The sequence below is a fragment of the Thunnus thynnus genome, chromosome 10 (assembly GCF_963924715.1).
Source record: "Thunnus thynnus chromosome 10, fThuThy2.1, whole genome shotgun sequence".
In the NCBI taxonomy this organism is placed as follows: Eukaryota; Metazoa; Chordata; class Actinopteri; order Scombriformes; family Scombridae; genus Thunnus; species Thunnus thynnus.
The window spans coordinates 27690272-27932561 of NC_089526.1; the positions used below are offsets into that span (position 1 = coordinate 27690272).

A 242290-nucleotide genomic window follows, 5' to 3' on the forward strand; every position below is an offset into this window, starting at 1 on the left:
ACATTTTATTTAATAACTTGGACCTAGCAGTTAAATTAAAAGGCAATAAAAAAAGCAATTATCAAAGAAATATTTTCACCCCCAAAAAAATATTCAAACTGTGAACAGCACATATTTTTGTGCAGAGGAAACACTTAAATGTACACAAATCATTCTTTGCCATGTTAATTTATTCAAAAAGTTCACAGTGGGACACATGTCATGTGTACAGACTGAAGTCTGTGAACAATACAGGGGCCTGCAACAAAGGGCGAGTGCTAATTACAAAATGTTCTCTGCTTTATATGAGCTGGATTGGATTTAGATTTTATTCAGTGATGTGAGTTGTGCTACAACTTTTCTTTTTGTCTTGATGCTGTTTAGTGGCCAAACAAAGGCTGATGTTGCTAACAAAGATGAATAAAACTGAAAATAAAATGTAATACTTAAGATAACTGTAGGGTCATCACATTTTATATAAAATGCTTTTATTTTATTAATGCAACACAAATGTACCAAAGTGTTAAACACAAGATTGGAAATTGCTATCACTTGTAATTAACAGTCAAGTCTTTTATTGTGAGGACAAACAGTAGACAACAGTAATTATACGTCTGTAATGTTTTCTGATGTTGTTGGTCTGTTTACATCAGTAATATTAGCAAACAGTGATATAAATCAGGCCTATGATGATCAGTAGAGAAACACACACAATGCTCATTTTCCCTGTATAACTCAAGCTCTTCAATTAAGTATTACTGATTGGGCCTTTAATGTATCTCATTTCATAGGCTAATAATTCTTTATGGATGTGAATCCAGCTGCACTGACAGCACATGAAGCCGCCAGGATTTAAGTCATACGAGGAAAAGTTTCCAGGCACGGTTCAGTAATTCATTCTGGTAATATTGAACATTATTGTGGCGTAACATTGAAATCGGCCAAATCAAAAGAACATTGTGGTAATTAGGCTGTAATTCAAGGAATTACCACATCGCCACACAGGCTTAAATAGTCGTGTTGGGAGAAACGCAAAGCACATTATTTTAATGGTGTAATATGCAAACTATGGCTCGTTTCAATTACATGGCTTAACAATGCATAAATGATGCGAGCCTTGTTATTTGGACTGCAGGGTCCTTAGTTATTCAATCACTCAGAGGGGCCAATGTTAGGGGCCATGCTGCCTCCTCTTATACAGTAGAAAAAAACATTGCTGAGCACTGAGGGCCGCTGCCAAACTACATTTAAGGGAATAAAAATGAACAGCAGAGAATGTAAGCGTTAAATTAACAGTAGGATAATTATATGACCCGTGTGCTGTAAAGATTCAATTTCTAACGCTCTAATTAGGCGACTGTCTCCCCATACATCAGCTCACCAGAAAGCCTCCTGTGAGCGGAAATAATTAGATTTTATTAAGACACGGCTCGTGTAATAAAGAAAATCAAAGGAGGGGCCGGTTAAATATGATATGTTTTTAAAATCATTGATTGTTCCACACACACAGTCCACTAAAGGCGAGGACAGTGGAGTCCATACTGGAGCAGAGAGGCTGGGATCTGTCTGTATGTCTGACTGTATGTCTGACTGTATAATGAACTGATGATGATATAATGAACTGTCCACTGTCTACTGTAGGAGAGAGATATATGTTGTCTGTAATAACTCACAGAGGTGATGCTATACGAATAGAGCCGCAACTAATAATTATTTTCATTATTTATTCATTCATCAATTATTTTCTCAATTAATTTATTAATTGTTGGGTCTGTAAAATGTCAGGAAAATGCTTGTCACAGTGTCCCAGAGCCCAAGAGCACATATTTAACCAAGAATCCAAAACCAAAAGATATTCAGTTCACTATTAGAGAAGTTGAAGAAAAACTGCAAAATTTTCACATTTGAGAAGCTGGAAACAGAAAATGTTTGACATTTTTAATTGATTATCACATGTTGCAAATAAATGTTCTATCGACTAATCAATTAACTGTCTCATCTTTTCAGCTCTAACTGTATATATATGCCCCTATTAGATACTATTATGATATCTGGACTATTTCAAATTAACAATAAGATCTTTGGCAACTTTAACAACATAAAAATGTAAACATTTTTGGTTGACTACAGTCTCATATTTAAGGAACAATCATGACTAAATGTGGTGTGAATCTTCCCTCTGTCACAACTTTGACTTGTTTGACTCGCTAATGAAGATAAACAATTAGAAATCAAAATAACTGAACCAACGGCCTTTAATATATTGTGATCAATCTTCCAAACAAAAGATATCCTGAGTTAAAGCAATACAACTTTGCTTAGTTACACTGTGGACTGTGCAAAGTGATAACAGAGATGTCATGTTGTTGAGGTTTTATTTCAGATTAGCTGTTCAGATATCAATAATTCTTGCTAAGGCAAGTCTTACATAACGGGAGCCGACCCACGCCTTTCATCCGTACTGTAATTGCTGTGTGCATCAAAGAGAGGGAGATTGACAGGCTGTATGGGCGGATTAATACAGTGGGTGATGACGACATACTGGGGCGGGAGGGAGGGAGTGGAGGGCGGGGGTGGGGGTGGGGGGGACGAGGGAGGAGAGAGGGACTAAGATATGGGGTGAGAAGGAGGAGAATGAGAGAAAAGAAGAAGAGGACAAAAAGTGGGGAGAGAGTTAACGAGAGGGAGAGCATTAATTGTATGCATTGTGCCGGAGCTCTTTTGCTGAGTGTGGCTGTCGAGGTGCGGGCGCTAACCCCTCCAGCAGCCCGCCGTGATCTGAGCCAGCTCTCAGACTGCTGTATTCCAATGCAATTAGGCCACTCAAAGGCCTGCTTAAAGCTGCACCCCCACCACACACACACACACACACACACACACACACACACACACACACACACACACACATACACATACACACACACACACAGATAGCAACGGCCCCTGTGGGTCCCCTCCATTGTAGCGGGGAGGTGTATTCTGTCCCTCTTTGAGGCCCTGGATGAAGAGACCACCCCGGGGAGCAGAAAAAAAAGGGAGGATTACCTCTCTTTCTGTCCCTTTCCCTCTTGCCTTTCTCCCTTTCTGTCTCTTTATCGCTCTCTCTTTCTCTCTCTGTCTGGTTTAGGAGTTCACCTCTAAAGTCTATCAGCTCAGGCAGGCACAGAGCTGAGCTGAGCTGTGGTTTGCTCCTCCAAAGAGACGCAACTCGCAGTTTTTTTTTTTTGCAGGGAAGGAAACAGAAGAAGAAGAAGAAGAGCAATGAGGCATTTCTGTGATGGATGTCATTGTGGGACTGCTTTAGCAATATCACTTTCCTTTCCCTCTTTCATTATTCATACAGTCATGCATTTCAACAAGTGGCGTGGGGCGTGTAGCTCACTAGCTCATCCCCGTTGGCATCAGCGCCGCAGCCTCAGTCAGTCCCCTCTGTGTGCTGTATTAAGAGAAAGCTCTTCACGATAGCACAGTTCTCTTGGCTGCGTTTCAGCGTGTCTCATTCCCCAGAAAGCATTTAAAGCAGATTACCAACCTAACGCTACACCTCCCCAATAAGAGAAGAGAGAGAGAGAAGAAAAAAAAAAAAAAACTGGCACATTAACACCTGCAATACTACTCAATGGCATCAACAGATTAACGAGGTAATCCACACAATGAGGTCTTTGATTCGTGTGGTTTGGCAGGCAATAATGCCAGGCATAATGCACGCTGTTATTTCAGACCGTCCCAGCACGGGAAAACCTGGCAGAAGCAGCTCTCTTTTTTGTCTTTGCGTCAGATGAGCTTTTGAAGAATTTTAACTCGTGCATCTGGTATGTTTTGCCTGTTCCTTGTCAGAGAAATAACCCCGCTGGCTGCTCCTGTGGCACATGTGAGGGGAGAAGGGGAGGAATCACAGGCTTTCTGAAGGCTGTTTAAACAGCAGGGCTGAGGAGCTCTCTCTCGTCCTTCCCCCCATTTTTCTGCATAAGGACGTGCGTATAGGGTGTGTGTGTGTGTGTGTGTGTGTGTGTGGGTGTGTGTGTGTGTGTCATAGATCTCGCGGTCCCATCGCTCATGTGCGGCTCGATTAGCCCCACGTGCCTCGTTCGTCAGACGTGGAGGCAGAGCAGATGGCAGGAGACGCACCGTGTTACCATGCTGCGGCACTACGTAACGCTGCTCTAATTGAAACATCAATACTGCCCTGTCAATACACTACTGCTACTTTACAAAACACCACTACCTACAGACCTGCACTTGACTGGGAAAAAGCTGCTATTACTCTTACATCTTAGTTTCCACACTGAAGTGAGGCTTTGAGACGCACTGAAAGTGAAAGTTTCCAGTCAATTCTGTAATGACAACAAAGTAACTTTTTTCCAACAGTTTATGTAACGGTTTCTGGTGTTTCCAATATCCTAATTTGAATGAGACACATGAATTGGTTTCTGTTTGTATACAGTGTTGTGCTGGTAAAGGAAGCATGCAGCAAGAAAAAACAAGGAAGAGCATTTCCTCCGTAGCATCTCCTTTGTGGCACATTTTTAATGAATTGCTAAAAAGTTGAGGGAGTTCACATGGCTGTGATCGGTAATTTGATGTTATCGGAAATTCAGTGGAGAACAGAGAGAAATTAGGCGGCTAGAAATTAATTTGCTATTTGTCCAACTCAATGAGGAGTGACACAGCCCCTTTAATGAATGGGTAATCCATTTCTTATTGCGCTGAGCTGAATTCACCCTTCAATGAAGTGGAAAAAGACAAACATATCTTTCAGTAACCTTTGCAACTTCTGGAGGAAAGCGAGCAGGGGAGGAGAGTGCTGAGACCCGTTCCTGAAACTATTTGTTTCTGGGAATGATTTCTGTTTGTATGTGTTTCTGTAGGTGGGAGAATGATTGAGTTTTAAAGCCAAGTTAGGAATCCACAATAAATAATCTCTGCTGACACTGAGGCCACACAGTCAAAGTACTGTACATGGAATTGAATCATGATCAGTTGGTTTGCTGCACTGTGGAAAATAACAGTCTTTATTTAACCATCTGTCTTTTTTCTTCTTCGGTTCTGTACCTGCTGCCCTGCCTCTCTGTTCAGTGGTTCTCCTGGATCTGAAGAGTCTAACTGTTGCACGTTCCTCACATCCCTGACGAAATACTGGAGACTCTTCCATGGTAAGGACCACATCTGCTCGTCCACATTGTCACTGACGATATTTGATTTGTGAAGCTCCTTCACAGCAGCAGGTCTTGATCCTGCGGAGGACCTCTGTCCATCTGCCTGATGTAACTGTTGGATATAGTAGTAATATGACATGAGAACACTCTATAAGAGCTAAATGTAGAAGCGTACAGTAAGAGCAACAAGGGCTGTAAGTTCCAGTTATTTTCTCTATTAATCAAGGAATAATTTTGTCTATTAATGTCAGAATAGTGTGAAAATGCATTTCCTAAAACCCAAAGTGACGACTTTAAGTTGCTTTTGTTCAACCAAAACCCATCAACGCTTAGTTCTGTAGAAAAAGGACCTAAACAATTAATTGATTATCAAAATAGTTGCTGATTAGTTTTCTGTCCATCGACTAATCAGTGAATTGTCTCAGCTCTACAAGCAACCACTTGTCCAATAAGAAAAACAGGCATTTTGGTGGTCAAATGGGTTTAAAAGGCATGTTCCTAGCATGAAAACACACATTTATCTGATTCACAAAATCATTTCAGCTTCATCTTTTCCAAATATTTAATCATGCATAAAATCCTTAGACAGTCATTAACATCCTTAAAATACAGACGAACAGTACAGAAACAATCAGTGTGGTGCTGCAGCTTACCTTAAAAGCCAACTTCAAGGGCTTGTTGATGGTGTGACTATCCAACGCTCTGACTTTCGGAGTCTTCAACTTCTGGTTAATGGAAGAGATGGTTTGTGTTAAAGACAAAGTATCAAAACTCCAAAACACAGGATACTACATTTCCCATAATGCAGCCACTAGCAGTTTTTGTTAGACCTGCCTACTCACCTGGTATATTTCCTCATCTTTCAAACTCCATGCCCTCAGTTTGTACAGCCGGCTTTCAAAAACACAATTTTAAGTCTCCACCCCCAAACCTGATGACATCATCAGGATTGTTTTTTTCAGGCTTTTGAAAGCTCCTCCGGAGCCACAGAAAACATTATACAACTGTTTTCACAGAATGAGCAGTGCTCCCCATGGCCATTAAACTGACCTTTCTGGGTAAAATCAGCAGAGTGCCCCTTTGATTTAATTCTAATAAGCCATGATTTTATTTAAAGTTGGTTGTCTTGCATTATTTGTTCTTGTTAAGACTCCTTGAGGCCCTCCGTCTGTCGCACTTCACACCAGCACCACTTGCAGCAGGGGTTGTGACTCCTTTCACATCATTTCCCCCCTCCTTATGGATGTTATGATTGAAAAAAAAAACACTGACTTCTCTGTTCAGAGAAATCTGGTTCGACTATGTTTTCTCAAGGAAAAACACAAGGACAAACAGCTGAATTTGAAATCAATCAAAAACTGTCTCTGTCCATGAAAGCGACGTTCAGGCTCTGGTGAAGATTTGATCTTGGCTCAAGTTTTCAATGAGTGTTGACGTCTCAGAGTTGTGAGGAATCCCGAGCCGGCAGCTTACAGCGGGGGTTTCAGTGATACAGTATTTACAAGGCATGAGGAACAGGGAGCGCTGCAACAGACGGCACCGTACACGGCGCTTTCAATTATTTCTCACAGCATTCATGAAAATAGAAGCACGGTGGGGAGTACAGTATGAACGATAAAACTATAAAAAGACATGGAGCGAAAAGAGAACTCCCAAGCTAAAATAAATGGCGTTGGATGCTGGTGCTGGTGAAGAGCTGAAAATAGTGTATGTCTCTGCAACAGGAGGAGTAGAAATAGTGTGGTGGAGTGTAGACAGGGTGAGCAGTGATGGAGCAAAAAACCTGAGTTTAAATAACTGGAGCAGGGCTGAAATTCAGATTTGACAGCATCTTCAAAATCTGTTTTGAGGCTAAAGTTGGTCTGGTAAACTCAATGGTGGGCCTCATGAAAGAACCACTTATACTAACAGATAAGATCTTAATGGCAAGTAGGAAGGATTTACAAAAACTTTTCTCAAGCGTTTCTCTCCAGGCCTGTCTCCTCAGGGGTACAAACCCTTAAAACCCATGATGTCCTAATTTGAATGAGTTTACAGTTTAGAGACCAATAGTCTACAGACATGCTAGCGGCTCTGTGAGGTTGTACTTAGACACAGAGGCGCTTTGAGCCATATGCACGCTAGCATGTTCACAATGAGGACGCTAAAATGCTGATGTTTACCATGTCCACCATTTTAGTTAGCATGTTAGCATGCTAACATTTTCTAATTGGCACTAAATACAAAGTACAGCAAAGGCTGATGAGAACATCATTAGTTTTGCAGGCATTTTATCATAAACCAAAGTATTTAACAAATAAAAAAATGAGCTGCTGGTGGTGGAAGATGAAAAGTCACTGAAATTAATTCTAAGGGGAACATGAATGTCTGAACCAAATTTTATGGCAATCTACCCAGTAGCTGTTGAGATATTTAGGTCTGGACCAAATTGGTGGACTGACATCGCCATCCCTGCAGCCAGCCCACTAGTGAGGCTGAGATTATAGTAAAAGACAATGTAACATTCTGTTCCTTGTATCAGTGTGATGTGTGTTATGCACGGACAGTTTAGTGGAAGGTTCAGCAACAAATTATTGTTTTTTTTTTTTTAGAGGGAATTGACATGGATCTTCTGGCATGATCAGAAACTACAGAATTCAATAGAAAACAATGTCCAAGAGTTCCTTCTGTTGCCCCCGACATGGAACACCTGTATGAGCAAACACCACTAAAAAAGTAAGAGAGATTGAGGATAAAAATAAGAAAATGTTCTTGCATGAGACCCAGTGACGCAAAGGACTGTCTTTGCTCATGTTTTTAGTGATGTCATCGTATTCCCAGATCGCAGCAATTAACTTGGAAAGCACAGCGTTATTATTACCCTCAGGAATGACGACCACAACTGCAAAAATAAGACCCAAGTTGTGATAAACTGGAATGATCCTTTAATGTCTTCCAGATTAGAAGCTTCAGATTGACAGATTTTGCGTACACTCAAGCAATAAAATCACACACACCTATATCCTTTCTGTTCTCTAGCTCATCAACAAAAACAGATGACAACCAGCTTTTCCTGGAGCTGATCTCTCTCTTCTCCCTCAGATGAGAAGCTGTGTGTGTGAGAGAGAGAGACAGAAAGAGAGAGAGAGAGGCTCACAGAGAGAGATGTTTGTTTCCCAGCCCTTCCACCGTCTCCGTGGGACGACCCTCCCCATCCACCCACCAACCCCCCCCCCCCTTCCAACCTAATGGATCAGACAAAGGACATCATTTGTAGGCCAAGTCTTTTTCTGAGCGTCTCTCTCCTCAGCTCTGCATACCAATCCAATACAGCCCAAGGAAAAAAAGCCACACCGTGGTACATGTGTGTGTGTATTTGTGCGTGTGTGTGTCTGGGCCGGGGGTTGGAAGGTCTGTTTGCTTCTCCGCCAAGCATCGATTTATCCTTTTCTCCAATTTATTTCTCCTCTTTGCCTCTACGATCCATTCAGATCTGCCTCTAGGGGAGGAACTCAGGGTAAAGACGTTGTCAGGCCTCGTCGTTGCCTCCTAACACCCGCTCAAAACTCATCTACAGGCCCGAGGACCGTGTACCCCTGCAAGGACATGTTGAGCAGCAACAAACAGAGCAACCTGTCGTCCAGCGGCATACTTCTGTCAGGGCTGTAATGGGCCTGATAATGCAGCGTAAAGGACACAGATGAGAGGATAATGCTGAGTCTGAAAGAGAATTATTTTTGTTTCACTGTGCTGAAAGATGATTAAGTAGACCACAAAATGTCCTCTAATTTCAAAGGAGAGTTTTATCCAGGTCTTTTTTTTTCCTGCAGTAACAACTGTTGGAGAAGCTAGAATGATATTTAATTGTTCCTCATAATCAGGCCTAGACTCAGTGTATGAGCAGATATGATCAGAATAACAATATCTCAAGTCCTGATTCAACTGTCTGATCCCTATCTCTGTCTGTATGATTCTGACATTTTCAGATGTTATTACTCAGACTCAAGGATTTGTATCCTAAAGCCTCGATGGTGATGACTGTGTTGAACAGAAATGCTGCCTGTGCACAAATCCCACTGTTGTACCCCCACCCCCCCCATCCCCCAACACACACACACACACACACACACACACACCAACACACACACACCACACACGTATGGCAAAGATCTGTGAGCCATTCCTCAGTGTCACAGTGAGCGACGCCTGGCACATCCTTACACGTGAAGTTGATCAATGCAGATATGTCCAGGGGGAAATTGAAATCCATAGGAAATTAGGCGGCACCAGTGATTTATTGGAATAGTAAATCACTGCGTGTGTGATGTGTGAAATGTGTGTGTTCATGCTCTGTGTACAGTACCTTGTGTCTGGCTGAGGTGGTGATATCAGCAGCCCGCACCTTCCTGTCTCTCTCCATTCGGTAGACCCATTCAATCAGGTCCAGAGGGGGGTAACGGTCCCTTGGCTCAATGTGAGGGATAGGGTGACGCGACCCCATGGACACAATGCTCTGCAGGGGACCCTCTGAAGTAAAAAAAAAAACACAAAAACCATAGATGTACTGTCAAAGCATTGCTGGCACTGTCTGCCTCGGTAGCTACGTTTCTATCCAAATGTCAAGTCAATTTTTGCACAAATGTTTTAAATGCTGCCAATGCTACATGACATGGAACTTAAGTGTCTTTATACATCAACTTGGCTGGAGTAAGTAAAAGACAAGATAAAAATTAAAGAATATAAAACATGTCATGTTAGAGTTGTCTCAAAACCCTTGAATGTGTTAGTGTTTACTAAGGTTTTACTATTTTATACAGTACTCAAAGATCTCCTCCAGACATGTGTTAAGACATAAAAATACTCTGCTTTGAATAATGTGTGTCTGATATGGTTTTTCCACAAAAAAATATATGTTAAAATCCTTAAAATGGCATCTTCTCCGTTTTCCTCATTGAAAAATCCAGAATCTATGAATATGCAAATATTTTTTATTTCAAAATTTTACTGCTGGATGCAAGATGTCTCCTTCTTCACTCTAAAGTCCATTCTCAGTGTATGTGCACTGGAGGCTTCAGTTTCCCTACTGAAGAACTCCTAGGAAAGTTGCCTGTTGGACCAGGATTAGCCTCCAAACTAGTTGTGATGTCACAAATCATGCTCGTAGGTACATGCCTTAAACTCAGATTAAAAGTGAGCACAGAGAAACTTTCCACTTTCAGCAGGTGAATGTGAAAACTAGTGTGAGACTCTGCACATACATCATTTTGTACAGTGAAGCTCAAACATCCAACTGAAGGAACAAGAAGAAAAACACATTTTTGAGTGGAGGGGGAATCAGAATGAATTCTAAAAATCATTCTAAAAATACTGTATTGACTCGAATATGAGACAATATGTTTTCCTGGAAATTGTGTTTGAAAAAGTTTGGGTTGTATTATATTCAAAGACTAGAGAATTACATATTATTAACAACATAAGATATTCTTTTTGAATGGGAAAGAGTGTCGCATTATGGGTTGTTTGCAGCCTTGTTGCTAGGCTAGTGAGTTTCTTCAAGTTCGTTTATAGTGTGTCTTTTAGAGTTAGTGAGCCCTGAAAGTGTTCAGGAAGCCCAGTTCAACCTACGGGAGTTGGCTCACGTAACATGTTTTACTGCCAAGGAGAAAATTAATTCCTGACGAGCGAAAATGAGTCGAAAACCTCTTCTGACATCGACTGCAGAAACACAATGGGGAGCTCAAACAGTCTGAAAAACTGTAAGAGAAAATCATTTTGACTGCTTCCAAGAGCACTTATGTTTTACAGGAAATATTTCATATTTTACTTGTACATCTTATAATCAGGGTTATCTAACACTCGAGCCAATATGATTTCTTTTTGCAAAAACAAACTATTCAATCTGTGAAAAATATGAAATGAAATCAATCAAAATCCCTAGATTACAGTGCAATTTATTACATTATTTATTTAGGAAAATTAAATATATTGATGAAGAAAGTTGTGTGACGAAACATTTTGATCATATTAAATGTGTTTAATAATGCCATTTGCATTCAGCCTTTCTAGTTTTATATATCTTTATACAAAAGTTACTTGAAGAGATGCAGACAATCCCTCTTTGTGTTCACACAACCTGTGATACTGTGGGTGTGAAAAAGAAAAAAAAAACAGAAATAACTTTTTTTTCTTACCGTAACTATAAGTTAAAGTTCTAACAAACTAGCCACTTCAAGAACAGCAGCCCCAGGGTTTCTTTAACTTTCTAAGCTTGTGAAAAAATTTAAAGGAGACATATTATGTACATTTCCAGCTCAATATTTTTATTCTCGGACTCCACTAGAGTAGCTTTGCATGATTCATAGTTAGAAAAACTCCATATTTATCTTATACTGGCCCTTCATCCAGCCCCTCAGTTCAGCCTCTGTCCCTAACAGGCAGTCTTAACTCCTGTCTCTTTAAGGCCCCCCTCCTGATGAGCCCACTGTGTTCTGATTGGCCAGCTTTCTGGAAGCCTGCCGAGGGGCAGCCATATCAGAGTCATGTTAAGTTACTGCTCATGAAAACTGTACATTTCCTGCTTTACTGCTTCATATTAAAAGCTTTTAAATGACTAAATAAAAGGAGACTTTTATTGTGAAGAAATTTCAGGAAATAAAACGTGTTCCTCATCGAATTAGCAGAGATTAGTTAGCAGCGCTAAAAAACAGTTGACGAAACAAGATATAGCGATATTTGGAGCTCTTTGTTCAGCAGATCAGTTAGAAATAATGTAGGAAGGAATAGTACAAGCAGAAACAGCCACAGTGATGATGGTGTTTGATGAACAGCTGCAGACAACCAGCACACCTCCAACAGGTAAACTACTTATTTTACTTTGCCCTGCTGTGTAATGGAAAAACACTCACAGCGTGCCAGCTACACTTGAGTCATGGCTCAGCCTGACTAACCCCAAAACAATGGAAAAACGCCATCATGTTAACGGAGCAGAGCAGTGAACTTGCGCACTGTGCGTGGAGCAGATGACCATATAAAGAAATTTGTCACAAGCCGACGTCGGCTCGGGCTGAAAGTAGAAAAAAACATTGAAAACCGAGTGTTAAGAGCAGTCTAAAGCCAGTGCTTTTTGCTCACAGGGATTACTTCTACATGCGCTTGAACATCTGACATTGTAACATTATGTATATGACTGCAAATAAGGAAAAGCATAATAGGTCCCCTTCAAGGGTGGAACTGCGTCGGACAGCCAATATCCGACATTGAGTAGTTGTGTGAATCTCCAAGAGGAGATTGCATTTGTGCATCAATGTTCAAATAGTTCCAAGGGACTTTTCTAGAGAGTAAAACACAGATAATGTGAACCCAGACTGAAGAATCTTCGCCCCACTCACACTCCCACAACTGCTCCCCTTGCTGTTTTTTTTTCTATTTCCAGGTACACCGTTTGTGTTCTAGCTTGTTTTTGTCCTGCTTTAATTGCTTTTTCTTCTTTTTTTTTTTGCAGAGAAGGAAGAAAAGACAACAACAAGGCAGTGAGGGCTGCAGCTAATGGAGAGGCTGTAATTGTGAATGGAGGCATTCATCTGGAGACGTCGTCCGTGAATTACGCCTCACAATACCCAGCGCCGGGCTGCTCAGATCACCAACCAGTCACCAAACACACACACAAGTACACATACATATAGCCACACACACACACAGAGCCCTCAGATCACTGGTGCTCAGAGGAGGAACATAATCACACCTCCACAGAAAGCAAGACACCGAAGAGGGAAGGAGAGATGGAGGAGAGGAGCTGGAGGGGAGGAGAGCAAGAATAGAAAAGAAATTAGACGAGGAGAGAGGAGGTGAGGGGGGAGGAGATGGGATGGTGAAATTGATGTTTCCTACCATTTGATTTGGGCCATAGAGCCCAGGAGGCAGATCAGATAGAGCCACATGCACACACACTCACTCATGACACACATATGCAACAAACACACATATACATATATTCTGCATACAAATTCACACACATGTAGCAAACACATAAGAATACATGTGCAATCTCTTTCTTTTCTTACACAAGGACACACATATATGCATGTAAGTAGGCTAAGCCCACACACACACACACACGTAGTATGAGAGACAGTTAGAAACACACAAAGACACATTAATTCAAAATTATAAATCTCCTTAAACATTATGTATATAACTTGTCAGAGCTCAGAGAGCCATCTCACAAACCTCACTGTCAACCACCTCTCACTCTTTCCTCTACCTGCTGCAGCAGTAAAACCCACACATATCCTTCAGCCAAACAAACACCATTAAGCCAAAACACACAGAAACACGGCTAAAAAAGACACAACAAAGCCTATGTGGCGGTATAAAAAAAAAAACAACTCTCATCTCTGTGAGGCGAGACGAGGCACCTGTCAGTGCGGCGGCTCCTGCTACTACAGAGAAACGTCAGGAAACAACAACTCAATTAAACACACCGTCCCTGTTCAATTACTGCCACATAATCACAGCAATTTACCTTCACTTGCTGCACAGCCACCAAACAAACACACGCGGGGGTAAGCACGCATACAGAGGCGGGAACACACGCATGCAAACACACACACACACACACACACACATGGACAAGGCTGGATCACAAAAGACAACAGAGCTGGAGCTTCATCCTACACATCATGAGTGTAAAGCTCACCATGTGGTAACTCACTGCAGGGTAACTGGCATAAAACAGACACGGAGGATGTTGGCAGAGTAGAATATAAGTGGATTTCTGATTTGCAAACATGTTCCCTACAGCATAACCAACATCATAAGTATCACAGTTTCTGTCCAGTTAAAGCAATACTCTATATTTTAGTGTAAGCATAAGTATATTTTTAGTTATAAATGTCTAAAATTGTATGTGACCGGTTTTGTCTTTGAAAATTATATCTACAAAGAAGTCAGCTGTGATGTAGATGCTTCAGGGTTTTGAGATGAGACGCTAAAATCAATTACTTGCCATTTTACACTGTCCCGAGTGCTTTATCGTGTATTATTTCAAGTGTTACAGTACGACAAAAGAGTAACATCATTATGTTTTCATGATAGTCCCCAAATTAGTCGCCTTGTTCCTGATATTCTTTTTTTTTTCTGGATGTCATAAATATTTGTAATTCTATCCAGAATTTCCCTGCAGCCCAGCAATAAATCCTACCCTCATGAAGGTTTTAATGTTCAGTTTGTGTTGAAACCTTATGGTCACTTTGGAGGCCGAGTTTTGTGTTGCTGCTGGATAATATTGCATCATACTGAGAGTTGTTTCTTATATTTTATCCACCCTCATTGATAAAAAACATAGGTTGGGCAAATATCTCTCTAAACCAGTTTTAAGATTATAACCTTCATGAGGTAGGATTCATTGCAGGGCTGACTGCATTAATTATAGCTGTGTACCTAATAAACTGAGTTTACACAGAGGTGCATAGGCTTTAACAGAGGACACAGGCGGTCACAAAAAAATCAGTGTACATCATTTGCTTGGTCATTTCTACTCCCACCGATCCCACATGTGTGCATGGTCTATAATAATCACATAGGTAACTGGAAACAAGACAGAAATCATTAAATCACTCCAGTAAAAACATCTTACTGCTAAAGCATTCAGTAATTTTTTAGGCAGTAGTGTGCTTCCAATTTTCCCCAACAGTTTGGGGAAGGCTCTTTCTTGTTTCAATATGACAGTACCCCCGCGCACAAAGCCAGGTCCATAATGAAATGGTTTTCTCAGTTTGGTCTGGAACTTGACTGGCCCGTTCATAATCCTGACCTCAACCCCATCCAACATCTTTGGGCTGAATTTTAACACCAACTGTGAAGCCTTATCACCCAACATCAGTGTCTAATTCTCCTGTGGCTTAACAAGAGCAAATTCCTGCAGCCAGGTTCCAAAATCTTGTGGAGAGCCCTCCCGGAGTAATGGAGGCTGTTATAGCAGAAGATTAATGCTCATGGATTTGGAATATCCTGTTCAACAATCACATACAGGTGCAATGTTGGGGTGACTACATATCATATCGAGGTGCCCACATACAGTACTGGTCCATATTACACTGTACGTGGCTACATCTGGCAGCTTTGTGTAGGAGACTGATCAAATATGATTTAAAGATAACAGGGTGTATTGAACAAGGACTACTACTACTACTGAAGAGACGAGGGATGTGCAGAGAGCTCAGTATTTGTATTTGTATTTATTGAGGCAGCAAAATTATTTGTATTTGTATTTGAATAAAAGTGGAAATAGGTGTAACAATCCTGTTTTTGTTTTTATTACACTTCTAATTTTAGGATATTAAAGTGTTAAAATAAGTGTTCTTCAATAAACTATTTTGTAAAGGAGGGCTCCCACACCAGGACTCAAACCCCAGCCTCCCAGACCACAGGCAACTGCACTGACCACTTAACCAAAGCTGAGCTCTGTTACACCCACAGACCTGCAGCTGTATATACATCCTTGAAGCAGAGACAGACAGTGGAGCAGAGGAGAGAGACAGAGACAGCAATGTAACCAAGTCCCGGCCTGCGAACTGTTAAAAATATTTTTACGAAATAAATATTCGTAAAAACCCACTATTTGTGCTTAATACCGTATTCAGGTTCAGCTCCACTCCTAAAAGAGACGCTGTGCCGCTGTCCGAAAAACCACTTACTGAGATTACTCTGAGCAGCATGCGTGGGAATAAATTACAATACAATATATTTGTATATATTCCTTGCTTTCCCCCACTGCTGTTTCACTGTGCTGCTCTGTCTTATCTGTCCATGCGCTGTCCTCTTTGTGTCCTCTTTTCGCACCACAACATTATCATTCATGAATTTGTTTTGAAAATGGACATGTGGCATGAGAGTGTGTGACAAGTGTCAATTGCAAGAGTCTCACAGTCAATGTGTGAAAGTTGACAGCTCTGTCTGTATGCTAAATATGAAGCTAAAGCCAGGAGACGGCAAGCTTAGCATAAATACTGAAAACCAGGAAACATCTAGCCTGGCCTGGCTTTGTCCAAAGGTAACAAATTAAGCTAACAAGATGCACCTCTAAAGCTCACTAATTAACACATTATATCTTGTTTATTTAATGTGTACAAAACTGTTTCCCCCTGCTTCCAGCTTTTATGCTAAGTTAAGCTAAGCTAAACACCTGCTGGTGGTAGCTTCATATTCAGCATACACACATGAGAGTGGTTACACTCTTCCCATATAACTCTCGCTAAGAAAGCAAATAAGTGTATTTCCTGAGATATCTAAGTATTCCCTACAAACATAACATGAAAATCTCCAAACAGCATTCATATATTTTCTGCACACAACAGGAGCTTGTCCAGAAATTACAATCAAGAAGTCATGACTGCAGGTGAAGTTCAGAGCACAGTGAGGCAAACTACTACAGAATGATGTCATTGGGGATAAGATTGAAGAGTATCAACACTGTGAATGAGTTGTGTGTGCGTGTGTGTGTGTGTGTGTGTGTGTGTGTGTGTGTGGACAGCAGATTGACTAACAGCTTGAACTTGGGTTAGATCCAGGAGCACGGAGAGGGATACATGGATGGATGGAAGAGAAGGAGAGGAGGAGGGGGAGAGCCATTGATTTCTCAACAGAGAGATCAGCATCTTGACAGAAAGAGACGAGAGAGCAACAGAGCAAGACACACACACACACACACACAGAAAGAGAGAGAGAGAGGGGGTTCCCACTGTGGCCCTTAGGTGAAATTCCACAACTTTTCCATCACTTTCCAGGTTTCCAGAAAGCTGGAGTACTTTCATGTTTACCTACCTTCTTTGTACTCTAGTTTCCACGAAAGTAAAATCCAGGTTTAATGTAAAAATGTTGTAAAATAAATCCATCTGTAAAATTTCCTAACTTTAACAGCAAATTTGTTAAGGTCCCTGACTTTTCCTGACTATCTTTCAAAACTCCATGATATTCCAGGACCTCCATGACCGATGGGAACCCCCGTTGACAGAGATCAACAGCAAAGTCTGGTTCAATGTCTTTCTCCCAGCATGCCTCAGTGATTCTAACAACCATAAAACCCCCGACAGGGACACGGAGGACGGTGCTGTGGCTTCGTGCCGGTGTGGCTAACGAGGTGTGTGTGTATGTGTAGGTCGTGGCCGTCGGGGGAGCTGACACACACTGTGGAGGAGAGGGTGGAATTGGGGAGGGGCAACTGTAATTACACATCACAGTCCCTGTGGTCAGTGGCCCGACTGACTTCTTCTGACTGCACTGCCTCGGCCAGAGGAGAAGAGATGGCAGGTGGGAGGAAGGTGGTGGGAGCGGAGGGTAAAGAAGTTTTTTTGCTCTAAACTTGTTGAAACTAGTTGTAATAAGAAAAAACGCATCTTAAATTTTGCTTTTAAAAAGTTGTATAGTTGAAATTGTTTATTTCTTGAATTTATGCTGCTTAATTTACTTGTGCATGGATCAATTTGTCTTTCAGTGGATTTTGTTTATCAAACGCACCCTCTGTGCATCATTTGTCAGACCTCTAAAGTAACCCTGGGTTCCAGGCTCACCTCAGTTTGCATGTGTTCAAAGTAATGCAAGTGGCAGACACTTTTACATACTGTGCTTGGTCCTGTGTGGGTGTTTGGTGCCGTAGAGGATGAGTGTAACACTGAGCACGGCTCCGGCTGCCTCCTCTTCATTTGGTCTTGAGCAGCTCCTAACTGAGCCTTTGTTGTCAGTCACCTGGAAAAAACACATCAGCAAAGGTGTTAAAAAAACATTCATTTAGAAAACTTACTGCAGCTAATATTATTGCTGTCTCAATTTGGACTGATTGTGAGTGACATTTTAGTCTAAATTATTATCACTTGGTTTATGTGGTATATTATTATACTGTATACTGTTCACTTCAATATCAGTGACACAAATACTGCTACTTAAGGTCAAAGCTTGTTTTCAACCTGAAAAACAAAATAAATAATGATGTCTCTAAAGATCAGTGAATCTAGAATAATTTAAGTGTCATTTTTGGTCTTGGGAACACATAGTTGTAATAAAAATATTCTGAATTCAAAGCTCAATTACTAGTGTTTTTTTTTATCGAGCTTCAACTGTATCCCCATTCAATTCACCTTCAGTGAACTAACTTGCTCAGGTGTGATCACATGACCTAAGTATGGAATTGCAGTCACATGATAGCAACTGGTTGTACATGGGGGGAAGACAGAGAAACCACTAAAAAGATTGTGACTTTGGAAGGTATCCTCTTGATTTGTCTAATGCGGTCTGATGAAGCCTCATATTAGCTTCATCTGAACTTTAGAATGCATTTTAGCAGAAAATGAGAACTGTGAGACTTTGTCCCCGATCACTTTCACTGGAGTCATTTTAAGAAGAGATCTCCTCACGGCCAGTGAGCACAGGAGGAACTATTAAAGTGACCCATGACTCTTTAAAGGTATATGTGGGCATGTGGGTGTTATTGGGAGGCAGAACTTATCCTTTATTGTCCTTGCAATGCAATTGTTCCATTAGCTATGCTGCTTATCCTCTAGAGGATCATGGGGGGGGGGGGGGCTGGATCCTATCCCAGATGACATTGGGTGAAAGGCGTGTTATACTCTGGACAAATCGCCACTCCATCACAGGGCTGACACATAGAGAGAGACAACCACTCACACTCACATTCACACCTACGGGCAATTTAGAGTCACCGATTAACCTATCCTGCATGCCTTTAGTCTGTGGGAGGAAGCCAGAGGGAACTCACACAGGCACGGGCACAACATGCAGACGCCACCTAAAAACAGAATGTGTGCTTCTTCCCTGGAAGCCAAACATCTTGCAAATTCAGAGATAGTAGTCAAACCCATTGACTAACTTGATGACGGTGTGATTGGAGTGATTCTAAAATGCTTGATAAATGCAGGCATTGATTTCTGAATAACCTTGATCTTTTCTTTTCATTATAATAATAAAAACAATAATATCAACCTCAGTTTGGCTTATGTATGCAGACAACTACGCCCTAACATACCCAGATCCAGATACCAGATCTGCTCCACCAATATAAACTCCCTATATCTGCCAGAGCAGCTGCCCAGCCAGCCTGTGTGTGTGTGTGTGTGCTATATGAGTGTATGTGTGAGTGTTCTAAGCAGACCAGAGGCCAGGCATGGCGGCCCCCAGCCGAGCACTGCATTGATTTGTTGTTGGTAAACAAACAGCTGGATGCTACAGGTGGATCGATACGCCTCGCATGCCTCCCAGTCTCCCAGCATGCCTTTCTACTGGGTCGACACGTCTCTCCGAGGAGCTGCGACCCCGCTGTCGCCAGGAAACCTCGTGAGTCAAATATTTTGAGTTGCCTGATTGTTTTAATTGAGTTGAAGTTAATTTTATACAGAAAGTTACTCTTCTGACACAAGGGTCCATGAAATCCATACATACTGTTTTTGGATGCTATGTCTTTGTAATCAGTATAAAATGTTACGCAGTGGTACAGTATCATGTTGTCAGTGTTTGGTGATGATGTCAGCCGTAAGTGCACATTATCTTATTATCTAAATGAAGAATAAATCAACCAGTAGTTATACTACTGGTGTGATAAAAAAGAAAAGTACAAGTGGAATAATAAGTATAAGAACTACAAGCAGAGACCAAACCAGGGCATAAAGGAAGGAGAAATTAAACTGACTTTTAGACAAAAGAGAGACAAAGAAAATGAGAGGATTAGCAGAAGCAGAGGAATAGAGGCGAGAGGGGAAGGATTTCAAAGCTAGAGAGAGAAACTGCAGAGAGAGAGAAAAAAAAAAAAGGAGGTGGAGGGATTAGTGATGGGCGAGAGATGGAGGGATATGGAAACGGGTGAGTGTCAGAGAAAGGAAAGTGAGACCCAGTGATAGAGGATGAGCCTGAGAAGAGAAAGGAGTTGAAAAAGAGATAGTGATAGAGAAGGAGCAAGGGGACAGAGACAGACAGGAAGATGAGGGGGACTGATAGACAAAGTGATATGACAGAAAAAGAAAACACCTATAGAGTAGAAAAAGAGGGACAGAAAAGAGATGATTCACTTAGCCGAGAGGAGGACGTCAGAGAAGATTACTGAGAAAGTTAGATGGAGACAGGGAGCTAGATAATGACTAAAAAATGTATTTTACGGAAGCACGCATTTATTTTTTTTCTAATATTTTTGTTTCCTTTTTATTCTAATTAAAGTTAATGGCTCTTATCCTGGACACCCTGCCCCACACAGACCTAGGTCCCGCTCCAAAAAAGTGATTAGTGAGTACTGCTTATATGCAGATTGCAAACGGTGGCAGCGCCAAGTTTTACAAATGATTGTCACTCCCAAGTTGCGAGTAAATCTGAGAGGTTTTTGCATGCTAATGTAAATTTGGAGAAAAGGGTCTCTGGGATCTTCTGTTGTTGGAAAATGAAGATCAGGCGCGGCACCTGGAGGTTCAGTAGCTTAAGGTCAGTTTGACAACTTTCTATTTAAAAGGAAAATTCACTCAAATCTAAGCAACACTGAGAACATTGAGATATTGCTCTGTGGTTTTCCATTATTTTCTACATGTCTGTTTATTCTGCCAAAACTGTAAAATTCATCACATCCCAGACACTAGAGCACGTTTCCTGGGTTAGTTTTACCGGGGGTTGCCTTGTTAAAATGGCTTATCAAATCTGAATTCTTTCCAATCCTTTACCAAATCTATTTACATGTAGGCTTAGCTTTGTGCAATTTTATGAAAGAGATATTAAAATTTTTGATTTTTGAGTTGTTAGACAAAATTGTGTCTACATGTCGTGGAAGAAATACAACCTAACTTAATCATTATTCATTTTCCATCATAAACTGTATTATAAATGGAGTAGATTGACTTATAGCCTCTTGAAATATTATTGTATTTTCTACATTTTTAGGAATCAGCTGATAAGTGTTAATTCAACAACTTAATAATGATACTGTTATCTCAGGACTGCAGCATCAGCCCAGAGCTCATATTTTGTGTCGATGTTCAATATCTTTATACGTGACATTTAACAAACATTCTGCATTTTCACTAAAATCTCTTTTTTGTGAAGGTGTAAAAACATGTAAACCATGTAAAAGTCAGGAAAAATCATAAAACAAGTGTACCTGTGTGGAATCAGGTGTCTCATTAGATTAAATTCAAGTTAATGTCTTCCACTGGAAAACCGGTGTAGTATGTATTATTCCTCCAATAAGCTTAATGAATCAGATGCAGAATCAGACACAAATCAGATACAAGACAGAGGCTAAACTTACTATGTCAAACCGCAGGTTGTTGTTGGACCGGGCAGCTCTGAGGTGTTAAATATGAAACAGGAAGTTACTAAAAGAGCACAGAGCTTGGTCTGCTTTCATGGTAAACAGAAGCTTCAAAATAAAACCAGAAAGAGGAACCTGTGAGTGTTGTCTGTGTTGAAGAGGGAGGCAGTGTCAGATGGGAGGGGAGGAGGAGTCTTGCTGCGACTACATATGTAAAGCAGCAGGGAAGCAGCAGTGTGTCAGACTGAGGCTCTGGCCCAACCTGAGCTCCTCGCTGCTTCCTCCAACACATCAATCATCCAAAACAGGGCCATCATAGCCACACTGCATGCTGGGAGACACGCACACGCAAGTACGCACACATACCGCAGCGTGCTTAAACACCAACAACTGAACAAACACACACAGAGCTGCACTAACACAGGTGTTTAAATTGCATATACACACACACGGCACAATTATGTAGTGAAATGCAAACACATGCATATGCACACGGAGGTAAAACATACAGATACATACAGTATCACAGTGCACGTACACACACACACACACACACACACACACACACAGTCACACTTTTCTCTGCCTCTCAGTCTCACACAAAGCACGCAGACAAACAGAAATAGGTATCCTGTGCCCACAGGGTGCCCTCGCCCCCGACCATCTGTGACGGGTGCCAACACACAGTGGGTGATATTTACACGGAGAACCACCCCCTCCAACACACACACGCACTGGAAAAAAAAAAAAAAGAAAGAAAGAAATACCCACAAAGGGCCGCTCGGATCGCTTGATCTCCCAAAACTCATTAAACATGCAGATATATGCAAATATATGCACCTCTAGAAATCCACCTTGGGCCAGAGTGAGTGTGTATGTGAGTGTGTGTGTGTGTTTGTGGGTGAAAGTACACATTTGTGCATGAGAGTGTGTTTCCACTATAGCAACTACGGAGGCTTTGACGGTGTTTTCTGCCAAACTTGATGCTGAGTGTGAGCTTGTGTAGTTATATGCTGTTACATTAAATTGTGGAGATGTTTCTAGGCTTGTTTACCAGTGGTGAGTGGAACTTTTCCCTGTTACATGTAGTGCATCAAATATTTTATTACTTTCTATAGTAATAAAACTGCATTTGAGAATCAGAACCAGGTTTATTGCTAAGTAGGTTTGCACAGACAAGGAAATTGCCTTGTTACGGTGCGTTACAGTCAAAATATACACGAAATTAAGTAATCATCAACAATGTAAAAAGAAAGACAGAAATTTGCAATAAAAATATGTAAAATATACATAGTGATTTACAAATCCAAACTGACATCACTGCTTCAAATAGCAGACTGAGGCTAAAAGATCAAAACGGCATCTACTTGAATGAGAAAAGCTTTTTTTTAGAAACAGTGGACAAGGCTGTGTCACAAAGTTCATCTCCGACATGTTAAACGTAAAAATAATGACACTAGTTTAGCAATTAGTTAGTCAACATGGTTAGTATATTCTCACCACCTGCACTAACACCTACTGTACCTAAAACAAATTAAACGAACAAATTCACTTTTCATTTTCCTGACACTGTCATACATTATCACATTATAAAGAATGTGATGGTCTGTTGGGGTTTTTATTACATTTTCAATTCCGTCCTTTTTTAGGAATAGGCTGGTAAATGTTCACTTGATACATTAATAATGATACCAATACAGTTGTCAATAGCTGATATTTTGTGCTGATATTTAACATCTTTAAATATAACAATTAAATGATAAAATCAACTATTACAAACATTCAGTGTTTTCACCAGAGGGTTATTTTTATGAGGGTGGGAAAGACTCTCAGATAGTATTTTCACCATTACAATCACTTCTGAAAATCATCAGTTCAAGTTATCATCTTCCTACAGAAAAGCACACAGCAGTATCAATAGTTTTTTTTACAGCAAAGAAGTAGGAAAAGTAAAGGTGTTACTAATAACATTAAGGATAGCTGTGTTGTATTTAAGAGTCCCAGTAAGCCATGACAGTGTGACAGTGAGCCAGCATCACCAATACCAGGACCCTGAAACCAGCCATCTTTAATGTTTTATCTGTGCTTTTCTTACTGTGACATGTCAAAATATCCTCTGTGAGAAAGGCCTCTTATTAGTCCAGTAATATGTAACAACACAAACCGCATCATATCCATCAAGGTGGATAACACTGATTAGCTAATATCATTTTTTTCCTTTTGGCTGCTTGCACTAATCGAACATCGTTCCTACATTATTTGCAAGATTTTCCATTGTCGTTTTTTTTGTGTATGCTTGGTTTCTGTAATCTACAAGAGGGAAAGAGTAGGAGTGACTCCAGATGAAGCACTGGGGATGATGATGGTAAATGTATGATCTGTCAGTCACGGCCAGCAAGGATTGCATGTTTGTGTGTGTTTAGCCACATTGCTTCAGGCTAAATAGTGCTATTATATTCCTACAGCAGCACTAGTCACAGTCAGCTTGAGTCTCTGAGTCCGTTGGGAATCAGAGATGTCTCTGCTCAAAGACCGCTGTCACCCTGCTACACACACTCACACATAAACAAACACAACTCCCTGTGGGCATGGCAGCATGGAGCCAGGTGGGGTAGAGGAGAGAGCGATGTACATGTGTTTATATTTTTGTGTGTTTTTCTGTGTGTACATGTATGGGATGAGGGTTTTCTAAAAGTAGAGCGACATTATGCCCACTTTCCCCAAACCCAAGCCTTATTCTTTGCACAAGAAAATCACCCAAATTAAAAAAGCAACAACATATTTGTTACTTACCTCCAAGTGGTATCTAGCTATTCATATAGATCTGATGTTGTTTGTCCAGGTTTTTAGTTATCTATCTCTCCAATTTCTGTCTCCACCACAATACATTGTAGATGAATGGAATTAGGTGTGTGGTGCTCACAGGGCTTAAAAATTACATTTTAAAAATTCTGCAAAAACATTACTCTCTATAGAAACATTGTCTCCATTACGCTGGCTAATCCACCAAATCACAATTACAACTGTTTACTTTTTGGCAGGAAGTAATTCTAGCAATAATAGCATAGTTTTAGAAAGTAATACTTTGTACTGAGAAGCTACTTTGCTGGAATTTGAAGAAACGTGAACAATTCCGTTGATCTTCATTGAATTGTGGTGGAGGCAGATATTTCACAACCTATACAAATAAACCCTTAACTACCTGCATACTATCTGCTACTGGAGAAAGTGAGAAAATATGTCTGTTTGTGATTTGGGTGAACTGGCCCTTTAGACTCACCCAGTAATAGCCATAAACATGTTAAACAAATGGCTTAAATTGTCATTTGTGTCTGTTTCCAATAGAATGTCACAGGAATGCTTGGGAAAAAAAGTGGATGAGAGGGAGACATACAGTGTGTGTGTGTGTGTGTGTGAGTGTGTGTGTGTGTGTGAGTGAGAGAGAGAGAGAGAGAGAGAGAGAGAGAGAGAGAGAGAGTAAAAAGTAGAGTACGAGACAAATGAAAGATGGAGAGAGCTAGAGATCAAGTGGGACAAGAGAGAGAGAGAGGGAGGATGCAGAAAGCACAAGGACATGGGGTTAAAATAACATCTGACACTTTTCTCTCCCTCTGAATGTTTTTTTATAAAAAATCTTAATCTTTATTATAGATGTTCATCATTATATTGACTTCAAATCAAATAATCAATCACGTCAGTCTGATTTAAATGCATACGCTGCTGTTTGTTGGGTTTCTGGAAAACACATATTCTATACTGTCCAATACTGTCTGCAATATTTTCTCTGATCAACAGTAAAACTGCTGAGCTGAGGCACCACAGACAGCGGTAGAGCGAGCACAGGGTAGAGTAGATGGGAGAAGAGAGAGAGAGAGAGAGAGTCAGGGAATGTGTATTTCCAGCCCTGCGGTCTCCTTCACAGCGCTGGAAGGTCAGTCGAGCCTCAAGCCATAACACTTGCTCCCTTTCACTTCAGTCTCGCTTTCATTCCAGCAGCACCACAGCACTCTTTTACAATTGTCATCATGACGAATCAATATAGACTCTCCACAGACCCCCCTAACCCCCCCCCCACCCCTCCCTGCTGCCCTTGAGTTTTTAAACACGGATCCAGCAGATAGTCCTGCAGATAGTCCTGTTAAAGTCTCTTCCCAGGGCCTCTATTTTATAGTTTGCCCATCTCTCTCTCTCCTGTCCCTCCTTCTGTCTTTTCTCTTAGTCCTGTCTAACCTCAGTATCTCTAGTCTCATCATTTGATTCTCTCTTCGCATCATTCCAAGATTTCATTGGCATGGCTGCTTGTCAGAGGCAGCACAGAAAATGTTAAAACCACCAAATAACAATATGTGTACAGATTTTGTCCCAGGAACTATGATATGTCAAATCTTTGTACTTAGTGTTAAACTGCATAATTATTGCACAGTGATACAGACAACAATATAGACTTAAACTTTTGCTTTTGCTCATAAATATCATTAATAACACTTTTGAAACTAGGAATTTATACAAATCATTCAAAAGCCAGTTAGGACATATCAGACATTGTTGCAAGTTTCTGTGTTAGGTGTGTGTGTCCTTTTTCTCTCTCTATGTTTATTTACATTGACTTCAAGCCTTGTAACACTCCGTCTTATTTTCAGCATCCTGTACTGGCAGTTGTGTGTATACTCTCTAAATGTAAGGCTGACAACCAGTGTAAAACCACTGTGTGTGTGTGTACGCGCTGATTAGCGGTGTGCTAAGGCATGCAGCACGTCAGATGCGAGCGTTAATTCGTGTTGCGAGCATCACAGTGACTCGTCTCGGCCGTCCTGTAATGAGCAGCGGCGCTGTTATGTGGCTCGACTTCACGGTGTTTCCTCCCCATCTCTGCGACACACTGGGCCTTGGTAATTGGTCACAGAGGGGACAGTAAATCTGCACGAGGACGTGGGAGAGACACAGAGATGGAGAGATAGACATAGAGTGTGTGTGTTTGTGTGTGTGTGTGTTTGCAGGAAGAGGTAGGTGATAGAGGACAGGGGGTGGGTGTCTTTCATCTTCACAGCTTTTTCTCTATAAACCTCCAACTGTTTACAAGGACTGATGCCTATTTGCACACACACACACACACACAGACACACACATATACACTGTGTGTCCGCCCCCACCTCCACTGCTACCACCCACACATATATACAGTAAATGACCTCAGCGCGCTACTGTCTGTGAGTATGGATTCTAATCAGACGTCGGCAGTATTGTGTCTGTCAAACCCGGCCAAGGTTACTTAACCTTCCAGTCTTAATTTCCCTTCCATTTTAGCTCCTTCCTCCATATCAAACATCAGCACATCTATGAGGGAAAAAAGGAAAAGAAGAGCGCGGGGAGGAAAATGAAGATTGCCATGCTTGGCTGAAGCTCGGAGATGAAAGTAGAGGATGATTCACATTGCTATGGCAAAATGAACTGAACCAAGCTGAGCTGAGCTGTGCTGTGCTGTGCTGTGCTATTTTTAAACTTCTATACACCGTAGCTATTGGAAGAGGACAATGTGAACCAGAGCAAATCATCTCTATATCATGAGAGAAGGTATGTGAAATAGTGTTTCCAAGAGAGTATGTGAGAATTAGTATATAAGCTCCTCCAAGAGGCTACTTCTTTGGGACATTTGTACTCTACTTTAGTTAGTTAGAACTTGAAAAATGCAGGGGCCCAAAAAAAAAAAGACAAAATTATTGGAAAAATGAATTTTTCACTGCAGTCAAAGCAATGAAAAAGAGCAATAGCGATGCTGATAAAGTTGACAATCTTGGAGGCCATCTTGAATGATATACAGGCAAAACAACAGAGTGGAATGATTTAAGTGCAACTTTTGGTGGAGAGAAACCAAAAGGTGTAAAACAGTGAACTAAAAGTAAGAATAAGGGTCTACAGCCATGCTAGCTGCTCCGTCAGGCACTGAATCTGCTAAATGAGCTATATGCTAAGGTTAGCATACTAACATGTTCATAATGATGATGCTAACATGGTGATGTAGCAGGTGTAATGTTTACCATGTTCGCCATCTTTTACATTTGCTAATTACTGTAGCACTAAACACAAAGTACACCTGAAGTGTAGCTAGCGTGGCTACAAGTTAAGCTAAAAAAGGTGTCAAAACTTATGGCAGCTGTTAAGTAGTTTTCCTCTCTCACCTGGAGGGTCCAGAGGCCTCGTGGGTGCTCCCCCCAGCTGTGCACTGTCATCAGGGTCCAGTTTTTCAGGCCAGCAGTGGAGGCGTCGTGGGGCCGTGTATCCAACAGCATTGATACGGTGCCGCCCGGAGACTCTAAGCTTATGGAGAGGTCACCTCGACACACAGCTCTGATGCTCACCCTCACCTGGTGAGAGACAGGTGGCAAGAAATGGAAAAAGAGGCAGGTGTGAATAAGGAGAAGGAGGGAGGGATAGAGAACGAAGGAACATGGAGTACTGTGGTGTACCACATAATGTATAACACCATGTGGTTATTTATTGAGCGTTACAGAACAAACTGAAATGAAGGCTGGTCTATATTTTTTTAAATGAACGAATTGAATTTTTTACCTTAAAGGAATAGCTCCGACAATTTTGAAATAGTTTTATTTGCTTTCTTGCTGAGAGTGAGATGAGAAGATTGACACTACTCTCTGTCTGAATGGTAAATATTAAGCTACAGCCAACAGCCGATTAGCGTAGCTTAGCATTAAGACATGAAACAGAGGGAAACAGCTAGCTTGGCTCTGGTAAAAAAAATCATCTTTCTGCCAGCACCTCTAAAGTTCACTAATTAACTCCTGGCTGTAAAATAGCTTCATATTTAACAGCAAGACTAAAAACTAGTGAGTGTGTTTCAAAAACTATTCTTTTAAATGTGAAGAAACGCCTCTTCAGACCAGTCAGCACACATTTTAAAAATATGGGAACACCATTGATATCTAAGATAATAATACATATGACACATGAACAAACAATGTAGTGATTATACCAATCAGAGTCATTTTTAAATGCTGCAATACAATGCTTACATGCAGTTCAAATCAAATCCAATCAGTATTGTTTGAGATACTATGTGTGACAGACTCATGGACGAGCCAATGATCTGTCCACAGCCACCACCAAAGAGGAAGACATGAAAAGTAGCAGGGAGCAGAAAGATAAGACACAGTGACAAAAATGGCTGTGGGGAATATTAGCTAAATGATTTAAATAAGCGCATGTGCCCCCCCCCCCAACCCTCCAGTTCCCACCCAGTAAACACTCTCGCTGTCCCTGTTCATCACAAGCAGCACATCTGGTGTGACAATGGCACATCGCAGAGAGAGCCGCCAAGCTGCAAAAAGACTGACAGCCCGCTCCTGTTTACGGCGTGTTACCACAGCAACACGTCCATCAATCACACCTCGCAGCGATGGCCTGACCCACGCTTTCTGCCAGGGAGCAGAGCCGCAAAGATGAAGCCTTTTCAATTTACATGCTGACACACTCCCGCTCTCTCTTTCTCTCTCTCTCTCTCCTCGCTATTTCACAAGTACACACACTTTCACAAACACAGATAACTCGCGCAAACTCAGCTGTGCACGTACACAGACACGTACAGTACGTATGCCTGCTGACACAGTCAAACATAAACACATTTGCATGTATGTGCCCGCATTCAAGATAACACAGTTTTGCCATTTTCTGCAAATGACACAGTCAACACATAACACATAACGGTATGATCTTTTTTATCTCTTCTATTCTCAGTTAAAACACATGACACAGAACCCTGAAAACAATTTGTATGAACTGTTCAAGCTTCTCTGGTTGTTGGCAGAAGTTAAGTTTTGAATGCATTTCTGCTTGAATTGTAACTTGTCAAGGGCAAGAGGAAACATGGGAAGACTGTAAGATCAGATTTGCAGCAGAACCACAACCTAAGTATATAAGTGGATATCTATCTATGATGTCGGTGAAAGCTGACTTTTCCACCTTGCTTGCGGTTTCAACATATACCAAATAAAAACGGATGTCCCCAAACTTTTCATGTTTCCATTTTTTGCTAATTATTTCCAGAAAGAAGAACATATATTTAAACAATGTACTGTATGTTCATGATATTTGATTTAGTTTAAAAATGGCTGCCTAACCTGAACCTCCTCCAGGCTGTTGATCTCGTTAGGTTTCCCACGGCAGGCCTTTGATTGGATGTTCACGCTGACCACGCCTCTTGGAGAAAGGATCCTGACCAATAAAACATCATGATATCTGTCAATCAATAGCCAAACCTCCTTCTTACATGGACATTAAACACTCATACTGTACTCTGCGAATACACACACACATACAAAGCAGTGACATTATAGATGAAGATAAGAGGAAAGATTATTGATCCTTGTCGGGAAGCCAATTTGTTGAGGCAGGTAGAGTAATGAGATACAACAAGGAAAAACTGAAAGACAGAACTTGAGACAAATTAGTATATATAAGCAACAAAAATCTGTGAAAACAATTTTAAAAAAGGGACATAAGAAGCTATAGGTGTTACATAAACATACTGTACATAGTCGATAAAGTTGGAATAAAAGGTATTTGTTACCTGGTAGGATAGATTGTGACTTCTTGTGTGCACTTCCTCGATGGACCGACACTCTTGAAATGTGTGGCCTGCTGCACCATCAGCCCTGCATCCAACACTCCAAAGCCAAACCTGAAACAAGTCAGGAACATGTGTTTGTGTAGATGAGCTGCTCAAGCATGCTGTTGCGCTTATATCCTATCCTCACACACGTGGACGAGAGGCTTTTACGTGGGTGGCTGATTGTGCTGCGGGAGCAGAGTAAGTGCTAATGGCTCCGACACGAGGAGGCAACAAGTCATTGACGAAGATGATGTTGTCCTCTGACACAGTCGCTTCCTGCTCTGTCCGGGCTGAGGCTGAGGGCTGCTGTTTGTGCTGCCTGTAATTTGCCTGGAGGATTGATTCTGAACAATGTGCCATCTCACGGACTGTAATCAAGCCTCATTATTCATTCTTTACCACCCCAATCTGGGTGCTGGAGACACAATGGCCGACCCTTAAGCGGCGCCGCTGCCTGGTGACTGTATGACTGCTGCTGATCTCACTCTCTCTCCTCCACTTTACGGCTCCTGCTTCACTGTCTCTTTACGTCTCTTTTGAATCATCCGCTCTCATCTTTCCTCTTTGCCCTCTCTTTTTCACAATACAGCCTGTTATTCAGTGTTCTTTTCCTCTCCAAATTCTCCTTCACTCTCCTCCATCAAACCTGAATTTCTTGCATCAGAACTCTTCTCCGCCGCTTCAGTGAGGCTGAAATCACAGTCCTCATAAGTCTCGCCTTAATTCTCCCTCAAATCTTTCCCTTTCAGTTCCCTTTTGTTAAAATCACAGTCTTCAGACTGAGTAACAGGGTTGTAACAACCTTCATTCTCCCCCCCCCCCCTCTCTTGGAAATCCAGGGGGGGTGACAAAGAGCTAATTTCTGCCATTATTACCATACAGACCTTATGCCGTTAATCTGCAATAAGTGAAATTCATTATCCTGATGACGGGGTCTCTCGGAGCAGCAGAGAGAGAGACAGCGAGAGGAGAAAGGAGAGAGCTGATCAATAACTCAATCTGCTGCCCTGCATGGGGCTCCATCTCCTCTGTCTCAGACTGTCAGTGTGTCTGAGGAGGAGAGGCAGGATCTGCAGCCCACACCGTCCTCATCCTAACAGCACGCCGCGCGATCAATGGACACAATCTAATCAGCCACTATCACCACCAATGACTTTTAGCATGTAGGACCCAACATAATAGCATTAGGCAGGCGGGTGTATGGGGTTGAGGTGCGCTGCTGAAGTTCAAGGTCATTCGGGGGGTTTGTGAAAGCTGTGAAGAGTTGGAGCAAAACACAGCTGACAACAGCTGAATGCAGAAGCAGAGACTAGTGACTGCAAAGGCATCAGCTGACATGGATCCAAATAAAGAAAAAAGAACTCTGAAGAATCATTATTTGGCTCCGTAGTTTCCAAGTATGTTTGCATACTACACAAGTGGTTTTTTAGTTAGCGACCCCTTCAGACAAAGCAATATCTACCTGTGTCCCCTACCCACTCTTTATGGTCTTAGTGGAGACATGATTTGTGAGCTAGTCATTTTTTCTTCACACATTGTTTAATTTGAAGGATTTTAATATGCCTGAACATTAAGCAGTAATTCATTAGAGATAAGCAACAATTAGAGAAAAATTGTGATCCTGAATGGTATAAAAAAAAAGATTTTGGGGGGGAAATTTGTCCTTTAATTTGACAGTTGACAGTGAAGAGAGATGATGTGAGGAGAGAGGAAAAGTGATATATAAAACAGAGGACGTGATATAGTACACATCTTAAACCACCAGATCATGAAGATGCTGTGGACTTACTTACTTAAGCAATGATGTCAACATTTTTTCTTTTTGTCATTATTTTCCCATGAAAAAGACCAGCAGCAACAATGTGTTAGTCTCTGTCTCTCAATACCTCCTGACTTCCCTTCCCTGTCTGTTTCTCTAAGCACCAGGCCTATTGGTTCCTGCTGAAGAAGTCAATCTTTAAAAACAGGTCACAAATGTATGACTTCATTTTTAAAAAGGGCTCAGAAATGTCATAAAACAGCTGGGTGCTGAAGCTTTTAGCAAATGTTAATCAACCAGGAGTAAATTGTGCATTTATTGAGGACTCTATTCAGCTGTGGATAAATGCACATTTGGTACAGTGGTGAGTATTTGCACAAGTAAATAATATTCAAGATTCAGTGTAAAGATTCTTTCATGTATGGAGGTATTTAGATAAACATATTAAAACACAAACAGACACTCTGACAACATATGTGGATACACATTAGTGGTACTAAGAACATGGGCCTACTGGAGGTTAGTTTTTAATTCGGCGACCTCAAATGGAGATGTATAACGAAACCCCAGCAGCAACAATAGATCACATAAGATTTCTCACAGTGTGGGGAAAACTGATACCCTGACTTCTCATAAAAGAGAAACTGTCGGTGACCGGGGCTTGCCACCCTGCTCCCTTTTAGTGATTAAATATACCCTCCCCACCCCGTGCCCCTTAGCGAGAGCTGTGCACCTATTAAATCCTATAGCTCCCGCAGATCGATCGGGCCTGCCCCAGCTCCACGGCCATAAACCTACACAGACATATATCTGATAGAGAAAGCTGCAGGAAACAGGTTTACCCACGATAGAACATGATGAAAATGACAGATTTTATGTCCCCTGCCATGTCAATGAAACACCACCGCTGAGCTGGGCCACTTTCCAAGAAGACTCCCTGGCCTTTTCAGCGATCTCATCATCAGTAGCAAGGAACAGAGAGAGTAACACACTGCTACATTCAGCAAGAGCTTTGTGATTTCTCCAAATAGAAATGTGTGCAGAGCACATTTCGTAGCTATTGTGGATTGTGACATTGTTTAAGATTAAAATGTCTTTAAGATGAAACCCACATAATGTAATTCACATCAAGCAATTAGTCAGACAGCACAGTCATCCAATTTTCAACTTGTTCTTTCTCCACCTCCTGCGTGGTCGGAGGGAGGTTGAGCCAAGCCGACTACAGAGTGACAGTCGATCTTCTGTCCACGCAGCACGAAGCATGTTAAACCCCCGACCCCCCGCCTTCACACATATCGAATCTGCGGCCCTCGCATTTTCTCCATCCACTTTCACTCCTCAGTGGCAAATACCCTCGCAAACTCTACTCCCTCCTTCTTTTTATCCATTAGGACGAAGGCCACTCCCCCCCCACCTCTCCATGGGGCCTCTTTGTAACTGTCGAGGAACCCTTTTCACTTTTTGTTCTGCGGGCCTTCCCAGGTCCTTTTCTCTGTTGATATTCACACCATCTGCCAGCAGCAGAGGAAGGTGCACAGAAACCCAACTAGCACTGAGGCATCAAGATCTCCAGGGTCGAGGTCTTTCCGTTGTCTTTGCACAAGGCATTAAAAACACAGCTATAACAACTGTTATGCTGGAACCAAAACATATTTGTTCCACAGTCAGAACTATCCAGGGACCTAGATACGGCGGTTTCACCCCTTGTTTGCAGTGGTACGTCCTGCTAAGTCCCCCCCAGTAGAAGTGGCTGTAAAGAATCACTCAAGCCGCACTAAGCAGCTGCCTGTGAGTTAGGTCATTTTCCCAGGAGCCACAGAGTGGGCATTGGCAGGACCTCAAAAAGAGGGGACACCATCTGTTCAGCGCCTGAAAAGGTTGGTGACACCTTCTGTGGTACCAACAACTTCTAATTAAGTGGCCAGGAATGCAGCAGCAGCAGCAGCTCCAGCGCATGATTGGTGGGCTTGCCTTACTTATCCTGACGACAACATAGCAGACCCCCGGTCAGTTTCACACACCTCTCCATCACATCTGGCCATGAACTAATGAGAAATGCACCAAGAGTGGATACATTAAACACTTGATCAAGGTGACATATGACTATAGCAGCCAACTGTCGCATAAAAACTATATTTACATTTGTTTTGTATGATTTTTTTTTCTTTATCCCCCTTTTGTAGCACTTAATTAAATGTTTATCAGAAGCATAAAAAGCTGCATTAGCCCTATGGTCAATCCCAGCGTGGTTTGTTTCTGTTATATCATGATGCACTAATTTCATTAACATTAGGATTTAAATGAAATAACAAATAGACTTAACATTCTTCTGATTTCCATCTCTCTTACAGCCAAATCTGCTGCTCAGAAATGTTACTAATTAGGCTTATTAAGTAATTAAGAAGAGGTCTTAATTATATCTGCGCCACTGGGACCTGCATGGCTGTAACCATGAAATGCTGTGCCGTGCTGCTCAGGCTTTGTGTTATACAGTTTCATCCATTTAACAGTCCTGAATGTGTGCTTTTACAGTGGAAATGATTTTGGAATATATTTTTAGGCTGTATTAGGTAAATATCTGTCTGACTTGAAATTACAGAGAGGGAAACACTCAGAAGCCTTCAACACAGTCTCAAAATGTCAAGTGAATTACCTTGCAAAGAGTTACAAGTTTAATGAAATATATTGCGGGGAGGAAAATGAGGGGTTTGGCACAGGCGTGGACTTAGTCTCAGGAGAATGGGCACCAAACGGCCCTCTCTGTCTCTACAGCCATCAGTCAGAGTAGCAGCCACCCGTCCCCTTCTCTTACACAAGGAGACTTCTCTGGAAGCCACAATGATCTATACCCCATGACCTCACTCTCAGTGTCCAACATATTTTGATTTGTAGCTTGAGTGTTATTCAAACACAAATTCAAAAGAGGATGAAATTCAGCAGAGAGCTTTTGTTGGACGCACACCAAGGTACAGTCCTTTTAGATGTCTCTGCCCTTGTGGGGAAGGAGGGAGAGAGAGAAAGAGAGAGAGAAAAGAAGGGGGAAAGGATTGACTGAGCGCTGTGCTACAAGCTTGGCAAAAGATTCCCTCGCTGGTCCCGAGTGCTTTCTTTTCACTCCGGACAAAGCAAACACTGAACCAGAAGCCTTTGTTTGCCTCTTCAAAAGGGACTAGTTTTTGATGCCATATCACTAAACGTGATATAGCAAACAGAAATGTAACTATCAAAAACAAAGCCTGTTTTTATATGTTTATTGAACCAAAGGTTCCTTATTCAACGTACCATACAAAATGATATAATATGATTGTACTTTTTAGGTAGGCAACAAATCCCCTGAAAAGACCACAACCAAATAATATGTCAGCCACAAGCTCACTGGCTCCTAATGAAGATAGGAATCTTTACTAAAAGGCCACAAATATATAGTTTCATTTTTTATGAAAGGCTCAGTCATTTCCTAAAACAGATGTGCACATTACTCACACAGGAGCACAGGAGTGCGTTTGTTGGGGACTATTTCCAGCCATGGATTAATGCACATTTGATGTAGGACAGTATTTGGGGGATTGACTCACAATAAATTGATTGCAATGTCATTGCTCGCAACATGGGTGTGTATAAATGCATTTATTATTTATTTTTTGGAAACATGTTGATGTTGCTGTAGACCAGAGCAGATTTACCCACAACTCTCCGTCAGTGGCGACATAATTTAACCCTGAACAAGGAAAAAAAATGGGAGTTGAGGAGGATGACTGTGCAGTGTGTTGTGGAACTTTATTTTGAAATTTCTTCTGTTTTTCTACTCCCTGCCCCCCCCCAGCAAAATATCAAAATTGCTTCTTGTATATGAATTATGCATTAGTGGAGGTTTAGAAGAGCTCAGGGTCCCTACAACCCCCCACCCTTCTTGTGGCACAGTAGGGTGGAGTGTTGTGGTGCGTGTGTGTGTGTGTGGAGGGCTTTGGGTGGAGGGGTGTACAGGCACCCCTCTGTTTGCCTGCTGCACCCCCCTGCCGGGAGACACGGCACCCCCTGCAGGAGGTGCAGTGCTCCGTTTCCCCTGTCCCTCAGGGCGAGTCGGTGTATGTCACACACAAACACACACAAACACTCGGCACATTCAGCCCGCTTTATCTGCTGACCCATCAATCAAATGCACATCCACACAAACGCACAATTACCATCAACATTCCGCCTTTCTACGTACAACTGGAGCATTATTACAATACTTCAGGCTTGAAAGGGACAGGAACTGTTTCAGTCGATCCGTATTCCATGCAAAAAAAGTTCAAAAAGGCGAAGATAAGGAGAAGAGAAGTTGAGACGTGGTGCCATCAATTTGCTTTAACAAACCTATCATGTCTGCTTAACCAATCAAGATTTAAGGTCAAGGGTCAACAGCACATCACTGACCTACCCAGACTTTACACTTTCATCTTTCTGCTAATTAAGAATCCTAATCATCATGAGGACTTTATTTCTCTTTTTGTCTCCAACTCTCTCTCTCTCTCTCTCTCTCTCTCTCTCACACACACACACACACACACACACACACACACACGTATAAAGAGCCTCCACTTCCTCTCAATTAGCCAACAATTACCCACACATAGATCCGCTCCCCTTTCACAGGAAACAATATCATTGCACAGGTACTCTGATATTAAGTGATAGTGGGATTGTTAGTCTGTGGATGAGCTATATCTTTAATTACCTGGTGCACAAACACATGCACACACACACACACACATTCTCTCCCTCTCTCTCTCTACTAAAACACATGTACAATGTACAGTATAGACCACAGGCTCAGTCACATTGGTTCAGCAATGAAAAAAGAGGAGGTCTGGATAATTAATTAATCTATCTGTCTGGGGCAGAGACGCAAGGCCAGTTTTACATCCCCACCAGGGAGACTGAGGGAGAGAGGAAAAGAAAGAAAGAGAGAGAGGTAACCACAGCCCTCGAACGATCTATGCCCTAGCATGAAATGGAAATAACTTGCCAGAATGCATTAGGTGTGTACACACTCTCGTTTCACACAAACATATAGATATTCCATATCTCTCACATCTGTGCTCCCTCGTAAAAAAACAAAACGCACATGCTCTCTCTTCATACACACACACACAGAAACAACAACTCGCTCAAGTGCACATACACCTACACACACTCACACACACACACACACACACACACACACACACACACACACACTTCTGAGCTACATATTCATCTAGATTTACAGAGCTGACAGAGTTGCGAGGTTATTGATCTTCAGTCAATTCACAGATGGACCAAATGCGAACAAACCAGGCTGATCTCGCCATATTTTTCAAACAATATTATACTGCTTTCATTTACAGTGATAAATGTGTGGAAAGTCTGACACGACTGATTTCTCCTTCCCGCTCGAAACTTCAGTTTGTTTTTGCTTGATGCTTATAAAGGTTGCAGGTATCTTACAATGGCACAGTTTCTTCCCCTTTTTTTGATGACATAAGGGCTGGGTATCAAACTTTAATACTTGTTTGGTATTGACTGAAATGTGTGTGTTCACATTTATCCTGTTTCCACTGAGGGAACTTTACCAAGGACCCAGAAACCATTTTAGGAACTCTGGAACTTTACTTGCATTTTGACAGGAGGAACCGTGGTTCAAATTTAGGTCTTTACATATAGTTTCTGCTCCCAAAAATGTGCCTGCTGTAGGGGGCAGCACTGTCTGATGGTCCAGGAACTAACAAGGTAGAATCTGCAGCTCTCAGTCTCCTTTATCATTCATTACATCTGTTCAAACATTGGAGTTGCACAACAGTAAATGCAGAGAAAAACAAAAATTGTTGCTGTTGTTTTTTAATCCATCGTTCCTGTGGCTCCCTAGTTCCTACATCTATTTTGTCAACAAGGAGCTTTTTTTTTTTTTTTTTTTGATATTTCCTGATTAAAGGCAAGCTAATTTTTGACTATTTCATTTAGGCAAAGATCTTTTACAGTATAGCTGCTTGTGGTCACACAACATCAAAGTTTTTAGAACTTAAACCTTTTTTGTTAAATGAAAAACCAGGGTTTTGTAGATATCAATCTTAACATTTAAGTATTAAAAAATGTGTCATGAAATGATCACCTAATTGCCTAATGGAGCATCCAAATATAAATGAGCCAGAACAAAACAACTGTAGGAACTTTCTGTAAATGAAGTATGATACTGTATTGAGACTTTAGAGAATGGTTTCAAAATACACTTCTTGGCTGCACAGTAAGAGATGAGTGCAGCTTCCCTACAGTCCCAGACAGTTTGTCTGTCAGACTCTGGGTGGGATCTGGAACTTGAGAGTATTTTTTCCCCCTTTTTCACCACGAGCCCGTGTTAGTGGCTGTCAGATCTAACAACAGGATGGGAGAATACAACACACACACCTCAGCTGAGGAGAGAAGTGGCAGGTACATCACGTCTATGGTAATAGAACAGCAGATGGAAGTGGCAGGCACACACAGCACCTTGTGCTTTGACACAAACACGCACACACATACATTTTCTTGCATGTGCACACACCCACTTGTTCATACATTACAAAAAACACACCGACACAAACACGTAAGAAAAATCTGCTTTTACCTTAAGGTGATGAAATATCACGTCTGAAAATAAACACACAGTTATAATCCACACATGAGCTTAACAAGATGTGAGTTTGACTTTCTCCTGTCAAAGTGTTGAAAGCTGCAGGCCAGCTATAAATGGCTGTGTCGTGGAGATATTCCTTCTAAGAAAGACAGAGTTGTCAGAGTATCAGTCCTAGAAGGTATTGCCTGTTTCTGACCTGTCTCTCCAGGGCATCATATGAGCGACGGCGCAGCTACTGGCCCTGATAATCTAAGAGATAAATCATCTTTAGTCACTCTATAACAGCCTGACAGACAGACAGACCTAAGTACCTGGGAGGGTGGCAAAAGGACACTTTAAAATCTCCAGTGATGAGGAGTATTGCCGTGAAGAAAACAGTTAGCCGCCCCAAGCTCCCTCATATCCCCCCCGAGTCTCTGGCTGCCATTTTGGCTGCGTCTCAAGGCGCTATTCCGGCTCTATCTCATGTCACCGTTCTGGCTGTCGTTCAATTCTCACATTGGCTCCCGTTCAGCCTCCATTCTGGCTCTGGTTCAAGCTCCACAGTGACTGTGTTTCGGGGGCTTCATTGTGGCTCTGTTTCAGCAAAGCAACCCCCCCCCCCCCCCCCAACCCTCTCCCTCTTTCAGTTTCAGCACCCCAGGTAGCTGGCCTCCTGCCCGGCCTGCAGATCAGTGCGGGATCCAGGCTCAGGCCTTTTGTTTGGGGTGGCATTTTGCCTTTGTTTTCCCATCTCGCCTGTAATCTAAACACCCAAAACATCTCATGCTTGACAAATCGGCCCTGAGACGAGGGAGCAGCGGAAGACAAACGGCTGGAAGCAGTTCAACCCCAGGCAGGACTGATGGTGTCCGACTGGGCCTGACCTCCCAAAGGTTAAAGACATGTTCACTTACAAAGCAATCAATTACCCAGACTGTGTGGGCGCTTTTAACCAACCTCCCCTCCCGCCTTCCACACTGCCGGCGTTATTGATGAGGGTCCCAGTGTACAGCACACTCCAACCTGGAGTGTGTATTACATTTCACAATTGAAATAAATCTCAGATTCCTGGTATTACTGCCTACCTGAACCTCTCTCCTGCTTTATATCGTCTTCCTCCTCTCCCTCCTCCTTCCTGCCTCCCTCCCTCCCTCTCTCTCTTCTCTGCAGGTTGTTGTAGCAGGTTTATTCTGGTAGTTGGGCTCCGTGGGCCCCGGCAGGCCCCTCAGCTGTTCCGCTGGGTTTGTAATTACCATTTCATTAAGAATGACAGTTTCGGGGGTTGAAGCACCATTTCATCCGAGTCTCGTGGGGAAGGCGCTTGCCAAATTTCCAGCGTGAGTGGCAATTATCTCTCTTCATGTCTGCAATTCACCATTTTGTACTTAGTGGCTTGACAACGGCTAGGAACATTTTGTTGGTAATAATAGGTCTGGGATATTTACACTGTGGCCCACTCAAGCTTAAGTCTGTGAACTGACTGATATGAAACAAACTAGAGGAAATACAACAGAGACAAACACTTTAATACTTCTTTGTGTACATATTGTAGAGTGAGTAGTATCTCAATATCTTTTCAGTAAAGCTGCGCAAAGGTCTGATTTTGAGGTTCACTTTATGTTTTGTAGTTCATTCCAGGTCTGAGTAGTATATTTTTATTTTGGATTTTTATCACCATATGTTTTTTTTTTTAATGCATTTCTGCCTCTTATAATGTGTCTCTTTTGTCCAATTGGCAAAAATGACTCAATCTCAGTTAAGTAACTTGGTAACGCTGTAAAATCTAAACTGAAGCATTAAAATGTGTTATAATGGAATGCTTGTATAACACTGTATTAAAATACAAGTCATAAGACTTGCCAAGAGACTCTCAGAAATCAGTTCAAACTTTACTGTGTACTCAGTGGAAATGTACAGTAATTACAGCACTAGAAATCAAACCACTTTACTTGTAAACATCTGTCATTTTCATGTGATCTGCATGACCTTCATTCTCTTTGAATGCCAATATTTTTATAATTGCTTTCTCTCGCCTCTAATGTACAGCTTGTACTTATGCCCATAATTTATCTGTATGCCACGGTTTAATATGAATGCGTGTACATAAAGATAGGTTAACATTTTTTCAAGTTTGTCCTTAAACAATATTCACATGCTCATACTGTATGTACTGTACATTAATTCCTTCTTTCCATACTGGCCCTGAAGTGTGACTCTAGGGTAAGAGATGTGGGACAAAATCCACAGTCCTCACTCTGTAAAAATGCATTTTAAAGTTCAGCTGGAGCTAATATGAAGCTTCGGCAGACTGAGATAGATAAATCAAGTTTGTATTTTCCAAAGTTGCAATCTTTTTAGAGCAAAGTTCCCTCTTTGTTGGCTTGTCATCCTGCCAAAGTGTCATAGTTTATGATATGTTGACACACATTTGCATAGTATGTTGTGCTCGTAGGCGTTATTTATCTTCTCGTCCACAAAAGAACTTGAAATGATTGAATATAAATATCAGACCAGACTATAACTGGACTTCATCTATCACAAATGCCAAAGACGGCTCACTAGAACTCACAGGAGTATATGCATTCTGTACTATAATAGGGGGTTATGGATGTTATTAAGTGAATATGAATCAGGTATCATTTTATTTACTGTGGTTACTTCATGTTTCATTCTAGCCACAAACTAACCACAGCTCGGTCCACTTGCAGGAGGACTGTGATGCTGAGTAAACACAAAGTAAGCAAGTGGGGAATGGAGACAACCTGAAAATAATACAGTAATAGTGTAATACTACAGTACTACAGTAATACTGTAATAATACAACACGGCTCCCATTGGCCCTGCAACTCCTGCAATAACATGGCTTTATTTGAGTTGTAGTCCAGAGAGGGAATTCGATGAATATCTGGGACATTTACAAACAAGGCACTTTAGTGTGAATATAACAAAGTATTTACCAGCTTGTTTCCCACCCTCATGGCATCTGTGATGTCTTTCAGCCAAACTCTTTAACAAGCTAATTACTTCCATCTTACAGTACATATATATTCATATTACTTGTTAAAAAATGACTAATTGAAATTAGTCACCATGCATACAATATTTTAAACATTTTTTAAAAAACTTTTTAGTGCAAAATTCCCTCTTTATTTTTCCATGGACTGTTTCCTTAGTGAGCCTCAGTGGAGGGGTTTAGTTACACAAAGAGGGAATTTTGCACTAAAACAACTGCAGAACAACTGCCAAATCTGATAGTCCAACTGAGAACAAGGACTGTGGATTTTGTCCCCCATATCTTCTAGTGCATACTCACTAAGAAAGGACCAGTAAGGACAGGAGTCATGATTACAGCGACCAGTAACTCTTTCAACCTACATATGGGCAGGTGAATGTTGTATTAAGACAAACTTAAAATTTGAATGTTTATGTTTGTAAATGTTTTTGTAAATGAGTGTGGAAGTGAGTGAGCTTCTTAAGTGTATGTGTCTGTCTATACTTACTCCTCCCTCTTAAGAACAAAAAAAAAATGGCAGGCATCGGCTGTGTTGAGTTATAGTGACATGACATGGCAATGTCTACTGCTAGTGACGGCTACAGCTCTTTTAATTGCATGTCTGCGCTGAATGATGGGATACTTAATTCTTACACATTCCACACAATTGCTTTTCACACTGGCATGGGCCCGGAGAAGCAGCGGAGGCTTTCTGTGGCCATACGAAGAGGGAGGCAGAGCCAGGCTGAATGATCTGGAGCTTCCCGCCTCGTCCCTGCATCAGACTGGCTGCTATACTGTACCGAAGCTGCAGACGGGCACATGAAGCAGCACGACTAATGAAACACATTCCCTGACACCACATACATACACGCACACCATACACGCACGCATACAAGTGGGATGTGGTAAGATTTAATTTTGGTTTAGTCTTTTTAACACACTCTCACACATACACATACAAGCAAACGCATTTACTCACATATTCACACGTGGTCTGTAACACACAAGCACACCCTCATGCGTGGTCTCACAGGTGCTGTACACACAGAGATGACATGTATGCACACATTGAGATACCCACATACATTCTCTCAAATACACACATGTGCACACACACATAGTCAGCTGAATAAAGTGTGTTGACAGCTCATGGTAGCACCATCAGGCTCCCTGCTGTCCTGTGAATGGGTCACTTCTCCTTCTCCTTCATCTCTCTTATCGCTCTGTCACATCGCCTGTATTCTGTTGAGTCTGGTGTAAGAATGGTGCTGTAGTGCTACAGTAGTTGTACAGTGCAGTAATGCTCTGACCCCTGCTGTCGTGATACTGGATATTCGAAGGCTATGAGACTGAAAGGTGATTGGTGAAGTGGTAAAACCTCACATACTGCACCACCATGTCTTTTAAACTAGGGTGTCAGTGTCGTGCCATTATGTTCAGTGGCTTTTACATATTGACAAAGAAAAAAAATGCTGTAAACACTGAGCCTCATGCATGAACATTTTCATGTTCTTATCATAAACCTGGCTTACTTTATACTATGAGGTTTGCTTGTAAAGGTGTTCTACATCAGATTCACTCGATTCTCAATCTGTGCAAACTGGCCGCAAATTTCCACCTGATCATGAGGAGGTGTGTGGTTTGTGAGATTTGATCATTAGAATAATCGCGCTTCAAGCGCTCCCAAACTCGCTTTATAAGGCTACCTTTGCTGCTCCATTTGTGGGAAAGTTTCATTCACAAAAATAAAGTCACCCAAGACTAAAAAGAAGAAAAGAAAAAAAAAAATACTTACAGCTGTCAAAATGTGTCATCACAGAGCCATATCATGACAGAAATAAAGAAGCATGCTTTGATATGAAGTTAGATGTGGTCGATAAAAGAGGTCCATGATTTAGATCGGAGGCAGTCAGGGGAAGGTGACATTAATGGATGAATACAGTAGGATAATACGCTGTCAGGTGGGGATAGATGTGACCATAGCCTCACCAAGAATTATCATAGCCCAACTGTAGCCCCACTAGAAAATTACCTGACGTTTGATTTGATTTTTCTGATTTACTTTATTCATTAGCTTTTTCACCCATTTGATCCAATCCAGTCCAATCCTTCTATGCAGTGGAATCACCGGGGCGAGTTTACACTGATCATGTCATAGGAGCTGGTATGTGCAGTCATCCTGGCCGCACTATTCTTTTTTTATATATTGTTTTGGGAATTTTTATGTCTTCACTGGAGATTCTGATAATGGAGAGATGACAGGAAATGAAGGGAATAATGCAACATGAACTGGGGACCATGCAGCTCATGGTCAATGTTTTAATCACTAAGCCAAAAGGCTTTCATTCATTCCGATTGAGGCATTACAATTCTTAAGTCAAACAATGTTTTTCCCCCTTTGGAGATCTATCTGTAGAGGACCCATACGACATGCCTGGATCCCTAACTAAGAGGTAACTAAGAGAAAAATCTAAATATGAAATATATTTGTACAAGTTGTTCTTGCATGAATCCCATTGAGAGGTTTTAATTTTTTGCATTAAAAATGGTACTTATCAGGTTCCTCACTTTTTGATTCAAGCACTTGCAGCTTTGGAGGTGTTTCTGCACTTGTCAGTCAAACTGTTCATTCGTACTGAGATATCACACTGACACTGATTTTAACAACTGTTAATTTAAAAGCTAACATGAAAAGGAAAACTATTGACTATATGAATCAAAATTCATCTTTATCTGTAATAACGTTGCTGATCGTTACTTGAAACATACTGAATGGCATCACAAGAATTAGCTAATGGTAGAATGAATGCAAATGTGGTATTGGCCTTAGTTGTAGCGGTTGAATGTCAGCTCCAAGATCTGCTAGGAGTACTGTTCATTGATGTGACCCTGGAAATACCCTGGCCCCCGCAGACCCCAACAGGCCAGTGTGCATGCAAAATGAGGAAGGAGGGAGGGAGTGAGTGAGGGAGATAGAGAGAGAGAGAGAGAGACCTATAGTATTATATGGATAAAGATAGAGAGAGAGATCGCTAATGTATTTAGCAGTCAGCCCTCGTTTAAGGAAAGCCCTTAATGGCTTTAATTGATCTTTATTAGCTTCAATTAGAGAGGGACACTGGGGGGAAAACAAGGTTGTGATCCCTGCAGACAGATCAGAGGAGGTGAGCTGGACCAGAGCAAGTCTGTTACAACTGAAGTAAAAGCAGTTAACATGAGTCACATGACTGGTGACCTTTTGTACTGCAACACTGTCATATCTTATGGTATATTGACCATTATTAGTGTAATATGCTGTGCTTGTAGGCGTTATTAATCTTCTCTATACCAAGGAACCTGTAAAGAAACATCTGAAAATAAACCTCAGACCAGATTACAACAGGACTTCCATCAGAGCTGCCAAAGAAGGCATCAGGAGAATATGCATCTTATACCATAATAGGGAGGAAATGGATATTAAGAAGTGAAGATGAATCAGGTATTGTTTTATATAATGTGGTTAGTTCATGTTGTTAGTTCAAACCACATCAAAAAGTGTGTGGCAGACGCACACATCCAAAAAACTTTAAAACAGGTGCTGGATCAAAGAAACAATGTATAAAGGAAAAAAGAAAGTCTGCACACTGTAGGTCCCTTTTACTTGGGTGCAGTGTAATGGGACATCCACAAGTGAGGTTTCGAGCTACATACTCTAGAGCAAGTCACTTATGGATGTCCCATTAAACTGTGCCTAAGAAAAAGGGAGCTACGGTGTGCAGACTTTTTTTTTTGCCTTTATACGTTATTTCAAACCAACCAATATAATCCCTTTAGGAAAAACAGTAACAAACCGACTTACTCTATGTCTGGTTAGTAAACGCAGCAGCAGCTTTGATGCATTCAGCAACAGTACTGCTGTGTAGTTCACCTGTGTTTTGTCAGCAATACACAATAGCTGTACTTACACACGTTAAGGGGGTCCTATTATGCTCATATGAAGCTCTATATTTTTATTCTGGGACTCCACTAGAGTAGCTTTGCATGGTTCGCAGATCAAAAAACTCCTTATTTATCTTATACTGGCCCTTTATGCAGCCCCTCAGTTCAGCCTCTGTCTCTAATAGGCAGTCTTAGCTCTTGTCTCTTTAAGGCCCCCCTCCTGATGAGCCCACTCTGTTCTGATTTGGTCAGCTTTCTGGAAGCCTGTGGAGGGGCAGCCATATCAGAGCCATGTTAAGTTACTGCCGATGCAAACCCAACATTTCCTGCTTTACTGCTTCATATTAAAAGCTTTTAAATGACTAAATAATGGAAGACTTTTATTGTGAAGAATTTACAGTAAATTAAATGTGTTCCTCACCAAATTAGCAGAGCTGAATACAGGTTGATACAACAAGATATGGAGATATTTGGAGCTATTTGTTCAGTGGATCAGTTAGAAATAATGCAGAGAGGGACAGTACAAGCAGAAACAGCCACAGTGATGATGATGTTAGATGAAGAGCTGCAGACAACCAGCACACCTCCAACAGGTAAACTACTTATTTTACTTTGTTCTGCTGTGTAATGGAAAAACACTCACAGCTTGCCACCTCGAGTCATGGCTCGACGTTACTACCCCCAAAACAATGGAAAACTGCTATTGTGTTAGTGGAGCGGAGCAGTGAACTTGCGCGCTGTGCATGGAGCAGATGACCATCAGGAGCAGTCTGAAGCCAGTGCTTTTTGCTCACAGGGATTACTTCTACATACATTTACCTCATTATCTGACACTATGGCAACGTTTAATATGAACATCCGACATTGTAATATTATGTATCTGACTGAAAATAAGGACAAAGCATAACAAGTCTCCTTTAAACAGATAAAAATAGACTTGAAGCTTAAAACACACTTCAGGTTGCAGTTACGCGCATACAGCACCAGTGAAAAGCTAGCGATTACACGGCATGTGTAGACAGCTGTATTGATTAAAATAAAAGTGTATCTGTTACGTCAGACACGCATGATCAAAAATGCAGCTGAAATACCTCCTGTGTAAACAGTCATACAGTAGAAAAGAGGGGCATAATTCAGCATTAAGAGCACATAAAGATACTGTCTATCCACTGAGAAAAAATATTTTTCATGGTTTATTTGAGATGGATTTCAGATTTGGTATTTATCACTTCGGATCTCTGTTTATACATTTTCATTTAATCTATATTGTACATTCAAATTGAGGGTAAAACCATTTTGTCTATTTTTGATTGCTGCCCCTGGATCACTTAAAGCATTCATCCATGACTCAGTTAACTCAGCTTCATGTTACTTAACAAGTGTCATAAATAGGATGTTACAAATAAACTTCAGCCATAAAGATTTCAGTCCAAAAATTGCAAGTAACATTATTCTACAAAAATGGTAGATAAACCAAATACAGGCATTCCAGTGCTGAAGTGAAAATCTCTGTCTCTCCCCCCACCCCAACCCTCCCGTCCCCTCATCCAGCCCACCATCCATCCCTTCCTCTCCCCAGCGCTGTGTTTGTGTTTCTAGGGGGATCCGGCTGACCCCTGACCCCGGGCTAATGAGAGCGATAACGAGGATTAAAAGGGGGTGACTGGAAGGTGTCTGAGAGTGGGGTTTAAACAATTACACTGGGCTGCCAACATGCCTTTCTTCATGACTCAGGAAATTACAGTCTTCCTCTCTCTCTCCCCCCACACTCTTTCAACGGCACACAAAAGAAAGGGCTTATGGAAAATAATAAATTATCTTGGGGCCACGTTAACTTGGATGTAAATCGCCGGGCAATTATGTTTTAATAGCCCTTTAAGAGAATGAGTAATTGGGTTGACACTACTGGGGTTGATCAGGCTCACCCATCTCTCTCCCTTTGTGCCCACTGGAAGCGAGCTGTGGGTCTGTGTGTGTCGGTCAGCCTACAGCATGAGTGTATGGGAGTCAGTTAGTCAGCCTCTGAAACATTGTAACGGTGATATCAGGGAATCTGGATGACTGTTATCCTTATGTTTAAATTAGACCTTTACAGTGGTAAGAAAAGCAATGTCTGTATTTTTTTTCTCTGTCTTTGGTGCTTATCACTTATTACACTGCTTAGAGCTCACCTTGTTTCTTCATTTTCCGTCTCTTGATTGAGTCTTTGTTTTTATAGGCAGCGCTCTTAGCTTCGTCTCATCAGTCATCATGGCTATCTGTGCTCTCATTACCAGCCAATTTATGTCAACCTAAACTTTATATAAATAGTAAGGGTGTAATGCAAAGCTACTACCTGTATCAGTATCTTTTATTTCCCAAAATTTTCTGTAATGCTCTCTGTATTTGGATGTCCACCCGAAATGGACATCCCTATACCAGAAGTTTTAAAGGATATGGCTGATGATTTTTCTATATTTTTCTCACTGTCCAAAGCCTGATATATTTTACCACCGTACCCAAATGCTTTGTGTTGAAGGAACGTGTCACCCAGTGCAGCGGTGCAGCTCATTGAAGTATTTAATAGTTTTGGACAACAATGGAGGTCTACGGTACAGAAGGATGAGATATATCAGGCGTTGGGTGCACACACAATACTTGAAAATAGATCCATTCATTGTTGGTTTGGCTCTGCACATGAGATTTTTTGACAATAAGAAAAATATAGAAAATCGACAGCCATATCCTTTAAATTCTATTTTCTATTTCTTTGGTGCTAATTAGTTATTGCGAAGATGTTTTTGAATTGCACTTAATTTTTTCTCCTGATTACATCTTTGTTTTTATAGGTAGCGCTCTTAGCTTTGTCTCATCAGACATTGTTGCTATCTGTGCTCTCATTACCGGCCAATTCTTTATCTGTTTATCCAAAATTAAACTTGTGATAAATAATAGGGGTGTAACACAAAGCCACTATATGTGTCAGTATATTTTATTTCCTAAAAATGTCTGTATTCCTATCTGTATTTGGACTTACACCTGAAGTGGACATCGCTTGAAAGTCTTAACTGAGTTTCGATAAAAGCTGTGCAACTGTTAATGATTTGGATGGAAATATGGAAACAAATGGGATGTTTTAACAGGTGGAAAATACAAGTCAGAATTGCATTGGGCCATATCGCAGGATTGTTCATTGTGTATATAATGGGAGGAGGCTCAGATAAACGTATCAACGGTCTTGTAAAGTATCTATTATTTCAACAAAAAAGGGCATTACAGCTAACTGGGCAATGTTGTTTAATTAAAAAAGGAGGTTGTGAATGCAATCAGGGGAGGTCAAGATGAAAATCCTCAATATCTCAACACTTGAGCTCCTTTAACCTCTCAGCACCTTGTTGATTGTTGCACTACTTTCTTGTTGTTTATGACATTTCTTATGCACTTGGCTACTTCCAGTCGTTTCTTACTTTAATAATCGAACAACAAACAAACAAAAAACTTCTGTGTAGTGCTCTTTTTCATTGTTCTTGTACTACAGCTCTTTTTGAGTCACTGTCCTCTAACGCTTGATTGTCTTGCCACGCTTGTAAGTTGCTTTGGATAATAGCCAAATGACAAAATGTAAATGTAAATGAAAATAATAAAGTTGGTTCAAGTGTCTATGTATAAAAAACACAATAATGCTATTGACAAAAATCTGAAAGGTTCTCTTGGCATGCACTTTTGAGACGGTCCCTAACTTCAGCTCATCTCTTCTCCTTGTGCTGTCAAGTCTTGCGCAGTGACAGGCTTCAATATGGATCATGAGGTAAAAATAACACCTGTGTAACATCGGTCAGCTTTATCCTGCACTGCACAACAAATCTAGTGAAAACCAATGAAAGGTTATTAAGGATAAACCCAGCTGAATATCTGAATATCCAACTATGTCTGTGCCTATGGCCTATGTGTTTACATTTTGGCAAATATGCATAATAGAAAGTCATGCAGCTGTGACTACTAGCATTTCATGTTCATACTGTACTGACAACAATCTAGATTTATGAACATTTCATATATGGACAAAGATCCTGCCATCAATGCAAAGACTGTAAATAATATTTGTGTGTTTTCACTGAGAGGAAATGCTGTTTTGTTTGTGGTAAATTGTGTCAGTCAGGTGAAAAAAAACCTTGAATATCACTGCAAAAATTTAGATGCTGTTCATATCTGTTTAGAGCATTTCACCCTTTCATATCTGTATAGAGTATTCATATTCAGTTATATGACTAATGAATCGGAGGTAAAATAAAATATGATTTTATAATAAAACTGTTGATGTTTTATATCATTCATTCCTTCCCTTCCACTATAACAAGTGTGAATGATTGTGTATAAGTCATGTTTGAAGGCGTGTGTGTGTCTGCATGAAATAGAAACAGGACGTCTGATGAGAACCACCGTAATTGTCACACACAAACACGCACATACACACACACACACACACACACACAGAAGAGAGCAGGACCCTGGCAAGCTCCCTTTGACCTCTGACCTCTGTCTCAGACGGTGACCTGAGGGTGATGTGTGTCTTGATTTGGTCGCCACGGGGGGAAAAAGAAAGAAGGATCGATGTGAGGAGGAAGAGATCAGGCCAAACCTGGTGAGCCAAAATCCACCAAATGAGACTGGAACAACAAAAACAGTAGGGGGAGGAGGAGAGGAAAAAAAAGAAAGAGAAGGTAGAAAAAAGGAGAAAAATGTGATACAGATCTGAGGCTGGACCGAGTCTGACACGCAACAAGGAAATAATCAAAATCCTTGGCAGGATGTCGGACTTTACTGCAAGGAACAAGCAAATGGTGGGATAAACCCATATTTATCTCTTCTTTCTTTCATCTCAGGAGGAAGACAAACGGGGTAAGAAATTGATCAGATGAGCATCTGTTAGACTTGGCAACAGTCACAAGTCTGCAGAGACGGTTTTTAAACCCCATTTTTCAATCTCATCTCCATTACTGTCAATGCTGTGCAGGCACTTAAAGGACTGTTCCGCAGTAACAGAAGGAGAAAAAAAAAAAGAAGCATGTATATGCAAATGCAGGCTACTGCACCTCACTTCTTCACCCTGTTAGTGTTTCCTGTAAGATAAAGGTTCCCCTATTCCTGTAGCCACAGTAAGTGCTTGACACAGACAATTTGTGCAGTGAGTTTCTACAGAGGTAATGGAGTAAAAGAGCAAGAATTTTTATCCTTTGATGATGCCTCTTGTTATTTAAAAATTTAAGGGCTATCTATATCTTATAGCGACACATCCTCAGTATTTGCCCTTTACTCAAACATAATGGAGGTCAACTAATATCAATTCTTGAAGGCCAATAGTAAAACTTATGATTTCTGAAATGTTTTGGAAATCCATGTTTATGAATTCCTTGTGTGTTTATTGTTGAATGAGTGTTAATCAGTCTGATTGCAAGACCTACTGGGAAGTCCAGTCGATTCTCTAATTGTCCTCAGACCCTCACACTTTTAATGCTGCCTCTTCTACTCATACAGCTTTGTGATTTGTGGGAGTTTTAAAAAACAAACAAATGTGCAAGGTACAGTGTTGTGTTGATGTGGTCACATTGCTATATGTTACAGAAAGAGGATGAAATATGTCCAGTTTGAATGATACACCCATTAGGTTTAAGGCTAGTAAAGAAAACAGAATTACATTGTTCATGTTGTAAAGTAATCTATTAGTAATGAGCACTTGCACATATTTGATTGGCCCCCGCAGTGTATTGTTGCATGACATTGCATTGCCATGGCTCAAAAGTGAATCCAGGTTAAATTGTTTTGCTACACAGCTCTGTGTTTTTTGCTTTACAGCCAGAACTCTCTGGCTGTGCCAACACAGTGGTCACACTGATAAGAATGAGAAGGATGTGTTTTTTTGGTCAAAACACAGCCTACATAACACAATTTTTTTTGTTCAGGTTGAAACTTTTAACTTCATTTTTTCCATGTATTTTGTTACTTTCATACATTGACTTTGTGTCTCTATATTTTGACTTTGTGTTCAGTCTGTTGCCAAATAGGCTGGTTTTCCCCTCAATTGAGCTACTTTTAATTTAATTGGGCGGTTTATGGCAATCTGGGTCACTTTTTGTGCCATTTGGGTGATTTCCACCGATGAAAAATTAAAAGGCTAAATTTCAATAAACTGTCTCCTCCTCTCATCCGAGTAGATTGAGACTGACAGAATACTGAGTTCAGTCAGCTCAGCACACAATGAACGATAACTGATGTCCGTCAAAAAACATTTCAGTTTATTACAACTAACAACTAACTTGAAACATTTTCCATGTTCCAATCATTATTCTGCCACAGTTCTGTGATAAAACACTTAACATCTGTTCATATGAGTGACAACTTTTCACCTTTTATATAACATTATCTAAATGCTTTATTTTATTTTATGATTTCTATTATAACTTTTTCATTATTGTAAACTAATTACACTTAAAGATCCTCCTCACACATTTATCAAGACATGAAAATATTCTGCTTGGGACAATAATGTGTGTCTGATATGTTTGGTTTTTTGGGGTTTTTTTCACCACTTACAGCTTTAAAATCCTTAAAATGGCATCTTCTTTTCATTGAAAAATACAGAATCTATGAATGTGCAAATATGTTGCTAACTGCAGGACACAAGATGTCTCCTACTTCACTGAAAAGTCCATTCTCAGTGTTTTTGCACAGCAAACTTCAAGTTTCCACATTATACTTGTGTAAGTTGCATACTGGACCACGATTAGCCTCCAAACAAGTTGTGATGTCACAAATCCTGCTCATAGGCCCGCCCCTTAAAACTCAGATTTTCATTGAGCAAAGAAACTTTCCACTTTCAGCAGATGAAGGTGAAAACAGCCTTCTAGTATCAAACTCTGCACATCATTCTGCACAGTGAAGCTCAAACATTCAAGAAGAAAAACATATTTTTGAGTGGAGCTAGAACAAAAAAGAAAAAGTGAAAGGATTGAAAACTTGACTACTTTTATAATGAGTGAGCGGGTGCTGGGCTCTGATTGGGGTTCTTTTTGTTGGTCCCACCTGGGAACACTGGCTGCGTTACACTGAAGGAATATTATTCTATGACTCTGCAGTATCTTTTGTTCTTGTTCTGGTGAAATAGCCTCTGAAACAGCATTATGCATCATGGGATGTCAGCTCTTAACATTGAATGTCTAACCCTAGACTAAGTTTGCAACAGACAGGCTGACTCTCCCACTTACTCCATGACAGAAGAATATCAGGGACACATTACTGCTTTCAAATTTAGACATTTTTTAATATATTATTGACTACATGAGTAAAAAGATTTAATGTTAGATATCATATACTGCACACACAGTTTTCTATATCATATGCTATGGAGCACCTGCACCTGATATACACCTGTATCTTTCTAAGTATGTTAGTATGTCTCTGTGTATTCCACTTTCTCTACTTCCCATCCTCTCTGTGTTCCCTACTGAGGCTCTTTTATTCCCTCCTGAGCGGCTCCGTCACCCATGTCGCCGGGGGACAAGGAGAACGTGGCGTTTTCCCCGGATCAAAAATTTACGAGCAATTAAAAGTCGGCTGACGCCCGGCATCCATCAGCCCTGCGTGCTGCTGCCAGGCTGGGTGAGGGGGACTCGCAGTAAACCACAGGCTATATACTTTTATATCTGTTTTCCCTCCAAAGAGGGAAGGTTATGACAAAATTATGTTTTACTGTCCGCGGTTTCTAGCGTGATGTAGACATCTTTCATGGAACAGGCTCGTTGGAGGTCAGAGCCCCTGGAAGGGAGGCAGAGATGGAGAAATATGTGAGTGTTAAAGTGTGTGTTGTGTTTATGATAGGTGACACAAGCCTTTAACACAATAGGAATAACATAGTATCTGCCCCTCTGGTCTATCAGTTACTGAGGGAAGAGTGACCTAATTACCCCGTTGTTTATTACTGCAGAGCTCTGATTTATTTCCCTGTGCTGATGTAATTTCAACACTGAGTCTTCCTCTTCAATAAAGGCAGCAGATCACATTCCTCTAAAGATGCTCTTAATTCACACAGTTGAATTTGAATACACACACACACACACACACATGCACAATGATCCATTGCGGCACACCTAATACACAAAAAAGCATGCAAACCCTCATACATCAACGCAGTCACTCTTTCACTTTTTCTGGCTCCTCGCGACAGGCTCAGACTCATTTGCATCCTTAATTGTGTTGTAATGTACTTTTAATTTGAAAATGGAGGCAATTAATTACTTTGATATGGAACAAAATGCCGCAAATGTAAACATTCTAATAGTTCTCTGTGAACAGAGTATCGTTTTTCAAAAGAGGGATTGAATCTTATCTCATTTTTTAATGCCATACCAGTTTTTTTTTTTTTAAGATATGGTTGCATGCACACCACTCATGCATTCTCCTTGATATTCACTTTGTCTTTGCGGAGAGGGCAGCGTTTCTTTGATCTATTCCTCCGCTGTTATTTTCTATCTAAATCTCCCACTGGATAATTACTGTAGTTTCACCTATGCTATCAGATGAGATTAAATGAAATTAAGCCTGTTTGGACGTTCTGCTTCTTCTCTGTACGTCATCCCTCCGGTGCAAGCCGCTAACACCAGACTCTCCACTTCTTTTCTATTTCTGGGTCAGAGAGGCTTCAAGTGGAGATGTGAATCGCAAATTCATTTTTTTTTTTTCCTTTCCTCCGCCGACCATGTGATCAATAGGTGTCAGTGTTCAAAGGATACAGTGCAACGCCGGAGGAGAGGAGGGGAGAGAGGAGAGAGGAGAGGAGAGGGTGTTCCATTTGTACAGGCCGTGGAAAAACTGACACTTTCACTCCCTCAACCTGATAAACTCACCACAGAGAGGAACAGGATGGATGCGTGTTATTTTTTCCCTCTTTTCACCCATCTCAATCACCTTTTCTCCCTCATTCCCTTTCTCTCTCCTCTCTCTCTTTCTCTCTGACACACACACACACAGAAATTCACAAATATTCTGTCATCTTATATCTCCATCCCCCACCCGACCACCACCACTCCACCACCACCACCACCACCACCACCACCATGCCTCAGACCCCTATCTCTTTCACTCTCTCTCTTCTGATTCTCCTGAGGGTGCTGGGAGCTCGCTGACATCACAGCCGGCCTGGCAACAGCCTATAAATTATGAGTGACAAGTCTTTGGACCAATAAAAGCACCACCATATTTCATGCACAGTAAATCTGATTGCAGATTGCTCTGGCGTGTGGCGGCTGACATGTTTATTGTCGCCATGGCGGTGGGAGCTGAGGTGGTGGGAGTTAGGGAGGAGGGGGGGGGGGGGGGGGGGGGGGGGGGGTCGCTCCCTGACATCAGAGTTTCTAAAGCTCCCGGTCTATATGGAGGTCAAACAGATGGAAACTCTGGGAAGCAGGAAACCCCATCTACTCACCAAACAACCCCCCAAATCCCCAAACACACATTCATACAATACATACAAATACACACCAACGCACCAAACGTCTATAAGACAGCTATTTTTCTTTCAGCTTTTACAAAGCCAGGCAGTTGCTCCTTTCACTACAACCATCTGCCCTCAATGCACACATGCTCCCTGTGAAACTTTTAAAGAGGTAATACTCAACATCTCCATCATCTCCATTTTTTTTTTCATTTAAAGCAAGAGTATGTACACTTTGAGAGGAGAAATAATATTCTTTCACTGCCATTAACATGGGCACTGTAGTCGATTTTGAGTCAGTCCCACATACACCATCCTGCTGCAGTAAATACTCACTAGAGCACCAAATGTGGATTAATCCTCGACTGAAAATAGAGATGGACAAATGTATTGTTGGTTTTCAAGTAAAAACCTGTAGCTTCAGCCTACAACTTCACCTTGTGTAGATCTTCTGTTGCAGTGTTTTTGTGGTTATATTGTTTTCCTATGTGTTGTTTTGATGGATATGTTCAATTTCAATATAGAGCACCACCAGCTGAGTGGTGGAAAGTAACTAAGTACATTTACTCAAGACTATACGCCACTTGTGCCGCACATTTTTTTTTAGCATTTACCCGTAAGTGTAACTTGTGGTCAAAGCTGTTAAGCAAAAGTTACAGTATCACTTTCATTTTGACTCCATCTTTGACTCCAAGTTCTCATTTCAATACTAGTCTTGCTCTGCACTTATAGCTGAAAAAAGAAGTAATCAGCAATTTTTGAAAATCTGTAGGGTGAAATCTTTTGTAACCAATGCTGATTATCACTGATCACGCTAGCGTTATGCTTCCTTTTTTTTTTTTTTATTCCAAACAAACTGCCAGAAACTGTGGCAAAATGTGTCACTTCCTGTGTGCCAGAGAAATTTTCTGGGGAATTACCCACCACTAAGCTTTCATAAACTGGCTGAATCACTGTTGAAGGTGTAGAAAAATATACATTCTTTTACATGAAAATATTAGACTTTTATCCAACAAATCAAACCACAGACTATCAAATAAGAGTACAACCCTCAACACAACATACACCCACAGAACCCACATTCATATCTCGTCTGTCTCTGTTTAGACTCCAAGAAAATCTAACCTCACACACGCATAAAAAAACTCCATCTTCTCTCCTTCATCACTAACCATGCATCCAGCATTATCTTCAATTTTCTTAAACATGGATTCTCTCATTACAGATATCATATCTAATCTTAAATGTATTGTAACAACCTCATTGATGGTAAGTGACCCTGTGCTCATTGCATTGTCTAGTCCATCCGTCCTTGCCCGTGCAATAAACCATTCTTCATAATTAGCGTGGCCGCTGCAGTATGATCAGGGCATTACAAGTCCTCTGCCACAGCCCCTAAATGGACAGATTTCAACAGACGCCCGCTGGTGTGATCGGCATCATTATATTTTAATTAATCCATTCTTCTCACAGCAACACAGTAATTACAATCTATTTTATGACACGGCATGCTGCGAAAGAACGGATGGAAGAAAGAGAAATAGCAAGGGAGCAGGAGGGAATAATAGCAAGAATAGGGAGAGGAAGAATGGGTAAAGGAACTACAAAGAGGGGTGAGGAGAGTGAGTTAGAGCCAGGATGAAGAAATGAAATTTTAAGGTGAGTGAGACAGAGAGCAGAGGAAAAACATCACAAACGCTATGACTGATTACCGACGTGTCATCACACGGCTGACATTGTAAAAGCGTTTATATGATGTCTGGAGGAGCAGGGCTCTCTCTCTCTCTCTCTCTCTTAGATTCATGCTTCATACATTCAGAGGGAGAAGCTCCATTTCCTCCAGCCTTTCTGTGTATAAATCAGAGCAGGTACGGACACTCAGACACGCTGTGGGTGTGATAATAACATTAGAGGATTACAATGACACTCCTCCCTGGACAAGATCACCTGTCATAAAACAGACTGCTGCTTTTTGTGGTTGAAGCACTTTACATGAGGAGAGTGTGCAAGTGTGTGTGCACATAAAAGTGGTGTCTGTGTGAAACGTGGCATCTACAGTATAAGTGGAAGGTGATACTGTAAACTCCACTTTAAAATGATTAATTTAAGCAAGGATTTTAACAGTTTAGTGCTAAAGTGGCTTGAAATGTGTAGTCCAGAAATGTTCAGGGGACCTAAAGGTGATTTAGGTGAGCAAACATGAGTTATACGCTTACACCTACTTGTAAGCAGTCACACCTATTCAATGCACCACACACACACAGCAGTGCTTTGAGCTAATGTCAGAATGCTAACATGCTCACGATGACAATGCTAACATGGGGATGTTTAGCAAGTATAAAGTTTACCATGCTCACCATCTTAGTTTAGTCTTTAATCTTGCAGGTATTTGGTCATGTATATAACACTTTGGTCACCAAAGTATCAGACAAATTCAAGTTTTGAGCTGATGATAGCTCTAGACCATGGAATCACCAAAGTAATCATAATTCATCTTGAGGGAGACGTTTGAACTAAACTTCATTGCAAACCATCCAACAATTGTCAAGACATTTCACTTAAACCACAGATGCGAACCTCATGGTGGTGCTAGATGAAAAGTCAAGGGATCACCAAAGTCAGTAGGACTCATCCTCTGAGCACCATGGACACCTGTACAAAATTTCATGGCAATCCATCCAGTACCTGTTTAGATATTTTGGTCGGTACCAAAGTGGTGGACCAACTGACAGACTGACATTGCCATCTCTGGAGCCACGCTGCTAGCATGGCTAATAATCACCATTAATCAGTTTCTGTAATCCAGTTAACCCTGTCAGTCCCAGTTTAAAGTATTTTTGTTAATCTTCCTCTCAAGCTCTCTCATTACCCCAGCTTCAAATATGGATGTATAGTTCTTTTTTAACAAGGGCTGTTACAAAATTAAGAAACAATTGATGTAAATAGGTGAACTGAAGATTTATGATTGATTATTTGCATGTAGAGTTTAGGTTTACATAATAAAATTCAGTCACAAAATGCATTATCAAACTAATCAGCAACTATGGGCATAACGTCGTAACTAATAAAATTTAAAAAGTGCAACAAACCTTTACTCAAAGTAAGTAAGTTAAGGGGTCAAGGGTCATCACCTAGAATTGTTTACAAAAGCAGCTTTCCTGCCCTCAGATGTTGCTTGGATAGCCATAGCAACAAGCAGTGGTAGGTAAAGGCCAAGCATGGTAGCTCAATTTGCTCCTATGGAAAAAGACTATGGATATGTAAATTAATTAACTCATACAACAATTAATTTTCATGTGAGCCTCACTTGAAAAGTGAGAGGCAGAATGCTGATGGACTGATATAGTTAAATGTAATCCCACTAATACCACATTTGCGTTCAAAACCATTGGATGTTTGTATGGATGTCTTGTACTGCAGTTGTGTGCAATATATACATATAAACATATGCTATTAGAGTGTATATGACCATTTGTAAAACAGTTTCAGCACAATACCTATGGTGAACATGGTATCCTGCTGCGTTGATGTTCCACTCAGGCTCTTTGGGGTTGGGGATCTTCGCTGTCTTGGCAATCAGATGCTTAACATCCCTCCACGTCAGCTCAGGACTGGGGCAAGAGACATGAAACAGAATATCATCAAACACATCCTTCCTTCGGCCCGTGTTCTACACCAACTGAAACCACAGAGGAAACACTTCAACTCTGTGTGATACTCTGAAAAGAAACCTGCAGGGAACTCCGCATGTACTCTAGTCTTGTGCAGAGAGAAGCTGGAGGACTGTTTTATGGGGCTTACAGCACATTCTATCAGGTAAAACATATACCGTATGAATACTACGGTTTATTGATACATAAACTGCTGCGATGAGACACTGCCATACCTTTTACTGCAGGTCCTCTAGACATAAAAGAACCTGTTTAAGTCAAGCTTACAGTTTTAATAATGGTGTCACTAAAAAACTGTGAATCCAACAAAGAATATTGGAGACTTTAACAAAAGAGCCTAGAGAGTCGAATGTAGAAAAAGTCTTCTTTTTAATCCCAGGCAGGGGAATTCTAATAGAGCGGACTCAAGTGTCATGTCAAGCAATATACTAATGGAATCCAATTAAGACCTTTAAACTGCGCGAGAGCTGGAGGATATTAGCTCAGTTTTCTATAACAAAAGACCAAAGGGTCGTCAACGAGGGCTTTTTCAGGATATAAAAAGCATAAAGGAAATTGGGTTTTTCTGCTTTATCCACTCATTATTGTTCCCTAAGAAAATGACTTGAATGGAGTATAAGAAAACTGCTTGGCCACCCATTCTGGACAGCTTTTTCTCTGTCTGAGAAGAAACGCCTCCACATCTGTACACGGACAGTTGTTTCTCCTGCACTGAAGAGCATAGCTGAGGTAATTAAAGGTGTGCAACACAGTTAGACTTAAATTCTCCAATCATTAATGACAAAACTGCAATACATCATGCATGTCTTCTAAGCAACATGTTAAGGTATATCTTCATAGCTTTACTGTATGACGAATGTCTGCACAAAGATGTGAAGAGAAGCCCTTTAAAAAACAAAATCACAAGTACCCTCTTCATTATTGTGCTGTTGAGCGTTAACATCTCAGGAAATATCAGGCACACATATAAACAGATGTATGCCATTCACGTATTGAAAAAAAAAAAAAAAAACAAAAAAAAATGAAGCAGAACAAAAGCAAGGGGAGAAGCTTTCATTAGCGGCATAAAACAAAACCGCGGCATGCAGCGAGAGCAGGCAGCTAAAACAACGATAGGAATAATACCAGTAACACTAATAATAGACGGATAGAGTGAAACAAAACACAATGCACAAACAATTATTTTAAGCTTTGATTTCAAAGGGAATGGTGTGTGTGTGTGTGGGGGGTGGGGGGTGGGGGGGGATAGGCTTTGTACTTTTGAACTGTTGCTGCACACTGCATGCGTCTGTGTGTATGAGTGTGCGTTCTGTATTATATATTAGCAGCAGCAGCAGCATGATTCTGTTGTGTGCACTCCCCCACCTCCATCATCAGCACCACCACCACCACCACCATCACCCCTCTGGTGGAATCAGAGAAAGCCCCGCGGCCCCGGCTGGTTTGCATAAAGCAAACAAAATTAAATTTGCTTTGCTAAATCAAAGCATGTATGGTATTCCAAGCCGCTCTCTCTGGGACAAATTACTTCAAACGGCCTCTTTGTATCATAACAGAATAAAAAAAAAAAATCAGCCCAATCAGCGGCTCTCCAAAACCCTCGACTCGGGAATTAATTATTGAACCGAGGGCTTTTCTCTCTCCTAGCAGTCCACGACACAGATCTATTTATTTTGGAAAAGTCGTTTTGCTCTTAAAAACACACTGTTGGCTGAGAACCCAGTTTACTGCTATCTCTCTCTCACTCCTCTTTGCCGCACAACCCCTGAAGGGACATGTGAATAGGTTTAGGCCACGAAATTAATCTGAAAACCCCACGACCAGCATCTACCAGAGCGCTGGTTAAACAGAAGTATTGCTTTTGCTGTAATGGACTTAAGATGAACTGAGCTGTTAACTTGTGAGGTTTCTTCCACATAGAGGTGGCACTTTTTCTCTCTGCACTAGCTCTTTGTATCAATGCTAGAGCATGTGTTTTCTCTTCCTGTTGGTTTCGGTTTGGCTGAAAAAAACCCTACAAAGACACTATTAACATGCAACACGGACTTCATGGTATGAGCTACAGCAGAAGATGCTTTAAGACGATTTCTAGAAGTAGGTGTTGTTTACTGCAGTCAATATCTATTTAATAATCACCCTAATTATTTTTGACTTGCTACATGTATGGTGTTTAATTAGTCTTAAAACCTGTGCATGTAAAAATGTTTTTTGAGACTAATTAAAAACCATATATGAATGATATTTATAATATAAACCTTTTTCAGTGCTTTTAGAATATCAAATTTTGGTTTAAATCAACCTGTCCTCACACGTAATGTTGCCGTTAACCAAAAGATATAGATGTGAAAAATGTCTAAAATATATAACTTTCTGCTTATTTCAACCACAGCATGATGATGGAGCATGTGGTGATGCATTTGCAAAGTTATTTCAACTTTTTGTTGCATTGGAAATGCAATATACCAACCTGGTAAACACAAGTATTATTTACTGTACTGATGAAATTACAAACAATTGGTATTGTCAACAAGTAAAACCCAACAAACCCAATCGACAGTTCTCACCAGCAATGTCTGGAGTACAATTTATAGGGTTTCACTTGACTTCTTGCAGGGGTAGTCGGTGAACTACTATAGGTGGTGAGAAAGCCGGTAATATGCTAGCTCTATACAATAGCTCTTCAATTTCATGACATAGCTTGGTTGCCAACCAGACAATAAGTTAAAACACTTTATTAAGGAGCTGTACTAACAGCTTCTGTCTGTAAACCAAGCCTCTTTTATGGGGCACGTACTCAAGCGGAGGAGGTTTTAAATAAAAGTGGATGGTGCAACAACGCTAATATGATAGCTTCTTCTATGTTTGATTCTCCGGCTCTCCATTCCCTAAAAAGTCAGCACCAATGAAAACATCTTGAGCCGTGTCAATGGAGCAAATTTGCGTCACAACATGAACTCCGTGTGAAATTTTTGTGTAGATTTAATTTGCGATTCCCCTGAAATGAATGAATTTTATTGTTTTAAATGGTGGTCTGACCAAGCCTTTAGGCAAAACCTCAGGTAATGTGACAGTCAAAGACAACACCAAAATCATGCTTTGAACGCATCATTAAACGTATCTTTATCTCACACTGTGGTTTTTACTATAAAAATATAAACAGCAGAAAATGTCTTCTTCTGAACAACTGGGAGAATAACTGACATCTGACATCACAGTTAAAACAAAAAAAAAAAAATCATGTTGTCCGGCGCACACATGATCATGACTGGGCTGGGCTGCAGCTAATGAGAGACTACAGGGGCAGAGTGCAACAATATATGAGCCTCCTCCAGACCCTTACAGCCTTCATCCCTTCACCAAGGCTCACAAAGCAGCCCAGCAGCCGTCACAGTGAGCACACAACTGTTTACAAATCCCCAGTTAATAGGATCAGGCCTGATTGACTGGGCCGCTTCGATGTGTCTGATGTAATCTATTAGCTGTATGATAGTCAGTGTCTCAGTCCAATCGATAACCCTGGGCCTCCATATTGCTCCACTGTGGACTGTTACTCCTCTTTAGTGCTGCTTAGAATGCAGGCTTAGTGACTATAAAGTGTGTGTGCATGTGTGTGTGCAGAGGTTTGTGTCCATCTGCTTGTCCTTGTGTGTCAGATTGTGCACTTTTTCTGATTTTTAATCAATGTGTGTGTATCCAGTAGGTGTGTTCCCTTATATAACACGTGTGCACAATACTGCATTACTGTATTATGCACTGCTACAGTTTGTATAAGAGCAATGTTAAATCATAAAACATACAGTGCATAGCTGATACTTAGGCAGATGTTAATTCTGTAACACTGTGATGTGTGAATACATATGGGGATTGCCTGTGTGTGTGTGTGTGTGTGTGTGTGTGTTGTGTAATTATGTTGACATTTGTAATGTCAACGCACCTATACATGAGTGTATTGCCGTATAACGGTGCATATGTGTGTATTAATGGGGCTTTACAGTACGTAGCAAGTCTGCAAGTGCATGTTTGTGCATGTGTGCGCTGTGTTTGTGTGTGTCGGAGTGTGTCTGTAGCTGGTGTAACTGGGTTTCCAATTAAGTTGAACCACAGGCCGGATCAATGCTAGTCCTCTGTGTGCAGGAATGAGCAGCCCTGGGCCCTCAGAGCATGCCCACGAATAATTTATCACTCACACTGGGCCCAGGCAGAGAGGAGGAGGAGGAGGAGGAGACAGGGAGCGCAAGGACAAAGTGTCCAGCCCAGGGGAGAGAACGCCAAAGATGGGCAATCGAGGGGACAGAAAGATGGAGGGGTGAGGAAAGAGAGGGAGAGGAATCAGGACCCGGAGGAAAACACTGTCAGCTCCCAATCATTTAGAGGCATCACATTCAACATTTTTTCTAGTAAACAACCATCGAAAATTGAATTCTGTATGAAGCTCAAGCCACATATTACTTTTTACCACAATAGACTGTATGTTTGCAAATGCTGCAAGTAGTACAGACAGAAGGACATATGTAACATATAGAAAGAGCAGTGTATCACTTAACCAAAAATTGCCTTTTACAAAGTAGATATCAGCCAGTCAGTATCATCTTCAAACCGACTTTACCTCTGTGTGAAAAAAATCACACAACCCTTATTCATTTGGATGAGACCAGGCTTGGCAACATAGTGGGGATTCCAACACAGAGGTGTCCACTGTTAAAGAAAGATAAAATGATTGCCACTATGATAACTTCCCAGAGTATTATAACTCCCTGCACCTGAGAAGCCTTCAAACTCATGAAACTTTTACTAAAACTGGACTTTGTGGATTGTATTTTATGTCTAAAACAACACGCATTGAACAATGCAGAGGTCTCCAGAGGATGAAGCCTACTGACTTTGGTGTTCCCCTGACTTTTCATCTAGCGCCAACAGAGGCTCAAAGTTTACAAAGTCCATCCAGTAGATATTGAAATGTCTCAACATCTAATTGGATGGACTAGCATTAAATTCTGTACCGACATTCATGGTTCCCAGAGGATATATCCTAATGACTTTGGTAATCCAGCCTTGGAATCACACTCAATTTCATGGTGGCGCTAGAGGTAGAGTGAAAAACATTCAAGTTCCCCACATATGCCCCCAACATTTTTCCAATACTTTGGTTTATGATCAAATATCTGTAAAAACAATGACATTCCCATCAGCTGTACTTTGGTTTGGTGGTTATTAGCAAATGTTAGCATGCTAACATGCTAAACTAAAACAGTGAACATGGCAATCACTATAAACATGATGTTAAACATCAGCATGTTAGCATTATTATTGTAACCACGTTAACATAACTCTTAGTCTTGTTTTAATTGTATTCTAGTAATTCTTACCCTATCAGACTCTACAGTATCCAATTTCCACTGAAGCATTAAATGTTTTATGGCCTCAATACTGTTGAAAATTATTAGTATACACTATTTGTTATGTTGTGGCTTGAAAAGTTCAAATTTAAAACACGAAGAGTAGCATAAAATAGAAGCTATCATCAGCTTAAACTCTAAATTCAGTAATAGGCTTCACTTCATTGTGCATCATGGATAGTTGCAGCCAAAATAAATCAAGGCATTTGCATTCACCCTGATACTTGCTTGAGTGAAGCTCAGCGTATCCAGTTTTCTTGTTCTTTTTTATTTTTTATTTTAACAGTAACTGAAGGAGATATCACTAACAGTCAGGCTTGTTAGTCAGCAGGGTATAATGTGTTGGTACAAGACAAGCAGCAGTTCAAACCCCACTGTCTCATCCCGGACACTCGCAGCTTTAGTTGAAAGACACACAAACACACATGTGGATATAAATTTAATAAGAAGCACAGATCTACCCACATATAGAGACAAACATGAAGAGCAGAGGCAAAGACACACACACACTATGCGCATATATTCACAGAAGAAAGCTGATCACCCACTACATGACACCTACACAAAAAACACATGTAGACACACACACATACAGTACAGCCAAACCCAGTACTCACATTCATGCAAACACACAGAACACCCATTGGTACACAACTACACATACACACATACAGTGTCCCCACCCTGTGGAGTATCAGAGTCAAATGTTCCCTCGGTCGCTGTCCTCAGTTGGTCTCTATTAATCTCACAGTAGCGAGGCGTGGACTAGTAAGACGCTCCACATCGCTCTGTAATCTTCTCTTAATGTGCTGCACTCTAAGCCTAAGTGAACCCATTTGGAGTGACTGTGAGCAGACTGAGATTCCTCCCATGTTATCTGAACAAGTGTTACTAATGGGTTTATCAATTAGGCCAAGTCCAATAACTGCATGCCTGCAATCTCCTTTAAATACACTCCACCAGCGCAGCCTTGATTTCCGTAGTTAATGAGTACATGTGTACACGAGCATGCGCGCGTGTGTGTTTCTGAGACCGTGGACAGTTTGTATGTGTATGTGTCTAATGCATGCATGTGCATATGTGTGTTTCTATGACGGATATTGAATACACATATGTATATACAATATATATATATATATTATATACATATATACACACACACACATATATATATATATATATATATATATATATATATAATACATATATTGTCATTGTGATTATATCAAAAGTTGATAACATTTTCGATTTACATTAAAATATTGTCCTGGCATACAACATAACTTTACATCTTTGTAGAACAAGAAGATAAATAAATGGTAAATGGACTGTAATTGTGTAGCACCTTTCTTGTCTTCCGACCACTCAAAGCGCCTTTACACTACTAATCACATTCACCCATTCACACACATTCATATGCTGAATGGGTACAGGGGCTACCATACAAGGTCCCAACCTGCCCATCAGAGGGAACTAACCATTCACACACATTCATACACTGATGGCACAGCCATCAGGAGAAATTTGGGGTTCAGTATCTTGCCCAAGGACACTTCGACATGTGGACTGGAGGGAATCGGACCGCCAATCGCCAATTAGTGGACGACCCGCTCTACCTCCTGAGCCACAGCCGCTATGCTGAAGCAGTTAATGATGTAGTAATGAAACAAACATCTGAATGACTTTGAATCCCACATTACACGGGGTAAAGATTAGCCGATGTGGAAAGGCATGCTTTAAAATGCCAAAGAGTGTTTCACAGGTATGTTAATAATATTAGGTAATATAATATCACTTATAAGTCATATAGCCCAGCTCTGGTGTTCATGTATTTGTACATGAGAGTAGGAAAAAAGTGTTGCACACTCTGACTCCATATGCATATCTCTTAGGCCTTCTTCAAGATCAACAATAATAGTATATTGGCACTGGTATGTTATGTGGGCCACACCCTAGTAACACATCTGATGTAATTAGACAATCATGTTCCACCATTAGGGTGAGAAAAAACAATCAAGAGGCCTTTAGCGAATCAAAACTCATCTGCAATCTTGAATAAGTATGCTTTGACCTTATGAATCTGCTTGTTGGCCAACTTAAAAAAAACCCTGGATGAATTGGACAAATAAATTGATGAGAAAAAACTGTCTGTATCCCAAGCAATCAGAAATGAAGAAAAATTCAATGACCTTCTCAAGGCTAATCAAGACATGCAGGGGAAGCTCTCTAGAGAGATCAAAGAAATGAAAATCAAAAAATTCAACCAGGGGTGGAGCAGCGATTTTAGAAGTGTGGGGGTTCTAGGGGTGGAACATGAGCACCGCAATCCCCCCCTCCCTTCAGCCCCCATTCTAGTCTCCACAACTTGGCAAATCAAAATGAATGCCATACATTTCTACAGTTTCTTTACCACCATGTGCAAACAATATTGAAGTCAAAATGTATATTGTAGCACCACACCCTTCACCCCAAAATACTACATACACCAGCATTCAGATATCATAGTATTAACCAATGACTTTAGACTTTTTATTATCTGTTAAAAAACAGGCTTTTCACAAAAATATAAAGAATAAGACTTTAATTCTCTTTTTCTGTATTTCATTCATGATACACAATAAGATGAAGTGTGTTTATGAGTGACAGAAGCACCATTTCTGAATGCATGCAGGTAACTTTACTGTACTTCAACTGTTTACTCCTCCCTGGCCTGATGGGTTGGTCAAATGGCTGTGACTGGCTGGACGGCTGTTCAATCAATCTAACTTGACCAATAGATTTTCATGTGTTTTGTTTCATCCGTGACTAAAAGTGGGGGGTGGAATCATGTTTCTGTGAAAGTGTGGGTGTTGCAACACCCACAAAACCCACGGCTACGACACGCCTGAATTCAACAGAGACAAAAAGGATGCGAGTGAGAGCAACATCTATTTCTGGGGGAACTTAAACGGAGCCACAAAAGATGTCAACAAACCGATCGGCTCTCCTCTGACCAGAGGCCTGTATTACGCAGCAGGATTTGGCATTAGCGAGGTATCTTCAGGTTTAACCCTGGGTTTTCACGGTTACAATGGTGGTTCACTTCTTTCCATGGAGCTCAGTGCACGGATCGTAAGAGGGTCTCTTAGGAGGGCAAGAGTGCTCAGAGATCGGCAAAACCTTTTGGCTTTCCCTGATGATTTTTTTATATGAAAGATATAGATTCTCGTTGGAGGGAATGACTTATCTGTGTCAGCCTCTTGAGCCGTATGTTGCCAGTGTGATGAGTTGGAGTAATGCGCTTACAGTCCCGCAGACTGTATGCATTGCCTTGTGTTACTTTGTACTTTTATGTATGCTGTGGGTGATGCGGAGGACCTGAGCAAAAACAGTCAGCTTCCATTAAGGGGCAACCCTCATTATTACAGAAGGCCAGCTCCTCAGCAGGAGTGTACTCCGGTGTAGGGGGGCCCCCTCCTGTCTTCTTCATTTCATTTTTTTCCTGTTGGCTGCAAGCAATGTCAAAGCCATTTCATTGTGCTTTTGTATACCGATATCCTAAAACAGAGACTGATTGAAGCACTAAAGCTTTGTACTTATTGTATTTATAAGATTGTAAGATAGAAAGTGAGCCTACTTAATGCTTTGAATTATGTATTTATATTTACTTTTTATTTGCTCCAAAGTCCGTTCGACAATGCTGGGGTTGCAGCTGAAAGAATAAGGCTAAAATTGTCATACACACCATAAGAATACATCTAAACAATACACTGATTTAATGGAATACACAAATGTAATTACAATCAGATCTACTTGTTCCCTAATGATGGGGCAGTAATATTATAAGCCTATTAACTTACGCATTCACACAGTCTGCGATTTTTTTCCAGCTGTCCTTCCTGCATTTGGCAGCAGCAACTGTGTTGCCTTTAGCCTGAATTATGTGTTTAACTTCTTCGTATTTGTCTAATATTATAGTTTGCTCTTCGTTTGTAAAATTTGCTGCTCTGCTGCCTGTGGACCTGTCCATCTTTGCAATTGGTCATATGCTGCAAACACTGACCCTTTATGTGAACATGCTTATGGCTAAACTGGGAAAACCTGAGTTGACGAGTTGATAACCACCATCGTATGATCGCTCTGGGTGATTGCGGTTGTTAGGCTTAGTGAAGCCAGATAACGGAATGATATCCTGGGTATGTTGAACTTGCTTTGCAGCGCAGGCCCCAGCTCTCTTCAGCCTCAAGTTCAAGTTTTTTATCTACACAAGCCATAGACAAACCTGGCATGACAGGCCGTACACGACGCAGGAAGAATAAAAGATCTTGGACCCACCCCCAGGTCCATCAGTGGAGGAAATGACTGTCTTTAATCTGTCTAGTAAGTCTTTAAACGAATCTCATCACTCTGTGTTAAACCAAGGACTCTCTTTCGTGCCTACTAACCATGACAGAGACTTTGATGTTAAAGTAGACCTGTTCAAGTTTTTCAGAAACATACGTTTAAAGGAATTTTTCAAACAAAATAGATCCACCTCAGAACAACTAGAAAATGAATGCTCTCAACCACCTCGTTCTACATTACCTAATGGAAACAAGAATGCATGTTTTAGAGGCAAAAGTGTGTTTGTACCTCCCTCTAACTGCAATACCTCTATTGAGACATATTGTAGACTAATAGAACAAGTTGACCAACTTTTAGAAAATAAACAGAAGCATATATCTTACAAAAATCTAACAAGAGAAGAGCTGGCTGCCCTTAAGGACTTGGAGTCAGATTAATCTATTATCATTAAACAAGCAGACAAAGAAGGTGCTACTGTGGTCCTGAATAAAGTTAACTATGTTAATGAATGTCTAAGACAACTTTCTGATAAGAGTTTTATAATGAACTTCCAGGGGATCCAACTCAGTCTTTTAAGAATATTATTCATGAAGCCCTTGAGAATCTTCTATAGAATGGTGAAATCTCAAGAAAAGAATATGACTTTCTAAAGGTTGAGCACCCTATCATTCCTACTTTTTATACATTACTAAAAATATTGAACATCTTCCAGGCTGACCCATTGTTGCCAGTATTGGCTCGCTTACCTCTAGGTTGTCTACCTTTGTAGATTACGTTATCAGACCATTAGCCAAGAGCCTTTGGAGTTGGTTAAGTTGATTTTAAAACAAAACTATTGGATGTTCCAAGATACCTTTTATATTCAGAAACATGGAGGACCTATGAGTTGTTCATTTTCACCCTCATTTTCTAACTTGTATATGGGCTTGTTTGAAGAGGTTTGAGAAGTTTATTAACTTTAACTATTGCTTCAAGGAGAATATATTCTTATGGAAGAGGTACTTGGATGATGTGTTTTCTTTGTTTAAAGGGTCCAAGACCCAGTTTATTTTTCATACCTCAACTCATGTCCTGAATTTCTGTCATTTACTATGGATTATGACTACAAACGTCCCAGTCTTCTAGATTTATGGATCATTAGAGAGAATAATTACTTGTATACAGATCAGAAAACCTGCTGCTAGAAATACTTTACTAAGGGCAGACTCTGATCATCCCTTACCATTAATAAATAGTCTCCCTTTTAGTCACTTTTGCAAATTAAAATTAATTTGCCAAAAAAACTGATGATTTTGACAGGGACATGAATGAAATGAAAAACAACTTTCAACAAAGAGAATACAAGAAATCTTTCCTAATGCTGCCACTAAAATAAAAGACAGATCTATTGTAGGTCTGATCTCTTAAAAAATAAAGCTACCGTGAAATCAAATGACCGTGTAATGTTTACAACAGAGTATTCTAAGGGTTCAGCACCTCACTACAACCCTTGGTGTGCATTACTTTTCCATCATGTATTTGTACATGTCAGTAACCTTCGCTGTCAAACATTAGCACGCCCTCACTGAGGATGTGTGTGTGCCTGTGTGTATGTGGCGTAGTAGTTGAGTTAAGACCAATTACAGCGAGTGGATTCGCTTGCCATCTACTTTCCCCAATGAGGATACCGGCTGATTACTCCTTTAACTCCCCACAGAGAATGTTATATACACTATTTCTCGTATTCATTCAACTGACACGAGGAGAAACAGAGAAAGTGGGAGAGGGGAAGAGGATGAATTATTACAGAAAAGAGTTTAGGAGTGCTGGTCACTACATGACCTTTGTGCAGTTTATAACCTCTAAGCTGATCATATCATTTAATACTCTGCTAAGAACACAAAGTTTTCAGAAGACTGTCACGTGAACTAATGCGTTCAATGATGATGACAGACATCAAAAATTCCATACAGCCATAACAGATCAATTTGTGTCTGTAGCTATAAGGCTAAATGTTTGATTTTATATGGGAGTAAAAAAAATCACTCTCACTTTTATAATTTCCAAATAAACCACTGCTATATAAAAGTAATATGTCATATTTTTCTACTTTAAGAATTAACAGGCAATACAATGTAATACATTATTGCCAATGATCAGTCCTCTTACTATGGATAATGCAAGTGGTCCATTATCACTCTACACAGAGTTGGTGTGGAGCACTAGAGCCAGAGTGGATGATTTTGATGTCTCCCCTCACTAAACGGCTAAATTGACCAACAGGTCAAAAGATGTTAAAAGATGATATATTTCTGCTACTGCTGTATGGTTGAGAGAGGGGACTTGTCCAGAATAGCTCACCTGGTCACAGCACAGGGTGACTGGGGTTTAGGTGGAGACAATCAATCCTGCCACACAGCCCAAATGCACTCAGGAGAACAGGATTGTGGTTGAGGACATGTGCAGGTGTACAAATCCCAGAGAGCGAGGTGGAATGACACTGGAACCAAATGTTCAGCTCTTTCAGCGCAAATGGATAGACAGACTGATGAATGGATGAAGAGAAAGAGAGAAGTGACAGAGAGGTGGACACAGTGATAAAGTGAACAAACAAACAGTCAGAGACAGAAAGACTGACAAACCGGATGAGCGAAGAATTGATTTACCCTGATGGTTTGTTGGACAGGCGTCAAGACGTATGGATGGAGACAGATGGAAACACGGACAGACAGGCCTACATAATGTCAAAGAGACAGATAGACAGTGACACCTTGACACTGTTAGGGCAGTAAAACACTGAAGGCTATTCTGATAACAGACAACAACACACTGTACTGTGCTGTCTAGAAATTGACCATTTTGTATCAGCACTGTATGTGACAATGTCAACTACTCCCAACAGAAAACCATCTCATTATCTGAAGTTACAAAGATTATTGGTTTCCAACCCCGTATAGTTTCAGAAACATCTGCAAGACACAGACTTACCTCAGTTTATTTAGCATTTTCACAAATTTGCTTCATTTTTAGATAGATTAGACAGATAGATAGATAGATAGACTAGAGATATAACCATAACTATAATATACAATTTGCTGAGTATACAATGTTCAATGATGTTAATATTCAATTGAACAGTGTATACTGTTAGGATGAATTAACAGAGATAAAGCAAAAGATTGCAAGGCCACTGAGCTTTTTTCTCATTGTGAGGATGCATGAAAAGAAAATGGAGGTAAAGATAATAGAGTAATTGACAGAAGGATCCAATCTATGATCTAACATCCACATATGACAAGTAGAAATACACAATGTTATGCAGCCATGTAACCGCCGATAAATGGAACAATTCTACAGCTTTGGAAAATGGCGTGTCATTAATGTAGGTGTAAGTTGCACCAATGTTGTATACAAGTCTGCCACTAAAGTGGACAAATATTAGCTTTTTATTAAAAAAAAAAACCACAGACATCAAGTTAAACCCAGAGATTTCATCTGTGCAATAGGAGTTGTCTATGGGAATTCATAACCCAGTGGTTCCAAACAATTTTGGCTTGTGTCTTGTGAGCCTTTAAAATGAAGTGATGTCTTCTTGTGACCCCTTATCACATGTTATGCCCCCAGTGTGAACACAAGTTATGAGCAAAGTGGTGTGGCTCTGGGGATGGCAAAGGTCTGCTGGTCTGTCTGCCCACAACCTTGGTTCAGACTTAAATATTTTCAACAACTATTGGATAAATTGCAATTAAATTTTATACAAGCATTCATTGTCTCCAGAGGATGAATGCTAATGACTTTAGTGATCACCTGACTTTTCCTCTAGAGCCATCATTGGGTCAGAATTGTAATTTGTTCAATACTTTGGTTTTTGATCAACTACCTGCCTGCAAAACTAAAGACATTCCCATCAGCCTCAACTGTACTTTGTGTTTAGTGGTAATTTGTTAGAATTCTGACATGCTAAACTAAAATGGTGAAAGTGGGTAACATTACATCTGCTAAAAATCAGCATATTAGCATAGTCATTGAGAGCATGTTAGCATGCTGATATTAGCATTTGGTTTAAAGCACTGCTGGGCCCAAGTACAGCCTCACAGGCTGAATTTCAGAGGCCTGAAGAGGTGAAATTGTATATAACAAGAAAATCGAGAAAAAGCAAAGAAGAAGAGAGAAGTAAGTCTGGTAACACTTTCTATGACTCCCATGTCTATAATGCATTATAAACATACTTATAATGCATTACAATCTGCTTATAGCACTGTGTAATTATAGTTATAAGCACTTGTAAACATTCATAATGCTTTATAAGAATAATAACACATTATAATGTATTTTATAATGACTTGTAAGGCCAAGTGTCATAATACTCTTTACAATGCATTATAAACACTGTTATAATGCATTATAATGTGATTATAAGTTACTCTAAGTGGTCATTGGGTGCTTTAAGTGAAGTAATAAAATTCCCGAGTTATAGGCAGATATAATACATTACAAGCTGGTTATATGTCACTATAAGTGGTCATTGTTTGCTTTAAGTAAAGTGAAAAAAAATATCATTAAATCTATGCAAGAACAACACAAAAAATTAATTTATTTGTCATGACAGACAATGAATTGAGTACTCCAATTTGACGCATCTTTTTGATGATGAACAATTGATTGATGGACATTTACATTTCACTAATGTAAAGTTTCCCCAAAAAAACAAATTATAGATAATACCTGAAACAATTCTACTTTACCTCTAGCTGTATATTTTACTTTTATGTAAATGTTTGATCAACAAAAGGGCCTCTTTAAAAAAACAGGTGCAGTGCACCATAAACTGGTGTTAACACTTGGTAAGTCTCAATGTTGGTAAGGGCCAGGAGCGCTGGGATGAAGTGCTTATGCAGTGAGAGAATCAAAAAGTTGTGTCAAATTGGAGTGCTCAATTTCTGTTATGACCCGTTAAACATATAAATTAATTTTACAACGTTTTGTGTGTTGTTCTTGCATAGTGTCACGGTGCAGGCCCGTGCCCTCTAGAGAGTAACGATCACGGATGACTAGACACACTGGCCCTTGGCCAAAGGCTTAATTCTTTGGCTGACTGGTTGGTGTAGCCGTCTGTGGTGTGTGGGAGACTGGGGTTCGATACCCGGTGAGATTTAATGATATTTTTCCCACTTTACTTAAAGCACCCTATGACCACTTAGAGTAACTTATAATCACATTATAATGTATTATAACATGATTATAATGTATTACAACTATGGGAATTATAATACACTATGATCCTTGCAAAAAAAATTGTCAGTGAGTGACCAGCAATTATGAAGTATTATGATATTTGACCTTATAAATCATTATAAAATTCTTTATAATGTGTTATGATTATTGTTATAAAGCATTATGAATATTTATGAGTGCTTATAACTATAATTATACAGTGCTATAAGCAGATTATTACACGTTTATGCATGTTTATTATGCATTGTAGACATGGGCGTCATGGAAAGTGTTACCGTGAGTAGTTTTGTTTTATCACTTCAGTCATCTGTTGACTCCTCAGATTAATCTTAGAAGCCCTTGGTTGGGAACCACTGCCTTCAAATTTTTGAGGTGTGATGGTCTAAATGTTTTCTCAGATAACTGTACTGTGACAAACCTATGAACATTCAATTGGCATGAAAATACAAACATACTGTATGTATTAAAAGTATGCCTATACATAGAAATACACAGGCTCTTGTGGATGCAATGTATGAGGCGGGTTGTTTCTTTCTGATGAATGGAGATTTAAAAAAAACTCCAGGTTTGAATGTAAGGGAGCATATGGCAGAATGAATGTGCGTGTGTGTTTGTGTGAAATGTGGGGAGAAAGAGTGAGACACAGAATGAGCAAGTGTGAGAAACAGAGAAAGAGAGAGAGAGACCCAGAAAGATATACAGACAGAGAGAGAGAATCCAGCTCCATAAAGACGTGAGCAGAATGCTGCCGATGTGAGTGAGAGAGGTGATATATAGTTTAGTCAGTAGCAGCGGGTCACGACAAAGCCTTTAACAGTAATGTCCTGGGTGTCGACTCGCCCAGGGGACCTGCGCTCCATTTTACAGCCAAGCGACTGAGACTGAGACGCTGTGGCATGACAGCTGGAGCAGTAAAGCCGGCCTCTAGTACCATCCATAACATGAAGGAGGCGTAGACGCCGCTGATACCACCACAAAACACCAGGCCCGAGGCCACATCGACATCTGGCGAGTTAAGAGAGATGAAGAAAAAGGGGGCTTGGGAGACATAGGAAGTAGCAGATGAGACAAAGGAGGGAGAGGAAGAAAGGAGCAAAGAGATTTATTTGCAGATTTAGACTGAGACAGAAAGAAAGGGGTAGGGGAAAGAGATGATCTACATCAAAGGAGGGACTAAAAAACAAATAGAGAGAGTGGGAAACGTGGAGGAGAGACTTGGTAAGAAAAAGCTCAAAGGTGCAGGGTGCAGAATTTTAATGTAAATAAAAAATCATGTGAAACATTAGTATTAACAAAAGGTCTTTTCATGCTCTTTTATGCTGAAATGATAAGTTGTTTAGTTATAGTTTATTTTCAGTAATTTTGATAACTGACCAATCGTTAAAGTAATTTATCAAGCAAAAATGGAAATCATCGGCTCTCTCTTTGAGTTTTGGACTGTTGCATGGACCAAAACAGTAACCATACGTCAACTTGGGCTTTTGGGAACTGTGATGGATATTATCATTTTCTGACATTTTATATACAAAATTATTAATTGATAATTGCAAAATCAGAGAGATAATCAGAGACTGAGATTAACTGAATATAATCTCAGTTGGATTGATTCACAGCAGTAAAATCCAAAATTTTGCTGCACAAAACAGAAGGAGGGCGCTGTGTTCCAAGAACAAACAAGACATAAGATTTTCAAATTTTCTGGCAACTGATGGGAAACTGATGGGAAGTTCCGGGCTGAAATTTACAATCATTTTCGTTATCCATTAATCTGCCAATTATTTTAATTTATTCAGTTTATAATCATTTACTGTATGACAAAGAAAGGTATAAAATCATTACATTTAAGAAGGTGGAATGAGTGAATATTTGACATTTTTGCCTAAAAATAACTAAAACGATTCTCAAATTAGTTGGAGATTAATTTTCTGTCAATCAATCAGTTAATAGACTAATTGTTGCAGCTCTCAACAAGTTATCATTTTCATAGCGGACAATGACAAGCTGTGCAGGAGAGAAATAGCAACACCCTTTTTATAGATGATCGAAAGCAATGAGGTATATGGGAAATGTAGTCTTAAATATGAAATAAAGTGACAATACCACTGGCAGAAGATTCTAATCACCACAACCATGACAAGAAATCACCACAAGTCTGGAGACTAATGCCCCTTAGACAGTGAACATCCACATTGGTATAATTGGTTTGGAGTTGACTGGGCAGATAGACACTCACTTAACCTCTAAGACAAGAGCCAGAATCCCTGCAGCGATCGGAGCAGCACTGGACGTTCCTGGAAAGTGTTTGACACAGCCCTCGCCTATGTTGGTTACAGTGACCTGCAGAGATGACAAACCGAATATGTTACAACATGTACATATCTAAATATCATGTCAGTATGTAGAGCAATGTTATTCTGTACTGTTTAAAAAATTCTTCTGCAGTAGATTCTTGTGGGATGTTTTTAGGAAAAGGATGTAACTTTGCAAAAAAATCAAGCCAGAAGAGTTCCCACCAAGGAGTAGCTAATGTATCAGCAGTTTTTTTTCTGTCATTAAAAAGCATCAACACTATTTTCCAGTGATAATAATTAAAAAAAACATCTTGTGTCAGGTCCATCTCCTAATGTGAGATGGAAAAGGGCAGGCAACCCAGCAGACAAAGGTGATATCACACTGATTGGTCTTTCTCTGTTTCTGTAGCCCTGGAGTTAGCGGTGCGTTTCTTCCTGGTTTTTCACTGTTACCTCCGCCATCAACACCTTGGCTTCTTCCTCTCTCTTTCTCAGCCACTACAGCCATGCTTTACCTCCAATTAACACTCGTTTGCTTCTGTGTGTCTGAGTGTGTGTGCGTGCCCAGCAGTCACCTAGGTCATTTGGCAGGCCTCTATAAATATCACACCAGTGGCTGCTCTTTAACAGGCTTCTCACAGCTCACAGAAGCCAAAGAGCAGGGCTGCTGGCACACACACACACATATATGCACTCATTAATGATAAACACTGTTGTTAGATGTGTTAGGCGGTATGCACACACTAACCAGAGGTAGTGAGCCTCCCACGCTGGCCCCTGTCAGAGTGACAGCCATCACCCCAGGGCAGGGCTCGCCGAAGAAGGCGGGCTTCCCTGTATGAGTGACAGCGCCGATGGCAATGTTGTAGATGGAGTTAACATAACCGTCTGCGCCGCAGTGATCATGCTGCATTCCACCATTACCTGCCGCCCACACAAAGATGCTGCCCTTCCCACCTCGGCCCTGGAAACACAAATAGAGGGGCGTCAGGGTGAAAGAACGAGTGAAAAGTGGATTTCATATAGAATGTTCCCATCTAGCAGACAGCGGAGGATTTCAAATATCACGTGCTATTGAAATGAATGATATGTATTTAAATCAGAGGGCGAAAGTGATGGAACTGAAAATGGAATTTTTTAATGTTGAGTATTTCATGAAAGCATAAGTATCGGGCATGTTGCTGTTGTTCTTTTAAATCAGCTAATGATGGTCATATTGAATTCTTTTTATGCAGTGAGAAAAAGATTTCTTGCACATGGTATCAGGTGATTGACAGAACATTTAATACATTTCAGTTTGAATAAAAATAATTTGCCAATTTTCATTTTATCATTTTTTTTCATTATTTTTTGTTTTGGTGTGCTGAAGTCTGTAGTTTTCATCCTTATGTAAAGGAATGCAGTGGGAGAGCTACCGTCTTCTCAGTTCTCATAAGGTACCCAAGTAACTTACAGTATGCAATTACATTCAGGCTCGTATAGACAAATAAAAGAGTGAGAAACAGACAGGTTTTACTTGAACTGTGTAATTAATATGAACCATTAGTCATTAGCTTGTTTCCCCTCCAGGAGCCATGGATCCATTTTAGGAACCTAACCTGCATTCCCATGGCAGGAACAAAAGTTCTGAATTCAGATCTGTGACTCTATCCCACTGCCTTCTTCAGTGAATGAAGGCTGTGGGATAGGGTTGCAAGCTCTGAAAAAAAGCAGGTAAATTGAGCATGAGTTTAGAATATTTTGTTATGAATGTATTCCCAGAACGTAATCTCCATGTTTAAATTTAGATCATCCTGCTCCTGCACTAGTATTTTTTCATTGCTGAATGTCCTCTAGAACCTGTCTACAAGCAATTTTAATCTGTTATTGGACTCATTTGCCGGATGTTCTTGGTTATTGAAATGCAGAGGCAAACTGGAATGCGCAACAGGAACATTTAGTTTTAGATTTAGTTCCTGAGTTAAGTTCCTATGGCATTGAAAATGGACTTATATAGGGGCTTAAATCCCCCTCTAATGGACCACTTGTCATGGATATACATTTTGTAAGCTATTGAAAAATAAAGAAATGAGAATTTAATTCTGGCTTTATAATTCCAACTCCCGACATTTTGTCCTTCCAATCTCAGCTTCTCTGACAGTGGGAACGTCTGCTTTACATCTGACAGACAGCAGTGTGAACTTGGAGATGAAAGCCGTGCCTCGTGAGTTCCTAGCCGGAGGGCTTGCTCTGTCAGGCTGTGCGGCCCGTCCATCTCGGCCCCATCGTCCCGTGGGCCCCAACTGCAGACGTAGATGTCGATGAAGCGGATGTTGAAGGTCAGAGCTGTGGCTTCCATGGCATCAGTGACAGAGCCGTACAACAAGCGGATACCTGGATGCATCAAAAACGTCACAGAGATCAGAGTTCAGAGTGAGGATTGTGGAAAAAACGAAAACGTACACTCCAAAATTATGTTGGAAAGGTTCTGAAAAAGATTCAATCAAGTTTCAATCTGAAAAAGTGAATTTGACATTCTAACTACAGAAAGTTATAAATCACAGATACATGGCACACTTATAGCAGGCCTATATTAGAGTCTGTTCCTAGTGTCTTCTTCTTTTCTCTGCCTGTGTCTGTCTTTGTGTGTTATTTCTGCCTATCTTATCTGTGTCTGTCTCTCTCCTCTTGTTTCCTCACTGTTTCTGCTTCTTTCTTCTCACTGTGTGAATTCCTTCACTATCTGACTCTTTGTTCACTCTTGCTATATTTTCAATTCTCTGGATTTGCTCCATTGCTGGCTGCTGAACTTAATCCAGGTTAGTTTAAACTAGTTTTTTTTTTGTGAGAACGTACATGACAGTGATGTCAGTAACATAGACACTATGAGCTATAACATAAACTTGCACAATGATTTCCATAATTTCTTCCCAGTAGTGGTTTTAGTGGTTTTAGCTGAGCAAAATGTTGGCTAAACAGTTGATTTGGCAACCTAACCCTTCACTGCAATAGACGCATTAACTATATATTCCATAACATCTTGTCAGTCCACCATTTAATAATTAGCAGGTTAAGGCTGTAGCTGCTTTGACCAAGCAGCAAACACTATTGCCATAACAATAGAGACCTAATAGCTAGAAGCCAGAAGTGGTAAGATTTGTGCTCCAGTTGACTGTAACACTTGTAATAGAGTGAGAATACTGCAGTGTAGCTGCAGAGACCCTAGACTGATTTTGTCTGATTCTGCACTCCAAAGAGAGTCTAAAAAGCAGCATGTGAAAAGGTGCTTGAGGCTTTCTTGAAAGATTAATCAAAAGAAATCAATCGCAACAGGGACAGAGGCGAGTTGATTACTGTATGCCTCTACATGGCCAGCAATAGCAACATGTAATTAAGGCTACTTAACTTAGTTAGCTTAGCTAAACCTAGTACAACATCCATCCTGCTGCAAAATAAAAATCTAAAAAGACTTTTTACGACCTTTTTAAAACCACATAGATTGCCTTTTTCATGTCATACAGAAAACCAGCAGTGACAAAAACCCCACAATTATTTATTAAGTACATGAAGTTATTGACATCTATATTACATTGTTGTCAGTACTGTACTTCCCACCTGTATATAACAATTATTCCTAGTAAAACAATTAATCATTCATTCATTCATTCATGTGACTAGGACCTAGATGACTTGCAGAAAATTGATGGATAGATTAGCCAGTTACAAAATAGTTAATGAATTCAACTTTTTGCTAAAGCTGACACTTGCTCATTATGATCAATGAGCTTGCTAGCTACTGTTCATAGCTACTGTACTGTGGTGTTTTCTACAGGTCTGCTGGCACTGACTAAAACCTCACAAAAAAGGATTGAACCACTTCCTTCAATCCACTGTCATACCTGTCTCACTTGTAGTTTACAGATGTATAATGTCTCCCAACAGCCCCCAACCACATACAAACAAATGGTTATAACTAATGTTACTGTCTACTGCAGGTTAGAAAAAATATTCAAGAAATGCAGGCAGGCCTGCATTTCTTTAATACCTTCTGAGGCCTTTTTGGAGGGAACTAAAGACTTTTTAAGACCTCCAGATACCCTGATGTAACATTCAGATATTTTTATATAGTTCAAAATATCGTTTGTCTGGTGGTTATTTTGTGAGAAATGTTTACCTCTTTCCTAACTGTCTTGTGTGTAATACACCGTATATTTCAAAATTTGTGGGAAAAAAATGCTGTGCATCAGTTCAAGCTGATTCATCTGGATTAATTTAGCTTCTTTCTGTTGATGTTCATCTAAACATTCAAAAGGCTACATAAATGCACTGAGAAGTTAAAGTAAATTTCCAAAGCAAAAGCAAACCCAGAGGCAAAAGCTATGCTTAGTCATTCCTCATTGTCAGAAAGTGAGCACAGGTCTCAACAGCACCCAGTGGTTCAACATGCATCTTTCATTTGGGTCTTGCCCCTTTATCTGCTGTGTGCCAGATTCTGTTTATGAGTTGAGATAAAATAGACTCAGCAATGTGAAATTAAGACTAACAGTGAAAAGAGATTCCTGGTCTTGCCTCGTGAATTGTTTCTCCTTTTTTTTTTTTCTCATCAGCCTCTGACGAATGAGGAAGGGTCAAGGGTTAAATATCACAGAGCAGGGTTCAAATGTCAGGGTTCAACCAAGGGATTCCTCTTCTCAACATCCATGTTTCATGCTGATGACACCGCTGTGTGAATGCATTGGTTTCGAGACGTGCAAATCTTTGAGTGCTGTGGAAAATTTTCTTCTACAAACACATCATGTACTCCTCATTAACTGGTGGTTTATAGCACTCTTAGTGTATCCTATAAAAATCTTTGATTTCACAACAGAAAATGGGCTATCATGTGTATTCGGTTCATTCATCCCTCGCCAATGTTACAACCAACACTAAAAAAGCCATTACTGAAGCTCCCACTAAAAATGAGCTGTTAAATAGGGTCAGCACGGCTCAGTAGCAGCCAGTCACTGTGTAGTCTGTCATATTCACACAAACACAAAGCAAAACACACAAATTGCACAATAACTGCATGTGCATAGCTATAAATTATATACTCTCACAGTATTTTTTTTTTCTTTTTCAAAAATTATTTCTGACTGCCTTAAATAAAAACTCCATCTTGAGGACTTTCTAACAGACATTCAGCTTTAACACCTTCCATGAACTATAAGTTTCAAGTACAGTTGATGAGGCCATTTTCAGCAACAAATTGTAATGAAAGACTGCTTACAGCTAACAGACCATAAAATTCCCATTTCTTTCCAAACCAAATATGACAACAGCCCTTTGATTTAACATAATTTGCAATATCACACCAAGTTATGAAATGCTATTTTTTCCACTTAAAAATGATTCAACATAAAAAAAATAACTGCACTGAGAGTGAAATGTTTTGGTTTTTTTTTTTAATCACTGCAGAATGTGGGGCAATAAATTTGAGTTTGAATTGATTAAATTAATTTTGCTCAATAGTTCTCTGAGGTAAAATGGGACCCTGTAAAGTTTAAGCAGGTATGATTTATGTCTATTGATTTAAGCCATTTGCTTTGATGCAAAGGGGAGAAGTAACAAACTCTCCCTCACAAATGAAATACACCTTCTTACTGTTCATGTTTGGCATTTATTCTCCGAATTACAGTTGCTTTATCCATAGAATAAACTACATGGAAATACGTGATTTTTCTGCTTTTTCGTTGCATTTTCATACAATGCTGCCTAGTTTATAAGAAAATATTACTGGACAAAAACAAGTGTTTCTGGAGAGGCTTCTTTCTCATGCCATGTCATAATCCTGGCCACCACAGTACACCCACTATGCACTGCCTCCTACCTTCTCTATAAGGCTGTATTGTTTTCCTCACCTCCGATCCTGGCATTGAAGGCGATGCCCACACCGCAGTAGGAGTTGTTGGCCTCCATGGCAACTTCTCCTGCACACCGGGTACCGTGACTGAAACACAGGTGGAATAGGATGTTAGCCACATACTGAGAGTAAATATGAAGGGATGAGTTTTCTTTTTTTGGTTGTGTTTACTTGAGCACATCCCAGAATAAGCCAGGACAGACAATTATGTACTTACTGATCTTAAGATTGGCACAGAATATTAAAGACAAACACCAAGCTGCAGGAAACTGCAACTCAAACCAAGAAAACCATGCTAATTTCCTGTTCATACACAACACTGAAAACACACATAATATTTATTAGCTTGACACCTGACATATATTACTGTATATATGGTACATTTTCAAAATCTCCTAATATTCTATTTTTTTTACCATGACATTGTATTGTGATATTACATTGTGAGGGCAATATCCTTCCGTGGGCGTATTGCCAGTTTGCCGAGCCCTAGCCTCCTTAATTACTGTTGCTACACCTGTCAGACTCTCCGTTCTCACACAACACATATTCAGTTGTCATTAATAAAGGTGGCAGATTCAGCACTTAACTTCATAGTAATTTTTTAAACAATGGACAATGATTTCAGACAGAGGTAGACAAAAGCATGCTTCCCATTGTTGCCTGTTAAAATGACTATCTGGCAGATTTTATCAGCTGTAGCTAGCTAATTACGCTAGCATTTACTTCATGAATTGGTTGAAAACGCTGTCTGCAGCTCACTTCTTCACTTCTTTTTTTCATTCTAATACAACCATGTTTGGTTGCTTAGCTTACATACTTGGACAAGCGACAGGTTCGATTTCAGCTTAATTTTCTTGTACTTCCAAACAGCATTTGACTTTTAACATTACAAGAGGAAAGGCTTTTAAGATAAGGACTAATGAATGTGTTCAGTGAACATGACGCTATTTCCACTAACACTTATATATATAGTGACCCAGCTTCCACACGTGAAGAAATACTACACAGTGGACATGCTATTATGAAAAGGTTTTTTTTTTACTAATGTAACCTCACAAGATGTAGGTAACTAATGCATCTTGGCCTCAGAAGTAACAATTCGTTTACTACTGTGGGTAGAAAGCTTGCTAGCCAGGCATGCTAACGTTAGTAATTTATGTTAGAGCAGATAAACACACTGTTTAATCCATTCCTTATTCATTTTTTTATTTTTACCGTATCTATGTATTTTAAATCATGTTGTGTCCTTGCTGTTAGTTCTCATCATTGCTCTGTGTTGCTTTTAAAAATATGTGATGAAGCCAAAGACAGTTTTCCACAATGTGGACAATAAAACCCCTTTCACACTGGACAAAAAACCCACTAACTATCTATGGGCTACCGTACATAGCACGGCCCAGCTAGGCTTATGATGCTAGCCATGCTAACTAGGAGCTAGAAGCAACTGACGTTCAACATGACACATCTGAAAAAAAAAACAGAAAGGCAAACTCGGCTACTGGAAATGAGAAAGGAGTCAATTACCTATTTTAGCAGGTTTACCCGCATTTAAAAACCTGCATATATACGCTAATTTTGGTGTAAAAAGGGTAACTAACTAACTAACGACACTCCAAACTCTTTGAAAGGCCTAGTATCACTCTCACTACAGTCCCATGCACGTTGCTTTGGCATGTGTAGAAATCCAAAGATTGACAAACCTGCTGTGCCTAGTTATGGTTGCTAAGATACAGTATGAATGGTCACTGTTCAAGGGAGGGCTTTAGCGAAAAGTCAGTTGATTGAGTCTACCAAGAAAACAAACAAATAACAGTCATTACCTGTTGTCCTCATCTCTGACAGGCATGGGATCATGAGACAGACCATGTGAAGCACACAGGTCAAAACTGGCGAGGGCCTCCTGTATGACAGACAGAAAACAAATGAAGCACAGTGTAAGACAATGTAACTCTCAACATTACACATAACAATGACACGACAGGAAATGAATGAATCCCATGAAAAACTCTCGATATTGCCACTTGAATTAGTCTGTCAACATATTTCCTCTGACTGACGGCAATCACTGTCACTGAGGAGACGATTGTGACTGTATCTGTGCGAGTGTGTGGTTTATGTGTGTGCCTCATAAATGAGAACATGTTTGAATGACTTGTTTGCCAGTGTATATAGGCATGACGGGAGGAGGATGTCTTGGCAGCAAAATGTACAAGAGCAATTATGTATCTCTCACTCTCTCTCTCTCTCTCCAGCCAGGCTTATCCATGCCAGACAATCTGCTCTGACAAAGTACAAGTTGGCCTGCCTGCTTCAAACTGCCTATAGGATTATAAATGACAAGGCAGCAGCAAACAACACTGCCACTCCACATATGCTTTATAGCTAGCCAGCGTGACACCAGCCTGACAGGATGAAACAGCTTTATCACCGAATGTAAGTTTAATTGTCTTAGGTTTTAAGTAATAGAGAGGTTTAAGAGAAAGTCAATACACAGATTTCTGTCTAATGAAAATTTGTTCACTCAGACAGCCCTGACGGCAGAATATACTCTTGTATGAAGACAATGGAATTAGAAATTACGTTGAATTACAACAAAGCTTCTTAACTGTAACTGAGATCGAGATAACTGGGGAGATGATATTTCACATCCCAGCTTTAATGAGATTTGCCATTTTAAGTTTACTCACAAAGTTTTTCTTCAGGTCCTTGTTTGTGTGATCTATACCTGAAAAAAAGAAAGAAAAGAAAAACATATATTTTAGTAAAAAAATAAAACTACATAGACATGGAATACACGACATTACTGGCTTTATCAAAGTGTTAAAGTAATGGCTTTTTGACATTCAAATATTCTGTATGGCTTTATTCAGACATGATGGGACATTTACAGGAAGAGCCAGTTCTCGTTGTATTTGGCGTCTGATGCGCAAGAGAGAGCAGACAGCAGAGAGAGCGAGAGATAGAGAAACACAGAGAGAGAGAAAGAGAGAGAGCAGAGGTGAGTTGGAAAGTGATATGAAGGAAGAAGAGTGCTTTCTGTTCTTGCATTGGCTGCATCATTGATGGGTATTAAAACTTTTTTTTCTCTCATGAACCTGAACCACATCCATCAGTGTGGTCACAGGGGAAACAGACTTTCAACCAGAGAGGGCAGCTCAGTTGCTCTTTAAGTTGGGACTCATTTAATTCATGTTTCCTCACAAGCATTTTCTAAGGATATACATTTAATCATAAATACAGTTGGCATGAATGAAAACTGAAAACATACCAGGGAGAAAGCTGGTCTGATTATTACTGTGTTTTTTCTCTATCTTTCTTCACAGTGTTTCATGGTTAATAAAGTGTTTTTAAGTGTTACAGGAATATGAGAATGTCCGACCTAGTGAGATTGCCGTCATAACTTTTACGTAGATGTTCTTGGGCTCTTATTCCGACATGATGCCGACGTATTAAATTGCCATCACATTTAGGGAGGGAGGAACCATGAGACATTCAATACTTGTCATGAAGAGGTTTAAACAATCAATTCCCCACTTTTAATGGTCTGGGTGCAGTAAAAGGGTGTACTTCTTGTTTCAATTTTTTTCTGTGGGGCTGCATAGTCATGAAAGTCATTTGAACTTACAGTGTGGTAGACAGCTTATTAAAACTTTGGATTTTGAGTGCCCTCCTAATTGGGGTAATTAATTTGCCAGAGCAGTAGTGTGTTTTGTCAAGATCCAGGCTCTGGTGTGTGATGTACTGCACATGACTGATGGATAAATGAATGAACAAATGGAACAGAATAATCTGCAGTCCCCAAAATTTAGATTTTTTTCTGTCGCTCTTTTCATTTCTCATTCTTTCCCTCACTCGTCAGTTTTTCCTGCATGTTTTTATCCTCCGCTCTTTCCACATCAGTTGCCTTTTCTTTCACTTGCCCCCTCCCCGCTCCTCTCCTTCTCCTCACCCCAACCACCACCACCTCCTCCCCCTCCTCCTCCTCCTCCTCCATCTCTGCTGCATCAGGGCTCCTGTGGTCTCAGCGAGAGACAAACGAATGAGGGCCCCGGGAGGGCCACGCCTGCTCTGCCACACATCACTCACTCGCTCTCTCTCAATCACACACACACACACACGGGACCTGCCAGCCTTTGTCCCATGCAGGCAGTGCCTCCGGGTTGTCATGGTAACCTGCAGTCAGTTTCACCGTTGAGGCCTGATTGTGTTGAGCTCAGGCAGGATGGAGCCCTGGGTGGGTGAAGCCTCATTGGAGCTTGCCATGCCGTGCCATGCTGTGCCATGCCACACCAGGTCAGTCTGTTTCGTCCTCTGCATAAACACTGATGCTTTATCCTCTCCTCGTCCACCACTTCGTATTTTCATTGCCGCAGACACACTTCCTCCTACGCGACGAGGTTTTAAACTTACTGTAAGTTACTGTATATCTTTTATAGACAATTACATGTATGTTCTTGCTTTGGTTGGTTTTGTTGTTTACTTTACAAACATTATTTTAAAATTCTGTTTTTTATTTCTTTGTTTTTTTTTACCCTGTTTTTTCCCAATTAGGGACTGCTCTGCTGTGGGTCTGAGTGTGTAGACATGCATGTATGACGTGGTGTCAAGAGCTTATGTTTTCACCGGCTAGAAATAAGCTTCAGCGGGAGAGCGGAACAGACAGAGGTTTACAGTATCCCCGAAACAAATCAACAAACCTGCTAACTCCACACCTGCCTACAAGGCCAATTGTGTTTGTTGGTATGCACGACCAAGCTGGAGAAACTGCTGCCGGTCTGGCAGTCAAAGTCTGGCTCTATTCCACAGAGGATGGGAACTTTATTCCTGCACCACCAATATACTCCAGGCATGTGTTTTTTCATTAAAAGTACTTATCAATCAATCAAATTTTGCTAATAGATGTCTGTGACAGAGTGTGACTAATAACTTTATTCTACATTATTTTATAAAGGGTAAGTTCACAAAAGTTAGGTCCAATAAACACACCAATTGGGGAAACTTTTCAAGCGTTTAAAGCCAAAGTTTTAAACCTGAATATAGAACTAAATGTCTTGGACTTTTCTAGTCTTAGTGTCTCCCCTTAATAAATGAATGGAGTTCTAAAATCAGTGGATTTCTGCACGGGGCAAAGCAGCCTGCTTTTTTTAAGAGTTCATCTTTGTTTCAACTCAATTATCAGAAAGACGCCTAAAGCCGGAGATATACTTGCTTTTAACTACACGTTCGTGTGCATGATGGCTGCTGGCATATCCTGCTTCTATTTGGAGCTTTGGTTGCGCACATCCTCAGGAATAAACGCCACATGCACAAGATGCAATACACACATGAACGGTAGGGGCAAATGTGCACCCAAACCCCCTTCAGACCGAGTGTGTGTCATGTCAAGTACGAGTAACAATGATGGGATGTGGTGTCGTGGTAATCACCCTGATAATAGACATGTACAGTAATGTATATCTCTGCCGACTAAAGAAAAATCTCAACAGCTCGTCAGAATGTGTGTGCATGCGTATGGTGTGTGTGTGTGCGTGTGTGAGAGATTTAGATCTGGATTGACATGTGCAAGGCATGAGAGCATGTACTGTATGCTCTAAGCTGGTGTGTCATAAGGGTCAGTTTGAGCATCAAAGCGCTGCACCTTCAAATATTTACAAGGATGATCGGAGTGGAAAAATGCATTCAGTCAGGTGCATTCACTCAGGTAGCACCATACTGCCATAAATACAGCCATAAACACACTCCAACACAGTCCAAGGTCTTCTGAGTGTGAAAGTAGAAAGCCACGTCCCACAGTTAGATGGAACACTGTAGGTGGTGGAGCCAATGCAAAACCTTCCATGAATACAAATGCTTTGAACCTGGCTGACCCAGTCTAGATTGTGATTGTGTGAGTGTGTGTTGCTGCTCTGCATGTGTGTCAGCATTCAGCGGCAGCAGCTGCACTCTATCTCCTTGCTCCCGCAGCATTCATGCCGGTCCTCAGGGTCAAACACACACACAAATCAGACACAGAGATGTGTCGGAGGCCATTTTGAGCCGACGGTGAGTCGTGCCTGAGCTGCCGCTGAGAAAATGAGCCGACATCACTTCAGAGGAGGCCCCAACTACACCTGGCACCCCCCCCCCCACCTATCCTCCACCCTACTGGCTGGCTCTCGCTGCGTAGCTTAGCTCTTACTGTACAAAAAAAACAGCAAAAGTCAAAGGGCTGCCTCTGCTGTTGAAAGATGGAATAAAGGAGAGGCTAAGACGCACAGAGGAGGTGAGCCATAAAACACTGATACCGATATTCCTGTAATGAAGCTGCACATGGCTGATATTTTGCGTTTGCAAGTGTGAAAAAGGAAAGGAAAGGTGTGTATCAGTGTGAGAGAGAGCTGCAGAAAGACAGGAGTGTGTATCACCACCCGCAGAGGGTGAGACTTCCTGGCCCTGCACCTCCGTCTCATCTCATTAATCAGCTCGGTGTTTAAGAAGGGCTGGAGTGGACACTTGCCTGTAATTAGCTGGCTTTGTCAGGGATGTGTGTGTATGTACGTGTGTGTGTGTGTGTGTGTATGCATGCGGGATTAAGAAGTGAATGGCAAAGAGAGAGATCTTGTGGGGAAGACAGAGTTTTGATGAGTGATAGAGGGAACGTGGGTGATGGAGAGTCTGGAACAGGGAGAAAATCAGGGGAGGACAGGAGTGAGAAGGCAGGGGAGACAAGCTGGAGGAAGAGAGGGGAGGGAGGGGAGGGAAGGGAGGTGGGAAAAAAAAAGACTTGACAGAAATGAAAGAAGGCGGTTGAGAGAAGACTGAAGGGAAACGATGGTGAGAAAAAGATGCAGGGAGAGAAAGGGACAGAAGAGAGGGGATGCAGGGATGGAGAAGAGATTGACTTCTAAAGTGAGACATTAGTATTCAAGCGACACCCATTCACCCACCCCCACCCCCACCATACCCCGCTGCCCTATCTGCCCAGCGGCCAGCTCTCCTCCTGCGGTGGACCCAGACGTGGAGCTGGAGGTGGCAGAGGAAGCTTGTGTGTGTGTGTGTGTGTGTGTGTGTGTGTGAGAGAGAGAGAGAGTTGGGACTTATGTGTATTGCAGGTCTGAATCGCTTCCTTCAATGGAGATGTCCACTTTAGAGAAATGTCTTTGTTTTTCCCATGGTGTGGGTTTCAGTGCGCTTTGAGCTGTCACAATCATTTAAACTTACAAGAGTCAACATTTAAATCAAAATTCATCAATAAACTTTTGCCAGAAAACGAAAATTCTTCCTGTCAATCATTAGGTTTGCATAACTTGAGATGTAATTGTATCTATTCCTACACAGTACCACACGCCTACGTACACAGATAGTGATTCATGGTGAGTGGCATCAGGCCAGAAAAGCAAGAAAGTGAAACAAAACGCTCATCTGTAACGTTGGCTGTTCTGGCAACACCGAGACGAATTACTGAATCATGACTTAAGCCAGGAAGCCAGTGTGGCGAAAAAAAAGTGACCTGTCAAATCTAGACGTCATCCATCCTGAATCAGTAGAGACTGGAGCGCAGACATTTAGCTGTGTGCTAAGTGTTAATATTACTCATTTCAAAAGTAGTTCAGCATTAGAAGTGTGCACTGTTGAAACTTGTTGAAATTTAATTGCTATAGTTTAAAGGGTTAGTACACCCAAATTACAACAACAACAATATTTTCTCACATACCTCTAATGGTTTCAGTTTTAGTTGCATGTTTTAAGGACTCAGTCTCCCCTAATAGAATGAAGATTAATATTATTTTGTCTGTGGAGCTGGAAGAATAAAAAAATACACTTAAAAAATCAACGTAATAGCTACACTGGATAATCTACAGAGCTCACTGTGAATAGTTTTCAAGAAGAAAAAGTCCCAGCCAGGTCTGAGTAAGTGGCACACTGTTTCTGCAAAGGGATGTTGCTGTTAAATTTCAATTCAACTCTACTGTATTAGGGTGGCGGTTGATAAGGAAAATAATTGTTTCCATAAGTTAGATGAAGCAACCCTCTGATTATTGCTGGGAAACAGTTACTGTCTAATTACTAAATCATCATAATCTAATCCAGTATTCCCTGACTCATGTCCCACCTCCCCAAATTTCATATATTTTTGTTGTCGACAAATATCCTGTCTGTTGCTCTCAGCTTCAAGCCCATCATTCCATCTAAAGACAATAAATCTTTAACAATACATATATAGTTTAATTTTAGAAGGAAAAAAAGCTCAGTCTAAAGTTCTAAAACTGCTGAATAGTAGTTTTTAAGCAAACATTACTCCAACAAGAGTAAACAGTGAACATGTTGGAAACTATTTTCAGTTGCAGATTAATATGCTGACTGACTCTACTACAGTACTCGTGCTCATAGTGATGAAGGAAACTGTCATCCAGTGCAATGGTGTAGCTCATTGATGTGTTTTTAATACAATGGAGCTCCATGGCACAGAGGCATCAGCTACACAGTACGCAGGCTTTGGCTGCAGACAACACTTATTACAGGATCAATTCACTATTGGTTTTAGTCTTTTCGTGGGGATTTGTTGACAATAAGAAAAAATAAAGAATATCACAAGCCTTAGATTTCCTGCAGATAGAAAATGCAACAAACTAACAGGGATGAAAACAAAGCTTTGTACAGTAATGATCACTTTCCTTTCTACAACACTGTGTATAAGTGCCACAGATAAATATACTGACTCTTTTTGAAAAGTATTATCAACTCTCCAGATGCTGCTTGTACACATTCATTCGCTGTGATGTTAAAAATCTTGAAAAATTAAGGAACTGGAAACAATATAAAGGTGTCAGCTCCAGAACTTAATGGCACGGCTCCGGTGTTGGCATTATTCAGCATGTCTAATAAGTTGTTTATTTTTCATAAAACGGAGGACCCTTGGGGAAAAAGGAGGTGATTTTCTCTCTCTATTTGACATAGTCACTTGTAATCCCATTCATCTCCATCAACATTACTCGACACACATCATAGTTGTGGAACCCAGAGTGTATTTCTCCATCTATTAAATTCCTCATAGCTCCCTGCTGGAAGTGTCTTTATGTATAACTTCCTCTTCCTCCAACTAAACTACTTCCTAAGTCCTCGGGTCTCCTCCACTGCTTTGCTCTCATCTGACTAATTATATTCACGGAGAACGGTGTTGACAAATTCATTTTGAAATCCATTAGTCCCGTGGCGTTGTTTAAACAATGTGCACATTAATGTCCATTGTTTTAATACCCCTGATTCACATTCTAATAGCCGTCTGATAAATCAGGTTATCTGCGACACCTTCTACATGCCGTGAAGAGCGGAAATTAGAGAATTATTAACTATCCGCTGTGTTCTGTCTTGTCCGGGTGTGTTAGGAAGAAGAGGAGAGGTGATGACAGAGCAGAGGGAGGGAGGGGGAGAGAGAGAGAGAGAGCGAGACAGTGATGGAGAGAGAGAAGAGAAATTAAAGGGATGGATGAGGTTAAAAAGAGACCAGAGGGAAAAACAGAGAAAGAAGGAGATAATAAGGAACATGATGAGCAGCAGGACTAAGTGATAGTAAATCTACATGAGACTAAGACAAACATTAAAGCTGAGTCAAGATGAACAGGGACTGAGGGCAGAATGTAGAAGAACATACAGGAGGATAAGCATTTTGAGAACATTTAATATAATTCAAACTTGCTATCTGCATGTTAACACAACCTTTTGAAATGCTCAAGAAACTTTATACAAATGTAGAATTAGTTGAGTTTTCATCAGTTGATTAACATCAGAAAAACATCCACAAGTTATTGAACACATAAAGAGGATTGAACAGCCTCCTTCGCACATAATCCGCTGTCGCAACAATCCCACTTTTAGTCGTGATGGGAAAATATTTACAATTTTGTAAATTAAATGATAGACTCTTTAAGTTAGTAATTAATCAATTTCAATGCTTTTTAAGGCTTTTCAAGACCTGCAAGACACCCTGTATAGATTATCATTGTTATATTATAAGCTGTATCATTTCTCTTTCATTTCTATTATTACATTCTTCATAGCATTGTATTATTACTGTATAGTGTATGTATATTACATACACTGCACATGCATATATAACATACTTAACTATATTATCATGTGTATTATTACTTACAGCAGTGCACTTATACTATATACAGTTCACACATCATGGCTGCCAGAGTCACAGTATTGGACTTCTTTTGCACAAATATTTGCACAATTCACTTATTTAGTCTAAGAAGTTGTATTGTTCATGATTATCACCTCTCTAATTTCTTTAACATCTTATTTTATTTTTCATTTATTTCATTCAAATAGTTGTGTGTGTCTTTCCTACCTCTCAGCCTGTTTCTGTGCTGTTGTAACATGCATTTCCTGCAGGTATGACATGTCAAGGATATAGTGTTGAACTTATATTTTTGAAACAAAAATTTAGAACATCTGTAGAGACTATTTGTTGAACCAGTATTTATTAAACAAATGTATTGTTCTTCCTAAAGTTCAGTTGGTTGTTATAATGGCGTTGTCCTATGTTTTTTCAGTATTTTACAGAGCAATGATGTGTTGGAGATAATGTGCAGGACTTAAAAGTATTTTCATTATTGAAATTTAAAAAAAAACAATTTGGGAATATTGTCAATTGTTTATAGAGAAAACTACTTGATGGGAAGTGAGAGCACAATGAATTTGAATTACTTTATGTCAGTACAGTATGTGTGTTGTTTATGAGATATGCACCTACAGTATGTACTGTCTGTGTGGTTTCAAAACAAGATGATTGGCGCTCACAAACCACTGAGATGATCAAATACAATCCAGGCTGACCAGACACCAAACACTGGACAGTTCTAACACGTAATGAGTTCTAATACAAGGCTGGAAAGTTATCATTTTTTTGTCAGTCTATCTAGAGTTGCCGCGGTTACCACATTACCGCAGTAACGCAATCATGTCACACCCACTGCAGAGTCAAGCTGATCACTGCTTCGCCGCTGAGTGAGAGGCTCAATGATGGGACATTAGTTATTCTCTCAGGCTTGACATAAACATTGACATACCTGCCAAATGCTGACCAATATTCCTGCTGCAAAGTCAGCCTCTAAATGACAACACTGGTATAAAGACTATAAGACACCAAAATATTACAATTAACTTCCATGAACTTTTGCAGCTAGCCTCAAGTGGCCATTCAAGGAACTGCAGTTTTTGGCACTTGCGCGTTGGCTTCATTTTTCAGCCCCAGAGATGCCACTTGGTCTGAACCCTAATTTGCCAAAATACTTGGATGATTTCCAGCTCGTTCTTGTTGGTTGTTGCCTCTCCACTCCTCCTTGTCCTCCTTACTCACGGAACCAACCTCTTGAACTTTCTAAAAATTCCCACTTCCTCCCCCATCTAACTTTGGCAGTTACACCTCCACCTTCTCTCTCCACCTTCACCTCCTGCCTCCTTCCTCTTGCCCCCATCTCCAGCCAGTCTCCTGGCTACTTCCCCTTCCTCTTCCTACTCCTCCTCTCCACACCCGCCGTACAGCGGGAGAGATTCTGCTAGTGTCAGTTGCCCTGCCTGTGGTGTCTGGTTGAGAGCAAGTGTGTGTGTGTGTATGTGTGTGTGTGTGGATTAGACACAGGCCTGATTAGCTCCTTGTTTACCGATCAGCACCACCACTATCACTACCACAGGGCTCCAAGGGCAAAACCAGTGGATCAGCCCCCCCCCCCCCCAACACACACACACACACATACAACCACAAAAAACAGCTAATAGACACACTGTTGAGCAGTGCCGGTGTGTGTATGTGATGTGTGTGCCACCGTGCCCCCATTGAGTCGCCCACCATGGCACAGGGCTCTTAATTAAGAGGAGTGTATGTGTGTGTGTGTGTGTGTGAGCGTGTGTGTGTGTGTGTGTGTGTTCTGGGGGCGGAGCAGCTGGCAGGAGGCACTGGGGCCAGAGAACATCTGCAGGAGGCCACAACGCCACACGCCTGCACATATACACACACACACACACACACACACACACACACACACACACCTTAACACACATTCGCAGACATATGAACACCCATGACTACACATCCCGTCGCCACTTGGCAACTCGCACCCCTGAGAACAGAGACGCAGAGATACACACTTGCAAGCACACACGCAGACCCGTTGAACGCTGCCATCGCCACTGTCGCCATACCAGTGGGACTGTTACCATAGCAACCCAGGACTGGTCATGTCACCCCGGTTTAGTGAGATCGGTGACAGCGCGAGCGAGTGAGCGATAGGCAGGCGATAAAAAGAGCAAAAGACAAAGACTGAGAGCGAGGGGCATTAAATATCCTCCACAATGCTCGGCTTCAGTCTTGTTTTGAAACAAAGGGGTAAAGAGAGAAACAGAGAGAGAGAGAGAGAGAGAGAGAGAGAGAAAGACAAAGATACAGACAGACAGAGAAAGAGAGAGATAGAGAGAGATAGAGAGAGAGAATGAATCCAAAGGCGTCTCATCCACAGAGCAGCTTTGTGAGGAGGTCAGCAGCTAAGAAGACTTCAGACGCACCACAGGGCCCTCAGAAGTCAAGTCTCCTTTTTCAATAAGTCAAGAGGAGCTGTATAGTTGTGTAATACGCACACACACACACACACCCACACACACACACACACACACACACACACACAATGTCATCACGTTGATAGAGAGTAGAAAGGTAGACAGGAGGAGAGGGATTTTGTCCTTGCTATGAAGCAAAGGCTACAGCTGAGGGTAAAGTATTAAAGGATAGTGAGTTTTCTTTATCCCCTGCTGTTATCTGTGTCAGCCATATAAGGAATTTACTTCAGCATTAAGTCTTTTGCTTTACTTTTGACCCCTTGTGATGTGAAACTTTGTCTTGTATTTTAATATCAGTGAATCATTACCACATTATATTGGAGATATTTGTACAGGAGACCTGCTGGATTTCTTTAGAGTGACTGCTTTGAACAGGAAGAGGATGCTGTTTAGCTTTAGCTTAGAATTTGTGACAGTTGCAGAAGCTTAAAGTAGCAAAATAACTCTTGCTAACCCTGGACAATTCAAGACTATGATCTCAAACCACTTCACCTCAGTGTGCAATTGTTTTCACTGAGTATTGTCCTCTTCTGACACATTTAACTCTGTGTATTTTCTTTTTAACTCTGTATCTCAACATCATTGCAAATGAGGGAAAACTCAATGATTTCCGAGGCTTAAATAAAGGTTTGAATGAACATAAAAAAGAAAATTCCAATATCTCTATCCTCAACTTAACAAAAAGCAACAGTATTTATAAAGCAATGTGGTCTTTGTAAGTTCAATCACAGACATGGCAAGTTACTGACCAATTACAACTAGCAAATGGTAATATACTGTAGTTAGATATGGCAGAAAAAAGGCTTTGTTATTTGAAAGAGCTCTCAAAGGTTCCAAGAAGCAATTAGGGCTCTGCAAGGAGAGTTAACCCGCCCTCCTGTTATCAAACACATATACATTAGATCTTAGGAAAATCAACAATACCAAACGCTTAAGATGGAGGTTGAGTGCTGCAGCGGGAAACAGCATTAACATATCAGCAGGCAGTGTATGAAAATGATTGGATGTTACTAGTCATTTCAGCTGATGAATGAACCAGTGATGGTGAAGTCTTACCTTCCACTACATCTCTAGTTTCCATTTTGGGGGGAAAAAAAATACTGACAATAACGCTGGTAACTGAAAATGGCCTAGCTGGTGTCTCAACTTTCTCCCCTGTGGAAAAATAAATGTTAGCATGAGCCACTGTTATGTGTTTCTCTGAAAGATGAAGCCAGATACAGACTACCAATCATCTCGTGCATGGCCTCATTTGTTTACAGTAATTGCACCAGGGTATCACTATTAATGGTATAATGATGTTTAAAGATGGGACAGGGAGCACCTTTAAATCATCTTCTGTTTGTGTTTTGCATTGGCGTTCCATCATTGCATTACATAACAGAGGGATGATCTTATTACCAGCTGTAGCTGATTTGTCAGAGAAATAAGCTAATGTGCTAACTAATAAAACTCATAGTGAAGTGTTCTTGCTTTGGGAGGGATTTGAAGGCCTAAAGTAAGTTTCTTTCAGTTCGAATTACAGAACAAGCCAAAGGTTGGTGCTGAAGAGGGTGAGGGTTGATGTAAAGTGATCTTTGGCTAGTGGAGCAAAAAGGTCAATAACATCAGTTTGATCCCTTGAGTCTCTAACTGTCTGTACATGAATTGGGAAATGGTCCGTAACCACAAAGACGCATACATGTATCGCTGCCAACAGCACCTCTGCTACAGTACGTACTGTAGCTGCTGGGTTTGTTTCATTCTCTGCATGTGAAAATAAAATGTATCCTTGTGTGTCTGCAAGCATCTAGATACATATGTGTGATTATTTTTATATGCTCACACATGTGTGTTAGAGAGAGAGAGATGTAGTGTGACATGAGATTTACGCATATTCATTAATCAATATCTGTGTTCCTTGGGCTGTGCTATACTGTATCGATCTGCAGGCAGAGCCTAGAGTATACGTGCTTGACCCTTGACCCCTATAAAACCATAATATGCCTCTATAAAAAACTATGTGTCCCCTGTTTGCACTGACTGGACGAGCAGCTATTGAACCGGAGTGGAAAGCTACACCAGTCTAGGAAACCACTATGAGAAAGAGTGATTGTTAAGTGCTTCAGAATTCATTTCACTTCCAGTGAAGACCTTTGAGTGTATTCTTGTATAAAGAGACATTGATGATACTAGGAGAGTGATCTCTTTAATTCAGCATAAACGTTTGCTGTTTTAAGATGCTTCTTAACATTTGTGAAACTACATTATAACAAGAGACACTATCACAACAGCATTTTTTTGGAAAACCTGAACTTTTCATCAATGTGGTAGCTAAGTGGGAGGAGGTATTTTGGGCATGCAGGTTCCTGAAGTAAAGTCCCATTTGTTAGGTGACTTGCTGTTGGAGCACTTCCAAGGCTTGAATGGGCGTGAAACTCGATGTTGGGCAAGTCAAGCAAAATAGGTTTATCCAAGGTTTTTCTCAAAAAACAGCTGCCTGCTGCTGCTGCTGGAAACGAGGTTGAGAGGAAGCATGAGCATGAACCAAAACAGTAAAGTTTTGGGTTGAAAAAAACAAAACAATGAGCTTAAAAACGCTAAAATGCTCAGAAGAGTGATTTCAGATGGGATTTTTTTTTCTATTTAAGATTTGTTGGGGTTTTTTTGGCATTTATCCCTTTACTAGATAGTGGGCAGTGAAGAGGCAGACAGGAAACATGGGGAGAGAGATGGGTATGACATGCAACAAGGGTTCCTGGATGGAATAAAACCAGGGACGTTGCGGTTATGTGGTTTATGCAGTAACCATTCGGCTATCAGGGCGCCTCATGATGGGATTTTACAATGGGGGGAAAAAAAAACTTTCAGAACAAACAACTCCCCCCATTTCCAAAGAAAGATCAAGTACGCTGATAGAAAATAGGTTTCACTCAGACATGGACACAGAGACAATAAACTGACTATGTGAAGTATTTCACTTCTGCTTTTTTGTAAACATCTCCCAACTATATCATCGCATTTCAAAGTGTTTGAATATGGGTTTCAAAATATCTTTATGTTTTCCTCATGCTGCTATTTTTGTATTTCTTACAAGGAAATATTTTTAGAATTTTCAAACTAAATCACCAGCAGAGGTAGTGATACTATACCTTTAACTCTCAACAATCTTAGCTGTTCACTCTGCAGAGGAACCAGCATGAGTGACACATCATGAACAACAGAACTGGTTTGAATATGTGAAAAGAAAATATGTTTTGTTGCCATAACTAAACCAGCACAGTTAGACTGAGAAAATAAATATGCTATGATTAATTTAAGGACACTTACATAGAAGATCATAACAAGGACATAATCTGTGTGTGTATGTACAGTGTGTGTACATGCATTTGTGTGTGTGTGTGTGTAATACAGTAATGAAAGTATGCTCTGGTTCCAGCTGAATTCAGCGTTAATGATGGACTGAGATCGGCTCTAGCTGTGGGATCAAATACTCCGTCTGCTAAATAATGTAGCATACAGGGCCAATGACAGTCCCATATGGACTAGAGATGTTGGAAGCCTAATGTATAGCAGGTACTGTAAGTATGTCAGCAACTGCTGTTAAATACTCCGGGGCTGGAGGAAGGATCACTGCCAAATATATACAGTATTTATGCGTGTGTGTGTGTGACTGTGTGTGTGTGTGTGCGTGTGTTTGCGTATGTGTCTGTGCACTTGAGGTTGTGCGCGTGTAATGGTGCGTGTGCCCATAAATGCATGTTTGTGTTTGTGACTATGTTGGCAATGTGTGTCACTCATCAATAATGTACGGCTCTTGGTTCTCCCCTCTTCAAAGCTAGTGACGCTCTAGTGTTCCACATAATTAACTCTCTCTGAAAAGCACACACACACACACACACACACACAGAACTAAATACAGTTGAGGAAACAGCAAGCAAATATACAGATAGAAATGAGCTCTGAGATATCTAAAGAAAAATTCAAACAAAAACTCAAACATCCTTTTTATTATGTAATAAAATCCATAAAGTTGTCTTTCATTCTCTCACAATCAGTGAGAAGAAAAGGAAGTCGACTAAAGCCCAAGGGCAAGCTGACCTGAGAGCATTAGACACTCTGCTTTCCAAGTCCAGTTGTGGGAGAAAAGTCATAGGGAAAAAAAACCAACATAGAAATACTGCAGAATAATTTAGATAGTGAAGAAAAGATCTGTGATAATGACATGACATGTGTTTATTCGGTGCACGTGATAATAAATACAGCAAAGTACACCACCGTCATTTGCATCTATGACCTGTTCACTACTGTCTACATCTTTTTTTAAAAAAAATCATTTTCAGATGCAAGATATTCGTTCATTTACTCACTCAATCACAACTAGACTATCTGCCTCCTTGTGGCCATGAGGAAGCAGGGCAATACCAAGAGATGAAACAGTGAACCTGACTCTGTATGGTGCTGCTGGACTGTGCTGCATGCTTTGCTTCATTACAGTGTGTCCTTTTTGAAACCCATATTTTACTTATTAAAAACCCATTTTGAATTTAAAGAACAAGATTGTTCTAAAGGAACAAAAACAAGGGTTTGGGCTAAGAGTCACAGACAATCTGAGTGAGTCAGAGAGTGCTGAGAGGCGGATGAATGCACTGTTTGTGTTTGCACCTTGAATAAAAAAGGCATGTGTGGCTAAATGTGATAAAAATGAGAAATTGCATGTAAATATTGTGTTTTTGAGTCGAGTTTATATCCTGGAGGAGACATCCATGTTCCCTCCTAAAGGTGTTGTGTTTTTTATGTCACCTCAGGCACTGTTATATGTTACAGAACACACGACAAGGTGTGATGATATCACACACTGGACAGCTTTAAAACTAACCTCAGTTCATTTCTACTAGGGAAATGTATAAAGACAGAGGCTGACGGATAGAAAAGTTAATCATCATGATCATTTTTCAGGAAAAATAAATGGCTAATAAAGAAATAATCAAGCAAGAAAGACAATGATGGCCATAACGATAATGATTTTTTTGTGTGTCTCATTGGATATTCCTCTTTTGTGCTTTTATTCAAATGGATTAAAATAGTCAGAACAGGCAGCAAGGATCTATTTTCTGACAATTGTGTGCTTTGAAATTGTGCTTCAGCAGGGAGATGTGTAAAATACAGACAGACAGACATGCAAAAACACATCTGCACGCACACACACACACACAAATACACATACACACACAAACACACACACAAGAAGTGAGTGGTGTTGATGCCAGCTTGGAGTGATGGTAATATCAGAGACTGGAGGAGCTGCTAATGAACAGTGCGAATGGGAAGAAAGGCTCTAGCTCAATCCACTAATTGCCTTAAAAGCTTTTCATACAATTTACCCTGTCAACAGAGATGGTGCTGTGTGTGTGTGTGTCTGTTTGCCTGTGTGCGTGTGTGAGTGTGTGTGTAGGTGGGTGGGTGGGTGGGTAGTGGGATAAGGAAAAGAGATAATTCTGAGAAAACATATTGTAAGAAAGCGAGAAAGAAATGCACAATGCTTTTACACCTACGCAGGACCAATCAAACACACAGTCTCACACATACACCGAGACATCTTATTTAGTTGAAGCCAGTAGCGTTTAAAAACTACAGCCAGACATTTCAGACACCATAAGAGCCATAAACATTGAGGACACACACACGTGCTGGATCGCTCATTCCAACACACACACACACACGCATCAACATATATAGCCATATCTTTTACACACACAGACACACACTGTTCGCTGTGTGCAACACACGCCAGAGTGCACTGCAGCAGGGTGCTGTAGGACGGCCTGGCTCTCATTAAAGTAAAAAGCCCGCTGAGTGTTTTAAGCAGCATTAAGGCAACAGCAGAGTCATAAATACAGGTTCGCAGGCTTATTGTTCAGAACACACAGCTCAAGGACTGGAGTGACACACGGTACAGTACTGTACAGCCTCTGCTTATAAATAAAAAAGCCTGAAATAAAACCGAACTGTCAAAATCTAAATATTTCTACTGACACGGATGCTAACATGAACAGAGAAGGGTTCAGTCCAGTAAGATTCACTGAATCATGATCACCTCTCTGACTTTTTGCTGTGCTACAAGGGTTAAGTCACATAATTTATAACAGCAGAAGTTTAGATCAAAATCAATACATTTCAATGGAATCACCACCGTCAGTGGACTAGCTCAGGGAGGTGGAGTGAATTCATGTGATGCTTTTGCTTAAAGTTCAACTTTGAGATGTGAATTCAAAGATTGATCTGTTGTAAATCATTGTAACTAGAGCTGAAACAATTAGTCAACTAACTAATTAGTAGAGGGAGAAAAAAAGTTCAGCAACAATTTTAATAGTTAATCATTGAAGTCCCTTTTTAAGCAAAAATGCCCCAAATTCAATGTTTCCAGCTTCTCAAATGTAAATATTTGCTGGTTTTCGCAGTCCGTCATGATAGTAAACTTCTTCTAAATCTTTGGGTTTTGGACTGTTGGTTGGACAAAACAAGCAATTTGAAGACGTTACCTCTTTTTTTTTTTTTTACTATTACCTAGACATTTCACACCAAAAGATTAATCAAAAACTGAACTCAAAGGTTAATTATTGACCTTGAAAAACAGCTGCTTAACAAAAAAATATCTCAACACAAGACACAAGATACAATTAACTTGGTGTTTCAGAAACTCTAAACCACATCTGATAGTCTTCCAAATTGTGGTTGAAACTAGTAACGAGTAAGTTGGACTTTGTGTTGAGATTCTCTTTGTCAAGATTAATCAAGAAAAGAATAAAAATGACCATTGGTTGTAGGCCTACTTGTGACACAAGTTTATCCTGTGAGTATGTGTACGGTATACAGTATATGCCCATACGCATCACACAGTGCTTATGTGTATGTCAAGATAAAGATTTGGATCTACAAAGCTGCTGACGAAGGAGGTGATGGGGGGTTGGAAGCCTCGCCCAATTCTTAGGATCAGACAGGAACCCATACACCCCCCTCAAATTAAAAAAAAGAAAAACTACCAAACCAATTGCTGTCACACATGATTGGCTTGCAGATATGTCGTGTATCAGTAGCTGTGTCAAGCATACATAATGTGGGTTGGGGGGTTGGCGTTTATGGTATAGAGGTATTTGCTGGCAGTGAAGAGTCATACAGTGGCAGATCATGACCGGTGAGAAGAGGGTATGGGAGGCAAGGCTGTCATGGGGCGTCTCCAGAGGTCGGAGGGGTCCTAGGTCAATCTATCACAGTCGATAGATAGATGGAAGGAAAGATGAATAGGTGGGTGGATGCCCCCAAAGGACTGATGATGAAGGGCTGATGGTGACGAATAGAGTGGGTGAGGATGGGAGGGGGGCGGGTTTAAGTGTGTTTGCATAGGCGGACGCTTGCATGTGAGTCAGTTTTCATGCACCTCTCTGAAAAAGATACCTATGTGCATGTTTGTGCGTGCTTGTGTGGAGGTGTGTGTGGAGGTTTAGGCGTCCTGTTCAGTGATGGTGTGTGTCTCCAGTGTACGGAGGCCTCCAGACCTCGGACTGCTCCCTGGAGTCTGACGTCTGTCAATACAGACAGCATGGAGAGGCAGAGCTGGCCCTGGGTCAACACCAAAGCCAATACCTGAAGACAGCCAGTGCACACATGTGCATACACCAGCACCAAAATCACACACATACACACACATACACACAGCCGGCAAGCCAATAACTGCAGCCCATTATTGAGCTGGCCAGGTCCAAGTTCTGACACGAGCCACAATTAACCCTTGAATCCCCACTGGGATGCTGGATGTTCATTCGGAGTGGCTAACGAGGCTAAATGTGAGAGCAGTGGCTTCGGTAATGAGACAGGATAACTGTGCTGTGTTCCAGCCTGAGCAGGTCAGCTCTCACTGGCCCTGAGGATAATGTCCTACTTCCTGATTCACGTTAGACCTGCTCTGCCTTGAATTACCCAGTACGGTTTCTGGAACAGCAACAGTTGACTGTCATTGGAGCAATAAACCAAACTCCTCTTATCTCTGTCTCACACAAACAAACATGGGTGGCAGCCTCGAGGCTGGAGGAGCAGGGTAAAGGCTGCTTTATGCTTCAAACCAAGAGCTGCTCATCATGTCCATCTACAATGAAAAGCTGCTTACCAAAGTGGGGCTAGGGGGGTGGTCCCATTTTTTTCTGTTTACTAACAGCCCCCCAGTTGAACTAAGGTGTGTAAATGGTTGGGGGCTTAGTCATTTATTGGCGGTGCTATGGAATGAGTTTGTTGTAAATGCATAGAATAAACAAGGCTCAGTACAAATGTGTGGCACATCGTGTGTGGCCATTTCAAGTATCATATGCCAACTACAAACACTCCTGATGATTTAAAATTACAACACTCTAATAAAGACAAATGCAGAAGTTGCCAACAGTCAACTTTGGAAAACTCAGAAAACTGACTGACAGGCACAATAACAGAGAAAATAAGCAGCTCAAATCTTGACAAACAAGCAACACTAACAGGGACCACTGACAAGTTACGTCTTTAGTGACAGAATATTCCAGCCAGAAGACCTGCTCATACCAGCTCTGAATAAAACTCCTGTGCTAGTTGAGCAATTTTTGCAGAGGGTCCTTTTTTTCAAGCTGGACACCAGGGGAACCTTTCCCTGGCTGCCAGTCAGCTAACAGACATCAATAACAGTAGTGCCAAGAGTGAGGAGCACCAGAGGAGCTACTGTAGCCTGTGAAAGATGGTACTCCAGGTGATTTCAGTGAATAAAAGCTTGGTATGGCAAATGGGGCAATACTGGACTGGATCAACCAAAGAATGGTGGAATAAAGGAGATCAGACAGGATTTTGTAGATCTGGTAATTTCCTAGCGGGGCTTCAGTGGCTGCTTATGAGGAAAATGTACAGGAAAAAACTTGGTTCACCTTCATCTGCATTTATGATTTTTTGTCATTTTGAAAAAAACTGAGGAATAGACTTAAAGATCCATACATGGGAAAGGGAGCAGATCTGACAACAGCAAAATGTATTATCTATTATGTCTACATCTATTTATTATCTAATATTAAGGATTAGTAACAACAGTTAGGCTTGAAAAGCAGGTCTAAATCTCATAAGCTCAGTAACAGTTTGGAAAACATCAACTGAGAAAAGTGTTTAAGACGATGATGTGACTGGCTGCCACTCAACTCCTGAAAACTGAGTTTTTCTACACTTGGTGATGTAGGTAAATGAATCATGAGCCTTTAACTGTATGGACAGTCAACTTATAAACTCTTAAGTTATCCATCTTTTCAAATCAAGTCCTCTCTTTGACTGACAGCTTGTCAAACCACTTCAGAAAAGGTGCAAAATGTCTCAGGAGTCCAACGCAATAATGACACACCACACTATTCCCTTTGCTCTGGGTAAGTTAGCTACTTGCTTTACTATTTGTGATGGCAGAATGCAGCACACACAGAAGTAAAAAGAAGAAGTGCAGTGGAAAAAGTGATTTCTAAACACAACAGAAAGGAACTGCATTCCCTTTCCTCTCCATTTTATTCCTCTATTCTCCCCACCGTTTATTTTCCACCAGGGCCGTTATCAGACACAAGTGTGCGGTGAGCGGAAAGGAGAACGCAGAGAAAATAATTACCCTCTGCCTCAACCAGCTGGTTTGTTCATAAACACGCAATTATGATTTCATGGCAGTCCATTATATACAAGCCACTCCAGGGCAGAAAGCTCTGCCAAGGCGCGATCACGGAAAACATCTTAAACACTCTGCAACGGCTAATACCTCAGCTACTGAATGCAATTTTCTGATTTGCTTGGCAGCTCCTCAATAAGAAATCAATTAGCCTTTGAGAAATATGAGCAAAAGTCCTGTAAAGCCAATGTGTTTGGCCTGGAAGTGCTCCGTCTACATGGCTACCACACATTCAGGGCACTGGAAGCAAAAGGCCAGAGTCAGAAAACAAATGGTGGTCTTGATGGTATTGTGGTGGGTGGCAGGGGGTTGATCACACTCTCTCAATTCATTCAGCTTCATTCAGCTGTCATCAGATATTTTATTTCAGCACCAATGTTTGGATCTTGATTGAATGTGGGTGAACCTGTGCTTTCTGGCAATTTGCAAAATTATAGTGATTGTCTCCAGATTGGTGCAACAATTACTAGATAGATATATGAGATTGAAAGGATATAAAAAAAAAATAACCAGAATGGATACAGATAGAAAAAAAGCTGAAAATAATAACATATTTACTAGTAACATAAGACTTGTGACCTTTTTCATATTTACTCAACATTACCCATTACCCAATGTGTCGTATATATGACATGTTTACTGTTGTTGTCTCCTTTAGAGACATTTTAAGAAAATACATTCATATTTATAATGGTTAAAAAGTCAGAAACATGGCACAAAAATTAAGGATACATTTTTGATGTTCTACAACATAAAGGTGAGCTCATAGTGTTCTCTCAAACTCTCTGCATTCTTTCTCTCATTTACATAGATGCCTACTGTTTGTTTGTTTTGTCTCTTTTTTCCTTTCATATTACCACTGCCCTATCCTCTATCCTAATCCAATCTGATTGGATCTGATCTCTGAAGAGGCAGATGGTGTCCACCTTCTACACTACCATTGTCCCTTGCTTTTGTGGTCATTCTTGTCAAGTCTCAACCAACAAAAGTGCCTAATAATCTGGTGAGAGGAGTGAATGAGTGAGAAAGTAGACATGGTCAGTACCATTAAGGCTCTGCCCACTTGTAGGGCTGAGATACCTCATGCTTGAAAATGTTCAAATTCTGACTGCTCTTTAAATAGCAGACAGTCCAATTATTTGTAGTTTCTTCACTAACATGGTCTATATTTTTACTGTGAATGGACAATGACAATGACATGTAGGATTTTTTTTTCAAAATTAACAGGATAGTGGGCAGATAAATCCCTAATATTTATCTTCATCTTCCTGCTACAGTGGGCAAGTTTCTTTTTTTTCAAGGCATAAAATCAATATTTTGTCCAACAACCCTGATCAACCAGTGTCATTCGCTCAATCAAGATTCAAGTAAAAAAAATTAAAAAAGATCTATTCAAACAGGACTAAGAGTCTACAACCATGCTAGTGGCTCTCTTAGCCTGTACTTGCTAAATGCCAGCACATATTAGTTTAGCGAGTTAGCTGGGAATGTTAGTTTTGCAAGAATTTAATAAATCAAAGTACTGGACATTAAACATCTGACCTGATGAGGTTGCTAAAGGAAAGTTTAAAGGGTCACCAAAGTTATTACAATTCATCCTGAGGGGAACATGAATGTCTGTAGCAAATGTCATGGCAATACATCGAATAATTGTTGAAGTCTTTCACTGAAAACCACAAATGTCAACCTCTGAAAAGTCAGGAGATCCCAAAGTCTTTAGGATTCATCCTCTGGGGACCATCAGCGTCTCTACAAAATGTTTGCCAGTCCATCAAGTAGATGTTCAGATATTCACAGGAGAAGTCATTAGGACACATTGTCCGGGCACCATGGATATCTGTGCCAAATTTCATTATAATCTATCCATTAATTATTGAGACATTCCATAATTAATTAACAATCACATACAACATATCAGCATCTTATCTTGGTTTCATATTGCTCTAACTTGTAATCTCAATATATTGTCATTTTATCAAAGTCACTTAGTCTTTCTTTCCAGTCAATATAGTTATTTGTCTTTATGAAATTTGTTCCTTCTACACTTACAAAGTAATTAAGGAAATAGCCAAATTAATGCACACACTCTCTCACACCATCAGATCCATTTTTGCCATAGTTTTATACTTAAATGCCATTGTACACTAACTATAACATTTCACATCTCAAGTTCTTTTAACACATCTCAAGAACAAAAAAAGATCCAGTTGTGTTGCATCATCGCACAATCACAGTCTAACAGCTGAGAAGCCATTGAATTATCAGACAGAAGCAATACTTTTAAGGAATGGGACTAGATAAATTGAAGATTCATATTCTGAAAATCTTACTTCCAATACTTAGATACAGTCTAATTTGAACAGAGTGGGTAACACCTGTTCTTAGTCCATTTCATTGTCCAGGCACCTTTATATTCAATGCTTTTAAAATCTCACCATATTCAGCCCTCAAAGCTCAAATTCATTCCAGCTTATTAAAATCTTTCAGGGAGATAAGTATGCTTGACAAACACAGTTGGTGTGCTGTAGTGGAGTGCAGCGGAGTGCAGCTAAGCAAAATAAGTCAGAGACATCTAAATTTAGGTCAAGATGAGTTTCCACTCACTCGCACTCTCCATAAATGACATCAACTCGTCTGTTTTTAAAGGGGTTTACAGAAAATCTGTGGCAAACTGTCTACAGAGTTTAAGCCCATTCTACATTAACTGCAAACTGGCCTAAGGGATCAGAGATCTCTGTGGAAAGAAATTGAATGGTGTGTCAACCTTGCCTTGGGTTATTCCTTGTCACTGTAAAACATTTTCTGATGTACATGGGGCCACTGAATGTCTTGTTCTCGCTGTCAGCCCTCGACCACAATCTGGTGACCCTAAACTATGGGTTCAAGAATGAAACCACTCTGTTAAAGTAGCAGAGGGAAAGAGTGGAACGACTGAGGCAGGAAAGAAAGAAAAAAGATGCATACTGTTAGCAGCAAGCTGACAGTTGTGTGGCAGGAGCCTCCAACAGGAGCAAACACATTGTGTGTATCTCTATGGGAGCCACCTCGGTGCATTGTGGGAGTTGTGTCCCAGCAGGGGGATGTGTCACTTCCTGGTAGGAGAGACCTCACTGTTAGAGCAAAATCTCCCGGGATGTGGAGCTTTGAAATACTGATGCATTGTGGGAGCCGGGGTGTATTATGGGGAGTGGTGGGCCCAGCGGGTGTTGTGCCTGCATGTTGTCCCGATGATTGTGCGAGAGGCAGTGATGCACACACACACACACACACACACACACACACCTCTGATCTATGGATACACAACAACCCAGCAGGATCCTGCCTTTGTTGGTTCGGAATACACAGAGAGAGTTCACGCTGAACAATGCATGTACGTATGCACTCATAAACACACATCCTGATACACACGCAGTACACAGATTTACACACACTCGCACTCACAGAGGGAGTAAAACTCCCCAATGCTCCTGCTGCAAACACATGGGAGAGAGATGAAAGACTTTTACATTTGCGGCAAGCAGCAGCAAAAGATGGAGCTCTTAAACTTCATCCACTGACTCACATCTTCACTATCAATACATGCTCGGTTAAAACATTTCCCGGAGCTTATCCCCACCATGGCTACAACATCCTTAGCCGCTGCTCGCAGCCTTCTCCTCAGGAAAAGGTGGAAGTGTTGCTGTAGTTGAGCTCTGGCCATCCTCGGCTCATCCAAACCCCAGCACACTCCTCTGCACCCACACCATCCTCTCCCCCCTGCGATCAATGCTCTCCTCCAACCTGGACTTACATCAAAGTCGCAACCCCCCTCCCTCCCCCTCCAACCACCTCCCCCCACCCTTCTGCGCTGAAGGTTGGCAGATCCACAGGTAACCTTTTTCTCTTTCATTCCTCATCTCTGTCTTTCTTCCCCCCTCCCCCCCATCTCTCTCCCTCCCTCCCTCTGTTGCCTCTCTCTCTCTCAGAACCGGCGAGCATCAAAGACTGCTGGGCCTCACGCCAGGGGCACCCTGCTAAGCAACCTGCCCTGGACCCCCCGCCAACATCAACCCCCCTAAAGCCACTACACCTCTGCTGCCACTGCCCCCACCCCGCCTCACGAACCCGCATGTAACACACACACACACACACACACCGCCATATCCGCCTCCCGCCAGGCCCCCGATCAGCGGTGGCTGCCCCACGCTGGCTGCACATACTGTAAACAACAAGCTGTCAACAGGGCTCAAGTGTGCCAGCCATCTGATGTGACCTATGGAACAGCAATCTGGCTGTGCTGTGGGGCTCAGGGCTCAGCAGGGGGGTTGGTCAGGGGGTACTGTGTGAGTGTGTGTGTGTTTGTGTGTATGAGCGCGAGGCTTTGACTCTGCAGGTGCAGCAGAGGTGGACTGCGTGCTCTCTAAAAATCATGCCACTTTTTTTTAACATATCTGTGACCGCAGTTCAGGACAAATAGCACATTCTGTTCACAACAGTTTGTTACAGCACATGTGCTCTGAGCAGCATTTTAAATAATCATTAAATGAATCATAACCACATAATTTGAAGACTGCTACGCTGCAGGCTACACTGAAGCTGATGTGTGCCCTCTATAGAATCTACACATCGGTGCTATGCAAGAACTGTGATAAGTAGGCTGCTTGTGTTTTCACCTACAAGTTTCTGATGCTGGTTGAGAATGTCGATAGTGAACATTAAAGAAAGCCTCAGTAATCATCTCCTTTTCAGTGTCTCTCATTTAGCAAAACCTTCTCCACTCCAAACCCACTGCTCACTGTGATCATTGCTCTTTATCACAGTGAATGAAAGGACATAAACACAGTGATTGCACAACATTAGTCGTTAATGCAGAAAAACAGCTTAGAGATTATACTGTAGAGTTAAAAGGGTCTGAGCAGTTACTGAGGTCTTCAGTTGGTTGGTGTGAGGGAACCCAACAGTTACTTCTGAACTATCTGAGAAAGAACAAGAGAGCTTGTTAAACCACCTCAAACCAGAGGGTTGTCTTTGATCTTGAACCAGTGGCTTCTCTTCTCTCTTCTCCCTCAGCATTGATTAAACTGGTATTTGTCTGTGTTTTTATAGGGAGGGAGGAGTGATTGACATCCAATGACAGCTAATCCAAGCACTCATCACTTCCAACTGGCCAGCTCAACACACAGCTGGTTGGGGCACATTTTGCTGCTGAGAAAAAAACAACAGGCTTTCTTATTTCAAAAGACTCCTGGAATATTTCCAATAATTTAATGGTTAATCAATCTCTGATCCCAGTTTCACAAAATGAGACTGTCACTGTCCATGGTTGCTGACAGTGTTAGATATCAGTTTTACACTGATTAGTTGGCTCTTGCACTCCCCACTCCATCTCCATGTGTTTGTGCTGCATATCACACTATGTGTATCTGTATCTCCGTTTATGTCCAGTGTTGGAGCCAAGATTGTCTGGAAGGGGGTCAAATGGGCCCATTACTGCTTCTTTTTTTAATGGGATCACTGCTCCATCCTAGAGAGACAATACTATACACAATACTATGAAAACACCCGACAGTGCCACAGAATAATACTGTATTAAACTTATATGGGAAATGATATTAGACAAGAAATTTGAATTTTTGGGAAATTATAAAATGATATGAATAAAAAAAAACAGTCGTCAACTGCAAAGAACTCTTAGTTTATCTGTATCTGGAAAACCAGACCAATGCACAGTAACTCATCAGGGATAATAGCTACATTACTGGGATACTCAAAATTACATTTTCATTATTCTAATCTTGTACAGTAGTTTTCTATTTATCATGGACAAACTGCTGGTAATATCAGATACCATGCTATTCATACTGATCTTGTTGACAGCTCTCAGTCTTCACTTTGGCTGCTAAGTGAATGTTAACAAGACAAGCTACTGAATGTTCAGAGATCCTCAATAAGGTGATTTAAAGGGGACATATTAAGCTTTTTCTAGTTTTCTCTTATTTATATACTGTTATGATGTCAGATATATTATTTGATAAGATATATTTCAGACTGGACTTCAGCTCTAACATGTATCAATACATTTGAGAAGTTGACAATTTGAGTAAAGAACAAGTAAAAGTAGTGAAATCCTACTACTATAGCTTGTTTTATGGTTTGTTGATGTAGCCTCCCAAGCGGCCAGAAGTTGGCCATGATACGGCTTCTGGAAGCCAACCAATCACAACAGAATGGTCTCATTAGGAAGGGGGGCCTTAAAGAGTGTAGTTGGGAATAAATACATCAAATGATTAACACTATTTAAGTGAATTAAGTTTGAGTTAAATAAGGAGATGCAAAGATATTCCAGTAGAGCCCCAGATTAGAAATATAGACCTGGAAATGTCCATAACATGTCCCCTTTAAATATTGATGTTATGTGCTTAAAAGTACAGACGAAACAAAGCCATTACAACTATTATTTACTATCATATGGGCATGGACAGGCAGCTAATGCTAGATATTTATTGTCCATTTGACTTTCAAAACTGTGAGTCAAGTATTGCACAAAAAGATGCAATACTCGCTAACTTTTTAAATATCAAAATGATACGAACAGATTGCTCTTCTGTGAGATCTTTGGTCAAACCGAGTTTCATTTTGTAGTTTGGATTACAAACTTATCAAATTAAACAACAATGCCACAGCTGATAAAATCAAAAAAATGAAAAGCCTGCTATTAGAATTGATCCAGCCCTTGAATTCAGGGGGGGAATTGGGCAGGGAGGTTGTAGTGATGATATATTTAGGTTTTAAGTGGGTCATTATTGTAATGGAGTGCTTTGGGTCAAACCACGTACAGTATGTCATGTATTTACCACAAAGTTACACATCAGAGAGGCTGGAAAAGCTTCAATTTGCAAAAATGGTATAAGACGGGGGACCAAATGTAATTCTTGCAGACAATCTCTGTGCACTGGAGTCACTTATGATATCCTGTATCTACACCTTCGCTTATAGTACATTATCCAATAAATTCGAAACTCACTATTTAACTCCTGACAATAATGGGCTAAAGGGATGAGTGCTCCTACTGACTTGATTATGACATAATGGACTATTAAGGTTTAGGAAATAATATAATTGCACATATAGATTTGCAAGTTCCATTGAAAACATTAAACATTAAACAATATGAAGAAACATAATGAGGAATCCATGGGAAAACATGAAGGGTTAAAGTATATATAGTAACAGGCTGTTGGTGTGAAAGATAATTGAGCATGCAGTAAAAACCTCAGATAGGAGAATTCACGCTGCGACTGAGATAAGACGTTGTGACAATACTGTATTCAACTCCTCTCTTCTCAAACCTAGATTAACGTCTGATATCCTTTTTGTCTACACATCCTGTCTTTTGACATGACTTGTACGACTGCACTCAATCGCTGTCTCCCTCCCTGACTATTGTCTATATGCTATTATTACTGTCATCTCCCCACTCTTCCTCCCCATCCCCCACCCCTACCCCCATGTCTACTCTCAACTCACACTCAGATTTGTGGCTCTTAATATTGTATCTGTCTACCAGAAGGACAGGAGCACGGGAAATGACATGTTTCCGCCTGGGGTGAGAAGACACACACACACACACTCGCGCACACACAGATAGCACACATTCAGGCATTGGAGACTGCGTCAAGCTCACAATGTAATTATGGGGAAACAGAGCAGTCAGTTACACACCTGAGTGCAGCTCAGATCAGAGCTGGGGTGTTACTCTGACACTCACGGGGAAAGCCAGGAGTTAGTCTGTTAAAACACAATGACAGACAGCTACATCTACTGACATGGCCGGGCTAACAGACCAACTATTTGGAGTGAAGAGGAAAAGAAATGGACAAGCCCCGATGTAGAACATGAAAGTGGCACTACAGTGCCTTTCATGCATGTGAAAGCACAACTATCAATAGCGCAAATGAATGTGGACCAAGATGAGAACAAGCTCTGATCTAGAACACAGGAGACAGCAGCTGGTTGGTAAGTGTTTTTGAAACTTTATTTTTGAGCTTGATTTGGATTGAAGCTGTTGTCAGGCTTTGTTGGAGCGGAACACTTATGCATTTTACAGTATGCATTGCCTCTGTGCACTGCCTGTTGGCACCTACGTCCTATCGCACTCGAACTTAGCTTCATGGCACTTACTCATGTTGTTCTCTCCTGACTAGATCTTTGCTTGTGTTGTATCAACTCTCACATGTACATTGCTTTGATAAAAGCGCCTGCTAAATTAAATTGTAAATTGTAAATGTCTGTGTGTTAAAGCCAAGAGGTGATTAGCCTAGCTTAGCATAAAATACTGGAATATGGGAAATGTAGTTAAAGCAGCTCCCCAGCACTGCTGATAAACTTCAGAGGTGCTGGTAGGTGTACTTTTGAACAGGCTAGCTGTTTCCCCCTGCTGTCAGTCTTTATGCCAAGCTAGGCTAATCGCCTCTAAGCTCCAGCTCTGTGCTTGAAGGATTGGTTCACATTTTTTTTCAAGTCTGTCTTAAAACAATACTGAAATGCCTATATGTACACTTACACAGTTTTCATGCTGTGTAAAAATGACATCTTAACTTCAACTAAAGCTAAAATAGAGTGTCAGTGAAGTCAAATGGGAATCATTTTTTTGTACCCAATTATCTCTTTGTGTTTCCACAGACAGTTTTTCTTTATTTACTGTAGTTGTGGTGAAGGGACAGTAACAAAAAGAGGGGATTTTGTACAAAACATGACTAAGTAGAAGATATCTGTTTAATTTGTCTAACTCGGACTACTGAAGCCTCATATTACCTTTGGCTGAATTTTGCGAATAATTTTTGGACAGAGACAAAACTATGGATGTTATCCCCTCATAATTTACATGAAATTACGTGAAATTGCTTCAGTAAGGAATCTTGTTATGACCAGTATAGACAAGAGGAACAAATAAAGCAACCAACAATGCTTTTAATGTCCATATAGTCATGTAGGTATTGTTTAAAGGCATTCTTGCAAAAATGTGAATCTGTCCTTTAATGCTCAGACACGAGAGTGGTATCGATCTTATCATCCAGCTCTCAGAAAGAAAACAAATTAGTGTATTTCCGAAAATATTGAACTATTTCTTTAACTTGACAGACAGGCAGAAAGTGGGGAGAACAGCAGCTCATGTCCACCTCCTCCACAGACTGATTCAGGCAGGAAAACCTGCTGTCAGTCATCAGTGACCACTATATATATCACTATAGAGTTTTTCAGTTATATCTGAAATCTAGAAAATGGTCACTGATGACTGATGACAGGTTTTCCTGTGGAATCATCCTGTGGAGGCTGCGGAGATGAGCTGCTGCTCTCCCCACTGTCTGAGACACTAAATGCGGCTTAGCTCAGCCGGACAGTCACTAGACAGCTTTGACTTTCTGTGACGGTGTTTACATATGTGCGCCAGAGAGCACTTCTCTAATGGTGATTGTTAAACCACCTGATATTAAAACATATCTTTGAATCTTAATTTACTTTTCCCTCCACGAGACCTTCTGTTTACATACTGCAAACCTGGTAGTTTTATGTGATGTTCTTGACATGTTAACACTTTTGTTATCTCAAGATTTCTTTGAAGGATATACAGCCCATACAGAGGAACGGGTCCACAATCGTTTTTTCTTTCTTTTCTTTTTCTTTTCGGAACTGAAGACCGCCACCATCACTCATGGCACTTCTGTAGACATGATTGACAATTTCTTGAACCTTCTCCCTGATGACATATGAACTTGCGCATGGTCGTAAACGATGATTGGTTGGGGTCATACTTGTAGTGTTGCCAGTCTCTCGACCAAGACACAGCAAGTATGTATGGCACTATGATTGCCTAATTGTGAAAGACAAAAATATTGTGTAGTCTGACCCCTGCATACGATATACAGGTATCTGGTAAGTTTTAGTAAAACAGACAGCTTAATTATGAAAAACAATAACCAGGGGCTGAGTGTGACACCCACTCCCATTACCTCAGGTATGACATCATATGAGATATAACTTCAATACTAGTGATGAAATAGACTTCCGACTAATGTCTTTTCATTTTCTTATAGCACCACTGTCAGCTGCCTTAGAAGATTACCTTGTGACCTGACAAAATCCCTAACAGAGAATCCCTCTGTAAACGGATGGAGGTTGTAGCTACAGCTGCAAGTTCAATGTATCACAGCTTTTTCCTTTAGATCTCATTTACCACTGCATGATTGACCGCACTACCAGGTCAGGCCCTAGACTACGTCTACATTAAACCGTTGAATTATTAAAACACTGTTTTCATGTGAAAATGTCAACACCAGCATTTCCAGGTTATTTTTCCTCTGCCTGCAGTGAAACATCTGAAAAATAGAAAAACAGCTAAATCTCTTCTTCTTTTTCGTCTCTTCAGTTGGCAGACAACAAAAACTGCCAACACCGGATAAGGAATGTATTTTGTCAGATGACATTGTGATTATAAAGTAAAGATTTTATCACTGCAGTGCAGCAGCATTGGAAAGACTGCTGGTTGACAGGTAGTATTTAGGACACATGATTAAATTGCTACTTTATTCTTGTTCCGTTGTCTGATAACAGAAACAGAAAAATATGTAAATGAGACCAACTATATTGTGAGTTCGGCTGCATTAAAACACAGTACAAGTGATCACAGAGAGCAACTGGCTGTGGTTGTAGCTGCCCAGTCACAGGCAGGGGCTGTGTGGCAGCAAAGTTCAGGAAAACTTTCTGGCGTCTCATCTTTCTCCATGATCACACATTTCAGATATTGATATAGCTGATGATACAGCACAGCTGTTGTCATAAACCTGTGTTTATGTTGATTTTGTTGGATGACATGACCATAAAATAATGATTTGCTCAGGCAGACAGCCTGGCTAACCATGAAGCCAAAAAAGCCGCTTCCCGCTGTAAAGAAATACCCGGATGAAAACATACTGCACACGCTCTATGGACTGCATGCGCCCATGGAGCATGCTCACTAGAGGTGAGTGGTTTAGCCCTCCGAGAACTTGAATGGGGATAAAATGATTCGTGTGGCTCTTCTAGACTTTTGAGATGTGATCGGACCAAATGGATAAAATTCTGATAGTGAAACGCGTGATTTCACCGGGGTTGTGACGCTCAAAAAAAAAATCTGCTGATTTACAGGCGTCTCTCTCAAAATGTAAGTCTATGGGAAAAAGTCTTTTTGGGCCAATGTAGTAATTACACCGTTTGGCTGCTATGTCAAATTTGCTTCGAAGCCCAGCACTGTTCCTGTATCCAGTTCTCTTTATACATCCATGATACTGACGTTAGCCATTAGCCATACACGACTGCATAGCTAACGTTAGTTTACTGTAACAGTAGTCATGGCAACGGGGACACCACTCATATTGTACCAATAAAAAAAACAACCTTATGAGCGGGACCTTGGGAATAGGATAATTTTGTACATTTAATGATAGCTATACATAACTATGCACAACAATATAAGAACTTTGGATAAATTTTGATTTTGGAAATTTATATGAACTAGTGCAGTGCCCTTTCAAAACATGCCTGTTTGGAACAGTCCGATTGCTTGGCCTCAAGCCTCTTAGATCGTTCATATTTTCTGTGCCTTCAATTCAGACTTGAGTGAGTATGTTTGACCCAAAGATCTGTGCTTTGTCTGTAGTGGCACTTAACAGTCGCCATATAAGACAAACTGGTTTTGAACTGCCCGTGGGAAGTACTTCCTTCATTTTATGTGCGTAACTACAGTCATTCTGTATTTGGCTCTGAGCACTTCCAAAACGCGGATGACCTAAACTCAACAATTTAACTGCACACCTCCTGTGTAGACACAACGGTTCACTCACTACTGCTGCTAAACATGCTGCTAACCATACACTTTCTGTCTAGACACGGGGTAAGAGTGTCAATTCTTGATTAAAAGCTCTATTTCTGCTGTCTACTTTTCTCTTTTTAGAGCACTTTTCTCTGACTTGTGTCATGCCTTGTCTCTGGTCTCTCCCTGACATGCATGCACAGAGCAGAGCGCCTCACTCAGTTTATTCAAAGTTTATTAATATTAAACCTATCGCATGTCCAAATTGCACCAAATTCGACACTGTACTCCCTTGGGCCCCTAGCCATACACCCGTGAAGTGTGGAGTTGATCAGATGAACATTTCAAGAGATATGCAAAGGACATACATACATACTGACATACAGAGATTCCTTTGTAGATCGATATGGTTATTATTCATATTTATTACATAGAATTATATGCTGTTTATTGAATATTGCATTTATAGTGTGATGCTTATTCTTAATCAGTCCTTTAGTTGACAGTTGAACCATTGGTACTTAGAGAATTGGTTCTCAAACCTTTTCATGTCAAGGACCCCCAAATTGATGTGTAACAAGCCGAGGACCCTCATTTGATAGGATTTTTGTCCCAGGGACCCCTATCTGTGAAGATAGTTGTTAGATATGATTTAATAGAGAATTCCATAATTGTCTATACTGTAGATGGACAGATAATTGTGAAGAGAGTGAAACCTCTGATCAGAATAGTCATTCTTATACACTGTGCTAACTTCTAGTGAATAGAATATTAGTACTGGAATGCCCTAAAGGACCCCTTGGGATCCCCGGACCCCACTTTGAGAACCTTAGACCAATCTAAATCACCCTTGAGGCCAGTCAGCTCATTTTTGTTTGTTTAATATTCTAGAGGGAAGTCCAACATTTGACTTGTGGGTCCAACAATTTCATACTAGAGGTGTAAGCCATGTCAGTAAAGGAGGAGGCCATGTAAGGTTAATAAGCTTTGTTTATCTATTTAATGAATAAATACAGTAACAGCAACTATGACTCTGAATGATGCTGTCTTGTTTCAGAGAGGGCAGAATGAGACCTACACACTGTTGGGGAGAAATTCAAACCTGATCAGCTGTGTGTAGGTAAGGTGTTACGAAGTATGACCCACGCTATCCAAATATATTGGAGCAGTGATCTAAACTTGATTGTTGGCAAATGAAAGTGCTCAGAGACAAAACAAGAATGCATTGTTAGTCTTACCTCATGAATACTTTTATGCAAAGCACAGTAATGATTGTACACTGTGCAGTGCATTAAAAATACCCAATTTTAGCTCACTCTCTCAATACATTATAATTATGCTTTAAGTAGTGGAATTTCCCTTCCCTTTCCTTTTTAACTTTTAGACCCCTCCCTTTGTTTAAATGTATGATTATATCCTCCAAAAATATAGGTACAACCCTGACAACATACTTGTCATGTCCTCATCTGATCAGGTTGAGGTACTTGGCCAACAATGGAACCTTGAGTTGTTCACACTGTAATTTTCCTATAGATTTTATCAGGAGAAAGAATGATTCATTTAAATGAAATGACTCTACTCTAATCAGCAATAATCTTGTATCTTATATCATAACAAACACAGGGAAGGGTCTAAAAGTAAAAAATGAAAGAGAAGGGGAAAATCCACTACTTAAAGTGAATAGAATAATTATAATGTTTTGAGAGCCTGAGCTAAAATTGGGTCTTTTTAATGCACTGTGTGTTGTACAATCATTACTGTGTTTCGCATAAAAGTATTCATGAGGTAAGACTAACAACACATTCTTATTTTCTCTCTGAGCACTTTCATTTGCCAACAAAATCAAGTTTAGCTCACTGTTCCAATATGTTTGGATAGTGTGGGTCATACTTTATAACACCTTACCTACGCACAGCTGATCAGGTTTGAATTTCTCGGCAACAGTGTGTAGGTCTCATTCTGCCCTTTGTGAAACAAGACAGCATCATTCAGAGTCATAGTTGCCATTACAGAAGTATTTTATTCATTACATAAATAAACAAAGCTTATTAATCTTACATGGCCTCCTCCTTCGAGATTGTTCTAAGTCATTGGTTCTCAAAGTAGGGTCTAAGGACCCCCAGGGGTCTTTATTGGTAAAACATCCCACTCATAAGTGTCCCCGTTACCATGACTAAGGTTACAGTAATCTAACTTTAGCCGTGCAGTCAACCTAACCTAGATTGTAGCTGTTGGTTAACCATGAACAATATGTTTTTCACTCGCTAGCTAGTTGGCCAACAGCTAATGTCAGTACAGCTAATGTTAACGGTAGATTAGTGATGATTAAAATACATTTCTAGCCACAAAAAAACAGGACACAAGACAGTAATGTTACAGAACTTGCTAATACACAATATATGTACTTTGTCTTTAGAGTACATGGAGAAATTAAAACTCACTTGGAAGAAAACATGAATTTTAGTCCTATTTAGAACATGGAGTAGTGGTGCACTTCAGCCTCTTGTGGCCGAAATGAGTATTACAACATCTGTTCTTACGTCAGGAGAGAAAACAATTTAGATCAGACTTAAAAAATGGATCACCAGAATTATTTTTTCTCACTTGCCTCTCAGGGCTTCTGTATTAAACAGATCCAAGAAAAGAGATGAAATGAAACCACAGACATACCATTCTCACTGGTTTACACATATTCAGAATGACAATCTGCATGTGACTTGTATATGATAGCACCACCTACTCACTAACCAAATTACCATGCATAAAGAAGCATAAGGTTTGAAGAGAGCATGATGTACTGTATGTATCAGCAGTTTCTCTCTAGAAGAAATAGGTGTGTAGCTCATTAAGTCTGCAGTCTGCCATGTTCACACTGAACCTTATCAACCTCTACATGACACAACATGACAGCTCCAGACTGAAGGAATGTAGAGTCGGTGCACTACAGTATCCGGATTCATTTCTTTTTCTGTAATGTATACCATTCACTTCTGTCTCTCTTTGTTCTGTTTACTGTAGGCTTAGTATCCTCACTTAACTAAATGAAGGAAGAGGTCTGAATTTTCCTTTCCTTTCTGTAATATCCTTCCCCATACGCAAGGTTGTGTGTGTGTGTGTGTGTGTGTGTGTGTGCGTACACATGCCACCACAAGGGACGAAAGGGCCAGTTTGATAAATGGCTTAAATAATGAGGAGTCCCAGGAGCTCTCAACTTAACTACAGTGTAGGACTGCTGTGATGGATATCCAGATAGATACATGTACACACATGCACACACACACACGGACGCACACAGACACACGCACACAGAGCAGTACAAATCATAAGTCTATAATCTACAGCATTTTGATTTTTTTCAAAAGTTAATATTATTTGTGTGAAATCTTTAATATCTTCAGTAGCCATTCTCTCTAAAATATGTCTCAGTAGGTGTGTGCTCACCTCTGTAAGAAAAAAAGTAAAATTCCATCACTTTTACTCCTACTTACAAACTTAAATTTAGAAGTATTTTTAGGTCAAATTTTTAAAGAATGATTAAAAAAAAGCTTTTATTCTCAAATTTGTGAATAGGAGTAAACATTGATGAAGATCCATTTAAGTCTAAAATGTTAGCGGTTTGTCCTCATCAGTTGAATAAGCTATATTGGTGTAGATACTGACCCAGTGTGTTGGCTCAGTGCATCACTGAGACCTGTAGAGTCAGTCATAAAGAGGATGTTCTTACGTAAACACACTGCTCCTCCCTGGGGTTAACCTTTGTTCATTTGTCTCCTCTTCCTCTTACCTGAAGAGGATAAATACGGTGATGCATCAAATTGATTGGCCCTTTACTCTCAACCGACACTGACAGAAAATCTGAAATCGTGTAGACATTACATGAAGTCTATCCCGTCAGGACACAAGCTGAAATACTGTATGTGTAGAAGCTGCTAATCTTGAATATGGTAATGATTCTTTCCATGTTAAAATGTTACAGTAGGAGCGCCTTTAAATGACTGCACCTTTAAATGACTGCATATGTTCTGTGTCTGTGAGCGCACACATATTGTGCCAACACATCACAGTAAGAGGAGAAACTGTAGCAGACATAATGACCCGGTGAGCCAGTGATGCAAAGCAGCAGCGTGGGTAGGGTTTCAGCACCAGGCACAGGGTACAGAACCCTGCATGAATATCAAAAAGCTCCCTCCCTTTGACCTTGAGATTAATATTTAAAAGCTGGCTACAGTTTACACACACACACACACACACACACACACACACACGTGCATGAGTATATGCACATGCCCACACACACACACACACATACATGCTGATCACTGTGTGCCCCGCGGCCAGTGGTGCACTGAAGTCTTCCTCATTAACCGACTGCTCTGTTCTGACTCTTGTATCTATAAATGCTGCATCAAGGAAAAGCTGATCATATACTATCCATAATAGACAGAATATGTGTGAATGAGGTATAGATATAATGTCTCATGTCTGTGTATGCTCCTATTCATGACCCACATAGCTGCCCTGAAGATATAAAAAAAAAAAAAGGTTTAAAAAATCGAAGGCAAAATGTGTCACCTTAGAAAATGGTTGGCAATAATATAAATAGACATAAAACACTTAAGTGTAAAAGTAAGTGTAAAATTATCGATATTTTCTTCACTCAATTCTGAATCACGTGACAAACTACAGCATATAAAAAGGACAAATAAACAAAATAGACAGAGAAAACAAATATGAACAGTGGCATAAAATTCAACTTTTTTTCTTCAGAGTTCAGTCATTTTTATCTTTCTTTTATTTGATTTTGCCCTCATGTCGCGCTGTTTCTTCCTTTTAATCTCATTGCTGGAGAAATGCATATTTTGTGTCTTCTGCCCGTTTAGGATACTTCACAGTTTGTCTAATCCAAATGGGTTTAAATTGGGTTTGACAAAATACAGAAGCTGCTACACCACAGAAACCTTCAAACTCTGCTTTGGTAAAATGTATTTTTTAAAGATTAAATCTTACTTTAAAAAAAATAATTTCATCAAAAAGTAGTTTAATAGTCATTTGCTTTGGCTCTAATTAGTGTTGCCCTGAAATCACATGTACTGGGAAATATCTGCTGCTCTTTGGCAACAGTGCCCACATGTTGATGCCTGACTGCTTTTATTTGAATTACATGTCATATTCACTACAGTATTACTAATATTTCTTAAACACCGAAACAAATATAGCACATAGCTCATTATGTAATGAAAGCATTGCAAAGTTATCTACAGAAATTTAAATCAGAACAGTGTAGACAATTAGAAAACAGCTCTCACCAAGCTGTCTGTATTTGTTGTGTTTGCACAGACAGTACAGTAAGACTTCAGTTTATAATTTATTCATTTCAATGACATTTTTTTTTGTTTTGTGTTTTGGACTAAAGAAAATATAACTTGTGTTGTTATATTTCTGTGGCACTTGAGCTTTACTTTTCCTAAATGTAACTTGCACTTGATAGAGTATCTCTAACTGAGCGACTGAAGCTAGATTTATTACAGGCAGCATTTCTGACTCATCGCAAATGGAGTGACAGAAAATGTTAGATGGCCAAAACCTTAAGGGGGCTAAATGCTGACTGATGTGCTGTTTCTGCACAGCAACAGTGTGTCCAGTACTGTGACGTAGCTTTCCTTGAATTTCATACTGAAGCAGCTAGAGTTTCTCTAGGTGGTGCTCTTTTCTTTGTCTGTTCAGCAATGGTGCCTGCTAAATACTCACTTATTCATCTGTTCATTCCAAATAAGTCACGGTTGCTTTTACTAATAATGTAAAACGCTTCTTCTAATTGTGCACTTGAAGAAAACAGTGTATTATGTAATCTATTATATAACTGTGGTCACTGATGGATAATATGTGGATGTTGTATACCATTTTTGTAATATCAGTAGTCACAGCTGTAATTGTGTTTTCTCAAACACACATAAAAGTCATAGATAAATACACACACACACACCATCCCTGCGTACAGCTCTTTCTTCCACCCAGTATGCTCAAACCCACTTCTGTCCACCGCTGTGAGGGATGCAAACAAACACACAAACAAACAAAGTGAGGAGCGGACGTGACGTCTGAGGCTTGGCTTTTGTTTCATCTGCTTTTTCTTGTCTGTTCCTCTGTGTTTAGCGCAGTGTGTGAGGCCCCAGTGCAACACATTCCTTTATGGAGAGACGATGGGGAGGCAACCTCACTGCCAGAGCAGGTTTATTTTGCCAAGTGTGTGATCAAAGCCTCTGTGTGTGTGTATGTATGTGCTATGAGAGTTTGTGTGTGTACTGTAGGTGTGTGTGAGAGAGAGTGTGTGTGTAGAAAAAAAAAGATGTGAAACACTGGCCTGTAGTGTGGACTGGTGTTACTGCTGGATAAAGTGGATTTAAGCTTATATATTTCATGTAAAAATTATGATTTTGGCCAGATGGGTCAAAGACTACTGTAGTTTCAAAAAATATACAAAGCAACACTCAAATATAATATGAAAAATACACATATTTTAACGCTGCAGTAACAGCACTAGAGCACTAAGCGTGCACTTAAAAAAAACTTTAACAGCCATTTCTCTAAACAACACCTCTCCAGCATGCTAACACATTTTTTAGCACATGGCCACCAGATTTGACAATCTGCTGTTAAAAAAAAGCTGATAACAGAATTTTGGGCAACTAGTAGATACACAGTAAAGTGGGACCTGATCAACAAGGGAAACAACAACCAATTAAATGATGATTCATGATGTTTGATTTTTGCATCAAATGATAAATGATGTGCTAACCGGTGAAGTATAATAATCTGTTTAAAGTAATAGCTATTAAACAGTACACAGAGTGGGCTCTAGCAACATAGATTATAATAGCATGTTGTATGTTAGCAGTTAATTTAGAGAGGCTTCCTTGATATCTTCAGTAACTGTAATTAAACGCATTTGAAGACAGAAGAGTTTAGACCCAGTCTGATACATCATTTGAGCAAAAATTACCTGCCAATATGATCTTATCACAGATATATCTGTAGCAGCCTAAATGTTGGCTGACACATACAATATGTTCATAATAAACGCTGCCCATACCGCACACTACTTCATTTAATGTTTATGCTCAGTTTATTATAGTTTTTAAGGGTTTTTAAAGTTGCAATCCTTATGATTTCAGTCTTGGTTGAGTTGGCAACACCCGTGGTTACTGTGGTAACAGCAAGTGCCAGAAATATAACAGAACAGCAACTGGCGGATCTGTTTACAGTGCAGCCAAACAAACCCATGTTGTTTTACGTGGTTACAGGAATTGGTTACCTTACGACTGCATTTTTGGGTGTACGATCACAGTCAGCACTAACCGCAGTGACAAATATCCTCCTGTGTTTCTGTGACTGCTTCACAAGAAAAGGTCACGATTGTGTTTCTTCAGCCGAACAGAGAAACGATGTGAACTAGCAGCAGGAAAAGTTCGTGTTGCATTAGCAGTTACTTAATACAGCTCTGACATGACTGTAGGAGAGTGAACAGTCAACAATGAAGTGGATATTAATGATATAAAGTTACAAACTAATGCTGAATTACATGCTGCATGTTTTCCTGTGAATAACTCGCTACTTATTTCAATTCAGCATGTGAATGGTTGACTCCACCACTAACAATAAAAGTTACTACACAAAGAGGTAACTAGAGATACATTAAATGGTTAGTTGCATTTCAATATATTTGTGTCTCATAGGTAATTCTAATACACATTCTTTTTGTTTATAGTGTTATTTCCAAAGTTTACATTTTAAGATTTACTGTTATATATTCTGTTTTTGACAAGTTTATATTTTGACTGTAAATGATACTTATTAAAAATGTTTAACTTATGTTTAGAAATTATTATCAGCCAATACATCATAATCTGATCTTTTAAACTCTAAAACATTGGTATTGAACTAAAGAATCTGTGCTCTAAAAGAACTTTGAGTCATTTTTTATTTAAAAGGTGTATTTTTGTAAATATACGGTATTGAAACTGATAAAATAAAGACGTGCTTATGTGACTTGTATTAAAGTAGTCTGGTGTGAATGAAAGGCACAAAGGAGGAAGGAGGTACACTATTGACATGTCACACACCCAACACGATACCACAAAGCTTCTCTCTATGATTTCATCCTTCCTTCTATCTCTTCGCTCTCTTTTTGCCTTATCTTTCCTTCCGGTGCTCCTCTCATTCTCTCATACGCTCCTTCCCACTATCTGTCCTCCTTTTCCTTATCCGACTCTTTCTCATCTTCTGTGTCTCTCTCTCTCAGACATGTAATATCTCTTTGTATCTCCTGCTTACTTCCTGTACCTTCCTGTTCCTTCCGCTTTCACATCTCCACTCCCTCTTTCCATTCTGATATCCTCCTCTCCCTGCATCTCCTAACAGCATCTATGAACACATCCCTCGTCTCCTCTCCCTATATTTATCTCCTCCTTATCTCTCTCTCCCCCTTCTCTCTCTCTCTCTCTCTCTCTCTCTCTCTCTCTCTGCATGCCTATCTGCCTGTATCTGCTGTCTCCCAGTCTCAATGGGCCCAGTTTTCATAAGGGGAGGGTGCAGAGGGAGGAATGAACCTGAAATGGTAAATTGTTTATTTCTGACAGCTCAGCGGCTGCATTAAACACCTCCTCGTTCTCACTAAAACCAAATGAAGGTAGTGAAGTAAAAGAATGAAAAAAAAACCAACAAACAAACAAACAAACAACAAAAACAAGTCATATTCATCACGGTAATTGTGTGGGTGCTTTGGGTACGCGGGCGGCCGGGTGCCGATGAGGGATGGTGCTGCTCACGGGCCTCCCTGACGTCCATGAATCACAGCCAGAGTCGCTTGCCGGCCCTCAGCCGCCATAAAACAAAAGATGGAGATGAAAAATGCAGCAATTAAGTGATTTGATTTCTGCTCTACCCTCCTGTCCTCCTTTCTACCAGCCCCTCTTTCTGGCCACACACACACACACACAAGAAAACATACACTAGCGTAATAAGAGACACTGTTACAGTGCTTGTTTGCAAACCTTACGACACACAAACATGCAAAAGAACATATACCGGCATGCACATGTGCACGCAAACACATAAAAACATACAAAAGCAAACATATGTACATAAAACCATCTTTAAGCGGACGTGCACACTTAATTTCAGTTACTTCTTGTCACACATGAGGGAGGGATTGAGAGTTTACTTCTAATGCATTCTGTATATATTACGTATTAAGCTCCAGGCTTTAGTATGCGGAGCCTCTTGCAACACTCAAATAATAAAAGGGAATCACCTTGAGAAGATTGATGTGACAATAAATTCTCACGAGGGATCTTTACCAATACAAGACAGATAATCTGAGCTCACCTCTGACTAATAAATTGATACAACCATGCAGGCTGAATACAACAAACCTGCCTTAGCACTAGGTAACTACAAACTCTGTAGCCTAATGTGTTGCTAAATGTAGCTGATGGTGATGCAGTAGACTGCCTTGTCAATAGTCTTACAGTACAAAGCACTATGAGCTACAGCTTCAGAAAAGTGAGCACATTTAACCAAATATAATTATATATTTATATAAATATAATAAAAAACAAAAGCAGCATTTTATCACATTTGCTCCATGTTTCAGCACATCCTGGCTACCTGTCTGTATTACATGTCTGATGTGGGCTACAGGCATCAAATGACGTTTTGTATTACAACCAGTGTGTGTTACACTTAAGTCCCAAGTTAAGGTTTAAGGGTTAGGTCAAAACACTGGATCCTACAATTCCCATGATGCAATTTATTAGTGTCTTTTTTTAGACCTTTCCAGCTCAATAACCCCCCACAATCACAGTTTGAACCATAGTTTTACCATCAAAGTAGTAGTCTGGATGATGTAATTCGGGATGTAGATTTGACAAAGCTCCCTCACAGCTACAGAACAGATTATACAAGTGTAACTGACATGTAAAATTAGTGGATTGTCACTTTAACATGTGGCCACTAGCTGCTACTAATATTAGCTTCAATTAGACACGTTTCCTAAAAGTGTTTCTAGCAAGTCAGTGAATGATGATTTATGGGATCATTGACATTATCTTAATATAATTACTCGCATCACGGATCACTGGTAAAATGATCCATTTCTGATCCAAACAGCACATAGACTAGTTTAGAACCCCTCAATCTACACACCCAAGTTACTTGAGCTGAAATCCCTACATGCAAACTAACATGACAAGAATGAAAACGTGACGATAATTAACATATATTTGGTATCGAGCTAAAACTTTCTATGGTGCATCACTATCTCTTCCTCTGTTTCTCTCAGGAGCAAAGGTATTAGAACAATTTACCTCCTACACGCTGCAGCGTGGAGACTATATTTAAACACTGCACCCTATGAGAAATGTGGATGCTTTAACATTGTTTAGCATGGGGGGGGGGGGGGGTTGCTTAATGGGACTTGGCTAAGCATGTGTAATTAAGAGCAGGGGTAAGTGGTGAGTTGCAGAGTGCAGGGTGTGTGTGTGTGTGTGTGTGTGTGTGTGTGTCTGTGAGTTTGAGGGGTATGGTAGCAGCATCAAGCCATGATGGAGTGCTTTGCAGAGCCAAACACCCATTCAGCAAGCTGTGTGCTCATTAATCCTGCCAAACTCCACTTGTTACATGCACGCACAGGAAATCATGAGGCTAGGTAAACAGGGAACTGCTGCGATCCATCACTGCACGCCAGCGACCACGGGAACACACCGATATGTAAGTGTGCACATGCACACACACACACTGATGCAGTGTACATGCAAAATGATAAGCTTGTACACATACAAACATACAGCTGCATTCTTGTAACAAATATATAGAGATAAACAGATGCAGAATAAATGATGTATTAAAAATTTCATCTGTTATCTTTTAGTAAGCACATAAAACACTATTTTTCTGATCAGAACGTTGGTTTCTCTTTACATTTAGAGGTGAGGAAGACATTTTCAGTATCAATCCAGAAATAGTTCTCTGCTGTACATTACAGAGAAATCACATCCAATGCTGGTGAAGGCCTGCACTTGCTATTAGTAGAAAGAAATACTGCCACAAAGCCTGAAAAGAAATCAATAGACCTTGACCCCAGTTTGACCTCTCGTTGAATGGAGAAGTTATGGGACCACACTGGCCTTGACATTAACTTATTTGATGTGTATTTTCCCAGCAACAGCTCTCTCTCCGCTCTCCGTCTCTCCTTCCTTTCTTTCCCCTTTCTCTTTTCTCTCTCTACTTGCTTGAAATGCTTTGTTTCCATCTCTTAAATGCTTGTGAATACACACACATACATCCGTGCACACACCCACACACACACATACACACATGCATCACATGACAAATGCTGTATAGGGCCAGTTACACAGCCCAGTGGTTAGATGCAGTGTTGGAGCAGATCTGTTATATCTATACGCCTGCCTGGCTGGAGCATTTACTGAAGCCATCAGCGAAACGACATTCCATATATCTTTGACAGAGAGGGGAACAATACTATTTACACCAATTTAGCCCTGGGAGGGGGGATTTCCAGTTAATGGGCAACCTTTTTTTTTTTTTTGCATCCAGTTTTCAAAATGGCAACCCTTCAGGACGACAGATGAGACACGCACCCAGGCTGCTACTCACATGCTAATAAACTCCATTACAAGACCTGCAAAAAATAAAACAACAAAAAAAACAATGCAGCACCCTCACAAACAAATCTGCTCTCTATTTCACTTCACTCCATCACAAACACAATACAAGATGCTAAATAAGATACTTTATCCATATGCAAATAGACATGACCACAACACAGCCAATGCAGTGCAAACAGCAGAAGAACATCATAATTAAAATTTCTTTATGATAGCATGTGTAAGTGCACAAACACACACACACACAGCCTTCTCTACTTCTTTCACCCACTCCTTTGTCATGATGCAGCTGCACGGTTCACCCAATTGAGCAGCTCATAATATTTACCCAGTGTGAACTCGCTCCACTGAGGCAGCCTGGGAACACCAGACCTGATAAGGTTAAAGGTCACGGGTCACCCAGGGGCCAATCAAGGGTTAGTGGTGGAGCAGGTTCAGGTTTGGACAGGATGCAAAAGGTCAGTGGGGTCAGGTCAGGTCAGAGAAAAGGCTAGCTGTCCACTGGGGTTCGTAAAAAGGGACAAGAAAATGATGGTCTATTAAAATCTATAAAATATTATGGACAGATAGTATAACACTGAGGTGGTTAGAAGAAACAGAAGAAAGTTGCAAATATCAAAATGGGTCAGGGTTGGTTGTTTTTACGTGATTTTAAGATTTGTAGTTCCTGTGAATATATCACTATGTTTTCTTGTTATTCCTCAGTTCATGTGGTATTAGAACAATAATTCTTCTTAAAATTACACTATCTGAGGCATGTTGGTAGCCAACTGGTTAGAACACAAAGATGTACCACATAATTTCCATGTCAGCAAGAAAGTGAACTGCAGACCTTTTGTTGTATGTCATAGCCCTCTCTCTAACCGTTTTCCTGTTTTCTGCACTTTCCACTACTGAATAAAAGCAAAAATACCAAAAACAATCTGTAATAAATAAAATGAAACTATCTTTGAAGTGGAGAAAAGTGCATTACACAGAATGGTCTGGTCCCCTGTATTTCACCATAACCTCATATCTGTTTTAATAAGTCCGAGTGGTTACAGTATGACCATCTTCACAGTGTTGACCCTGAAATTATTGCATGCAATTATTCTGATACACACAATGGATTTCCGTTTTTTCTCCTCATTAATATTATTATTATTATTTGAATCACTGAAATTTTTGAGACATGGGCAGTGATTTGGAGTGGTGTGGAGTGGCAGAGAGGGAATATTATTAAAATGATTTTGTTGGTTTAGTGTACATGTGCACACAATGCTCCACATGTCTGCACATTAATTTAGGAATACAGCTTCCATCCTGCATCTCTGATTAAGACAGCGTGCATAGTTTTTAGACAATCCTCTCTGTTCACACTTACTCTAAAAATATTTTGCCACACACCTGAACAGTAGGCTGCCATTTTAGCATGAAAAATAATTAGAACAAAGCGCTGAAGATGAAACGTTTATCCCGTTATATTACTGTAATGATAGCATTTCAAGGTCAGACTATAACTACAATAGTTGTATGGCAGTGTTGATGTGATCTGAAGAATGTGTTTTTGTTCAGAGCATATGAACACAAATACACAGGTGCAGACACAAATTCTGGGTTTCCCTAAAGATTTTCCTGGGAAAAGGGAGCAGATTTTGGCAAGAATTCCTGAGAAATTCCAAGTATTCAACCTTGGTCAAAATGTGATAAAATGCACAATAATTATCAACAATGTATGAATAAACAGAGTATGAGGAGAAGTTGCAACTGCAGCCTACAAAACAAGCTCTTTCCTGTTTTTATACTGCAATCAGTTCTTACACCTTTATAGCACATTGCAAACAACTGTCTATATTTCAGTGTGCATATAAGTGAAACAAAATAGTGGGCAACAGCTCCCTTTGGACCTTTTTCCTCTTTCCATTTGAGTCTCTTATAAAAACAGAAGTGACCCAATGAATGCTTCGAACCACTGTATCAATGCCTGGCTGACAGATATGGAGCTCTACCTCCCTCCTGCCCGGCCTACACAACACAAACAGACTTGCAATGAAGCCAGTATGAATGGAGACCTGTCAATCACAGGAAAGCCATCCATCATCAGGCAATATACAAATGATCATCTCCTAGAATCACATTCGGCAGGCGCGAGCATGTACACACACACACACACGTAGTGTAGATAATGCACACAGACACAATCAAACACAGGCATAATACACAGGCTCATACGCATAAACAAAAATACACACCTCCACATATAAAATGCACATACAACATACACACAGCCCGTGCAGAGTGTTGGCGCCCAGACTGTAGAAGTCATCAGGGACCTGTAAAGCATTACCCTCTGTGTGACTCGAGCCACTCCAGAAATAGCCTCTGTAATGTATTCTTACCGCCACCGTCTCTTTTGCACAATAGTGCCCTTAATAACACACTCCATTTCTGTTGGCATAAATAAGGGCTCCATTTCCATCTTATTTCATGCAAATGAGAGCGCCGGCGCCCAAACAGGTAGTGGGAGTAGTGTGTGAGTGGAGTGTGGAAGTGTGTAGTCGCTGAGTGTAGTGGCGTGATTGGGGGACGAGCAAATTCAAATGAGTGTTGGAGAGACCCCACAATGTGCCAACGACTCCCACGCCAGCCTGCCAACGGCGTGACAGACAACGTCACTTACCGGCCCTGCCGCCTGCACAGGGTGCCATTACAGGGGCCAACGCAAAACCAATATTTATCCAGGCAAATGGTTCTCTGGAGAGAGATTATTACTGCAGACACAAGAGTTTCACTCTGGTAGTAGGTGCTGGTGCAGCCCACCACCGCGACATCTCTTTCTGCTGATTCCATTGGTTCAACAGTGTTTTGGAGAGCAGCGATTGGCTCCTTTTTGGGTAACTATGCTGAGTACAAGAAACTATAACAGGAAGCACATGGATTTACAGTTTCTCCCACTGGGAATCCTGTGACTGACAAGGATGGGCTTTTCTGAAAATATGTCTATGCACAGATCTGCAAAAGTGCTATTTTCAGTTTAAGGTTTCCTAGCCGATGGAAAACACCCGCTGTGACATCACTGATACAGGTGTGGCCACAGGATGCAACTGGGCCTCCTGATCTGGGTGTCCATCCTCCTGATGACTCAGCCAGCATTTTGTATTATATGTTGTCTGCGACTGATTGCTCCATCCTCTCTTAACATCTTCTCTCTCCTCCCTCTGTGTGAAGAGTATTCTTCAGTCTTCACTCTTGTGTCTGTCCTCTTTACAGATCTCCATGGCACTGACAAGGTTTTGTGGATTTGCTCAAAGTCTTCACCTGAAACACTAAATGTTTATTTTCCATATATAGTATGTTTTGTGCTTTATTTCTTCAATATTGTCACTTTGTTCTCATATATGTATATATCTTCAACTTTTGTCTAATCTATGCATACAACACAGTGGTGTAGTGGTTAGCACTGTCACCTCACAGCAAGAGGGATCTGGGAGTAAACTTGCCTGTTGGCAGAGGCCTTTCTGTGCCTGCTTGGGTTTTCTCACTGTAATCTCTGCTTTCTCTTACTGTGAATGAAAGACCACAAACAGCGTTTTGGGGGCAGTAGTCTCCTATTCATTAATGAGGCGAGGCAAATAGAGGCTAACTGAATGTAACTCTAGTTCTTTAAGTTTGTGTGTACATAATTAAAGCACAATACACTCTGATCATGTACAATACATCCACATAGTGTTGCAATGGAGCAAACAACAGGTAAAATCTGACGCTGCACTATAAACTATATCTACCTTATGACATGTATAAATTCAGCTTCATTGTGGTTTCTACCTTGTCCCCAAAAAAGTGTTTTATCATACAGTTTTTCATTATCTTTCATGTAATGATAGACAGTGACATGATGTAGAGATGGGAATGCCCTCTGAGACAAATTTGTTATTTTTTTTACTATAAATACAGTACTGTGCAAATGTTTTAGGCACTAAAAGTGAAGTTAGGATGCTTTCAAAAATAATGCCATGTACAGTTTTTATTTATTAATTAACTTCATACAAAGTGCAGTACAGAGAAGAAACCTAAATGAAAACAGCATTTGCTGTGAGCAGCTTTGCCTTTAAAACAGCAGCAGTTGTTGTAACACCTGCACACAGTTTTTCAGGCACTTGGCAGGTCGGTTGTTCCTGCATCTTGGAGAAGTTGCCACAGTTCTTCTGTGGATTTAGGCGTCTAAGCTGCTTCTGTCTCTTCATGTGATCCCAGACTTACTCCATGATGTTGATCAGGGCTCTGTGGGGGCCAAACCATCTGTTGCAAGACTCCTTGTTCTTCTTGTTGATGAAGATAGTTCTTTATGACTCTGGCTGGATGTTTGGGGTTGTTGTCATGCTGTAATTGGGGACCGATCAGATGCCTCCCTGATGGTACTGCACTACTAAGAATCTAAAGTGTCTAAAACTTTTGCACAGTACTGTATATTGAATTTATTTGACTAGACTAAAAATTCTACACATTGGCCTTATGTAAGTGTGATGTTATTGTTAATGCAAAGGCAAAATTTTGAGGATGGACCTGTTTAGGAAAGACAACATCAGTACATAAACAGAAATGTTGTGTTCATACTGATCGTTGATCACTGGCTACACATCATAGTTAACTCATCACAGCATCACTTGACTGTAGATACTGTGTATGATCAAAGACACTGCAACAGAAATCATGTTTTTTTCAAGAAGTCATTTTTGAAAGCATCTACAACGCCAGCAGCAATGCCAGTAGCAGCTGCTGATTATTGACGACACTGATTATTTGTGATTTTTCACTCAAACGCAGCATATTTAAGAGGCTCCCTTGTGACTCCAGTTATAGTCACAGACCAATAATTGCTGCCCTTCGCAGCTACATAAACTAATGTTCTTGGTTCACAAGGTTATATTTCTATGTGACGCATATGTGGTCTGAAAGAATCAAACCAAAATCAGCCTAAAATGCCGGCGGCCACGCCACTGGCAACAACAGATTCCTGGGGCAGCTTATGTTGCAGATTGACTGTTACCTCATACTGAGGTACAGGATGAGTGTGTGAAATACACATGTTTGCTGATATGAAATAATGTTTTTGTTGCATTTTTAAGAGGTAATCCTTACATATCGCATTTTGTTATTGAGTTTGTCTCCATCTTTGCTGCCTTTACTCTGCACTTCCCAGCAATCACTCGTCAGTCAAACTGTGTGGGTGGGTTTGTGACAGCTCTTTCCTTGGGCTTTATGAAGTTTGAGTTTCTTTAGAGTTTCTTTTTCTACCCTAGTCTTCTGCTGCTCCAAACAGAAACACATCAGAAGTGTAGGCAGATATGCAGACATCATTTTCTGTGCAAAAGATATACCCAGCATCAGGTGTTTAGTGCAAGACATGAAAAAAGCTGAGCTCCAGTCACTAGAATTCAATCTATGATACGAAGTAGCAAAATCATCGTAATATTACTTTGGAATTTAGTTTAGTCTCTTAGTTTAACTCAGTGGAAACAAAGTTAATTTTGATTATGTAACGTGTTCGGGAAACGCGGCCCTGGAGGAGCAGTTGGTAGTCGGGGGAAGGAGAGGTGGAGAGGAGAAAAGGTTTACAGGGGTGGATGGTGGTCAGATAAAACAGCTCTACACTCACTTCAAGGAAAGGTTAATGTCTCTCTCTCGATTTCTCCATCTCTCCCTCCCTCGCTTTCCCAGCTGAGGTCTGTGTGACTTACAGCAGGTCCAGACTGCATTAGATTAAATCATAAATTACCCACCCACCCCCATATCTGCATCACCCCCCCTCCCTCCCTATCTCACCCTTCCCTCTCCCATCCTCTCCCTATCTCAATCTCGCTCTCCCTTTATTCTCCTATATTCCATTCCCCATGTATTTGTCCTGCTCTCCCACTATTATTTCTCCCCAGCTCTAATCATTATTCTCTTTTCTTCACCCCCCTCATTTCTCTCACTCTCCCTGTACTCTACAATAGAGCACTGCTACAGCGGTTTTGGGCAGCAGGGCGAATGGCTGCGGATGTGATGTGTTGTTTGGTCATATCTGTGTAGTATTGTATATGGGAGTATGTGGTAAAAATGAGCGCTCTGTCTTATCAAGACATTTGTTCAGAATTGAGTCTTAAAAACCTTATTTTCTTAAAACAAGTAAAAATATCAGCCAGTGCGGTGAGGATATTTCAACATGTTTCCATAGGTTTTTGTTTCAAGGAATTTCAAGGAGCCAGTGTCTCCATCAAGAAGGAATAAGGTGGCTGCTTTACTTAGGATAAAAAACTAACTTGATTTTATTTGTATTGGAAACAATCTGAAATCATGCACTGGCAGATTTTTAACTTTTGTTTTAAGAAAATTAACGCTGCTATAATCAATATTTTTAGGGGTAATTTAGCATCTTTCAGATTATTGTTTGGTTTTCCGACCTCAACCTTGGTTAACTCTCACAGCATCGTTTTCAGCCACTGTTTTCAGATAAAAAGCTCTAAAAGACAGTACGCTACCTGCCCAGCACCAAATGGCAGACAGAGTTAGCGATAAGCTGATGAACATAGTGGAACATTTAGCAGCTCAGGAGTTGGTCTAACACAAAACCAGAGCTAGAAGAAGAGTCAATATTGACCCAAAATATCTTGCTCCATAACTGTTGGATGTGTGCAACTGATGGCTAACAAGTCTGACACATCAATTCAGAAAATAATAATACGTCAGTGTTGTGTTCACAGTTTGTTTCCACTGCCGTGAAGTAGCCAAACAAATCACTTATTGCAAGTTGAAGGAAAATTACACACAAGTCATTTAGTATAGCGACCGGTTGGAGAGGTACTTGTGTGTCTGTGTATTTACAGTATATCAGGAGTTTGCAGGTTTGGGGGGGGGGGCACCTATACTGTTTAAGTGGACTGGTGAACACACACTTCTAAAAGCACACTTGTAAACACAGGAGTGCATAGAAGGGGTTTCTGGGTAATAGCAGCTTGTAGAGGCTTCCAGGAGACCCTTGTGCACACTTCCAAACTTCACATATTGTGTACATCTGTGGTCCTGTGCATCAAACACTATTTTTAGTTTTACTTTCTTGCAATAAAAATAGGTTTCCATCTCCAGACTCTTCTTCATTTCCAGTGTATTCTGGTAAATGCGGCTGCCTCTATTGCATACATTAACGTTACATCCAAGTATGAAGACGGACATCTATGTGACTGATTGTACACATTGTCTGTTATTGTTTATAGACTTACACACACAAAAGCATGTTCCAGGCTTAACAGAGCATTGGTGGGATAAGTAAGAACCCAAGCAAAAAAAAAAAAAAAAAAAAAAGGAAAAAAACAGTCCCTACACTCAACCCCCACACACACCTTGCTCCACTGCTCTGCTGGAGAAAAAAGGGGAATAAAATAGAGTGACCCTGCCACTAGCGGCTCTCTTTTTTCCCCCACTGCTCTCTTCTTCCTCCCCCTTGCCGTGTGAAATCAAATTTCCATGTGGCTCCCGTATCTGTTGCACAGCAAGGTGATTTATCAGGGATGCAAAGAGCATGCAGAAACAATCTTTATTACATCCATTTCCTGCTTGTCAGCCGGGATCATGTTGGCTGTTCATTAAAGGCGCGGCGCAGGTGAGGAGAATGCATCCCGATGCCTTGATAGATTGTCTGCTCCCCTGTGGTGACAGCAGCTGGATGGATTGAACAGCGGGGGGTGAGGAGGGAGAGAAAAAAAGCGCTGACTCTGTCGCTCCCCCTGTCAGACACACTTTTACATAGCCGGCCAGTGTCATTTCTACCAAGCAGCCCCACACACACACACACACACACAAGCAGACTTCTGACACTCTTTGGACTTCAGCTGGGAGCCTGCCTCAATGCATGGATACATACACACCATGAGCATACAAACAAGTATTTATAGACACTGAGACCTAGATACAGAGACGTACACATTGTAAAGATGAGGTTTATCTTATTACACAGTTGCCTACCTTTTGTGTTGAAAACACTAGTATGAAAATATAAAGGATTCATTCATACTATGATGTAATATATTAATTCAAAGATAAAATATACATACTAAGATAAAATTACACAAAATTAACTGCGAAAGTCAGAAAACAGCCCTTCCAGATAGAGTTACTTACATTGTGTGCATTCATATACTAAGTAATAGAAGTCACAGAGTATGAGGTAACTCATTGGGACTGTATGTGGGAAAGTTAATACAACCAGGCTTACAGATCACTAGCATACAACAACTTGTTTCAATATTATCAATTAAAAGCAAAAGCCAGTTTTTACCAAACATTTGGATCTATTCTTTCAGCAGCAGTGGAACATTTATGCTGTTTTATAAAATCAATATAACACAACACCAGATGTTGTGAGATCAGTGTAAAATATGGTGAGTGGGTTTTCTGGATGACTAATACTTTGGATAATGCAAGAATGGTGATGTTGTGAAAGTCTTCAGATGATAGTTTCCAAGTTAAAAACTACAGCTGCGATGATGAGTCGATCGACAGAAAATTAATCAGCATTTACTCGATTGATGATCGATTAATCATTTTTCAAGCAAGAGTGACAAACGTTTGCCAGTTCCTGCCTCTCAGATGTGAAGATGTGATGCTTTTCTTTGTCATAAACAGTGTGATAGTAAATTGAATATCTTTGGGTTTTGGACAGTTGGTTAATAAAACAAGACATTTGAATTTGATAGACGAAATGAGTGAGAAAATAATTGGCTATTCAACAATTAAACAATTAAAATAATTGTTAGTTACAGCCCTGGTATAGACCATGTATGACGACACCAAAGATAAAATACCATAACTACAAAAGCCAATTGAAAATGCAAAGTAAAGTCAAAATTTCATTATGTAAATTGACTTTTTTTTAAAAAAAAATTCATCCTCAGCACAGCTCTTACACACAACATGAGCAGACAGTAGAGTAAATGATTTTCATACTGTATGGACACACCTCATTAAGTCAATCAGCTGAGGCTGTACAACACCAAAGATACAGCTCTGCCTCTTAGAGCAGCTACGTAAGCCTTCATAATCAGCCATAAAATATTTTATCACACCTCTTACATCAACAGATGAATACGACAACATAAATAGAGCTCTGCATCTATACTGGGCTCACATTCTTTCCTCAGTGGACTGCTTTTTTTTTTTTTTTTTATAAAAGGTGCGACTATAAAATCCCACCATCTTCAACTAACTTACGACGGGAAAAAAAAAAAGAAATGGTTCAACGACTCCGTCTGCTACAGGGTGCAGTAAAGTGAGACAGATCAAATTGAAGTTTAGCTTGCAGTCCTCTTTGTGTAAATTCTGTTTCCTCTCTTCCTCCGTTCATCTATCCCTTCTCCTCCATTTACAAGTTTTTTTTGTCTTGTGTCTCTCTGTGTAACAGCGACATGTAATAACAAAAGGCATAAGAATCGGTCAGGACGTGCGTTTGGTGCTGTCTGGCCAGGAGGGACAGAAGCCAGTGTGTGTTGCAGGGTGACAGGGACACTGTGGGGCTGTCACGGTACAGGAAGGATGAGGGTTAGATGCCATTTCACAGATGAATCTATGGACAGCAGATTCTTTATGTTGATGCCCGCTGCTGCAAGGGTTCTGGTTTCCTTCAGCTGTGCTTCTTAAGGACATGCAGTCCATTAAGTATAGCCATAAAAGCAAGCTAATGCGTATATGGGAGAATAGTCTGAAAGAGTAGAGTCACAAGCAAACCCACACATGGGCATACAAATTGAAGGTGGCACGGTGAATGTGATTCAACGCTAGCGGAGGACCGGCCTCAGATGCCAATTACATTACATCTAAAACAGAGGGATTGAATTGAAGGACGGGGGATAGAGGAGGGTGGGGGGGGAGAGGAGGGGGAGGAGGTGGAGGCGCTTTCACTCAAAAAGAAAAATAATTTATTTCATTGTGATATCAAAATCAATTGGCATCGATTGAAAGGTGGCTAAAGGTGAGCGTGTACATGATCCTTCAGCTGTGAGAGGCAGACTGTCCGAGAGGGAGGGAGAGACGGAGAAAAGGAAAAAAAAAAAAAAAAAAAAAAAAGGAGGGAGAAGGAAGAAAAAGAAAACGAAGGGTAGCCAGGGGAAGAAGTCACCTCCTAGTTAACAAAGAGGGAACAGGAAAAAAAAAAAAAAAAACACGAAGAGGAAAAGACCAAGAAAATGAGAGGAAGAGAAAGCAAGAGACGGAGAGGAGGAGGAGAAAGAGTGAGGGAGCTCTTGCCCGGTGGAATCAATACAGAGAGGTGGAGCAGAGTACAATAGCCTCAGAGGAGAGGAGATTCAGTGGTGCAAGTCTAATACTCTCTGTCTCATTCACACACACACACACACACACACACACACACACACACACACATACACACTCGCCCCCTCTCCGAATCCTTTTTGCTCTTGCTTTCTCCTGACATTTCCCTCTATATCCTTCCTCTATTTAATTTCTTTCTCTTTCTCTCTCGCATGCTTGCTCATTCTGCATCCACCCCTCGCCACACACACACACACACACACACACACACACACACACACACACGCTCTGCTCTGTCTGTATGCAGAGGATGGAGAGGGCCTTCTGTCCACAACACAGCAGCTCACAATAACAGCAGCATCTTTTATCAAAAAACAGGCAGAACACACATGCATGCATGGACCAAACACACACACACAAAATTGCCATTTCTTAGAATAATGACACTTTTATAGTACATTTTCTTGAAGTCCACTTCAACTCACGTACTGCAGATTCAGAGGCGCTCGGATGCAAAAAGAAAAAAAAAAAAAGTGTCACATGAACACTTTAATACACACAAACAAAACAGCACACTCCAACACTACTCCAGCTCTATCAGCATTTGAGACTAGTGAGGCTTCAATTAGTTCTTGATGAATGAGCCCATAAGATGCCGCTCTCTCATTTCCCTTGTTGCCAGATATCCCAGCAATCAGAAAGAAATGAATTCTCATTGTGGCGTGACTGAGACGAAGATGACGGTGGTGCTGGTGGTGGAGGTGGAGGTGGTGTGGGGGGGGGGGGGCACTAATATAAATCATTCACCCCCTCCACTGAGGGCCAGAGTTCAGCTTCATCACACCAAACCAGACAAGCATTCACCAATAGAAACTTGGTTTTTAATAGCACATACACCACAGCCTGTTGCAAATGATTTTTTCTGATCAAAATAAATGTATTTTCCACATATTATAGATGTCTGCTCCTGGTCTTATTGTATTAAACAGAGAAATGTATGGTTCAAATGAAACTTTCAGCTAGTACGCACACACCCAACGGACTGAAATCATCTAAAATCTGCCACAATGTTCTTATTCTGGCTGCCACATTTGTATAATCAATCTCTTTAGTAACCAGAAAGTATCTGTGTAACTATTTAAAAGATCCGATCAATCTGGAAACAAGTGTGTGTGCGTGTGTGTTTGAGGATGTGTATTGCAGTGTAGGACTCACCGTCATCGATGATGGTGACCACCACTCCATTACCGGTGATGTTGTTTCTCCAAACTGGCATCACATTCAGGTCAAACCCATCGGAGTCGAACTGGTCCTGTGCAAACTAAACACACACACACACATACACACAACCTGAAGATGACTACTGCAACCAGTGATTTATTGTTAAACATAAACCCAAATGCATCGCTCAGTAAGTTCAAGACCTCTACTTTTGTGTCGGTGCAAAGAAGAGGTTACACTAACACAGCTGCAAGAACATTTTCACCGGACACAAGTTTGTTTTTTTTTTTGGATTTGCACCTGTTTGTACATCTTGACCCTGTTTACACTTGGTTTGATCGGATCACGAGTGGACAGTGCTGAGAACAAGTGTAAACAACCACCAAGACACACTGGGATCACTCTGCCTAGGTGCATTGGGACATATTTGACCACACATCTTTTCTAGTGTAAACATTCAGCTGTGTGATCTCACAACAGCACTTTCTGACCCAAACAGCTGATCTGTGGTGTACCACAGTGCGCGGCATGTGTAGGAATATTGAAGTTCCTCGGTAGAGAAAACGTAGTGCTGAAGGAAAGGGCTGTCTGACGGCACGTGTGTGAAAGTGGTGAAAATATTCTAAATATAGCCTACACTTAAACTGATATTGATTTTTTTTAGGTGGTTAAAATAGGTTTTGCTGCTGCCCTCGTCCACAGCAGTGCATTGCTTAGCTTCCTGAGCCCAACTCTTGTCAGTTTCTCCGAACTGGGGGCGTACCAACCCCCCCATCTACTGTGGGGAGGTGCTTCATACAAGGCCACTTCAGAAAATAAAAAACTATGAATGGACATAGTTATTGGGTTTGTGTGTGTTTGTGGGAAAACATCTGTATCTGAGTGTACCCAGACACTATTTGTCTTCAGAGTGCCCACGGCAGACTCCGAGAGTTCATGAGCAAGTCACAGAGACAGATCTTTCATCCTCGCACCTCAAACCACAAATCCACCCACACACATGCACAAACACAGTACATACACACACAAAATTACCTGTGTTCACAGCAATGACACCAGCATGGCGAAGCAGAAGAACCATTGCCACTACTCCCATGAGCCTGAGTGGCCCCGCAGACTACATATATTCACTTGATCACAAAAACACCTTCATAAAAATACACTCACACACACCCAAACACTCTGCACATACAACTTAAATGGCTCTAACACACACAAGCACATGCTCACAGGTAGGCAAACTATATATGTGTGTGTGTGCAACAAAACAGTTGCACACACACATAAACACACACCAAAAAGGTAGTGAACAAACTGTCTCACCAAAAATGTCAGCAGCTGCCCCAAACTCCCCTGCCCACACACACACACGCACAACCAATTTGATATTCAAAGTGAGTGTTTCAAGAGGCTTCAACTCTGTTGTTGTTATCATGATGAAGAGAGACAGAAAAAGAGGAAGAAAGAGCACAATGGGAAAAAACTGCTCAGTAGGGGGCTTGTGTGTGTGTGTGTGTGTGTGTGTGTGTGTGTGTGTGTGTGTGAGAGAGAGAGAGTGTGTGTGTGTGTGTGTGTGTTTGGGGGTTTGCATCTGGGGAGCAGCACTGCTTTGTAGTGGGTGAGAATAAAGCAGATGAATGGAGGCTAGCGAGCTAACGTCCACAAGAGCACGAGCACCGACCCTGAGGAGTGCGCACACACACACAAACACACAGACACATATGTTTGCACGCACGTATGCACGCGTACAGTCACAGGGTACACCAACATACGTGCAAAAAAAAAAAAAAAAAAAACACACCTTTGTGAACTTTGATATAAGCCCACAGAGAGGCATCTTGAACGTTGACTCACTTCACACACAGTCATGAAGGAAAAGCCAACAACACAGGCTTAACACACACACACACGGAAACATGCACAGAATCATAAATATTCTCTGAAGCACTGGAACACAACCAATCCGCTCTCTACCACACAAACACACACATAGACATACACATGAGCAAACACACAGACATCCTGTGCATGCGTACAGAGTTGTGAAAAAGTTCATGCAACACTAGCAGTGAATACGCGCACACACACACACACACACACACTGTCTCTTTGCAGAAAACACACATGCAAACAGTAACACACAGCTTCAGAAAACAACAAAACAATCTCTCCTGCTCTTCTGCCTTTATCTCAGCTGCCCCTCAGCTAAGCATACAAACATACACGCACACGCACACACACACACACACACACACACACACACACACACACACACACGTCCAGGATGCTGTATGGATTTTAGCAGCTTGGAACAAGCTCCTCTGGAGGAGCTGGACTGATACAATGGAGTCCACTTGCCTTGTGTATGTGTGTGTGTTATACTGCTCACCCATGATGTACACACCAGATTTTAGCAAACATACACAGTCAGCTAGTACACACACACACATATCGTGTTTCCATCACTTCAGAGGACATTATCTTACTAATTTATCTTAACCTTAGCCACCACATGCCTAACCCTAACTTTAACATAAGCCTAAATTTACCTCAACTTTAATCCGAGTCTTCACCCTAAAATGAATGATTTACATTAAGGGGACTTGCTTTTTGTCCTCATAAGGGAGGCAAGTCCCCACAACATGACTGTGTTAAGAGATTTACGTCCCCACAACATGAGGAATACCTGGACCACACACACACACACGTCTGGTCTTGGCAGGCTACCAACCCTGAGCAGATTACTGACCCTCAATCAATATCCACGTCCACCAGAGGCTGATTAAACACAACAGAATGAGAGCAGGAGAGAAGAGAGAGCCAGACTAGACATGTTCTCAACTCTGGAGATGCTTTACATTTTTCTTAAATATGGAGTTATTGATGGTTTCATTCTATTTATTCAGTTTATTTAATCAAGTTATAGCTTAGTTAGTTATAGTAATACTGCATGACCTATTTGATGTATTTTGAAGATTTTCTTGCATCATACCGTCTCTCATAAACAATCATGTCAATAACGTTTCCCCCAGCATTGACAATTTGCAACAAATGACACTCGTATAAAAAGCTGTGTCAGATTTTCCTTTCATATCTGTTTCATATTCCCCCCGTCTCCCCACCTCTGTTCCTCCATCTCTGTCTCCACCACCCTCCACCCCTGTCCTGACTCTCATCCCCCCCCCCCCCCCCACCCCCCACCCCATCTTGCCCCGAGAGCTGAGTTGTCAATCAATCTGTTGCCTGGTTGCCTTGGTGAATCTCTGACCCCGCCTCCCTTCCTCCTGGCTCTGTCAGATTACACCCTTGCACGTCAGTCAAGAACATCCACCGAGTTGATTGGCTGAGCCCAGCAACCTTTCTGCTTGCTGTGTGTCTGTGTATAGATGTGTGTATGTGTGCGCGCTTTGGCATCAAGTTCAGGATCCTTGGTAATACCATATATTTATTACAAATATGGATTCAAATTACACTGTTGACTATCATCTGGCGAAGAACTATTGAAACTTACAAAAGTTTTGTGTGGATCAGAAACAGTGCTCAAATTACAGAACAAATTAGCTGCTTGTGAACACAAATCACACACAATCATTGTCTAAGTTGTTCAGTTTACATGCTTCAAAAAGCACTCAGATGGCTCGAACGTGCACAAAACACACAATAGAGCGCTCAGCCATCAGCCAACTTTTGTTAAGATGGACAGCCATTGAGTGTTTGGCTCCCTTATTAGTAGGTCTGGATATGCAACAGAGATGTGTTGGCGGCTAGTATTGAAAACTGTCAATTACCAAGAGCTGGAATCAAATGCTTATGATTGTGTGAGCAAACTCTTCTTTATTTATTCATTAATAATTCATTAATAACACCGTTTCTAAATTAAATCACAGCTTTGAAGGTTTTAGACTGATTGTGTTTAAACAACACATACCAAATATTATATGAAATAAGGGTTTTGTAAAAAAGAACAAACATGTTTTTATTTCTCAAAGGAAGGTATTGAAAAAAGTACTGTTAGTGTTGTTAGATATCAGTACTGATATTCAGGTACACAGCCCGACCAATACTGGATTTCTGAGCTTGAAATCTATGTTTGAGCCGGTATTTTAATAAAAAAAATTTTTTTTAACATAGCACATTCTATAAACAACCATTTCTAAATTGGCTCAAACGTATCTTTGGCACTACTGTACTGTAATTTCCAACATATGGGCCAATACAGATATATATCTGCGATAATAATCGGCTGCTATACATCTGCCTGGCCAGTTTACTGGTCTAGCTTTACTTTTTGTATTACATGAAAAGGGGTTTTAAAAAAAAAAAAATCACGTTTATCATTCCCAAAGCAAGCAATCGAAAAAGTATTATTTTGGTATCAATGCCAAGATTCACATAGCATATCAGCACTAGTATTGAAGATCTTCAAACTTTGCACACTTACATGCTTTTGAACTGAATTTGTTTTAGCCATTTTATCATACACATGTAATCCATCAGTTTACCTCCACAAAACAAGTAAATATCTTTTAAATGAAGACAGGTATTGTTAGAAGGATGTACCACTTGGAAAATTGGTAGATATCACTCAGAAATGACAAAAGAGTGGTGCATCTACCAAGGGGAACACCTTTGACTCAAGTTCAGTGCTCATGTGCAGAAAGAGAATTGAAATTGATCTTAAAAACACATGAAAAAAAATCCTTCCCCTGGATTTTACAAAAAGGTTTTCCTTTTAAAATGAAATGTAATTTATTTAAAAATGAGTCAGTTCAATCTGATCATAGTGCCGATGTGAGGCTTTTTCATTCTGGTTGAGTTGTAATTGATTATTTTCAGGAATAAAAGGCTGTAAATGCAGCTACTGAATACTCTGGACTGAAGTTGATATTTTGTGCTATTATTCTACAGTATAAAATTTGACATTTCCACACCCAAACATACTGGTATTGTATTCCAGTTGCTCTTCATGCACACACATATTGGTCAAAGCGTGTCAAGACTCTGCTGAAAGGATGAGCTAGTCTTGTTGTTGTATCACAGTTGTGTGTCAGTGTTGCTCCGAGCCTCATCAATCCCAGACATCTGTCTCAGTTCACCATGGACAACCCCCTTCACTTCCACTCTCTCTCTCTCTCTCCTTTTCTCTCTCTCCATTATCTCCCTTCCTCCTTTCTTCCTCTGTCTCTCTCTCCAGTCACACATGAAAACCTGCTTGACTTATGCCTGTCAGAGGAACATCCCTCACCATGCGGACTAGAGCTGAAAGGAGAGAGAGGAGACCTCCACATAAGCCCGATGAACACACACAGACACACACATACACTATTACACCCACCAGTTCCCACTGCATGGGCCAGAGCGGGTCATTGAAGGTGAGGGACTGGTCACTCTTATTCTCCTCAGGCTGCCTGTCAGTTGCAGACTCTCTCCTCTGGGAACCTGCAAGCACACAGATCCATCATGTGTGTATGTGTGTGTACATGTGTGTTTTCTTTTTCTTCATGTGTTGAACTCTGACATCAGGAAGTCCCTGGTCTCCAACCAATGGTGAAAGGCCTCCCAGATTCCCCCTCTCTCCAGTGAGGTGGAATACTGCTGGCAGATTACCATACAATTAGCATATCATTAGCATGTCATTACTGTGGCACAGCTTGGCTCGCTGTCTGTGGTGCTATCAGCTCATCAAGGCCTGCACCTTTCTCTGGATACACTACATGTTACACTTACTGCCTCTCTTTCTCTCTCTCACTTTCTTCACATTTTTCACCCCTGCAACAGCGCTCCATTTCACTGTCAGTCTTTTTCTACCTCTCACATTTGATCAGATATGAATCAGTTTTGTTCATAATGTACTGTGCTAAATTAATTAGTATCACCCGTTGTTAATGGGAAGCCACTTTTCTGAACTGACTAATAAAACATTCCACACAAACATACATGATTCATTTCAAGCATTAGTATTAATTAGTAGTGTAATGGTACGTGTATTGGTCCCGAACCATTCCATTTGGTACGTAACTTTCTGCGTTTCGCTATTCCCTGTGAACCAAATAATTACTGATGCATTAGCCTAACGCAGGTAATTAGGTAAATGTGTAAAACATAAATTCTAAAATTGGCCCCTTGGATGTATAACTCATATACGGAGTGATGTCAGTATGACACCAGACTGGGAAGAATCTCTTATCTCATTTAAAAAGGATCTCATTTATTGTTTGGGAGCGCTATGGTTTCCAGTAAGTTACCGCAACACTGAACAAACAGTTGCGGAGCAGATAAAAAACTGTGTGCCAACAGTGTTTAACCAAAGTTGGGTATGTCTCTGGAAACACACGATCAAACATGCTATACCATTTGCAACTTGTCAATAATGAGTATATTACATTGCTTGCAGCTATGATGTGGAGGTCTTCACAGGTCCACAATATTGGAAGCGATCCAAAACGGACCCTGGAGTAACCTACCTAAACCCCAAGTACATTAAAAAAATGTTTTAAAAGAGAAACACAAACCGAAGGGGAGCCGAGCACAGCTAGATCTGATCTGAAGGATAGTGGACCCGATCCAAAATACAAGTCAACCTGAACAGACCCTCATCACGATGGAGAACACAAACATTGACAGCAATCAACCAGTTAACAATGACAACAACAGACAGAAGATAATAATCTTATAACCAAGTTAACATTTACATTTTCATTTTGTCGTTTGGCAGATGCTTTTATCCAAAGCGACTTACAATCGAGACAAAACAATCAAGCCTTAATATCTGTGAATCAAATTCCAAAAAAATATTGTCATTTAATAGCATAATTCTTTTACGTTGGCTATGATTCCCTACAATATTTTCTCCTGAGGTGATTGTGACACACCACCTGATTAGAGCTGAGCTCAGATCCATTCGGGTCCACCTGGGTCTCAGAGGAGAGTGGACCTATGAAGACCTTTACTGTAATGTTCCCTCAGATGTCCATTTCAGTCCTTCCATTGTGCCTGCCATGAATAACGAGCACTGGCGCCAATCTCTCTAGAACTATCCACTGTACTAGGAGTAGTTCTCACCACCAGTGGTTCAACATACATTTCTTTGCTTTCTTGCAAAGGGTTAGATGAGAAGATCAGTGAGAAACAGCTAACCTGGCTATGTCTAAAGGTAAAAAAATTAAATTAAAAATTAAATTTTTTATTTAAAAAAAAAAAAAAAAAACATCAGAAAACTTAAAACCTGCACTTAAAAAGTTCAATGATTAACACATTGTATGCATATTTAACAAACAAGATAAAATGTGTTAGTGAATGTGTTAATTAATATGATGGTGCACTACTGACATATTCACATTTGTTTATTTGTTATTGACCATACGCCAGTGTCTGTAAGAATTATGACTAATGAGCCACCGTTCAATGTTTACATTTCAAAATCATCTTCATCTGCTCCCGTTAGGGGTTGCCATAGTGGAGCATCCATTTCCATCTCTTCCTGTCCCCTGCAACCTCCTTCTGTCATGCCAACCACCTGCATGTCATCCCTCACCATATCCATAAACCTCCTCTTTGGCCTTCCTCTTTTACTCTCACCTGGCAGCTCCATCTTCAGCATCCTTCTCCCAATATAACCAGCATCTCTCCTCCGCACATGTCCAAACCATCTCAATCTCGCCTAGCTCGCTTTGTCTCCAAACCATCCAACCGAAGCTGTCCCTCTAATATACACATTCATAATCCCGTCCTCATCACTTCCAACAAAAATCTTAGCATCTTCAACTCTGCCACCTCCAGCTCTGGCTCCTGTCTTTTCATCAGTTTTTCCAAACCATAAAACATAGCTGGTCTCACTACCCTCTTGTAAAACTTCCCTTTCGCTCTTGCTGGTACCTTTCTGTCGCAGATCACTCCTGACACTCTTCACCACCCACTCCGCCCTGCCTGCACTCTCTTCCTCATCTCTCTTCCGCACTCCCCATTACTTTGAACAGTTGACCCCAAGTATTTAAACTCATCCACCTTGGCCACCTCTACTCCTTGCATCCTCACCATTCCGCTGTCCTCCTTCCCATTCACGTACATGTATTCTATTCTCCTACTGACTTTCATTCCTCTTCTCTCCACTCTATACCTCTGCCTCTCCAGACCCTCCTCAACCAGCCCCCTACTCTTACTACAGATCACAATGTTATCCGCGAACATCATAGTCCACAGAGACTTCTGCCTGATCTCGTCCGTCAACCTGTCCATCACCATTGAAAACAAGAAAGGGCCTTGAGTCGATCCTTGATGTAATCCCACCTCCACCTTGAACCCATCCGTCACTCCAACCGCACACCTCACCGCTGTCACACTGCCCTCATACATATCCTGCACCACTCTTACATACTTCTCTGCCACTCTCGACTTCCTCATACAATACCACACCTCCTCTCTCGGTACCCCATCATATGCTTTTTTCTAGACCCAAAAAGACACAATGCAACTCCTTCTGACTTTCTCTATAAACATACAACTCATCATACGCCTCTTCCTTAGCCTTCGCCACCTTTCTCTTCACCTTACATCACATCTTGTACTCCTCTCTACTTTCTTCATCTCTCTGGCTATCCCACTTCTTCTTTGCCAACCTTTTCCTCTGTATACCTTCCTGTACTTTTTTATTCTACCACCAAGTCTCCTTGTCTTCCTTCCTCTGTCCAGATGACACACCAGGTACCTTCCTACCTGTCTCCCTCACCACTTCTGCAGTAGTCACCCAGACATCCAGCAACTCTTCACTACCACCCAGTGCCTGTTATAATTCCTCCCTGAACTCCACACAACAATCTTCCTTCTTCAACTTCCACCATTTAACCCTTGGCTCTGCCTTCAATCTCTTCCTCTTCTTGATCTTCAAAGTCATCCTACAGACCACCATCTGTTGCTGCCTAGCTACGTTCTCCCTGCCACCACCTTGCAGTCTCCAATCTCATTCAGAAGGCACCTCCTGCATAAGACACAGGCCACCCCGTGCTCCTCTTTTGAAATACTTGTTCACCACAGCCATTTCCATCCTTTTCACGAAATCCACCACCATCTGTCCTTCCACATTCCTCTCTTTGACACCATACCTACCCAGCACCTCCTCATCACCTCTTTTCCCCTCACCAACATGTCTACTGAAGTCCCCTCCAATCACCACTCTCTCCTCCTTGGGTATAGTCTCCACTTAATCCAACTCACTCCAGAATTATTCTGTCTCTTCCATCTCACCCCCAACATGCGGGTCATATGCGCTGACAACATTCATCACCACATCTTCAGTTTCTAGCTTCATACTAATCACTCTGTCCCATAAGTGGAGCTACCATGAGGGCAGAGGGTGCGACCACCCTAGGGCCCATGCTGAGTAGGGGCCCCGCTGGGGATGTAGCGTGCAACCCAACTGGGCACCTCCGCAAGTGCAGCAGGAATAGTACAGCTTAACTCTTAACTTTTTCTATTCAATGTCTATGGTAGTTAATCCTCCCTTCCACCACAATGTGGGTTGCAATAACAGAATGGCACTATTCGTATATCTGCTTGTTACTCCGCGGGAAGCAAAGACTGCAGAAGTAGTAATTCAGAGTTTATGACTAATTTCACTGAAAACTTCAGCCAAAACATGAGATATTCATGTCTTGTGGTTAAGAGCTATTTGCATTTGTGCATTTGATGAGGCCAGACTATCCAAACTCACATTGCTGTGAATTGAACGGGACATGAATAATGACAAAGACAAAGTGGTTGGCAGGTTTGTCACCACGAAGGAGAGGAGGATGAAGTTTTAAAAAGGGATTGTGATATGTACAAAATTCGTTAACCTGTTTGAATTTTTTTTGTCTATGGAGGATGGTGGAATACACACATGGACTACACTAAACTACAGCAAGATGAGCACGGACAACAGTTGGTGAGTGAAACATGTAACTTCCATAACTTATGGAAGTTATATTACATACTGAATCTTGTACTGGGATTGACAAGCCTGCTGAAGCTTTGAATAAGTGGATTTTCCCTCGTTTTGCATGTATAAGTGGTTCAGTCACCTGTTGACTGTGTGTGGTTTGAGAATGAGCCAGTGCAGAAACTCTGATTGTTGCTTGTGAGAATTCATTTACGCATATAGAAAACAAGAGTGAGTAAGTTGTGTATTTGATACATGCAGTGATACTTTGACATGAACAAAAACTCTTAAAGAATAAAGAAATGTGTAAACTATTTATCTTCAGTATGGTACGTGCATTGTCTATTTTTGATAAGAACATAAATATGCTGTCTAAATGTGATAAAAGACATGTTATCCTACTTTATTATATATCCTACCTGATTTCTTTATAATGACCTGTCTGACTTGGCTTCTGACCACACCACTGCTATTATAAGTGCTTAGCTTCAGACTTAATTTAGCTAACCTTGATAAAAAATGTGGGGTCACAAGATGATAAAAAGTTTCTAACAGAAGAAAAAGAGCAATTTCTGTTAATTTTTTCCCTAATTGCACTGCTCTTTTCTTGGGGAATACTGGTGGTTTTCACCTTTTCAGGGTTCAATAAAGTTACAAACATCCATAATTACACTTTATCAATTTAAATTTTGACGTATGATGATGAAGAAAACAGTCAGAATGTTAGATTAATCTGTTGTATAACTCCATGCTTACTGCATCTCAGCACCTATCTGTGTCACTGCCTGTGGTGTTGTAGACTGTCTACTTTGTATTTGAATGAATAGGTCTTATATATTGATGTAGACCACTGTGTCTATTTTATGTTTATGTTATTCCTGTGTAAGAATGACATCGTACTAAGACAGTGTACCTGGCCTGTCACTGTCTATCAGCGGTGGTGCTGAACCGTTCATCAATCGATGCATATAGAGTGCTGCGTGCTGTCCTTGGTGCTGAAACATTTGAACGTGACTGGCAACCTCTTTAATTTTTTGTACTTCAGAACAAGCTTGTCTGACAAGGTGGCTTCACTATATATTTTCTTAGACATACAGTGGGCTTGCTTGGCTCAATAAGTAACAATTTGTGTTTATGGATAGTAGGGGTGTGCCCGAATACAAATACATTATTCGGAAAAGTATAAATAGTGGGTTTTTTTTACGATTTGTTTCATACAAATATAAGGAAAAAAAAACATGTCAGTTACATCGTTATCTCAGTCTCTCTCCTCTGCTTCGCTGTTACGTCTGTCAGCAGGTCTCAACGAGGGGAGTCACATCCACCTGCTACATGACACACATTTCCTAATTTGGACATCACTCCCAGAGTTGAGGTTGTTCCCCAGAGATAAAGCTGAGCTACAGACACGTGCAAAGTGCTCTTAAGGGACTCTCCATAACCTGTTGTTCCCCTTCTCCTTTCCACAAAGTTAGGTTGTAAAAAATAGGCAATAAATGAAAAGTGCAAAGCAAGAATCACCTTTGAAGTTCTTCCCTACACGTTACACAGTGTGCTGTCTCTGTGTTGTAGGTGTATAAATAGGTAGAGGTCTGTCTGCAATGAGGCGATTAGTAGAGTTTTAGCTCAGTAGTCAGCGCAGTCGTCAATGATCCGGGTGACTCCTGTTCACTTTAATTTTCCAAAATTAAAAGCGTAATAAATACAAAAACAGGATTTTTAAGCCTCTTTCCACTTCAAATACAAATACAAATAATTTTACCTCAACAAATACAGATACAAATACAAATACTGGGCTCTCTGCACATCACTAATGGATAGACAGGATAGGATATATCAGCTACTTTCCTGTTGTGAATTTTAAAATGGCTTTATCAGAAGGGCTCCTTGAGAATGCTCCGCCACCTCCGTGCCAAAAGTCTAACTCTACCCCTGCTCTGTCCGACACTCTCTTCTCCTCCAACATGCTCTTGAAATACTCTTCCTTCAGGATTACCCCTACCCCATTTCTCCTCCCATTCACACCATGGTAGAACAGTTTGAACCAACCTCCGATGCTCCTGGCCTTACTCCCCTTCCACCTGGTCTCTTGAACACACAGTATATTTACCTTCCTTCTGTCCATCATATCAGCCAGCTCTCTCCCTTTACCAGTCATAGTGCCGACATTCAAAGTTCCGACTCACCTCCACACTCCTACCCTTATTCCTCTCCCGCTGCCTGCGGACATGCCCTTCCCCTCTCCTTCTCCTTCGCCCAATAGTGGCATAGTTTCCACCGGCACCCTGCTGGTCAACAGTACCAGTGGCGGCCATTGGTAACCCAGGCCTCAACCAAACCGGTATGGGAATCTGATTTATGATCTACATATTTGATTTGGCATAGGTTTTACGCCGGATGTACTTCCTGACGCAATCCTCCCCATTTATTCAGGCTTGGCACCAGTACTAAGAATGCACTGGCTTTATTTCAAAATAACTGCTAAAATGTTATACTCTGCATTTGTTTTCCCTGCCAAAAATGTACCAAACTGTACATTTTGTCTACTATGAAACCCATCGTACTAATAGTGGTATAACTAAATGTATCCTGTGCTTTAATAGAGTTTAGTGTCCCAAAATGAGGCTTTTCCACACTGCCAAGAAACCGTGTTTGGCATGAAAATGGTCATATTTGAGATATTTAATACTGGCACACAATATTGAATATTGGCAGCTTCAATCCAAAATGCTTGTAAGAAGCAATCAACCAAGATTCATATCAAATGTTCTCTCTCTCTCCTGTATGTGAACAAACATTCTCTCTCTCTCACACTAGTTTTTATATCACCTGTCAGAGCAGAGGCTGAGCGACACTGTGAGGATGTTAGCACATATTGAGAGGGGGAGAGAGAGAGAGAGAGAGAACTGCAGCATTATGTGAATAAGCATTCAGAGTTATAACATTAATTCATGCCAGCTAATAAAGGAAACATAAGGTTACATTTTAGATTAAACCATCAAACTGCTACAACTATGAGTATGTCATGTTTTCCTTATAGAACTATATTTGTAAAATTTGGTCAAATGCTCTATTGATTTAAATGTACAGTACTGACAGTGATACGACCATTAGACAGTAGCAAAGGACTGTTGTTACCTGAGAACCAGTCACTCGTCATTTATAGTATATAATACGTATGAGTTGTCTACACATCGGTATAAATGTGGATTTTGTAATAAGGAATTTGTAATTAGTTTATTGTCCTTTCAGAAAGCCATTCTGCATCGGTGGCAATAGTCAGACAAATCCAAGAAAACATTTCAAATAGGAGACATTACAATAGCAAAGTACACTATATAAAACTACAACCAAGAGTAAGTACATAAAAATGCAACATCTTACACCCTGACACTACCAATTAATAAAAAAAAGATGGACTGAAATGAAAGTAAAATGAGTGCTGAATTAACTTGACTCCAGCATAAACTATGCCAACCCTGAACAAATTGGTAAAAGGTAACTGTTCTTTGACAATCTCACCAAGTATAAATTGTAACCATGACAGTATTTCAACTCTTACCAGAAATAACCAGGTAGATACATCGTAAGTATAAGAAAACACTAATATTGCAAATTTACAAAGCAGGTAATATCTACGGGTCAGTTGCTGGAAAGCTCCTCTGGTATTACTATATCTACACTGTGTGTTTCTAACACTGCTAACTAATTTGTTATGTTACACTTGAGCTGTAAATATCCCAAAGCTGTGAATACATGGTAATTTATTCACTACAGCTTCATTTTTGTCACGTATTTCTTTCTCACTTTTATTTTTCTCTGCCTATGTAAATAATCACATGCTGAATACATATTAAAATCTTCTATTGCCTGTTAGTGTGTGGGCATAATCATTCATGCCACTACCTTACTGGACCTACACCTGGCTTTAACTCTGTGTCATTTTAGAGCCAGGTTCAGATGACATCAATATAATTTGACTTGATAAGATGACTTTGCCTTCATAGGAGGAGGCGGGTTGAGTGGATAGCTGGATAGTTAAGATAGTTAGATGGAAAAAGGTGGAGATGAGATTGCTGCAGGAGACCACTGTTCATTTCCCGTTCCCAACATCGTGGTGTTTACTGTTGCCATGATGAGGAAGGTTGTGTAACTTAAAGTAAAGTATAAACCACATTTCAAGTCATCATTTTAACCCAAACCATGAAACCTTTCCCTAACCAAGTGTTTTTTGTACCTCAACCTAACCAGACCTTAAACACATCATTGTCACTCCATAAAACATAATTGATTTTTAACAGTGATTTGCAGCAGTTTTGGAAAGCGGAGTATTAAGGTCTTATGGGTCATTCTGAGGTGCATTACTACAGCCGCTAGATGGTGTAAAGATATCTATAGGTCATTTTTTGCTAGCCGAATTTCAGACCTACACTGTCATTTAATTATGAAGATGTGTTGTTTATTCTTATTGTTCTTATTTTTTTGATGCATGTATCTGTTAAGTAAATTAATATCAAGCTGAAAAGCAGTGTTAAAGTAAAAATAATTACAAAAGCCTACCTATGAAGGATTTTTTTTTCATCTACATTGCTCATGTGATATGTATTAATACCAAAAAACAAATGCCTTCAATGTGCGCTCTTTTGTAGCTGCAACCACACCCAGCAATGATGTCACAGTGTACTGACACACCCTGGAGTACACCTCTACATCACTCCAGCAAAGTGGGGTGATGTAGAGGTGTTAAAGGCCCTGAAAACCAACTTTCTGAATCAGATTCCCGATATGAGTGATGGGGTCCTACGTGGATTTCTGCCAAAAAGAAAACAGTTTTGGATATTTCAGTCCAGACATTTTTATATTTGTGTTTTTATCTGAGCTCTTCTTACTAGTTTGAAATGGGCGGGACTCAAAAACGTAATGTCATGTACTTCCATGCGCCAGACAGGAATTAGTAACATCTGAATAAAAAATCTGATGACAGTTGTGGGGTTGTTTGATGATGTTGCCAGGCCACTGTTAATCAAATTGGATGAAACCACATCCAAACAGACCTGATGAAGCAAACTAGTGTTTCACTCTTATTAAATGATACCTAAGGATTTTTCCTTGAACTTTAATGTCAACTGTTGTTTACTCATGAATATTTAATGTTGGAGAGAAATGCTTTAAATTTAAAAAAAAAAAAAAAAAAGTTTTCTGAGGCTTTAAACCATGAAAGGTTAAACTCACTGTGAAAAACGGAGGGTTACTGGAAAAAAAAAAAAGTTAATCAAAACTCACTGTGAGTGGAAGTGTGGTCCAGTCGTGTCACAGGAGCCCGTTTGTCTCTATAGTGACTGTGCTGCCTCTGGACCCAGTGAACCTGAAAACAACAACACACAGTATGTAACTATTAGGACAAAGTAAAATAATCATTTTGGCAAATCCTTAAATTTTTAGACCTCAGCTATCAACTATTAGATAGGTGTAACTTTTTGTTTATTGTCTTCTTTTATTGCAATGACAAAAACTACATTTTTTATTCACTTCACTTTGGTGAGGGAAGTGTCCCCACCTTGCCTCACCCAATAGATGCTCATGTACAAAGGCTTTAATAATCTTCAGCCATCTCTGAAGTCTTATTTTAGCTTTGTATGACTTTTTGCCTAGGATTGTGGATTTATGAGGATAAACGCAAAACAGTGAGAGGGAAGGAGCAAATGAAATATTCTGTCTCAGTCTATAAAAGAGAGGAGAAATCCATAGCACAGAGAGAGTTGGGCATCTTTATGGAGGAGAGTAAAAGGTTACCTCTTCATTAGTTCAAAGAGTACTCGCTCGCTCTCTCCTTTGCAGTCCTATTGTCCTGGGTTAAAAGCAACGAAAACACCCCTGCCTCACCTACACCTCTGTCCTCCACGACACACATGCACACGCACGCACACACACACTTTCTTTCATAGGCCGCTGCTTGTAGCTTTGATCTGATAAGAGGCTGGTCCTTGTGAAGGTGGGCGCAGTAAATCAAACAACAGATCACAGACACACACGCACACACACGCAAACACACACATATCAGTGTCAGGCCACTATTGTCCTCTTACACTTAAATCAGAGTGGAAGAGGTTGAAAATAAATACTATTAAGAGGCGGCTGCAGCCTTTTATGTCCTAAAAGCCTGCTTGCTTTATTCCCCCTTCATGTTCTTCAATTAGACTCAATTAACAAGAGCTGGTCTAAACTACCCAAGACGACGGGTTTGGGTTGGGGAGGCTGTTAGAGATAAGAACACTGTGTTGTATTAAATACAGGAGTCCTCACACAGGAAGTAGATGTGATGTGTGTAGGTCAGTGAATGTAATCAATTGCTGATCATTACATTTTTAGACAAAATGTAAATCTCTAGCATCATTATACTGTCTAGCATTTTTGTATAGACACAATATAGCAAAAAAAAACTCACATTAAAATAGATTTGTTTGTAAAGTTAAATAAATCTGCACATACAATACATATATTCATATAAATATCAAGAAGATGCTCACACAAACAACTGTATATACAGAGACAAGGACAGTCTCCCAATGACAGCAAGATCCAATTGGTGGAGCCCAGATCCTGCCTCTTGAAGGCTTTTGATGTGAAGCAGCTACAAAAAGATGCTGAAGCAGGAGAACTTGACAACTATGTCATTATTCAATAAAAACTGGTCCAAATCCAGATACCAAATATTTTTTTGCTTTTTTTGTTTTTTCAAAATCAGCAAATCAGATTCATAGCATAGACAATGAAGTCACTGCGAGACAGAGAGACACAACTGACTGTCGAAGACTTCATTAAGTTAAACAAGGTAAAAAATATACTTAACTGTGTTGTTTCTGTCCAAAAAAAAAAAAAAAAAGACTGAAAACTATTTTGCCATAAAACAAATTCATTCCCGACTCTTACCCAGTTGAAAATCAATAAAGGAGTCTGTAGTGCTTCATTCATACTATTTTGTCCATAAAAATGCACCCTTGTAGCTATTAATCCTTAGCTATTTTATATACATTCAGTAGTGCTTTTCCAGAAGTGTATGCCAGTACGTCTCATTAATATCAGAAACTGAGGGAAACAGTTTGTAACAAACTGCTTGTACACATTACAACACACATGCTACAGACATATCAATGGTTAGTTTGCTATACTGTATATAATTCACAATGCAACATATCACATACAGTACATACACATACGAACACCAAAAAAAAAAAAAAAAAAAAATCACCTTTTACATTATATTTATATGTGTTTCTAATCTATAAACGATAAAACACAGACATGAACACACACACAGATAACAGTGATGCGACTGCATATGTGTGTGTATGTATGTGTGTGTGTGTGTGTCCCAACTACCTTGTAAAAAAACCTCCAGCCTCTCCTCTGGAGGAGCAGCCAGGACATGGTGATCAATACACATGATAGGGAGCTAATCGCTCTCTGTCAAACCAAGCCCTGCCAGCTACTAATGGCACACACTCACTAGGGAGTGAGTGTGTGTGTGTGTGTGTGTGTGTGTGTGTGTGTGTGTGTGTGTGTGTGTGTGTGTGTGTGTGTGTGTGTGTGTGCGCCTTAATGGCAGATTGAGACTCTTTGGGGAGTGTTGCTCAAAGTTAGACTCAGGGGACGAGGGGCAATTGACCACACTGTCTGTGACACTGACCCCTCCACTGTCAGCACATTCATCATCCAGCTGTGACATATAGGCAGCACACATACACATACATACAGATGCACGCACACACACATATATACACAAGTACAGATAAAAAGCACACAGTGCACACAGTGTAAAAGAAAATCATGTGTAAATGCTCTGAAAAATAACATCACCAAAAAAAGAAAAGTTTCTTCTAATGGCTGCCCAACATATGTTGCAATATAAAGAAAGTTGGTGCAACTTCAGCATCAAATACAAAAAAAAGCTGACATTTCTCCCTTCAAAAGAAAGGCTTGCTAAATGGGAAGAGGGAGAGAAACAGATACAGAAAGAGCAAGGTCTGAAATCAGTGAAAATGGACAAATGCAGGACTATAAAAAAAATAAACTTGTTTGGAAAATCGTTTTCCAACAGTGAGGAAGAAAAGAGAGCAGTGGAGCACTTGCATGATTGAACGGCTGAGGTAGAACTGACAGGGACGCTATGTGAATGTGTGAAGGAGGAGGAGAAGAAAGACAGGAAGATAGAGGGACTTAGGATGTATGTGTGTTTTCAGAATATATGTCTGTGTACGGCTCTGCAGAGGAGTGAATGATTGAGCAAGGTGGTGAAGAAACACAGAAAGAAAAGTGTGAGAGTGTATTTGTGTGTACCCCCCTGTGTGTGTGCACACATAATACTCCCATGTCTCTATATGAATGAGTGGATGCGGTGGATGGCAGGCAGCTGCAGCAGTGTGATACGAGCCGAGCTGCACAGATATCAGCGCTGACATTTTGGGCTTCGCTACCCACCCACGGCCCCCTGGGAAAGTGATGGCGATGGCAGCGGCAGTGGCCACATGCCCCTCTCCCCAGCTCACCGCTCCCTCCGCCTGTCAATCACAACGCTGTGCTTCCTGACGCTCTGTCGGCCTTGGCCTGGGTCTGGAGCTGGCTAGACCCATTATGCCACACAGCAGTGAACGCACCACATGACCCAACCCACCAGCACCCAGACCCTGATGCTCCACTGATCCCTATCTGGTTCTCAACACCCCCACCCCACCCGGCAACTCTGTGCCTCTTCATTCAATCTCTTATGTCTAGCAGACTGATAGCCCCAACCTCAGAGAGCGAGAGAAGAGGGGTTGTGTGTGTTACCGCTGACCAGAAGATGAACAGTGAAACCAACACAGAGACATGTTAGAAAAAGGAAAAAAATAAAAGAAAGTGGGTGCTCTACAGCAGCGTGCAACAAGGGGAGGGAGGGAAAATTGCATATATTGAAAGAGAGGAGAAAGATAACGTGGAGATACACTCTGGCCCCTCCTCTAGCCTTCTTTTAGGGCACCTCTTGGCCTCCTCTCCCTCCTCCGCCTCGCCCTCCCTCCTCCCCCTCTCCACCCACCCCTGGGCCCTCTGGTGTGTTGCTCACTCCATTGTGTCAGCCTTCAGAAGTGCTCAGTTTGAGTGGCAGGCCGTCACAGATCAGTTCCCTGCTAAAGCGGCCCGGCAGGCCGGGGTGACGGGCCAGGAAGGGATCTAAGTGGGGTTTATCAGCGCTTCTTAACGCCTCTCCGGCTCCCTGACACAAAAGAGAGGGGGTATTAAACATCTAAAGCAAACCAAAAAGCGTGAAAGCTCCTTATAGGGCCGCGGGATTGCGGATGTGACTGGAGTCTTTAAAAAAATAGCAAAGAGAGAGAGAGAGAGAGAAAAAAAAGAAAAATGAGAGGAAAAAAAAAAGAAGCACAGAACCGCCTCAGCAGTGAGGGAAAATTCTAATGTTTTTTCTGTCTTGTGTGGACAGAAAAGTGGGTGGTAGAGAGAGACAGGCAGACAGAGAGAGAGAGAGAGAGAGAGAGCATCTGTAGGATCAAGATGGAGCTGAGCAAGTGAAAACTAGCTTAATAATGCTTTCTAGCTCGCCACCTGTTCTACGTATGAAACCCAAGTTTTCTTACATTCAAAATACTGCATAGTATTGCCAATACCTAAACTAGTTATTACCAGAATAACCCAAACAACAAAATCAATAACAATGAAGGCAACTTGCTAAGGCTTAAATGAATTCTCTCTTTAGCAAACAGCTAACAAAGAACAGGTGTTCAAATCCCCAAGTTTTGATAAACATGGATCATTAATGAAACTAAATGCATGAGTTAACTCTGAAGTACCACCACACTTAAAATACCAATGATAGTTTGCTAGCTAACCAGACACTGCAATTAGCTAACTCTGAGCTAACTAAATCCTAAACAAAACTCTTATATAAAACAAAGTGTTATGATAGGTTTTCTAGTTTAGTAGATTAGTCTGTATACATGTAGAAATTAGAAGGTCAGAACTGATGTCACACAAGGCGGGAACGCGTCTGACTCGTAATTAGCCACTGAAGTGACACACCTGGTTGACTCCAAGAGAGTAAAAGTGCATATTCCTGTACGATACCACAAAAAATAAATGTTGAATCAAGAATATCAAGAATGGCTACTGTCACCACCAGCCTAATGAGAGGACATAGCGTGGGTGATTCAGAGTCCAGTCCAGTCCCTCAGATTTCCTGCACTAGCTTTGTGTTTTTCGAATTAACAAAAGTCTAATGATGATGTAACACCAGTAACATGAATCAGGAAAATGACATGCGACAGTTCATGGTTCACAACATGAAATGACCACAGGTCAAAGACTCTGCCCTTTAATACGGGCTGCCATCATGGGGTTGAATGAGCTACTCTTGATTGTTTGCCTTGTAAATTTTCAGTGCACACATAAAAGGTGAGTGACTTGAGGTACGGTCACATTAGCCTCCTGTCAAATGTAATTGCAGCCTGAGAAAGGATAATATGCCACAGTTGCGTTAGACTTTCTCATTGTCCGTCATCTTGACAGACAAGGTCGTATAAATTCAGTCATCGTCTATTATTACCAGTTATTTTGAGTTTCATTTTTTAATGATGAGACACATTAAATAGCTTTTGTTTTCATTCATTCATTTTCAATTCTAATCATTAATTTACAAAACAAGCTTATAGATTATGTATTTATTTATTTATGGACACCAGATCAATGATTTTTTTTTCGTGCAGTGACAGCGGAGGCCAACATAACAATGTGGCCATTGTGCCGGAACAGGAAAATATGAACCATGCAATTTTACAAAATTAGACAATTACAATTAAAATATGAACAAACCACATACAAGAAATCAACGGAATTAAACTCAATTAACCTGCTGTAGCCTAGCCTGAGCTCAAACCTTCCTCCTGGTCCATATGGACTTAAACTGGGTGCTCGCTTGTGCGTAATCAAACGAATCAAGGGAGATTGCTGCAGAGACGATTGTCATTAGGTTTTGCGTCTTTGCCTCAGGCAGACGACTTCTCATGGCCGTTTTAATTTTTTTCTGAAGGCTGAACCCGCGCTCTGCTGCCACACTGGAGACTGGAATTACCAGTGCCACTTCCACATTTCCCCCAAGGAAGTGATCAGAAGTTGGCAAGACTCTGAACGTGGGATTTCCTGCTGAGATCCTGCAAGCACTTGCTTCACCAGGAGGAAAATCCCGCATAGTGCGCTCTTTCTGCACCAGTGGGGCAGCTGCACCCCTCTGTGATTCGTTGCGGTAACAGACACACTCCAAAGCATCCAGTCCATAGCTCTTCAACATGCTGTTAGCACCTGGATAGTGAGATGCGTTGAGTGCAGTGTCGAGGTCACTGATGATGCCCACATGCTCCAAAGGGAATCTTTTTTTGATAGATTTAGTTAACTCTTCAATGTACTCTGTGCGCAAAATTGAAAAGGTCTGCGTGTCTACCTGCGTGAGTGTGATGCCATAGAACTTGCCGTCTTGTAAAGTCTCAGGTCTCTGCTTCACCTGGTCCATTCATTAAGTCCTCTAGGCTAGCTAGGGTCATGTTCATGACACGTTGGATGGAGGAGATGTTAACATCTTTTTGGAACGTAAGGTTCATGCAGTTCACCACGGCCAAGATGTCACTCAGCAGGTGAGTCAAGGCAGGGAACATGTACGTTTGGAGGTGCTTTCCAATACCCTTAGCTACTGGGAAGTCTCTCGCAGCTTCCTCCTCCTCCTCCAACACCAGAGCAACCCAGTTGGCACGCATGCCCTTAACTGCCCTCTCTGGCGACAGCCAGTGTATAGTCGATGGTTGTTTTAGGCTCCGCAGGTCGTGTTCCTCCATTTTGTTTTGGAGTTCATTTAGTCGGTGTGTTTGAATGAGGGAATTCTTGTATTATGGAATTCAGTTATCTTCCATTTTATAATGTACACACTTATCCTCCATGAAAATTCTATTCGCTGGTGCTATTGTGACCGCACCTTAAGTATATAGCAGCACATACTGTATAAGGCAAAGCCTGCATGTGCAAAACAGCACTGTAAAAAATGTTTTAAATTAGCAACCACATTTTAAACCATGTGTCATGTCACAAACACTGCCAAGGCAAGCTTACTCAGTATTATGTGTATTTACAATTGAGTAGACTTCATAAACGACAAAAGCAAAAACTGTTTTGTTTGTTTGATCTATCTACTGTATGTTCAAACCACTTATTGCAATGTGAGACAAGGTTTTGTTACCACTGAGAAAAATGGAATAAATTCTACACTTCTTTGCAAACAATGGTTTTGCTGGCTCAGCTTAGCTGTATCTTAAGTATTTGTTTCATGACAAATGTGAGATTAGCCGCTGATAGGCTAACTAAACCTTACATTGGTTGGATAAGCACCACTTAAAATGTGTTGGAGCCATGTTGGATTGGCTGATTGACCTGATGTTGGCTTCTGATGATTACATCTTCTGATCCTGGTAAAAACAGGTAACTCCTTATATAATTTTGTTTAATTTTCTTTCTTTTTTGTCTATATGACGACAACACCAGTTCTGCATGTCTTTTGACTCTCTGTCTCTGAGCCTTGCTGCTGCTGGCTAGAGAGGCAGTAACAATTAAGCACAGCTTCCACACAGCTGCAGCTTACATTAAATAGACAGACCTAAAGACAAGGAAATAAACTGTTAAAACCAGGACCAATGCCTGACTATGTGTGTGTAATAAGTGTGCAGGGGGTTAGCGTCCAAGATGTTTTGTGAAAGGTCAGAGTAGAGTTTAGTCAAAGACATGTCTGTGTGTTTGAGTGAAACTGTGTGAGGACAGTTAGGATGAGGGTCACTGAGGGGAGGCGACACCTGAAGTAATCAAAGCACAGAGAGACATGAGAGAAGAAAGAAAACACACAGATATTACTATATTCCTGTTTGTATGTCTTAAGGTAATGTGTGTAAGTGTGTCTTTGTATCCGTTTAGGTCACAATGTATGTGCGTAATATGTGTTAGCTATGTGAAAGCGACAGTGAGTGTGTGTGTGTGTGTGTGTGTGTGTGTGTGTGTGTGTGTGTGTGTGTGTGTGTAATGCAGCCTTATCTGTGTGTTGTCTTGGAGCCCTCACATGTTTGTGTAGAGCTGTTTTTCCACAGCCTTGCTAATTATATCATTAGTAGTGCGGTTAATACAAGAGCTGATTGTTGCTTTGCTGACAGAGGGTCGGGATTACATGGTGGCAAAACCTCCTCCTCCTCTGAGAGACCACCACGGACCTTGATTGCGTGTGTGTGTGTGTGTGTGTGTGTTTGTGTATATATGTGTATATGTGTGTGTGCTGTACACAATAGGCTGTTATAGTCCAGCTCTCCACATATGAACCTCAGAGCCTCATTCCTATGGACTGCTGTAACTAAATGCTGCAGATTGCACTGATTTATGGCATGTGTTTATCGATCCTCTGTTAGGGAACGCCATCATATTCATGATTACAGTATTGTTCTTTTCAGGACCTAAACAATAATTTGCTTTAACTCTGATGGAGGTATTTTTGATATTTTATAATCCATTATCATTTGTCATCATGGTTCCTCATCATTATCTAGACATTGTAAAATCTATTGTATGTTTCACTTTCTCTTCTTTTAGATCATATTATTAAAGTATATTTCTCAGCACTGTATAGTTACAACCATAGTACATGATGTGTTGTCATAATACTGTTACATGAGTGTAATGTACATTTTTTGGCACATTAACATAATCCAGTAGACATGTGATGTCACTTGAATTGACAGACTGTTAAAATCACATCAGATGACATTGTATAATCATACTGTAACTGCACCTGCACAGTAGTTATGATTAGTTTACCTATGTGGCAATAAATTTGACTTAAATTAAAGTATATTACTGTATTATGGGAACCTATGTGGTTGACAAGAAATACTGCACAGAGGTCTTTGCCATCTTCACTGAATTGTATTTTAAGTTAGCATTTAAAGTAAAACAAAATAAAGCCTTTAACAATTCAAATATTTGAAGAGGATTTTAACAGCACACCAACACAGTTCACAGCCAGTTTGTTTGACCTCATCTTCAGAGCATTTTAGTTGCACATCCATCCTCATGTGGTGTAATTTATAAAGCGATTTTGATGGTGGGCTAAATCCAAGGATGCTGGATTTGATTGTTCTGTACAAAAACATCAAAATCATGACGAGGAAAGGTTTCTGACCTTTTATTCTGGTTTTAGAGGCTATAACGCTGAAACCTCTCCTGATGTTCAACAGACAAGATTTTACCAGTTCTGAAACTTTCAACACTTTTACTTAAAATTCAAAAACTTCATGGAGAACTAGGAACAAACAACACACAGTTTAGTTCCACCTCTCAAGTGGAGTCGATCTAATGCATGAAAACACCATCTCATAATGCTTTTGCCACACAACGATACACCAGTAAGTGTCTTTCATTTTGAACAAATACAATGCTTTCAAAAGAATAACACACTTAACACCTTATGTGTGATTCCAGGATGGCAATTTTATCATGTTATTGTGACTCGTAATAGTGTTAATTCCCCTAGAAGCCAGTTTGTCAAGAATTAAACTAACACCAACTTAGTCTTAACATTGCTACTTACTAAACCTTGTGTGGTGCAGTAATTAGTGAGCTCTGTAATGTAACCCACCTGCCATGCGATGCAAAGAACAGTGTGTGATGCAAAGTGAGAAGCAGCAGAGGTTTCTGTAGACAGAGGCCTGGTCAGAGGTGGGCGGATGGAGTACAGCTCAGGCGTTGGCAGCTTGCCATCTACTGTAGCTAACACATTGTAATTGTGTTTGGCAACAAATAACCCACCATAAATACATCATCCATAAAATTATGACAATATTGACTGTTTTTAGCCTAAAAATGCAATTAAAGCAGATTCTATTAGTCTGATTGGTTCAAGTACTCGGAAATGATCTACCAAATAAAGAAGTTTCTCTATTGGGTTCAAGTTAGTGGTATTAGAGAGCTTTTTTTTCTAAAAAAACAAGCTAAAAAGAAAGATTAGTTCACATATAACACAGCCAACCAACAGACCTCTATGGCAAGGCATTTAGGAATGCAACAATGGCTGGTGAGGCAATGTCTAAGTATGCAATTGTTCATTATCCTAAAACATTATTTGTGCAATCCGTTAAATTTAAGACTCATTACAGAATGTGGGGAATTTTGGGGGTGCAAATTCATTTTCACATAAAGTTACGATGGTAGAAAAGTAATTAAAGTTACAGTTTAATGAAATCATGAAGCATACATGGAGTCATTGGAGATTGCGCATAAATTACTTCAATTAATCACACGCAGACTGACTCAGATGATAAGTCTGAATCAGAAACTTTGGAACCTTCTCTCTTTTTACTTTCTGTCCATTTCTCTTGCTTGAATGTGTGTGCGTGTGTGTGTGTGTGCTTTGTGCCGTTTGTGTGTGTGTGTGTGTGATATTGAAGGGGCAGTGCGTTGGGGAAGGGCCAGAGGTCTGGTGCACCCTGGAGAAAGGACAGGGCCGAAGCTCCAACCCCTCCCGTCCCTCCTCCTTCACCCTGTGCTGTCATGGGATGTCTCCGTGGGTGACGGTTTCCCTGGCAACGGAAGCCCGGTGAGGAGGCTGCATTGTGCGCTCTGAGTGTGATGCAGAACGGCTTGTTGAAGGTTGCGAGGGGGGGGGGGGCGCAAAGTGATATTGGGTGGAACAGGTACACGAGCTACACATGCAAGGTAAACAACTTTCAGCCATTACTCACCACAATGCTCTGTTTCTGTTTTGTTTTTTTTTCTCCTTCTCGCTAATCAACACTAGACCCTGATTAAAACAGCAACACCAGCCAAATGAACTTCCATTTGCATATACATGCTGTGTAAAATCAGAAGCAAAGCCTGGGTGTGAATTCACCTTGACGTGGCCGTGTTAAATGCATCAAACAGTCACGTCTAAGTAGCTGAACGCTCTGATTTGCTGTAGTTACAAATCCATTTCCCGCTGTGTTACACAGACAGAGCGAGTCAGGCCAAAAAAAAAACAACAAAAAAAAACAACCTCAGAGTGGCAGCTTTAAGACCAGTCCAGACCAAAGATTCACAACGAGACGAGTTGAAACTTGCAACTACTTATAATGCACCAGCGTGCAACATTCTGAAACCTGCCAGTTTACACGATAGACTATATAAATATGGACGACACGTCTCCACTTCCTGCCGCTATGCAAAAGTGAAGCCAAAATATCTCTTTTGCAGGAGCTGCCATCTTGCTTGTGTGATGTCATTTGGCGGCAGAGTCTGCGCAGTAGAGTGAGGCGGTGGGATGACGGCCGGCGGGACACGTCCCCTCAGCCATCCTGCTGCCTGATGGAAGTTTGAAAGCCGCCGTCACAGCTGTCAATCATGATGTCATACCCCCTTTTTATATCATCAAATAACTAATTAAAGGCAAACTTATCAGAAAAATATTAGCGTGATAATAACCACCTAAAATGACATGTATTTTGATTTTTTAGTTTGGCTCATGTCCCATCCGCTAATATGGAGGAGGCAGGGCTTATGACCTATACTGCAGCCAGCCACAAGGGGGTGATCAAGATGTTTAGACTTCACTTTTGGAGAGCTGTCATGTCGTCCATATTTATATACAGTCAATGTTTTACACCATGGCTGTATAAAGAGAACTGGATACAGGAACAGCGCCGGGCTTTGAGGCTAATTTGACATAGTGGCCAAACCGTGTAATTACAACGTCACGTGATGCTATTGGGCCCAAAAAGACTCTTTCCCCATAGTCTTACATTGTGAAAGAGACATCTGTAAATTAGCAGATGACTCGTCTGACTGTCATAATTTGATCCATTCCAGTTCTCTTTATACATCCACCATTTACACCAATGTGACTAGACAAGATGGTGTATTGTTTCTGTAGCAACGACTCTCTGTACTTCTGTTCTAACTGCTGGTTTTTCAGGCTTTTTCGTAGCTGGACACTTTGTAGCGTCTTAAAATATGAATAAGAATAGTGTTAGTGAGTTACTTGCTACAGCTGCAGTTCTAGTATTGATGAAATGGCGAAAACATAGCAGGGGTGTCCCGTTCAATAAACCAAATCAGACTTTGGATTGCACTTATATTGCAAATGTTTATGCTTGTGTCATACAGTCACAGCTGTTCCTCAAACAAATTGATGAGGTAATCCTCTCTTTCCTCCATCAAACATTCTGTCATTTCAACCAGCTGACAGTTTGTAACTGACTTGACCAGCTGACTTCACTATGAGCTCATTGGCTATTGAAACAGGTGACGGTACCTTATGTTCTAAAACCCGCCACTGGCAACATGACCAGCTGAGTCGCAGGTGACACCACCAGTCAGCTTGAGTTGAGCTGAGACGGGCCTTTTTACACTGCTGCAATGTTCTAAAACGGTTTTGTCTTGTCGTGAAACCCTGGTCTAAACCGGCCCTTAGGGAACCTGTAGCTTGATTCCCCCTCTAGATCCTAACGCAGAATTTTATTCAGCAGAGTGTTTATTTATCAAGACAATTAAAAACACTTACCCCTGCTGTGGTCGCCAGTCTGTTCTCAAAGGAGGCTCTGTCAGGGCGCCCCCTGCTGTCTTTCAGGGTGAACAGACACTTCAGACTGCCAACCTGTCAGCATGGAAACAAGCACTGTGGTCAGTATATAGAACCACTCACTTTCATGACCTAAAGGGTTACAGGAAACAAGATTTGATATAAAATGTGTTTAGTCAAGTGCCTTTTATTTAAGATTTAGAAAACATTACACCCTCCAAAGCTCAGGGTATGATGAGAATGTAAAATGATGCTGAAAAAAGATGCAAGTGTTTTCATCATTACAGAGAGACCACGACATGTAAAGTGTGAGGGTCAAACACATTCCGCCTTAATCACCCATACGACCCTTTGCGCAACATGATTTCAGTGCATCCCCTTCGGCCATCTGTCTTGTGTGAGTTTTCTGGGAGAGGTGGGCCCGAAATCAAATAGCACACAGTTTATCTAACCTTATCCTGGGCTTTTCATTTCCAAGCCTTATAAACTCAATCGTATTGACCGCCTGGGAGAGTTAGAACTAACTAAGTGAAATCTACTCGGCGGCAATTGTGTGCAAGGCGCACGTCGCGTGTGTGTGTGCCTTGCTGATTCTATCTTCCTTCACTTTCATTCTCTCTATTCTCTGTCCCTGAGGTGCATCAGGGCTGAGACTGCCGAGTAAATTGTCCCAAATTGAGTTCCTTCTTGCCGGCAGATACAGGCCACATCCCGACCGTTTAGAGCGACACAGAGAGAGAGAGGGGGAGAGAGAGAAAGAAAACAATCACAGCGCACATCACTCGCTTGAAAATTTTCACTCTAATTTCTCTCTTTGCCTTTCTTTTCTACCCACCCTCCCCGTCTCTCCTTCTTTTTCTCTCCTCTGCTGATTTCCCCGCTGCCTCTCTTTCTTCTCCCGGCACATTATTCTTCTGCTTCTTCTTCTTTATGTCACTCCCTGTGTGTCTCCCCTTGTCTTTGTCTGCTGCGATAGGTATACATCAGTCTTTCCTTGCTCAGCTTGGCTTTTTTCCCCCCTTTGATGATTCTCTCCCCTTCCTCTATCTTTTTCCATCCTTTCTCCCTTGATCCCTGTTACTTTTCTCCATCTCCCCTACCAACAGTATTTCACTTCCCCTCTCTGTGTCCTTTTTTTCACCCCGGTTTCTATCCCTTCTGTTCGCCCCTCCTTTGCTCTCTCATCTCACCCTCCATGGCTGGCTGTACCCGGTGACATAGTACCCATCAGTGCAGACCTCCTGGGTGGAGGAGTCTCGCTCCAACAATAATCACACAGTAAGTTCATAACGCTGGCAGCCCAGCTGAGCTGAGCTGAACTGAGCACACACGACTCCCCTGACGCCGGCACACTTCATTTTACTCAGCGGGGGGCTGCGGGCCGGCTGGAGCAGGGATGAAGCATGAGACAGGGATGGGGATGCCAGTGGGTTTCTTGGGATGGGAGGTACTGGGGGATGAGGACGGAGCAAGGAGCTGTGATGGAGCAGTGACTGGAGACAGATATGGAAAAGGGATGAGGAAGGATGGCTGGAGCTGAGACGGGTGCTGCAGGGGATGAAGAGGGGGTAAGGTATTGGACTTTTGGGTTTGGGCAGAAACTTCCTTTTTTTTTTTTTAAACAAAGAAAATGCTCATGTTACAGTCTCTGCGCAGAATGATAAACCTCTACACTTTCCCTGCTTGCTCTCTGCAAGCTTTTAGGGTTTTTATTTTTATACTGGCAGCAAAGTGGTAGAAACTTCTCTGTGACTGAAGAACTTCTCTGCTGACTAACCTTGAGCTATAATCTCATTATAGTGGAACAAAATAATAAAACAAATTCTTTCTGAAAACCTGGTTGTGACATTGTTGTGTTGGCTGAGCATTGTGGTGAAGCTATTGGTAACACATTTGGGGCTGTAAACAGAATGACCACCATGACCTTTCAGGGGCTCCAGATTATGTAGCCATGCAGATAGTTTTGCTTTTATTTGCTTGATTTCATTTTGAGATGTGTGTCTCTGAGATCTCTGCCTCCACTCTCAACAATGGAAGTAAATGAAATTTCATTGTGGTGCACAAAGGATTGAACATTTACATTGTAAAAACCTTTTTATCTCTTTCCAGTAAAACTGTCCCTGTTTCTCTGGATAGTCCTTTCCCCATGGTGTCCATTCTGTAGCTGTGAGCGACTAGAGCGCACTCTCTCTCTCTCTCTCTTTCCATCCATTCCCTTGCCACCAGTGTAAAGATCCAGATTACAGTATCAAATCATTGCGTACCTCTGTTGCTTAAGATATACAGCATATTGGCCCTGATGATGCTTGCTGCTTTCCTCGGTCTTGAGTTTGCCTTCCAAGTCTGCTTCTGCCAGAGAATAGTCACCTTAGGCCTGTTTTCAGCACCATAAATTGAAAAATGCCAAGTTACAGTGGTCAGATAGTCTTGTTGGCTTTAGCACTTGTTTTGCCAAGATAATAAAGCTCTTTAAGTGCGTCTGCTGTCTCCTGCTTCTAACAGCACTTGGATCCTCGCTGCATTTTCACACAGATCTCACTGTCAACAGTTGTCATAGGGACTATCTCTTCAGTAGAAAGTAGTATCAGTGAAAACTGTTGACAGTGAAGTCTATGGATTATCCACAGTAACGAGGAGGACAATGTTTCTGGAAGCACACATTGCTGTTCAAAGCAATTTTCCATTTATCCCCAGTGTACTGAGGTAGCAACAGATATCTCAAAACCTGAAAAATAAAACTAAAATAATATGTGTGGCTAAATACCATTAGAGTAAGTAAGACAATATGTTTTGTTTTTCTTTTTGTAATTTGGTTGAACCAACCCTTTAAAATTGTGACACAGCCAGTGGCCCATAAAAAAAACATACTTACTTCCTGCTAAATGTGTCATTTTGTCAACTTGACTTTGACATTGGGTGTGCATAACGTACACACATGAACACACGGTAAAACTATAACGATACATGAAAATTAGTGAGTAATTTCATACCAACCAAAACAAACACACACACACACACATGCATCTTTGGGCCCTGCCAGAGCAGGTTCACAGCAAAACAATATGAGGCCAATCAGGGGACCATTGGTATGGCTCTCCCTCTGCTAATGAAGGCACTTTGAAAAGGTAATCTAATTCACCAGCAGCAATTAAGGCTGGGAGCGCCTTGTCACTATCAATTATCCACTCCTTCACTCATGTTCTCCAGTGCGGACGCTGAGCCTGCCTGACACGCAGCACTGTCGGACAAATCAACCCCATCAGCCAGCCAGTCACTGAGAACACTAATCATGAGAGTGTTCAAACACACACACACACATATATACACACACACAAACACACAGATAGCTACTGTATGCTTGAGTCATTGCACAATGAACTAAGTAAGCTCGACATGAATTAGGATGTCCTAGCTGGCTGCAGTCAGAGGTAGATCCATAAACCGTATCTACTGGACCCAGGAACACACACTGATAATGAGGTAACATGACTTTATGGTAACATCCATCCAACATTATTCGTTGATCAAAAACTCCAGCTGCTATGTTACATTTTGTAAGCACAGTGATGTTTAACTGTACCTCTTCATCAGGAATATCCAACATATGACCAAGAAAATCTATGAATAGACACATTTAATATGATATTGACATGGTATTTATTACTTTTTTTATTGTAAATACAGTAAGAATAGATCACAATATATGAACATAAACGTAAGTTTATAAAAGTAAGTGTCAGAGTTAGAAGTCTATATAATGTCTGCTGTTGTATTAAATGTTGGGGAAATTTACGTATTACTTCTTTTTTCCTACATTCTTATCACCTCTTTTCCTCTTGCATATCTATTTAGGGTCAGAGTGAGACTATCCCAGCATGCATCAGGAGCAGGTTGGGGATCTATGTCTTGTTTAAAATGCTTCAACAGGACAAATGGCTGGTGTAAGAACCAAGTAAACCAATCATTTTCCTTTAATGAGACATCTCTGTACCCAGTGGCCATTCTTCTTATCTTTATTAGTTATTAATTATCTTTATTAGTTTGATAGGGTATTTTTTCTTATTTTGACAACCTAGGCAACATTTTCCACAAACATTTACAAATGTCATTTTACCGTTACCAACGGCTAAAACACATTCATTGCTTGTATAATCAAGACAGTTTACAGGATATGACTAACTTTCTGTGTCTACCAGACTATTAGTTGTCAAAATATACAATTAAGTTAGACAGCATTCAGAAAGCAAATGCTGCCACCACCAAGGCTGTTCAATCTTCTAGTTATTTTAATATTACAAATTATATATTATGTATAAATCTTGATTTGGACATTTCAATTCATCATGTTGCTGAACTAATACTTACAAGCAAAACACCATCAAATTTTACAGGATCACAGACCCAGAGTTTATATGTAGTATATATGCATCATCTAGACATGGTGACAACTGCACAGTGCCTTCAAGAATGTGGCAACTGGTTACAGGAAACATGACGGTGCTTTCTATAGAAAAGACTAATCTGTTTATCTTTATTCAAATTTAATTGACGTTGTTAAATAGCTTGTGAAACATCCTGCTTACTGACAGATGGAGGCTGAAGAGGTCAAAACTCCAGCAAAACTATGGTTTAAAGAACAACTTCATTGCATTGCATTGTGTCCTTCATCCACCTTACAAAGAATATTTAAAAAAATGAGATGAGTAAGAAGCAAAAAATGATAATTAAGACAAATTAAAGGACAACCATTCATACACATACAACTGATACATAGACAGTAATAAAAACATAACCTCTTTGTTGAAGGTAATGAGTATTTCAGACATTACAACCGTAAAACTATGTACATTGTTGAGTCCGTTACTTAAAAAGCTTCAAAAGCAAAGAAATACAAACTACTTCAAATCCTTTCTAAGGTTTCATCATTTGAAGATTGAATTTATGACACTCATACGGTGCATACAGAAGTGCAGCACCCTGACCTTTCGCCCTCTTCTCCGATTGAGGACAACTCCAACATTCAACTGCAGACCTTCAGACTCCAGACAGAGGTATAAGCTGACAGGAAGGACTATTCAAAATGCTCTTCTCAAGCTCTTGTGATTGCCTAACTGAATCTCTTCAATGAATGACCTTAGTCCAGAGCACTGCTGAATAGTGGATTAGCATGACAGTACTGCTGGTGAGAGTCCGACAAAGCCTCCAGAGAATAATATCTGAGCCTGACTATGTTGCTGCAGGTAGTTCTAAATTATGATAAATACAGTGTACGTCAATATAACAGCCCCGAGGTTGTGAATTTGGTCATGTTAAAAATGGTCATGTTAAAAATGTAATTGCAAAAAGATTGTATTAAAAACTATTAATAAACCTATAAAAAAACTTAACTCTACATGTATATTCAAGTAGTCATTTTACTTTAATCTTCAACAATATAGTTGCATTTGAGTCCTAATTTTGCGAATCTTTAGACTCGCAGCTAAATTAGTATCTTTAAGACAATTGAGAAAATAGATGGATGATTGTTGTACTTACAGTTGTATGCAAAAGTTTGGGCAACTCCTTGACAAATAACATTTTGGTGATTTTTTTTAATTGAAAAGATGTAAACACAGCCTCTCTAGGATATGGGAAAAACACAATATTTTCAGCAAACATTAATGCATAGACACTTTTTATGTCATAAATTAAACAAAAATTAAAAAAATAAAATCATCATCTTCTCCCTCTGGGCATATGTAAGGTTTTCTTCATTAAATTGATATTGAGACATTCATGCAGTAATACATTCTTCTTCTAACTTAATATTTAGTGTACTTATGTTATTAGTTTGTTTGTTAATAAAGTAAAAATATATATTGTATATATATTATTGATAATTATGGGGTCCAACTGGGTGATGTGTCAATCCATGTTTCTGCATTAACTAAGGTTTCACTAAAACGCAGTCTCATTATACGTAGTTTGGGAAACCAAAAACAAAATGTACAGGACTTTCTCCTTGGAGCAGCAGCAGACCTGGTTATTACCACTGAGAGAACAATTGATCAGAAGCTCCCATCAGGAATAAATATTAGAGTTGAGTATTTTGGACACCGACCAAAAGTCATTTGTAATTATGTGAGTTGGAAGTCAGGGATAAAAATAATAATGATGATAATAATAAAAATAATAATAACAACAACAGGTTAATCAATTACATTATAGAATTTTAATTACTCCATTGTGGGTTTTTTTTTTGGTTGAGCATCTAGTGTACCTAATGCACAGCCTCAGGAACGAGTAGCTACAGTCGCTGTGGTACACTGTAACATATGTTTTGCTGGCTACAATGTTGCCTTAGACATAAGTAGCACTAAAGCACTTTAACCTTGTGCACTTACTACTTCAGTTGATGCCTAAACAGCGATTACCATGACATATAGTCTAGACAGGAAATAAAGAATTTTCCTGTGTTAGTATCCTACTGTATGTACTGATAAATACAGTACATGGGAATTCCTTCTTACAGCTTTTCCTGAAATAAAACCTGGACCTTGAACTGCGTTCTACTTACACAGTCAGAACAACTCTGTCAAACAGCTGCTGGTTTCTCTTCAACATTTAGTAAAAGAACATTAACGATATTAAAATAACTGATTTTTATTTTCCATTGAAACACAATGAAACTATTTCAAGTCTTGCTTTGGAAAAAATGACAAAATGTTTTCATGTTATGAAACTTTATGTGCTTGATGTGATGATTTTTATTTGACTGTGAAAGTTCATCATAACAACTTATTGATAAAAACTCAGTTTGCTATATTACTTTGCCTTTCTAGTAAGATTATAATTTCCTACTCTTTAGAATTATGTGAAGTGATATTTTGTTATATGCATCAATTGTTTCTCTGGGTTTAGGATCACAACAGTGTTATTACACATTTGTCCTCATGTCCTCAAGTAGCTCAATCAGTATTTCCTCTGTTTTCGGATAAAAAGTCTGTTGTATTAACATTCAAACATGTCCTCATGTGTTTTGTTTTGATTTTTGACCAGTTTTTCATTGATTCCTATAGAAATACCTGTACTCCCTCTTCAAGTGTCGAATCAGATTACTGTACAGCATATGATTGAAAGGCCCAAGCATCAAAATTCAAAACAACTCACTTGAAAGAAGAAACAGATTGAAGGCACTACAAGCACAACAACAGCTGCAGGTATTATGATCCACTTGTTCTATCCTTTGTTCCTTAATGCCTTGTTTTTTTCAATATGTTGTTTATTTTTTATGTTTTTGTGTCCTTTTGTCTGTTAAACTCTTTTATATTTGCTAAAAAAAAAAGCTTAAAAACATGACTTGATTTGAAGCTTCTTTCATGAGAATTGTTGGATATCTGAGCTGAACGCAGAAATGCTCATCTCTACCTGAACAGTTGCCTGCGTCTAGCACTGCTGTGCTTAGGACTTTTTCTTCAAGAAACAAATCATTTCTTCCATATAATGACAAAGATAAAGGACTAGTGTGTAGGATTTAGTGGCATCTAGTGGTGAGGTTGCAGATTGGAACCAAATGAATACACCTCGGCTCCCCCTCCCAAGCATGTAGGAGAACCTACGGTGGTCGCGAAACTTGCAAAAAAGCAAAAAGCCCTCTAGTGTTTGGTTTGTTCATTCTGGGCTACCGTAGAAACATGGCGGTGCAACATGGTGAGCTCTGTGGAGGAGGAACTGCTCCCTATGTAGATATAAAAGGCTCATTCTAAGGTAACGAGAACACGATGATTCTTATTTTCAGGCGATTATACACTAATGAAGACAGTGTTTCCCCTGTAATAGTACAGGCCTTGTGCCAGCCCCTGCCAGGCCAAAAAAAATATTTTTTTCAATGCCAATAATGACGTAAATATCCATTCATTTGGAAATCAATACCGTTTGGGAGCCTCTGCGCAGTGCTGTTCCGAAACCTGAGTTAACCTCTATGGCATTGCATGGGAAACTCTTGGTAGTGTAGCTCCTTTTTTTTAAGGAATAGGGCAGTGCGTATTATGTGCATGTAGTATGAAAGGTTACGTGAGAGAGCCAGCGGTGGGAAAGTGATGGTGAATACGAGCGGAACAGAGGAAAAGGTTAACTTTAAGTTGTCAATCTGGCAGTAAATGTACAGTACAGTGTGTTAGTTAATAAATGCTGCAGCTTGTCAACACCAAGAAAAGTCATGTCTGTTGTTTCCCCAACTGTTGGAAAATGAAGGGGGTCCAAAGTTAGCAACAATGGGTTAACATAGAGAACGGAGAACCATGTGGCTGCTGAGTCTCCTTAGTTTTATAAGCAAGTGCTGTGTGCCGGTTAACTGCAATCTGATATGTTTCTGAAGAAAACCGGGATTGAGGCCGACAATAATTTTTGATAATTTTTAACATTGTTAAACACATAGCCTCAAAATAGCCTCTCATTGTAAGTTTTAAAGAATTTCATTACAAGTTTCTTCCCCCACTCAACCGTTATCATACGTCATAATTTGCAGCTCTTAGAGAACTCTTGATCTCTGCTTGTAGCATTAAGGAGTCTACACTCCATCTGGAACTACTATGTAAAGTGCCATTATATAATTATATTGATCTCGTGTGTAAATAAATTGAATTAAACACCAATTGAAAAATCATTTGAAACAATATTCCTCTTTGGCAGAGAAAATTATTGAGTGTCAACCAAAGTGTAACAGTGTTGTGTTTTTTTTGTTGTTGTTATTTTGTTGTGGTTGTTTTTGCATGCTTGTGTTTGATTTCTTCCAAAATGTGCTATTTTGACAAAAAAAAAAAAAAGGTGAAAAAAATATCAAAAACATTAGCTGCATTTTTGAGCTACTTTTAAAACTGTGTTGTCACAGACTGTGTTGATTGGGGAGTAATAAGGTAGTTTTATTCATCTTTTAGCGCATTGTTTTGGTTTTTGGGCCTGCAAATTCACTGTTTTGGTTCGCACACTACTCGATGCAAACTAATTTCCATTTGCATCAGACAACTGCTTCCAGTACAAAGTTGGCAAACTAGCTGGTGAGCAGCATAGTGAAGCATTTAGCTGCTAAAGAGCCAAATATTGCCCACAAGAGATGACGGAGACCGAAGCTAAAAGTTAGTCGATACTGGTGGATGGTTAATTGTCTGGTGGCCTGAAACATGACTTCAAATGAATTCTTATGTTGCTCTGTGTCTGCTTGATCTACAAGCAACTGTTTGCTAGTGAGTTCACTAAAACAATTAGATGATAATATGTCAATGTTGTGTTTTTAATTGATCTATTTTTAAAGCACTGACCTTAATTGAAAATCTTGATATTTGAGTTACCTTTGGTAGAATTGGAACAGATTTTAAAACTCTTGGGCTGGTAGCTACCGTCTCTTTGTGCTAGGAAGCAGCAGCATTATGGTGAATGTGTTAAGCTACCACTCATAGTAAATAAGTGGTCTGATCTCCTTAGTGTAATTATTGCAATATCCCATTTTCAAATTCAATTATACCATAGCTACAAATGCTACATATTGCCATAAACACTACAAGCTATCACCAACCTCAGTCAAAAAACATATACACTGTATCTCCATAGTGGTCTTCAAAAACAAATATTACACTCAGCCCTGGTTTGTACTACAGCTTGTGATGGCAGTTAAGCAGAGTTGGACTTTTAAGTCATCTCAGTGCTGAAGCATCCACAGGAGCTGAATGTTCCGCTGCTGCAGACTGCCTCCAACACACAAACAGAAAGAGGAGAGAGAAACAGAAATAGAGGGAGGGATGGAAGGGAAAAGCATGAAGGATAAACAAAAACAAACACAGACATCAAGAGTCATTGAAGCAGTGTGTGAGAGCCACGTGAGGCAGCACACCCCATGGAGAAAACAGCAGCTGGTGTGTACACTAACAGCCCTACAGGGGCTGCGGCCTCCACAGCCCAAACTACGGGGAAGCAGAGAGGAGAGACAGGAGGAGGGCCGGGTGATGGAAGAGGATGCTAAGGGCTAAATGGGGTGAGCAGTTAAGCCTTGTTGGTTATAGTATTGACAGGAAATGCAGGAGATGGGAGGGGGCATGAGGGGTTCAGCAGTCACTTCTACAGTCCATCTTGAAGTGAAAAATTGTTGTCACAAGCTATTATTTAGTGAGAAAATTAAGGTAGGATTAAAGTTCATTATAACTTCATTCTTTTATACACAAAGTTAATTACTATTATCTGTGAAAGTGAAAACATCGGTGAAGAAAAGCCGAACAGGGCAAGAAACATGACCGGTCAGACCATCGTACAGATTTTATACAAACTCTTGTGTTAGCCTTACTTTTTGTGATCAATTGTGTGTTACAGTATGAGTTTCCCATTTAAATTTCATTCTAATCAAGGTGGAAAAGTCTAACAGAATTTAGATTATAGGAGACTTAATATATGCATTAATCTAAGAATAGTATTGGGACATATTTAAACAGTACTAAAAGACAAAAATCAACAATGTGTTGTCTGGCACTCAGTACTTTCCGGCTTCCCTACCCAGTCATTCCTGCTTAAGATCTAAATCTTTAAAAAAGGATCACAAATATATACTTTCACTTCTTTCAAGGCTAAACAGTTTTACAGCTTCCTTTATCTCCAATTTAAGTATATCCAAGTATTTTATATTATTTACAGTAATTATCATTCTTGCACCGTTAATCACCTTGCATTTGCACTACCTCCACTCTGTAGTAGTTCTGGTGGCTAGACTTTCACTCCACTGCTGTGTTTTTATTCTTGTGTGTATTGGTGTTTTGTATGCGTCGTATAAACTCGCTCCTTCCTCCCTCCTGTAGTTTTTAGCAAATGTTACCTAAACAGGATTAAACTGGTGTTTTTGGTGGAGAGTCTCGTCAGCTGCAGATCTGGTGCTCTAGTGAGTATTTATAGCAGCAGGACCGGGTATAGGGGACTGACTCAAAGTCAAGTACAGTGCCTGTGTTCATTATAATGAAGGAACACGTCACCCGGTGCAACGGTGTGGCTCATACATGTGTTGTGGAGCTCTATGACACAAAGGAGTAAGCTATATTTAGATATACAGACAACACTTGTTAGATGGATATGTTCAATGCAAGTTTTGGTCATTGACAATAAGAATAATATCAAATATCACCAGATGTATCCTTTGAGTGAAACCCATCGATATGCCACATTAGAACTGCTTCTTGATAAAGTTCCTACAGTATGGACACTGAGGATAGTCTCATTAAAGGGTGTAACATATTTTTAATTAATATTACAAAAAAAAATACTATGACAAGAAATAGAAATGTAATAACTGTATTTAGTCAATGTAATTACAGTACCATTAATTGAAAATGTATTGAGGTGCGTATAAAGTGCTCTTTCCATCATCAATAGATGTGGACTTGGGAATAATCATATTATATAATAATTATATTATTAGATAGAGTATTACATAAACAGGCTTACTACAGTCAACACCGACCTACAAAGTAATTATATTCTACTGTAAGTTGCTTCAGAGTTGCTACAATTATCTTATTTTTGAACCAGCACCCAAAATAAAACCCACTCTCTGCAGAAAATCTCTTTTAACTATCAATTTAACTGTGAAAATTAAGAACATAATGCTTCTTTTGGTTGAAAATATTCTTCTCATCATCTGCCGTTTGGAAATGAAGACTGACATGCGCTGAAGTCCACTACCAGGTTTGTAGTAGATTCTGTGTTTTCTTCAAAAACGTGCTCAGCTCTTCATTTCACGTAAGAAATGGAAATCACTACAAGTGGTGTAGAGGACAAACATGGCATAAAAGTTCATCCACACATCTTATAATAAACAACCACTTCATAAAATCTGGTTTACTTTCAATTATTTCTCTCTAAGCGTGTTTTATAAACCCATTCCAAACAAAACATTGTAGGAAAATCCAACAGCAAGCTAGACAACATGCAATTTGACATTATTTCTCAGTACCTCCATATCACCCATAAGAGCATTGTGTAGGAGCGTGTTTGTGTGCTTCTTCTTCCACTCTCTGCCTTTGTCCACCATCTTTCTTTATCTCTCTCTCTCTCTCTCTCTCTCTCTCTCTATCTCTCTCTCTCCCCCCCCCTCTCTCTCCATTTCAATATTGAAGAGAGTTTTATTAAGGGCTAGACTCGGGTGTGCTGAGGCGCTCTCAGTAATTTTCCTACAAAGTGCTTTAATCCATCACACGGCCAACATGTGGCCTTTGCAGCCATACATCATCTCAGCCCAGAGAGAGAGACAGAGGAAGAGAAAGAGAGGGAGTGGTAGCACACTTTCTGCTCTCATCCTCCTCCTCCTCCTCCCCAGCCCCTTCTTCCTCCTCCTTCTCCTTCTTCTTTACCTTCATCTCCCGCCAGAGTTCCCCACCTGGGAGGGAAACCACATCTTCTCCACAGTCAAGTCCTCTCTCTCTACATTCCTCCATTTACAAATGAGAGTGAGGTATGAGCGGGGCTGGAGTGAGGGGAGTGGGTGGGGGTGTGTGGGGGTGCCGGAGGACGGTAAGCAAAGAGAGAGAGCGAAAATGAAAGAGATGGAGATAGGCGTGAGTGAATGAGTGAGTGAATGAGCATGTGAGGCTGAGAGAGAGAAAGAAAGAGATAAGGAAAATGGAGAAAAGCTTACTGGAATGAATGAAATTGGGGACAAAAGCGGGTGATAGGAAGTCAGTGCAAGTGTGTGGGTGTGTGTGCATCCCATGCACGTGTGTGTGTGTGTGCTGTGCATACTATATGCACAAGGTGTGTGCATCTATACTTGCATGAGGAAATAGAAATAAGCAGAGAAGGAGATTGGGGGGGCTGCATTTCCCAGCATGCAGCTGGTGCAGTGTTGCCCTCTGCGTTGCCCCCGGCCAACACCTGCCTCCATTTCGTTCCCTCCGCCCTCTTCGTGCTGAGGAGCAGCGGTGAACTCTGGGCCCCCTGACTAATGGAATGGGCCCTCGCTTCCAACCATTAGAGGATTGGTGTCCCTTTCTGCGCCCCTGGGTGCCCTGCTACAGAAGAGGGAGAGGAAGGGGCGAGGGAGAAGATGGTGGCATGTCGGCCTTTTTCCTTTGCCAGACACACACACACACACACACACACACACACATATACACACACGGTCATAACATAACAGCCTGGAGTGATCCAGCCAGAGTAAGGCTTGACATAGCTTAGCATCTGACTGAGGCTATTTCTGAGAGGATATTAGAAATTCTGAATCGGGTGCAGCGGTACGAGGTTTCAAAGAGGGAGCTCTCTGAATGTGTACGACAGCGGCCCTGGCTGATCGTGAAGCGTTTGTGTGATTTCATTTAGCTGGTAAATCCAGTGCTCTACCTCAATTACATCTGCTTTACTCGGATGGAAAACACACCTCGAGTGTACGGAGGGAGGGGAGGGGAAGGGGAAGGGGAAGGGGAGGGTAGCAGGGTTTAGCATGGAGCGGACTGGGGATTGAATCTCTCGATGAGCTGATAGCACGTCCGCAGACAGCGAGCCAAGCTGTGCCGCAGTAATGTTATGCTAATGATATGGTAATAATATGGTAATCTGCCGGCAGTATTCCACCTCACTGGAGAGAAGGGGAATCTGGGAGGCCTTTCACCATTGGTTGGAGACCAGGGACTTCCTGATGTCAGAGTTCAAGACAAAAACCCCTGCGCACACACACACACACACACACACACACACACGCACACACACGTATATATGCAGACACTTAATTCTAGAAGCAGTGATCTAAGCTAAAATAAAGACAATGCAACACATAGACCTAATCTGGCTCTAATCGGATTTGCAAAATCTTAAATAAGCAAGAAATAATACCTGTAAACAATGCAGTATTATGTGATGTGACTTAAAACTAGGTCGGCTGTATTGTAAGTAAGCCTGCAAGCTGAGACTTTTTCTTTTTTTTTTTTTTTTTTATTACCAGCGTGTAATATCAAGTCGCTGTGCTGTTGTTCTGTGCCGGCATAAAGTGAAACGGAAAATCATCTATTTTAGATCGCGTTCAGGTTGTTTTTTCTTCGCCATTGTCTGTGAAACCCTGCACCTGTAATGGCTGCCATTACTTGCCTAGTCAGAGCATCTGTTTCTCCCTGCCTCATAATGATTGCATTAAACCACCACAGCCTTGGTTGGAGATGAAACTCGCCATTGTATGACAGTAATCTTTGAATCCATGTCAGCACTGCCACATAGCCGTAATAATTACAAGCAAGGGCTTACTGGGTGAACTGCACTGCATTTGTTGTGTTTACTTACAGTATTTTCTTTATTCAGATTGGGACATGCTTCATTTCCCTTCGACTCATCTTATTGTGAACGAGCTGATACGCGCTCTCATTTTAAAGGAATGTTGACAAACTATGAGCCATCTTTAAACATATCTAAATGAGCACAGTGTAAGACAAGGGAAGGATAAATGTGGAGGAATCTACTCGATCTCTCTCGCACATTAAAAAATCATAAAGACTGACATGAAAGGCTTCGGTGCGTCTGCAGCCCAAAGACGCACCTGCAAAAAGCAATTGCAATGCATCACTGTAAATCTGTCCATGTGGCATAAAGACATCACTTCGGGTATTTTGCTTTGTTTTTCTTTGTATTTTACAGTTGCAAAATGGATATGTCAAGCCTGCACAATGCAGAGACGCGATGACATTTTCCTGGATGCTGTACACTAAATCAAAGAGACCAACAATATGTTGAGTGCCAGCATGGAGACATTTGATTCCCATTCCACTCATGCAGCATTACCACTGGAATGCCAGCAGACATCACAATCCTCCCGAGCTGGCGTTGGGCTTGTCAGACTTTTCATTCCACTTCAGTGTTTTCAGAAAAAAAAAAAAATAAAGAAAGAAAGAAAATATCACAGCAAATTGTGAAGCGCCGGCTTCTTCTTGATACACGATATTTGCCGCATGCGAGGCGCAAATCACAGGTGACACAATTAAAATAGGTTTGACTTAACAAAAGGCGATTTAGTGTCAGTGACATTTAGCATCAGCCTCTGGCGACAGACAGGTAAAAGGAGCCAGTCAGCAGATTGGACCTGGGGGGGGGTGAGGGGGGGCGCTGGGGAAAGTGGGGGTTGTCTGAGGCTCTTCTCAGGATATGGCGTTGCTGGGCACCATATTAACACACAAACACACGTACTGCACATCCATGACAATGGACGGCTACAAATCCCACCACAGCATTTCTAACATGTTACAGGATGGTTGATCTCTTCTCAAATGCAAATCCACAACGCAAACTAACATTGCAAGCACTATATGTGTTACGTGGTACTGTGTATATGCATGAATATAGCGTGTTTCATAGTGCTGTGTACATGCATAAACATAGTGTGCTTCATATATGTGGGAGAATGTATCTGGCTTTGGTAACGTGAATGGTCATTACAAGTGCTCGCTGCATGAAGGGACTTTCAGTGGTGTATAAAAGAGCACAAGACAATGCGGGAAGAGGCAGAGGTGTTTGTGTGCATACATGAGGGACAATGAGAGAGAGAGAGAGAGAGAGAGAGAGAGGGAGGAAGACAGAGACAGGGGTGGACTGTCCAATACACTCCTAATAAAAGGTCAAAGAGATGTTTTATTCATGATCCAGGCAGCAGCAGCAGAAGCAGCAGCAGCAGGGCCAAGGTTGAAATGAGCGTGTGTCCCCCGTTCCCCAGAGCCAACGCTGCACACAGCCTCACACCAGGCCGGCACACACTAACACCACTAACTCTTATCAATAATGTCAAAACACACACACACACACACACCTCCAGTATCACTTATCAATAACTTCAAATCACGTTTTTTTTGACGGTCTGCTGTGAGCAAAATCAATGAGAGAATCTGCTGCCTAAGAATTAAGTGTAATATACTTTAAATGAATAAAGCCTGATATGGGGACAACAACTTGTCTCTGTTGGAGGCTGGAAGTGTGATATAACAGTTTCAGTAGAGGAAAAAAACAATATTCTAACACTCAACACTAAAACAATAGAAATCTGCTTCACTTGGTTCATTTCTTTTGACTGGATGCTCCTCAGTGGATTGAAGGTCAGACACTTCTAGTTGTCAATCTAATGTATCTAATGTAGTTAACCAATCCAAATTCTGTAGCCATATGCCTGGTACAACAATAATCATCATGGCTTGTGCTATGTTTTTAATTAAATAGTTATCTGAAGAATCTGTGTTGGTGAGTCAAGTCTTTACATTTTAAAAAGACATTGTTAAATAAAAGAATCATTTTTAAATCCTTAATCTAACAGAGCACAACAAGGATGGATGTCAATTCATAAGGGTTCTTACCTTTTAAATCTTTCTGAATGTGAATCTTTCATAAAAGAGAATCAGAAAAAGTTCATTTCAAAATCTCACATACCCCTCGAACCTCCTCTTTGATCTCATTCTTACAAAAAAAAAAAGAAAAAAAAAGAACTCCACCTCACCAAGACCCGCTTGGAGCCTTTATTTTTTAGTGCAGCCAAGAACATTTTTTGAGGGCGCTGACACACTTTCAGACTCAACAACCAAAGTAACCTTTAAAGTATTGATGTGGATAAATCACCTCTGGTCCTCTGACAAATGGAAAGATTTCAGCATGACAGATTAAAACTCAAGCAAACAGGTGAAGACCCAACCATCAACTCTACATATAGGAGTTTCACAGGCAGAAACTGAGGTTGACCAGACAAATGTGTTCACTTCTGTGTATATGTGCGTGTCTGTGGCTTTTTGAATGCATGCATGAGCCTTTTTTTTCTTTTAACGTGTGCGTGTCACTGTTTGTGGACGGTCTATGTGTTGCTCTTTGATCAGATATGAAAAATTCAGAAACACTGCTGTAATTTGATGAAAGTCAGATACCCCCTCAAAGAGGAAATAGAAGTCAGCACTTTGGCAGCTCTCGAAAGAAAAAAAAAAAAAAAAAAGTCCTCAGTAACCGGATTTAGAAAATGTAAATGGCAGGCCCATAGGTAGAGGTAATAACAGGGGTTTTAAACATGCACTCACCCGTTGTATGAACTCCAGTCCGTGCTGCTCGGCCAGAGCTCTGGCAGCTTTGATGCCTCCGTCCATCTCCACTGCGTAGAAGACATGGCGGTTGGTCCCACGATGCCCCTCTGTGGTCGCTAGAGTCCCCTGCAGCAGGCAGCCAACCACCAGCACGACTGCACTGAACATGGAGCCTTTCAGAGGACAAATATTTAGACTGATCACATAGTGGAGAAAAACATGTCAGTAGGGCGGCAACTAAGAATTATTTTCGATATCGATTAGTCTGGTGATTGTATTCCTCATGAGTCAACTGTTTTGTCTATAAAATGTCAGAAAAAAAGAGAAAACTCCAATATAATTTCCAACACAACATGTTCAATTTGCTTGTTTTATCCGACCGAGAGTCCACCAACCAAAGATATTATATTTTATATATATATATATATGACAAGGAAAAGCATCAAATCCTCACAAGTGACAAGCTGGAAGCAGCAACTGTTGGGCGTTTTTTCTTGAAAAATAACTGAAACGATTAATTTTCAGTAGATTAATGATTTCAGCTCTACCTGTCAGACAACCTTTTCTTTTATGCAATAGTATCCCGCTGGATATGCCATCTCTTCATTGGTTCTTTATAATGAACTCAAAAAACTAACATTATAAATATCTTTATTAGAAAAGCACAAACACCTACGATTTTACTATTACCATAACACTCCAAATGCCATCTAACTACACAAATGAGTTTATGCAGTGTGGGATTCAGCATCTCAGCGCAGAGTATTGAACATTGGCAATTGTGAAACAATTTGCCCACAGCCACCTCCTCTGTACTTTTGCATGAAATCCACAGTGGCTGCCACCTACAGCATGTGAACCACCCACCTGTAGCCATAGAGAGTAAAACGTCCAGGAGAAATCTTTCACCCAGCGCGATGAAAGCTAGTACTCTGGCATCAGGGGCCCCGAGCGAGACAACACGCTCTCTCCAGTTCCCAACCCACACGTTTAATCTCCTGGCCTTGATGCAAATGCTTCTGAGAGCAGAAAAACAGCAGCGCTCTCATTGTGTGAACTAACTTCCCTCTTTAAGCAAAACAGGAACTTTATCAGTCTGTCTTTATGCCTGAACTTTCCTGTGAACAGCTCACGATGATTGAACAAAAAAGTTGTCATCTCACTCCTCTGAGTATCTACTCGACAAGAAAACACCCCATGCAATATGAGACGAACGCAGCGCTGAAGCACATTAATTGAAACTCCCACTCCTTTCCCCAGATCATGCAATCAACATTTACTGTTGATCTGTTAAGTTTTTTTAAACATATAGGCATACACATCAATTTGTATTAAATGTATATAAACTATATATAAAGTGTTGTACATGTGTTTTTCCACATGTATGTCTATTACCAGTACACACAGATTCCAAACACTAAAAGGCTTTGTCTAATTAGACCTGCAACTATTATGTAAACCACTTTGATAATCAGTTGATTGTTTAAGTCATATTTGAAGCAAAATGACAAAATCATATGCTTCCAGATTCTCAAATGTGACTATTTTCTGGGGGTTTTTGGTCTTTGGTCGATGATATTAAATGACATATTTTGAGTTTTGGACTTGTGGTAAAAAAAACAAAAAAAAACAAGCAATTTGAAGATGTCAACTTTAAGAATCAAATGTATAATCAAGTAAATAATAAACAGATTAATCGATACTGAAAATAACTGTTAGTTGCAACCTAACATGTAATCATTGTTAAAAAGGAACCGCTTATGTCTTCAATTGTCATACTTTTTGGGTCTATTTGAGCATTTCACACCTTAAAAATACATCCACTGACACAGACTAAAACTCCAAGCCAGAGGATTAAGATCTCTCTCACTCTATATAGTATATATATAAAATTCTGTTTGTTTATCTGACTTCACGTCAAAATCAAAGTGCCTCCTCCTGCAGCATTTTTCCCCCCAAACAACAAACGAGTGCAGCTGACCACTGTTTAAAGTCTAGAGCATCTTTCGGCTCCAATCTCCCAAGCCGCTGATTGAAATCGATAACCTCACTTGGGGCTCGAGCCCCAGTCAATCCCACTGAGGTGCAGTGCCAGCAGCGTACACCCACCCAGCGAGGAGTGGGCCTCGGGCAGAGACAAAGTAGACGGGGAGAGAGGGAGGGAGAAAGAGAGCGCACATTAGACTAGAGTACAGGGGAGCCACATTGAACAGTGTCAGGGCCTAGGGGCCTACTGGGACGCTGATAAAGTACCTGGACATTTTTATAGACAAACTACTTATTTCCGTCCTCATATCGCTTGGGAAGACTGATAACTTTATATTCCTCTCAGGCAGGGGAATGAAAGGGGGGATGGGGGGGGGGGCTTTCAAGAGTTTAATTGATCAAACTGTAGCCACAAGGGTTTTTTTTCTGGAGATAAAAGGGACTAGCACACTCTCCCCTGTACAATACAGAGATCTTTTAGAAAGCAGACCCAATGAAAAAGAAGAATGTAACTCATTATGCAAAGTCATTACAGGCTTCCGACTACACTCCTTAAAGACGGCTGAGTTAATGGTGGAATTGTATCGTAAGGATTTCCAGAGGTCAAACTACCTGTCATAGGATAACATTATTTGAGAACGTCCAGATTATTGCTCCAAAACTTATAGATAGCTGTTTTGAGGTCAAACTTAAATATTGCATGTTAAACGTCTGACAACAGTAAAATATCATGTTATTAGCTTACGGAGGGCATTGTGGCCTATTGTTGTACAGAGCGATGGCGATGAATGAATGGCCTTGAGCAAGGCACCTCCAGCAGGCCCCTATAGCTGACTGTAGCCCAACCAGTACTGATATTAATATTTGAGCGTTTTAACAAATCTGAAATATGCTGATATCCATTTCTTTACATTAACACACAAAGCTTTTTGATAAGAATACTTACTACTGTATAATCAATACTTTAATCTTAACAATGGATCACATGATTAGGGTCTAACACCCCAATCAATCGATTATCACCCAACTTTATAGTTCCCCTCAACTCTACGGAGCAGTTTAGTGTCTTTCAGGACATTGTTTCCAGCCTGCAACTTCAGTCTCACTACTCTCACTGAGTTGTTTTCGGCCACAACAGGAAGCTGTTTTCAGTTTTTTTTTGGTTTTTTTTTTTAAAAAAACAACTCGCAAAACCCACTGCATACTATCAGCTCAGCAACAAACAGAAAACAGACAAAGTTGGCGACTAGTTGGTGAAGATAGCAGCTAAAGAGCCAGATATTTCCCTCAGGAGTTGATGGAGACAAAAAAACAGCCAAATAGCATATTGGATTCATGAAGTGGCCAGAAATGTGACTTCAGATGAATGCTAGTGTTGCTCAGTATCTGCTAGGTGCATAAATAGACAAGTGTTTGCTAAGAGGGTTAGGGTTAGTTTTCCATAATAACTTAACTAAGTGTTTCCACTGCTCCAAAGTGGCCAAAAAAAAAAAAAAAAGTAAATGGAGGTTTAACATGTAACATTGACAGCTGTCAGTGCTTTCTGGTGAACTGGTAACATCTGGTCTTGTAGTGGTTCAGGAATGGAAGCCCCCATACTGTAGACTTGGGTACACCTTCACAGGTGTTTTCACTTATTTGGACTGATTGCATCTCCTCTCATGACTGAGTGGATATGTACAGACATTTTCCTCACTGCTGTTAGCTTTGTTACACCTACTACGGCGGGGAAATAACACCTTTTTGATTTTGGTGACCTCAGCAAAAAGGCCTCTTTCACATTTGGACATGTCATAGCAGGAAAAGCACAGGTGTAACTAATGATATTAATGACAGCTGCATTATCTTTACTTAAACATTTATGTATGCTGGCTCACTGGCATCAATTACTGGGACACCTCAGTTATGTTATTAGTCACACCTGTGCCTTTCCTACTTTCCCCAAGTTAAAACGTCTCATGAGAAACAGTCTATGTACAACTACAACCTGCAGGACGTCTAATCAGGCAGAAAGGGAGAACACCTGTGCAGGTGTGTGGTTTGGACTAGTATCTTATTTTACAGTTGTTGGCTCTTAAGTAGTCTTTCAGTTGTTACCAATAAGAAGCCTACATCACTCTCATTGATTAAGTTTGTTAGGGAGGCTGGAGTACTCACAATATACACAAAGTCCCATTACATCTATTGCAGGCATCAGTTCCTGACATACTTTGATGCAATCAAATAAGGACAGGGTGGATTAAAATGTGCATTTAGAAAATTATCTGAATTCGGTTTTCAGTCGTCAATAGTTTACTCTTGAACTGTGGTGATATTTCACAGACAAAATCCAGCCAGGTCCAGTGCATCAAAGCTTGGTAACGAGGCTACATCTGAGGGCGAGGGGAGGGGGAGATGAAACAGGTTCAAATCTCACTCCCTCCGTGTACTACAGTGCATAGAAAGGATTGAATGGGTTTGTAGCTTAGGAGGAGAAAAAAAAGCATTTACCTTTCCCATCCAGGCGACAGAGCCTTCACACAGACGGACGGGAGCTCGATGTATCGTAAAAGAAAAAAGATCTGCCGACGCGTCCATCTTTATTGTCTCCACTGACTCCTGGTAATAAAACGTGCAAATGAGAGCATGCAAAACGCCACATCTATCGTGCATCTCCTCACTGGACAAGTCAAACGTGCAGAAATCACGAATTGTAAGTCGACAAAACGAGCACATCCACGGTGTGTGGCGGAAGGGGGTGATTTTGTAAAGATGTGAGAATGCATTAGAATGCAAGAAATGGTGTGATGGCGAGAGGGACTGTTGGGAGAGACAGATCTGCATATGGAAATTAGGGTTAGCGTGGATAAAATTCTACATAAAACGCTGCATTAGTTTGTATTAATTTGGGCGGGACACCTGCAGCGAGACTGAAGGGCACAAAAACTTGACACCAGTCTGTGGAAAAGTCATGGAGCTGGTTGTCTACCAATTAAGTGCATGCTAAATGTGTTTATGCTAATACTGAAGACATTTTTAACATGTTGAGCAGTGTTTGTTGAGTGTATTGCTACATACAGGCCATATCTTTGTGGTGTAAATTAAACGTTTAAATTTAAACTTTGCTTAGGCTATGTCAACAATATAGCCTACACAGTTTTTAACTTATTAAAAGACTCTTGAGTCTCATGAGGGTGAAAATAGTGGTTAACACTGTAAGTATGTACAGAGGGCATTTAACTTGCTTGTTTCGTAAACGTCTCCCGAATTAAAGACGCTGAAACGAGCAACAGTAGTGGACAAACACGAACAAGGAGCATACTCTACCTGCGGAGGAATAATGTGACGAAGAAACCGAGGTGAAGGGAGACCTCTTGTTTTGTGCAGCTAGAGACCAGAGAGCCACGCCCACTGAGAAACTTCGGTCCAATCATCGAGCGCGGGGCGTGTTGGCGCATGCGTGGTATTAACGCGCGGGAGAGACTGAAAACCCAAACAACGGCGTGATGACAGCTGTGTAATCTTACTTTGCTTTAAATTTACGGAATATTACACCGCATAAGAAGCATAAACACAAGGTTTGTCAATGTTTTAATTACATTTGTCCTCCTGGCCGCTCTATTGTCTTTGGTTTGCATGTTAGAAATCCTGCAGTCTTATTTTTCTACCGCTAACTGTTCATTCAACACAAGCAGGTACAGCTCAACGCCACCAGAAAGTTAACAGATTGTTAACGCTAACATACTTATGATTTCGCCTTATGTACTGGCACACACACACACACATTGTAGAGAATTAATCATCCTTTTAAAACTGCTGCGGGTAATATTTACACACTCGTGTCCCATTAGCTGTTTGGTTAGCTGCTGGCTTGCTTGTTATGTTACCTATGTGGACATTTAGGCCTACTAACTGTTGTTTAGAAGCAAGGCAACAACAACTGTAAGATTTTTAAGTTTTATTTCATACAAGTGAATTATCACTTACCTCAGACAGCTGTCTGCTGAATGATAGCAGCTTCTGTTTGATTTAACACTTAAGGTTACTCTTCTGTCCTGCAACGATACTTTGTGCATTTGTTATTGTAATGTTTTGCCTTGTGTAGCAATACTTACAGTATAGTATAACGTTGTACTCTATATATATATTTAATATATTGCTTTGATCTTATGGTATGCTCATATTCAATCTGCTTTTACATAGTAACGTCTCTGTACAAAATAGGAATGCTTGTTACTTATGCCCGGGCCTTCTGCAACATGTTATCTCTGTTTTAGTAACAGGCTAATGTCTCATCACTGTGTTTTGTCATTAAAGGTGATAGCGATTATGACTGACAGCATGGCAGACGACTTCAGCCAATCCCTCACCCCACCAGTTTCCCCCTTCGCAGCAGACAGCCTGTGTGAGCTCACCCCAGCCCAACCACCATACTTCTGCTGCTCTGAAACAAAGGAGGACCCAGCTGGAGCATTATCAGCTGAGTCATACACTGCTAGAGGCTCCCTGAAACGGTACAGTCACGATCTGTCAGTTAAGCCTAATCATAAAAACATATATTCTCCCTTAGAGGTCAACAGTTTTCATAGAGCCTTTTTCTGTGCAAAAAGAAATGGTCCCAATGAAAACTGTTGACAGAGACATCCATAGATTATCCCGAGTATCTGGGACATTGTTCCCATTGTCAGTTTCTGATGCTTTGAGAACAATAAATGAGGTTTCAGTCACCTTCATTGTGATGAGATGGCAGCACAAGTGTCAGCAGCGAGAAAAAATCGTAGTTAATAAAGTCTTACTGATGTGAATGTATCCACTCTTTAGGTTGCTGTTGCGTCTTGATCCGGCCCCTGCAGAGTATGAGACAGACACCGTGGAGCTCTTTGGCTTCCCGTGGGTGACAGAGACGGCACTGGTGGAATCTACAAAGCTTCTCTTTGGCCTGTTCAGGTAAGCCAAGATGTAAATCTCAGTTAAGTTTGCTTTTACAGTAAGTGCATTTCTAAAGTTAGTTTAAGTTCCTTTTCCTTGGTTGCAGAAGTTTAGTAATTGTACAGTTCTTGACAGAGCTTTTTTTCTGTGTAGGCCTAATTTGTGTTTAAAAAACTGTCCACCATGACTCATACACATGCACGGTCTTATTTGCTTGTTGTTATATTTCAGACAAAAGGTTTACAGGCTGGAGACCTTGGTGCAGTCCAGTTCACATGACTTTGGTAAGCTTGATTATACAGTCCAGCTAATTATTAGGCTTTTAGTTTTTAATGTCAGTATTTTGCCCACACAGTGAGCCATTATTTGCATACATAAACAGCGCCTTATGTGTTAGTCCGAGACTTTCATTTATATGGAGATTCATGTACAAATATTCACCGTTGTGATAGTGTAGTGTTAACAGGGCATTGTGCTTTTAAATGATCATGTTTAGAGAGTGAATTTTAGCTCACATTTTCATCTACAAAGGGGGGGAAAAAATCAAAAGAAAGGTTCAGTATGCTTATTTAGATGTCTCAAAATCAGCCAGCTCCAAATTATGAACCTTTTAATCACCTTGGCTTAAGTGTGGGTTGAACCCCACACCTTTTAGTTAAGGAGCAGTTGGTCTAACTAAGCTATAATGTCAGGCAGGGAAATTAGTTTTCACAAGGCAACAGTCTCCTGAAGAGATGTCTAACTTGCTAAAGACAATACACATACAGCATGTAAGTTAACGATTAGCAGAAAGGGTAGAGGCAGGATAGAGTAGGAGTTAAGCCCACCGCTTGAGGACTGGTAGGTCAGGGTTGGAGCACCTCTTCGGTTAATCAGATTCTGTCAGAAATTTAAGAAATTCTGAGAAGCGGCTTCAAATAATGCATCTCCATCTGGCTCAGCCGTGCCCTCTGTGGCAACAGCAGACTGCATCACGTGTGGCGGCCCCAGCGGGTCCGGCCTGGAACATTTGTCAGTAGTGTGTGTAGTGTTTTTTTTTTCCAATACACTGAAGTACATGTCTAGCTTAACTGGATAACATTCTACCCATTTGCTTTTTAAAAAACTATAGAGGATTTTAAAATGTTGAGCCTAATCAGCATCACCTAATAACACTGGACATTTTAAAGTTTGAATGGGGTATGTGTGACTGAAAAGGTCCCAGTGAACAAGGACAAATAATAAAATATGAACATAGGTGTAATAGTATGCTTTGCTGAAGTGAGCATACAAATTATTCAGATGTGGCTAACTTCCAACAAATGAGTTGTCCACGAAAATATTTTACTTTAGTGTTGGACTCATGTCTAATGAATGATACTGTGTGCTTGTTTTACATAAGAATTACAAATACTACCCACAACAACTCTGTTGTGTTTTAGGTCAAGCAGGCAACCTCCACTATGAAGCAGAGGAGCTCAGACAACAGTGTGTTTCCTTTCTTCAGTATGTGAAAGTCTTCCTGCACAGGTAATTCTGTATTTTAACGCTCTCCCATTCAGTCACTTAGCAGCCTTCTACCTCTAATTAGTTGAACATTGTTAATAGTGAAGTCTGAACAAAGTAACTGATGCGTTATTTGATGATCTATAAGGAATCTCACAATTTAACACCCACCTTAAACAAAATGTGGCACTTTCCTTTTTTTTTGTTTGTTTGTTGAGACATGCTTGTCCTTATGTATCTGTCCAGATACTTCAACGCTTCCAGCACTCTGGATGCAGGTCTATCACACCCCTATGAGGAGTTGGAGGGTAAGCTCCCCTCTGCTCTTCTGGAGGAGCTGTTTGGTATCACTCTCCTCATAGGACGACTCAAAGACCTGCCTGCCAACATTCAGAGTGCCTTCGCTATACAGAACCAGGGAAAGGTACTGCTACACATTAGTTAGCCTGCGCAGTTCTGACTGGTTGAAGGACAAAATATTGTCAATTGTAGATCATGCAGAATTTGCTGCTACAACACAAAGTAATAGAATGATTCATACGAATAGACTTTTTTCAACTACAAGCATCTTCCCACACAGAACTGATTAGTAGGAGTTTAAAAGACATTTTGATTGATCTTCTACTTTGGCACTGAACTGCTATTTGTATTTCTCCCATAGATTTTTCCTCCCTCTTGGCATTTGTTGCACCTTCATCTTGACATTCACTGGTCTGTCTTGGAGATCCTTCACCTGCTTGGCCACAAGATGCAAGGTATGTGTTTGCTTTTTGCAACAGAATGCCCAGATAGGAAATGAAAGCGAAAGCTATTTAAATGTGAGATGTGGCTTGTATTATGTTAAAGTTTCGAGTTCTTGTTGTACTGCAATTCACTTTTAAGTTTAATAACATGCACTTTGGAGCACTTTAAAACTCATTATGGGACTAAAACTGTGTAATAAAATGAAAATGTGGAATTGTTGCATAAATACAGTAACAGAATTATCTCTTCAAGGCAGTTTAAAATGAGGCAGTTTGAATGATTGTGCATTGACTGGTATGTGACAGCTAGCACAAAGGGCTAAATATTCTGACTTTCAGCTCACGGTGAGTCATTTTCATGGACATAAGCTTTTTGTAATTTTACCTGTTCTTCTGCCCAGGCCAGGTGGTATACGCCCACCAGTTTGTGAACCTAACGGGAGAGAACCTGACTGATATCAGTCTGTTTGAAGAGCACCTGTGCAGTCTGCTGTGTGACCTAACTGGTCTAGCCATAGGCAAATACAGCAAGGTGGGCGGCTGGCTATAACTCACTACATCTTGCTGTTGAGATGCACCAGTACTATTTCTATGTTAATTGGGTTGTGGAAACGTGTCTAAAACAGCTTATATGTTGCATGCTCAGTAATATAGTATTACAAAATCTAATCAAATAATAATCTTGTATAAAGTATAATCTTCATGTTAGCTTACAGTGTTAAATGGACCCTGTTCATTTGTAGGTGAGGCCTACAGAGGCTCTCAGCAGCCATCATTACCTTTGCTCCTGCACCAAAGAGCTGTGGGTCCTAGTCATGCACCTTCTGGAGAACAGGAATAAAATGTTGCAAACAGAGGTAACGCAAATACACACATGTGCACAGTCACACAAAAGATATGACTCTCTCTCCTGACTAAATTAACCAAGGTATGTTTCCCCCTCTCCTTCTAGTCTTTCTGGAGCTACATGAACTTGTTGTTGAGGTCTCTGGTTTCAGGGAAGCCTGCAGCAGAGAAGTTCAGTGGCATCCCCAAACACTGCAAGGACCCTCTGGGATTCACATGGTGGCTGGTCACTCATTTAGCAATGTTAGGCCAGTACGGTCGTAATGGCACAATCCAGAATGAGGTAAGACACTGAGAATCACAATATTGACACATTAAGATGTTACACTGCAAAATAACCTGGTTATACATATTAAAGTGTTTTCACAGGGTTCCCACTGTTTTTTAATGTTTTTACTAATAAGCATTTAAGTATGAATGCAGGCAACACAATGACTTTTTACCCATTTTGTCCCCATTCATTTTTTTATTTAGAGTATATTTATAGGGTTTGTTTGTTGTTGTTTGTAAATGCATCATCCGATTTTATCTGCACCCACAGAAACATTTGGAAGACAACTGGACTTTTGTGGAGGAGTTGCTCAAGTTAACTTGTAACCCCAAGGTCTGTTTCTGGTTACAAATCCATTTTTAACCATTCAAACATATCAAAAGAGTGTTGTTTTCCTTTTTAAAAAAAAAATATTTATATTAAATGAAACTGTACATATGTGTATTTCTGCAATAACAGGGAGGTCTAGCAGAGGAGCAGGTCAGGATGCATGTGCACTGCTGTCTCAGTCTGTGTCTGCTGTGGGAGCCCAGCACCAGCGCTGTCTCCACCCTCTGGGACTACTACAGCAAGAATCTGGTGAGGTTAAATGCAATACAGATGAGAGAAGTTGCTCAAATTTGATATGTTGCCTCATTTTAAGCATATCTGCTACAGTCAGAGCACATTTACCTCACTTTTGTAATATAATTTAAACCACCACTTCTTGAGGTGATGTATTCTTTAATTTCTTTGAATGTTGGATGTTTCACTTTTGTTTTGTTGCTGTCATTCTAATAGCTGTACTTAATGCAGTCTTAGATTCTTATTATCAGTTGCGTTATATTTATTGCATTTTTATTTACACACTTCTAATTCTTTGTCATGTAATTAAATGTGTTATAATTGGTCATGCAGCAACAAAGGCAAATCTTTCAACACATTTTCCTATAAGCTATCACCAAGGCCTCTTCATTGACATTATGTTCTGTCCCTCCACCCCAGAGCGCCTCATTCACTGTGCCCTGGCTCGGGGTGTCTGGTCTGGGCACTCTGTGCAAGACGCCCCTGGCTCTGTTGGAGCAGGCCCGCAGCTGCTGCTCCCCCTCTCCCCTCTACTCTCCCGGACACACCCAGCTCTACCGCTCAGCCAACTCCTTCCACATCTTCCTGCGAGTGCTGGCCCTGTGCCTCGCCCAGGACAGGGCTGGTGGAGTCCCACAGAGACAGATCAAAGGAAGGTAAGGATGGAGAGAAGTCTGGCAGGCTTTGTAGTTCTCGCCTCTTCACATTCGCTTCCATCATGAAAAGTAGATCTCACAACCAGGCAGTTGACACCGTATACATTATGTACTGTAGGCATTAAGAAGCAAAACATGGAGTGGTGGATATGAGAAATAATTACTAATCAGGCTTGTAAGACTCCTTTTTCCCCTTGATCTTCTAATGTGTGATGTGTCTAGTTGGCTGTTTGGATTTGTGTCTGTGTAGGTGCATACTTGCATGAATACACAAACAACATGTGTGTTTGCACACTATCATGCATTTCAGTCTTGTTTGTGTGCGTGCCAGGTGCACCACAGTCTCCCAGTGCATCTTTGATATTTACTCAGACCCCCCAGCGGAGCAGGTGTCTCAGGAGTCAACCACCTGCTCTTCAGCACAGACCAGAGCCAAGGAGCCTCCTACTGATGCACACACTCTGCACCTGCTCCCTAGAGCAGTGACATGGTTTCAGAGTGTGTGAGGCCGCTGGATGGAGGGAGTGTGTGTCTTTGTAAAGGAAAGAAGAGAGAAAAGATCACAGGCTGATGTGCACGTCAGAACCGAGCGCTGGACCATCCTATATCCCAGGCCGGCTGGGCGCCAGCGAGAGACAGCCGTAGATAAATCCGCCTAATGACTTCCCTCTGTCTGGAATGTGCTCAGTAGCACTGCAGACATGGGGGCTAATTAGCTAACGAGCGTGGCGGTTAATTCGCCTTAACGAAGCTGTGTTGGTTTCCAACACGGATAGAGAGGGGAGCTTGGGTGGTGGGGAGCAGGGGGGGGGGATGTGGATGGTAGGCAGTCTGGCAACAGCCAGGCTGGGCTGGGACAGGTCCAGATCCCTCCCCCTCTCTTCCACCTCCCCTCCACCAAAACTATCACCACTACCTCCTCCCCCTCAGGAGGCGCGAGGCGTGCCGACTGTATCGCTACAACGTTTCGGCAGCGTTCCCACTCCTGGCCGGGCTCTGCGGGACACCCGCGACGACCGCATTAATGGGATCGACTGCAAGCATGTTGATCTCCAACGCCAGGAGTTAGGAGCATCTGCTCGCCTCCGGAAAAAAAAGCTGTCCGGAATAAACAAACAGACAGACAGGTTGGGGGAACATAGAAAATCCCAACTGCTGCCTCCCAGTGCGCTGCTTATATCCCTGTTACATATTACCCATTCATCTATTTAAATCTCCCTCCCCTCACACTTCCACTACATGCTTGGCCACCTTCTCCTTTTATAGTCCTCTGTGGGTGTAACTAAGCTGATTTCAGTGTTAACCTGGTCTGTCTCAGTTCCTTACTCGTTTTTCTACACTCCTTTTTATCACTCATACTTCTTACTCTGAGTTTGTCTTGGTATGCTCGCTGTTTGTGTTTTGACCCAAACAGCAGCTCCACTCACCTGTGTGGGCTGCATCTGTGTTTGGGGGTGGGTTGGGAGGAAAAGAGGGGGGCTCTTGCCTTCTGTGTTTTCCTGCCAGGCGAGCAAACAGCAAGCTGGATGTGAGGCTGTGCGTGTGTGTGTGTGTGTATATGTGTGTGTAGTTTTATTGATCTCTCTCTGGTGTTGCAGTAAATTGGTTTGGCTGTAGAGAGAGGGACCAAGCGCCTACTGCTGTGTGTCTGAGTGTCTCTGACATTTAACATGATCTTTAAAGGCATTTCTCCACAGTGCCCGCACGATCTAACAGCGTGCTGGGTGGTTCTCCATTCTTACTCCCTCTCTCGCTTTTTCTGTCTTTCTCTCACCCACATACACTTACACACACACACACAAAAACAGATACACATAGGCCGGGCAGCCAAGCCTCTCCCCTGGAGCTGAGAGGGTGATGGAGGCAGGTGGTGGGGTACATGATGGGGGTGGAAAGTTCAGTTAGTCAGCATTTAAAGTCAGGTATTTCAGAAGAACAAATCACCTCCCAAGAGCTGGTCAGTGGGAATAAAGAAAAATGTAAATTGGCTTTAAAAAATGCAGTTTAAACGTTTCATTGCCTCAAATTAAGTGATAACGGCAAAGAGCAGATGCTGTAATCTTGCTCTGTTTCTCTTTCTGTAAACCTTTTTTTAAATTGTCCATCTCTTGTGCCACATTTTAAAAACATTGTCCTTTCGTCTCTCTTTTGTTCTCTATGTTTTCAGGATTTACTCAAAGTTCTCCTCAAAGAAGATGCAGGAGCTGTCGGAGGCAGGCCTCATGAACTTCCTACTGCTGTTTCTGGTGGTGGCCAGGCAGGTAGAGCTGGAAGATGTGGCCAGCAGAGCCTGTGAGCTGCTTGGTTTCTTGCCCTCTAACTGCCCCCCTGGACACCGCACCCTGGTCTGGAGGGGGCAACTGTCACTGCTGTTGTTATTCCAGGTATGTTAGTTAATTAGAAAAAATCATCACAAAACACATATTCTAGTTGCTGAATTTAATTTGGCTTTTTTGATGTAAAAATTCCACGTTTTGACATCATGTGATCATTATTGCAGGAGAGGGGTCTGGATGTTGGCGCCCAGGCCAGCTGGCTTGCCTCCTCCTTTAATGAGACAGCCAAGGAGTTCTACAATAAGACCACAGAGGTCTCTCGCAGACTTGCCCTGTGGGGGCCCCTTGGTTCATACCTGGAGGGTGTGGCTGAGGTTTTTGAGATGAGCACCAGTCTCAACCTATCAGAGGAAAAGCTGCTCAACGAAGGGTTTGATTGGTTGATGCCTGCTTGCCGCCAATCCGAACTGAATTCCGCCCTGGGCTTTCTGCAGATCGTCCTTGGCCAGCTCAGGTGAGAGAGTTTATATAAATATTCACCAGCTCCCAGGTATCTCTTATTTTTTCTCAGCCTCTCATTCATTTTATTCACTGATAGCTGTTCCCTCTCAGATAGTAGACACTTTTAGACAAATGTTTTCTGGCCAAGGCCAAGTTAAGCTTTTATTAAAATCTGATAAGTGGCTACAGCAGAGGACAGTGATCTCTTCTGCTCTTCCCAACATTGCCAGCCCAGAGTCCACTCAGTCTTCATACTGACAATAGGTGGATTGTCCTGTCAGCAGGCATGAGTGTCTGTAAAGACCCTGTGCTGCATTGAGGCCCCTGTTAGTCTCAGGAGGCCTAGTGGCCCCCAGGTCACCCTCACCAGGTGTTGGTGGAGCCCTGAGTAGAGTTACGGGCCCAAGGGACCCTCCATGGACCCTCCTGTCGTCATGGGGACAGCAGCAGTGCTGTGGGTGTGTTGAGAGACTGTGGTCAGTAGGGCGTCAGGACCGGTTCAACTGTAGGACACGGGTGTTCGTTACATGTACAGCCCCAGCTGAAGGTCAGAGAGCCACAGCTGAAACAGTGTCTGTTTATTTGGAGAGGTAAAGGTGGGAACAGTGGCGACAGAAGATAGAAGTCAGGTGAGACTGGAAGGTTATGGAGTGAGGAATGACGTGTGATCTTTCACTGTGGAAATATCTGAGTTAAGTTTGACAACCCTTTAAACCTTTAACTTCCACTGAACCATAATAATAGTAAGTACAGTAGTAGTGAGTACTTTTTGGATCATTAGTTACACCAATATGTTCAAATTGTTATTTAAAGTCAGTGAACCAAAACCATAAAGTTGAAGGCAATAAACCAAATTCTCTTTGTGTTTGTCAATACAAGTGACCCCTTTCACATTATACATGGTCATTTCATCCATCATTTATATAAAAATATTGATTAGAGCAGCTTTGAATCAGAATGGGTGTGATCAAAAATAAGTGAAGAAGAGTATAAATCTGAGCAGGCAATCAATGCCAGATGTAGTACTTGGCATATTACAATAGACACACATTTCAGTTGATAACAAAAAAGATTTAAAATTCGATACCCAGCCTTACAGACATACAACTACATCATCCCAGTTTCACTGCATTACTCAACATGCATGTATTTCTTAAATTGTTTTTTTTGCCCCTAGAAATAATTTATGTTATGTGGAGTTTTACTAAGCACCTAAAGTATCACCGGTACTGCTTCTGTATACTTGCGCTACTTATAAAAGGTTAATAAATGAGCTGAAACACTAGAATAAGGACATTGTAAAGTGAAGTGTTACCGAGCCCTCTCACTGATCACGTAGGTGTATGATTGCTTTAATTCTCCAGTGTATACATTCCACCCTCTCCACCCTGCACACACACACACAAACCTACACACCTGCCCACACACCAAAAGTGAAACACTAACCTAAGTGTACTCTCTTATTTCAACGCCTGGCTCCCATAACACGGTATCTCGTTAGCTTAGCTAATTCCCAAACTTCCCATCTCAGATCTCGGGGTTGGAGGGCACACATTTGCACATTAATGGCCAAGGAGCGAGAGAAGAAGAGAACTCCCAGAGGCCCTCTGTGTTATGGCCCAGACCACACTGACCCATTTAACCAAATAAAAAAAATACCATGCTCTCTCTTTCCAGTCCGTCCCGCCAAATTAAACATAATTCTTCGGCCTGGCAATTCTCGGTATCTCTTTGTGATTAATGCCTTTTCTGTGACACAATTAATGGGTAATTATGTAGCCTGGCAAATTTAGCCTGTGCATCATTATGTCTATTAAGAGCTGTGTGGAATCTGCACACATTAAGAGAATTATTCTGCCAATGGCTGAGGCAGTGGAGGGTCCGAACATTCACCCTTGATAGCCATCGCCATGGCGCTGAGGCAAGAAGCCAATCCCAGGCATAATTCCTCAGTTTTATTCCTTCCCATGACCCTCTGCTGTGGGAGGGTGGGGGTGTCTCTGGTTGATGAGGTGAGCTGGCATTGGCACACCCTGTTGGATCTGTTTTCGGCACAAACAATTAATCCCCATCTCCTTGGCTTGATAAAATACAAGCTTCCCTGTGAAGCATTTTCCTTTGTGATCATTAAGACCTTTTACCGGATATTGAGCTTTTCTTTTCATAGTCAAGGACAACTACTGTTAGGTTACTTATGAGAAACTTAGATTAGAAGGTAGGAATCAGTTACACCCATACATTTTTTTGCCATCAAATTTTTATTGCTTTTACCACATCCTTGAAACATACCCACTGTATAGGTGCAGCAAGACAAGATAGTATAACCACATACATTTATCAACATGTATGTATGTCCCCCACACCAAAGAGTGAGCCCCCAGGTTTTACAACCTCATTCCTGCCCTGGCAACGTTCCCTAACCACCTTACCCCACCCTCACTGTCACCCCTCACCCTATAACCTCAAATAAAATAAAACATGACTACAAGATTAAGGAGAAAGATATATTATGCCCAATTTACACCTAATGGAGGAAAAAAAATACATTTTTTTTTAATTTCACCTTAATTACAGAAGTCCACACATATACACTATACTGCAGTATATGGTCTCCTGTATTCTTCTGATTGATATTTTTATACAAAGTACTGTATATGAACAAAAAATATATAGCCATTGAATATGGTGAAGAGAATGTGGGGGTTTCTATCCCACAGCACAGAGGTCACCAGCAAATAAGATACATTTTTGTTGGACTGATAATGACAAGGAAGAATCATCATTCAATAGTAATAATATTGGGCAACAAGGTATTTCTATGTTAAATAAATGAGATAGAGCGGAAGATACTTGTCTCCAAAAGAGTGCCACGCCAAGACAATCCCAGTCCATATGTAAGGAAGTACCAATGTGGTTGCACAAAAATCACAAACTGTGAGTGAAAGTAAGTTCCATAAGAAAGCATTTTCTGGGAATTAAATAAATTCTACACATGAGTTTGAAATGTAACAGTTTATGATCAGGATTTTGGATATTTGAAGTATAGTTCAGGTTGATCCAAATGGTTTGCAAGTCAGTATCTCAGTTGGCATAACCAAGATCATTACTCCGTCTACAAGTTGATTTTTAATTTTAAAAAAAGTATAGTTTAGAAACCAGCCCTCCTGTGCTGCCTTTAACATCAAGCATGTCAGGGAGAAGTTCAGAGGGATGTGGTGAACCACATGGTTCTCCGTAAGTTCCAAAAGCTCTTTTCCTGGCAGGTTGTACACCATACACAAATCATTCTTATTCCTTTATCATCCAGTGTATCTTATAACATATAGGTCCTTCCAATGCTCCATTGGATGAAAAAAAAAGATGTGCCACCAGTTACAAGGTTAATGTTTTGGAAAACTGGACTTTTTAAGGGTGCTTGTAGTCATTTTTCTGACAGTATCTCTATATTAATGCAAATGACATCATGGGGCCTAATTTCTTTCTGGCTGATTTGAAAGGTAATGCTGATTGCACAAATCTTATAGACGATGAGGGAGAGGCAGGTGCTCCTCTACACATCTACCAGATAAACCAATGCGCCAGGATTGACCCAAACGGAGACTCAATGTCTCAATGGCAGTCAGGTAGTGTTACACCCAAACATTTTGAAACAGATGGATGGACGATATTAAGGAGAAAGTGATCATAAAGTACTTTCAGTTGATGCCTGGGGGTGTGTTTGATGTATCTCTATCTGTCTGTCATCAAAGGATGCTATATTTTATTTTGTGTCTGTATGTTGCATGCAGCAGGGGGAAGGGTTAAACGGGGTCCCTAATGGTACGTAGGCGTTCAGTGTGTGTGTGTGTGTGTGTGTGTGTGTGTGTGTGTGTGTGTGTGTGTATGTGTGTATGTTTGTGTGTACACATTGTAAGAAGCCGCAGTGAGGAGGATTAAGTGGGGTCTCTGACGATGTCTTGTACAATGAGGGTTGATGGGTGTGAAAGGCCCATTCCGCAGTAGTAACGAGGCTAATGAATTCAGACTCTAATCGATTGTCTCAGCTCTCTCTGGATTAGATGCAACCTTGCTGGAAGGGAAGGCACCGCTGAGGTGTGTGCGTGTATGTGTGTGTATACCATAGTAGCAGACTAGAGTGCGTGGTTGAGGACGGGAAGTAAGGTGGGGGGGGGGGTGTAGCTAGTTCCTCTATCCTTTGCTTTCCCCAGCACACCTCAACCCCCGCATCCCCACACCCCCATCCGGGCGAATGAGGGGGACAGGAGGATCATCTCCAGTCTAAATGAGATTACAGCTCCTTCAGCTGCTTATCTGGGCTAATGCCAGCCACTGTGGGGCTGCTGTAGCGGCTGGGGCCAGGGCCAGGGATGAGCCAGAAGAGCCAAAGTATAGTCTGTGTACAGGGGATCAGCATTAGGCTCCACTCTATGCCTATGATATCCTCCTCTCCTTCCCCACCTCTACCTCCACCCCGCTCTGCTCCACACTGCAGCGCACCGCCGCACCCAGTAATCCCCCAGGAGAGAAGAAGAGAGGGAAAACACATGAAGAAGGAGTGAAAGACAGAAACAGGGGAGCAAAAGGATTTGAAAAAAGTAGAGGGCGGAGTTGGGGGGGGGGTGTTGTACACAAGAGGGAGCACTATGTTTGGAATTTCCATCGGATAGATTTGTTTATCTGCTTTCTGTGTGTATGTGTTCCTGTGTCCTTCCAGACGGGTCCATCAGCGCGGTGTCCAGTCAGCACCCTCCTTGGTCTGGGCGCCTACCACCAGTGTGGTGAAAGAGCGCCACCTAGCGGTAGCAGCAGCACTCTGGGCACACTTCTTCCCCTTCCTCCGCAGCCTACGCCTCTCCCAGACCCCTCCAGCACAGCTGGCAGATGCTGCTGCAGGTCAGCTACGCCCACTGGGAGGAAAAAGAGACACTGAGTGAAGGGAAGAAAGGGCTGCAGGAAGACGGGGTGGGAGAGAGCAGGAAAGAGTTTTGAACAAGAAATCAGTTCAACCGATATGAATTATTGATAAGCAGAAATTTGAAATGATATAGTCATTTTGGATGAAGGGAGAGAATTTGAAAGTGTGATGGCAGGATACAGAAAGACAGAGACTATTGGTTAAACCAGCAAAAAGAACCTCAACATGATCTAAGATATAAAGATTCAGAGAACGTAGGAAAGAACAGCAACACATGCTTTGTACACTGCACATGCATCCACTTCCTACTAATTAAGACACAATAAACTGATTTCACCTCCTCAGGCTTCACCCTGCTGGCCTTTGATCTGCCCAGCTCTGCCCCCCAGGACCTCCAGCCCAACCCAGTCCAGTCCATCCTGCAATGCTTTGGCTGGGACGACATGGTTCAGCCACTTCTGGTGACTCGCTACCTTCCCCATCTGCTCCAAAACAGGTACAGTTAGCCTTAGAGATCTACCCGCTGTGACTTCACCTCAATTACAAAGCATTTTTATCACATCACTCCTGATGGGAAAACATCAGGTCAGTCAGATGAGGATGATGTATTTGATTCTGTACCTGCCAGCTATCAAGCTTCATAAATGGTAAACAGCACTTGACAAAATTATTTTCCTCAGGTCCTGTAGGTATATTGGACAGTCTCTAATCAATAAATTAGGGAGTGAGTATCCTTGGTATTATAAAAATAGGTTTTAATGAAGAAATTGCACCAATGCCTCTAAACAGAATACAAAATGTAGTGCATCTTCAAAATTACACTCAAGGGTACAAAACAACGTGACTGTTTCAACCTCAAAGGTCATCCTCCTGCCAAGTGATATGAAGGTGCTGCACCTGAATATAAAGGCAGAACAAGGACACTCTTCTTATTTATTTATTGTTTGGAAGTACCAGCCTGCCAAGCCTCCATTCACTTCTGTTTGTGCTGCTACCAATATGTAATTTATAAAATGAAGTAATGGTTTTATTAACGTGAAAAATTTAATTAAATTACCACACCTTAGATGGGAATTTTCACCTCCCACCATCCTTTCAGACTCATTAAAAACTGTAAGTCGTCACACGTCAACTCTGAAGGGAAGGAGCACTTTTAAGACAAGCAGTTATCAATGTTTATGCCTTTTTGAAAATAGAAACAAAATTTATAACTTGGTGTAGATATTTTCCTGTCAGAGTAGAAAAATGATGACCACTTCAGCAGGATGAGGCATAAAATGTGAATTTTAACATTGATGTCCTGTGTGCTTACATGGCATATGTCCTCACATCCTTAACCTCTTGCTGTCTACATATTGTGTGACTCTCCACCGTCTGTATTTGTTTATCAGGGACTAACAACTCAAATATTGAATGCTTGATATTTATGCATATTTCCATCAACAGTAAAGTTCAGTAAACCCAATAGTTTTAATAATTACATGTGTTACATTTGTCTTCAATGATAATCTCTGTCTTTTCCAGTGAGCTGGTGTCCTCGCTAAGCAGTGAGTCTGGCGTTGTCGTGTCGGGTTCAGCACAAAGTCTGTCAGTGAGGGCCTGGTTCAGATGTGTTCTACAGCAGCACCTTCACAAGAACCCAGATGGATCTGATAGCAGAACAGGTGATACCACTGAATCCAAATCTTCAAAGTAATATGGTGATGTAATTTCTGGCACATCATGGTATTCAGACAGGTCTATCCCAGACTGTTACAGAAAAGACAGGAAATATCAAGGACTTTTGCAAATGATTCACTTCACAGCTATACTCGTATGTACTGTATATATATTTACAACATTTTACATTACAACAATTTTTCACACATTACATTGTGTATTTATACCTTTTATGGCCATACCTCTCAATCAAACTGGACTCGAGAGTATTTGTGCTTTGATGAAATTTCCAAAAAAAACAAACTTGGAAGGTAATACATTTTTTACATTTTTTTGTTGCACCAGCCACCCCATCTCTGTTCTAAATATTGTTATATTTTCGCAGGCTAAAACCTCAGGCTTGTTACCTTTACCTGTCTGCCTTGTATTAGAGATAAAGGTTACATTATTATTTAAATACCCAGTGTTTGTGCCTGCGTTCCTCCAGGCCGGGCCATGGAGGAACAGTTGTGTGAACTGACTCGGCTGGTGCTGAGGCTGCCTGAGGTGGACAGTCTTCTGCAGAGAGCTGGCCTCCAGCCCACAGCCACCAGGACAGATCCTATGTCAGCCCTGGAGATGTTTGTCAAGGTAACAGATACTTGCAGGTGACACATACACCGTTGCAGTATCAAAAAAGTTTTGTGTGTTTTGACATTTTGAAAGTAATACATTGTCTGCTGTGAGTTCATATAGAATATCTATGATTTACACCTTTATGTCCCTGAGACATACTATTCCCCTTAGTTTGTGCATATAAGACATACCGTACGCTGCATATCTGAGTAAAATTCATCCCTGCACCTTTACATAAGTGTGCACTATGTGATGTATTCTGAGCATATCACTGTCATATCTGATCTCTACTATGGCAGCTTACATTTACATGCAAATGTTCCCATGAATTTCTTTCCTTATCTGCTTTCTCCTGGTGTCAGGCTGTGGGCAGTGTGTACAGTGGACTTCAGGTTTTGTCTGAGCGTTCAGCCATGGTGACCAGAGCTCTGGACTATATCGGTGACATCCTGAAACACATTAAACCCTCTTTGGTCAGCAAGAACCAAGAGGGAATTCAGCTGGCCTATTGGGCTGTTGGTAGGTGCAGATCCCATATACCTCAAACACTTTAAACAGTTCACAAAGCTTCAGGAGTACTTTGTTTCTTTACACTGTTTTTACAGTGTGGTCCAGGTCACAGACTGGAGTCAGGATTCATTACAGTTGTGTATCTCACTGTGCTTGACTCTATTTTACACGGTGTGATCCAGGTTGCATAGTGAAGCACTGGAGCCCCCTGCTGGCCACTTCTAAAGCTCAGCAGCTGCTGTTCCGCATTGTGGACGGGCTGCTGCTTCCCCACAACCTCACACAACAGGACAAAGCTCTCAGGGACAGCCTGCCACTTTATCTACAGGTGAGGTCAAACATATATTGCATGCACACACAAACTCAAATGCATCTTGGACAATCAGGACACACAGCCGGCTTATTATAGTGCACAAGATGTTATTTGTAGAGGAGAAGTGTAACCCTAATCATCAAAACCCTTTAGTTAGTCATCTGTGTCATCATCTGTGAGTCATTTGTTCAAATGTTTCCACTATCAATTCATTCTCCTGCAGGGTTTGTCGGTGGCCTCCAGTGTCTCTCAGTCGCAGGGTGTTTACCTGAAGCAGCAGCTCCGCTCTGTTACCCGCAGATATCTGGACCATTTCCTTCCTGCCTCACCTTCCATGGGCATCATTGCCAACCACCCAGTGCTTCTGGGTGCCTGTGAGGCAAACCCAACCACCCGGGGTGCAACACTGAGAAGAACCATCCTGGAGGTGCTCTGGTAGGTCTCCATGCTTCAAGGCTTCATGTTGAATTCTTGATTCAATTTGAATCTTATCATACAGGACCTAACCACATTGTTATTGATATAATTTCTCACTTTCCAATATGTTTTTATCCATAAATATATTTTAGTTGTTGGGATCAAAGATTCTTAGAAATGCAATCTCTGATTTCACAGCGAGAGCTTCCTGCAGTTCAAAGGTCATGCCCCTCCACCTCGCCTAGCATCAGTCCTCATGTTCCTGTTGGAGCTCCTGAGACGTAACATGGACTCAGACCCCGCCCTCCTCACTGTGCCACTCCCCTCTCTGCTGCGCTGTGTGATGCTGGTCAATGAGCCGCAGGGTAAGATCATGGCTCTGCATACACACACAAAACAATCTGAGGCTTATGCTGTGTAGCTTTTCTACATCGTGGCCATCTTCTGTAATTTAAATCAGTCAGGTCTCATTGAGTGTCCTTCAAGTTTTGGTATAGGGCATCCTTTAGCTGACTTGGTGTTGGGGCTCAGGATTTTTCTGTATACACTCACTCACTGGGCAGTGGTCCTTGAGAAAGAACTTTGAGTTATCTATAAAAGCACAGATCTCTGGGTAGCATGAATGGGTGTCTCAACAGACCACCCTCCCTACTCGTGTGTAGCAGGGAAGAGGTGGACGTTAGAGTGAAGCATGGCTTGGTGTCAGCCTGTTTTATAGACTGAGTGTCTCTACCCTCCCAATCCTGGCTGGATAAGAGCTTCTGATAATGCCATGCAGGAAATGTTCCCGATGTGAGAATCTCACTAATGTTACTCAGAGAACCAAATTTATGTAAATAACCCACAGTTTTGTGGTGATTATTTTGTCTTCGTAAGATCATGCACTCATGTATGTTTATGTGTATAGTTGACAAAAAATAATGACGTATCACTGCAATGCTTGCGGCTTTCATCAGTCCTCACTTTGGGGTAAATTATGCAGGAAAAAAACACATTTTGACAATTCTGATTTTGTTTACAGTAATCACTGACGCCCTGTCTCATGATATTTTGTGCAGTGAGGAAGACGAGCACAGATGCCATACAGCTTGTGGTTGAGCGATGTGCTGCTGCATCGACAGAGGGACCGGTCGACCAGATGATCACTGTCTTACAGTAATTGACAATAATATCTAGCAATAAATATCTGCACCTGTATTAGAGCTGTGTGGAGTTGTAGTCAGGATGCACAGAGCCTGATATAGGCACTATGGCGACAGAGTCGTAACTAATTAAAACCTTTTTTTATCTTTCAAGGTTTTTATTGTTTGTGTAATCTCGATGCTCCTAGGTCATTTGTGGAGGAGAATGAGGGCGTCTACGACAGGCAGGTATTCAGTGTCCTGGAGACAGTGGCTGTTTTAGATCCCTCTGTGGTTCAAGCTCTCATTCCCAACCTGTCTCTCAGTCTGAGAAACACTGAATACAAGAGAGGACTGGGCAAGAACACTGCCTTAAGGTGAGCCAGCACATGAATCACACTGGAAGCCATGAAGACAGTACTCATTGTCTTAAACTATTTTTAAGTTGTCTAGACATTAAGCAGGTGTTATATACTGAACCAGAAATGTTCTGTGGCTGTATGCTGTTTTTGTGACTGTGGAAACTAATGTGACTGCTTCATCTCTCTGTTTAACAGGGGTGCATACAAGAAGTTGCTTTGCCTCCTTGGGGAGAGTGGGCAGGCAGAAATAACCAGTCTGGAAGCAGACTAAAAACTTTTTCCAAAAAAAAAAAAGGACCTGACGCCAGTTCTAAGAACCTCTAGTTAGTCATACCAACCTTCTCTTTTTGCCAAATTTCCTGATTTGGTCATTGTGGTGCTGCTTTCAAGGTTATCTTACAAAATTTGAGGGTTTAATGCATTTCATTAACATTGATAATGTTAAAACATAAACTACTAGTGTTGTATGCTGAACTTTGAATGTTCTTAATGCATAAACCCAATCATGGACTGTAAGACGACTCATATCACCAGATTGTATATACTGTCTATATTGTAAAGAAGGTGCACATGCATTGTTAATGAAATAAAATGTGAAATTAAATAAATATAAATGTCCTCATGCCAGTTTCTCCACATTTTCATTTCAGTTCTATAGTGAAGAATGTGAGCATTGAAGTGAGCACAGACTATCTGTGCTTATACCATCAGGTGCTGGATCTGTCTCTACTCGGTTGGCACTCTGAATTACAGATTTCATGACAGTCGTGGGCGAGCCCAAAGAGTTCAGTAGCGCAAAAAAAAAAAAGTGAGTAAAGGAGAAAGTACTGTTTGTTCCAATTCTCCTTCACCTTTCCAAGCCGCAGCAATCTCTTGCAATCTGGCTTCAGGTTGCACCTAATCACATGAAGTCTCACTCCTGTCTCCCACAATCACCAAGTCCCATTTTCTGTCATTGCTAGTCATTTTCCAGCCTCATCAAACTGCAATGCATCCCTTCACACGAGCTTTCTGCTGCACTGCATTCCTTTTCTCCAACAGTATGGGGTTGTTGGAGAATTTATGCAGAAGGAAAGAAGTAGAGGTAATGCCTTGAGTTAGTGTTCAATTATCTATTGTATCACTCTTTTTGACAGAGATATTAATAGTATTCATAAAACACATTCCATTGCAATTTACTTATGTAGCATCTTTTATTTGGAAAACTTCATGTATTGTCTCGACACATTGTTTTGGACGGATGAGGGAAGTGCAGGGATCACGTTTTCTCTTTTTATGTCAAAGTAAAACATTGTTTTTGAATATCAGCATGATACAGTGTTATTAGCGTTTACACACTTTGGAGAATATTCAGCAGATATTCTCTGAATGATAACAATGAGCAGACATTCATTGGAACATAAACAGTCTTAGGTCCTGAGCATTATAAAAATCTCACGCTCACTTACACAGTTCAATAACACACACATACAGTAGTATGTCACTGCTGTTGCAGGAAAGTCAAGTAGTTTACCTTATTTAAGATAAAAGAATTACATGGTCTTTTATGCAAAGATTAGCTTCTTTTGACACCTGTTACCCCTATCTGTAATTTCATCTTCTAGTGTGAGTCAGTGAGAAAGCAGGCTTTGTCCTGGATGTTTTTCAGGTTTGATGGAAATGTTATATGATGGTTTTAGCGAGAAAAGCTCCAACAGCCCTATAATGGGTTACCAAAAGGAAAGATTCTTTAAACCCTTGAGGAAAATTCAGTCTGGCTTCCACTGAGGTGAGAGTAGTGTATGTCTGCTGACAACAAGTCACTTAATTGGTATAAGGATTGGCATTTTCTTTCTGTCTGCTTTGGGAATTCTGATCCCTCTGGAGCCATTTTTCTTAACTTGCTCATCGTGTCTTCACTTCCTGGACAGCAGGACAGGTACCTCAGTCTTTGGGGAAATACAACAGGTTTCCCAGCAGCTTGCAGAATAGCACGGCTCTTGTAGATCAGGAAAGTATTGTTATTACGTTTGGGTCTCAAAGAAATCCCCTGTACACTCGTGTGACGGAGACGGCAGGCTCCAGAATGATTACTATGATTAGCTTCATTTTTGTCGGTCATGTTTGCAAATACTGACGTTCCAAAGATGATGGTCCTCCATCCTCTCTGGTTATATGTTTTCAAGTGTTGTGATGTTTTCTGCATCTGTGATTTAAACAGCACCTATCCTGTGATGAGGTACTTGGAGTGTCTGTAGGTTTGGGCAGGTGAAGTAGGGAGCAGGGAGGAAACAAGTTGCTATCCCATTGGAGGCGAATGGCAATGTTGGACCGTAGAAAACCTCCTCCTTCCCCTCAGTGCTCAGATCCAGCACCTGGAAAGAGGAAATTTGTTGAAGAAAATTGAGAACATTTCTCCTCATAACCTTTAATCAAGTTTATAAAATCACAAAACACTGTACATACGTTCCCAGTTTCCTTCTCAGATATACACGTGAATTAATCAATAAAATTCTAAGTTTGAAGACATTGGTCACACTAGTTGCCCAAGAGAAAAAATTAACTTAAGAAAATTTAACAAAATTGACAAAAAATAACAAAGGGGGTTGGGGTGTTAAATTAAGGCCACTTCAAGTCTATTACAACACCTTGTACTCCAAATCTGGTATTCTAATGAAAGAACTGGCCTTGTAGAAACACCCAGAATTCACCTGTCCATTATGCATACAATTCCTACAATAATCATCCCTACATTTATAAAGTAGAGAAGGAGGAAATACATGAAACAATAATAATATTGACTAAAATGCAATCTTACACAAAGCTTGCAAAAGGTGACAAGATAAACCACACAATAGGGTCAGAGTGGATAAAGTGTTATTATGCTTCTCTATTCTACAATATTCATACAGTATTCAAGTGCAGTAACCATTTTTTCCAATATTAAAAAACAAACCATCCTCAATCTCTAAACCCAGTATTGACTTTATTTCCCTTCCTACTGTAGTTCTATCCAACAAATTGGATTATTGGACAATTCCAAAATATTTGAAAGTGAGCCCTAGCATTGAATTATCACATCAGTAATAACAATGCCCATATTCTGCTCCCCCATTCTGCAAATGTTTTATCTTTGGATTAATGAATTCTCTCCACTAACTGAAACTGGTGGAAGTGGATTGTGTTTTACATAATGTTTAACCATTCTCTGTTAAAGTTAGCTTTAATGTATGTTGAGTGATTCATGGAATATTGTATGCATAAGCACATTCTTGATACCAATTTTGCTTGTTACCTTAAGAAAATGGAGTCGAAATCAGGCAGGGACGGGAAAAGTACATTAGACAAGTCACTTTTTTACAATGTGATTGAATCCATGCTTTGTCACCTTACAGTCATATTTTTGGTGAATAAGACTAAGGAAGAGTCTACAGCCATGCTAGTGGCTCTGTATGTGAATCTGTAAGTAGGCACAGCAGTACTTTGAGCTAAATGCTAAACATCAGCACAGTGACAATGCTAACATGCGACTTTATGTTTACCATGTTCAACTGATATTTGCTAATTAGCAATAACCACAAAGGTTTAGCTGAGTCTGGTGGAAATGTCATTAGTTTTGTAGGTATTCAGTCAAAACCAAAGTACTGAACAAATTAAAATTTTTGACCTGATGATAACACTAGATGAAAAGTCAGGGGATCACTAAAATTATTTCAATTCATCCTGAGGGGCACATATAAATGTCTGTGCTTTTGTGGAAGGAATGCCGAGCAATGGATAACACATCAGAATTTTTCCATAACATGCCAAATTCCATGGCAATCCATCTAATAGTTGTAGATAGATTTCACTAAAAACCACAAATGTCAATGTCATGGTGTCACTACTGGAAAATTCAGGAGATCGCCAAAGTCAGTAGGATGTACAAAATTTCATGACAATCCATCTTACAATTGTTGAAATATTTCACTCTGGACCGAAATGGTGGAGCAACTGACATCTCCACCCCAAGAACCATGCCACGTGTGAAACAAAAAGGTAATTTTGCTAGATCATGTGTGCTTAACTTGAAGGCTGAATTAAAACAAATATTTTCAGCATCGTTAGACACCTGTTAGAGACCTCTTCTTCTGCTTGTTTTAAATTTATAACATTTAATCTTCACCTGTAGGTCGAGGCTGATGGAAAACAATAAAGACTGGTTCTCTTCCCAGAAACTGTCTGGGCCCTGGCCCATTGTTAAACAATGCAAGACCCATGGTGTAATTCAATTCAGTGTCTGTTTTATGGATAGTGTGCTGCTGTTCCACTTCACTGTATGAGCATATTATCAATAGAATTCACATCAATTTATCTGATCACTCTGAGGTGTCACAACTGTCACATCTCTCACCTGAATGCATGCCAGAGGCTCGTTGGTCCAAATGGAGTATCCTCCAACCACATAGATCCTGTCATCGTGCACCGCCACTCCGGACTCATTTTGACCTGAGGAGGACAGAGCCGACACAATGCTTCACTGTGCCAAGCAGAGGGCATTCTGACAATATGACTTCCACATCCCCCGAGAGGCAGTGAGAGAGATAAATGGAGAAAGGTGGGGAGTTAAGGGAGGAGGGGGTGTTTGGAGAGCCAAGATTGAGTTCCTGTTCTCTTTCCTGTGACTTTGTCTTCAACTTTTCCAGACATAATATGAAGAACAGATCCAAGTACAGCACAAAAGAGGAAAGTCATACAGGAGGAGTAGTAAAGTCAGCTGAACTTTAAACCTTGTGAGCTTTCACTGCATACAACATGAAATCAGGTATATATGACCACATCCTGCAGTGTATATATATACATGGTAGATTGTGTCCCCAGTGCCTGTACTCCATCCCACCTCCACCAGACTGGAGGCTAAAGATGCAGCATGCCCACAGGTCCAAAGTAAGAATAAATGTATTTTCATTGTAAATCATCCTACCACCTACTCACAACCAGCAGGGACGCATTATGTGTTATTTTTTTTATGTAATGAGAAGAAGATAAAGTACATTATCTTTGTTTTACAAGTAAGACATACAGTATGAAAATACATTATGTTCATGATAAACTGGCATCAAAGCCCCTTAGTTTCAAATCTTTAAGTACGTTGATGTAACACTGAATATTCACAGCTAAATGTCTCAAGTGAATTAACCAAAAACTTCCAACTTTGGCAGAAAACTGTGCGTTAATGTCAGACCCCACTGATTCTGATTGAGAAATTTTGTTTTCAGGGCCTTTAATAGAAACCTTGAGAGGTATTTATAGCCTTCTGTTGCTAATACCAATTAAAAAGGTCGGTCATTTCCAAGAGAAAGTTCAAGAGCTGCACTGCACTGGGCAATTTTATCTTTTGTCATCTCAAGATGGCAGTGAGGTATAACTTTGAATTTTAGGGACTGCGATACACAGAAGTCACATAAGGTGACAGCAAGAGTCAGCCATCACTTATACAATTAGTTTTTACAAGTGAATGGAGCTGTGTTGTGTGCCCAATTAAGCAGATTTAATACTATAAGCCATTTTTTTATACGATGTGCTCAGTAGTCCATCTGAATGATAGCATTAACCTAAAATATGTAAGCCTTCTTCGGAGTACTATTAGTTTACTGTTTCAATCCAAGTATAGAAAGTTTGTATTTGTGATGCAAGTACAATTCATAGCTTTTAAAGCTTAAATGGCAAATTCCCATCATAGCAATGAAGTTAAATATGTTTTCTGGTTCTGTTGGTCTTTTAACAGTCAGAAAGGTTTTATTGAGTTTATGTTTTTTGCTCATAGAATGCCACACCAAATCAATGTTGGCTCTTTTTTAAATGTATTTTTTATTCTTCGTTTTGTGCTTCATTGTCCTGTGAGAACCACATTTCTCGAGTTATAATATACTTTGTGACAATGCATTTTGCAGATAATCCAATTGGTTTTAAAATGGTTTATTTACTGTTGTTTAAGAAGTTGTGGAATTTTCTCAACCCATAAAGGAACATAAACATCCTTCAGTTTATCTGAAAAATTCAAAATCACCAAAATTGGAGATACGTGGTTGTCACTGGACACTTCATTTAAAATGAAATTAAATTATGATAATTTAGCCAACACATCTTAATGGTTTCTCAATAACCTGCATCAAAATCATAATTACATTACTGTAACATTACTTCATGATACCTCTAAGGAGTCATTTGTATCTGAAAATAAGTTCATATATGGAGGTTCACCCTAAAAAAAGTCTTAGTTCTAATCCTGTTATTTTTGCAGGTTTGGGTTTTAGGACTTGTTGCTATGACAACAACTCCAGATAGGTTTAACTAAATAATCCAGGCCTGTGTCAAACTATCAATAATCAGGGCCCAGAGAGTCGATCAGTTGTATGCTATCAGCCTATTAATCCTCTCAATGCATTTTAAGCATGAATTTATGTGTGTTATGCATGTTCACATGTGAGGTTCCTTCACTTTGCCCACCCGTGAGGAGGCTGAAGGAGCAGCGCGTCCACTGGTCCAGATCCATGTTGTAGGAGTCGATGTGGCGCACCAGGATGCGGTCGTTGTTGTAGTCCAGGTCGTTCCCCCCGAGCACATAGAGCTGCCTCCTCACCGCCGCCATGACGTGGTAAACGCGCCTCTGCAACATGGGACTGCGGGCCAACCACTGGTCCTGAAGAGGAGGTGGAGGTGGAGGTGGTGGAGAGTGAATGAAGGGTTGAAGCAGATGGAAGGGGAAGAAAGAAGAGAGAAAATGATGCGATGCAGATGAGAAGGAGGTGAGATGTAGTGGGAGAGGGAGGGAGAGAGAAACAGAGAGGGTGGGAAGGGAAGGAGGATGAATAAGAAGATTAATATTTAAGCATATCCATGCATGGGTAATTGATGTATGCTCAGTGCTAGATAAATAACGTGACACTGGAGCTCTGGTTTGTACTAATGACTTCCCTCCCTATTTCTAATCATATGTTTCAGCCACTCCATTTTACACCGAGGATCCCTGCTCATTTCACTAAGTGTGTCGCAGCTTATTTTGTGTCAGTGTGTGTGTGTTAGCGCGTGTGTGAGAGAGAGAGTGTGCTTGAATGAGGCAGAGAATGAGAGTGTGTACGTGTGTGTGTGTGTGTCTGCTGGGAGCTGACGGGTGGCCATCTGTTGAGGGTAGAGTGGGTGGGGGGTTGCTGTTGCTCTGGCAGGTGAATGTAGATTCATGGTGAATACAAATGAGACTCTCTCCCTCTCTCTTTCACTCGCTTCTTCGTTCCCTCGCTTCCACGCCGACATGTACAAACACAGACCCATATGGATGTGCACCTTACACATATACACACTGCATACCTCCATACTATATACAGCCTAACTGAGATCCAGGCTTCTTTAACAGCTGGCTCATATACATACACAAACAGAAACTGCATTCCACTGTAGTGAGCTGTGTGTGAATACTGCAGGTTTAGAAATGATATTTAATTAAATCAATTTTTATGCTCCGCTGAAAAGGTGCAACAAGACAGTTAGAAATATGTTTATTCAGTTTGTATTTTAGGATATATAGTTAAAACCTTGTATGTGTAATTTTACAAGGATTCCTATTTAAAGACCAGGAGTTCTTTTACAAGTTTTAGCTCCATAACTACAATTTGTTACTGCATACTGTACAAATGTATATTGTGTATATGTATAAGTGCTGATCATGAATGCTATTAAGAATGCTCTAGAGCTTCAGATTTTTTTAATGTAGTTTTCCTTTTTTTTTTCCAGGATGCCATTGGTTTCCATTAATTTCCATATGGTGTGAAAATTAATTAGCAGATTCTTGACACCTGCCTGTTGTGTAATCCATCACGGTGAACATAAGGTCTGCATTAATGTTCCGCAAAGATCCATTATTGTTACATGGTAATGCAGTTCAAGTGCAAATTGTTTTAAAAAAGTATGCACCCCATAAAAATCATATAAGTTTGACAAAAATGAACGCAGGCTCAAAAGCTCTTCCAGGACTGACAGACATGTGATAGAATGTACAGTAAACAACATGTCGATAGAAGTGGTAGAATTACAATGTGGAGACACATAATATATTATTTGTAACATGGAGGGTTGCTCAAGCAAGTTTCAAGCCTGAGAGCAGACTGTACAGAAATGAATTAGCGTAGGAGATTCTAGCACAAATTCACCTACTTGCAAGGTGCATGGAGAAGGGAGAGCAGGGTCTAAACTCAAGCAGCCCTCGTTGTATTGAGAGGAACATCATTATTGTTGTTATTGATGACCTATAAACTATATGTACACCATTGAATGAAAGTTAATGGCTGCCTGGGAGACAAGAAAAATACTTTAAAACCTGCACTGATTGATTTTTTGGCTACCTTGGGATAGCACAACAAGCTGAAAACACAACATTGACATATAGTAGTATTATCTTGTTAAGTTATATGTTAGTAAGTAGTTACCTACTGACACATCTAGCAGACACAGGCCAACATTAGCATTAGTTTAAAGTTGCGTCTCTGGACACCTGGTGAATATAAGTCCAATATTTACCCTCCTTTTAGCTCTAGCTTTGGTCTCCACTGACTCCTGAAGAAAATATCTGCTTCATCTGCTAAATTCTTCATCTAATCATTAACTTTGTGTACCTTCTGATGCTCGGCAGGTGTTTTGCATTTTTCAGAATTTTCTCATTGAGAACAGGTGCGGTTGGAAACTGGTGAGAGCAGTGAGAGTGAATAATTTGGGGGATAATTCTCTGTGGGTTCGTCACTACGAGTGATTCCTTTCACATTACACATTGTCATGTAGGGCTACAGAGGTCTGGAAACCTCACTTCTTTCTAACTCCACACCACCAAATTCTTGTTCATTTTCAAACTTGTGGTCTTCAACCCCAACCAAGTGTCATTACTTTAGGCAATTTATCAGACTTTGTGCTCCCTCTGGAGCCAAAAAAGGTCAATTTTCTTTCACATATGCAGTAATTCTCCCTATAAGACCTGTAAACAGACTTTGATGTGTAAAATTGGTGGAGTTCGCCTTAAAAATAAAAATACTGAAAAGAGAATATTCATGTCAGATAGCTGACTTTCATATTGTATGGAAATGACTGCGAAGCTATGACTACCTGGAAGGTATAATATACACATTAAAAATCTGAAACATTACAGCATGCTTTGGAAAATGGTCAACAGATATATATCTGTTGTGTCTGTATATGTGTACTAAATAGGTTTAAAAACATAAAATTGTTGATATAGCATTTCCTCAACAGTATTGTAAAACACACTGAAACAAAGTGTAAGATCTCATCACTCCATCGTTACCTGTTCTGGGTCATACACCATCAGCCGATTCTGGTACTGAGCTGTGTTTGTCACACCACCTGTAACACAAAGGAACAACACTCTGGGCTTTTAGCAGAGAGGAAATGCAGCAGTGTGTGTCTGAAATAAATGTCCAGTGTGTGTTTATGCATGTATATGTATGTGTAAAATCAAGGTAAAAGTAATATGTGAGAGTGTCTGTACTGTATCTTGAGTCCTTCCCCATCAGTGTGTACCTGAGACCCAGAGCAGGTTTTCCGCCACACAGCCGGCGTGGCAGGACAGTGAACGGTCGAAGGGTTGGACAAACATCCATTTATTCCTCTTGGGACAGTACCGCTCCACTGAGGGCAGCACCTGTCTCAGCTCATTCCTGCCCCCCACTGCGTACAGGAACTGACCCAGAGCTCCCAGGACAAAGTGTTCTCTGCACGCCTTCATGGGGGCAATCTCAGCCCAGCGGTTACCCCTGGGGTCATATCGACAGGCAGTTCTTACCGCACACGTCCTCCCGGTGGCGTGCTCCACCTCCCCGCCCACAACAAACAGGAAGTTCCCCATTACAGCCACACAGTGATGGCTGCGCCCGGTGGGCATGGGCGCCAGCTCGCTCCAGTTCGACCCGCCTGCCACACGTACATGCTCCTGTGCAGCCGGGTTAAAGTAGCGCAGCTCCCTGACTCTGCTCACCTCCCGCTTCCGCCCACCGGCTATGTAGAGGGTGAGGGACTGGAAGCGAGGCCTGGTGCGGGCAGACTGGTGGAGGGGTTGGGAGAAGGTGGCATGGTGGTAGTCCAGGGCCTCCTCCACCAGGGCGGCAGCGGTGGGGCTGGACTGAACCAGAGGGTGGCTTCGGGCGAGGTGGTGCAGGGTGGGGACGTCCATCAGGCCATAGCGGACGTGTTGTAGAAGATCCTCTGTGTACTGGTAACGACAGTCATGTTCCAACCACAGAACAACAAACTGAGGACAGACAGAGAAAAGGAGATAAAAATTGTGATTGGAAAAAAGGAACAGTTGCGATGGGGCGAAACAAAAAGATAAGAACATAGAGAGAATGAGGCAGGAATGAGGGTACGGAGGGAAAGAGAAGAATGAAGGGTACAATAAGAAAGGAAAAGGAAGTAAGAGAGTCAGAATGACAGATAAGAGTGAGAAGGGAGAAAACATGCGGGGGAGAAAACAATAGCGGTAAAGGAGAGAATCTGAGAAAAAAGCAAGTGGAGGACTGCTAATCATAATCATTTTTCTAGACACCTAAAGGCTATTATGGCAAGACTGAGGCAAGCCAACACTGCATCCATACTTGCCAACACACACACACACACACACACACACAAGCATTTATTAATCGGGAGCATTCAATATACAGACTGTAAATATCCACAGGCACACTCCTTTGTTTAATGCAAGCGAACTGGGTTGCAGAGAAGGGATTTAATTGAACTTGAGAGCAGTGGAAGGTTATTTAGCTGCGGCGAAGTGTGAATGTGGACGAGATGACTGGAGATCACTGATACCATTATCAGGAGAACAACATGTTTTTAAATTAGGCTGTGTAGAGACAGAGGACTTAGTACAGGAAACTTTTTAAAGCCAATAAGGGTGGTCGATATATTGTTTTCGGACAAATCAGACTAAATTTACAGTGTCGCAACAGAAATCAAAACACAGATTCTGGTGTATGAAGTATGTACAAATGCTCAGTATGAACATTATGTTGGCTTTTCCTTTATTTCCCCTTCAATCCACTCTGAAGGTGTGAAAATGCAACAAACATGCAAGTCAGGATTCTGTCATTTTGCGGTATCTGTGCCACTCTCCTGTCTCTACCTCCCTTTCTCAATCGCTCACCCCGCCTCTCTCCTCCTCATAGCTCTGAAGTGACAGTGTGTGCCCGACTCTATGTGAGTGTGTGCGTGCGCGTGTGCACTACGGCAGCTGACTGTGAAGGTCACGCTGCATCACACAACTTCCTCGGGGCACAGAATAAATCAACTCCTTCTCCCTCCTTCCCCTCCGCGCTGAAAGCGAAAGTGCGAGAGAGGGAGAGAGTGTGTCTGTGTGTGTGAAAAGGAGAGAGTGAGGGAAAGAGATAGTGAGGGAGAGAGGAGGGGTGGGGGCGGGTGGGGGGAGGGGGTACATGAAGGCAGAGCTAAGGACGGCAAGAAAGAAGAGAGAGGGGAAAAAAACAAAGCCAGAGAAAATGTGATTTCCAGAGCGTGAGAGACTCTAAGAAAACTCTGAGTGACGATGATTGACGGCCAAGCTATATCAGTCCAGCCGACCCCCCCCACTCCATCCCCCACCCTACCACCCTTTCGGACGACGGCCCCCGCTTGCCGTTGGCTTCCGTCTGATGCCCAAATTAACCTTCTGGGCGAAGTGAAGGAGGCCCAAAGCAGCCTAATCAGAGGCTGATTATGGCGGCGGCGGCTGGCTAAAGGGTCAGGGTAATTGTGCCATCAGAGGCCTGATTGTTTTCAATCAGACGGGCAGCCGAGTGACAGCTGGGGGATTGGGGCCCTGATGGAGCCGCGGTGGGCCTAATCAGAGAAGAGAAGGGGGGAAAGACAGAAAGGGAGAGAGACCAGGGGGGAGGGCGGGAGGCTGATTGGTGCAAATGAACAGTCAAAACGGCAAGTCCCCACCCCGCACTGCCGCTTCACTCCACAGTCTCCACACACCTCGGCAGTTCATCAAGCATGAACACACACACACACACACACGCATGCACGCTCACATGGATGCATGGACTAACAGTCTATCACACACACACACACACATACACGTGCACACAGAGTCAGAAACAGACCTTTCCAATTGCATATCCTCATTAATATAAACAAACAGTATATGAGATGCAGATGGCAGTGTTTAATTTATTGTTTACTTATCTGTGTTTGCTATATATTGTGTCATGCATTTTTGTATGTGTGTGTGTGTGTGTGTGTGTGTGTGTGTGTGTGTGTGTGTTATATACTAGCTTCGTGCCAAGATGCAATTTGTTCAAATTTACAAGCTGAGATGATTGTTTCTCACTTTATTTTTCATCAAAATATTACCCTAACACTACAATTTAACACCAAAATAGCGTACCTCCTCCCCTTGCGTCTTGCACAGAAAACTTGTGACCACACACACATACACGCACAAGTTTGTGCAGCTATCCTTGTTAGGAATTGCATTGACTTCCATTCATTGTGGACAGCCTAATCCTAACCCTAACCTTAACCTTAACCATAACCTCAGTTTACACCTTACCACTAACCTTAACCAGGACCTCAGAAATGATGTTTTGCCTCATTAGGACCAGGCTTTGGTCCCCATGAGGAATACTGGCCCTGACAAGGTCAGTGTTTATACCCGAACACACACACACACACACACACACACACACACACAAACACACACTTCCAATACCTTCCATATCTCCTCCTCACTCAAGGAGGTGAGGCGGTCGCTCTTCAGCACCTCCCTAAGGAGGCTGTAAGGCAGCTGCAAGGCCTCGTCCTGCCGGCTCTGGCTCAACTCAGACAGGTGCTCCACCAGGAAGCCCACCACAGCCTCCTCTAAGGCGGGGAGGTGGAACAAGTCAGCCACACGGTACAGCTCCAGGTAGTTCACACTGCTCAGTTCCTGCAAGGGACAGATACATATACATGTGGATGTATGCATAGAAATTAGTTGAAAGGGTTCTGAGAAAGTTGTCAGATCATGTGACCCTTGATAAAGATGAATTTTTGCCTATGCGGATTTCTGGGAGTCCATCAAAGAATGCTACTGGCAAACACATGTCATCTGAATTCCCGTTTTAGTAAATCTGAGAAACAGCAACAGTTACCACTCCTCCTCTTTAAAATTTGCATGATCTAGATCCAGCTCCCATTATGTTTTTTCCTTTAGACATCCTCTCAGTACGTACAAACAGCAGAAGATGACATCCCCTAAATATTACAGTTCCATTAAGAGCAGTATATTTAGGCAAAAATTAACTTAACATACACACGATCCCATTTACCGAACATATATTATGTATAAATGTACTCTACAAGCCACAAATGTACAGTATAAACATTAATTGTGAGTTGATTTCAATTTCATAGTTAAATGACAAACCAATGAGGGAGAGAAGCATGAGATAAATAAAACAAAATGAACTCAGACTAGTGGAATAAGACTGCCATCTTCTGGCAGTCCCTCAGCACATACAGTACATACACACCACTGTTGAACCTGTAATAATAACCTCCATTGATCACTCAGCAGATATTTTGCACAGAAATTCATTACATTTCATTTTCACTATTTAACCAATAATAATAATAATAATAATAATAATAATACAATTACTAGTATGAGTTTTAGGGTGGAAAAGCCTCTGAATCTGGATTTAAAGCAGAGGACATTGAAGGTCTTCATTAAAAATGACATTGATGATGATACAAATGACAACAATCACGCATACATACCAGTCAAAATGTCTCATCAGAATCAATTCAGATAAAGTACTTATGGTACTATACACAGCAAGTGTAGTATTGATCAGTTATTCAATATTCAATTAACTGAATTCTGCACATCAGTATCCATCATATCGGAGGTGGATGATAGTGACTGGCTGATATATCTGATTTTTAAAGCCAGTATTGGCTCAGTGTGCGCTGGGAAATCAATGTTAATGATCTGGCCTCACCTTCTACTATGCACTCTAACCAAATAGCAAATATAGCAGTCAGCTGATATGAGCTGAGACAATCAAACAGAAAACACATCGACTTATTCAGGAGTTAGCTGTTTTGTTTATAATGAGATATGGACTGGCCATTAATACAAACCAACAGGAGTGAGGTCTTTGTAGCCACTAGATGGTGCATTAGAGCAACGTTTAATATTGTGATGCAACTGTGTAAAGACAAGGATGGTAAAATACAGAATAAAAAGATTACATTTAAGGATACCATGGTCATGCACTAGATGTAAGAGTAAGTAATTAGTACTGTACTGTAGAGTATGCATTTATTAGAAGAACTGAAACATATAGGACTGTGTATCAATCTCAGAGTGATTCTGCTCTGCAACAACCTCACTCTCTTCATCTCCTGCAGCTTTTGGTTGTGTACCCAGAGGACAGAAGGCTGACATTGCCACTGTCCCAAAAGATCCATCTAGGTCTTAGTGATAAAATACACAAAATTAGCGGCAGGGTGGCCTAGTTCTTGAGGAGAAATCTAGCATGGACTCCGGAACCTTAGCCTTGACAAGCATCCCCCACACACTGAAGTGCACTTGAGCAACACACTGAACATATTCCCCTCAAGGGCTTCTGTTCTTAAGCTGACTCTAACCTTTAACCTCCCTGTGTAGGAGGACACACACTAGACCATTAATGATTGCAGCAAATTGGACATTGTTAAATGTGAATGATTCTAGCACTTTTTTGATACATGAATTAGGGAAATACTCTTTCTTGCAGACAGTTAGATGAGAAGACTGATACCAGTCTCGTGTCTGTATGTTCAATATGAAGTGATGAGCCTGGAGGCAGTTAGCCTAGCTTAGCATAAAGATCGGAAGCATGGGGAAACAGCTCGCCTGGGTCTGTCCAGTCATCTTGGCTTTTACTCATTTACTCCATTACTGGTGAAAAGATAGAGAAGCCATGTCAGTGATTTGTTCATAAAGATTAAGCAGCTGCTAGTTAGTATCAATATATTCACCACAACCTCAATGTAAATTTACATAACCTCCATTAACCTGTAAATCTTTGTCTGTGCTGTTCTGTTGTTTGTCTGAAAGGGAATACAGTAGTACCTAGTTTCTAGTACAGTTTAGAGCTGTCTTCTGATAATAGTACAATAAAAGTGTGAAATAAGTCATAATATTCCACTTCCTCTTCAGGTTAAGTGTCCCATTTGTAAATTTCCTTGATACTTCCCACAGACAGGATCAAATCACCTGACTGTTTCCGAGTGGAGCACACCTCTAACACTCAATATTACAAGATTTCCATTAACCTGATGGGAACCCTGTAGTGTGAAGCGGTTATTCCTCTTATTATGTCTCTGTCTCACACAAGGACAGTGCTGTGTGTGTATGTGTGTGTGTGTGTGTGTGTGTGTGTATGTGTGTACCTGGATGAGGTAGTGGGAGCAGAGGCTGAGGAGCTCCAGCAGCTGAAGGTGGCTGCCTGCAGACAGGACATCCTGGATCACCGCTGGCTCCAGCAGAATCTGACCAGAGGAGATGAACAAAGGTTTCTTTTTTTTATTTTCTAAGTTTAGGTTCAGTTTCACTGCAGTTGTGTTGTTGGTAGTTTTCAGACACATTGATTTTTAAAGCTTTGTAGTTTTAGTTTATTTATCATTTAGAGCGATGAAATTGTGTAGAAAACGGTACATCATTGTGAATGTTGTCTACATGTTTATAAGTGGGCATCACACATGTAATATTAACTCTTAATTGCATACATTGGGTGTTTGAAGACATCAAACCGCATTACACCCTGCTTCTGCTTCATTTATTTTATTGAATTAAGCCCTCAACTCATTATTATTCCTCACACTTTTTTCTGGCATCAAAATGTAAAATTAGTTTAAAATCATTGTTTTTTTTATTCATGGTCTGCAGTATCAGGTAAGAGCAGGTAATCTTGTTTTTTTCCTGTAAGATTGCCTTAACCTGGCACAATGTGTAATTGATACAATAACTCAACACAGAGAAAAGGATAAAGAAGTTAATGTCTTTGTTTATATGGAAGGTTTCTGATGACAGAAACTCTGATGAGGATAATATACCTGCAGTATGACAATGCTGTCTCAACATGAGCATGACAGCAAAAGCAAAGCACAAAACCATTTTGCACTGCCTACAAGACAGTGAATCTGTGTGATTACAGTACTGACTAGAGCCAGTCATTGAGCAAATACAGTAGTCTATATGTAACACACAATATGTATAAGTATATAAGGCCCCATTAAAAGATATTAATACATTTTGAAAATAAAATTTATTGCAACCTTAATAGGGCTCTAGTAATGGCAATGTTGGCCTGTTGGTTCCAGACTGAAATATCAATAACTGCCATGAAAATTTGTAAAGCCATTCATGAATCCTGACAATTTTGGTGGTCCCCTTATCCTTTAGTGTCTCCATGAGGTTTACATTTGTGGTTTTTGGTGAAATATCCCAACAACTATTAGATGAATTGCCATGAACCTTGGAACGCACATTCATGTCCCCCTACAGATGAACTGTAATCACTTTGGTGATCCCTTAACTTTTCATTTAGTGCCATAATTTGTCAAAAAAAATGTTATTTGTCCAACACTGGTTTATGACCAAACATCTGCAAAACATTCCCCATCAGCCTCAGCCTACACTGAGTGTTTAGTGCTAGAGTGTTTATTAGCAAATGTTACCATGCTAACACCCTGTAAATTATACCTGCTAAACATCAGCATGTTAACATCATCTATGTTAGCATTCTGACATTAGAATTCGGTCCAAAGCCTAAGTAGCCTCACTGGCTGTAAACTCTTAGTCTTGTTAGTTCTTAATATGTTTCATTTGAAGAAATTCAAATTCCTAAGAGGTGAAATAATAAGAAAAGCAAGTTAAACCAAAAATTAGAGTGAGCTTGTTAGCATGCTCACATTAGCCTTTAGCTCAAAGCACCATTGTGCTTAAGCCTCACATGGTCACTAGCATGACTGTATAGACTCTTCTTCTTGGCATCTGAGAGTGATAAAAATTGGAATAATGTGTTTTGGGGATTTATTTAAAGGACAAGTGTGTAGGATTTAGTGGCATCTAGCAGTGAGGTTGCAAACAACTGAATACACCTCCCCCTCCCCTTCCCTTTCCAAGCACATAGGAGAACCTACGGTAGCTGCGAAACTCGCAAAAGATGCGAAAGGCCCTCTCTAGAGCCAGTGTTTGGTTTGTCAGTTCTGGGCTACTGTAGAAACATGGCGATGCAACATGGCGGCCTCCGTGGAAAAGGACTCGCTCACTATGTAGATATAAAGGTCTAATTCTAAGGTAACGAAAACACAATGATTCTTATTTTCAGGTGATTATACGATGATTAAAAAATTACTTATGAATATTATATTCCATTTCTGCCAAGTCTTTTCCACTAGATGCCACTAAATTTTACACACTGTACCTTTACGAGTTAAGTCATACTGCCTAAGCTGAACTCACTTGAGTTTAAAACCAGGCAGTATAATATAATATACTGGAATTCATCTCTCCCTTTTTGTGTCAATATATTGTTTATTTCACACTTTAGATTTTCATGATTTTAGTTACTGTTAAAATTCTAACTTTATTCCTAATTATTCACCACTCTAAGCTTAAAAATATTTTAGATGACGCAACAGAGACATGGAAAATGAGTGCGCCAGATTTCACAGCATAACAAGAATTACTCGACCAATATGCTTGATTCACTATTATCACCCTCTCGCCAAAGCAACATATTCAGGCAGTTATTAAAGCGTTTATTCTGCCAAAATGCTTCCTGTTTAACTGAAAGAACAGCAGCTAAAATTATCTGCTGAAAGCTTCCTTCTGTTTCCACCATATTAGCCATCCATATGCAACATAAACTCTGTAACACAGCCAATGCATTTTCTTCCCTCACAGGGGCAGAGCCAGGTAATAACTTTGTGCGGAGGGTAAAGTGTCCTGTTCTGTGTCTATTCTAAACACTCTAAAGGACCACATGGAGTTAAGTATTCCAATAATCATTGAAATGATAACCCAATCAGACCAAACACACCTCATCTTACCTCTAACACAGTGGACCTACCTGCTCCAAATGAAATTTAGTTTGGTTTTAAAGGGCAGGAGCAAACCTCTGATAATCCACTCAGCAGTACTGTCCTACATAGCCACAGAGCCGTGACTGCATCAGTAGTAAAAGTGTGAAAAATGACTTCATCATTTGTCTCCCCTACCTCTCACTACTGTTGATACAGTAGTGGGCTGAACACTGTTTAGCAGCACTCATGGGTATCATTTTTCTAAAGTTTACTTGTTATTTATGATTTTGAAAACAGAAGAGGCAGCTTGTGATTCTCATCTTGGTAGAACAAATCTGAATACAAATGTGCCGCTTTCTCCCCGGTGCATGTTTGTCCACTTATTGTAACGGGTGTGAAAAACATTTTAGTCAGCATTGGTTCTTGATTACATGCTTTGCTGCATGTAAATACGCACATTATTCCACCACTTTAGCATTCATGTAAACAGTTCATTCAGTTTGATCACCAAGCAATTTGTTTAGAATGGTAAAATATTTTCCAGGGAAGTACAACCACTTAGAAAAATTCCCAGCAAGCTTTGCCGATACTTTGTTTTTTTTTTCTCTGCAATGAGCTGCATCTGCACATTCCCATTCATCACATTATAGTTTCCTGCCAGGCATGAGCAGTGGTCCAATTAACCACTAGGACATAGATACCTATGAGCTTCCATAAGCTTTACATATTCAGATGGTTGAAGCAGTGAGTGGCTCTTTGCTTCAGTTATCAGGATCTGTATGCATTGAGCTTGATTTAGAATAGGAAAACTAATTTCTTGGATCACCTATCAGATCAAAATTCAACTTCAAGCAACGCTCCTATTTTAAACATCACCACTACCTTTAATGGATGAACCATCCAATGATCGAAAACAACAAACATTACTTTTTCTTTTATTCTTTGATTCAATCCACATCCTAGCAGGAAGCAGCGATGAAGGCAACCCAAAATAATAACTGTAATAACTGTAAGTGAACACTCTTCAGATGCTGCTCTCCTGTCCACTCCAGAGACCCACTACAGTTAGAGCACTTCAACCTCACACAGCAGAAGTCAGTTTTATAACACCGTGGCTGGTTCAGTGTGGGAGTGTGGCAAGCTTTTGTGTAAACCGACGTTTATTGCGCTTGCTGCTTGCCAGATTTTTACCTGGAGGAGAAGACAAAGTGAAGGGAGATGCTTGTGAGATAGAACATAACTATTATGACTGACTCCAGTTTTGCAACCAGAATCTAGGGAGAATTATGGTCTCAAAAACTAGAAGTGGTAGCACTGCAGAACGTTGTTTAATTGAGTTATCTGGCGTGGTCCTGGCATGCAGTAAAAATTTCAGAACATCCTGTGGCAGCATGTCTCATCACTCACCCTGCTGGCCTATGACATGTGGCTGAAGGATTTTAGTAGGTCATTATTTACGGTGTGGGGATAAGCATATTGCCCTCATCTCATCTGTTATCATCTCCTCTGGGCAGACAGGAGCGGAGCCAACCAAAGCAGGGCGGCTTGCAAGCCTGCTGTTGACCTACTTACGCTGCCTAACCAACTTGCTCTCTGCTCATTTCCACTGTGGAAATAAAATTAGGAGTAATTACAAAGTTCCTGGCCTCTCACTACACTGCATAAGCCGCTCGGCTGCTTATTGGACCGGACATCGCTGACATTAAGAGGGTCAAGGAAGGTTATTAGAAACGATCACACACTTACTTTTCGTTGAAGGGGCGAGAGGACGAGGACGACGGCGTAACTCGCATGAATGTCTCGCTGCTTCAGCATGGAAATGTAATACTGTGCTTTTTTCTTTTGCTGTCATGAATTTAAATATGTTTCTTACAGTAGGTGGGTCCCAGAGTATTGTTCAGTAGTGTGACCACAGCAAACAGAGGAGAGACTGATTTTTAGTCAAATCCGATACCCGCACACTCCTGGATGACACTGTATCCACAGTCATTGTGCAGTAGAAGCTTATGCTGTCGAGATTAAAGTGGTAATCTGCAAAAGCCATGTTTTGATGCATTTTGGTGACATATTTTGAAGTGGTTTTTAGTTACTAGCAGTGGTGGAGGATGTATTAGACCTCAAGGATGCAAACAATATGTTTTCAATGTAAGCAGAAACGCCGTTTACATGAAAACATCACACTGTAATAGTACTCTTTTGTGAAAGTCCTGCATTGAAAATGTTACCTAAGTAAATGTATTATTGAAAAAAATGTACTTTAAGTATCAAATGTAAAAAATCTCAATGCAGGAGAATAGCCCCTGTGAGTGTTATACTGTTATATATTGTATTATTACATCATGAATGCAAATGCATTAATGTGTAGCAAGCAAGTAAGTAGTAGATTAGTCAATCAGCAGAAAATTAATTGGCAACTATTTTGATAATTAAATAATTGTTTTGGTCTATTTTTAAAGCAAAAATACCAAATATTTGCTGATTCTAGCTCCTCAAAACTGAGAATTTGGTACTTTTCTTTGTCATACATGATGGTAAACTGTACTGTAGTATATATCTTTGGGTTTTGGACTGTTGGTTGGACAAAAAAAGACTTGAGCAGCAGGAAATTATAACGGCCATTTTTTAGCATTTTTTGATATTTTATTAACAAAACTATTCAGCGATGAATCAAGATAATAATCGGCAGATTGATCAATAATGAAAATACCTGTTAGTTGCAGCCCTATCTTTAACCTTGCATTGCACTTTATAAGCTCTTCACATGTTTTGTGTGTAAAATCTTAATTTGTATAGCTGTAAAATAAATACAGTGGAGTAAAAAGAGCAATATTTGCCAGGTAGTATAAAGTGACATAAAACGGAAAACTTTAATTTGTACTTGAGTACAGTACTTGAATCAGTGTACTTAGTTACATTAAACCACTTTTTACTAGTTACATGCAGATAGAGTTTTATATGCAAACCATTCGGTCACTTATAAAATATGATGCATTGTTGTAGATTAAACTACCCAACAATATAAACTAGTGAAAATAAGCTCCCCATTGACCAGATAACATTAAAATGCTGCTTATACATCAATGCACCAGTAACAATAATCCAATAATATACTATACAGCAAACAAATAGAGTATTTTTACATTGTGGTGTGAGGGTGTTTTTGAATGGAAATTTCCCTGCTATCACTCGCCAATCGCACAGTGTGGGAAGTTCTATGACATCACTCTCTTTGATTTTTTATAAAGTCTGAGTCTCTGTAGGCAACGCTCTTCTCTTTTCACTGTTCAACGATGTGATGGTTGTTGTTCATGCTCACCTGTCCAGTGTAGGCGAAGTCCAAAGCGTGCTTCAGGCCAACGCTGGTCACTCCTTGCAGAGTCACTTCGTCTGCCTCACTCTCCACCATGCACAAGCTGAACATGGCCTGATGACACACAGCCAAAACATGGAGGTAAGCTGAGAGAATACCACTTACTCTTAAGGTGAACACATAGTAAATGTATCACATATCACAAAATATGTTTCATCTAGCCAAGCCATTGAGACACTGCTTTTGAAACTGACCAGTAATCATGGGCAGTGGTGTAAAAAATCAATCCATCTTTGTTCTGCCAGTCCCTTAATGTTGACTCTGTAGGCTGATCTTATAATATCTGTAGGTTGTTACAGCTTTGACGGACCGAGAAATAAGTTTTGTGTGTGTATGTGCAGAAAAAACAGCATCATAGTTAATCAAAACCTGCCAGACGCAACATCCTAGAACCCTTCTGTATTGATTTGCCTGCCTGGGCCTCGGAGGTCAGCAGAAATAAATAGCACAATCAGTACTTTCTGTTATACAGCCTCTCTGTCTTCCTCTCTTTCTGTCACGCATACTCACCAACACACACACACATATACAAACACATGTGCGCACCACCCTGCATGTGAAATCAAAGTGGCGGACGTGGCGTCTGCAGTCTGGCCCTGCTGTGCGTGAGTCCAGCTTGCTGCTTGCTAATCAAAGCTATTGACTGGTGTCACACCATGAGGGGATGACAGAGCCATTGATCAGGGCCGACCAGCAGAGCGCAGCAGTGCAGAGGGAAGACTGAGAGGAGGGTGATGGGTCAAATGTGGCCATGATAAAGATCACCTTTACTCCCTGCCTTCTTAGTTGTGACAGCAAGCTTGTGAAGCCTTTAGTGTTATAGTTTATATTTCCCCTCTTGTAATGAGATAAAAAACAGCACACATGGCTGTTGAAAGCTGATTCCAGCTGCCATACACACTTTCCAATAGTTTCCTTGCCTCCGGATGGTGATCTAGTTAACTTGCAATTTCAAGTATCTTTTCAATCACGGTAGCAGTGTGCGCCTCCACACTATCTCTGCTCAGAGACTGATGTATAACCACATTATAATCCTCAAAGGCCCTGAGGCTGGCCAGTTAACGTAGCATCACTTTCTGTCACAAAAACAACATTCATCCTCCCAAAACTCATCCAATTCTTCCTGATTAATGCCACACATGACTTGTCTTAAATTTTCTTCTTATTGTTTACTTATTAGTACTGTTTTTTTGATTACGCTTGTTTGGATGTTTTGTATCAGCTTGTTGTAATCACCAGCAGGTTCCTGGCTGCTGTTTAATAGGAGTCACACCCACAATTCTTTCAGTAATGTTGAGGAAAGCCTAGAGTTGAAACGTTTCCTTTTTTCTTTTTTTTTGCTGCTGTGCATCATTAAAAAAGTGATACACACTTATTGTGAGTGCTGATAACTTCATTTGTTACACATGAACTTTAAACAGGCACCGACCCCCTCCTCTGGCGAAGAGTCCCTCTGTATTGAGGGTGATGTATGAGACAGGGTCAACTTGAGGCCACGTTGAGTTTTAACCAAGGCCTGCACATCTCTCCTCAGAGCTCAGCCCTGTTGATTCACCACTGCACTAATTAAAAATCCACTGGTCCACTGAGCACAGGAAGTCCTGTGGCAAAACCTGGGGTGTGATGGTGGCTGAGCTGTGGTCAGTGTTTGCACGACTGTAAAACGCAGCAAGTTGAATAGAGATGTGAAAAATAGAGTGCACGTGATGCAGAAACTGCCTACGCTTTGCATGTTCCGTGTGGATACCTCCGTGTTAATGTGCGTTTGCGTATGAGATTTAGAGGCGGCACATTGAGAGTGTTCGCAGAGCTGTGTGCCTCCAGCATGAATGCTCCTGACCTTGGTGGAAGAGCTGAAGGAACGCTGGTGGTGACGGATGGCTCCTCTGACTTGGGCTATAGATCCAGCCAGAGACACATTGAGACACAGAGCCCCGCTCACTGCAGTCCTTTCACATGATGCTGCAGTGGGAGTGCAGTGCTGCAGTTAGCCTGACCTACCAGCAGAATTTATGTGTGTCTGCTTGGTGTGATCATACCAGAGAGGACGTGTGACTCCCTCATGCACCAAGCCAAATACTTAAATATTCAGTGAGCATGTTTTTATTTCTGAGTGAAATATTAGGTTCTCAAAGGCTATATTTACAGGCAAGTATGTCATAGAAAGTGTGATATCTTGCATGGAAAACTCTTACAATGCCCAAGGCTCACTGCTGTGTTTTTTGGAGGCCAGTATTTTGTGCCAGTATTACTAATCTTCAAATTCGCCTCCTATCATGCCAAGAAATAACCATATTTTACAAGGATTCAGGGTGTGTTACAGAATTTTTTCTCTTGAAAACGTAGGAAAACAAGTGAAACCACATCCAGACTAGTAGCACAGCTACTTTTACTGATGATATTTAGGTATATTGTGTGTGGTTCAATCAAAATGATGCATCATTTAGTTGAACTTCAAGTCTTCCCATCCATAACCAGTGTATCTTATCTGCAAACCCATATATATGTCTAATCCTACATCCGTACAGATTTGCAGCCTATCTTTGTTAAGGTAAGTTTGAAATTTTGGGAAATACCCTTATTCATTTTCTTGCACACTCAGACAGACGAACACCTGCACACACATAGAGATGATTATAACACATTATCTAGCCCATAAACTAAGGTTTATTTTAGGTTAGCATAAAGACCGGAAACAGCTAGCCTGGCTGTGTCCAAAGGTAACATCTGCCAACAACACCTCTGAAGCTTGCTTATTAACACATTATATCTTATTTTATAAATCCACACAAAAACCATATTGTAAAAATTACATGTTGTTGGTTTACAATCAGTTATGTGCTGGACTATTTTTTGGCCGTGAGCTGTGACTTTGTGGATTTTTTCCACAGGTTGCCTAGCAACCTTACAGGGACAAGGCTCAAGAAAGTCACTGCCAAGAAGACTTCTTTGTGGAAAAGAGGTTTTGCTGTTTCCCACCGTTACCAGTCTGTATGATCAGCTAAACTGACTGTCTCCTGTCTCCGGCTTTAAATTGAACGGACAGATATGAGAGTGGTATCGAAAGCAAATAAGCATATTTCCCACAGCACTTCATTGTAGTGTACGGTACTCAGTATGTCATTCCATTCACTAAGTGCAATACAGAAAACTGGACACCACATTTACCCTCAGGGATCGATATACTCTAGCTCACTTTATCAAATCAAGCTACGCGGGAAGGCACAGAGGAGTGATCAGCTGTACTGCATTTGGTCTAAATATTGTACAATCCATCTTGAAATAGCGTTGTCTTCATAAAGCGGTTAAAGCAACGACAGAGTCCTTTGCAACACTAGTTGTACATACAGTGTGAAATGTTTTTTTTGGGGGGGGGGGGCAATAATAGCTTTTGGTATGAGTTGTCCTGACTACAGGGCTTGCGGGCAATATTTCTCTGTATGACAAAGAAAGCAAGGAGAGTCTCTGCATGTGTGTGCGTGTATGTGTGTGATGCTGGTGTGACTGACTTGTATCTCCCCGAGCTGTCCAGACGTCTTAGTAATGTGACAGCACTGGAAGAGGCAGGTGACACATTCAGGACAACTTCCAGGTAAACAACTCACGCTTGGTCAGGTATTTCATTACAATCACTCATGTCCGCTGGGCTAGATAATGTGTTATAATCATCGCTATGTGTGTGCGGGTGTTCGTCTGTCTGAGTGTGAAAGAAAGAGGAACAGGGATGTAGAGAGAACACAGTCACTATTCACAACACAAGGCACATTCATCTCCTCAGTAAATGAATTATATGAAACCCAGCGGTGGAGTCAGATGACAAACTGAAGATAATTTTGTTAAGCCCCTACAGAGAAACAGGGGAGCGGAGTGAGTTTTCTTGCTTACCGCAGCAAGCTGATCTAATAATCCCAGCGTTGGAGCAACAGTGTTGCTCGGCTCAGTCGGGACTTGAAAGAGCGGTATTTAAAAAATGGAGCCAAAGAACAAAAGGAGAACAAAAGTGAAGAGGACGAACAAAAGGAGGAGAGGAGTGTGACTCGCCCACCCTCAGAGAGAAGTAAAAATAACACACACACACACACACACACAGGAGGAATAATCCCTGGGCAACTTGGACATATTTAATCTGCCTCTCATTTTCAAGAGGGATTAATTTCTACTTCCTAATCTGCTCAGTGTGTCTAAATCAAATCTCATCGGTGCACTTTTCCCTCTGCGTCCCATCTCAGCAAATCTCCTGTCTGTCTGTCTGACAGTGCGAGTCTATACCTAAAGCTACCTCTGGCTTAACTAGATTCAGACTGAAGCCTCGGCAAGAGACCACGCCAACGCAAACACTAGGGCTCAATCCAGGTTAGCTTGTGAAGGATGATCTGCTGTAATTTAAACTGAAGCTTACCATGCTTTGTATTTTGCGTGATCTGTACATGTAAACCTGAGCAATTTAAGGGCAAAATATATTCTAAAGTATAATTGCTCCTAGATCTTTTTTGTGCTGCATAGAAAAGCCTCTGAAACAGCATTTAGACCATCAATGGACATTTAAACTATCCATTAGTCTTCTGTGCTGATGACGTAGTGTCAGCAGCAAGGTGAGGTGAGACATGTTTTGTGGCAGAATTAAAAATGAACCAGTCTTGAAGATGATTATGTAATGTCAAATTGACCCCTTCATCACATCAGCAGTAGACCATACTACCTGACTACTTTTTATAGACAGGCTAATATCATCCTGATAAGCTTTCAATTCTCCTATACTAGTGTCCAGTACATAAAAAACAGAGCAGTTGCCTCTGTAATCCCTATCATATCCAAATTACGCCCACAAAAGAGAGCAGAGTGCTCACAGCCCCAAAAACACTTTTGTAGGTGCTGGATCAAAAAGTTCAAACTAACTGCCTTCATTTGCTAAACATAATATCATATTCTTTTCATGGCACAGTACCAGTCAAAAATATGGACACACTTTGTCATTCAAGTTAATGGGAAAGTGTGTCCAAACTTTTGACTGGCGCTGTATATAATAAGGTTCTGGACTCACCCGGAAATAATCGCTGCACGCTGCCAGGACAGCTTTGTGGGCGTGGAACTTCTGCTCACCGGCGACCAGGGTGACGTCACACAGCAGGCCATCCTTCCTCTGCTGGTTGAGGGCAGAGAGGACTGAGTCCTGGTGGGACTTTGACTGGCAGAGCCTCTGTCCTGTCAGCATCTCCCTACTGTCAGACACACACAGGTTGCAGAGTTAAGCTGGAGCTGAACTTTTAGATGAGACAAAGCTCTATAAAGTTATGATGGAGACATAATGACATAGATAATAACAGTAATAATACAACTAAGACTACTACTACTGCGCTAGTATTGCAACTTCCCTCCTGCTGGCACTATGACAACTACTACTACAATTTAACCTTTTATTCATTCAATGGCACCAAGATCAAATTCAACATTTTTATTTGTCCAATACTTTGGTTTATACCAAATATCTGCAATACTAATGACATTCCCATCAGCCTCAGCTGTACTCTGTGCTTAGTGTTAATTAGCAAAACTAATACTAAACTAAGATGGTGAACATGATAAACTTTACAGTACCTGCTAAACATGAGCATGTTAGCATACTGATATTAGCATTTTGTTCAAAGCACCACTGTACAGAGCTGCTAGCATGGCTGTGTACTCTTAGCGTTGTTAATATTTCAGTAGTATAATCCCCAGGGCATTATGGCATGAAAGAAGAGTATAACTAATTACTGACAGATCAAAACAACCTGGAATTAAAAAAATATATATTTTTGCAAATGATAGTTTATCACAACATTAAATTAAATACAATTTATAATAATTTTTTACTCCATTTATGTGCAGTGGTGGTAATTACTCATCAAATCATAATTTTTATAATAATGTTTTTCTCTATTTATGTGCAGTGGAGGTCATTTTTAATCAAGTCATTAAACAAAGAGAAACAGGCTTAAAACAGTAATTTTTCTCCTCTTGTGTCCAGCTAACCAGCTGGATGATTGATCGATGTAAATCTAGATGGGATTTCTTTTTTGGATCAAAACATTGCTGTATGTCACACAGAGTACTTGTGAGTTGAGGTGTCTGCACACCTAAAATTCTTCCCAGCAGGTGCAAAAGGAAAACGGCTAAACTGTGCAGAGCAGAAGATGCACAAGATGTAGAGCAAAATCACATTTTAACATTAATTTTCATTTTTTCCATACTTGAAATTGCATCAGGAAGGAACTGAAACAAAATGACACTTTGCTAATTGCACAAAATGCTGTAAATACTATAAATTACATGTCCATTGTGTTCCCACACTCACAAAGAAACATGAAGAAGGCTGTTTAAAGTTTTTCTTAGTCGCTTTGGTTATTTCTTGAATCATCCTTAACATTTGCAAAACAGTAAGTGCATATCTCAAAACAATTCACAACACAATGGATTACCTGCAAAAGCCTGTAACCTGCCCAAAATCTTTAGTTTATCTCTCAAAAGTAAATATCTATGTCAGTGAACATGTCAGTGCCATCAGAATGACAAGTCCTTGTGTCATTGTTCACAAACAAATCGCTCAGCCATGTTGTCAATATTACTGAGTAGTCTGTAAGTATTTTCTGATGTAAACTATGGCTACGGTGTTTATGACAATGACTGAAACTGTGGCACCCCTGTGACGTAGTCCATTCATATGTACATATACACACATATATGTCTGTGTGTTTGTGTTACAGTATATGTACAGTGTGTATCTGTATTAAGTATATTTACTGTATACTGTAAAATGCAAGTAAAATACTGTAATGAAGCATTACAGTAAGTATACAGTACTATAGTACAGTGCACATTGTTGGACACCTGTTCTGTCTATGAAATGTTTGAATGATTGAGGACCCTTCAACTATTTTAAGGCCATGATTGAGAACATGGACCACAATTGTGGCCCTTATTTCATCAGGAACGGGCCTATGTCCTTGGCCTCTTTTCTACCTCTCCCTCTGTTTTGCCTCCCTACCCTTCTCCACGCAGCCTTACTCCTCTTCCTCTTCTCGGCTGTTGACCCTGATTATTTCCTTGTTATTCTTCCATTGTCAGAAATTGTAACACTGTGCTGTGCTCTGTCTATATATGCTTGCCAATTGAAGGTTCATGAGATGCACCTCTGAGCTATTTTAGAGAACTAGTTGATCATTTGTTGATCTAACACTTCACACATTTCCCCTCATTAGTGAAAGTCAAGATTCACCTGACAGCAATTCATCAATTCAGGACACATGTACAAAAAAAGTCTAATAGAAAAGTATAGAAAATATGCTTGACAGATAATGACAACTGGTTCAATCATTTTGTATGTGATAACTTATGCAATGAATTGATGATTGGGATGCCTAGGGTAAGACTATTCAACAGAACCAGTATAATACATTTTGATCAACATAACATAAGCAATTTATAACGTAGGAAACAGCCGACAGTTATACACAATCATTTGCATGAATGTGCCAAAGCATTTGCAATTTGTTCAAAAGAATGAGAAACTGCTTTTATGATGTGCACAAGTGACTAGATGATGTGGAAGCTAAACAAGTAGTTTTGAGAATTTCAATTCTGATCTGAGATATGTACCAAAGCGACTGAGAAAAACTGATTGTGGATACACTGTCTGTCATTATGATGTGCCTCAGTTTTCCAGTCAGACTAGATAAGACAAATGCATGAAGTACGCTGGAGGATCCGTCTGAAAGAATGTGGCCGACTGATGGGTAGACTGGCTGACTGACTACATGCCGTGGTCCCATGTGGCAGCAAATATACTGTGTTTTCCAACCCATCCTCAGTCCCTCTCTGCTTGTACCCCTCCATCAGCAGCACGCCAGTCTGTCTATCCAAATCCATCTCTGTCCACTTTCAGCCCCGGCCGTCACTCTAAATGCTGCTGTCTGCCAGGAGGCTTGCTCTGTCACCTTCATGGTGATGGGGTGTAAGACAGAGAAAATAATGGGTGTGTGTGGGTGTGTGCGTGTACGTGCTATGGGCCAGAGGTAGGATGAATGATGAGTCAGGCTGTTTGTTTGGTAGTTGGATTCTGCTGGAAGAAGAGTCGAGGGAGAAAAGGACAAAATTGTCATGCTGCGTGAGAGGGAAGGGAAATTACAGGATTTAAAAACCCAGAGAAGGAGAAGTGGTATGGGGGATTAGAGGAGGGATGGAAGCCGTCGATGCCCTTGATAATGATGATGAATAGGAAAACAGGAAATGACAATATCATTCTGTAACTTTGATCAATTTGAAGCTGATGACTGCAATGCATCTTGGACATTTAAAGGGGCATTCAAGTAATTAAGTTAAGGGAATCACAAAAGGCAAATTCAGAAAAAAAACGCCCAAGATATGACTTTGATGGATAAATTATCAATAGACTGAGGTTGGTTGAAGTCAAGCGTCTCTTTAATTCAAACAGAATATATGTTGCAGACACGGCGAGTCCGCAGAGTCTCCGTGGAGAATTTTTCTATCAGACTTTATGTCCCTAGTATGGGTCAAGCTCATTGATGTATAAAGAGAACTAGATATGGCACCACCACTCAGCCTTACTGCCAATTTTTCCCAGTAGCCACTCGCTGTATTGCAGTTGCCTCCTACAGCCCAAAAAATATCTTCAATATAGACCATCATTATAAAAGAGACATCTATAAAACTGTTGACAGGACACCTCCAACTGCAAATAAGCTAAATTATGACTCTTTCTGTTATGAATTTTTAATCCATGAAGGTTTATATTTCTAAAACGTTCCTCGAGCCTAGACAAGTGATTTTAGAATCTGTGAGATCACAATGTAAAGTCTATGGGCTGAGTGGGAACTCGCAAGTGGGGCCAGCGGGAGAAACACTTCTGCACATATTCAGTTGGCTGCACAACACAGACGCTAGAAACTTTTTTGGCTCACGCACCAGGCCAGCAATTTTCATTCGACTGACTAGGCACCATCTTTGAGTCCAATATCCAGTTCTTATAATACATCCATGGTCAAGCTGATGATTGACCCTACATTTCTCGTAATGCACCAAGTAACATCTTTTTGTTAGATTATGCCTGGTAAATGTCCAAATTTTTCAAACCCCAGTTTGTATTGCATCCTCTCTGATGAAACCTTGCAGTGTCAAAGCCCAAACTGAGATGATATCACCAGGAGTTATTATTTTCTACAATTGTTTTCATGGGCTGAACTGTGCTCCCTGTGATGGGTAAACTGACCTTGCCGTGTAAAAATTGACAGAGCTCTGCTTTAAAGCCACTTTGTGATTACAGCATCTTTACACTTCCTACTGGGGAGTACCAAAGCTTGACATTTTTCAAATCCTGCACAAAGTGGCTTTAAAGAGATAAAAGATAGAATTTATCTCAAAAAGGAAAAGGTAAGAAAGGAAAAGGAAAGTCTGGTGATATTCTACAGTATATTTCTCTTATTGTCAACAAATCAAATGGAAAAAAAACAACACTAACCATAAATTAAATTGACTTCTAACAAAGCCCTCTATATCTTACCCCTCTGTGCCGTAGAGCTCCATTGTTTTCCAAACAATATTAAAAAGACATCAGTGAGCTACAATGAGGCACTGCATGACATGCTCCTTCATTACCATGAACATACACACTGTAGTGTATTTTGAGTCGATTACACACATACTATCCTGTGTCCTGTGTAAATAATCTTTATCAAATCCACAGCTGAAAATAGTCCCCAACTAACGGACAATTTACTCTTGTTTGAGTAAAGTTTGGAAAAATCTACAGTATACAGCTGTTTAAGGACATTATTTAGCCTTTAAAAAAAATTGAAGTATATATTTGTGACCTGTTTTTTTAAGACTTGTCTGGTCAACAGGAATGAATGAGTTTGACGCTAAGAGCTCCAGACAAGCTGGGCAAGATGAAAGATGGACTAACACATGGATGGTCTTTTAATAGAACTGTTCACATAACAAAAGTATAGAATCTTGCCGGTTGTATCCTTTAAATGGGTTTACCCTTTGGTAACCTCCACTACATGTACCAAATACGTTAGATAACAGGAATGTTGAATGGATGGAAGCAAGTCTGTTTTTAATGAGAGCAAGTAGAGCATACGATGCAGACTGGGAACACCTTTATTGAACAACATATCGATTCTGCAAGGATCTTCCTCAAGTCAAAAGAAAAAACAGTGCTCTAAGTCCCATTATGCAAGTATCTCTTGAGCTGCATTTGCTGAAATAATCCATCATTTTCACCCAGTGTATATTCTACTATTTTAGGAATTTTCCTATTTGTGCCATGAGCCTTCAGCATGTGTGTACAGTATGTTTGCTACCTACCTGAGGCTGGGTTCAGAAGGCATGCCCCTAGACAAAGGAAGAGGGGATGGTGGTGGAGATGGAGGGGAGGTGTTATGTGGCTCCTGAGGACTGTAGTCTCCTCACTGGGAACATACATCAGCCTGATAGGACAGAACAGCACGTCAGCTTTACTCAGTCCATCCGCTCGACCCAGCCACAGTGTGACAACCGCCCGTGCGATGTGTGAAAGGATGCAACCGCACATCAAACCTAATGCTGCCTTCTCCCTTGTCTCAGCTACACCAGTGTTGACTTTGACAATTCTTAAAGCTGCGCTTTCAAGGCCTTTTCATGTGAAGCACAGCCAACATTCTGACAGCCACAGGCAGCTCTACTTCAGAGAAGGGAATAAACATGCTCAGCACTTCTCAGAACAAGCTGGGAGTCCAAATTAAAGCAAGTCCTTCTGGTGTAGCTACAACCTTGACATAATGTGCTACACACCTGAATCTGATATCCCACAGTCTCATGCAAGATAATACCCAGCAGCACAAGAGGGAATCAGAGGTCAGCACAGATGCACTCTGAAACCCAAGCTGCTCTGGATACTCTGATTGTCACTCACTTTACAATAAGTCTCATCAGGTCTTCTCGTGTGGCTGTTTTAGAGAGAAAAGCTTGCGTACGCATGTATATAAGTATGGTTTACCTTAAGTGTAGGCAGGGTTGAGTGTACTACCGCCTGCTCTGGAGAGTAGTCTCCAGCAAGATGTAGTTATCGATCTATTCATGAGTGACCTTCAGACACTCATGGCCACAGGCAATTGCTTGACTGATGAAGGAGAGAAGGAGCCTGAGTCTACCTCCAGTACAGGCCAACACATGCTGGACATATTTCATACCTTAACCTAAATTAATTTCAAATGTGATATGGTTTTTGGTGGAATGGGGAAACAAAATTAAACAAAATTATATTTGAAAACCACATCAGCAATGCAGATCACGACTATTCCCTGTGGGATGAAATTTGGTGATCTAATATCTGCTCGGCTGTAGGCTATAGTGGTCATTACTCCTTTTCTCTCCATAAATACCCTCATCATAGGTAGCTCTGGAAGTTTAGATGGCAAATGACATTAAATTAAGCAATGAGTCCCATACCTCAGGATTTTTTGAATTACTGGCTGAGACATAGCCTGATGAGTTCCCGTCATTTTTGCCTCAGAAAAGATTAAACATATCCGGAGGGTGGATATATTTAGGATCTGATAATCACAACAAGTAGGCCATTGTTCCCTGCAAAACACTGTAATCTCCTGACTGAAAACAACCACGGTGTGGTAAATGTTGTCTTTTACGCACAAGAGACAATTAGGATTTACGCACGAACAGCGCGCAGGGAGCTGAAATGTGAAGAGAGAAGAAGGTTTGGGTTGCCAGATAAGCAGACAGCATTAGTGCATTAACTGTCACTTTCCAAAAGCTCCCAGCTGTCAAAAGGTTTCCTAGCAACAGGCCAGCGCCTCGGTCCACAAACTATGAGGACGGAGATCAGCCTTCACCGTACGAACGAAATAACCCTGTTGCATCCATCACACAGCGCACTCAAGACAATCCACACCGCATTATATTCACAGCACCTTACGGCTTTGCAGGAATTTACATTATTCTGCTCCCTCTTAATGTGCCACCAGCTTACCCACCTCATATGAATGTGTTATGAGTCAGTCCCGTCCCTTTTTGGCGGCGCCTCCGTTACAAATGTCATTTGATGTCCGAGGTGGTCCCTTTTACGACGGCGGCGAAAGGAAAGAAGAAGCGCAACGGCGAGCAGATGCGCTCAGTTGTCACGGTCACTTTATTGGTTACACTGTAGCACCTAAATTGTTACATAGTAACCCCGCCTCTACACGACGGTCACATGAATGTGGACAAGTAGAGGATACGGCGCCTCCAGGTGGATAATTGCGAAATGGCAAAATGTGTGTATGTGTGTACATTGTACATACAGTATCATAGGCGTCTGTCGGGACACCAGGGGTCCTCGTAGGACTTCCAGGGGGTCTACAGCAAAATGAGTAATAGTTGTTAATGTCACTGTATCATTAATGACTGTCTACAATGAAAACACACCCTGTAATGTCTTACAGCGTCAGTGTTCTAATGGTTACCTTTATGTAGGCTATTTTTTTTGACAATTTCCCAGGATAAGTCTATAGTAATTTCATCTGTGGTAATATTTCTTCCATTGGCTGTAGCCTGCTGTTGTTTTGACATTTTTAAGTATCACTTAAGGCATTACTGGGTTATACTAGTCATTTTAAAGAACTTTTTTATATATATATATAAATCTATGACTTCCATCTAGTGGCATTTAAGAAAACTACACCAGTAACCCTATCCTCACCTGCTCATCTCCACGAAAAAAGCGATAGCACCTAAATCCAGAGTTTAACAAAACATGTTCAGTGTATACTGACTGAAAGATACAAGTTTATTTCTCTCTAACAAACTCATAAAATAATGTGCTGCCTGTCACCCATTTTAGATCAGATATTCCGTCTGTCAGGGATCGCCCCATCGCTCATCTGCCATCTGAGCAAATACTGCCCTCAACTGCTCTGCTGCCCTGCAACTGTGCAGTGGTTCCCAACCTTTTTGCCCTGTGACCCCTTAAAATAAAGCAAAGTCTACCTAGAACCCCTCATCACATGTTGCATTGTGTAGCAGTGAAGTTACCGATTATTGTCTTAATTCATAGGTTAATCGTTTCGTCCACAAAATGTCCGTTGAAAGTTTCCCACAGTCCAAAGTTACATCTTCAAATGTCTAGTTTTGTCTAACAGTCCAAAACTATTCAGTTTATCATCGTGTTCGTCAAAGGAAAGCAATAAATCATCACATCTGAGAAGCTGAAACCATTTTTTCATTTTTGTTTTTAAA

General features: G+C 40.8%; 3 protein-coding genes across 4 annotated transcripts; 1 reads left to right on the plus strand and 2 right to left on the minus strand.

The window, feature by feature from the left end:
* Positions 1 to 2207: 2207 nt before the first annotated feature.
* Positions 2208 to 184444, minus strand: LOC137191889 (neuroendocrine convertase 1-like). The gene is made up of 21 exons (XM_067602344.1): positions 184293 to 184444; positions 183423 to 183598; positions 166372 to 166464; positions 154053 to 154134; positions 144192 to 144295; positions 138851 to 138956; positions 84246 to 84283; positions 83379 to 83458; positions 81554 to 81642; positions 77878 to 78050; positions 76602 to 76641; positions 76426 to 76511; positions 75620 to 75723; positions 58280 to 58393; positions 29990 to 30100; positions 29541 to 29634; positions 27585 to 27770; positions 17732 to 17855; positions 9478 to 9641; positions 5789 to 5860; positions 2208 to 5247 (listed from the first exon to the last, which is right to left on the minus strand). Exons 1-21 carry the CDS (start codon positions 184300 to 184302, stop codon positions 4996 to 4998), a joined length of 2298 nt encoding a protein of 765 aa, XP_067458445.1. The 5' UTR covers positions 184303 to 184444; the 3' UTR covers positions 2208 to 4995.
* A 3539-nt stretch (positions 184445 to 187983) lies between these two features.
* On the plus strand, positions 187984 to 208195 carry mms22l (MMS22-like, DNA repair protein). Of its 2 annotated transcripts, none has more exons than XM_067602342.1 (26): positions 187984 to 188103; positions 189708 to 189904; positions 190212 to 190337; positions 190551 to 190603; positions 191741 to 191828; positions 192051 to 192228; positions 192466 to 192559; positions 192949 to 193079; positions 193291 to 193404; positions 193500 to 193676; positions 193935 to 193997; positions 194124 to 194243; positions 194649 to 194884; positions 197052 to 197268; positions 197385 to 197674; positions 202376 to 202554; positions 202922 to 203072; positions 204101 to 204240; positions 204723 to 204865; positions 205213 to 205369; positions 205543 to 205688; positions 205897 to 206108; positions 206289 to 206455; positions 207149 to 207245; positions 207421 to 207588; positions 207769 to 208195. In XM_067602342.1, exons 1-26 carry the CDS (start codon positions 188029 to 188031, stop codon positions 207842 to 207844), a joined length of 3795 nt encoding a protein of 1264 aa, XP_067458443.1. In that variant the 5' UTR covers positions 187984 to 188028; the 3' UTR covers positions 207845 to 208195. The 2 variants fall into 2 exon arrangements, with proteins under 2 accessions (XP_067458443.1, XP_067458444.1); XM_067602343.1 differs by lacking the exon at positions 187984 to 188103 and adding an exon at positions 188852 to 188968.
* A 552-nt stretch (positions 208196 to 208747) lies between these two features.
* Positions 208748 to 241271, minus strand: klhl32 (kelch-like family member 32). The gene is made up of 11 exons (XM_067602345.1): positions 241051 to 241271; positions 239387 to 239508; positions 234063 to 234240; positions 228968 to 229075; positions 223015 to 223113; positions 220304 to 220519; positions 217117 to 217843; positions 216881 to 216939; positions 214042 to 214234; positions 211946 to 212040; positions 208748 to 209927 (listed from the first exon to the last, which is right to left on the minus strand). Exons 2-11 carry the CDS (start codon positions 239407 to 239409, stop codon positions 209766 to 209768), a joined length of 1860 nt encoding a protein of 619 aa, XP_067458446.1. The 5' UTR covers positions 239410 to 239508; positions 241051 to 241271; the 3' UTR covers positions 208748 to 209765.
* Positions 241272 to 242290: the final 1019 nt, after the last annotated feature.

What these genes read in the sequence shown, in the direction of transcription:
- mms22l (XM_067602342.1), top strand. Translation starts at nt 188,029, where the DNA reads ATGAGAGCATGCAAAACGCCACATCTATCGTGCATCTCCTCACTGGAC. An exon ending in GTGAAAGTCTTCCTGCACAG is followed by an intron (nt 191,829 to 192,050) that starts GTAATTCTGTAT and finishes GTATCTGTCCAG; the next exon opens with ATACTTCAACGCTTCCAGCA. An exon ending in CACTGCTGTTGTTATTCCAG is followed by an intron (nt 197,269 to 197,384) that starts GTATGTTAGTTA and finishes TCATTATTGCAG; the next exon opens with GAGAGGGGTCTGGATGTTGG.
- klhl32 (XM_067602345.1), bottom strand. Translation starts at nt 239,409, where the DNA reads ATGCCTTCTGAACCCAGCCTCAG. An exon ending in CGTGCAGCGATTATTTCCGG is followed by an intron (nt 229,076 to 234,062) that starts GTGAGTCCAGAA and finishes GTGTGTCATCAG; the next exon opens with GCCATGTTCAGCTTGTGCAT. An exon ending in GCTCCCACTACCTCATCCAG is followed by an intron (nt 220,520 to 223,014) that starts GTACACACATAC and finishes TGTCCCTTGCAG; the next exon opens with GAACTGAGCAGTGTGAACTA.
- LOC137191889 (XM_067602344.1), bottom strand. An exon ending in TGGGAGGCTCACTACCTCTG is followed by an intron (nt 75,724 to 76,425) that starts GTTAGTGTGTGC and finishes TCATCTCTGCAG; the next exon opens with GTCACTGTAACCAACATAGG. An exon ending in ACAGCCTGGAGGAGGTTCAG is followed by an intron (nt 27,771 to 29,540) that starts GTTAGGCAGCCA and finishes GTCTCTCACCAG; the next exon opens with GTGAGGGTGAGCATCAGAGC.